Source organism: Crinia signifera, chromosome 8, assembly GCF_055691185.1.
Source record: "Crinia signifera chromosome 8, ASM5569118v1, whole genome shotgun sequence".
In the NCBI taxonomy this organism is placed as follows: Eukaryota; Metazoa; Chordata; class Amphibia; order Anura; family Myobatrachidae; genus Crinia; species Crinia signifera.
Window position 1 is genome coordinate 138,097,488 of NC_139224.1, and position 288,358 is coordinate 138,385,845.

Sequence of the window (288,358 nt, forward strand, 5' to 3'; positions counted from 1 at the left end):
CCTCAATAGTGACTTCGAGGTCAAATGGTTTTTATGAGGATTACTCCTGGCTTTTTATTCATCAATTCATTTTTATTCATCAATTCATTTTTCTCCTGCTGCTATATTATGTATTTTGCTGCTATACCATTTTATGATCGTATGTTTTTAATGCATTGTATTTTATTGTATTTTAATTGATTTTATGTATTTTACTAATTGTTGTCACCCCTGCATTTTTATTTTTTTTGCATTATTAGGCAATGACCAAAGTCAGATTCGTTGAAAGCATTAAAAGATCCGGGATCCTGTACATGTGTGCACCTAAAAACCATCTTTATTTGATGCCCACATATTTCATATAAAGTTCAGGCCCGGAATCACTTTAAAGAAGGAATAAAAGTATAAGATGCTTTGTTATCCACGGACATATTACGAGTGATACAGAGACCGGAAGTGACGGAACACACTGAGATTGCATTCAGTAAAGAACACACACAATCGTTGTCCGTGGAACGTATTCCTTCTAGGAACTATCCAGCCGGTGTTCTGTTGGGGACACAATCCGGAAAAACACGCAACCGCCGACCGGAAGTGATGTCACACGCCGGACTTCAACTTCCGGTCACAGCACGCGGCATGACGGCCGGAATCTCTATGTGATCGGGGCAATTTGGTATTCACCACACCCCGCCTCTTTAGATTGGAAGAACGGACTGCCAGTCTCCTAATAAATAGTTTTGATTGGTACACCTAGGTATATATACGGATGAGGATTGGACGTGAGCATACTCTTCTTGAAAAAGACCTCAGTGGAGGTCGAAAGCGCTTGAAGCTTGGATCATACTGTTTGGATCGGGGCACTGTGGACTGATATTTGGACCTTTTACCTGACCACCTTGGAAGCCATTAGGTGAAATCCGGATTCACCTTTTGGTCCTTATGCTTGATTGAGGGCTGGATTCATTCCATGTACCTCCACCAAAATGGGTAAAAGGCCATTTACATCCATTTGTCTGCTTACTGTGTTCATTTATGTTTATATCTACTGTAAAATAAAATTGTGTTACACTATATACGCCCACAATTTTGTTTTTTGGGGAACCGTCTTCACATTCCATGAAGCTGAATTCTGAGAGAGGATTAGTCAGTGATCTTTTGGTTGGATACTAAAACGTGGTACGGAGGCGGAGAAGAGGATCGTAACCCCATAAAAAGGGGCGTTTGGTATTTATTCATACATATGCTGTGTTATCCCCCTATTCGGAGAAGACGACCCTGATCCCAATAGGAGGGACATATATTTCTTTGTTCTTGGCGCCAGTGGAGGGAACTCACTACTTTTCCTCACTTTACTGCTATTTTAAAACATGAGGAAGACTCGTACAGATCCTGCCGATGCCTGCACTTTTAGGGCTATTTTATTTACCCTTTGCTCTATATAGGAGTTTCTACTTTCTGTCTGTTTCTGATTTACACCTCATTCAGACCTGATTGCACAGCTACGAATTCCCAGGCCGGGCGATTATCGATACACAGTCACGGCACATGCATAAGGAAATCCTGCGATAAAATCCTGAAATACACCGACCATATGCAAGGTGACTGAAAGGAAGCCGGTGTTTGGGAGTGGTAACCGGACATTTTCTGGCAGTGTCAGGGAAAGCACATGTGTGGCAAGGCATTTTAAGGGAAATCGTGTGACGTCAGCTCCGGCCTCAAACAGGTTTTTTATATTTTCCCCACTGTGGATCCAGAACAGGTGGTTGTTCATGCCCTACCACCCACTAGGGCATGGAGGGGGGATAGAATAGTGTGCCGAGCGTATTGAGGCACCGTGTCTGAAGCATTACAAGTGTAGTGAGCAACACGAGGGGTTGCCATACACTTAGAGTCCAGATCTAGATGTCTATATCTAGATGCCTAAATTTGTAAAAAAAAAATACGTGTCGACCCACTGCCGGTCAACATAAGGACCACGTCGCCCTTCTGGTGTTGACCTAAAGAGTGTCGACCTTTCTTGGATCGACTGAATGAATCATACCTAGGGTGGCCACCTCTCCAGGATTTCCTGGATTCTCACTGAATTGGTGGCAATCCTCCAGGACGTTTCTGCATTCTCCCGGATTCTGTGATTCTCCCGGAATCTGGGTGACTCTGAAAGCCTCCACAGCTTCCCAAATGAGAGTGCACACTGTCAGGGGCAAAGGGAAGGTGGTTCCAGCGGAGCACGAGCTCCGGGCACCAGAAAGGCCACAGGGTATGCACAGTGTGTCTCCAGCAAATTGCTGCCCATCCCACAGCTCCCTCTACCTCCAGAAATATTTTAACTGGGCCTTGGGGAGAGAAGAGGATGAGGAGCACTGTGCAGCCAACAGCTGAGGATGCTGCAGCAGCACTTCCTCCCAAACTGAGCCTCGGATGAGAGATAAGCTGGCTGCTATAGTGTATCAGTCCCAGGGCAGAGCCCTCTGTGCTGTCAGGCAAGGAAATGGTGAGGCCAGTGTGGAGGGGGGATTTGTGTGTGTGGAAGGTCAGTGTTTCGGGCAGATATGCATGTTAGAGAAGTGAGGGAGTGGGGGAGGTTGCTGTGAAGTTGTTGTCACTGGTGTCAGGGTGAGGGGAGGATGTAGGAGGTATCTCCCTTGAAGAGGTCATGCCCTTTTGAGGGAGCGCATGCGCACATGAAGGTTTGTGTGTGTGTGTGTGGAGGGGTCTCCAGGAATCAAAGATGCCGGCAACCCTAACCATACCCCTGACTAAGGGTGTTATTCTGGTTAGATCGATGAAACATGCGTTCGGACGTGGTTTCTGATCACATTACGCATTCTTGTAATGAGGTAGTGGTAAGGCAGTACCTCTAGTGTCTGTCTCCTCTACGGTGGTGGCCATTTTTGGAGAGGCCGTCGCTACTCTACTTACATTTATGTGGCCGGGGTTTGCTGGACAGGGAGGCGGCCGGCGGCTGCAGTGGGGACGGCTGTGGCAGCGTTAGCAAGAAGCACACAGCCGGCCCAGCCAGTAAATAGTCAGACCGGCCTGGGGGGAATGTGGCACCCTGCCCCCCAGCCCAGCCCGCCCCTGCCGATTGTGGCCGGACTCAGGTGGATGGTGTAAGATTGGTATGGTCTAAGAGTGGTACAGAGCATTCTTAGGCGGACCGATTGTTTCGGGCCAGAAATGTTCTGAGCGGTCGCTGAGCCAAGCGGATGCACCTGTGTACGCCCAGTTTTGCTCCGTTTTCTGGCCTCTCCCACAAAAACGCCCACAGTACGCCCACTTTCTCCGTGTGCGATCGGACAGGATTTTTTGATCGGTGTGCTGTCGTCGCACATGTGCATTAAGAAAGATACGCATGCACAATAGAAAAAAAACACGTTCCGTCCGTACGTGGTACGGACCGATCCAACCAAAATAATGGCCTAAGTCCTAGCCTACGTATAGACTGTACACAGTGGAACAATCATTTGACGGTAAGTAATTTGCACAGTGTGGGATTTCACTCTGGCGGGAAGGCTTTACCTGGTATCTGGGCTCCAAAAATTAGCAGCCCAGCGATTAGGTCTGAATTAGGGCCATAATCCTGATCTACACCCAAATGTGACATTTTTACCTATTAGGACTAGCAATACCAAAATAGATACGCAATAATACCCCTTTCACACAGAAAATAATATTCCCAGGCAAGCAGTTGGACCCAGTCCTTTTTTGTATGAACCCAGATTGAAGAACTGGGAATTGTGACCTAGGTGGACCATTTCTCAAAGAAGAAGAACCTTAGCTGTATAGCGAAGCGATCGCACTTTAGCAACGTGCTTACAAAATGTTTGAAGCACATTTTGCAGGACCTGGTGTCTATGCATATTGTTTAATATATTTTCTAATGACACCATAAATGTAAGGAGCACGGGGTGATGGGCAACAGTGCCAGGATGCAGTGCCACATATTGCAGGTGATTCGGTTGTGGGAGGAAGGCTTAATGACAGAAGTCTGGTGGGGAAATACCCATATTCAAAGCATGGCTAGGCTCTCTCATAAAAATTAGAGAGAGAAAAAAAGAGGTGGGGGGGAGGGTCATGAGTGCCTTAGCCAGGGACAATTCCAGGTGGGGTGATTAATACCCCTTTCACACCGCAGCTATAACCCGATATTTTGCCGATTTGAAATAGTTTCAAAATGGTTATAGCTGTAGTGTGAAAGCGCCAGAGTGAAATTACAGGTTCCAGAAAACAGGTATTTCAACATGGTAAAAAAGAAGGCACTTACACGGTTCTGACCTGTTTTTTTGTGTAGTGTGAACGGGTCTGAACCGGTATTTAGGGGTTATTCTACTTGGTACGGTGGGACCGTATACGGGCGGATCGTTTTTTTTTTTCATCTGCGCATGCGTAGCTTTCGCAATGCGCATGTGTGGCGACCTCACACCTCTCAAGGACGGGTCTCTCCGTGGGAAAAAACCTGTCCGCAAGAGTACGGTCATTGTGGGCGGCATGGGGGCGTTTTTAGGGGAACAGCCGGAATAATGAGGAAAACTGGGCGTAAACATGGGCGTACACGGGGGGTGTGCACCAAAAATGTACGGTGCTACAACCGCTCGATCGGCGAACGCACTGTTATTTAAAAGTAAAACCAATGTGGGGACACATAGTGATTAAAATGCAACATTAGAACCAGGGCCGGTGCTACCCACTCAGCAGCTCCTGCAAAGCAGGGAGGCGCCATGCTGAAAAGGCGCGGTCTCCCTCCCTGCTCAGCTAAAGCTGCTTCAGCCCTCACTGTCCCTGTGTCCTGCACGCCGCCCGCAGCACCTGTCTGACAGCGTGCGGGCGGCAGTATAAAGAGCTGCTCCCTGCACCGCGCACACACTGTCCTCCTCCTGCGACCTGCCCCCTCTTCCTCACGGACACTTGCGTTGAGGCATGTAGCGCTGTCTGTGAATGCCTGGATGACATGTCATGTCCGGATCCGCCGACTACCCATTGCTCCCTGCGCCTGTCAATCAAATGACGATCAGGCAGCAGCGCCGCCTCCCCTTCCTTTCCTCTTCTCAGTGTGCTGTGCCAGTGCCACTGCCAGTCCTCAACACTCCGCTCCCTCTATCTCCTCCCCTCTTCTTCCATCTCCTCCTTCTCTCCCCTCCTTTCCCCCTCAGTCACGAGTGCTGCACATACTTTTTGTACTGCTTTCGTATCGCACCGCACACACATTGCATGCATTGCGTGCGATGCGATCTAGCCCATAACGTATGCGATTCTCACAGCGTGTATGGGCATCTTTAGTGCCTGCAACATGTTACGGACACAGCACGGAGATGGTGTATGCATACATGTACATGCACCTGAGATCCTCCATAGGATCGCATGTTGCATACACTCCCACAATCGGGCTGCAGCTTGTTGCAATGGCAATGTGAAAGGGAGCAAAATGTATGGTTTGCAGGAGGGCGCCGGACACCCTAGCACCGGCCCTGATTAGAACATAATAAATATACATGTAATGAGGGTTAAAATGTTGTTTTATTAGGGTGTTTATTAAGGTAGACAATTGAGTTAATATAAAACAATTATTGACTAACAGTTAGAATAATAATTAATTGTCTTAATTATAGTTTAAAAGCAAGATTTGCAGTGCCATATATGTGAAGGGTATGCCACCGTGCACGGACGTACGCTCCCTCTCATGATCGGTGACACATGCTGAGTTTTCCATTGAAAAAAGGCGAGACCTGTCCGTGCACGGTGATGTACGCTCAGATATACGGAAGATGTCGGTGTGAAAACGGACGAGACCCTTCCGTATACGGTGGCGTACGCACTGTTGTACGCCAGTTAACGGTGTCTAAGAGGAGATCCGTCTGTATACGGTGGCGTACGCTCAAGTGTACGCCACTCCCCATTGTCGATGTTTGTGACCGTCTGTATGCGGCTGTTCTGTGGGCGGACTTTCGCTCACTGTCCGCGTACGGGAAACGTACGGTGAAATGGACCGTATGTACGTTTCACCGACCTAACCAGAATAAGGCCCTTAGTACCCAGGCAGCAGCGATCACTGAGCTGGTCCCTCTCCGTGCAAATCCCCATGCAAATGTAATGAGCGGGTCCCATCATTACATATGCAGGGGTGGGGACCCACTCATTAAACATGCACTGCGCTGGGTCCCGCTCATTAGATATGCACAGTGCTCACTGCTACCTGGTCCTCTGTTAGCCAGTGGCACCCACCGTATATATATGCAACATATATGAATTTTTCTTTATTTTTTTTTTGGGGGGGGGTTCTGGGGGTTGGGGATGGGGGCACCAAACTATTTCTAGCCTCCGGCCGGCCAAACATACGCCACAGAAGGTGATAGGCTGGATCACTGCATGGTGTCACTGCCCACAACCACAACAGTTTTCTATGGGTGAAACCCGATCAATGTGAAAGGTAAAAAAACGGTAATTAAATGGTAATATACTCTTTAAAACATGCGATGTGAAAGGGGTTTAACTTTCTCTGCCCCGTTTTAAGAAACATTTTAAATACAGGGTCTAAGCAGGCTTTGCTATGTGAATGCAGTGAATACAGGCAGAGAAGACTACCGATGGAGAAGATTACCTGGTCTTAAGCCCCGCACACACGGGGGAGATATATTGCTCAGCAATATATTGCTGAGCAATATATTGCTCAGTTTCTCCTTTTCATCAGCGACCAGAGATGGAAGCTCCTGCGGCCAGCGATTAGAACGGGGCTGAAAACAGGAGCGCGCACCCAGCGATTTATTGCCGGGGCACACTCCCATCACTAGCAATATGGTCGCCAGCGACCATATTTCCACCAATTTCAGCCCTTATCGCCCCCGTGTGTACACAGCTTTACCATGGCCCTTCACAGAGCAGTGTGTGATAGGTTAGGGCAGGGATGGGGAACCTCAGGCCCATGGGCCGTATACAGCCTCCGTAGCCGGTCTGAGTGGACCGCCCACCCGGCGGCTTTGCCAGGAGTCAAGTACAGCGGAAATCTCGCGAGAGGTCGGTAGTTCTGGCAAGATTCCTCATAATCAGCAGCAGCAGGAGACTGTCAGTCCTATTCAGCGGCAGCCGCCGGAGTGAGGGACGGCTGCAGCAGTACAATTTGCAAGAGACATTTTTTATCTTTTTTTTTCCTCTTTGACCCTCAAAGGATTTTTTCCCCATACAAATGGCCCAAAAAAGGTTCCCCACCCCTGAGTTAGGGAGAGAGCCTGCTGACAGGTAAAAGGGGTTAGAATGGCAGGCCTGTGCCTCTCCAACAAGCTTGGGTAATTAGTACCCGCTCTCCCCCTCCCCTCCACAGCGGCCCTGCCTGTGTCCCACGTTTAATGAAGATTGTTACCATCTTGAACAGAAAACGGTACTCTTTCCCTAGAAGGGCGCCCATCGCAGGCATTGCATGCACTAAAAAATCGGGTGCGATGCGACCGACGCGATGCCCGCGATTTCCTATAGGGAACAATGTTAAATGTCCCAATTGACCCGATTTTCCTGTTCAATGTCTCAATTGACCCGATTTTTCCATAGGAAACAATGTTAAATGGGCCACAGAGGCAAAATAGGCACCCTGAAGTGTGAAATGGCCCCCACAATTGTTAACGCCACCCCACGATCAAAGTCAACCCGAAGCGTGGCGAGCACAGCGAGCCCGCGAGGGGCGGTGGTACGTGTCCTACGACCTTTTCATACCCCCACTATCCACGTCGGCGTGGAGTTGAGAATAGAAAGTGTGGCGAGCGCAGCGAGCCACCGAGCCCGAAGCGTGGCGAGCGGATACCTTCACAGGTATACGCGTCCCCTCGCGGGCTTTACAGCTGTCCGCGTCCGCTCGCCACACTTCGGGCTCGGTGGCTCGCTGCGCTCGCCACACTTTCTATTCTCAACTCCACGCCGACGTGGATAGTGGGGGTATGAAAAGGTCGTAGGACGCGTACCGCCGCCCCTCGCGGGCTCGCCACGCTTCGGGTTCATGTTGATCGTGGGGTGGCGTTAACAATTGTGGGGGCCATTTCACACTTCAGGGTGCCTATTTGGCCTCTGTGGGCCATTTAACATTGTTTCCTATGGAAAAATCGGGTCAATTGAGACATTGAACAGGAAAATCGGGTCAATTGGGACTTTTAACATTGTTCCCTATGGGAAATCGCGGGCATCGCGTCGGTCGCATCGCATGCGATTTTTTGGTCGCATGCGATGCGACCGATGCGATTTTTTTTTACTAACGATGCCCACGATCAAAATCGTGGGTGCCCTTCTAGGTAAAGAGTACCCAGAAAACATATACCACCTTGTAATTTAATTTACTGCTTAACTACTTTCAACATTCCTATACATCTTAGACACAAGTTTGCAACATTTTGTTGTTATAAATGTTATCAGCAATGCTTGTTGCCATGGTTATGATTTTATGTTTATTTCTGTTAATAGGAAAATAACCAATAGAACTTAGGCAACATCAGACATTAATGGTGATTAATTGAATAATATATTCAGTAAGGCTGACTGTAAATCTATCGGATTCTTCTGCCTTTTAAAAGCCCATTAAATTATGTGACACAAAACAACCTAATCCTGTAATTGCTGCATTAGTGTGTTTCTAGCATTTACAGCTAACTATAACTAAATATCAGAGACCAATATTATCTAATAACATTGATGCTGGTGGTGCTACAGTATAGGAAGTACATTTTTCTGGTTCCAAAAATGAAAACATATTGAGAATGGATCTGCTGTTAATTATTAACCTTTAATTGCAGTGTAATTGCTCTAATAGTCTTATTATGTACATTATATTAATATGAAGGCGGATAATGCTTCCAGGCCTTGATAATCCCTGTAAAGGCTCTTAGGATAAATGTCTGCTTTTATGCAGTGGATACATAAGACGTACTAAGAAGTTTAAAAGAAGTACATTTTTATTAACACAGTGTCCAAATGTTCAAAGACCGGGTTTATTGTAAAACTATTAAGGTAATGCTCAATGCACTGTGGGCCTGATTCTGGTTCACTCGCAAAAGCAAATTCTCTCTCTAACTGATAAAACCATACTGCAATGCAGATGGGGCAGATGTAACATGTGCACAGAGAGTTAGATTTGGCTGAGTTATTTTGTTTCTGTGCAGAGTAAATACTGGCTGCTTTATTTTTACACTGCAAAATAGATATCAGTTTAAAGTGCAAATCCCACCCAAATCTGAAGGCCCATACACACTAGAAGATATTGGCACAAATATCGTTCAGAAAGGGGCTTCTGAACGATATTGTTGATAATATCTTCTAATGTGTATGTCTAATCTCGTATAACGATGCGTGCCCCTGTGCGTCTGATGGCCGGTACCTGGAGATTGGTGATAGGATTGCGAGCACCCGCTGTAATAAGAGGCTCTCCATCTGTATTGGGGGGGGGAGGGGGGGGGTGTGAGGGGGAAGTGAGTTCCACCACCTCTCCAGGACCACTTCAAGCACTGTATGTATGCTATATTTTGGCCAGTCCTTTATTTAAATTTTCGGGTTTCAAACCAGCTTATTTTTTAAATATGTAGTCTCAGAGAATTGGTGCCAATATCTTTAGTCTTTCGTGTCTTTCATAAAATCAGTGTGTATGAACAATATCTCTCATGCTTAACTCAACGGAAATTGATCACCAATATCTTTCGTCTTTCATATCTTCTAGTGCAGGGGTGGCCAAACCGGTCCTCAAGATCTACCAACGGTCCACATTTTTCACATCACCTAGCTGTTGCACAGCTGCAGTCATTACTAAAGGTCACATTTTCAAACATGCTGCATTCATTCAACTATAGATCCACAGGTTTCCTGGAAAACATGCACCATTGGTAGATCTTGAGGACAGGTTTGGTCACCCTTGTTCTAGTGTGTATGGGCCTTAACTCTCTCTGCACATGTTACATCAGCCCCACCTGGAGTTATCCTTGAAAACTTGTTTCAGGGAGATTATAATTGGTAGTAGAATTTGCACAGTGCCCCATGTGTGTCATGCTCCATTTAAAGGGCGTGTCTAGTGTCATATATGGAGAGATTGTGAACGGGATACCTGGAAGCGTGGGTGTGTGTACTGCTACATCTCAGTGGAATCTTGTAAAATGACTTATATCCAAATGTAGATGATCCCCAGAGCAGTTAGTAAGAGATAGTATACTTGCTAAAGAAAAGTCACTGATATGTGTCAGAGATTGTTCATCTATTGTGTTTTACATGTGGTTCCATATAAAAGGTCACAAGACATGCATGTAGCCATAGGGATCATTGTGTTTTATCATCAATGCTGGGAAATGGTGCTGATGATTCAATATAAATGTATCTGTCTCTCATTCCTTTTTCCCCAAAAAATGTAACAGTGTAATGTGGGCTATGTGAAATGAGGGAGATTGCTGGTCTAATGAGGGAGAGAGGGAGATTGATGCTATTTTCAGGAGTCTCCTGCAGAATGCAGGGGGGTAGGCAGCTATGAGATAATTTGCTTTTGCAAGTGAACCAGAATCAGGGCATGTATCTTCTCCTTTTGCTGAGCCTGATTCTGGTTCACTGCATACATTTGGTGGTTGATTTCCAGATATATACAGACTGATTGGGCAGAGTTTTCTCCATACACACTGCCCGATTCATCGGGACTGACATCACAACTGGGCGGGCTGATTTGAATGCGCCTGGCCATTGAACTGTCAATCACCGGCGGCTCCCACACCGTGTGTACGGACGGTCAGCAGATCTTTAGATATATTGGGCATTAGCTGTGTTACACACCGGCCGATGATGCATCTATATAGCGGCCAGTGTGTACACACCTTTAGACCTTATTGGACCCTAGGTAAGATACCAATTTGAAACTTATATACCACATACATCTTCCTCAGCACTTTAACAGATAATATTTAGTCACTGACATCAGTCCCTGCACCAGAGTAGGTAACAATCTATGTTTCCATATCACAATTTTTTGTCAAATCACCTACCAGTATGTTTGTGGATTTTGTAACGAAACTGTGAAAACCAACTCAAACAAAAGGAGAACATATAAACTACACATGGATAAAACCTTATTTGGAATTGACCAAAATGTCACTGGTAAGCACTATGTCATTTATGCTGCTCACATAGAAACATGTTTGAGTAATCTGGAATCCTCAGTGCCCACTGGGTCCTTGGTGTAATACTAGTTTACATATTAGACAACTATACCATGATGTACTGTACCGTAACAGCAGGACACGCAGTGTGTGTTTTACTATAGGTAAGCATCAAAAAAGTATGCCAAATGCAAGATGCTAGTTATTAATAATATTACCCTTTTCCTGTGGCTCATACAGTGGGTACAGTTTTCACCATTACTTTGCAAGTATCTCATCGCTGCTTATTTAGGTGGTACAGTCCCGATTTGAGAGGCCTGTCACACCGTGCCTACTGCCCATAGGCGAATCTAGAATTATGGTAATGGTTGGTCCCAGATCTAGAGACAACAGCAGGGGGACCTTTGCGCGGCGTAGCAGCGCTGCAAAAAGGGGCGTGGCCTCATGTGAAGGAGGCATGACATCACAAAAAGGGGTGTGGTATTACACTTTAGACCATACCCAGTAATGCCCATTACACATTTTAGCAAACTCTGTAATGCCCATTACACATAAATCCACACGCCGTAATGCCAATTACACATAAGGCCACACACCATAATGCCCATTACACATTGTGCCACTCATCATGATGCCCATTAAATACTATATAACAAACCGTAATGCCCATTACATATTTGCCACATAAGTGCTGCTTACCTACGTGCTCATTGCTAGGGGGTTCTTGCTTAGCCATAGTACCCATTACACATGATGCCGCTCACCATAGTACCCATTACACATGATGCCACACACCATAGAACCCATTACACATGATGGCGCACACCATAGTACCCATTACACATGATGACGCACACCATAGTACCCATTACACATGATGCTGCACACATAATGTCCCTTACACATGATGCTGCACACATAATGTCCCTTACACATGATGCTGCACACCATAATGCCCCTTACACATGATGCTGCACACATAATGCCCCTTACACATGATGCTGCACACCGTAATGCCCCTTACACATTAAGCCACACATTATGCGTAATGCCCCCACATACTGCCACTTGTAGCATCCCTTAAGCAATGCCCCCAAAAGTGCCACTTACTGTAAATTTTTATATGAGCCTTCGCTGCTGCTGCAGGGAGAGATGGAGAGCGGTGCAGCTGCTTCTATGGGGAGAGGAGCAGAGCACAGCGCAGAGCACGCTCCCACTCCCCTCCTGGTGTCCCCTCTAGCCGAGTGGACATTTTAAATATTGTGCACGTTGTTGTTGTGCGTGACATCGGGGGAGCACACCGGGCGCCGGCACCACATGATTAAAGGGGGTGAAATCGGGCAGAAGAATTGGAGCGGAAGCTGCAGGGGTGACAGTCATTGACAGCTGGGCAGAGAGCAGGGGGCTGCCCGGCTGTATTCAGAGCACTGCAGGTCACGGCTGTTTGAAATAATACCCCTTTCACAACAGAAAATGCAGGGATTTACCCGGGAATATGGTCCCAGGATCATGCAGGGACATTCCCAGGCTGACCCCTTATACACCAGCCTAGTCCCTGCATTTTCTGGTGTGAGGGGGAGAGACAACCACTCCCCTCTCCCTACCCACCTTTAACCAACCAGCTATATCTTCGGAAGCAACTGATCCATTTACATGAGACCAGTATCATACTGAAGAACTTTTGAGTTGGCTTCGAATGATTTTGGTCCCGTGAAACTGGGCTGTTTGGTTCCAGAGAAATCTGCCCTCAAATAACATAAACGGTACTTGTTTCCTAGAACGGCCACAACGATTTAGATCGTTGTGGTCGTAAGATAAAAAATCGGATCGATCGCATCGCATGCGATTTGGTCGCATACGATGCGACCGATCCGATCTGCCGATTTTTCACCCGATTTTTTTTTTTTTTACACCAGATTTGTTTAAATTGCCCCCCCAAATGTTAATAAGTGTGCTAGACCCCACGATAGACGTGAACCCGAAGCGTGGCGAGCGCAGCGAGGCCGCGAGGGGCGGCGGTGCGCGTCCTCCGACCTTTTCATTCCCCTACTATCCACTAGGGCGTGGAGTGAGAATATAATAGTGTGGCGAGCGCAGCGAGCCACCGAGCCCGAAGCGTGGCGAGCGCAGCGAGCCCCGCGAGGGGACGCGTCTAACTTCACAGGTATACGCGTCCCCTCGCGGGGCTCGCTGCGCTCGCCACGCTTCGGGCTCGGTGGCTCGCTGCGCTCGCCACACTATTATATTCTCACTCCACGCCCTAGTGGATAGTAGGGGAATGAAAAGGTCGGAGGACGCGCACCGCCGCCCCTCGCGGGCTCGCTGCGCTCGCCACGCTTCGGGTTCACGTCTATCGTGGGGTCATGGCGGGCACATAAAAAATGTGAAATGGGTCATATTGGCCCATTTCACCTTTTTTATCATTTTTCCCTATGTGAGATGGACTTAATCAAGTCCATCTCATCTTGTGCCATTATAATGGCACAAGACCGACCGATTTCAATGTTAAAAGATTCTTTAACATTGAAGTCTATGGAAAAATCGGGTCAATCGGTCGGTCGCATCGCGGCCGATTTTAATTGGTCGCGACCGACCGATTGACCCGATTTCTGTCAATCAAAGTGAAAAAATGGTAAAAAATCGGCCACATCGTGAGGATCGTGTCCCTTAATTAAGAGCCACGATCACTCACGATTGTGGCCGTTCTAGGAAACAAGTACCACATAAACAGTCAAGAAATTATATTTAAGAAATGAAAAAAAAAAAAAAACTGTTTAACCTCAATATCCCTGGAACCAATTAACCCATATGGATCCAGCCTGGTATCAGATTGAAGGCCCAGAGATTTGGGTTTGACTGAGATTAATCCCGAGCTTCAGTGATGCCGAAGGGGGAACTGGCAGCCGTTGAACTGGGTGGGGGTCGGAATTAGCGGGTCCCATGTTATCCTATAGGGAAAACGTTCCAGCTTTGCCTGGCCATATCTCCGGTTCCCAGGGGGCTAGAGACACGGGGCTGGGCTCGTTGGAAAGCCCCATCCCTCAGCTACAAAATGGGCTAATGGGTGGTCCTGTGCACCCCCAGACCACCCACTAGATTCGCCTATGCTACTGCCAGAATATTGGAATGGTATGGCCCACATCAAAATGCTTCAGTAAATTTGTGCCGTGTACATTAAATCTGTCTCTAGGGTACACATCAGCTAGGGTGAGATGTACTAAGTCTTGAAAGTGATAAAATGGAGAGTGATAAACCACCAACCAATCATCTTTTAACTTTCATTTTTCAAACATAGCCTGTAACATGGCAATAAGCAGCTGATTGGTTTATCACGCCCGATATTATCAATAAAAGAGAGGAGCAGTGCTGGGGGCGGCCTAGTGCTACATAAGTACTGAGCAAGTCAGTGGCGTAAGTTTGTCCTAGCTTCCCAGAGGCAAGATAAATAGTGGTGCCCCCCCCCCCCCCATATACACACACACACACATAAACACACCACCTTATATAAATATGTATGTATATGTGGATGTATGTATGTTAAGTATATTATGTTTAAAATAAAGAAAGTGTGACATTTATTGTCCTGCTAGGAAGATGAGTCAGCCACAGAAGCGATATTGATAGCTTTTGATTAACTGAGGGAGCCCGGCGGCAGATGACTCCATTGTCTTCCAGAGTTACGCCTCTGGAGCAAGTCCTTAAGGATGTGGCCATCTCCCTAATCTAAGGATGGCCATCATTGATATTTAACAACCATCTACAGTCTGCCACTGATGGTTTTGCCATTGATTGTGGAGATATGATGGTTCTTTTCCATTGATTGCTGAGAGGCAGCTCCACCCTCCCCTCTTCCCTGATTGACTCCTCAGCAGTGATACCCTTTAATGGTTCCCCATACCCATGAAACCAATGGGGAAAGTACTAATGACCCCAAAGACCATCTTTATCTTATTTAACCCCTTCAGTGGTGGTTTTTTTTTGGGGGGGGGGGGGAGCGCTCCCCACTGGGCGAGTTTTTTTATGGGGAGCGCGCTCCCTTAAAAAAACCCACCACTGCGCAGCTGAACTGTCAATTAGCTGCTGCCCGGCCCTGTGCCCCGGTGCCCCGTCCCCGGCAGCCGGCTTGTCATAAGCCGACACCGGGTACTTCAATAGAAAAGCCGGAGGGGAGAAGGAGGTGTGGCGGAGGGGAGGGATCTGCGCAGCGCTGAAGCTGCATGAGTTCAGTGAATGAACTCAGCAGCGGGCTTGCCAGACTGGGCACCGAGGCACAACCCGGAAAATTCTCGGGATTGCCACTGAAGGGGTTAATGTAGTAATTATAATACACATTACAGTGTGTTGCATAATATGCAATGGGCAATACGGTGTGTGGTATAAACAGAGAGCAAGGGGTGAACCATTTATGCAACTTTAGCTGCTGTAATGGGAGGGTGTAAAACTCCCTAAATATAGAGATAAGAGCAAATGAAAAAAGATAAAGCGCTTGTTGATAAAGATTAAAGTATGATCAAAATAATAATAAAGAAAATTACTAAATAAAAATGTAATTAAAAAATAAATAAATAAAAGTGAAAAAAAAAGTTTACAACTTTTTTCAGAGATTTTGGGAGGGCACAAGTCCAAAATCCAGAGGTTAACTGGCTTTCCCTAATGGCTAACTGGGTTCCGTTGTAAGTAAATTTCAGGTGGCTGGATGCGGCATTGTGTTGCGATCAGCGGCTTCAGCACGTGGTGGGAGGCTTCTGGTGACGTCATTTGATTCTCTTGCTTCTACCTTGCATTGGCGTCAAGCAGGAGCAGGTGGCAATGTCTCCTCTGGGGTCCCTCTTTGTCCACCAATGCGTTTTGCATCCGCAGAATGCTTTGTCAAGGATGATTTCTTCTCATGGACAGTTATACAAGTGGCAGCATCTTCCAGCAAGATCGCACTAACGCCATTGGACAGCCTTTCATTCTTTAACTTTGGTTCTTCTTCACTGTCATCCTTCTTCACTGTCACACACATAGGTCCTTGAGAAAAAAAATCATCCTTGACAAATCATCCTGCGGATGCGAAATGCATTAGTTGGACACAGCGAGACCACAAAGAAGACATTGCCGCCAGATCCTGCTTGACGCCAATGCAAGGCAGAAGCCGGAGAATCGAGTGACGTCACTAGAAGCCTCCCCCCACGTGCTGAAGCCGCTGATCGGCAACATGCTGCCACATCCAGCCACCTGAAGTTTACTTACAACGGAACTCAGGTAACCATTAGGGAAAGCCAGTTAGCCTCCAGATTTTGGACTTATACCCTCCCAACATCTTTGAAAAAAGTCGTAAACATTTTTTGCACTTTGTTTATTTTTTTTATTATTATTTTAATTACATTTTTATTTAGTAATTTTCTTTATTATTATTTTGATGATACTTAAATCTTTATCTCACTCCTTGTATTGTCCACTTTTACTATCCACTTTATTAACTTATAGGAAACAAGCGCTTAGTATTTATTTGCTTTCAGCAACCTTCCAGTTAATTTCCCCACCTACTGGGCTGCTCCACCACTAAGCGCAAATTCGTTTTTTGGGACACCCTCCCTCAATTTTCACCACAGGTGATGGCAATCATCCATTATCAGAGAAGTCCAGGAACAGAGCATTTTCTCCCTGAATGAGAGGGTCAGGTAGGCAACCCTGGGTATAATGTGTTACAGGCATTACGGTGTGTGGCAAATTGTGTGATGGGCGTTATGGCGTGTGTAATCCTGGTGCAGTGTGTTTAAGGGGCTCTACCTGGTGCAGTGTGTCTAAGGAGCTTTGGCTGATGCAAATTGTAAAAAATTGCACTACTGTGTGGCATAATGTGAATAAGGTACAAAGCCAATCCCTAAGTTTTTTTCAGTCCCTGGTTGTTTTGCCAGTCCCAGTCAGTCTCCCCCCCCCCCCCTTTTTTTTTCATACAGAAAATCAAATTATCAAGTGAAGCATCTCTATTTGGGTTTAATTATAAGAAGTAGATTAAAGATTAAGATCATGCTAGAATCACAATCTGGTTCTAGACACCCCTTCCACAGCTAGAAATGGTTTTTTTTGCAGTTGCACACCCTAATGTAATGAGCTGCGCACACCTATGATCCCAGGATAGAAACAAGGTGACACTTGGTAAGGACTTAGCTGCAAAGCTGTGTTAACTTTAAAGATCTCTTTCTGTGTTTATACCACCTGTTACCTAGAGACCTCATGCATTGATTGCACATGTTATTAGATAAATCACACCAGCTGTGGTGCTAATTGCACCCGGTCCTGCTGTTTAACGTTATCACAATTCACTTTCACAGGCTCTCTGTGGAACAAGCCACTTCAATGATTTTCTCTAATGAGCAAAAGACTTTCATCAGCTGTCATTGTCATTGTATTACACTGCATTCCACACATACATCTCCGCATCAGACAGATTTATTATTAAAATAAATTGCAATGCTATTATGCAACAGACTGTGATGCACACGCCACACCTGATGGGGATTTGCATATGGAAAAGTGATGCAAATACAATTCTCATTGCATTTTATGGTAGATAATATAAAGGTGCCCATACATGCTGCGATTATCGCATGCGTTTTGGGCTATATTGCATCACATGCCATTTGCTTGTGATGCGATGCAATGCGATTGGGACCTAGTTCAAAAAGTATGTGCAGCACATTCTTTTTCAACTGTGTGATGGGATGCCCGCCGGAACGCGCATCGCAATGCAAAAACGCAGCGTGTATGGTACCTTTATACTAAAAGTGGTAAAAATTGTCTACAGTATTTTCTATATATGTGTTGTTTCATTGATTTGGTTGTGCGTATTTCATTCTTCTGATCCAAAGTGGTGTAGAAATACAAATATACCACCAGATGGCGTTAAATAACCACCTCTTTCTGCTGATATCAGGGAACTTATATACAGTACTAATCATATACTATTAAATACTATGAGTTACCTTAGCTATACTGTACATTAAATGTCATAACCCCTATGAGCTATATACTGTACTATATTAAATTAATATTTTGGTTTAGAACATGAAAACTGTTACTCAAAATCAGTATTTCCTATATTTATAAAATTATTTATTTATTTACAGTTTCTTATATAGTGCAGCATATTCCGTTGCGCTTTACTATAGTAGACAGTGATAAAACAAACTGGGTAACAACAGGCAGACTTGGAGGTAGGAGAGCCCTGCTGCAAGCTTACAATCTATAGGGATATAGGAGGGAAACACACGGATAGGCACCAGTAATAGCATAGCAGTCCCACCAAGTTACAAGTCCAGAAGGTAAGCTATATAATACATAAGTGCCTCAGAGGGTTATGTGTATGCAGGGCCGGCGCCACCACTAGGCAGCATTAGGCATTTGCCTAGGGCGCCGGCCACTAGAGGGCGGTATTGAGCAGCAGAAAAAACAGCAGCAGCAGCGACAAAGCTCCCGAGGAGAGCAGGAAGAAAGAAGGAGCTGGGAGCAGGTGAGTGATTGAGCCGCCCCCTTCCCCCCGTGTTGGTCATTGTCAGCGGCGGGGGTAGAGCCCGCAGCAACCCTCCTGGAGCCCATATGGAGCCGCATCTATAAGATCCCCGGCGGCATCTCCCGCCACCAACTCCCCCCCCCCGTGGAGCGCAGCGGCGGCAGCCGTATCTCCCATCCCCCCTCCCGTGGAGCACAGCAGCAGCGGGAGTGGCATCACCCACCCCCCCTCCCGTGGAGCGCAGCAGGGGCGGTGGCCGCATTACCCCCTGCCGCCCGTGGAGTGTGTGAGCGCCGGGGCCCCCTCCGCCTGGGGCGCTCTGGTGCCTCGCACCGGCCCTGTGTGTATGGTACTTAAATATGATAGGCTTGCCTGAAGAAGTGAGTTTTCAGGGAACGCTTGAAAGTTTGGAGGCTAGTGGAGAGTCTTATTGTGCGTGGAAGGGCATTCCATAGGATGGGAGCAGCCCGATGAAAGTCCTGTAATAGTGAATGGGAGCTAGTGATCCGTGCAGAAGAGAGACGCAGATCTTGTGTAGAGCGGAGTGGTCGAGATGGTAGATATTATGTGATAAGTAGAGAGATATAAGCTGGTGCAGTATGGTTAATAGCTTTATATGTGAGTAGATGTGTTTTATATTGAATACGGTGAGATACAGGAAACCAATGGAGGGACTGGCAGAGCGGATCAGCAGACGATGAGCGTCTTGCAAGGAAGATCAGCCTAGTAGCAGCATTTAAAATGGATTGCAGTGGTGAGTCTGTTCTTGGGAAGACCAGTTAGGAGACTATTGCAATAATCAATGCGGGATACATACCTCCCAACCGTCCCGATATCCGTGTGAACGTCCTGGTTTTTCTGTCCCTTGGTATCATCCTGTTAATATACAGATAAATCATGAATTTTTAACAAAGTTGCAGTTTTCATAGTTGGGAATGAACAATTCACAAGAGCAAAGTAAACTTCCTTCTGCATCTGCTCCAAATCTTTCTGGATGAGAAAAAGTGAGTGTCCGCACTAGGGGCCAGATTCTGGTTGGCTCAGTAAGCCGCGGAAATCATAGCTTAACGAGCGCCAGAGAGGCTACCTGCCGAATACCCCAACCCACCCACTTGCATCCCCACGCTTGCAGCTGCTGCAGGAGAAATGATTCAACCATCAGATGATTTCTCCTCCCTTCGCAAATAAAAGTCAGTCTGAACTGCCTTTTATTTGCGCGTTCCTGCCAGAGGACGGGGCGGGCGGCTGATGTTTTGTCACTGTGTGTGATCTAGGATTGGTCCCTGGATTCCTCCTTGTTTTCCATATAGTCTCATCTTATAATTGGTCAGTATCCAAGGGGGATAAAGTATATAACTTAAAACCAACTCTAACATAAAATGAAGAACCCCAGTCATCCCTTATAGGCATAGCTGCCTACTCTCCTGCATTCTGGACTCCTTGAAATAGCAGCAATCTCCCTCTCTCCCTCATTAGTCTAGCAATCTCCCTCATGTCACCTAGCCCACATTACACTGTTACATTTTTTTGGGGGGAAATAAATAAGAGACAGATACATTTACACTGAATCATCAGCGCCATTTCCCAGCACTTTACCAAGTATAGTAGCTCTTACTAACTGCTTTGGGGCTCATCTACATTTGGATATAAGTCATTTTAAAAGATTCCTCTCAGATGTAGCAGTACACACCCACGCTTCTAGGTGCCACGTTCACAATCTCTCAATATATGGAACTAGCCACGCCCTTTGGGTGGAGCATGACACGCCCCCTCAACGGGGCGCTTTGCAAAATTCTACTACCAACTATAATCTCCCCGAAACGACTTTTCAAAAGTAGGCAAGTATGCTAATATGCGGGGGTGAGAAGGGGTTGGTTTTGCTCCCTGAGTCAGAGAAAGAATACAAGAAATACAGTCTCTTTGCTGGGGCACTGCTTAGGTTAGTATTGGATAAGAGAGATTAGTTGTGTGTGGAATAGGGCCAACACAGGGTTTGATGTAGCCTATTTTTCTATTCGATTTTGCTAATAAAAGCAAAATCGAACAGAAATTTAATCGAAATCAAACAGAAATCGAAGGCATTCCATTTAAATTCGATCCCAATGAGTGGCCCTGCTCCAAAGATATCGAATAGAAAAATAGACTGCGCAGGCGAGACTATATAATACATACCCAAAATCAAATGTGTACACTGTGCCCTGCGATTCGATCAAATCGGGATTAAAAATAAAGTAAATTGCACAGTGTGTTCACTACTTAATGCGAATATCGAAATTGTGTAATAAAACGTAACTTTTAATAGTTGTTAAAGCTTAAAATATTGACAGTAACATGAGATAGTTACCCAGAATCGGGATAAATTACGTAGCAATGTAGACAGTAGTTAGTTAATAATAACTGGTATTGTAATATCTTTAGGTTCTAAGGGCAGGAATACATTACGGCAAATAATATATGGGCCATTAGCTTTAAATTTTTTAGACATACCAGTTCTCCACAAACAGCTCATTAATCCTGTCATTATAATCTGTTAATAGCTTCCTTGTAAAATATAATAGAGACAGCACACACCTACTGTTTGCAAATAGCCTTGTATACAAGTTACTTAAGTATTTTCAGAATCAGCTTTATTGGCCTGGTATCCTTGCGTATACTAGGAATTTGTTTTTGGGTTTGCTGTGCAACAGCCAGGAAGGTAACAAGTAAACAGTATGCAATATAAACAATATACTATATAAACAGGTGGGGAACACGTACAGTCATACAGAAAGATATTCTATAGAGACACAGCATTAAATTATATGCAGAGGCTTATGGCGCAGCTAGACAGTGAGATGTTCATGAGTTCATGTGTCAGCAGTTGAACCACTTGAGAGAAGAAACTTTTTAGGCTTCTGGAGGACCTGGTGGGAATAGTCCTGTAGAGTCTCCCTGATGGCAGTAGGTTAAACAAGCCATGGCCAGGAAGTAGTTGGTTCTTGACTATCTTCGTTGCCCACTCTTTTGCTCTGGACAGGTAAAGGTCCTAAACAGAGGGAAGGTCCGCCCCGTTGTTGTTCTCCGCAGTTCTGACTACCTTTCAGAGACTGCATTTGTCTCTCTCGCTGGCGGAGCCGTACCAGACCAGTAACGAGGAGCTGAGTACAGACTCTACAATCGCGGAGTAGAAGAGGTGCAGAAGCTCAGTTACCTAAGCAAGAACATCCTCTGCTGCACTTTTCCAACAATAGTATCAGTGTTGGGTCCCCATTTGAGGTCCCGGGAGATTGTGATCCTTAGGAACTTGAAGGAGTCCATTGGCAAGACCAAACTGTCAGCAATTGTTAGCGGAGAAACACCAACAGACTTCTTCCTAAAGTCCACTACCATCTCAACAGTTTTGAGTGGGTGGAGATGTAAAGAGATTCTGCTGCACCACTGGGCCAATCAGTCCACTTCTCGTCTGTAGGCCGATTCGTTCCCCTTCCTTGATGAGGCCAATGATGGTAGTGTCATCGGTGAATTTGATTATCTTTACTGATTGCGTCTGAGGTGCAGTTATTGGGATGTATTCAATGATTTTTGTGAGCTGTGACAGCGAGCAGTGCTGCCCGCTTGCTGTCACAGCTTGCAGGGTCAGTTGACCCCCTGCACAAGCCCCCCCCCCCCCTTTTTTTTAACACAACATTTTTTTTTTTGTAAAAAAAATGTGAGAAAAGATGCCATTTTTAGTGGATATTTTATTTTGCAACATCTCTCACAGAGATGTTGGCACCAATGGCGTAACAATAGCCCCACAGACCCCGCGGTGGCAGGGAGGCGCTGACAAAATGTGGGCGTCAGGGGTTTTCGGGGCTATGGTTATGCCGCTGCAGTGTCTGTGGCTGGGACTCACTGTTTGTTGTCTGTGGCGGCTGTGCGGTCTCGGCTCTCCGTCTCCTACTCGCTCCTGCTGCGGCGGCCTCCTCTAGCATCCTTATAAACAGTCTGCTATTACTGGCAGCCATTTTGGGAGGGTCAGTTTTCATTAGGAGCAGTTCAAGGAGCGCTAGACCGCGGTGCAGACCAGCCAGGAATGCAGCGGGAAGAAGCATTGGGGGTAAGGGGGGCTTAACTTTACTCAGGCGGGCAGGGGCGGCACTGTCAAAATTGGCGGGGGGGAGGGGCACATTTATTAGTTACGCCACTGGTTGGCACTCAGAGGGTTAAGCACCTTCTAGAAGATAATAGAATCTGATTGGTTGCCCATAGCAACATCTCATCTTCAATAGAACTCCCATCTTAGTAAATAAACGCCAATCTGCCAGAACCTGCAATTGTGTATCTTAAGCTGTGTACACACGGTGTAATTTGGTTGCTGAGCGATTTTGGCTTAAAATCGCTCAGCAATATATTGCTCAGTGTGCTGGCAATATCTCTCAGCAATATATTGCTCAGTGTACCGTTTTCATCAGCGACCAGCGATTTTGGCTGAAAATTGTTACTGTATTCTGTCTCATTCTGGGCCTTATTTTGGTTCATTCTTTCTGACAAAATCCTTCTTAGATGGGCAAAACCATGTGCACTGCAGGTGGGGCAGGTGTTACTTGTGCAGAGAGAATTAGATTTGGGTGGGGTTTTACTTCAAAGTGAGATCTATATTGCAGTGTAAAAATAAAGCAGTCAGTATTTTCCCTGCACAGAAACAAAATTACTCACCCAAATCTAATTCTCTCTGCACATGTTACATCTGCCCCCCCCCCCCCCCCCCCTGCAGTGCACATGGTTTTGTCCAGAAGGATTTTGTCAGAAAGAATGAACCAAAATAAGGCCCTCTGGGGGAAATTTACTAAAGGAAATTTGTAAAAAAATAGGTGTATTTGTATCCAGAAATACACTTATTTTTGACATTTACTATCCCGAAATTATGGCAATTCGTAGTCGTATTCATGTGCTATCAATACGAATATGAATTGCCGTATTTTCAGGATAGTAAATGTCAAAACTAAGTGTATTTCTGGATACAAATACACCTATTTTTTACAAATTTCCTTTAGTAAATTTCCCTCTATCTCTACCTCATTTTGACTAGAAATTGCTGGTCGCTGGTGCACAGTGCATTGTGCACCAGCGACCAGCAATTTTTAGCTATAATCGGAGGAGCATGCTCCTGCGACCAGCGACCATGAAGGGCTGGCTGTGGGAGCATGCTACCGGTGATTTATTTCCCACAGCACATGAAATCACTGGCAATATGGTAGCTCAGGGACCATAATGCCAGCGATATGTGCTGAAATCTCCCCCGTGTGTACACAGCTTAAAAGAGAAGTGTCCTGATTGCATCAATAATTAGGAAGTAAACAGAGCTGCATCATTGGTTTGCTGCACATACCATCGGTCACTATAAATCATATATAGTAAAAACAATAATACAATATATTGCAATGCCATATGTAAAAAAAAAAAAAAAAAAACAGAAGATAATGACATTTCATATCAGCTGATAGAAATTACACTATGGATAATCCATTTGCCCTGAAGGTTTTTTTTTTTTTTACTAAGCTGGTATCGAAAGAGATTGATAAGTTACTGTCACAGTGCGCACTCATCGGAGACCCCAGCATCTACCTGTCCGCACTGTCTGGTGGTCTTGCAAGGATCCATCGCGGCAGCGCTGGCTCCCACTTGGCTCCCACTTGGCTTCCCCAGGGACTTGCGCCCCATCGGCGAGAGCTCTGGCAGAGTTGTGGGTGGGAAGGCGCTCTGGCGGAAGTAGAGACAACAGTATGTCTGGTGATCTTATTTCTGTGATAACCCTGTTTGGGCTTTAAATACACTGTTTTCTGTTTGTAATGAGATGGGCTGGCGTCAAATACTTACTGCACTGCACTGGCATTTGTAAGCCACCACCACAAGGCTTCTATAAGTAAACTCCTGAGTATTCGGGGTGCCCACTGGTACTAACCCATGACCAATCGAAGCAGAGTAAGTGTGAAGTATATCAACTGTGACAATGCAGGGGTATCTGCCATTCCCAGGGCCAGGCATGTGTTACACATACACTTTGTGCAGCTCATTCGCACTATGCAATCCGTCTGTTTTTCCACTGGTTTCAAGTACAGAAGTACAGAGCCAGGGTGTACTACGGTCCATAGCTCCCAACAGGACCCATTCCAGGAGGGATAGTATCCTCGGTTCCTGGACTTCCCTCTTAATATAAGTTTGCCATCACCTCTGTAGAACTAGATAATTGATGAGAAATGGTATTTTAATGTCCATGTCATAGTTACCTGCTCTCCTGCATTCTGCAGGAGACTCCCTGAAATAGCATCAATCTCCCTCATAAGTCTAGCAATGTCCCTCATGTCACCTAGCCCACATTACACTGTTACATTTTTGGGATAAAAGGAATGAGAGATAGATACGTTTACACTAAACCATCAGCACCATTTCCCAGCACTTTACCAAGTATAGTAGCTCTTACTAACTGCTCTGGGGCTCATCTACATTTGGATAGAAGTCATTTTAAAAGATTCCTCTCAGATGTAGCAGTACACACTCACGCTTCTAGGTGCCACGTTCACAATCTCTCCATATATGGAACTAGACACGCCCTTTGGGTGGAGCATGACACGCCCCCCTCAATGGGGCAATGTGCAAAATTATATTACCAACTATAATCTCCCTGAAACTAGTTTTCAAAAGTAGGCAAATTTGGTCCATGTCGAAATTTGGGACCTAATATGTATCGGTTCAATGACCCATACAGATGGATCGCCTCTCAGCCAGCTCAGGGAGTCTCCAGATTCCCTGAGCTGGCACAGGCTGGTGGAGAGGCGCTCTCCATCTGATGTCGACGTGTGAGCGTCTCACACGCACGAGCGACCCCGTCAGCATGGCAGTGGGGAGCAGTTTCCCTGCCCGTCTCTGCTTCAGGGAGACAGGCAGGGAGTGAGTAGGGTGACCAACTCATCCCTTTAATCCAGGACACATTAATTACACAGGTTCTGTGGCAGTTTAAAACCAGGTGAAAGCCAGGCACAGAACCTGTGTAAATAATGTGTCCCGGATTAAAGGGATGAGTTGGTCACCCTAGGAGTGGGGAAAGCCGTCGCAAGCGTCTTGTGCACGCGCACCCCCTTCTGCCGGTTGGCGACTCCTGCCGGATGGCGATTCTATCGCCAGGAGCAGCTCTGACTGGAGCTGCTCCATCTGTACATGTATATATGGCATTTGGAAATGTATAGAAAAAAAAGCAGTGCACTTGTTCAGATGATTTTATTATACATTAGATGCTAATTGATCAAATTATGATATTAAACACGCCACAAAAAAAGGATGCATGTCCTTACAGCTGCATAATGCAAAGAATGAATTACCCTTAGGGCCTTTACTATCATTGCACCACATCTTAAAGAAAACGTAATGCTAGTAAACCAAATACCTGTAAGTGATAGTGTACTGTATGAATAAATCAGGTAGAAAATCACAGTATTGCTTTAGAGGCCGTTCAATACCTGATCCTACCAATTAGGAATTTCCTTGTCTACAAAATAATACTAATACGAACTTTGCAACAACAACAAAAAATCTACATGTATTTTAAATTAAAATTAATAAATGCATTAAAGAATCATACCTTGACAAAGACATACAAACTAGAAATGCTGCATTTCTATGGCTATATGTCTTTGTGAGAAATCGAATCACAATATTGAATATAATTGCTAGCAATGCAAATGGTTTTTGATTTTGACCTTCACAAGATGGCGCCAGAACTGTGCCGGTGTGCACTTTTAACGGGTCCGTGTGGAATCATTAGATGAAGTAGCTTTAGTTCCAGATGATGACGTGGCACCGAGCATAAAAGACTTTCAGTGGGAGGAGTTGAACTGTTGATAACACTGAGCTACCTGGCTGGTACTAGCGGCAGATGCTGTAAGTAAAGTAGTGACTGCAGTCAGGGTTTGAACAATGGTTAGGCTGCCTCCCAGTGTTCAAAGTGTGCTGGTCTCCTGTAATTCACTGACTAGCACACCTTGCTGCTTGCATTTATCATATGAGATGTGAATGATGCTGGTGACTCTGGCAACTTTACTTTTGTGCAAAAAATAAATAAATACAAATAATATATGTATCTATCTAGCAAATGTCTCAAAATGAAAGGTTACTATAGTTTTGTCCTAATGTCATTTATAATAACTTTATTGTTTGTCAGTCACCCGACCAACAGTGATATTTCAAAGATATTACAAACAGCCTTATCCAAAGCAAAGCAGCCTTTAACGGATGTAAAACTATTATTGGCAGACAAAAGTATACAATTTTATGTGAGATTACAATATAGTGTAACTTAGTACAGTTGCAGCCTGCCCGCTTGCATGTGCAGAATGTGTATCTCTGTATGTTATTATGGGAAACGGTCATCTGTCAGACCACACTTAGGTCGACAGTCATTAGGTCGACCCCGGAAGGTCGACTGGCCCCAAGGTCGAAAGGGTTAAAGGTCGACATGGGTCAATGTCGACATAACTTAAGGTCGACATGGGCCAATGTCGACATGGGTTTAGGTCGACAGTCATTAGGTCGACATGAGTTTTTCACTGTTTTTTGAGCCGACATGTGCCGACAGGCGGTATTTCATGCCCTACCATCCACTAGGGCGTGGTGGGAGAATAAAATAGTGTGCCGAGAGTAGCGAGGCACCGTGCCCGAAGCATTGCGAGCGAAGCGAGCGATGCGAGGGGCTGCGGCTCAACTCCAACTGTGTCCATGTCTACTGTGTCGACATTCGGGTAAAAAAACAGTGAAAAACTCATGTTGAACTAATGACTGTCGACCTAAACCCATGTCGACCTTAAGTAATGTCGACCTTGACCCATGTCGACCTTTCGACCTTCCGGGGTCAACCTAATGACTGTAGACCTAAGTCTGGTCTGACAGATGCATACCTCCCAACAGTCCCGATTTTAGCGGGACAGTCCCGATTATCAGTGCCTGTCCCGCTGTCCCACCCGCGGGCGGCAGTGTCCCGCGGTGTGGGGGGGCTGTTGGGAGTCCCCCCCTGTCAGCTGCTAAGCAGCGGGGAATAAATGATGTGCACACGCGCACAGCGTCTATTCCTGCAGCCAGGGGGCTGGGGGCATGGCTAGAGGCTCACAGAGCCTCTGGGTCATGCCCCTATAGCGGCAAAATGGGGGCGTGGCCTCACGGGAGAGCCGCGAGTATAGGCCACGCCCCCGGAAATTTCGACGCGCCTGCGGCGCGCAGCTGCAGCGTCCCGCCTGCTGGTCTGACAAAGTTGGGAGGTATGCAGATGTACCGATTCCGTTATTATATGTATCTTACCTACAGTGGGGCTGATGATAGGTAGACACTATTTCCATGGTTACACTAAATATTAATGTTTGAAGTTCTGCAGATGTGCAGAAGCCGCACTGAGCATGTCCATATCTGGGTCTGAGATGTCACTCGAATTCCCCCAAAAGCTGCAGCCTGATGGACATGCTGCTGATGTATCGGGGCAGCAAAAGTCCAATTGGCCACAGCAGCATGATGTCACCGGACATCCTCCGAGGTCCAATAGTCACGCAGATGCTGCATCTCTGTTTGCTTAAGACATCTCCTGCGGCTTTTACGTCCTTTGTCACAGGCGCTGTGCGCAGAGATGCAGTGGCTGTACAATAGCCCCAGTAACAGTAAGCAATTATTTCCTGTCCCTGTATAGCTGTGTACACTCGGGGTGATGCTTTTAGGGGATTTTGACTACTTCGTCAAAATTGGGAATGGGTAATAGGTGAAGGTCAACATACAGGTTGACCACTAAAGGTCAACATGAAATAGGTCAACATGGCTGAGGACAACAGGGTCGGAAGGTGGACACAAGCATTATGTTAACAATGGTAAGGTTGACAGTCAAAAGCCAATCAGCTCCTTACTCTCATGTGTGAACTGACCGTTGGGAGCTGATTGGCAAGAGCGCCATCAGCGCATATGATAAAGCTCGTTGATAAATGAGCACCTAAAATTGGCAAATGTGGGTACCCACTGGCCTCTGACTTATGGAAAAGTATATGTTCAGTTAAAACATATAACAAATGTCAATGTGTCTGCCGTGTAGTTTTATTACTTGCGTCCAAAATGTCATTAGTTTACACTTTATTCACAACACTGGGATAAATTCAGCGATGACAACAATTCCTGGTATTTAGGGCATTCCTATGCTGCGTGTACAGTCGCCCCTAAATGGCATATTTTATTATGCAGTCCTATGGGTCAAAAAACTAAAATGCATCATTTCCGGGCAATATCATGACAATATAGGGAACCAATGCAGGTGTTATAGTAATATTGCAATGGCACATCACAGACTCCGACCACCATTCACTCCTGTTTGAATTGACCCTGTACGTTTATCTTCAGTTTAGATGACCACAACATTACGTCAGCCTTCCTAAATACGAGTAATATTGTAAATGGGTACAGGGTCATTGAAAACAATGGTTTCTATTTTCAGAACAATTTTAGTACAATACATAGAATTGCCACTGGGTACGAAGGGGCGGAATTCGCTGCCCCTCTCCGCCACACATCGCAGGCTACCACATACTGTAGATAATTATCGCATATGCACTAACATATGCGATAATTATTGCAAAAGACAGCCCTTGCATTAAGAGCTGCCCTTTGTGTTGCGGCGGCAATGTACAGCGGGTCCCCGGCGGCTCCCCCTCCATCCGGCTGATGCTGCGGGGCGGGCTCCGCCTCTTACTCCCTGTACCCGGTAGAGGATGTACAGTGCATGGAGGAGGTCACTGGTCTGTGCAGCACAGCACTGAACTGCCCGGACACAGGTGAGGGGGGGGGGGGGGGGGCAGCGGGGGTCCATGTGGGTGGGTGAAAACCCAGTGTGAAGGTTTTCTGAATATCAAAATGCGGTAAAAAACCCCATAATGGGGTGCATCCCACCCGAAGTCTGTGACATTTGTGTACTTTCAGTAAAAATGTTGAGATTATGGTGGGTATTCAATGTCGGGTGCTATTTACGACAGGGGAAATAGCGGCTGCGGCCTATTCAATGCTGTCGTTCCTGACAGCATTGAAGGCAGATTCCAACAAAACAGATCCAAATTCAGAACAAGTCGGATCTGTTTTGTTGGAAACGGCCACGAATTGTCAAATTGCCGGCTGTTTTTCAAAAATAACAGCCATTTTCACCGACACACCCACTTTCTGACACTCGACAGCCGGAACATGGAATTCCGGCTGTTGAGTTTCAGTCAAGCTGGGCGAAAATGGCCCAGGAATACCGCCCATTGTTCGTGCACGTCAATGATACCAGAACTTGAACACACATCACCTACTGTGAGTCAGGGCATAGAAAATATCACAGGACAGGAAATAAATTATATGGTTAAAGGTACAAAAACAAAACAAGTTGAATAGAACACGTCCAAGACAAAACAGCTAAGATAACACATTACTTAATGGACCTTTCTCTCCCTGGCTCTGGTTTATCACAGTATATATATCTATCCCCTTGAAGAGATGGCTGGCTGTAACTTGTGTTTTTGACAGGCTAATAGGAGAATCCAGGAATTTACACATTTCTTCTACTGTATATCATTATAGAGCTGTCACTGTTAGCACCATTTTCTGATTTAATAGTGTGTAACAAACAACATGGATACCACGCAGTCCAGAAATTATTGCTTTTTAAATTGTTTACCTCTGATGAAAGATTGCATTCCAATCAGGCTTAATGATAAGTCTATAGACATTTATGAGCTTCTTCTCCATCCATGTGAATTGAGGAGCATTTTAGGAGAGTATCTGAGGCCTCAATCACTTTTAGATATTCTCCAGAAACAAGTCAGCCTGGCCGTCACAAAAATGCTATTAAGATTTGTATACCCTTTTCTTCAATCACAATGACCCTATGTACTATATACATGGAAGCACTTCAGTTTTAGAAGGGGTTTGCTGGTGTAAAAGACTCAAGCATCTTGTTCCCCCTACGTATCTTGGTTCTGGTATAGTGAATTGATGGCGTCAAGTTTGACAATGTTGGTCGAACGCATCTAGTTAGACGCCTTGAGATAGTCAACAGCGTCTAGATCTGGGGTAGCCAACCCTAGTCCTCGAGAGCTACCAACAGTGCATGTTTTGCAGGTCTCCTCACAGAATCACAAGTGAGCTAATTAGCTCCATCTGTGGATCTTTTAAAATGTGTCAGTGATTAATGATTGCAGCTGTGCAGCAGCTAGGTTGTCTGGAAAATGTGCACTGTTGGTAGCTCTCGAGGGCTAGGGTTGGCTACCACTGGTCTAGATCAACAGTAATGAAAGTTAGACACAAACGTTAGATTGACGAGAACATGAGCAACAGTTACTACTGTAGCTCGACACAAGTTTGTCACGTTATTTTGATGTCCATGTCAACTTACAGTAGGTCGATATGGACACCAATTAGGTGCAGCGTGTCCCCTCGCTATGTTCCCCATGCTTCAGGCACACTATTACAATCTAACTCTGTGCCCACTTGGATGGTAAAGTATGAACCAAGTCCGTCTAAAGCCAAAAAAACATGAAAAACTTGTGTTGAACTTGTGAGTGTCAATCACGTTCCCTTCGATATAATGTTTGTGTCTAGCTTTCCTTACTGTTAATCTAGACACTGTCGACTATCTTTAGGTCTAACTAGACGTGTCCGACCAAGAGTGGTCGACCAGGTGATTGTTGATCTAGATGCCGTCAACCCATCGACCAGTGTTTTGTATTATAACTCCTTATATCACCTTCCTTATATCACCTTCATGTCAATAGAGGGACCCAATTCCTGACAGCACACTACTCCCCCGCTAATTCTTAATATAAGGACCAGGGCCGAAATCAGGGAGGTGCTGTGGGGACAACTGTCCCGGACCTGACAGAGGGTAGGGCCCGGGCCACTCTGTCCCCGCAGCTCGCACGGACGCTATCACCCCCTACAGAGCTTCACTACAGAGCTGCCCCTCTCTCTCTGTGTCATCCACAGCCTGACGCACAGTCACAGTGATTTGGCGCCTGCACCCCAAACTTGTGTAAGGAGCCTTGTAGGGAGGGAGGGAACATTGTGTGGCCGCCCGACTTCCCATCTGTGTTAAAGCAAAGGGTGCAGGAGTCAGGACTAAATAATATTTGTAATACACCAGGGACTAGGAGAGTGGGGGCCCGGGGCCCTGCCTATTTGTTTGTCCCCTTCCCCACAATTTCTGATAAGCCTTGATAAGGACACACATAAGGACACGCGTACCGCCCACTTCCACTCCACTTGTAAGTACTGTGGATATTTCAAATTGAGACGAGGGTGTAGTCAGAAATGAAAAGCCCAATCAAGGGGTACGGGAGAGAAAAAAGGTTTGGGACCGCTGATCTAATGCAATGCTTGTGGTATTGCATAGTTCAATGGGTCTTCAACCTATGGCCCTCCAGATGTTGTGAAACTACATGTTCCAACATGCATTGCCACATTTTTTCCTATAAGAGCATGTCAAAACTGTCAGGGCATGCTGGGAAATGTAGTTCCACAACATCTGGAGGGCCACAGGTTGAAGACCTGTGGCATAGTCCTATGGCAGAATTGCATTGCAATGCATTCCTACCAGTCATCCTTTGCTTTTATTAGGAATTGCTCTTGTGTAGGCTGATCTACATCTAAGTTATTGCTTTGGTTGAATGGACATGTTATTAAATAGGGTCATACCGAGAGAAAAACAAACTTGTGCATTCCGCCCTGTATTCCGTTTCTGTCAGCCCTCTCTCAATGTTTTATTTTTAGCTACATACAGGTCAGCTGGAGTTGTGGTTATTATGCAGGTGTACCTTGACCCTTTGTTATCTGTTGTCAGTATACAGAGAATTGCAGCCGATGTATAAAGTTCTCTGGTTTATATGACAGATGGACTTTGGCACAACTTGCGGACACAGTCTGGCTCTTGTCTGTCGTGATTGACACAGGTGAGTCCTGTCATGATTTATCCATTGGCATGAGAATATAAAGGTAATGGATTTATAGTTTCTCTATTTTATATTGTCGGACATCTTTCTTTGATAGGCCGCTGTAAGAATGAGCTTTTCTTAGTGTTTGGCAACAAAACAGAAATTAAGGGAAATACTCCGAGGCAGTTGCGGTGTGCTGACAGAAGGGGCATCTGTTGTTATTCCTTTTTACATTCCATGTCTATCCTGTGGCCCTCCATCTGATGTGAAACTACACGTCCCAGCATGCCTTGCCATCATTTTTGCATTCCCTAGTAGCATAGCTGCCTACCCTCCTGCATACTGCAGGAGACTTCCTGAAATAGCAGCAATCTCCCTCTCTCCCTCATTAGTCTAGCAATCTCCCTCATTTCACCTAGCCCACATTACACTTACATTTTTTGGGTAAAAAGGAATGAGAGACAGATACATTTATATTAAATCATCAGCAGCATTTCCCAGCAATTTACCAAGTACAGAAGCTCTTACTAACTGCTTTGGGGTCATCTACATTTGGATATAAGTCATTTTACAAGATTCCTCTCAGATGTAGCAGTACACACCCACGCATCTAGGTGCCACGCTCACAATCTCTATTCACAATCTCTCCATATATGGAACTAGACACACCCTCTGGGTGGAGCATGATACACCCCCTCAATGGGACGCTGAGCAAATTTTGAAAACCAACTATAATCTCCCTGAAACTAGTTTTGAAAAGTAGGCAAGTATGCCTAATAGCAAAACTGTGACAAAGCATGCTGCGATGTGTAGTTTCACCACAGCTGGAGGGCTGCAGATTGGACATGCCTGCTGTAGGGTCACACCTTATACCACTTACCGTCCTCACCATATATACAGCAACATGAGTCCTTCTTACCCTATGTTCAGACGTTATTTTACAAGTTGCTGTAATGGAATGAATAGTCATCATAGAATATTACATTGTAAATGCAGTTTAGCACCCTATAACATTGCCATTTATGAGGATTTGTTCTGTTACATAGTAAAAATGTCACATCGCATTGTAGTTTTTATTGCATTTTAGAATAGTTAACAATGCAACATAGATACACTCCTAATGAATTTAATATAATGTGTTCACGTTTTTCTTTTCAGTACGCAATTAAAGTTATTATAATGGGCCTGATTAAGCTTTGTTCGCAAATGGGCAAAACCATGCTGCACTGCAGGTGGGGCAGATGTAAGATGTGCAGAGAGATTTATGCCCCATACACACTAAGCAATATTTTAAGCAATAGAGCTCATTTCCCCCCCTATTGAGCAAAATTTGTAAATATTGCTTAGTGTGTATGCTGAATATCATATAATGTGCAGACGAAGGAGAGCATCATTACCAGGGCCATGCAACACAATGCAACATGGCCCCCACTCCCCCCCCCCCTCCCCCAGAATCGTCAAGTGTGTATGCCCTGCACCCGTCAATATTGGCAGATACAAACATCACGTAGTGCATACCTCCCAACTTTGAGGAGGGACGTGGTGCGCGTTTGAATATTTTGGGGGTGTGACCTAGTGGGAGGGGCGTGGCCTATACTTGCTATGCTACCGCAAGGCCATGCCCCCGGTTTTGCCACTGTGGGGGGTATGAATAGATGCTGCGTGCATATGCACAGTGTCTATTCATGGGTGATGAGGGGGGGGGGGGGGATTGCCAACTGCCTCAGGGTGCGGGACCATCCCCCAAAAATGAGTTGTGCGCACAGAAAGCAGGACAGTTGGGAGGTAAGTAGTGTGCACCCAGCTTAAGATTTGGGTTATGCTCACACTGAAATTTTAATTGCAGTTTAAAAATACAGCTGTCGAATATCTGTGAGCTACATGCAGAAGCAGACAGTATTTATCCTGCACACAAAACTATGGGTGACATTTAATAGGATGCGAAAATGTGATTTTTACTAATTTTAAGCAAAAAAACTTCCAAAATCGCACTTTTTCCTGAATTCACATATTTCATGAGATGCGAGAAAGGGCAAAAACCGTGTTTTTTCCCGTGTGATTTTTAGTCGCGCCGGAACTCTCATCCAGAAGTTTTCCCATTGAAAAGTATACAATTTGCATATTAAATGAGATGCGAATTCGGGAAAATGTGTCTACAAATCGCCAAGCATGCAGACCAGGTGCTGACAGGCGAATTGGCCAGAACCCTGCACAGATCATTGAGATCTGTGCATGGTCCTGTCTTAAGAAATGTGTAAATGTTTTTTTTTTTAAATGGCGTGAGGTCCCCCCTTCTGAGCATAACCAGCCCCGGGCTCATTGAGCTGGACCTGGTTCCAAAAATACGGGGGGGACAAAAAGCCCGGGGCTGTCACCGGCGTCTGTGGGCTGTGGACGCCGGCCTGATAGTGTAAAAATAGTCATTCCTAACATTGCTTTATGCAGGTGAATACAAATGCCAGCAGACCTCCCCCGCATGCTGGGACTTGGAGAATCACAAGTCCCAGCATGCGGGGCATTAATGGGCTCGCTGGGACTTGTAGTTCACCTGTAAAAAGAATGTTAAACTAAAAGAGACACACACACAGAAAAGAATAACTGTATTACACACACCTCTTACACCAACATATTTACCGCACCAGGGTCCAGCGCTGTCCTCCCTCCTGCAGAGCCAGCTCACCCCGCACTGACAGCAGGGTGAGCCGGCTTTCTCCGGCGCAGATAACAGCTTCTGTAGCGCTGTCCCAGTGCTACAGAGGCTGCTACTGTCTTTGCTTATGCGTCTCCATGGAGACGCATAGCTTAGCCAATCACCCTATATATTGTAATTTCTCCCCTTGTATAGCAACATGGTTTGTTCCAGACCCTTGATTTCATGTACTTGCTGTTTTGCGTTACTGAATCAGGCATTGTTAGCTGCTTATACTTCATAAGAGTGTTACCCATAGGAGACGTTTCAACGTTGATATGGACCATGGAGCTCCACCTGGGTACAGCCAATCTCAGGCCAGACCAGCTGCAGGAATGGGCCCATGGCGAGGAATGTATGCACAGCCACTTCCACCTCATTACCGAAACAGTACTTATGGATCTTACCAGCAGTATCACATACAAGGAGGTCCTCAGGCCTGGCCTGATCAGTGGGCGGACTACTATTCGCAGCATCCTGCTATGCACATAGACCACAGGCGCCCAGTTTCCAGAGCTGAAATGTACGACAGGAGTGAGCCGTATCGCCCATTATCCAGGTGAGATTTCCATCTGTAACTGCAGAATACCATGTAGACTTGTTGTCATGTAAACACCCTCTTTGTACACCCATAGGGATTCTTGTACGTTCCCTCTATAGAAAACCTTATTGCCATCGAAATGGACTTATCACTACTGCTAACCTCAGGTCTTATGCAGGGTTTGGGTCATAGGGTTGAGTCAATGAAGGTCGACATACATTGACAACTGAAATAGGTTAACATAGCTAAGGTCGACACAAGTCGACAATGGGAAGGTTTTCAGTCAAAAAGTCCACTTGAGTTTTTCATGTTCTTTTTGTCCTGAATATTGACATGGTCGACATGGGCAATGTCTAACTATTATACTCTCCCACCATGCCATAGTGGATAGTAGGGCATGAAATACTGCCTGTCGGCACATGTCGGCTCCGAAAAACCCAGGAAAAACTCATGTTGACCTTCCCATTGCCGACCTAATGCTTGTGTCAAGCTTCCGATCCTGTCGACCTTAGCCATGTCGACATATTTCAGGTGTTGACCTAAGCCCTTTTAAACTTCGGTGGTCGACCCAATAGTATTTTGACCTTCACTGAGTGGTCCTAGTGACTGTATCCCATTCTGCGCGGGGTTATTAGTGTATACTCTTCAGGGTAAGAGTATAAACAATGGAGAGAAAAGCAATGGTAAGAAACCAGGGTCAGGATTTAGAGAACTAATGACTCTGACCAGGAATGGTCTAATAAATATAGAAACTCAGACAGCAACCACATTACACAATGCTGAGGGATGACAAGGTCCGAAGAAGAAATAGTCATATAATACACTATGATGATAGTCATCAGGTTGGGATGAGGCTGCTGACATGCTCATACTGTTGACATGCAGCATGTTGACAGTGACGATGTGGATATTCATCATGTGTACCCATATAATATATTGACATGACCAATTGTTGAGTAACCATCCCCAGTAGTCTAGTGGATCTCTTACCTTCTCCCATTGGTCCCACGTGGCTTTCAGGACCTGCCGGTCATATGACCATCACAGCAGGTGAAACCTCTGATTAACCAGGGGGTTTTGTACGTTTGTTTTTTTCACTGTTGCCACTATTCCTCCCATAGGCGAATCTAGAATTATGGTAATGGGTGGTCCCAGATCTAGGCACAACAGCAGGGGGACCTTTGCGCTGCAAAAAGGGGGTGTGGCCTCAGGGGAAGGAGGCGTGGCATTACAAAAAGGGGTGTGGTATTACACTTTAGACCATACACAGTAATGGCCATTACACATTTTAGCAAACTCCATATTACCCATTACACATAAAGCCACACGCCGTAATGCCAATTACACATAAGGCCACACACCATTATGCCCATTACACATTGTGCCACACATCATGATGCCCATTACATACTATATAACAAACCATAATGCCCATTACATATTTTCCACATAAGTGCTCATTGCTAGGGGGTTCTTGCTTGATGGCCCCATAGTACCCATTACACATGATGCCGCACACCATAGTACCCATTACACATGATGCCACACACCACAGTACCCTTTACACATGATGCTGCACACATAATGTCCCTTACACATGATGCTGCACACATAATGCCGCTTACACATAATGCTGCACACCGTAATGCCCCTTACACATTAAGCCACACATTATGCGTAATGCCCCCACATACCGCCACTTGTAGCGTCCCTTAAGCAATGCCCCCAAAAGTGCCACTTACTGTAAATTTTTATATGAGCCTTCGCTGCTGCTGCAGGGAAAATGGATAGCGGTGCAGCTGCTTCTATGGGGAGAGGAGCAGAGCGCAGTGCAGAGCACGCTCCCACTCCCCTCCTGGTGTCCCCTCTAGAACAGGACATTTGAATATTGTGCGCGCTGTTGTTGTGCGTGACGTCACCACATCATTAAAGGGGGGGTGGGCTGAGGTGAAAGCGGGGAGAAGAATTGGAGCGGAAGCTGCAGGGGTCATTGACAGCTGGGCAGAGAGCAGGGGGCTGCCCAGCTGTATTCAGAGCACTGCAGGCCACAGCTGTTTGAAATAATACTATTTTTTTGAGCTACCTTTAATGAAAAATATCCACCTGCTACAAAGTGATGCCCTTACTCCCAATGACGTCCATGACCTCCTGACCTATTGGATTACAAATATATGGGATTTCTGCTTAATTCCTAACAAAAGTCCATCTTTAAAGGAGAAGACGCCGAATAGGGAGTTCTTTCCATACCCCAAGAGGGAACTTTGTATCTGGACTTATCATCACACCCATTCCTGGTACAACAACCAGTGATACAGCAGATGGTAATATTTCTTTTTTCTGAATTTCATTCAGCAAAGCCACTAATTGTGGAGCTCCATATTCTATGGACACAACATCTTGTGCTCTCTAGTTACATATCAATGTGTTTTTATTTTATTTGTTTTTATATTTATATCTTCGGAACCAACTGACCCATTTACATGAGACCAGTATCATATTGAAGAACTTTTGAGTTGGCTTCGAATGATTTTGGTCCCGTGAAATTGGGCTGTTTGGTTCCAGAGAAATCTGCCCTCAAAGAACATAAACAGTCATGAAATTACATTTAAGGAAAAAAAAAAAAAAAAAACGGTTTAACCTCAATTTCCCTGGAACCAATTAACCCATATGGATCCAGCCTGGTATTAGATTGAAGGCCCAGCGATTTGGGTTCGACTGAGATCAACCTCGAGCTTCAGTGATGCCGAAGGGGGAACTGGCAGCCGTTGAACTGTGTGGGGGTCGGAATTAGCGGGTCCCATATTACAGAGCCGGCCCTAGCCTAAATGATGCCCTAGGCAAGATTTTGGCTGGTGCCCCCTAGCACCGCCACTAGTTCCACCTCTGACACTGCTCCCCTTTCCCAGCACCATCAACCCTCATCATAGCAGTCATCATTTTGGTGCTCCTACCTGCAATATTTTAAATAGAAACAGTGCACACATTTGATGCGCAGCCCAAATAGGGGTGCGTTCTTGCTGGGAAGGGGCATGGCCACACAATTTTACCCCAAATTCAAATTATGCCACACAGTAGTGCAACTTTATTCACATTATATCATGTGAGAGTGTCCCTTATTCATGTTACATCACATTGTAGTACCACTTTACCTTATATACATTACTCATCAAATTATACCCTTAGAAAAAAATCCTGAGAAAATATTGTATTTTAACCACCTCCATGGCCACACTGCAGCCCAGCACAAAGCAGTGTGTGCTGGGCAGAGGAGAAGAGCTGCAGCTGCTGCTGTCACTTAAGGGGAGGGGGCCCAGGGCCCCCACTGGGCCCTCCCATCAGGCTTTGGCCTGGGTAATTTGTACCCCCTACCCCTTTCTCTCGGCACCCCTGATAATACCACACAGTAATGCCCCTTACACATGACACACATTATTTATGTCCTTATAACCGTAATGCCCCTTACACATTATGCCAACCTTTATTAATGCCCTTCATACACATGACACACATAATGCCCCTTACACATGTTTCACATTATTAATGCCCTTATACACATGACACACAAAATGCCCATTACACATGTCGCACATTATTAATGCCCTTATACACATGACACACATAATGCTTGTTACACATATGTCGCACATTATTAATGCATTTATACATGACACACATAATGCCCCTTACACATATGCCGAACACTATTGCACAACCAACCCACCCGCAGACCGCACTCGCACAGCCGCTAATACTGTGACCTCTGCCTCTGCTTGGATTCAGATGTTTCCTCATACATCTTGTCTCAATAGGCCATGCAGCTCCTGGCCCTTCTGCTAACGTTGGGTGCCTTTTTTGCTGAAAATTCGTCTTATTTGCATTGTTATGACCAGCACACACAAGGAGCTTCCGATGATTAAAATGATATGCGGCATGCCTATATTCTGTGTGCGACTGTGGCTGTACCTGCATACGGAATGCAGTGATTTCCATGAATACACTATTTCATATGCAGATACAGCCTCACTCACACAGAATATAGGCATGCTGCATATCATTTTAATCAGCAGAAGCTGCTGATGCCCCTAGGAATTCCAAATGCCCTAGGCAATTGCCTAGTGTGCCTATGCCTAAGGCCGGCCCTGCCATATTATCCTATAGGGAAAACGTTCCAGCTTTGCCTGGCCGTATCTCCGGTTCCCAGGGGGCTAGAGACACGGGGCTGAGCTCGTTGGAAAGCGCCATCCCTAAGCTACAAAATGGGCTAATGGGTGGTCCTGTGCACCCCCGGACCACCCCCTAGATTCGCCTATGATTCCTCCCCCTAGTGCCTAACCCTAGACTACCTAACCCACAGCCTAACCCTTTCCAAAATTTCACATGGTGACATACTGAGGTTGTAAACATGGAGCCTGATTCAGACCTGCTCACTAGGCTCACTAGCAGGTTAACAGGGCATCTTGAAATGCCCGCCCCGCTGCCGCCCAAATTTGCTCACTAGCATGCGCATACACTAGCGTTCGCATACACATCTGCGCACATGCGACCACAAGGTAAGCAAATTCATTTGATAGTCGCTTACCATCAAATTATTTTTTTCCCTTCGCTAATAAGAGTCAGTCTAGACAGACATTTATTCTGGCCAGATATGGCTGAATTCAGGAGGTCATGTGACGTCAGCCGCCCGCCCGCAGGGATACACCCAGTGTTTATATGGGCGTGCCCACCATTTTTTTGGGCACGCCCATTGAATCTGGGTGGTCCCCTGCGTCTGCCCATCCTGGAGTGTACGCCCCAGTGGATGTGAAAGACGCCAGAGACATTCACTCCGGGGCCTTGCTCAAACATAAAGCCCGAAAATCGAACGGGATAGCGAATTCCGCCTGCACCAAGCGGGCCTGAATCACCCCCAGGGGACGGCTGACATTGTGGTATCAACATTTTGAATATCGACATAATAGCTGTGGACCATGTGACCGGATACCGTTTACGTGACAATGACATAGAACCACCCATGCTGCTGTTTAAGTTAACTTTACAGTGACAAACATTTTATTTTACAAGCTGTATAAACTAGTCTTGTTTAGACAGTAGATAATGATCATGATAGACTGCTTCCTGTTTAGCCAGAGGGGAGCTGCTGGCTGCAGTATGTTTCTGCGCATATTTTCCCGTGTTTATAAAAGCACAGTGGAGGCAGGAAGTTCTTCTGTGTGAAAAGAGCAGCGTTACCTGAATCCAGTCAGTAAGAGTAAGTGGTTATTCTCAGGCACACTGAGAACCATTTAACAATGCCACTCTTCTATAACTAAACTCAGAGGTACAGATGGAGCCACTCTCATCTGAGCACCTCCCATCGCGCCCTCCGACAGCCAGCGATATCGCCATACAGTGGACGAGGCGCGCATGTGTCATAGATGCTCGCGTGCCTCATTATTGGGAATGGACTCGCGTGCGTGTGAGAAGCTCACACATCCACGTCTGTCAGCCTGCCCTCCACCAGCAGCCGCCAGATACTGAAATCTGGTGTGCGGCCAGCAAGGGACACAATGACCCCATCTGTATCCTGTGTCAACTTATAACTATACTGGTTACCAGTGATAACAATTACTATCACACTGCTGGCCATATTAGGAGATATAGGCATCTCTATGCTAAGCACTTACTGCCATATTACGGGACAGGCTCTGATTGGTTGTCACTATATCTCTGTCCACTCTACCTCTCTCCAAGGCTTAGTACATAGACCCTATAGAGTCCATTCCAGAGAAACATTGTGTAGTCCAGTTTTTCAAATAGTGCTTACTTGACCCATACTTGAATACTTGAACAGCAGTTATCTCCTTCATTAATGTCATCCATTAGTTATACCTCCTCAAAACTAAAACTGGTAGTAGCAGTCATCACACCCATGACCCAGCCCATCTCCTATAATGGGTACATGGTGTGCAGTGCACATGGGCCCCTAGGAACAGGAGGGCTAACTGCCAGCACACCCGGCACCAATTCACAGTACTTACCTCTGATCAGCACCCCATAGAACAAGGAATAATGTAAACATGTTCCAGATGTTCTCCTGTAAGACACAGTATAAGGGAAATGGAAGGAAATAGCATAATCCCTGGGTAACTCCAGAGGCTCTATCTTGAGTTAGTCCCAAGGCCAGGTCTTCTGTAGGAAGATGGAGATATCCTGGCCTCATAGCATGAACAGCATTGGCCAACTTATATTACCCCATGGGTCACACAGCCGGCCAGTGGTGTTACAAGTGATCCGATGATGTACTGGATCACAAATGCATACAGGTCACTACTTATACCAGACACCTCTTGCTGCATTATCATCCTGTATCTGTTCATCACTGCTTCTTTCAAATAAGCAACAGCAATACATCCACCAACCGCATCTAAATAGCCCCACAGTGCAGATATTCGCCCATTTCCTGTACCTATACAGTAGACTTGGTTTCTTATTATCAGTGCTTATGTGCACCATCCTTGACGCAAGAGATCCATCTAAAAGCAGGCACATTTGGGCATACACACACTGAGAAGCCAGAAATTCCATCTGCACTCTATCAATGCACCCTAATCGTAGTCTACATGTGATCACCCAATTTGTTTGACTGGCCCACAGGGGAATAGGGGAAATCCCCGGTGAGCCCCACTGTCTGGGCGCCTACCTCTTCCTTTAGGGATCAGGCTATGCACCTGAATTACACATTATATATGTTACCTTATATTATTCTGGTACATTATTGTGCATGCACTAGCAATATTTACTATCATTTGCCATACATATTTACTCTATAATGTTTAGCCAATCCTCTGTGAAAGCTGTCTATACCTCCTCTGAAGACTAGCCACACCCCTACACATGGGCCCCAATCACTGCATTCCTAGGTGGGCCCTTCACACCCCAGTCCGGCACTGGTTATGCCCCTTCAATGACAAAATAGATGGATAGCATTACCTATCGTTGCATTCACTCCAGTGCATGTGTGTTGCTCAAGATTCATTTGCAAAACTGACTTCAGTAAAACACTGCCTGAGCCCCATAATGTATCACTCATACCAATTAAATTTCATACCACTGTTAGCTACTCGTTAATAACCATTATACCCTAATGGATTTTATGAAAGCTGGTTGCAACCTTCTAATTGTCTCTTATTTGTTTTTGATACAATCAATCTTTTGACATAATGTTGAGTGAGAAATGTTTAATAAAGCCGCAAAACCATTTAGTCTTCATTTCATTTACTTATTCTTTCATGGTTCTGAAGCTACGGTGTCTAATAAATATTTTCATGGTGAATTAGCAGCAAAAAAAAAAAAAGTTCAGTTTTCAAGTCTACCGTCAAAAGGTTGGGATCACAGTAATAAAACTTTATTGATGTCTACGAACAGACGTTTTCAACAACTTTATTTTATTGTTTTTATTTCATGAATGATTTCACCTTTTGTTGGGGGCTCAAGGGCTACCGAGCATGTCATAAATAAAAATCTTCATGACAGGAATGTACTGTATTTAGAGCAAATATAATAACGAAGGAAAAATGATGGCATTTAGAACAAATGTCACTTTTCCAATCTTGATGAGCAAGAAAACTACGGTGTTTAATGAGGCTTCACATCTAGGGGTTTCCAACCTTCATGCAATTTTTATTTCTTGGGGCCTACACAACTCATGCAACTTTTGCCTGAGGTCTATTGGATTTTGTCATATTCATCTGATCTTTGGTTTACATTTATTTCATCACCATGCTTTTATCTGATTACTATTGTAATGATATAATTGTTATATTAAATGGTTTTATTTTCGGTACATGTCCTATATCTCATATTAGATTATTGTTGAGACTTCACTGTATTTGGTATCCGGATAACAGGGCGATAGCGTCTAGGTGGACAGTCAATAAACACCATATGGTCAACATGTATATGGTGGACAGGATCAAAAGGTAGAAATGGGTTTAAAAAACAACCACTTTTTCATACCATCCATGTGGACTTGGGAATGGTAAATCTTGCCAAACACAGCAATAGTTGGGTGAGGCGCCTTGCCCGCAGCATGGTGAGCGATATCAGACATGCTAGGGGACGCCGTTCATGAACTTGGGTTCAATGTATTGAAATCTACAAATCAACACTAACAAAACATAATCAGGTGTCGACATTGTGCCTGTTGACCTTTTGAATTTTTACCTCTTTTTATTGTCGACCTAATATAATATAACACTCCTCTGTTTTCATGTATATTGTCTTAGTTGTCATTTTGGGAACTCTTATAAAAAATAATTTGACAAAAAATAAAAGTATTTTGGGTACTGCTCGGATGTCCTTCTGTGTTTAATTTCACCTTTTTGGGGTATATTCAATGTCCTGAAGGCGACCAGTGCTGATAGCTCGCCCTCATAGCTCACCCTCAGTATTCAACCCCCCCCCCTTCACTCGCCGTTTCCACTTCACTGGTTCTTTACATCAAAATGGCGGGGCTCGCCACAAAACACAGTGGGTTCTTTGCATTTGCGACGAACCTCGCCCTTTAAGGGAGTCCTTGCCGTCAGAGGATGGCAAGGCTTTCTCCAGAACATTGAATTCAGCAAGTGAATGGTGAAGGGGTTTGTTTGCGAGGACGGCTTGTTTTAGGCGATCCTTACTGTAAACAAGCCAAGTTTGATAGTGAGGATTAGGCGTGTTATAAGTTTATGGTGATGTTTGGCGATGATATTTGTCAAATTTGTTGGCAGAAACCCAACAAATATAGGTTGCCCAACAGTTTTTAAGTCATTTAAAAGATAATAATGATGATTGATGATGATAATGATAATAATAATGTTTATGTAGATACTGGCAAACGTCATTATAAAATGTAAGAAATTTATCTCCAACTTCACAGAATTAGTCTAAAATTCTCAAAATAGAATTATTGTTCCCACTCATTATGTGTTCAACTAGATACAAAACACACACTGCACATCACTATGGGCCTGATTCAGACCTGCTTGCTAGGCTGCAAGTATTCGGAACCCCACGAGCATGTAGCCCCTGCTTCATCGCATGTAGCTCCAGCCTTCGGTGGAGGGCTCGCGCATGTGCACTATGTACCGTGCGCATACGCGGTCGTTCGATAATCGCTCGGGCTGCGAATTTGCAGGTCTGAATGATCCCCAATGTACATCCAATAATTTGTTCACATTTCCTCTGATTTCAAATACAGATTTTAGATGATCATTTAATGCAGGAATTCTGATGATGAAACAATGCATACGTGGAATTCCCATTGCTTTTGCTTATGTGTATTGGGCTTTTTTCCCTTCATGCTTCTTGGCCTATTGATTTTGCTGTAAATCACATATAATGCATTTCATGGCTCTTTGGCTCTCCAGGATTGTTCTGCAGGAACATACTGTATGACTATTCCAGCTAATTGGACACAAAGTCAGAAACATTGCCGCTCTCTGACCTGCCTATTTGACCTGTTCTTTTCTTTCCAGGCAGGAATATGATGAGAGATATGGATTTTATGATGCAGCATATAGGGAAAGCTGTGGCAGTAAGGGTTATAATAATGATGTCCCAGCTGGTGCTTCTGGAGAGAGAGGTAAAGTCTGCTCACTTATATCTGTGCTCTGCCTGTGTAGCAGTGGTTTCCAGATTGTGATTCGTTGTCTTATAAAGTACATCAAAGATGTGTTTTTTTTTCTCCATGACAATTAGATCTTGGTTTGTTTGACACTTTACACAGCACTATGTAAGCATCGATACAAACTGAAACTTCTCTTCAGAGGCTTTATTTAAGAAGCAATGGGTTTTATAAGCTGCTTTTGTGGAGCTGAAAATATAAATTGCTGCTCATGTTCAGTACATAGTTGCCTCCCCTCCTGCACTCTGCAGGAGACTCCCTGAAATAGCAGCAATCTCCCTCTCTCCCTCATTAGTCTAGCAATCTCCCTCATTTCACCTAGCCCACATTACACTGTTACATTTTTTTGGGGAAAAGGAATTAGAGATAGATACATTTACATTGAATTATCAGCACCATTTCCCAGCACTTTACCAAGTATAGTAGCTCTTACTAACGGCTTTAGGTCTCATCTACATTTGGATCTACAGTAAGTAATTTTAATAGATTCCTCTCAGATGTAGCAGTATACACACACGCTTCTAGGTGCCACGTTCACAATCTCTTTTCACAATCTCTCCATATATGGAACTAGACACACCCTTTGGGTGGAACAATGGGGCTCTTTGCAAAATTCTACTACTAACTATAATCTCCCTGAAACTAGTTATCAAAAGTAGGCAAGTATGGTTCAGTACAAATGGTGTAATGTTAGTGTCTCACAGCACTGAGGTCTATTGCCGTATCACCATAACTGTGTGGATTTTGTATATTCTCCCCGTGTGGCTTTTCTTCCACATTCCCAAAAATATACTGATAGGTTAATTAGCTCCCAGCGTTTAGTATTTGCGTTTACATAGGCAGACTAGATGGGCCAAGTGGCTCTTATCTTCTCCTAAATTTATTTTAAGACCCTACATGCTTTACACTGTACGTGAGTACCACTCTAACCACTTAAGTGGTATGTTCGGGGCCAGCTGCACTGCCACCACTGGCCACCCCCAAAGATTTGCGGGCTAGGTCACTTCTATGGATTGCCAGCGCTGAATGCGTGGTGCCCTGACACCTACTGACCGTAGGGCGGGCTTAACTGTGTAATGGTTTATGCTGATTCCAGGGCGCCGCAAAGCTGTCGGGAATCAGTTTTACAATTTATTAGATAGTAGTGCAGCAGTAAAGGGAAACTACTATAGATTATTTATATATATTATTTATGTTACCATAGCTACCTTTATTTAATCATTTCTCCGGACATTATCTTGATGTACTTAGCTTCAATCTAGTTCTCATACTGTAGTGTTAAGTGCAGTCATACCCACACTGCCTATACATTTTAAATGTTTTTATTATTGCAGACTGGAGAAGAGGAACTCACAGCAAACAGATTGGACACTGGTCGCACAGTTCCTCCAATCTCTACTCCCCCAGGCACAGCAGTGGGCGGGTCTGGCCACAAAGCGATGCACAGAGCTGGTAACTTCCCAATACACCTTTCCATATGTAGTATGTCTCTGCCACATTTAGATTTTTATTCAAAAAAGACAAATATTTAAATAATAATAATAATAATAATACTAATAATAATCTATCCTACAGTATCTATGGCAATATTAAACCATAAAGAGAGATAAAGTGAATCGAGTATCCACCAATCTGTTTCTGTCATTTTTCAAATGCAGCCTAGTTGGTACTTTATCTCTCTCCAAAGTTTGATATCTCTAGATCCAAATGTGTGTGCAGTTGTTATAATGTAAATGGTGAAGGTAAATTATATGAAGTCATTTTAACATTTTCTGTGAGTTTATATTGCGACAATAAGGAACGATAATATTATGGATTTTACACGATGAGAGCCTGTCCTGGCAAAGAGTAAGGGGAATATCCTATTAGCTGTGGTGAGCTTCTGCAGAGCAGCCAGTGATCATTAAATCGATGCTGCACACACACGCACGGCATCTGTACAGTGCAGGGAGGGAGGCGGGGGCTGTCTAGCAACTCAGGGCACGCCCCCCCCCCCCTGAATTGATACTAGACCACGTCCCCTCTACCAAAAGTCCCGCCTGACTTGAAGCCCCGCCCAATTTTTGGGTCAGACACGCCTACTCTGTGGCAGCTCCCGACTTTCAAATTACTAAAGTTAGGAGGTACAGATGGAATTTATTCATCCCGGCAGTGCACCCCATTAGCGGCAATAGGACACGCCAGCGCGTGAGACGCTCATGCGTCACTGTCTCAGAAAATGGCGCCAAGATGGGCAGACATGGCACGCTGTCTTGATGAATAAATGGCTCCAGCTGTATGCTCTCCACTTTATAACTTTTTGAAGCTTGGTACAGTACATCGATCTGACCCAATGTGTGATTATAAGAGGGAGAAGAGGTGCAAGTGTGCATTATATTTATAATAACTTCTAGCTGTAATTTATCTAGCACTGCCTGTAAAATGAAAGTTTCAAATGTGATTGGTTGGCACTTGATCTGTCTCTGAAATGTCACCTATCTCTCCCTAAAGCCCCATATACTATATGATGTTGTCCGCGGCTGATATAATTAACAATATTTGGCATACACACTGAACAAAATCAGTAAACGATATACAGTAATTCAGTGACATCAGCGGGACCCACTGAACATGCAGGCCGTTGACAGTGAGGCTCGTAAACGACGTGTGGGAGCGTGCATCCTTAACAATATTGACTGTATACACAAAAGGTTATAGTAAGATATTGAAAGCCTGATATCGTTTACTATTTCCTTTAGTGTGTATGGGGCTTAAGATCACTAATAAATCTAGCTTTGTGTATATACAGTAGATGTTCTCATGGCTTGTTAGGAGCAATTTTTTTAACTCCACTTGAACTTGTCTTGCTCTTTAAGGTCTCGGGGTTTTAGAGACAATGGTGGTTGGCACCCTGATCAGAGAAGATGTGGTTCTGCTATGGGCACATTAGAGGTAACATCTTGTGATATCTAATTAAAGTTAATATACTGTACAGTGCAGGGGCTGCACACAGGTCAAAGTTCAAATAGGGGAAGCTACACCCACTGCCAGGGACGGACTGTCAAATGCCAGAAAGGCCTATTTTGTGCATCCGTTTTTTTAAGCGCTCATAGCACCGTCGCCGCCCCCATGTGATTAGCGCTGGTCGGCCACGTCATTTACATATATATGTCATGGCGCAGCAGCATCATGACGCGACCGCCGCACATCTAATTTGCCCTCCTCCTCCACGACATGACCCAGTTTTAATTTCCCATGAGCAGGAGAAGTTGAATGGCAGGGCCGCATTGTAGAGCCAGTCGCAGTTATAACATGGGGTGGATCCGTCCTCCCGGGATGCCTGCTGCAAGAGTGCTGGTGTCGGTGGTGAGTGTCCTGAGTGAGTCTGATTGCAGGGGCTTCTGTCTGAGTCTCTGCTCCCAGAACACTGATGATGAGGGTTCCTCTTGTGTTATAGTAGCTTCCCCTGCAGTGGCAGATTTATTAAGCTTGGTGAAGTGATAAAGTATCTGTTTTTTATCACCGGCCAATCAGCTCCTACCTGTGAAGTTACAGGCTTGGTTGTCTAAATACATGTTGCCTCTTCACCTCTCATTTCACAGCAGTCCTTTGGTAACACCAAACCTAGCTTACTGGCTGAGTACCGTGACTCCGGCATGTCGTCTAGTAGTTTCGAGTTGAGTCAATATATGCCTGACTCGGCAGATCTAACTGACCCCTGGAACCCAATGCAGAATGGTAAGTGAATGCCTCTTGGATGTGTGGAAAATACTATAATATATTGATAGGCTACATTATCATGTATAATGCATACCAGAGATCTTTTCCCATAATAAGTCACTCCCATGATCCTCCTTACTTATGGACAAGGGTGCAGGAGGGGTGGACATTTCAGTGCTTAAGGCGTGTGATTTTTTGTAGATTTTTGTTCAGATTACAGTGATTTATGGGCTGTACTGAGCAGTGTTCCTTTAAAGTACGTTTTTTGTGGAGTACGGATTGGATTCTATACTATAGACCAGGCATGTCCAAACTGTAGCCCTCCAGCTCTTGTGAAACTACACATCCCAGCATGCATTGCCATAGTTTTAGCATACCCTTATAGCAGAACTGAGGCAAGGCATTATGGGACTTGTAGTTTCACAACAGCTGGAGGGCCATAGTTTGGACATTCCTGCTATAGACAATCAGCCAAAATCAGCCAAATCTTACCAAACCATTTTTGGGAGTGCCACGTCCAACCAGGGCTGCTTGTTGGTGTAATATTGGTTTGCTCCGTAAAATGGCTGCCTTAACTGTGTGTGCAGCTGGTGTAAGCATGGCGAGCGTACCAAGCCATGCGAGGGGACGCGGTACACTAAGACGGTGACCATGTTGAATATGTCGACTTTCGGGACAAAAAAAGTGAAAAACTGCTGTTTTACTCCTGTATTTGTGCTTATGGCACAAAAAATACCTTGCAGTCAAAATCTTTTTTTGCAATGCATCCATACACCCATCCAGGAGACTAGAATGGAACAGACGTCACCCCTATAATTTTTTATTAAGGCCTTAAGATTTAGATCTAAAAAAAAAAATTAAATAAGAACAGAGCAGCTCCACTATATTAAAATCAGCTAACCAGGATTTAATAAAAGTTTAAAATGCAATTCAAAGTGAAATACATCAAACAACATTTAATTATGGAAATTAAAAATCCAGACTACCGAGCAAGATATCACAAAGCTGAGAAAGAAATGCGCGATCTCCCCTTTAATCATTACATTTACGCTCTCAAATTTCTGCAATACCCCAAAGGCCTTTGCAGCACAGCTATTATACAAATTAACCAACATGCCTTGTTTTTAATGAAACGATCAGAGGCCTTGCCTTTTATCTCAGCCCAGTATCTCAGGTTCCCACAGTAAAAGCCAAGTTAATTTGGGCAATCCGGCGCAGGACAAACACTTTATGTTACAGTGCACAATGCCAGGATAATACCATTTATACATTATGTTCATTGTGAAATAGAATCAATTATGAGTCTGACTAAGGTGGCAGAAACACATGTAGTGCTGGAACCAAGGTCAGTCTCAGTAGATTAACTATAGGTTACAGGCTGAATCGCCTCATGGCTGCATAAATGTAATATTGTTATAATAAACACCATTATAGATAGATTAAAGCCTCATCAAATCACACGGTGCACTGTACACATTTGATTTAAACTATATAGTACAGATGTATACTATGGGCCTTATACAGATGATATACGCAGCGTAGTGAGCCGGTAAACAACACCCGCCGCATGTGTCCGCACAGGGTGGGGGGGGGGGGGGGGTAATTATTCAATGGTCACTCATAATCGAATGATTTTCCATTGTTTGCTAAGAAAAGTCAGCCCGAACTGACTTCTCCAGCTCTTGCTACCCGCCGGATTCGGGGCAGGCGCTGACGTCATACGATATGCCCGAGCAAGCATAGACACGTCTGCATTTGCTTGTGCCCGCCCACCGTTTTTCTGTGGGCGCACCCATAAAATCCACTCGCCACCCCCTGCCCTCCCCCCCCTAGTGAGCGAACGCTCCTGGCGACTGTGAAACTGCGCATGCGCAAACCCTGATGATCGGGGACGGGGACGAATTCGGACCAGAGAGATCAGGTATGAATGGCTCCATATATAGTCTTGCCTGCACAGTCTATTTTTCTATTCAATTTTGATGCCACGCATCGGGATCGAGTGTGGCTAAAAACAGTTTGATTTGATTTTGACTATACGAATATAAATCGAACTGTGTGTACGAGGCTTTACAGAGCGAAAGAAAATATTTTAACAAGCAGCAAATGTTTCACTTCAGGCCAATGTACTGTAGGTATCCTAATTGTCATTTATTTAAAGAAACCTTGGATATCACTCCTCAGCCGACCGCTCCGATGAAATTTTCCCTGCCGCACGTCACAGTCTGTTTTGGGGCACGGGGACAGTTGGTCAGGGTGTGCCCCAATTTCCCAGATGAGGGTCAACCTGCTCTCGTGGAGATACACAGCATAGAGGTAATTGATAAACCTTAATTGTATTAGTTACTATTTAATGTTAAGGTGATTGTGTATAAAAGTGACGGTTATTACACTATAGCGTAAAAGTGGGAATGAGTACACATATGCAGATGGAGCCGGCGTCATGCTTGCAGGGGCTGGTGACTTCATCGCCAGCAGCCACCAGGCCACGCCAGCCATCGGAAGGGGGCGCGCACGCACGAGACGCTCGCACGCCCCTTCTAATGGAGCTCCCCGTCGCCGTCCACTGCCTCCCCCGCCAGCATCGCCGGGCCCCGCTGCTGCCACGAACCCCCCCTAACCCTGAAGCGGAGATGGGCCGAGTCACACTGCCCAGCCGCGTGCGTGTGAGTCTGATGGAGTCCCTCTCCGCCAGTAGGGAGGTTCTGGCGAGCGCAGACAATGAAAGAGAGGGGCTCCATCTGTAAACTCCTGTGAAAGATATTCTGGTACTTATGTATTATCTGGGCGCCCGGTTTTTTCATTGCATGCCACAACTTAAGGCATGCGATGCGATGCGATTTTTCATTGTAAAGCCCAGATTTTTAATTGTATAGTCACCCATGGGTGATTTCATACCCCCACTATCCAACTACGCATGGAATTGATTTGATATAGTGTGGCGAACGCAGTGAGCCCTGCGAGGGGAAGCGGATTACTTTACATGTATTCTGCGTCCCCTCGCGGGGCTCGCTGCGCTCTCCACGATTCGGGCTCGGTGGCTCGCTGCGCTCGTTACACCATATAAAATCAACTCCGTGCGTAGTTGGATAGTGGGGGTATGGAATCACCCATGGGTGACTATACAATTAAAAATCGGGTCTTTACAATGAAAAATCGCATCGCATGAATTTTATGCCACTATATTGCATGCGATGCGATGAGATGAAAAAATCGGGCGCCCAGATATTACATAAGTACCGATATTCATATTTTATACGCCATCCTTAGTATAATATAATTATTTATATGAATTTGGTGGCCCATTCCACATCCACATCAGGGAATTTCAAACAAAATGCAGCTCTATTCAAAATGAATGAATCGATTTCATTACGCAATATTTTATTAAGGAAAAGTAATACAAAACGCCAACCAAGTCACAAATATGTTACTCATAATCAAGTTGTATTTCGTGTCTTACAAGTATTCAATGTGGCCACCACCTGCTGTGCGGGCAACAGGCGATCAGAGAATTCCTCCCAGACTCGTATCAACATATCACAATCCACTGAGTTGATCTCTGTTGTTATTTGATGAGTTAGGAGGTCATTATGTTTAGTGGGTAGCAGTGAAACATAAAAGTGATATTTTACATATTTCCACAAAAGAATGAGGTGTTAGGATCTTGCAGGCCTTAGGATCTTGCAGACCAAGAATAAAGAGCAAGGTCTTCGGCCCCTTCGACCAATCCATCCCAGGGGTACTTTTTCATTTAAATCTCAAACCATCAGGTGTCCATGTGCTGGTGCTCCATCTTGTTGAGAAATTAAGTCATGTGAATCTGCTGGCAGTAAAGCGAAGAGCCAGTTTTGGAGGACACTCTCTCGATACTGTCAAAACCACCGTCAAATGTTCTTAGGAGAGGATGGATTAATGCCAAATCGATTTTAATATCATGCTGCACCGTGACAACCGAATATGTTTTCGAGAAGTCAAGAACGCAGAACTCCCTTTGCTGAGGACTTACCATTCTGAGGGCAAACATACAACTGAACGTTGCCCAAGGAACTACGCAACTACAGCGCCCCTTTGGCAGCCAGTCAAAATGTAGAATTGTCCACTTTCAGATGGTCAGTGACTCATTTCATCACAATGCTTGAGAACTGATATCAATGCCCCATGAAATCGGTTCATTCTTTTTGAATAACCCTGTATATCTCACATTTACAAAAAGAGATCAGTGCTCTTTGCAGACAGGCATTTTTCCTGAACCACTAAAGGAAGCAATTGTTAGGCTTCTATAGGGTATATCTGTTGGAAAAAGAGCACTACCTATAGCTATTGCCCTTCATTCCTGCCTTTTGCCTATAAATTTACCCCAGTCTGACCTCACTACTTAAAACACACAAATCCTCAGCCTTGCACCCTGCCACCACGCTTCCTGCACTGATATCACTCTGCGTGACACAGTTCTATAACTGGCAGACAGTTATCCTTTATCTCTTTGTAACATTGCTTGTTCTGCTTTTCCTTGTTCCAGTTCCAACATCTCTTTTAGAAAATCAGCCGTTTCAGATGCATCAACATTGCTCTGTAGAGACGATTTACATATCTGTATGTATTATGCCCATGTTCTTTCCTTTCTCATTTGTACAATGGAGTAGGGGGAGATGGAACCACCAAAAGCTCTGTTGCACAGAGCTTTAGAACCATAGGCGAGATTTAATGCCATCCGAGTTCAGCGGCAGTGGGAGATGTCTGCCGAATTCTAATGTTAGAGCAGTACAAAGAATCTGATTTATGGAAAACAGTTACAAATATAATTAAGCAGAGACAAGATGGGTGACTACTATCCAGTAACTTGCAGAGAGCCAGATGGTAACAAGGAAGATATTATTTACATCAAAAGCTGGATACACACTGGCCGATATATCGACCATTCAGTTTAATGCCCCATATATTGTTGGCGCAACAGCTGGTGTGTCTGTGAACAATGTTTTGGTATCTGCCCTGCACACAGCCTATGGCCTATACATTTGCAGAATATCTGCACATTGTGCTGTGTGTGCGGCCAGTCAGCGAACAGCCCGCACACTTGCTGCAGAGGCCGCCGGTGAGTGACATCACAACTGGGGAGGCACATATATAAATGCCCGCCCAGTTGTGATGCAAGTGGCTGTACATCGGTAAGTGTGTCAGCCTAGTGTGTGTGCCCAGCAATAGTCTATGGAGAAAGGGTTATACTTGGGGTTTCTGGAAAAGTCATGTAGTATATGGTACCTCGTTGACCATTAAAAAGTTAGGGGATCCATATTGTAGTATAAAATAAATTATATACATAGGGCCTGATTCTGATTCATTCACAAAAGCAGATTCTCTCTCTAATGGACAAAACCAAGTGCACTGCAGGAGGGGGGGGGGGGGTATACTGTAACATGTGCAGATAGAGTTAGATTTGGGTGTTATTTTGATTCTGCGCAGGGAAAAACATATTATTATTTACAGTTTCTTATTGTCTGCTTTACTCTTACACTGCAATATAGATATTAGTTTGAAGTACAAACCCCACCCAAATGTAACTTTCTCTGTACATGTTAGATCTGCCCCCCCCCCCCTGCAGTGCACATGGTTTTGCTCATTAAAGAGAATTTGCTTCTGCAAGCGAACCAGAATCAGGCCCATAAACTGTATTTAATGCATTTATAAACAACAATTTTTACTTTTTTAAACACTCTCCAGCATCCTACACAGCCTTACCAACCGCCCCTACCCCTTGACTTGTTCTTGTGCACTTTTAATGAAAATGCACTAATTAATGCTAACGTTTTATACATGTTGTTATAAAAGATTTTAGAACAAAGGATGGTACTTATGTATTATCTGGGCTCCCATGTTAAATGCACCCCATTTTTTCATACCCCTACTATCCAACTACGCATGGAGTTGATTCTATATAGTGTGGCGAGCGCAGCGAGCCACCGTGCCCGAAGCGTGGCGAGCGGACGCGGTCTCATAAGAAAAACGGGAGCCCAGATATTACATAAGTACCCAAAGGATTTATGTTTCGGTGCATTGGGGCAGATGTATTAAGCCTTAACAAGAGATAAATGCAAGGGTGATAAGGAGAGAAAAATGCTCAGCCAATCATCTGATAACTGCCATGTTACAGGCTGTGTTTGAAAAAAGTCAGTAAGGAGCTGATTGGCTGGATGTTTATCTCTCCTTATCACCTTTGCACTTATCTCTTGTTAAGGCTTAATACATCTGCCCCATTATCACTTAATATGACGTTTTGAATTTATTTTTTCCGTTGCTCTACATTGTACATTCTAGGTTCTGCTTCATGACACTGTGGAACAGGAGGAGATGAGGCAGTTTCCTGGTCCAGTACAGAGGTAATTGGGGGGAATGGGGGCTTGCGTGACACAAAAGATCTGGGATTAAAAACCTGAGTGCAAGACAAGCTTTTCCTATAGTTTCCTACAGTATGACTACACTCTCATGTGTACAGGGCTAGTCTCTCTTGTGTATATGACTATGCTCTCATGTGTATAGGGCTAGTCTCTCTTGTGTATATGACTACACTCTCATGTGTATAAGGCTAGTCTCTTGTGTACAGGGCTAGTCTCTCTTGTGTATATGACTACACTCTCATGTGTATAGGACTAGTCTCTTGTGTATAGGACTACACTCTCATGTGTATGGGGCTTGTCTCTTGTGTATAGGAGTACGCTCTGTGTATATAACTACGCTCTCATGTGTATAGGACTAGTCTCTTGTGTATAGGACAACGCTCTTGTGTATATGACTATGCTCTCATGTGTATAGGGCTAGTCTCTTGTGTACAGGACCATTCTCTCTTGTGTATAGGACTATGCTCTCATGTATATGGGGCTAGTGTCTTGTATATAGGACTACACTCTTGTGTATAGGACCACGCTCTTGTGTATAGGACCATGCTCTCATGTGTATAGGACTAGTCTCTTGTGTGCAGGACTATTCATTCTTGTGTATAGGACTACGCTCTCATGTGTATGGGTCTAGTCTCTTGTGTACAGGACTATTCTCTCTTGTGCATATGACTACGCTCTCATGTGTATAGGGCTAGTCTCTTATGTATAGGACTACGCTCTTTTTATATAACTACGCTATCATGTGTATAGGGCTAGTCTTTTGTGTAGAGGACTATGCTCTTGTGTATATGATTATGCTATAGGGCTAGGGCTAGTCTCTTGTGTGTAGGACTACACTATCATGTGTATAGGGCTAGTCTCTTGTGTAGAGGACTATTCTCTCGTGTATATGACTACACTATCATGTGTATAGGTGTCACACGGCGGGCACAGTACTCACCCATCCATGTCAGCCGCCAGCTGGCATGTGTCCGGTGGAGTCCTCGGTCAGGCTGGCGGCAGCAGGTTATGGCGGCTCAGGATGCTGGCTCTGAAAGGCTTGTTGGGGGCGTGGCAGTCTGAGTGTGTGTTGGAAGGTGCTGGGAGGCCGGTGCCACCATCTTGGAAAAAGGGCAAAACAGTCATTGGCCAGGTCTGGGTATTTCCCTCCTCCTCTGTCCAGTTGACCAATGGCAGCAGCCCCCTTGCCATAAAGGGGATCTGCCTAGGCTATCCAGGGTCAGTGCAAAGAGTCTCTTGGGCAGTACACACAGCTTTGGGAAGATCTTGACTACTGCTAGTGCCTCTGCCCACTGTGTTCTGTCAGTCAGTAGTCCCTACAGGCCTCTGACCTCATCTCAGCCTCTTCCTGGTATCCATTGATCCACCTCCATTCCCGGGGAGCCACTGGACTATTACGGTACCCTCCGGTTCTACCTCCTGATCCAGATCCTATCTTTAATCTTCAATCTTTCCATCGTCCAATTGTCCAATCTTCAATCATCCAATTGTTCAATCATCCAACCATCCAATCTTCAATAATCCAATCATTCCATCGTCCAATCAATCTTCAAACACCAATTCCAATATTTATGCAAAGACTTGTTTCTCAGTTCTTTCCAAGGTTATTGCAAAGACTTATTATTTATGATTTGTGACTGCTCATCAAAGAAGTATTTGATTCAAGTTCATGTCATTTTTTTCTTTCATTAAACCTGCTCGTTTTACACTTACATCTTCTGGTCAATCATCTATTCCTGTGCACCACACAATACCATCTGATCCACCACCTGTGACAGTAGGACTAGTCTCTTGTATAGAGGACTATGCTCTCTTATGTATATCACTCTGCTCCCATGTGTATGGGGCTAGTCTCTTTGTGTATAGGACTATGTTCTTGTGTATATGACTATGCTCTCATGTGTATAGGGCTAGTCTCTTGTGTATAGGACTATGCTCTTGTGTATTTGACTTCGCTCTCATGTGTATAGGGTGAACTATGCTCTTGTGTATTTGACTTCGCTCTCATGTGTATAGGGTTAGTCTCTTGTGTATATGACTAAGCTCTCATGTGTATAGGGCTAGTCTCTCTTGTGTATATGACTACGCACTCATGTGTATAGGGCTAGTCTATCTTGTTTATATGACTTCGCTCTCATGTGTACAGGGCTAGTCTCTCTTGTGTATATGACTACACTCTCATGTGTATAGGGTTAGTCTCTTGTGTATATGACTACGCTCTCATGTGTATAGGGCTAGTCTCTCTTGTGTATATGACTACGCACTCATGTGTATAGGGCTAGTCTATCTTGTTTATATGACTTTGCTCTCATGTGTACAGGGCTAGTCTCTCTTGTGTATATGACTACACTCTCATGTGTATAGGGTTAGTCTCTTGTGTATATGACTACGCTCTCATGTGTATAGGGCTAGTCTCTCTTGTGTATATGACTACGCACTCATGTGTATAGGGCTAGTCTATCTTGTTTATATGACTACGCTCTCATGTGTATAGGGCTAGTCTATCTTGTTTATATGACTACGCTCTCATGTGTATAGGGCTAGTCTCTCTTATGTATATGACTACACTCTCATGTGTATAGGGCTAGTCTCTCTTGTTTATATGACTACGCTCTCATGTGTATAGGGCTAGTCTCTCTTGTTTATATGACTACGCTCTCATGTGTATAGGGCTAGTCTCTCTTATGTATATGACTACACTCTCATGTGTATAGGGCTAGTCTCTCTTGTTTATATGACTACGCTCTCATGTGTATAGGGCTAGTCTCTCTTGTTTATATGACTACGCTCTCATGTGTATAGGACTATGTTTATTGTAATCATTTTGAGAAATAGTGTTAAGACCTGCAGAAAAGTGGGGTCCTGTGAAGGGGGCTGCAGGCTTAAATGCATTGATCAATTCATGAACTAAATCTCCACTATTTATTAATAGTGTTTAATTTAGTGAGTGCAGAGCCCCTACAATTTCTATCTATCTATCTATCTATCTATCTATCTATCTATCTATATGTGTATATATATATATATAAATATATATATATATATATATATATATATCTATATCTATCTATATATATATATATATAGATTTATTTATATATATATATATATATATATATATATATAGAGGGGTAGATGTAGGCCTGGCACTCCTCCAACAATTCAATGGACCCAGGTGCCCTCCGGAACAGTAATGTACAAAAGTTTGATAGAAGAAGCAAACGCGGCACTCTGGGAATTTCAAAAACGTGTATTACAGCATAGAAAAAGCTTCCAACGTTTCGGGGTTTAACCCCTTTGTCAAGGATATTAGTGCATTAAAACATACATCAATGTGCTTACCTTTTATCATAAAAGTGAGGGAGTGAGCAGGTCACGCATACAGCAGCGTCGGCATCAAACAGGATGTGGGCGCGGGAGGAAGGTACCGAGCGGCGGATATCCTGCCGCTGGAACGCTGAGTGAAGCGCAAGCTAATAGTTGCTATAGAGATGTAGCGCAGCGTAGCTGTTGCCGCGATGCCGGCGCTGACCAAGCGTGACAGGCTGACTCTGTGGTGAAAAACAAAGTACATGTAAAATTGATAATAGCATAAATGTGAAAATGAAGATGCACCTGAAGAGACGATGCAATATTGAGTGTATTAGAGTGAAAATAAAACAGTGAAGACGTGTCATATACAACTAATGCAGGATTATCAAAATATTACATACAACACATAAAAGCAGAAAAGATACTTCACAGACATGGTATACTCTTCATTAAACTACATTTGAGTATAAATAGTCTTTTTATGATTAAGATTTGACATTGGTCGACTTAATCTGCGTCAACCTAAAGATAACTACAGTAATAATGAACGAGGGATCGAAAAATGGAAAAGAGAATACATCACAATGAGTAAGGGACAAAATTTGTGGGCATCTCTGCCAAACATGAAAGGTAGGTGCACTATCATGATTCAATGATGAAAAATATATGTTGATAATGTCAGTGTAACTGATGTCAGCAAGTGATGTAGGTCCTTAAGTAAATTTTAAACAAGGGACAACAAAAGATATAATGAAGGGAGCAGAATAGTAAGAGAAGTCGGAGATGAAAGAAAGCACACCAGGTGGTCATTAACCAACGTTTAGATCAACGCTTAGATATAGTATCGAATTTATGATCATCTATTTATAAGGACGAAAAGCAAGAATAATGTGGGAGAAAGTAACTAATTGGAAAAGGGTGTAGAGACAGTAAGATTAGCGGAGAGGAAGAAAAAGCACACAAGTTGAGAGTCCAGTGGTATTGGACATATTTAGTATGTTCCATTCTAAAGTAGCATGGTCAACATGGGTTATGTCGACACTTCTCAGGAAAAACTAATAATAATCTGCTGGACAACAAAACTAATCGGAAAAGGTAAAGGGACAGTAAGATAAGCGGAGATGAAGAAAAAGCACACCTAATGAATACAAGAGACGACTTGTGTCATCAGTATTGATGTCGACTCTAGTGTCCTGTGAACCCATGGTGAGAGCATTATGATTAATGTTAGAAAACCATCAGAGTATTTAGTTAGCCTAGATTCATAGTACTGTCTGAAGGGTATAACTAAGAATATTTAATGGTGGACAAAGAAATATAATAGAATAGGGTAAAGCGATAGTAAGATAAGCAGAGAAGAAGAAGAAAAAGCACACCTGGTCCCTCGTTCAAGGTAAGTATATTGGTATTAAGGCTATTAGGATGTCTGAGCCACAAAAGTGCGCAGAAAAACTTGAAGGCACCCCAATAGGTCAACAAAAGCATCATCATACAGTATGACTAGATCTATAAAAAGATCGCATAACTGAATTTATCGTTCAAGCCATGTGGTTTAACACTGTTCAGTTTATGTATCCAAGTTGCCTCTCTTTTTAGTAGGAGTCCTTCCCTGTCTCCTCGGCGTAGCGATTCTGGAATATGGTCAATGACCATATGTTTAAGGTCACTTAGACTGTGACCCATTTGAGCAAAATGCTTGGCTACTGGCTGTTCATTATCCTTGCCACTAAGCGCTTTGTTAATAGAGGACCTATGAAGGGCCATCCTAGTGCGTAAAGTTCTGATTGTTTTGCCCACGTACAGTAATTTGCATGGGCATTGAATGACATAAATCAGGTGGGTGGTCGTGCACGTGACAATATGTCTGATAGGATAGGATGTTCCGTCTATCGGATGAATGAATTTGGGGCCAGTAAGCATATGCTGACAGGTAGTGCAATGTAGACATTTGTAACATCCATTAGGCCTCTGTAGGAATCCAGCTTCTGCGGTAGTTGTAGTTTTAGAGAAACCTGTAATGTCTCTATGGACAATTTTGTCACTAATGTTTCTGCCTCTGGTATGACAGATTAGAGGTGTCTTGTCACGTAGGCTGGTAAGACTCAAATCGCTTCTAACTATGGGCCATAGTGCTCTGGAGGCTCTTGGAAGAACATAAGATGTTGTGTTAAACTTTGTTACAAACGGTAAAGCACTCTCTTGTTTGGATTTTTTTGTATTCGATGATAATAGGGTCTTCCTCGACATCTTGAGTACCTCCAATTTCTGGATCTGTAGGATGTCACTTTTATAACCTCTTGCTTCAAATTTGGAAACCATACCATCAAGGACTTTGGGCAAATCTTGGGCATTACTGACAATTCTTGCTGCTCTCATCATCTGTGACCTTGGTAGGGCTTTTTTTAAAGAGGTAGGGTGGAAGCTGTTACCTCTAAGTACATTATTCCTATCGGTCGGTTTGATGAATAGGCCTGTGGTGATATGTCCATCAACAAGATTGATTTGTACATCCAGGTAGTTTATCGTGTCCAACGATGTTTGGTAAGTAAATTTTATGGGGGAATCCCTTCCATTGATGTTCTCCATCAGGAGGCTGAATTCTTCATGACTACCACCCCATAGCATAAACAAGTCATCTATATAACGTGTGATTAGAATGACTTTACCACTGGCTTCGGGGTTGTCAATGAACATGGACTTGGTCTCTTGGAACATGTAGATATTCGCAAAGGAAGGAGAGACATTGCTTCCCATTGAGCAGCCGGATACTTGCTTGTAAAAGCCACCATTAAAGAGAAAGTAGTTTTTGGTGAGAGTTAATCTCAACAAGTCCAAAAATAAATCATGGTTCAATGCTTGCATATTGGTGGACAGCAAGAAGGCTTTCATGGCTTGTAAGCCTTTATCATGGGGGATACATGTGTAAAGACTACTAACGTCCATGACGCACAGTAGAGTGTTAGGAGGTACTACCTGGAATTTGCTGAGGGTGTTTAGAAAGTCGGTGGTGTCTTGTATGTAAGTAGGTTGGATCTTAATTAGAGGTTGTAATATTCCATCCAGAAACTGGGAGATAGGTTGAAAAATCGAGTTGCGGGCTGATATAATTGGGCGGCCTGGTGGATCCTGTAGATCCTTGTGGATCTTAGGCAGCGTGAAGAAGATCGGGACCGTAGGATGTGGCTGTTCTAGGGCTTTCTGCAATTTCGAAGACATCTGACCGGAGGTTACTGCATTGGTTAACATGGTATCTACTTCAGCTTTGAAGCGTATAGTAGGATCACTGGATAATTTTTCATACACAGTAGAATCCTGTAGTTGTCTTTCACATTCAGCTGTATACTTTATTAAGTCTTGTATTACAAGGCCCCCGCCTTTGTCGGCTGCTCTGAAGATCACGTCGCGGTAACCGCTTAATTTGGAGAGTGCTCTCTGTTCATTTCTCGATAAATTGGAGTGACATGGGTGCTTAGCGCCATTAAATTTGTTGACAGCTGTATCTAAAAGACGAGTGTACGTCTGTATAGCTGGGTTCTGAGAGGGAGGGTCAAATGATGACTTAGTTTTGCTCTTGATGAACTGAGCATGCACCTCCGTGCTGGGCAATGGGGATTTGTTTTGAAAGAATTCTTTTAACCTTAAATTTCTGGAATGTCGATACAGGTCTACTTTCCATGTGAGGTCATCAAAAGAGGTAGTGGGGACGAAGGAAAGTCCATGATTAAGGACATTAAGTTCATCGGTGGAAAATGAACGACTTGAGAGATTGTATACAAGAGACTCTAGCGGTTGCTGGTTTTTCTTGTAGATGCGCGTACATTGCCCACCCCGACGGGTGGCTTTCCGCCTCCTCTTCTTCGGGAGGTAGTGGGAGTTGACACCACCTCGGAGTTCCCCAAAGGGATCGGAGGTTCAGGGGTATCCGATTCTACGTTAAACTCGCTGTCACTGTTAGAAGACTGGTCAGTCCTTCGTTGAGGATTCTGCGCCCGCTTAAATGGACGATGTCGTGGTGGGCGATTCCTCCTTGTGGAGTCAGGGTCATTGCCAGCAAGCCAACGATATACTTTATTACTCTCGTAGTCATCTTTCACCGTGTAGTATTTGGACTTTTTAAATTTTAACAGATCTCTCTGATAGCTGTCACATTGTGCTTGTAGCTTGTTTATCCAGTCATGTGAGGGATCTCTGATGAATTCTGCTTTATGCGATGTTTCAAAATCGCTCACAGCTTGTTTGGCAGATTTTAGCTCACTGGCTGCCTCCTCTATTACGAGTAAAATCAAATCGTGGCTACATTTGTTCAGAATCCCAATCCATCGGCGGCAAAAACTGGGGTTATGCCGACCGATGGTTGGGGTGTTCCGAACGCGGAAGCCACGAGGGATCAACTTCTCCCGGTGGTATTCGGAGAGGGATACACCATGGAGAAGGAAATCAGTTTCCCTCTTTTTTAGGCGAAACCATTGCTTATATAGAATATCAAGGCTGGGCTGATCTTCCATCTGGTGCAATCTTTGTGTAAACCAGATCCTCTCAGGGTCATCTTCTGAGTAGCTAAATTGCTCGCATTTATCAACAGTAATTCCCTGAAATCCAGGGGTATCTCTCACAGGGGTAGCGGTATCATTGGTGTCAGTCATCATGAGCCTTCTTTCTTACTTGTAGGTCTTATGTCGACACAGGAAAAGGTTGACACAAATGTCTGTGATGGTAGAGTCTTTTCTGTATTAAAAATAAGTGAACAAATGAACTCACTTATCGTGAATGGCAGGCACACTGTCATTCAGGGTAGGGTGCCTTGGCTCCAAGGGATGTGTAGAGCATCCAATAGGTAGAGGGGTAGATGTAGGCCTGGCACTCCTCCAACAATTCAATGGACCCAGGTGCCCTCCGGAACAGTAATGTACAAAAGTTTGATAGAAGAAGCAAACGCGGCACTCTGGGAATTTCAAAAACGTGTATTACAGCATAGAAAAAGCTTCCAACGTTTCGGGGTTTAACCCCTTTGTCAAGGATATTAGTGCATTAAAACATACATCAATGTGCTTACCTTTTATCATAAAAGTGAGGGAGTGAGCAGGTCACGCATACAGCAGCGTCGGCATCAAACAGGATGTGGGCGCGGGAGGAAGGTACCGAGCGGCGGATATCCTGCCGCTGGAACGCTGAGTGAAGCGCAAGCTAATAGTTGCTATAGAGATGTAGCGCAGCGTAGCTGTTGCCGCGATGCCGGCGCTGACCAAGCGTGACAGGCTGACTCTGTGGTGAAAAACAAAGTACATGTAAAATTGATAATAGCATAAATGTGAAAATGAAGATGCACCTGAAGAGACGATGCAATATTGAGTGTATTAGAGTGAAAATAAAACAGTGAAGACGTGTCATATACAACTAATGCAGGATTATCAAAATATTACATACAACACATAAAAGCAGAAAAGATACTTCACAGACATGTATGTTTTAATGCACTAATATCCTTGACAAAGGGGTTAAACCCCGAAACGTTGGAAGCTTTTTCTATGCTGTAATACACGTTTTTGAAATTCCCAGAGTGCCGCGTTTGCTTCTTCTATCAAACTTTTGTACATTACTGTTCCGGAGGGCACCTGGGTCCATTGAATTGTTGGAGGAGTGCCAGGCCTACATCTACCCCTCTACCTATTGGATGCTCTACACATCCCTTGGAGCCAAGGCACCCTACCCTGAATGACAGTGTGCCTGCCATTCACGATAAGTGAGTTCATTTGTTCACTTATTTTTAATACAGAAAAGACTCTACCATCACAGACATTTGTGTCAACCTTTTCCTGTGTCGACATAAGACCTACAAGTAAGAAAGAAGGCTCATGATGACTGACACCAATGATACCGCTACCCCTGTGAGAGATACCCCTGGATTTCAGGGAATTACTGTTGATAAATGCGAGCAATTTAGCTACTCAGAAGATGACCCTGAGAGGATCTGGTTTACACAAAGATTGCACCAGATGGAAGATCAGCCCAGCCTTGATATTCTATATAAGCAATGGTTTCGCCTAAAAAAGAGGGAAACTGATTTCCTTCTCCATGGTGTATCCCTCTCCGAATACCACCGGGAGAAGTTGATCCCTCGTGGCTTCCGCGTTCGGAACACCCCAACCATCGGTCGGCATAACCCCAGTTTTTGCCGCCGATGGATTGGGATTCTGAACAAATGTAGCCACGATTTGATTTTACTCGTAATAGAGGAGGCAGCCAGTGAGCTAAAATCTGCCAAACAAGCTGTGAGCGATTTTGAAACATCGCATAAAGCAGAATTCATCAGAGATCCCTCACATGACTGGATAAACAAGCTACAAGCACAATGTGACAGCTATCAGAGAGATCTGTTAAAATTTAAAAAGTCCAAATACTACACGGTGAAAGATGACTACGAGAGTAATAAAGTATATCGTTGGCTTGCTGGCAATGACCCTGACTCCACAAGGAGGAATCGCCCACCACGACATCGTCCATTTAAGCGGGCGCAGAATCCTCAACGAAGGACTGACCAGTCTTCTAACAGTGACAGCGAGTTTAACGTAGAATCGGATACCCCTGAACCTCCGATCCCTTTGGGGAACTCCGAGGTGGTGTCAACTCCCACTACCTCCCGAAGAAGAGGAGGCGGAAAGCCACCCGTCGGGGTGGGCAATGTACGCGCATCTACAAGAAAAACCAGCAACCGCTAGAGTCTCTTGTATACAATCTCTCAAGTCGTTCATTTTCCACCGATGAACTTAATGTCCTTAATCATGGACTTTCCTTCGTCCCCACTACCTCTTTTGATGACCTCACATGGAAAGTAGACCTGTATCGACATTCCAGAAATTTAAGGTTAAAAGAATTCTTTCAAAACAAATCCCCATTGCCCAGCACGGAGGTGCATGCTCAGTTCATCAAGAGCAAAACTAAGTCATCATTTGACCCTCCCTCTCAGAACCCAGCTATACAGACGTACACTCGTCTTTTAGATACAGCTGTCAACAAATTTAATGGCGCTAAGCACCCATGTCACTCCAATTTATCGAGAAATGAACAGAGAGCACTCTCCAAATTAAGCGGTTACCGCGACGTGATCTTCAGAGCAGCCGACAAAGGCGGGGGCCTTGTAATACAAGACTTAATAAAGTATACAGCTGAATGTGAAAGACAACTACAGGATTCTACTGTGTATGAAAAATTATCCAGTGATCCTACTATACGCTTCAAAGCTGAAGTAGATACCATGTTAACCAATGCAGTAACCTCCGGTCAGATGTCTTCGAAATTGCAGAAAGCCCTAGAACAGCCACATCCTACGGTCCCGATCTTCTTCACGCTGCCTAAGATCCACAAGGATCTACAGGATCCACCAGGCCGCCCAATTATATCAGCCCGCAACTCGATTTTTCAACCTATCTCCCAGTTTCTGGATGGAATATTACAACCTCTAATTAAGATCCAACCTACTTACATACAAGACACCACCGACTTTCTAAACACCCTCAGCAAATTCCAGGTAGTACCTCCTAACACTCTACTGTGCGTCATGGACGTTAGTAGTCTTTACACATGTATCCCCCATGATAAAGGCTTACAAGCCATGAAAGCCTTCTTGCTGTCCACCAATATGCAAGCATTGAACCATGATTTATTTTTGGACTTGTTGAGATTAACTCTCACCAAAAACTACTTTCTCTTTAATGGTGGCTTTTACAAGCAAGTATCCGGCTGCTCAATGGGAAGCAATGTCTCTCCTTCCTTTGCGAATATCTACATGTTCCAAGAGACCAAGTCCATGTTCATTGACAACCCCTAAGCCAGTGGTAAAGTCATTCTAATCACACGTTATATAGATGACTTGTTTATGCTATGGGGTGGTAGTCATGAAGAATTCAGCCTCCTGATGGAGAACATCAATTGAAGGGATTCCCCCATAAAATTTACTTACCAAACATCGTTGGACACGATAAACTACCTGGATGTACAAATCAATCTTGTTGATGGACATATCACCACAGGCCTATTCATCAAACCGACCGATAGGAATAATGTACTTAGAGGTAACAGCTTCCACCCTACCTCTTTAAAAAAAGCCCTACCAAGGTCACAGATGATGAGAGCAGCAAGAATTGTCAGTAATGCCCAAGATTTGCCCAAAGTCCTTGATGGTATGGTTTCCAAATTTGAAGCAAGAGGTTATAAAAGTGACATCCTACAGATCCAGAAATTGGAGGTACTCAAGATGTCGAGGAAGACCCTATTATCATCGAATACAAAAAAATCCAAACAAGAGAGTGCTTTACCGTTTGTAACAAAGTTTAACACAACATCTTATGTTCTTCCAAGAGCCTCCAGAGCACTATGGCCCATAGTTAGAAGCGATTTGAGTCTTACCAGCCTACGTGACAAGACACCTCTAATCTGTCATACCAGAGGCAGAAACATTAGTGACAAAATTGTCCATAGAGACATTACAGGTTTCTCTAAAACTACAACTACCGCAGAAGCTGGATTCCTACAGAGGCCTAATGGATGTTACAAATGTCTACATTGCACTACCTGTCAGCATATGCTTACTGGCCCCAAATTCATTCATCCGATAGACGGAACATCCTATCCTATCAGACATATTGTCACGTGCACGACCACCCACCTGATTTATGTCATTCAATGCCCATGCAAATTACTGTACGTGGGCAAAACAATCAGAACTTTACGCACTAGGATGGCCCTTCATAGGTCCTCTATTAACAAAGCGCTTAGTGGCAAGGATAATGAACAGCCAGTAGCCAAGCATTTTGCTCAAATGGGTCACAGTCTAAGTGACCTTAAACATATGGTCATTGACCATATTCCAGAATCGCTACGCCGAGGAGACAGGGAAGGACTCCTACTAAAAAGAGAGGCAACTTGGATACATAAACTGAACAGTGTTAAACCACATGGCTTGAACGATAAATTCAGTTATGCGATCTTTTTATAGATCTAGTCATATGATGATGCTTTTGTTGACCTATTGGGGTGCCTTCAAGTTTTTCTGCGCACTTTTGTGGCTCAGACATCCTAATAGCCTTAATACCAATATACTTACCTTGAACGAGGGACCAGGTGTGCTTTTTCTTCTTCTTCTCTGCTTATCTTACTATCGCTTTACCCTATTCTATTATATTTCTTTGTCCACTATTAAATATTCTTAGTTATACCCTTCAGACAGTACTATGAATCTAGGCTAACTAAATACTCTGATGGTTTTCTAACATTAATCATAATGCTCTCACCATGGGTTCACAGGACACTAGAGTCGACATCAATACTGATGACACAAGTCGTCTCTTGTATTCATTAGGTGTGCTTTTTCTTCATCTCCGCTTATCTTACTGTCCCTTTACCTTTTCCGATTAGTTTTGTTGTCCAGCAGATTATTATTAGTTTTTCCTGAGAAGTGTCGACATAACCCATGTTGACCATGCTACTTTAGAATGGAACATACTAAATATGTCCAATACCACTGGACTCTCAACTTGTGTGCTTTTTCTTCCTCTCCGCTAATCTTACTGTCTCTACACCCTTTTCCAATTAGTTACTTTCTCCCACATTATTCTTGCTTTTCGTCCTTATAAATAGATGATCATAAATTCGATACTATATCTAAGCGTTGATCTAAACGTTGGTTAATGACCACCTGGTGTGCTTTCTTTCATCTCCGACTTCTCTTACTATTCTGCTCCCTTCATTATATCTTTTGTTGTCCCTTGTTTAAAATTTACTTAAGGACCTACATCACTTGCTGACATCAGTTACACTGACATTATCAACATATATTTTTCATCATTGAATCATGATAGTGCACCTACCTTTCATGTTTGGCAGAGATGCCCACAAATTTTGTCCCTTACTCATTGTGATGTATTCTCTTTTCCATTTTTCGATCCCTCGTTCATTATTACTGTAGTTATCTTTAGGTTGACGCAGATTAAGTCGACCAATGTCAAATCTTAATCATAAAAAGACTATTTATACTCAAATGTAGTTTAATGAAGAGTATACCATGTCTGTGAAGTATCTTTTCTGCTTTTATGTGTTGTATGTAATATTTTGATAATCCTGCATTAGTTGTATATGACACGTCTTCACTGTTTTATTTTCACTCTAATACACTCAATATTGCATCGTCTCTTCAGGTGCATCTTCATTTTCACATTTATGCTATTATCAATTTTACATGTACTTTGTTTTTCACCACAGAGTCAGCCTGTCACGCTTGGTCAGCGCCGGCATCGCGGCAACAGCTACGCTGCGCTACATCTCTATAGCAACTATTAGCTTGCGCTTCACTCAGCGTTCCAGCGGCAGGATATCCGCCGCTCGGTACCTTCCTCCCGCGCCCACATCCTGTTTGATGCCGACGCTGCTGTATGCGTGACCTGCTCACTCCCTCACTTTTATGATAAAAGGTAAGCACATTGATGTATGTTTTAATGCACTAATATCCTTGACAAAGGGGTTAAACCCCGAAACGTTGGAAGCTTTTTCTATGCTGTAATACACGTTTTTGAAATTCCCAGAGTGCCGCGTTTGCTTCTTCTATCAAACTTTTATATATATATATATATATATATATATATATATCTATAGATATATATATATATATATATATATATAGATAGATATATAGATATATATATATATATATATATATATATATATATATATATATATATAAACACATGTATTTTTGTGTATTATTATCTGATCCTTACTAACTGGGGATTAGCACATTGTTTTTTGTTTTGAATGATTTTACCATCTGCAATATTTGATATTGCAATTTACAGTCTTTTCTGTCTGAATCACATTAGTGCCATAACAATATTACCGCATGCTTTTTATTCTGTATTATATAATCAGTTGTATTCAGTCACTGGCCAAAATACTTGTGTGCTACAATTTTTACAACACAGTCTGGAAGTTGGAAAACTCCCTTGGTTATTGGGAAAGGTTTATTTCAAGTAGAGCTATTTCAATTTCAATCAAGTCATTTTGGTAAATTCGTGGAAACATTATTGCTTTTCAGTAAAAGACCTCTCCCGCATGGGTGAGAAAAGAGACATCCAAGTTTCAATAAATCACGGAAAAGGTCACAGTATTTATAACATAGTTTCTTCTATTTAACAAAAACATTCTTCTAATCATCTAATCCCAATAGACTTTTTAGAAAATAGATATTTTGGCGTCTCTTTCTTCCTAAATAATTCCACTATACAATGTGATAATTGCAAATCTCATCACTGATCTCTTTTACAAGTTTCAAGAACAAAAGCAGTTAGTGAAAACTGATCCAGAAAATGAAATATTCTAAATAATGGCCTTATGTGGTCATGAGGAATGTAGTAAAAAAGGTCAACAATAACAATGTCGACCTCGAATTTTAACATTCTATCCCTGTCTACATGATAAATGTTGGTGTGGTCAATGTCGACATTATGACCAACATCGACATTCTCAGTATTAAGGTGGGTAAACACTACATAATGGGCCTGACCCCCGGAGGGAACGGCTTTGGTGAGTTTTACACTCGTCGAGCCGTTTGCTCCAGATGGGGCTGGTGGATGGGGAGATCAGGCCGGACCAGGGAAACGCCCAACGTTTTATGGGGCTCCCTATGAAAACGCTGGGTGTTCCTCTGCGAACGTTGGTGGCCCCATGCCTACCACGAGCGGGCAGGTGGCTGGCATCAAACGGCGTCAGTGCCCGTCCCCTCTTTGCTGTACACCCAAAGTCTAGACTGACTGTTATTTCTGAAGGGGAGAGAAATCATTAGATGGTTGGCGACAATCAAATGATTTCTCTCCCCTACGGCCACATGCGAAGGGATGTGTTTGCATACATCTCCTCGCATGTTACTGAAGGGATTCGGCGGCAGGGTGGTGGTCATTAGGTCGGTGTTATGCCGCTCACTAAGCAGCGAAAGGCCGCTGCTTAGTGAGTGGTCCTGAATCCGGGCCCAATGTGTGTACTCAGCGATATCTAGTGCAACGGCACCTGCATACATATTTGCCAATGCCAGCAGTGATGGCGGGGGGTTGGAGTGATGGGGGAATTGTGGGCCATGCTGCATTCTGCAGCATTGCCCTCATTAAAGACCCTCATGAGAGCATATGGTTAATGATATAGGGCGGTATTCAATGTGAATACCTGCAAGGTGCAGCGAATCCTGTTTAGGATTCACTGCACATTCGCCACGTTCCGGAGCCTTGCCGGCTCCGGTATTCAATAAATCAGGGGCTCGCTGCCCCTGACCGGCTAATATGAGCTCCTGCGGCGAACGCCGCAGGGAGCCTGAGGACGGTGGCAGGCAGGGAGATGGAAGTCTCTCTGCCTGCCCCAGAGCGTATGTGGGGGGAGGTGGGCTCCCCGGGTGCCAGGCAGCACAGGCTGCCCCCCGGGGGTGCCAGCAGGGGACCGGGTATATTCACTACACCCGATCGTGCATATGTAACGATCGGGTGCAGTGAATATATGAATATCTAATGAGCGGCTCGGCTCTGGTGCCCCCTGCTTACAGCACATGAATAAAAATAGCATGCCCCTCCTCAGAATAAAATTCCTGATTTTTTGACACCAAATGTAAAAAACAAAACACTTTATTTTAAAAGTTCACATTCCACTTCACCATAAAAAGATAGCGATTGCTACTCAGTGAATCATGGCGAAAAAAACCTTGAAATGTATTCGCCATCTGGTCATTGAATAGGGTGATTCGCCGTTTTAGTCAAAAATTCGCCAAACAGCACAAATTTGCCATAAAAACATGGCGAATCAGGCTCATTGAATACCGCCCATAGTGCGGAAATACTAGACGATATGCACGATCATAGCCATATCATTATCGTGCACATCGGTAACTTTTAACTTTTAGTGTTTATGCACTTTTAGTTAAATAATCAGCATTATTTGTTGACTAGTCAACTATAAATGTTCCATGTAAGTTTAACAGAAACACAAGTAATCTACCATGGCTAACTTATCTCCACTTCTTCCCTTTATTAGAAGGGACACCTGAAATCGGATACCCATCTTCTGGATTAGCCACATTATGACTAAATGAGTAACCCGCCAAGTGTGTGCTATATTTCTTTCAACCCTTAACTTTAAAAATTCCAGTTAATATCTTTTCTTTTCCACAGAAAATAAGAACCCAATTTATCTTGGAATAAGACCAGGGATCTGTCTTGTGTCATTCATAGACCTACAAAACCTTGTATGCTTTGGAGTTCCCAAATTTGTCAGTACTATTCGAATGGCATAGTGTTGCCAGTTCCATTCTCCTCCTGGGTCAAAAGAGTGGGTGAACATTTAGACAGCTGCCCTCTCCCCGTATGCCTTCTTTTGTTGCCCTTATGCTAAGGTCTGCTCTAGCCCCTACTAATCCTACAGTAGGGCTTCCACTGTCCTTTTACACCCACTGCAACAAAATATAGTCTGCACTCCTCTGATTCCACTGTGGGCTGGTTCACACTTCCGCTGACAAAACTTCCAGTAAATCCTTGACCATTTGCAGAACCTTTTCAGTCCTGTAGCAGCATAATGAATGGGCCCTTGTCTCAATGCTTCTAGATATAAACTTCTCTTCAGCAATGTCCCCAGTTCAATTTATGCCACATTACAGTGTCCCCTCTTCATATTATGCCACATTATAGTGCCTCCATTTCATATTATGCCACATTAAAGTTAAACCATTTATTTTGTAACATTATAGTGCCTCCACATTATAATGAGCAGATCATATTACAATGCTCTCCAGTTTATATTAAGCCACATTACAGTGGCACACATTAGCATTATAACATCCACTACACACACACATATCTCACTGAAAATGTAATGCCACACAATTCAGGCTTTGTATTGGATCAGCACCAATTGCTTAGTAGAAACATGGACATTTTTATAACCTAGGCCCAGGCCCCACTAAGGGGGGGGTATTCAATGTCAGGGGTACGGTTATCGAGCAAGCTCGACAGCCGTGCCCCTGTCCCATTCTCGCTTTGCTCGACTTGAGCTCGGCGGTTGGGATTCAATGTCCTGGCCGCAGAGCAGCGAGAAAGGGGGCGTGGCCACGAGCTGAGCACGGAAATAGACGAGCTCCGGCCGGGAGCTCGACTATTTCCGGCTTTTCTTGGCAGAACGAGCCCAACAGCTAGGGCCCGCAGCCTTCTCCCCGGTCGGGAGATGGCTGCGGGAGCATGACACACATTGAATACCCCCCTAAGCCTCTGGGCCCCATAGCAATGGCACTCACTATAGTTACGCTCATGTCCACAAGCCGTTTGAGTCCCTTTCCTTGCATCTCAACCCTCTTTCTTTACTCTTTCACCCTCCTTTATATAAATGAACTCTTCTCCTTTTTCATAGTTCAAACCTTACTGGCTTCAAGGCATTTCTTATTCTATTATCAATTGCTATCGATACACTCATCATTGTTCTTTATTCAGACAAATCTATTTGTTTTATTTCAGATATGTAATATGTCTACCATAAATACGTACCTTGTTCTTGATTAATTTAATGGTCATTATGAAAACAAAACAGTCAGTTTAAATGGGACAGAATGAATTAAGAAATTTTTGCTCAGTAATACAAGTCAATAGCAGAAATCAGCCTCGCCGTATGTTTCTTTCCCCTTTTGTATTATATTATCATTATAATCATCATCTCCTTATAATATCTCTCTGAATATATCTAGTACTCTGACCATAACACATGTCTGACAATGAAACTTTGGCACAAAACCATGTCAGTGCAAGCACATTTATTCTGTAAATAATTAAAACGAGAATTAAAATTAGAAACAAAAGCCATCACAAAGTAACAAATATGTAGCTAGGGTTGTTAATGTCCTCTAATTGCACATACCTTTTATCAGAAGCAATAGCGAAAACCTCAAAAGCCCACCCCCAGTCCCTATCTGCTCCTACCTCCAGGATGACCTTTAAAAGGATGTTATTTTTAGTAAAATTTTAAAATCGCGCAAAATCGCATTTTTTGAAATCTGATTTTTTTTTTTTAAATCGACTATTTAATGGGATGCGAATTTGCAGGTGAAAAGTGCGATATGGGGCGAATTTCGGTCATGAAAATGTGCGAATTAGTGGACATGTGTGATTTCTTAGACGTGCTAATGTGCCTTTTTTGTATATTAAAGAAAAAAAAACAGCATGAGGTCCCCCCCTCCTGAGCATAACCAACCCCGGTACTAGTTTTAGAAATTCAGGGGACCTAAAAACAGAGGTTTCTAAAACCAGCACCAAGCTCAAGGGCCGGTCTTGGTTCCCAAAATACGGGGGACAAAATGAGTAGGGGTCCTGTTCCCCCCAGGCCCAAACAGCCGGGGAAAACTTTTTATGCAAGTTCCCCCAGCCAAAGCATCATCCCCGTGGCTGGTCATCCCAGGCAGGAACCCTGGAGGAGTGGGGACCCCCCCCCAATAAACGGGTCCCCCCTCCAGAGTTACCCCTGCCCAGGCTGAAGCCCAGGGCTGTCCCCGGTGCCCCTGGGCTTTGGGTACCAGGCTCATGGTATTGTAAATGAAAGATAAAGCTATTGGGTTTTTACTTTTACACATTTTTTTGGACAGAACCATGCACAGATCGCAATGCTCTTTGCATGGTTCTGTCAAATTCGACTTCCTATTAAATGTCACCCCCAATCTCTGTCTTCACAGCTCCCTCTCTCCATATCCAGCAAGGGTATGTCTCTTTCTAAGTGAGCTAAAGGACACATGACAGGAGGAGGAGTAAGGTCGGAAGAAGGGTCCCACACGGACCCTCTCAGGCTTGTTTTGTTTGCCATGCTTTGAGCCACTTCGCTCGCCACCTGGTTACTAAATGCCACCAGTGGTGGCATAGATAGTGAAACTGCAAGGCCCCCAGCCTTGCTCCTCCCCCTGGATGTGATAATCCCTTGGATTTAACAACTACCATCCAGCAAGTTTGAAACCAATCCATTTTCCAGTGTCCCTAGAAAAATTGCTTTCACTTTCTGTTATGACATCTTTTAGCACACAAAGGAGTAATTTGGTCTGACGAGCGGTCTCTAGTGGTCACTGCCAGTAATTCACCTCATATAGATTTTTTTTTTTTTACCCCTTTGTCAGTGTCTTAGATCATTTGTCTTGAAGGTATTATAATGAATGATGATGTCGCTATAATTGTTTACCTCATTAGATCAACAGAATCACGTATTTCGCATGGTGTGTTTATTCCATCATAAACTTACACATTTAACATAAATGTAGGTATTCCATAAGGACTAATGTCTCTCTTTCTTCCCTGTCTTGGCACCCTACAGGGAGGATTTACATAAAGTAGATGTAATGAGCTATTGCCAGCAGAATGTGAGCCAGTGCCTGCGTTCACAGGGCCCAAGGAGCCGCGATGATGCTCTGCTATGGCAGGTGTTGCTGCAGATGTGTCGGCAGAATGGGGTACGTGGAACACAACACTACAAATCTGCCTTTCATTATCACTGAAAGAATGTCACTTTGCAACATCCACAGAGTGCTGTTTCGACATACATTTATAGCGTAGTCCATCATATATTATGTAAATATGGTTTTCCTTAATTAACATTATGCAGATTCCTTTTGTGCATGTGGTTTTCGGCCAAGAGTTCTGGCTTGTAGTAATTAATTGCTCTGTTTGCATTATGGAGTTGAAGAGATTTGGAGAATTAAACCAACGAGGATCTAGCGGCTTGTTGATTGTCAGCACCTGTCCCAAGGCATTTTATTTTAAAAGTTTATAAACCTTCAGTGAAAACTGTAGTACAATTATGATACATTATATGGTACTGCAGATCATTTGTAAAGGCGTAATGTTTTTCAAGAAAAGAACAGATGGCTGTACGGCGGGTGTAATGGTTAGCATTTTGCCCCAGAGCACTGAGGTCATGGGTTCGATTCCCACCACCTTTACTGTGCGGAGTTTGTAAATTCTCCCAATGCTTGCATGGGTTTCCCCTGGGTACTCCGGTTTCTTCACACAATCCAAAAATATATTTGTAGATTATTTGGTGTCTGACAAAAATTAACCCTAGTGTGTAAGTATATATGGGCAGACTAGGTGGTTCTCATCCGAGATCAAAATCTAGGTTTCTTTGTTAAGAAAGGCTATAAGAACTTTATAACACCGTAAAGTATTAGTATTTCAATGAGCCTTAAAGCGTTAAATGTCGAAAATCCTATGTAGGGAGCAGGGTCACAGACCTGGGACTCTCAACAAGGGTAAACCCTTTCAGTGATAAGCCGGACCCTGGTTTCATGCTTATGTCTGAAATGGGCAATAGCTGGACTAGGATAATTATTGCATGTAAAGGTGTAGGTTATGTAGGAACTAACAGGCCTTAATATGGAAAAATAACTTATTTTTATGACTAGTCCTTGATGTGCTGTTGGTGGCACAATGCATTACATTTCTCAAGCCAAAAATGTTTTAGCTACCGAACTTACGAAAGTAAAACAACTTTGAACCACTGTGTTAGTCTTTTTTACGATGAGTGTTCTCTGTGTTTTATTTAGCATATTGCTGGGGCAGATGTGGCAGAATTATTGCTCCAAGACTGTAAGCGGGAGAAATACCAGAAAGAACAACAGTACAGTGACCTCATCTATCTAAGCGAGGAACCACATCTCATACCTGATGGTGCACAAGTGGATCTTCTGACCGGGGAGTCTCCATTTACGTCGGACACAGCTGCCCGGGCCATGGAAAAATTCACTAAGCTGTTATTCTTTGGTCGAAAAAAAGCAAGTTGCCCGGCTTTCAATATAGACAGGATCTCCAACGCTTGTGTTCTGGACAACTCTGCTAAACCTTATTACTTTGGCAAACTCTGCTTTGATAACTGTCTGATTATTGGCTTCTTACTCTTACTATACTCTTTCATTGCTCCTGTCTGTATTTTTTCACTTTGCTTTATAACTTGAATTTATTTTTATTTTCTCCTGATTCTCTGCATGTGGGCGAATGACTGTAAAAAGATCATTTTGTTTCAGAGACCTTATGTTCTCTTCTGCATCATTTCTAAGGTTGACATTTCTGTACTGTATATATTATTACTTATCACAGACCAGTCTCTTATATTTATGTCTACAGGACATGAAGGGTGGTATTCAATCCCGGTCAATATTTCCGCCGTGCGGAAATATCCTCTGTTTCTGACAAAATTAGGTCGAATTAGTGTACATTCTGACAGTTGGAAAGTCGAAAACGGCCGTGGATTTGACAATGCAGATTCGATATTAAACAAAGTCCCATCCAAAAACGGCCACGATTAAATACTGATAGCCTATATTTCCGTCTGTCAGAAGTATCGTCCGAGATGGAATACCCCCTAAAAGTACCATCATCTATGTACTGTGAAATAGGCCTATACAAGCATATATAGTCAGATCGACGGTGTCTAGATCAACAGTCATGTGGTCAACCACTCTTGGTCGAACGCATCTAATTAGACACCTAAAGATAGTCATTAGCATTTAGATAATCAGTAACAAATATTAGACGCAAGCGTTTGGTCGATGGGAAAGTGATTGATAGTCATAGGATCAACACAAGTTTTTAATACTTTACCATCCAAGTGGGCATAGAGTTAGAAGCCGCGAGCCATGCAACTGCAGACTGTACACCTATAGGGTGTCCATGTTGACCTATGCCGACATATAAAAATCCAGAACCAGCCTCATAACCTTTATAAATCTCTTATCCAATCACATCCCCACTGTACAGGCCACACATATCCTCTCTCTTCCCTTTTTACACTTTTCATCCTCCCAGGGCCGGTGCAAGGCACCGGAGCGCCCCAGGCAAGTCGGGGTCGGGGCGCCCCGGTGCGGGGGGGGGGGGGAGGGGGGGCGGGGCGGGCGGCATCCCTGCCAGGGGTGTCCCTGCAGTGCAGGAGCGGTCAGGGGTATCCGTGCGGCAGTGGTACCTGCGGTCAGGGGTGTCCGTGCGGCAGTGGTACCTGCGGCGCCGTCATGTGTATAAAGCTGGCTGCGGCCGGCGGGGTCCCTGCAGTGAATAGAAAATAACTAGCGCTTCCTGCGCCGCCGCGCGCATAGCGCTAGTTATTTTCTATTCACTGCAGGGACCCCGCCGGCCGCAGCCAGCTTTATACACATGACGGCGCCGCAGGTACCACTGCCGCACGGAGACCCCTGACCGCAGGTACCACTGCCGCACGGACACCCCTGACCGCAGGTACCACTGCCGCACGGACACCCCTGACCGCTCCAGCAAGTTTTTTCCACAGCTCGCTGGGGGTGAGGGGCGATCTGCTGCCCTCCAGGTGCCGGCGCCCTAGGCAAATGCCTAGAGCTGCCTAGTGGTGGCACCGGCCCTGCATCCTCCTGATCCCTGGCCTAACTGCCAGGAACCTTGCATTCTGGTGGACTTTATCAAAAGAACACCTAGCCTTGTGTATCAATGCCTATTTCCCTATGAATTGTAAGCTTGCGAGCAGGGCCCTCATACCTGTTTGACTGTCTGTTAATACCCAGTTTGTTGTATCACTGTCTTAAATTCTAAAGCGCAACGGAATATGCTGCGCTATATAAGACACTGTTAATAAATAAATAATAAATAGACACACCAAAAAAATGCGAAAAACTTGTGCCGACCTAGTAACTGTCAATCAAGTTGCGGTCGACCTAACGCTTGCTTCTATATTTCATTACTGTCGATCCAGACGCCATCGATCTGCTACACCAGAACCCTATACAAGCATTAAATATATTTCTATTTGGATAAATGTACCTACAGTAATTGTGTCCTCCATCACTCTGTGCCTAACAAAGACAAACTTACTGGATATGCCACCATAAAAACTCTCTGCCCAGTCCATTGAAGGTTTAGAGCAGGCATGTCCAACCTTCGGCCCTCCAGCTGTTGCGAAACTACACATCCCAGAAGGCCTTGCCACAGTTTTTATATTAGGGCATGCTAAAACTTTGGCAAAGCATGCTAGGATGTGTAGTTTCACAACAGCTGGAGGGCCGCAGGTTGGACATGCCTGGTTTAGAGGTTCATATAAAAATGAATAGGACACAAAAAGGAAATAGCTTCACTTTAAGGGACAGATGTAGCAAGCTTCAAAAAGTCATAACGTGGATTAACAGCCAGCCAATCAGCTCCTACCTGTCATGTTACAGGCTGGGTTTGCAAAATGACAGGTAGGAGCTGATTGGCTGGTTGTTTATCACTCTCCACTTTATCACTTTTTAAAGCTTTATACATCTGGCCCTTAGTCCTTCTATTATCACTTTGCAACAACCTGTTTTCTTTTGATGTTATGTGTTTCCTCTTGAAAAAACGTTTTGGTGTAGACCAGGGCTGGGCAATTGCAGCCCTCCAGATGTTGATGAACTACACATCCCAGAATGCTTTGCATTAGTTTTGCTATGTGGCCATGCTGAAACTGATGCAAGGCATGCTGGGATGTGTAGTTCATCAACATCTGGAGGGCCGCAATTGCCCAGCCCTGGTGTAGACCTATGTCTTAAATATGAGTGAAGGGGCAATTTGACATCATTTAATTTTTGTGTGTTGAATGTTTATATTATATGTCTTATTATTTGTATCTAATGTGAACTATGGGCTGAATTCATGCTCGCATGATTACTGTGCATCGATGTTCACGCAATATAGCGATTATCATTAGACTGCGCATGTGCTGCACACATGTCAAGGTACCTTTGCAAATGGGTTCACAGTAAGGATTGGTGAGTGATTGATAGGAAGGGACCAATTGGTCGTTAAAGGGGAGTGGTGGCAAAAACACTAGAATGGCATGGGTATATATTTGAGGTGTGTAAGTGTACTTCATGTAAGTAGAGAAACGTGGCACCAGCATTACTGTTGCTGCATCCAGTCTGTGTAGCAGTAGCAATGCAACTACTGTCGATGTTCCTCCTTCTTCCATATAGGCTGTGTTGCTGAGGTCATGGGTTTGATTCTCCTACCATGGCTCTAAAGGCCCCCATACACTAGGGCGACTTGTCCTTAGGACAAGTCGCCCCCGACTTCCCCCTGAGCTTCCCCTGCTGCTCCCCGGGGGAGCTTGATTAGATTGGCACTTGATGTGCCATTTTTTACATGTGATAAATCGTCTCGATTTATCACATGTAAAAAACCCGGGGAGCAGGGGGGGGGGGGAGGGCTACCGAGCAGGGCTGCTGGTGGGAGCAGGGGGGGCTGGGGACGCTGCGGGGGACACAGGCGGCATAGAGCCAGGCAGGGGGAGCCGGCCGGGAGCTGTCAGTAATAAATAAAAAAAAAAGCCCATACAATGAATGGGCAGCCTGTGATTGGCTGCTGAGCGCTTTCTCAGCCAATTGCTGACTGGCTGAGAGAGCGCTCAGCCAATCACAGTAGCCAATACCGCTAACTTCCCATACACTGCAGGGACCACGGCGCTGACTGCTCAGACCACTGCAGGGACCCCCAGTGCTGCCCAGGTACCAACCTCCCCGGAGGGGGGATGTGTCTGCGGGAGTGAGGGGGGGGGGGGGGGGGGTGTTGTCTGTGGGCCCCCCCCCACAATTTTGTTGTCCAGGGCCCCCACAGACATTAATCCGCCCCTGGATCTAGTCAAATCGCTTAGAAAGCGGAACCAAATCGCCCTGTGTGTACGGGCCTTTAGTGTTTACTGTTTGCTAGATAAAATGAAAGCTATAAGGTGACCATGAAAATGATGCATTTCTATCACACATGAACATCATTACTGAATAAGTAACCAACATCTTGGCGTCTCTGTGCATCAGATGATGTTATTGCCGAAGCAGCTGAGTTGCTTATTTTTCCAACAACAGGTGCAATAACTGTGCTCTGGTTTTTGTAGTCATACTGAATTTTTAGCATTCAATAATACATTTCAGCATGACCGTAACTAGGATGATGTGGAGTTTGCCACCACACATTGCACTGCAGGTGGCACTTGCCAATTTTCTGAGGTACTTGTGTATTTTGGCGGCGCCCCCGATGTCCGTCGTACGACGAACAGATCGCATCGCATCGCATGCCATGCACCCGATGGCATGCGATGCGATGCGACGCGATTTTGACCCCCTATACGACCAAAAATCGTATAAGCACCCTAAAGGGTGCTTTTGAGCACCCAAATGGGTGCGTACAATGTTAAATGCACCCCCACGCCACCCCTCACTATAAACGTGAACCCGAAGCGTGGCGAGCGCAGCGAGCCCACGAGGGGCGGCGGTACGCGTCCTACGACCTTTTTATACCCCCACTATCCACGTCGGCGTGGAGTTGAGAATAGAATAGTGTGGCGAGCGCAGCGAGCCACCGAGCCCAAAGCGTGGTGAGCGCAGCGAGCCCCGCGAGGGGACGCGGATACCTTCACAGTTATACGCGTCCCCTCGCGGGCTTCACAGGTGTCCGTGGCGACGCGGACACCTGTGAAGCCCGCGAGGGGACGCGTTTACCTGTGAAGGTATCCGCGTCCCCACGCGGGGCTCGCTGCGCTCGCCACGCTTCGGGCTCGGTGGCTCGCTGCGCTCGCCACACTATTCTATTCTCAACTCCACGCCGCGCTTCGGGTTCACGTTTATAGTGGGGGGTGGCGTGGGGGTGCATTTAACATTGTAAGCACCCATTTGGGTGCTTAACATTGTATAAGCACCCATTAGGGTGCTTATACAATGTTTAATCGCATCGCATCGTATGGCATCTTATGCCATGTACAATGGCATACAATTTCAAAATTGTATGCCATCGTGCACTATAGTACGATATCGCGTCGCATCGCATACCATCGTATGTGTTATGGTATGCGATGCGATGGGCGCCGCCAAAATACACAAGTACCTTTTCTGATTTAAGTAATCTCCCGACTAGCTCAGCGAGTAGAGTGTTTGACTGGTTTTAGTCAAACTTGAGATACTGTAGGTGTCTATTCTGTCACTATTGCAAGGTGGGACAATCAGTAGGTTGATGTTTCAATCTGACCTTTTTTCAGCCCCGTACATCAACAATCAATCAGCCCAATTTGGCATTGTACTGATGCTTTGGTTAAAAAAAAATCGGAAAAATCCAACATGTTGAAAATTCTGGATTTGCTGATTTCGACCCAAACATTGCCAGAATCTGTGAGTCAGGATTTTTTAAATGTTTATTTTGATGATCACCCAACAACCACGATCAACAGAATTCAGAATGGCCATTGGGATTCGCCCAAGTGATGAATGGGTCCCTTTATAGTTTTGAGTGTGATGAGTGTATTGAGGTATGACCTTCAGGGATTTATAGAGTTGTTTATTTGTTATCCTAGATGTTTATGTGAATGTGATTACTGTGAAGCTGCCCATACACGGTCCGTTTAACGGATCCGTTTGGGACTTAAACAGCACACATCGGATCGGATCGCATCCCTAGTGCATGCAGTGTGCATGCACTGCGATCCGATACGATGTGTACCTAGTACAAAAAATGTATGTGCAGCACATACTTTTTGTACCGTACTATGTGATGCGCGGGAGCGCGCATCGCATAGTACAGAACGGATGCTGGCGAACGGCTCTGTGTATGGGCAGCTTGAAGGTGCCCACATACAGGTCTGATTTGGCCTGTTTTCATCAGATTCCTACAGATCAGGCCGATATATCATATGAAAACTGGCCATATCGGACCTGTTTGACATCTGATCCAAACCAATGTGTATAACTGTGCGCATCGGATTGAATCCAATCAAGGCCTTAGGTGCGTGCTAGTGGTTCATCAGGCTGGTGGTTAGTGCTACCTGCTCGCTAGGCAGCGAATATATGCTGCCTAGTGAGCAGGTCTGAATTAGGCCTTAAGTACTGTAGTTACTGGACTTCCTGTGTGGCTTTCCTCCATAGGTCTGTAGTGGCCTACAGGTACCACTTGTTCCTTGCATCCACCTCTTAGCCACTTGTGTAAAGCTATGCTCTTCATGAGGCGTATAAATTAGGGTTCTGAAGTCTTATACCCGTACACTTTGCCAAGTTTGACTGTTATGAGACTCCCCATAGTACATACATATGGTTTGTTTAAGGAAATGTTTTTTTTTTTTTTAACTCTACTGTCAAAACATCCCATTTGAGCATATTTAATTTCCATCAAGTTTTTTTACTGAAAAAATTTACTTTCTCTAGATGTTCATAGATATAGATGAACCACAGTTCACCTTCTGTCTACGGATTTCCCACTCCCCAGTAGTCCGGGAACTGAGACCTTGCTTGTCTGCACTAGCATAATGGGCCTCCAAGTAAAAAAAAGATAAGAAAAAACCCTCTCCTCATTATAACCATCAATAAATAATAACCAGGTTGACAGTTTAAAATATGCCTACAGTACATTTGAATGTTAACTGTTCATTCGAAACCTCTTTCTGTTATATTTTAGGGGGCTTGTGGGATCCATATAAGAAACACTGATTCTGTGCTCAATAAAATAGGGGACGTATAAGGAAATATAACAATGGGAGTTTAATGACTACCCAATTACAGGTTAATCATCAGCTTCATGAATTATTTTGGTTTATCCCGCACATAAATATCAGATGAATAGGCAAAAATGGCAACAAATTAAGGCTCGGGGAAACAGAGGAGTTAGCAGAGTTAGCAGATGGGAGTTCTATTTTGCACGTTCTCGAAGATAATAGAAAGTATCTGATTGGTTGCCCACGGCAACCTCCCATCTGAAATAGAACTCCCATCTTCGTAAATTTGCCCCTTTGTATCACCCTCAGAGAAAAGGCATCTGGAACATCTGCACTCTGCTTTCTCCTGCCCTTTCAGCTATCTGCCCTGGCTGCTATTGGTACTTCTCATCCCTTGAAAATGACATCTACATAGTTGGCGCTGTACTAATAGTGCGTTTCATGTTTTACTACGAAGGAGGCTCTCGACTGGGCAATGAAGAATCACCTGTGGGGACATGCGTTGTTCTTGTCTAGCAAGATGGACTCCCGGACGTACAGTGGAGTAATGGCGAGGCAAGTGTGATATTATCTGATTTGTCAGCATCCTAATAACCGCCGCAGAAAGGAAAGCCTGATTATGAGTGATGAGTTACTAGCGGAGAAAGGGATTTGCTTAGTTTGACATTCTTGTAATTAGAAGAGAGAGGAAACATCTAAAAGATTGGTCATTACCTGTAAAAATAAAAACTAATTGGTTGAGGTCAGTCATTACTTGTAGAGAATATAATTGATTGAGCATCGACAGCACAGGAAATGATTGAGTAAACATTAGATTCCAGGTGGGGAATTGATCAGAGGTGATTTGCAGATGGGTTTAGCCTCTCAGTATGTGCTATCTCATCTCATTTCCTCCGCAGTGTGGTTCCTAATGTATTATTAATGAGGGGTCTGCTTGTTTTTTTTTTTTTTTTTCAGGTTTACTAGTACTTTGGCTGTTAATGACCCGCTGCAGACTCTGTTCCAGCTTATGGCAGGCCGTACACCGCAAGCTGTGACAGTAAGTTATTTTTTTTCTGGTATCTCGATGATACATTCTACAAACCTCTGGGAAGCCAATCTCGGGGCATTCTATCAATCCCGGGATTTGGGTTTGAAAAATGCTCAACCTGGGATTGGTTTCCCTAATAAAAAAAAGCCCAGCCGCCCTGAATATTTACTTACACTAGGCAGGCAGAGTGGTGTGGCTAGGAGCTGAGCGGGTGGTGTGGTGCAGCCGAGTGGGCGGTGCGGCCGGGAGCTGGATGGGCGAGAGCGAGGCTGGAGGCTGTGCAGACTGTGCAGCGTGATCTCTGACCATGTCACACTGCGCAAAGCTGGGGACAGGAGAAGCATGCCCAGTCTAATCCCAAAATACCTGATCCAGGAATTGGCCACCCTATGCCCAATGTAGCAGAATAAAGCACACAGTAATGTAAATAATCGTATAATTCTATAAGCATGAATCTGCTTTGCATCTAAAGGCCCCCATACACTGAGGCGATTTGGTCCGCTTTCAGTTAAATCGGACCAAATCGTCCCTCCCTGACATGCCGTCGGGTCCGATGCGTGGTCCCGTGCGCATCGGACCCGACCAGGTAGTCAGACCAGCAGGCCGTCCGACCACCCATTATTGCTGGTGGTGAGGCGGGCGGGAAGCAGGGACGCATGCGATCCATCACAACGGATCACATGCGCCCTGCAGCCCGGAAGGTCCCGGCGGCTCGCAGGCTATCGGGTGTCCATACCATGCTGCAAGACATCGCAGGCAGTGTATTGGGGGGGGGGGGGGGGGGGGGACACACTGTGTTTTGCTCAACCACTCTCCAAGCTTTGATAAATCTAGCCCTAACTACTGTATCTGAGAAGTCACCTAGGAAATCTGTTTATGTATAAAAGCAACTAATAATATACATAATAATATTTTGTTTGTACAGTATATTACATAAGAATTAAGCATTTATACAGATATGGTATTTACAGTAGTTTATACTTTTATTTCCATAACTTGCATTTTGCATATCATTTACTCCAAGCAAAACAAATACATTGGCTTTTATTAATGTTAGCAAATGCAAATTTGTGGCTCAAGGTAATCCCGCGTGTTGACCGGAACATTAAATGTAAATCAAGACCATATTATTTTCTACCCTTTGTAATCTTGCATACAGTATGTTCTCCTTGCCGAATTAAACACTCTGTCTGAGAGCTGTTTGAAAGTAATTCTTTGTGAAGCCAAGCATGTATTCCGCCAGATACAGTGATAATTTGGTCAAAGGTGACCTTTGATAACTGTACAGTGCTTCACAAAATTGTTCACCATCAAATATTTGTTTTTGTACACAATGTGCATAAATAGGCTTGTTTGTCAAAGAACAATATCATGGTCTATGGAAAAACTGCAGTCAGTGAGCCAGATGTATCAAGCTTCAAAAAGTGATAAACAACCAGCCAATCAGCTCCTATTCTCATTTTTTTAACCCAGCAGGTAACATGGTAGTTAGGAGCTGATTGGCTGACTGTTTATCACTCTCCATTTCATTCACAGGGAGACACTGGAGTCTGCTTTACATTGGGGCTAAAGAGTGAGTGTAACTAGAAGTTGGCACTTTAAATTCTGTTGAAGTGAGGTAGGCTCCTCCCCTCTATCCCAACCAGACCTTCCTGGTACCTATGCAAGGTTTTTTGTGTTATTTTTAGTTTAGCATGCATCTATAACTTACCTTCTAAGGTACTATCACTGTATGTAACTCAGGAAGAAAGTGGCAATCATGCTCTAAATATTTTTCTTCAATACAAATAATAAAAAAAAAACTACAAAAGAATCCCCCAGACTTTGTTTTAATACAAGACGTAACTAGTGGGCGTTCCAGAGGTGGGGCTGTAGTGCAGTCCGAAATTCTAATAGGGGAGCCACACTAATTGCCAGTGAGTCCCAGCTGGCGGTGTTTGGGAGGGCAGTTGGTGTGGCTCGTCTATTGGAATTTATTCCCACCTCTGCAATTGCCACTGGATGCAACTTTTGCTGCAATGACAAAGCTGGGTCCCACATGCACATAGTGATCCTGAACTGACCAGCGAAGTGGTAAGGCAGGATACACACTATATAATATCTTGTTCATACAGCTAAATAATGAAATATTGTTAAGTGCATCTGTCTGTGTGGACAGCAGATATATTTCTGAACATCATTGTACACAGACATATCAGGTTGGCCCTTCTGCAGGGTGGATGCCGATATTTCATGCAGAGGGATACGTTCAGCGGGATGCCGGTGTTCACAATACTGCCTACACCAGGGGACCAGCACCAGAATCATCACTGTTGGGATGCCAAATGTAACTATGCCAGGGTCGGTTAGGGTTAGGCTGGGGAAGGGGTGGGGGGGGGGGGTATGTTTAGGCACTAGGTGGGTTGCACTGCAGTGGGAAAGGTTACGGTTAGGGGGGATTAGGGTTAGGCACATAGAAGGCGGGTTAGACTGAAGGGCGGGGGTAGGGTTAGGTGGCAGGGTATGAGGGTTAGTGTTAGGCACTAGCAAAGAGGGTTAGGCTGTGGGTAGGGAGGCTTAGGGGGAAAGTAACTATGGGATTTCCTCCACCGGGATGTCGGTGAACGCTAGCATCTCAACCACCAGTCTTCCATATGTATCCACATGTAGATATATCGTTACATCTGCTGACCAAACGAATAATATATGGGCCTCAGGATTAATTGAATATGACATGACAAGTGGGCACGCATAGTCAAACTGGTCTACTGGCCAGACTTATAGGGCCGACAATTGGAAAGTGTGTATGCACAAGATCGTATGCATGAATCTTACAAATTGGTAGATTGGTCAGCCAAGTGTATATCCAGCCTAAGTATCTTCTTAGAATTACCAACTGGTATCACTCGGGAGTTCTTATTGATTTAAAATGACTGAAGAACATAACAGAAATTTCAGCAATGGTTGGTGCGCCAGCCCGAATAGAACAACACTTGAATTGATCTGTTGGGTGCCATCTATTAGCTACCAGCACTCAAATTACTGTATTTCCCCCTTAGAGATGAGGAGCAGTGCTAGCCATTTATTCCTGTATATAGGATTGCTCAAATCATTAGTTATGGGTTAGTACTGATAAATCATCCCCAAAACATCATATTAGCAAGTTATGTGTGAACCTGGTATTGTCAGTTTGTGCTCTGTACAATTACCCCAATTCTCCTTCATCTATCAACCACTGTTCCTCTGTAGGGAACCCAAGCTGTCATGAGATATAGGGTGACTATTAGTAAGAAAACTTATTATGACCATTAAAATGTAATTAATTACTTATATGGGTGCAGGGTGTGCGGTGTGCAGGCATCTGGGTATATCTATGTATTATTTATATGGTGACTTAGGTCGGCCTACCCATTAGAACTACATATGCATTATGGAGACAATAAATTTACACCAAATTGTGTGTAGGGACAGAGTATTCAAGAGGGTTAAGATTGTTGTCATTGCTTGGTGGGAATGAATACAACGGTTGCTCTTCGACAATATGTTCAATTACATCGAATCTGTCCTGTGATGTCACAGCAAGTAAAAATCTAAATCCACTCTAGTTTTTGCAGCTTTTGATTTTTAGAATTTCTTTTTTGACCAAATCCTATTTTACCTTGCGCTAGCAAAGATCATAGTTCCGTTCCATTCAAATTGGAGTATATATGGCGCAAATAAATACCTCCCACAATCGGTGGCCTTGACTTTGTTACCGGAGGCGTGCCTACTTTAATATTTCCAGGTTCATAGCTTAGATAAAAAAGAAATAGATGTTTTGACCGTAAAAGTCTTTGCAAAAAATTCTATCATTTTTTTATGTCAGAGTTTCAGAATGACAGATTGACTGTGATGGGTTATAGCATATTTTATTTATGGAACAGCTTTCATAAATGTGGCCATCAGACTTTCTGATTGTGCGGCTCCTGTTTACATTAGAGCAGTTAGATTCTACATTCTGATATAGCCCTGACTCGGGTGAGCTGACGACACCAAGTTATCATGCCATTTGCAGCCGGCTATTTCCGTTTTGCAAATGCAAGCTTCATAGAAATGTATTTAGAATGGCTCGCTAGAATAGATTGGAAAACATATTTTAAAATTTGTGAGTTTGTGCAGAATGTTTGTTTATAAGATTCAAGAGTCTGTTCTTACTCCAAAACTTATTATATCAGATGTTGGTGTTATTTTCCCATCAAAAACAATTTTGTCGATATCTTGAATTTTGGCCTTAAATAAGGCAAATTCAAGAATATGTTTATGAGCCAAGCACCAAACTTTCAAAAACCCCAAGGTGATGAAAATACTCCTTAATTACATTTGCTTGGCAGGTTACTGTGGATAACACAATTGTTCCTTAAAGTACATTGGAGCACAGATGGTAAACAGTGTAAAAATAAAGCCAAGGGGTTTTCAGGGTCATTCAAAAATACAGATTGCTTAAGATTCTTTTAAACAAAAATAAAACAATTATTTGGTATTTTTCTGCATAAATGACTGAAACGGACACAAAGAGCATTGGAGTTAAATCGTTTATAATCAAAAATACTCATGTGATTTCAGAGGCGTAACTCTGGGAGGCAATGGGTGCCTCTCCTCCCTTGCCAATTCGAATCAGTTATGATGTGTACACACGGTGAGATTACCTTGCTATTTGACTTAAGATTTGCTAACTCTGTACTATTTACATACAATTTACATACAATTCATACAATCTACATTCAATTTGCACTATACCAGGCATGTCCAAACTATGGCCCTCCAGCTGTTGTGAAACTACAAGTCCCATCATGCCTTGCCACAGTTTTGCTATTAGTTTTGCATCAGTTTCAGCATGGCCACATAGCAAAACTAATGCAAAGCATCCTGGGATGTGTAGTTCACTAACATCTGGAGGGCCGGTGTTGCCCAGCCCTGTATTAGGGAATGCTAAAATTATGGCAAGGCATTCTGGGATGTGTGGTTTCACAACAGCTGGGGGGCCACAGTTTGGACATGCCTGCAATATATAGTCATTGCTGCCCTGTCTATCTGGGTTTCGATTTGTGCTGTCACGGGAGCGCGCATTGGGATCGCAAGGTAAAAAACCTGTGTGATTTGCATGCGATCTGTATGTGATCTGCATGTGATTTTGACTATTTAGTCAAAATCTAATGTCAAATCTCACCATGTGTACACAGCATTAATAGAAAGCAATCGCTTTCGCTTCTGTGGCTAACTGCCCCTCCTAACATCAATTTTGCAAGTGTCATACTATGTATTAGAACACATGACCTGTCTTACTGGAGACGGACACCTTACTGGTTGAGCTATTTGGGGGGGCACCAATAATTATCTCGCCTCTGGGATCTGTACAACTGGGATGAACTTATGCCACTGTGTGACCTCAAACTTGTTTGGGCCATTGAATCTACCCATTATGTGTTTTAAGGTCCCGGATAAGGTGGAACAAGTATAGGAACCAGTTCCAATGTGTCATTTCTGAATTATCTAAAAATAAGTGTTGTTTCTTAAAGGTTGGTTTTAAGTTGAAGACAGTAGTCTGTCTTAAGTAAAGATGACCATGTATTCGTTATTTTGAGTCCCTTTTCTTGAACTAAAAATTAGGAAAATTCAGGCTGACATGAATATTAATCAGGCCTCATAAATATTAGTGAGGCCTTAAGGATATTAGTCAGTCCTCATGAACATAAGTTCTGAATCTTCTTGTGATCTCACTGGTAACTAGTAAGATTCGAGGCTGCAATCTAATGGTGCAGCCTATGAAATAGTTTCTTCATGTAGGCAACAGCTGTAACCTTGACAACTTTCCCAATTGGAAACTGGGCTGAAAGTGGCCATGCAGAGGTGGGGGAACTCATTTCTCTATGCCACCTGATTAAACCCCCTCCCCTACCCCCATTAGGGCTAGTGGTAGGGTTTTGGCATCCCCCTGCAAACTACAATGCTTTTCTGTGAGAATTACTGTGCAAGGCCAATGTGGAGGTTAAAATGTTCCACCTCACCATTTGAGGTGGTGGAACTCAGTTCCACCCAGTTCCCCCTCACTTTAACCCCTGACTACAACCATAACCAAAGCAAGCCAAGATTGATCTGAATAAACTGCACCCATAGTGGTTTATTTACCATGATGGAAGTTTTATTTCAGATGGGATGTTGCTATGGGTAACCAATCAGATTTGATCTATTTTCTTCTAGAAGGTGCTAAATAAATAAGAATTAGATTCTTATTGGTTGCTGTAGGCAACATCCCATCTGAAACAGAACTCCCATCTTAGCAAATAAATCTCATTGTGTTTGAGGACAGTTTAGGTTTGGATTTTTGATATCTTGTCCTTGTCCTGAGAAAAACAAATAGTTCCCATTTGCCATAGATATAATCACGTTGTCCATAAGATGTATCTCTAAATCACTTACACTTTTCCTACTACAGTGCAGTGGAGACACAAAGTGGGGAGACTGGAGACCTCATTTGGCGGTAATGCTTTCCAATCCAATGGCAGATCCGGAGGTGAACCAACGGGCTATTGTCACCATGGGAGACCATTTAGGTAAGATTGTCTGTACCTTCATTTCCCACTCAAATGTAAGATGTAAACACTAAACCATACTTTGTTTTATAGGAAATGCTACATAGAAAAATATTGAATTGAATTCAGCAAATTTCCTCCCAGACAGGTGACCACAAAAAGAATAGGCCCAAAAGAAAATAAATCATTTATAAAAAATAAAGGGAAAGAACATGAATGTGTGGCTGAGTAACTTCTGAACCGTTCAAATCTAACCCTGCTAGCTGTCAGCAAAGGCCCCCAACTTACATTTTACCCTTTAGCTACTTTTTTCTATTCCCACCTTCCCTTATTTTTCCCCCCTTTTTTACCATTCTGTTTAATATGGAAGCCCATTTCAGCCACTGTCTAAAATCTTGACTTAGTATCTCAAAATATTGAGAAACTTTATCAAAATTTTGACTAAAGGTGCCCATACACGGAGCAACAGGAGGTGCAATGGGATGCTCGCTCCCATGCACATCCCATCGCACAGCATATAAAGTATGCATACTTGCCTACTTTTGAAAGGCAGTTTGAGGGAGATTTGCACCAAGCGCACGCACCATTGAAGGGCGTGTCATGTTTCAACCAAAGGGCATATATATATACAGGGCTATTTTTCAGCAGGCTCCAGCAGGAACTGAGGCCCTTATTCTAGTTCACTCTTTCTGACAAAATATTTCTTAGATGGACAAAACCATGTGCACTGCAGGTGAGGCAGGTGTAAAACCTCACCCAAATCTAATTATCTCTGCACAAGTAACACCTGCCTCACCTGCAGTGCACATGGTTTTGTCCATCTAAGAAATATTTTGTCAGAAAGAGTGAACTAGAATAAGGACCTCAGTTCCTGCTGGAGCCTGCTGAAAAATAGCCCTGTGTATATATATATATATATATATATATATATATAGATATAGATATAGATATAGATATAGATATAGATATATATATATATATATAGATATATATAGATATATATAGATATATATATATACACAATTTATAAAACTTTAAGTGCCCCTTGTAGGAATACACAGGCAGGCAGACAGCTAGTGGATTACTGGGCACATGTTCATGACAGGACAGGACATGAGGGGTGGAGCAGGTATTGGGTGCCAGTAGTAGTAGGTGGGAGAAAGGAACAACAGTAATAGATCATGAAGCAGGCTTAGTGGGTGGGGGAGCTGTACGTTGGTTAGACTTACTACTGCAGCTGCCCCTCCTTACACTGCTGAGTCTGACACTCGTGCTCCCGCTGCCCGGCTCTCCTGGTCCCTCCTGCCGCTGCCGCACCTCGTTCTCCCTCTCCGTTGCCTCTCCTCCTAGCACTCCCGCTCAAGCTGCTGCTGCCGCCGCCACTCTTGTTCCTGTTCCTGCTGCCGCACCATATAGATTCTCCGCACCACGTAGAGTCCCGCGGTGGCAGGCATTCAAATATCGTGAGGGACATAAGGACAGCACAACTTCGCGCACGCAAGCCCCAGAACATCGCGGTCGCGCATGCGCAGTCAGGTTTTTATGGAATGGGACAAAAACCGGGAGGAACCGAGGGGTTTGCGGGGGAGCGGGAGGATGATTGAAAAACCGGGACCCTCCCGCTAAATGCGGGAGGATAGGCAACCCTGAAAGTATGTGCTTTTTTAACTAGATTGCATTGCATCTAGTTCAAAATGCATAGTGCTTTACATGCATTTTGAATTAGATGCAAAGCAATCCAGTTCAAAATGCACAAGTTATCGCTCCGTGTATGGGCACCTTTAGTATGTCAAAATATTGATATAATTTCCTAAAATTTTGACTTAATATCTCAAAATATGGAGAAACTTTCTAAACATATTAACTTAGTATGTCAAAATATTGAAAAAGTTTTTAAAAATATTGAGAAACTGTCTCAAAATATTGACTTGCTATTTCAAAATATTGACTTAGTTTCCCAATATTTTGATATACTACATCAATATTTTGTGAGAAGATGCCCATACACGTGCCGATGCTGCCGTTGCGATGTTTGCTTTGAGATGCGCGCTCCCGTGGCATCTCATCGCATAGTACAAAAAGTATGTGCTGCACATACTTTTTGTACTGTCTTTTTATTGCATTGCATGCGAATGGCATGCACAACACATGCAATGCGATGCGATGCTATTTTAGCACAAAACACATGCCAGAATCGGCACGTGTATGGGCACCTTTACTTTGAGTAAAACTTTAAACTCACAGCTGAAGTAATTTGTTCTAGGGAGCATCCTGCAATCAGAAGAAGGGAGGAAGCACTGTTTTGTATTGTGCTCTGGACTCCAAGGTAATCTTATGTGAGTGATGCAGGTATTGTGTACTAGTACAAATAACAAAATGTAGTAACATAAAATTTGTTACTTGATTTGGTACTTGTGTAGTTTCACGGCGGCAGTTGCGTAGTTAGCATAGCGCCCCTGTCAGAATCAGCATAGTTTTCCTGCCCATTCGCGGCTAGCCAGAGCTTATGTAGTTAGCGTAGTCAGTCAGGCGTCCCTGTCAGTATCAGCGCCGTTTTCACGCCCATTCACGGCCAGCCGGAGCTTACGTAGATAGCGTAGTCAGTCAGCGTTATGCAGTTAGCGTAGTCAGTCAGCGCTTATTATTATTACATCGGGGGAACCATTGACCATTTTAACCCGGGGACATTAAGGTGACTACGCTGCCTGACGGGGACACTACGATGACTACGCAGGGCTGCCGCAGAGTTACTACACTGACTATGCTAGGCAGCCCTTGGGCTACGCTGACAACGTAGCTTAGCCTACCCTGAAAATGTAGCGTAGCCTGCCGCCGTGAAACTACACAAGTACCATTGATTTTAGGCTAGATTAACTTTAAAGATAGCATTCACCGTGTGTGACCGGCCAGTTTCTGCTGGATGCCATCGACATCTAACTTTAGTTGATACACTTTTATATTAGTTCAATTTATTAAAATGATAACTCATGTAGGGTGAATAGAACATCATGGGAATGGGCCCGGTTTTACAAGGGAGCTTTACAATTTTTCCTAAGTTCAAAGTGGTGGGTGTGTGCACAGACTCCATGTCAATAATTTTGAGAAAGTTTCTCGATATTCTGAGATACTAAGTCAATATTTGAAAAACTTTCTCAATATTTTGAGATACTAAGTCAATATTTTGAAAAACTTTCTCAATATTTTGAAAAAGATTCTCAATATTTTGAGATACTAAGTCAATATTTTGCAAAAGATTCTCAATATTTTGAGCTACTAAGTCAATAAAAAGTTTCTCAATATTTTGAAATACCAAGTCAATATTTTGTAAAAGTTTATCAATATTTTGAGATACTGGAGTTTTTTTTTTTTCCATCACAGTGGTGAAAAAAGGGCTTCCATAGTTTCCAGATTTCCCAGCAACTGTTTCTCTAATTACCAGCATTACTTATTTTATCACTTGTTTACTTGCATTAGTGTGCTATAGCAACCAGGCCATATCTATACTTTTTATAGTACCAATTTAGAATGACAGATTAATTATGATGAGATTAGCACGACTGTTTTGTGCATAAATGACCCAACAGACTTCTCACACTGCTTCTCCTGTTTACATTACAGTTGTTAGATGCTACTTTCTGACAGTGCAGAAGTAAGAGAGAAATGAGTCCGTGCTTCCAATATAGTACCTTTACCAATAAGGGAGAGAGAACAGTTTGACGTCTTACAAAATGATGATCTTAACATAGGATAATACACAGTTTTTGCTTCTGCTTGCAAATGTCACAGGAGGTGTTTTGAAAGGTTCAAATGAAGTTTTATATAAATTGACAAAAAAAGCGGGCTTACTACTAGTAAGGAATAATACACTAAGTATTTTTGTTGGGAGGATTGAGTTGGAGATCTTTAGGAGTCAAGTTCAATACCTATGGGGGAAGTATCACATGGCTTCTTGCACTGTTTATCTAGGACATATGCAGGGGAGGTTGTAGAGGTGGGGCTGCAGAACAGTTCGAATATGGTGAGTCTCTGGCAGTTGGTGTTTCTCCCCTATTTGAATTTTGAACTGTGCTATAGCCTGTCCTCTGGGGCCACCACTGGACATATGGAATGTGCATGTGGATACTTATACTATATTGTGCACTAAGGAGCTGGGGGGGGGGGGTCCATAAAACCCGGATTGAGTGACAACCAGCATTATTTCTCCATGTAGCGCCCTTAAACCAAGTGCTGGAGACTGACCTGTGAAGCTACCAGCTGCTGGTCATCCATTTCAATGATGGGTAGGGAGGAGGAAGCCAGGGGGTGGTGCAAGGGAGGAGAGTACAGACAAGTGGGCTGTACTGGGTGATGACACAATGATCACATCAGTGTGGGCCCACCCCCGCTTTACAGTGCTGCAATTACCACCAAGCCAAAAAGGCTTTGATAATGCAGATCACATAATCAAGCCTCCCTGCTTTGATCAGGCAGAGCGTGGTTGCGGGCATCCTCCGGGAGACTTGCCTACATTACCAGGTATGTAGGAGAGTCATATAAGATATGGGAGTTTCTCGAATATTCCAACAGAGTAGGCAATATGTGTGAGTGCAACAACAATATGTAAACGGGCTGACCACAGCGCAGGCAGAGCCAGATTAAGGTCTAAATGGGCCTGGAGCTGAACGATCAAGGGCCTATTATGTGCAATAATAGGGGTTGTGGCCAGCACCTAATAATGTGGGGGGCGTGACCAGTGTTCTGTTTAGATGATCTGCTCATGGGTGTGTCTGTATTTGTGTATATACTTTCAACTAATTATATATGCCTGGAAAAGGCAGGGGGCTGGCATAAGAAAAATGCATGGAGATATATTGACGGGTGCACTCCAAAGGTGCACCCGCAGGACGCCGATGTCCTAAAATACTTGCGGGGTGAGGCGGCACTACAGTCATAAAAAAATACTGAAAGCCGAAATTTGGTAGACAACATTTCAGCACCTTTTGTGTGGTCACCTAAGTTTACCACACAATATACCCCTTATACAAATCATGCAACACAATAGTAACCCCCTTATACTGTACTTGCCTCTATTACATTATGCCACATGGAATGAGCCAAAATTCACACCGAGTGAGCCAAAATTCACACTATGGCACACAGATTGAGTCAAAATTCACGTTATGCCACACAGATTGGAGGGCCATAGTTTGGATATGCCTGCGCTATACCAAACAGATTGCGAAATAATGCACAATATGCTTCATAAATAGGGGCATTGGCGCGCATTAAAAATTTACACCATAATGCCCATTACATGTTAAGACACACACGATAATCTTCATTACGTATTATGCCAAACACCATAATGCCTATTAAAATGTATGCTACATACTGTAAGTGTTGCTTACCTACATGTTCATTGCCAGGGGTTCCATGTTCATTGCCAGGGGTTCCATGCTCGTTGCCATGTGGGATTACATGCTCATTGCCAAGGGGGAATACATGCTTGTGGTAACTTGGGCACAGCCTTTGCTGGGCAGAAATGACAGCCATTAAAAGCCGGGCAGAGAGCAGGGGGCTGCCCGGCTTTATTTAGAGCACTGCTATTTGAAATAATACCCCTTTCACACCAGAAAATGCAGGGATATACCCGGGAATATGGTCCCAGGATCATGCAGGGACATTCCCGGACTGGCCCCTTTTACATCAGCCAAGAGAAAACCACCCCCGCCCGCTTTAAATAACCAGCTATATCTTCGGAACCAACTGACCCATTTACATGTGGGCCTCAAATGATTTTGGTACCGTGAAACTGGGCCGTTTGTTTCCAGAGAAATCTGTCCTCAAACAACATGAACAGCCATGAAATTACATTTCAGAACTGAAAAAAATTGGTTTACCCGCAATATCTCTAGAATTAATGAACTCATATGGACCAGGTATCAGATTGAAGGCCCAGCGATTTGAGCTTGACTGAGATCAACCTCAAGCTTCTGTGATGCCGGAGGGGGAACTGGCAGCTGTTGGAACCAGGTGGAGGTCGGAATTAGCGGGTCCCATGTTATCCTATGGGGAAAACGTTCCAGGTTTGCCTGACGGTATCTCCGGTTCCCGGGGGGCTAGCGACGCGGGGCTGGGCTCATTGGAAAGCCATGGCCCTCAGCTACAAAATGGGCCTATTTGGAGAGTGGGCCTGGAGCTGTAGCTCCATCAGGCCCATTGTTAATCCGGCCCTGAGCGCAGGGATAATATATTCAAAAAATCTGTAGGATTTGTAGGGAAACAATTTCTCCAAAATGAATATGTGTGAGTGTTCTGCTCATCTTCCAGGCATTATACTATATCTATCTAAGTAATTCTCAGATGCCCAGATTAATAATTCATACCTACAGCCAAAATGCTGTGTTTAACAGTTATCATTTCTATTTTTTGTTATCTATGCCAATGATGGTGACTTGGAAAATCTTCGGCCCCTCAGTATATTTCCAAGATTCAAAATAATTTGTTTAAACCTCCAATTTAGGGTCCAATTCAGACCTGTTCGCACAGGTCCGAATTCGGCCGACGGACCATTATTGGAACAATGCGCATGCACGAGGCCCAGCTGCGCAAGGCTCTGGCAAAAAAAAAAAAATAATAATTCACAAGCCGAAAGCAGGATGACTGACAGGAAGTGGGCGTGTGGGGTCGGTTCCCAGCTGTTACTTGGGCGTGCCAAGAAAAAACGTACACATCCATTCGCAAACCAAGCTCAGCCATTCACAAGGCGGGATGTCCCTTGAGCGGGACAGAGCAATACATTGCAGAACGACCCAATTTGGACCTTTGCATACATGTCTGAATTGGGCCCTTAATTGGGGTATCCAATATTTTCATTATCACTGCAAAAGCTCATGCTACGGGTCTAAGCGGACCCCTGAAAAAGAAAACCTGACTTAAATAACCTGAATTACTAATGGGTCATTAGCCCTGTGAACAGAGAGACATGAAAACCGCTGAGAAGCTGATTTTGACCCCAGGACAAATAAAGGACCCCAGAGGATAATTAGCAGCCTGTGCAAGTTGTATATACAATATTTATCCCATGCACAGTGCACCAATATTGTGTCGGAATTGCCTCTTTTTAAAACACCAATTTAAGCTAATTGAGGCGATCTATCGAGCTGTATTTTGTATTTTCTGCAATATTAATTGGTTTATGGCTGACATCTAGGGAGAGATCCATAAAACAGGCACATGCATTTACATGCCTGCATTCTCACCCGTAATACATTAGCAGCACGTTTGAGCTAATGCATGAATGAATTTGCATCTGTTTGCTAGTAATTTGCAGCAGCTCTGCCCTGATGCCCATATTTCTAACCCAACTTTTATGTACAACTACATAGCTGAAGTGACGTATTCCCAGCATTATTCATTCCCAGTATGGTACAGATTAGGGCTCATACAGTTGAGAGCAATAAAGCAACAAGTTGTTTTAGACTTGAGACCAGTAGTAACTGTTGCTGCCTGAATGCAGACTCTAGTTCAGTGGTGGCCAACCCGTGGCTCTTGAGCCTCATGCGGCTCTCCCCCTTGTAAAGTGAGGCTTCTGCTCACACTGCTGCCCGCCGCCCACCGTCCGTCCCAGTCCCCCTGAGGGGAGGAGAGCACGCATTGCGCATCTCTCCTACCCCTTACTGTGCATCCTTGTGACTGGGCCGTCCGCCAATCAGAGCTCGCGGGCCAGCAGCCAATCAGGAGCCGGCCAGCGAGCTTTGATTGGTGGACAGCCCAGTCACAGGGAAGTGAGGGGGAAGGAGACGCGCGGTGTGCTGTGCTGTGCTCTCCTCCCATCGGTGACATGACAGGGGGACACCAGACTGTCCTTTCCCCGCCCGGCAGCAGCAGCAACAATGGTGAGTGCTGCTTCTGGGAAATTTGCACTGTGGGGGCATAGCAGTTTGTGGCACTGTGGGGGCATACCCAGCACCGTGTGGTGCATACCTGGCACCGTGGGGGGCATATGTGTATCTGGCACTATTGGGGGCATATGTATATATGGCACTGCACTATTGGAGGCATATTTGTATCACACCCACCCAAGGGGTCAAAATAAACGACACCCCTTTTTTTGGCGCATGCGCCTTCGGCGCGCGCATGATGTCGGCTCTTTAGCTTGACTACCGATATTTTTCGGCTCTTTACCTCTGACCGGTTGGCCACCCCTGCTCTAGTTAGACCCACACAAGCCAATCCAGATCACCTTGCCTAGTCTTGCCCCACCATACACCAAAACTAGGCAGTGAAAGTAGACGGGTGTGGTATAGGCAGGGCTATTTTTCAGTAGGCTCCTGCAGGAACTGAGGCCCTTATTCTAGTTCACTCTTTCTGACAAAATATTTCTTAGATGGACAAAACCATGTGCACTGCAGGTGAGGCAGGTGAGGGTTGGGTTTTACACCTGCCTCACCTGCAGTTCACATGGTTTTGTCCATCTAAGAAATATTTTGTCAGAAAGAATGAACTAGAATAAGGGCCTCAGTTCCTGCTGGAGCCTACTGAAAAATAGCCCTGGGTATAGGGTTCCGACAGTCGGGATCCCGACAGTCATTAGCCTGACGTCGGGATCCCGACTGCCCTGACTCAGACAGCATGCTGAGCGCAACAAAGCCCCTTGCGGGCTCGCTGCGCTCGCCACGCTGTGGGCACGGTGGCTCGCTACACTCGCCACCTATTCTATTCTCCCTCTATGGGGGTCGTGGACCCCCACGAGGGAAAATAGCGGATGGCCATCGGGCACCCGTCTGTCGGCGTTTTGACAGTCGGGATCCCGATGTCAGGTAAATGACTGTCGGCAGGGCCGTTTTTAGAGGCGGACAAGCCGTGCAGCAGCCCGGGGCGCCGCACGGCTTGTCAGCCTCTGTTAAACTGCAGGGGCGCCTGGCAGCTCCCCCCAGCGCCGCCTTTGCCCCCTATCCCCGTCCGCGGCGCCACAGCTCAGCAATTTCCCAGGGGAGGGGAGGGGAGCGCATCGCGTCTCTCCTTCCCCTCGCTCACTTGGCTGTCAGCCAATCAGAGCTCGCGGGCGGCAGCCAATCAGGAGCCAGCCCGCGAGCTATGAATGGCTGACGGCTCAGGCACACACTGTGAAGGCGAGGCGCGTGATGTGCGCTCCGCTCCCCTCCGAGTCCCCAAGAAATCAGCAGCAGCAGCAGCAGCAGCAGCGCATCAGCAGCAGGCCAGCAGCTGAGACACAGTGAGTTGTGCGGGCATATGTGGGGGTATATATTTATGGCACTGTGGGGGCATATATGTGGCTTTGTGGGGGCATATATGTGTGGCACTGTGGGGGCATATCTGCCACTGTGGGGGCATATATGTATGGCACTGTGGGGGCATATTTGGCACTGTGGGTGCATATATGTATGGCACTGTGGGGGCATATCTGTGGCACTGTGGGGGCATATTTGGCACTGTGGGGGCATAGCTGTCACTGTGGGGGCATATGTGTGGCATATGTGTGGCACTGTGAGGGCAAATCTGCCACTGTGGGGGCATATCTGTGGCACTGGGGGAATATTTGTCACTGTGGGGGCATATCTGCCACTGTGGGGGCATATATGTATGGCACTGTGGGGGCGTATCTGTGGCACTGTGGGGGCATATCTGCCACTGTGGGGGCATATATGTATGGCACTGTGGGGGCATATTTGGCACTGTGGGTGCATATATGTATGGCACTGTGGGGGCATATCTGTGGCACTGTGGGGGCATATTTGGCACTGTGGGTGCATAGCTGTCACTGTGGGGGCATATGTGTGGCACTGTGAGGGCAAATCTGCCACTGTGGGGGCATATCTGTGGCACTGGGGGAATATTTGTCACTGTGGGGGCATATCTGCCACTGTGGGGGCATATATGTATGGCACTGTGGGGGCGTATCTGTGGCACTGTGGGGGCATATCTGCCACTGTGGGGGCATATATGTATGGCACTGTGGGGGCATATTTGGCACTGTGGGTGCATATATGTATGGCACTGTGGGGGCATATCTGTGGCACTGTGGGGGCATATTTGGCACTGTGGGTGCATAGCTGTCACTGTGGGGGCATATGTGTGGCATATGTGTGGCACTGTGAGGGCAAATCTGCCACTGTGGGGGCATATCTGTGGCACTGGGGGAATATTTGTCACTGTGGGGGCATATCTGCCACTGTGGGGGCATATATGTATGGCACTGTGGGGGCGTATCTGTGGCACTGTGGGGGCATATGTGTGGCACTGTGGGTGCATAGCTGTCACTGTGGGGGCATATGTGTGGCAATGTGGGTGCGTATCTGCCACTGTGGGGGCATATATATATATATGGCACTGTGGGGGCATATCTGGCACTGTGGGGGCATATTAGTAAACGGCAGCAGCGGTGCGTGGGGCAAAATGTGTGGTACTTGTGTATTATCTGGGCGCCCAATTTTTTTCATCGCATGCCACTACTTAAGGCATGCGATGTGATGCGATTTTTCATTGTAAAGACCCGATTTTTCATTGGATAGTCACCCATGGGTGATTTCATACCCCCACTATCCAACTAAGCATGGAGTTGATTTTATATACTGTAGTGTGGCGAGCGGACGCAGATTACTTTACATGTATTCTGCGTCCCCTCGTGGGGCTCGCTGCACTCGCCACGCTTACGGCTCGGTGGCTCGCTGCGCTCGCCACACTATATAAGATCAACTCCATGCGTAGTTGGATAGTGGGGGTATGAAATCACCCATGGGTGACTATACAATTAAAAATCGGGTCTTTACAATGAAAAATCACATCGCATGAATTGAATGCCACTATATTGCATGTGATGCGATGCAATACAATGAAAAAATCGGGCGCCCAGATATTACACAAGTACCGAATGTGTAATAGGCGTTAGGGTGTGGGGAGTATTGCGTAATTGCCATTACAGTGTGGAGTGTAACGGGCATCACAGTGTGGGGGTCTAATGGGCATCATGATGTGCGACATAATGTGTAATTGTCATCAAGGTGTGCGACATAATGTGTAATTGTCATCATGGTGTGCGACATAAGGTGTAATTGTCATCACAGTGTGCTGCGTAATGTGTTATTGGAATCACGGATAAATAGTGTATAATGATTTAAGTAGGCTGTCATTGGCCTTGATCTGTGAGGTGTACTAGGTCACTGTGTGGCCTTCAGCTGGCCAACTTAAGTGCGGGAGGACAATGACAATTCCTGCGGTAACCAATGTCTGGTCATGCAGGTCGCAAAAGTTAGATTTAAGGTAATTGTTGTCCTGCTAGACCAAACCCCTTATATTAAGCCACGCCCCTTTCGTCAAATAAACCACACCCCCTATTTCGGCGCGCGCGCCTTAGGCGCGCGCAATTTTTTCTGTACCATGTTATATATTTGGGGGGGGGGGGGGGGGGGGGGGGGCGCATTTTTATTTCTTTGCCCTGGGAGCTAAATTGTCTAGAAACGGCCCTGACTGTCGGGATCCCGACTGTCAGGACCGCGTCCGGTACCCAAAGTAGACCTACCCTACTACAAACAGTGGAATCTAAGCAAAGGTCTCTTTGGACTGAATGATAGAATTTCAATCAGGCCATCTACACTCAGACAAGAAATAAATAGCAGCTTAATGCAAAATGTACAGTCCATGGCCTTATTGAGATCTGATTGCAGTACAAATGTGTTCTCAAAATGGGCAAAACCATGTGCACTGCAGGTGGGGTAGATGTAATGTGCAGAGAAAGATTTGGGTGCAGTGTGTTGAAGCTGAAATCTAAATAGCAGTGTAAAAATAATGCAGCCAGTATCTAACTCTCTCTGCACATGTTACATCTGCCTCACCTGCAGTGCACATGGTTTTGCCCATTTTGAGAATAAATTTGTACTGCGATCAGATCTGAATAAGGGCCCAGGTCCGAACCTTCTTTGTCAATGTCCAGTGTTTTCAGTGAGTGATATTTGCAGCCTTTAGTGATAATGAGGGGACAATGAGCCTGATTCAGGTTGGAAACAAGCGATGAAATGCTGTAAGCGAACGCCCGTCCCGGAGCCACTGTGCGAATGTCTGGCCCGGCATGCAAACGGGTGTGTAAGCTGACACATCCAATCACATGTGGGCGTACAGGTGAAAAATCATTCTATGGTCACCAGCTATTAAATGATTTTTCACCTGCTGTTAGATAAAAGTCAGTCTCGTCTGACTTTTATCTGGCCCGGAAATAGCTGAACAGGGGGCGGGCGCTGGTGTCATGTGACATCAGTCAAAGTTGCCAAAGGCGTTTGTATAGCAGCCCTGAACATGCATATATATATTCGCATATATGCATGCGCAGAGCTGCACAATCAGTCCCTGGACAAATTTGTCTCATTACCAGCCAACCTGAATAACCCCCAATATGCAAAGCTTATCAACAAAAGCAAATGTTGCTACGGATCTGAGCAGCCATTTTATATCCAGGGCCGGCGCCACCACTAGGCAAATCTAGGCATTTGCCTAGGGCGCCGGCCACTGGAGGGCGGCATTTTGTGCCGCCTGGTACCTGTCCTGCGGCGCTGTGTATTTAAATCTGGCGGCGGAAGCAGCGGGGGTCCCTGCAGTCCATTAGAAATCACGAGCGCTATCCGCCGGGCTATGCGGAAGCGCTTCTAGTGTGAAAACTCTGGCAGCACGGTGCACGCTGATCTCAGCCAATCAGCGTGCTGCCAGAGTTTTCACACTAGAAGCGCTTCCGCATAGCCCGGCGGATAGCGCTTGTGATTTCTAATGGACTGCAGGGACCCCCGCTGCCTCCGCCGCCAGATTTAAATACACAGCGCCGCAGGACAGGTACCTACCCCCCCCCCCCCCTGGCACCGGGGCGCCCCCACCCCGACTCGCCTGGGGCGCTCCGGTGCCTTGCACCGGCCCTGTTTATATCAAAGACTGTGCATTACATAACTATATATTATACATGTTAAATATGTCTGCCATGCTCTCTGTCACTCTACCATGTAAGTAAGTTGGTGCTTCTCTATCTAAACGAACAGTGACTAACTGCTAGAAGGATTTTCAGCCGAGACATGTACTGTGGAGGATTGCTAGCTAGACAGGGAGAGTGATGTCATTGATGCTCTAGTTTTTTTTCATTATCTCCATCCAGTTAACTCAGGACACTATGTAAACATGTCTGTGGGAGGAGCTAAGTATGTCCATACTCGCGGTCTTTTTTACTCTGTAGCATGGTACTATGGGCCTAATTCAGCTTGGCCTGAGATATTGCAGCGAATAGAAAGCCACCCCCCAGACAGAAAAAGTAACCGCCCCATGAAGACTTGCAAATAAATTGCCAATGGATCGCTAACCGCAATCCACTCGCAGAGCCATACCCACATCCCAGCACTATGGGGAGACTTTGCCATCTGTGCAGATCTGAGTAGGTCTGAGGTTAATCCTAATCTGTAGCAGAGACAGAATGGAAGTGGTCACAGACCTTCCTCAAAAACACCAGGGCACACCTGCGCTTTTTCTGACACACCCAGATATGCCATGTTACCGTTCTCAAACACCAACTTGCTGTCAATATGCGACCCTTTTGCGCTTATGACCCATACGCACTTTCCGTTGCTAATTCCCCTCGCACATGCGGTATGCATGCGGTATGCATGTGCAGTCATTCGATCATGTAAACTTGCAGTGGGAGCACTCACGTGGCTTGTGGTGCACATGAGCACTGCTGGGCCTATTTAGAGTCACGCACAATAATTCATTTGGATCTCTCCCATCTGTACTGGGAGCTGGCTGCATCACCCCATATACTGTACATGCACTAGAGAAAGTATCTATCACAATCCGCGTGCGTTTGCACTAGCCCTGTCCCTGGTGTAAGAGTTCCGCCTTAAGCCAGATGCATCTCTGAGTACGTTCACCTCTGCATTGGCTACAATTAAGTCTACGCACCTTTGAAGTAGCCAATGTGTGAACACTCAGTTGCCCCCCAGTGATATCCACTCTCCCTCACATGCGCCTGGGAATCACCCATAGTTGTTTATCTAGTGAGCATGCACGTGTGAGAAATGGCACTAAAAGGATATATCCATATACTAACAGCCCGTATACTAACAAGACAGCGACAGTAGTAGAAACCACTGTAGCACAACACTGACTGTCATTCTTGTGTTCTGTTTTTATTCAGTCCATAAAGGCTTTATAGAGGCTGGACACTGCTGTTTCCTGACTGCCGGCATCTCGCTTGGCCATTTCTATGAGAAATCTGACCGTTTGGTTTTGTTGGGCAGTAAGTCTAGGTAAGTATATTACTCATTGGAAGAATGCCATTGATGTTTGTTACTGGAGATCTTATTAAAATTGATGAGATTATAATGCTGTTTAATACAAGAGATAAATGCAAGGGTGATAAGGAGAGCTAAACGTCCAGCCAATCACCTGCTAACTGCCATGTTACAGCCTGTGTTTGAAAAAAGTCAGTAAGGAGCTGATTGGCTGGACGCTTATCTCTCTTTAACACCCTTGCATTTATCTCTTGTTAAGGCTTAATACATCTGCCCCACTATCTGTTATCTTCTAGAACAGAGGCAGCCAACTCCAGTCCTCGAGAGCTACCAACAGTTCATATTTTCGAGCTCACCTCACAGAATTACAAGTGAAGCAATTAGCTCCACCTGTGGCTCTTATAAAATGTGTTAGTCAGTAATGAGTGCACCTGTGCACCTGCGAGGTGAGCTGGAAAACGTGAACTGTTGGTAGCTCTCCAGGACTGGAGTTGGCTACCCCTGTTCTAGAAGGTGCTAAATAAATAAGTAGGTTCTGATTGGTTTTCTATAGCAGCGACCCGTGTGAAATTTAACTCCCAGCTTAGTAAATTTCCCCCACTGTATATTTACAGACATGCTTCAGCTAACCCAGATCCATTATCTGTCAGATCGCTTACCCCCTTCCAACTTAGCGTATCGACCTTATACCCTGAGTTCATTATAGGCACCCACATTTTTTAGTCATATCATATAATTAAGATAACGCTGTGCCTCGATCTTCCTTGTAACTTAAAAGCTTGCAAATGGGCAGGGAAATGCAGGTGGATATTAAAAAAAATCTGGATTCTAGCCGAGGCCCTGGTTTTGCTCTGTCGGACTATTCATCACAGTGGTGTCTCTGTTATCAGACTCAGTGGGGGCATAATTCCATGTTCTAGCTCACAGCTCTATTTTGGGCCGGATTCTATAAACGCCAAAATGATTGTTCAAGCTGTTCACATGTGAAATCTCCCATTGATTTCAGCCAACCGCGGTTCGAATGACAGGGTTGAATAATAGAGTGTAGGCATTGATGGATTTTAGAAGATAATAAAACCCTCAGTGATTAAGGGGTGATAGGTACAATATGGAAAAGTGTTCTGGATTTGATTGTGATCTGTAGAATAGTCTTAAATACATTTGTTTGTTGCTTAGCTTAAGTATAGGAAAGAAAATCATTAGACTAGCACTAATTCTTTTTACCACTGGAGGGCAGTGTCTTTCTATAGAAAGTAGTATCAGAAAATGGATTTGAGAAGGTTTTTATGTCATATTTGTATTTCTCTCTTCTGAGAGTTCTTATTTATTTCCTTCTTGTGTTCTTTATGTCCGATTCATTCTCTCCAACATCCACCTTTCCCTCTGTAGTTCTATGTGATGACTATTGCTGCTATTTTTCAGCCAGACGTTTAAGAAATTTGCCTGCACAGCAAACATCCAGCGCACTGAGGTCCTGGAATATTGCCAAAGTTTGGGAAAATCCAACTATTGTATCCCCTCTTTCCAGGTACTTCCTACCAGTATACAGAACAGTAAAACATTCATGTTTTCTAGATATATCCGTACTGACATTTCGCCGCACATCCCATCTGCCTCCCTGCATGTCCCTACATTTTTTCTTTTTGTAAAACATTTTTTAGGTGTACAGTATTTGTGTGACTCACTGAAAGATTTAAAGACATGTTTTACAAGATTTAACTTGATCCACATATGATTGTCCATATGTTTTTCTCTTGTCTACTAACTAGACACCTGTTAGGTTTCAACATTTTCTCTCCCAACATTTCAGATCTGTGAATCAGGACAGGGGGGCATGGCGGCAGCATGATACAGGAATGACTATGTCATTGTGGGTGTTTCAATGGAGGTCTATCTATGGGGCTCTCATCCAGAGCCTTTAGTGGCTCAAGGTAAAGGAGTGAGTGCGATCGCCCCTACCTGTAAAAATATTCATTCTGGCCACTAACGCTGTCCACACCTGTATAACTGTGCAACCGCAGCAGCACATCAAGCAGTGAGAGAAATTAGACTGGCACCGTTCTGTAGCAGCAGCTTCCCTTGACCCTCTGCAGTCCAGCTGGGCAGCAGCAGTCATCTCTCTCTCACCAGGATGTTCCACTGTGGCTGCACAGCTAGAATACAAGACAATACAGAAAGAAGTGTGTCAGGTGGGGGCAATCGCACTGATCACCCACTTCCGGGATCCACCACTGCATCAGCAGCACAGCATAGGGGAGCGGTGTCTCCACTGCAAATGCCCCGAACCCCCATTGGGCCCTCAACCTGTCTCGTACCTCCTTAGGTACCCCTGCTCCCATCGATAGTCTTTTTTGATAAAACCATCATTGGTTTTATATCAATGGCAGGAAACTATCAACAGGAAACCATCAATGGTTTAGAACAGGCATGTCCAAACTATGGCCCTTCAGCTGTTGTGAAACCACTTGCCATAGTTTTAACCTTCCCTAAGAGTAAAACTTTGACAAGGCATGATGGGACTTGTAGTTTCAAAACAGCTGGAGGGCCATAGTTTGGACATGCCTGGTTTAGACCATTGAAGGTTATCAGTGGATGCATGATCCAGCTAGTCAATCAGGGAAGGGGTTAAGATATAAAACCCATTGCCAGTCTCTCTGCCATAAATAAACACACACACACACACATACATAATAGAACCAGTTTTGCACATTCTCCCACCTAACAGTAAAACCCCAGTCTCTTCTTCCTGGAAGCTGCTCTCAAGTCCAGTGCAATGACTGAGGACTCAGATCCACACACAGCAAGTCTAGTAGAAGAAGCTGCCATCAGTGGGCACGTGCAGCAGCTCTGCTCTGTACGGTACATTGCACGATGGTGCAGCAATTTTAGCAATTGTATTATATACCATTACTATTGTTGCCATAATTTGTGCCACTTGCCAAGAGGAGGGTATTTCAGAGCACCTTTTAACCCCCCTCCACCCAGCTTTTCCATATGACCTCCTCTATTTCCACTATAGCCTGCACCGTAGTATTGCAGTAGAAAGTGCATCAGAAAGTACAGTGCTGTGCTCTACATTCCAAAACAGTTTTTAATACTTGCAACAAAATATACACTGATCTATTGCGCCAGTATCACTGATCTCTCTCAGGGCCACACCCCTTGTGGAAGCAAATTAAAACTCTCTGCTGATGTGTCAAATACCAGTATTTAGCAGCAGTTAATAATGGTATTGGTTATTCATTTATCAATGCCTCAATATTATGGAATTACTGTAAGCATCCAATAATGAAATCTAAAGCTTGAGAGTAATTAATTTGTAAGTGTATAATTGAGTTTAGTGCTTTGCTTCTTTGGTGTTTACGAGACAATAGAAGTTTCCATTCTCCAGATATAGCTTTTTGATATAGCTTTGCAAACTGTCTTCCCATTAGAGAAATATATTATTTTAGTTTTTAAGCACAGTTCGCCTGATGGCAGCTATCCAATGTCAAACTGAGACAATATACACTACAGTTCTTGCAGGAGTATGATCAGCAATAGTCATGCATACTATAGTATGAGTAAAGGTGCCCATACCACGTTACAATTATTGTATACAATATTGTATACGATATCTCATCGCATCTGGGTTTTGCGATGAGATGAGATGAGATCTAGTAAAAAAAGTATGTGCAGCACATACTTTTTGTACTAGATCTCATCTTATCTCATCTCATCGTAAAACCCAGATGCGATGAGATATTGTAATACAATAATTGTAACGTGTATGGGCACCTTAATGCTGGTTCCTAACAATCTTTTAAATGTAGAGATTATTTTGTGGCGGTTCACAACAAACTATATTATATAGACAACCAGATGCCTATATGTCATTTTATTCTAATAATTTATTAGTCTTATTTAGACCGCCTACTAATTGGTGACTGTTATTGTAATCAGTTTCTTGTTGAAAGTTTTTATAGTGCAGTACCTTCTTTCTGCCAGCAGTAGTGTTATTGTCTTCCCATAAAAATGTACAGCACATCAGCATCTCCATGTGGTTGGAGAAGGTACTGCACCCTGTAAAAAGTATTGGCCTTAATGCTGCTGTTTCTAACTTTACAGATTTATAAATTGGTCTATGCCACTCGGCTATTGGATTACGGCTTAACATCTGTAGCTCTGCATTACTGCGAGTGCATCGCCTCTGCTTTACTCTATTCCGACTCTGGATCTTTTGGATCTTTCGTGCTGATATCGGAGTTAATCAAGGTGACACTTTCTTACAGAGATCCTAACATACCCCAGACTTGGCAGTCTGGCTGTTCAGATTATAGTCTTTATTCCATATGAGCCAATAAGCAGTTTCTTCTTTATATCCGTTGCCGTCAATGGGAGATAACTGTAGAAAACAGCCCATCTGTTTTTCTGTACATATATAATAAAGCCCAATGCTTTTAAAGCTAAACATTATTTCAGAGAGAAGCCGTATGCACATTTTAGCAGAAATTCTGCCATTTCCCTGTTGACATAAAACTTCTGGGAATAAACATTAATCATTAATGACTTCTCTGCTCAAATGGCCTGCAGTGAAATGTGTTTAATGCTTCAAGCTGAAGAACAAGCATTTTTGGTTAAAACTAGTAAATGATAGCTTCAGGTCTCCAGGGTGTGTTTCTTTTTATGTCTGTAAGGCAAGCCATACCTATTAATATATATATATATATATATATATATATATATATATATATACAATCTTCCTCTGTTTGAGAGTGGCAGGTGTAGAGGAGGGGCTGCAGCACAGTCCAAAATTCAAATAGGGCAGCCATTGCCTCCACTGCCACTGCCAAACATGGGACTTAATGGCAGTTGGTGTGGCTCCCCTATATGAATTTCGGAGTGTGCTGCAGCCCCGCCTCTACATCTGCCACTGGCAAGAGGAAGTCCGGGAACAGAGCATTTTGTCCCTCCTGAAATGGGTCATGTTGTGCATACCTCCTAACTGTCCCTATTTTCGTTGAACTCTCCCATATTTTTGGGACGGTCACACATCCCAACCGGGGCCGGCAATGTCCCATGGTGGAGGCAGTTGGGAGAACCGCCTGCCCGTCGATGCTCTGTGTTGAATAGACACTGTGCTAATGCACACAGTGTCTATTCCCGGAGACAGAGGGCCACGCCTCCTTTATGTTAGACCACACACCCCCAATATTCCGGCCAAGCGCTCACTTTCCTTGCGTGGGATGTTGGGAGGTACAGTATGTGTTGCGAGGTATGTATAGAAGGGACAGCGGGCCTTATTCTAGTTCACTCTTTCTGCCAAAATCCTTCTAAGACGGACAAAGGGAGGCAGATGTAAAATGTGCAGAGAGAATTAGATTTGGGTGAGTTATTTTGTTTCTGTGCAGGGTAAGTACTGGCTGCTTTATTTTTACACTGCATTATACATCTCACTTTGAAGTAAAACCCCACCCAAATCTAATTCTTTCTGCACATGTTACATCTGCCCACCTGCAGTGCACATGGTTTTGTCCATCTAAGAAGGATTTTGTCAGAAAGAGTGAACTAGAATAAGGCCCAGAGTGCAGTACCTACTATGTACCTATTTATCTGCAGATTCCAGTGAACTTTTTTGAACCTGGTTTCCTAATGCAGAAGTAAATACCATTACGATAACATTATAAGGAAGAAAATTCATATAGCTGTTATTATGCATACATTTACTTAGAGGTTTATGCAATCAGCAGCTTACTTAATGGTAGTGTTATCTAACTGCATCCTCCCCCTCTTGTCTTGTTCCTGACTTCATTACTTCTTATGATCCTGTTTCTGTGTACACCTCTTCAAGCTCTCCAAAAACAGATGCCTCCTGCCCCATGATAGGCTAATTTTCACATTCTGTGCTAGATTCACAGGCAACATTCTTTTTATTATTACAGTACAATAGTGAATGCTACATTGATATTCCAATCGCACAAATACATGTTTCAGCTGAAACATCCTGAAATAAATAACTGTTTTTATCTTTACAGACATTGGTCCGTATTCTGGTTCACTCACAAAGGAAAATTCCTTCTCAAATGGACAAAACCATGTCCACTGCAGGGGGGGGGGGGGGGGGGGGGCAGATGCAACATGTGCAGAAAGATCTAGATTTGGGAGGGTTATTTTGTTTCTGTGCAGGGAAAATACTGACTGCAATATAGATCTCACTTTGAAGTAAAACCCCACCCAAATCTTATTCTCTCTGCACAAGTTACATCTGCCCCACCTGCAGTGCACATGGTTTTGTTCATTTGTGAAGGAATTTGCCTCTGAGTGAACCAGAATAATTCCCTTATATGGGGAAAAAATACTTTTCCTGATTCTTCCTTTAAGTGTGAACATTAATGTAATGCAGTGGCCAGATACTGTATGCACTGTACTGTACGTCAGAATAGAAGCAGCTACTTCACTGAGGATGAGGATACTGTATTTGTTTTCTATACTCATGTTCTTATACCATTATCGGGTACAGGAACAAAGTGCATTTTAGAATCAAATGGGTTTTTTTCCCCTTGTGATGCAAATACACAAGCTATGACCCGAGGCTCTGATTTGTTATTAATATTAGATGGGAATAGCCCCTAGACTTGACAACCGGTTTCCATGCTAGAAACCTAGAGACGAATAACTACATTGGGAATGTAGTGTGTGTGTGTGTGTGTGTGTGCCCTGCCATTTGGGTTAGCAGTAGACGCACAGGGCGGTATTTAATGCTGCCGGGCTCGCTGCATATTTTCTCTAAGGGACTGGGACATGGAGCATAGCTCCGCCCCCAACACCCGTGTTTTGATTGGCCCACAGGCCAAATGGATGATCATTGATAGGTGAAAACATTGATTGTCATCCTCACCATAGTATGCCACTATCGATGGCCAGTTGCACTATTGCCATTGATGACAACCATTGATGGCAATGGCAACAAAGGCCATCCCTAGTTTCTGGCAGCAAATTCACCTGACGAAGGCAAGTGAAACCAAATACCCGATATGTGCTGGCATCGGGGATAATAGGATAGCTATCGGTGGTAATTATCAGTGCTCATTGGATGCCAGCAATAGTATACCACATACAGTACATTGTGCATTGTATGAAATATATCATACACAATGGTTGATATTTAATAGGATGAGAGATTCAGAAAGTGAGAGATTTGGTAAGAAATCTCCAGTTTTTTTAAAGCGGCAATCATTTACAGTACACTGCAAAAACCAGTTTGATTTTGCAGTGTAAATGATTGCCGCTTTAAAAAAAATGGAGATTTCTCACCAAATCTCTCACTTTCTGAATCTCTCATTCTATTACATTTCACCCAAGGTGTACAAAGCAAGCAATCACATTATGTCATTCGAGGAGGCAGGAGGACCAGCTGATTATTTTCCTAAATTTCCTACCACAATCCATGTACCCTGCTCTGTGGAGCAATGCAGGAATATGGGGCAGCAGCAAAAGAACCTAACATTGGACCTAGACATATATGTATGTACAGTATTCTCTTTGTATACTATATATTGTCTAGTTCATAAGCCAGTCTAAATTAACTATATAGATATCTTATCGTAGGCTTATAGGCTGTAAGGTACAGTCTAATAAAAAGAGGATCTGTATCAAACATTTAATTCATAAAAAGTTGGTGGTCATGAAAAAATGGAAACATTCCATAATAAATGTACATATTGTACTTAATATAACTGGTAGGAGACAGAACTGGGCTTTTCCCACCTTATGGTAAGATGCCTGTCTCTTCCTGCTGGCAGCTGCTCCCTGATCTCTCTGGTCCGTTGCAGTTTTTGAGCACTGAGATCCATTTTCTACAAATGTTGCTGTAATTTCAAAGCTGAAATCATTGACAAGGCAAAAACCATGTAAATGATTGCCCCTTGAAAAACGCAGACAGACTCATAGAAATTCCCCAACAGTCTGCACCTCGGAGGATATGACATATTGCCCCTGGTAGGAGAAGCTGCTGCCACATTGCATGTATTACATACTACTGCTAAAGTGATCATGATCAAGACACCGGACCCCTTCCTTCTGCATATGCTGTGCATGCATTTATAACAATTTTCATTTCTAAACAATGTATTTAGGTGAAATTGACGTGTTGCATGTAAACATATTCTGTGGTTAGTTTGTGACCTTTACTGTGATCTTAAGAAATGTGATTAAAACATGCTGGAACCACAAATCATTACATGGCCGGTAAGGAGCATTATGCATGTCCTGAATGTATTGTCTTTGGTATTACAGCTAGCGGAACGTCTGAGATACTCGGATCCCCAGATTCTAGAACGACCTGAGCTGGAACAGAACCAGGAGCCAGTTTGGCTTGCCCAGCTTCGTTCCCTATGTCTACAAGTTCAGGTACATGGCACTTCGGGGTAAATGTAGTTCTATTGAAGAAAGGATGTTGCCCATAGCAACCAATGAGATTCTATCTATTATCATCTAGAATGTGCTAAATAAAGAAGATGTACAGATAGCGCCGGGCTTGTCGTTGCTGGGGATGGCGGAGGACTCGCCACCCGCCATCCCCCGCCCCTCGCCATCTGTATGTCGGAAGGGGACGCGCGTGCACGAGGTGCACGCGCGTCCCGTTCCGACGGTGCCTTTCCCCGGGTCCCCGCCGGCTTCCCCGGGTCCCCGCCGGTCCCCCGCAGCCCCCCGCAGCCCCCCGCAGCCCTGTCGGTCTCACTGAGGCTGGAGACGGGCAGGACTGCACCCGCCGCGCCGCCTCGCCGCCCGGCTATTGAGACGCTCGTGCGTGGGAGACGCACGAGCGTCTCATTCAGCCAGAGCGCCAGATTGCTGGCGGATCGCCAGGGACACGGTCCTGGCGCTCCGCCAGCAATAATAAGGCCTGCCCCATCTGTAGAATCTGATTGGTTGCTATGGGCATCATCCCATTTCAATAGAACTCTAAACAAATGTATTTTGTTCTGCTTTCTATTCACATATTGGCCCTTATTCAGATCTGATTGGAAAATGGGCAAAACCATGTGCACTGCAGGTGGGGCAGATGTAACATGTGCAGAGAGAGTTCAATTTGGGTGGGGTGTGCTGAAACTGAAATCTATATTGCAGTGTAAAAATAATGCAGCCAGTATTTACCCTGCACAGAAACAAAATAACTCACCCAAATCTAACTCTCGCTGCACATGTTACATCTGCCCCACCTGCAGTGCACATGGTTTTGCCCATTTTCCAAACAAATTTGTTCTGCGATCAGATCTGAATAAAGGCCAATAGGAGGACTGGTTGATCTTAGGGCTGATTCAGACCTGTTCGCACAGGTCCCAATTCTGCCCTTCTTCCAATGGAGGGGTTCTGCGCATTCACATTGTCTCTAATGGCAAATTTTTCTTTCGCAAAGGCTCTCGCAGCCTGACTGACAGACAGAGGGCTTTCCTGGGTTACTGTACCGCCGGCATTTCACTGGCATGCCCACGAAAATGGTGGGCGCACCCGTAAAAAATGTTGGGCGGATGACATTGGCGCCCAGCCCGATTTTGCGTCGCTACAAGCAGCTGCCAAGTGACTTCTGGGTCACACAGAGGCTGCGAGCGCTGAGCAGAGGAATCATTTGATGGTAAGTAACCATCGAAATATTTCACCTCTGTGCAGGCACTAACAAATGCCGTTGGCAGCCCTATACTTGGCTAGACTGGCGGGGAGAGGCATGCATCAGAGGGGTGGGGTTAAGCAGCTCGCTGGGCTTCGAACACATTCAGCCCAGCGAGCAGGTCTGAATCGTTCCAAAATTGTTCAGATCTACTATAGTTAAGGGGGAATAAATTACTTTAGTTTTTTTTTATTTATTTTTTTTTCTCTTATAAAAACTATGGAAACATCTGTAATAGGATGTAATTATGTCAAACACGAAAATGTTGTGTTATGTGTAAGTTTGGATTGCACAGGCATGTAGGAGATATATTGTACACAGCATGTCAAGACTACTGTCAGCATGTTAAGCCTATTGCAGGTACGACTCAGACTTGGCGGCTATTGTGATAACAATTTATATTGATTTCCTTGTTTCCATTCACTGATAAGTGTGATTTTATACTTTAATTAAAAAAAAATATTGCTCATGAAGTAACAGTGAATTGTGTGTACTTATGTATATTGTTGGTTACAATTGTGCTTTTTTCAACAGTGAATGGAGTAAAATCAGTTTAAAGGGTCCTTCTCTGTAACTTATAGAGGCACTTGGTATACCTTGTATTTGTCCTACAGTAGTTTTAGCTGTCTTCTGATTGGTTGTAAAAAAAAAAAAAGAAAAAGCTTGAATTCAGCAGGACTTGTTCCATTTTGATACTATTAATACAGTTACAAAATAACATGAAAACATATATTGTTGTTTTATTTATAATTATTTAAATGTATTCAGTTTATTGGACATATGTATGTAATGGATAGGCACACACACACCCGCGGATGTGTGTGTATTTATATCTTTTAATTGGGCCCTAGTTACATTTGCGTGAATACTCCTCTGCTTTTTAAAAAGTGCCGGAATGCTGATATAAAAAAAAGTTGCGCGAATGGAAAAATAATACATACACAAAATGATTAACATTAACATTATATAAAGCATCTCTTAACCACTTAATTGGCTAATAATTTTCATTAAAAAATAATTATCAAGGTGCAGGTCTCTGCACCAAATCGAATATAAAAATAATAATTTATTATTAGTAAAAATCGTTACAAACATAGATGATTGCAACATCAAGAACATGGTGATTATTTTAGTGCCTGCTTCTCTATACAGTCAAGTCTCTGGGGGTCAAGAATAAAAGAACGTTCTGTTTAATTATTATTTCCCCACCAATTGCTAAAATCTTCAGGGACAGGATGGGGGGTGCTGCCAGGCTGATCGATCAGTGGTGACCACCAGCATGGCGGCACACTGAGAACCAGGAAGCAGAGGGTTTGTGAGGTCCATATGACAGCTGCAGCTGCAGAAAGACGTTCTGAAGGTCATATCAGCTGCGACAATGTCATGGAAAGCCCAAGCTGGTGCGGTCTAATCTGATGTGACCACACCAGGCGAGTGGTTAAGGACCTGCTAGCCAAGACCGATGCAAGCTTTGTGGGCACTGTAGCTAGCATATAGCCATACCCTTTGTGTCACACAGCCCCCTGTTCATGCCTCGGGCATTGCAAATCCCATCAGCTCTGGGCCCCACAACAGCTGCTCTCTCTGCACCTATGGTAGCTATGCACTTGTGTATCACACATGTAGCTGTGGCAGGGAAGGTGGCTCCTCTTATCTCTGGGCCCTGTAGCAGCTGCACTCCATGCACCTATGGTAGCTACACCCTTCTGTATGACATATGTAGATGTAGCAGGTAAGGTGGCCCCTCCCAGCTCTGGGACCAATATCAGCTGCGCTCCATGCACCTATAGTAGCTACGACCTTGTATCACACATGTAGCTGTGGCAGGGAAGGTGGCTCCTCTCATCTCTGGGCCCTGTAGCAGCTGCTCTCTCTGCACCTATGGTAGCTATGCACTTGTGTATCACACATAGGGTGACCAACTCATCCCTTTAATCCGGGACACATATTAATTACACTGGTTCTGTGGCAGTTTAAAACCAGGTGAAATGGAGTCTTGAGGTATGGCAGTTTAAAACCAGGTGAAATGGAGTCTTGAGGTGTGGCAGTTTAAAACCAGGTGAAAGCCAGCCACAGAACCTGTGTAATTAATATGTGTCCAGGATTAAAGGGATGAGTTGGTCACCCTAATCACACATGTAGATGTAGCAGGTAAGGTGGCCCCTCCCAGCTCTGGGACCCATATCAGATGCGCTCCATGCACCTATGGTAGCTATGCACTTGTGTATCACACATGTAGCTGTGGCAGGGAAGGTGGCTCCTCTTATCTCTGGGCCCTGTAGCAGCTTCACTCCATGCACCTATGGTAGCTACACCCTTCTGTATGACATATGTAGATGTAGCAGGTAAGGTGGCCCCTCCCAGCTCTGGGACCAATATCAGCTGCGCTCCATGCACCTATAGTAGCTACGACCTTGTATCACACATGTAGCTGTGGCAGGGAAGGTGGCTCCTCTCATCTCTGGGCCCTGTAGCAGCTGCTCTCTCTGCACCTATGGTAGCTATGCACTTGTGTATCACACATAGGGTGACCAACTCATCCCTTTAATCCGGGACACATATTAATTACACTGGTTCTGTGGCAGTTTAAAACCAGGTGAAATGGAGTCTTGAGGTATGGCAGTTTAAAACCAGGTGAAATGGAGTCTTGAGGTGTGGCAGTTTAAAACCAGGTGAAAGCCAGCCACAGAACCTGTTTAATTAATATGTGTCCAGGATTAAAGGGATGAGTTGGTCACCCTAATCACACATGTAGATGTAGCAGGTAAGGTGGCCCCTCCCAGCTCTGGGACCCATATCAGATGCGCTCCATGCACCTATGGTAGCTACGACCTTGTGTATGACATATGTAGCTGTGGCAGGGAAGGTGGCTTCTCTCATCTCTGGGCCCTGTAACAGCTGCACGCTCTGCCCCTATTGTAGCTACAGTATGTCCTTCTGTATGACACATGTAGATGTGTAGGAAAAAAAAAATTTGTATCCCAATTGCACACTGAGTGAGAAAATAACTACATATTAATCAGATAATACAGAGATCTTGGTTGCATATATCTGCAGATATAGAGCTAAGCCCCCAGGCCGTACGTCAAGGCCTCTCTGTCACTGGGGGTCCCTAATACTGGGTATGGGTCTGTGGTGTGGGCCCCCAACATGCCGAGACAGGCTGAGTACTCCAGGCTAGCACACAAATGAAAATTAGTAAGGGTTAATAAGAAGCACATAAGTGCTATGTAGGGAAGTGAAGGTGGGATTAAAATACTTATGCTTATGGGATGGGTTTGGGAATGTGGTGCCCCCTGTGTTGGTAGGGCTGGTCTGCTCCAGGTTAGCACACCCTAACACTTTATTAACTCTTATTTTTCTATCACATTGTATATATTTTGTATTTTAATCCCACCTTCACTTCCCCTCCGTTCCTACTTATCCTGCTGTTTTTCGTTCGTCCACCCACCTATTTTTAGTATGTTAACTCTTATGAGTAGGGTCCTCCTGCCTCATGTACTCACCCTACCTCTTTACCTCACCTGTGCTCCTGTCCTGTTCTTCCCTTCCTCTACTTCATCTTCAGTCTCCTCGACAATTTTGACACCTACTTCTGAACTGAAGCTGATTTTATTTCTACCAGCTATACCCCTATTTATACTGTATTTTTCAACACACCATGTACGTTACCTTGTCATTTGTTTTTTGTTTGCTATGTGCGGCGCTGCGGACACTTTGTGGCGCCTTATAAATAAACGTACTACTACTACTACTACTACTTCCCTACATAGCACTTATGTGCTTCTTATTAACCCTTACTAATTTTCATTTGTGTGCTGGCCTGGAGTACTCAGCCTGTGTTGGCATGTTGGGGGCCCATACCCAGTATTAGGGACCCCCAGTGACAGAGAGGCCTTGACGTACGGCCTGGGGGCATAGCCCTATATCTGCAGATATATGCAACCAAGATCTCTGTATTATCTGATTAATATGTAGTTATTAACTCTCACTCACTCAGTGTGCAATTGGGATACAAAATGTTTTTTTTCCTAGACAGAATTACCCCTCCCTTTTGGCACCTGAATGACACACCTCTGATTGAGCAGCTTACCAACAAAAGTGTTGCACATGTAGATGTGGCAGGGAAGGTGGCCCCTCCCAGCTCTGGGACCCAGCTGCACTCCCTGCAAATGCATAGCGCCCTTGTGTATGACACATGTAGCTGCATACCCTCCAACATCTGAGGGGAAGAACTCATTACACAATAGGAAAGGGGGCGTGGCCACTGGGAAAGGGGTGTGGCAAAGCCTCCTTTCCTATACTTTCAATGGTAAAGTTGGAGGGTAAATATTATTGAATCAATAAATGTAGCCACCTTACTTGTGCAGTGCTTGCTTCACTGGCTCATCTGATGATCCGATCCCCCGCCATGTGCTGGTCACCGCATCCCACGTGCTGCTCACCCTCAGGCAGCATGTGGAGAGGGCTGACAGTCCTTTCCCCTGAGTGTGCAGGGTCTGTGGTGCCAGCACGTGATGTCATGACACATCGTATGCTGGCCGGGACCACCCGCAATGCACTCTTGGGAACGTGTGCTGGGCAGGGGAGAATGGCGCACCAGTGGCTGACACCGAGCCCGGTTCCAGGAGGAGGATTCGGGACATGGAGAGCGCAGCATTGATTGACAGGAGCCAGAGGGGGGCAATAAATCGGTACATTCGGTACAGACTTTATTTGCCAGTACAGACCATTAAAAAATGTTACTGTACTGGTTAAATCGTTACTGTTGGAGGGTATGAAGCTGTGGCAGAGAAGGTGGCCCCTCTCAGCTCTGGGCCCCATAGCAGCTGCACTCTCTGCCCCTATGGTAGCTACATCCTTGCCCACATGGTACTGGACATAGGTGCCGATGCTGTGGGTGCTTGAGGGCCCGAGCACCACCAGAAATTGATGAGCACCCACCCGCTCAGCAGCGGCCCACCCGCCCGTGTCCCACTGCACTCCCCCTCCCTCGTCGCTGGCACAGGTACTGTGTGGTAATTTATGTACCTGCACTGGCGGCATTTATGTATTTGGCACTGTGGGGGCATTTTTGTATTTGGCACCGTGGGGGGGATTTTTGTACCTGCACTGTGGGGGCATTTATTTATTTGGCACTGTTGCCATAATTTGAATATTGGAGACAACTGTGCTGCGTAATATAAATCAGTATTATTTTGTGGCCACGCCCCTTTCCCATGAAGTTACTCCCCTATGTTTTTGGCTTGAGCACCCACCAGCAAAAACATACATCGGCACCTATGGTACTGGCAACACCCATGCAACACAATATTCCCTAAACTGACTGCTCATTGTTCTGCCTGTTGTCTTTACCTGCCTACTGTAAAGTTATAGTAGGCTTAGTGGTATAGCCTCAATGTTGAGTCTTACTGTATAAAGAAGATTATACTATAGTATAGAAAGTCCAGCTAAATGCCTGCTTGGCACTAAGATGCGGACAAGAGTCTGATCTCAGCAAAGGGAAAAGAGAAGGAACAGGTCATAAATAAAGGTAATTATTCACTTTTAAGCACATTGCTAGTACTAAAAGCTGAACACTTTAATATAATCCTGATTTATTGTAACTGTTTCAGTTTATGCAGATCAGCATGAAAATGATTTAACAGCTAATTGCACTTTGATGGGTTTTTCACCAAATCCCAGCACCTCATGTAACAACTTTACACATGTAGTCCTTGCTAGTCGTATTGATTACTATTTGTGAGAATATTTAGGATGTACTGATAGAGAAACCAATCTCCAGCAAATTCTAATCTAAACCATAAAATTAGGAAAATAGTTTACACCCTGTTCCACAAGAATCGAGTGATGTCATTTAAATAGCTCCAACCCAGAACTGCATTTAAAACCCACATGAATAGAAAATCTTGCAGCACATTATGTAAACAGACAACAATATGTCAGTAAAGAATACAACCATAATACAGGAAATGTAATGGGACATACTTGCCTAGTTTGGAAAACTAGTTTCAGGGAGATTATAGTTGGTAGTAGAATTTTGCACAGCGCCCCACTGAGGGGGCGTGTCATGCTCCACTCAAAGGGCATGTCTAGCTCCATATATGGAGAGATTGTAAAAAGAGATTGTGAACGTGGCACCTAGAAGCGTGGGTGTGTACTGCTACATCTGAGAGGAATCTTTTACAATGATCCAAATGTAGATGATCCCCAAAGCAGTTAGTAAGAGCTACTGTACTTGCTAAAGTGCTGGGAAATGATGCTGATGATTCAATGTAAATGTATCTGTTTCTCATTCTTTTTTCCCCAAATATGTAACAGTGTATTGTGGGCTTGGTGAAATGAGGGAGATTGTTAGACTAATGAGGGAGAGAGGGAGATTGCTGCTATTTCAGGGAGTCTCCTGCAGAATGCAGGAGGGGAGGTAAATATGTAATTGGGTGAATCAAAACAGAAATTTTAATTTAATAACAGCGCAGCATATTCTGTTACGCTTTACAATTGGAGAGAGCGGTACAAAAAACTGGGTATTTACAGATACTGTAGTTAAAAGGAAGGAGGGCCCTGCTTGGATCTCTTCTAATGCAGCCATACGCTTTGTGACCAAATTAGAAAGTCAGCCGTTCAGCGGTTAGATTAATGCACATGTTTCTTTGTCTTTAGGCTTTTATCTGGGCATCTCATCATGTAGGTATGTTCTGCACCTGTAGTACTACAGACAGAACTGGTCAATGAGTGTCAGGCATACAACACCCTTTGTATATACCAAACTGAGGATCCTGATGATTGGGTTTCCACTCTTTAGCCAGCTGGAGGGTGGAATATCCCCAGTCTCATTTATAAAAAAAACTATTGAATATAGAGGTCTATTTATTTAGAGTATTTTGCAAAAACATCATTGGCTTTACAGCAGCAAAAGACTATTACACATTTTTTCCAATTCACCATCACTGGAGAGATCAGACTCCCCCCCCCCCCCCCCCCCCCAAATTCCCATAGGCTTTATGTAACAGAATGTCTCCACTAGCTAGATCCATCTCAGTTAGATAGAGAGACTTTGTTGGATCCTCATTCTCAGGGGGTGACTGTGATGTGGATGGAAAGAGCTTCCCTGCTGCTTACTTGGAAGATATGGTAATGCAGAAGGAAGCATCCAGTATAAGGAGTGCCTCCTGCATGCATAAATGTGTGATCCTCTACTGCGCCCGAGGACACAACAACGGATCACCTGTGACACCATTGGCCGGCTGAGTAACCCATGATGCTTTGCAGACCGGCTGCCGCAGCTTGGTCGCTGAGGCCAGGAAATCTCTACATTGCTCCGCTGTGCAGTGATACATAATGATTGTCACAGTTGTGTCTTGTTAAATAGAATCCATGATCCCGTATAATGAAAATTAGGAGTATAGAACAAGGTGACCCATTTGCAGAGAGCGGAATTATCGCAGTTAGAATCTTTTGTATATAAAATGTGCTGCATCTTTATGTATAAGCTATAATAAATAATTGCTATAAAAGTGTATAACATAAGCAGCACACAGACTCTTAATACCGTATATTAACTCCATAGTAGCACTTTCAGCAGGCCAATTATAAATCTATGCAGAGTTGACAGCTTGCGTTAATAAAAGACTGTTATTACAACTGGGTTGTTTGTGTCATATGGTAATCACATAATGCTTTCTCTCACAATGCACGGGAGGTTCTGCCGAGGAATCGGGAGGTGTAAAAAATGAATGTCTGCCATCGAGGCTTGTTAAACACAATAGAAGAACGAACCTCAGTCTCTCTCGCCCTTAATGCACTGACAGAACTGATTAATTCTGATTTATATAAGTTCCAGTGCTATGCGATCATTAGTGTTCTATGTATTAATGCAGTTTTCTTGCAGGACAGTTATATGACTATAAAGGGGTGATTCAGGTTGGTTTGCAAAAGCAAACTCCTTCTTTAATGAACAAAACCTTGTGCACTGCAGGTGGGGCTGATGTAACACCATAGGGGAGGGAGGGCGGACACTACTGCCGGGGCATGGGAGGGATGGCCGCCACCTCTACTGCCGGGGGGTGGGAGGGAGAGCGCTACTCACCGAGTCCTGCCACAGGAGCTGTGCTGGCCAGCTCCAGGTACCCGCTGATGCAGGAGTCGGGTGACGTCATCCTATGCGGCCGCAGCATAGCTGCATAGGATGATGCCAGCACCAGCCCTGATAGCAGGGTCGGCGGCCCGGCCAGGTGGCAATATAAACCGGCCCACTGGGAATTGGCCCAGTTTCCCGGTGGGCCAATCCGCCCCTGGTACACACGCATTGATTTTACTTTCGATTTCATTTCGATTTCACCTATTCCACCCCCTTTCGATTTGGCCTTTGCTTTTACATTCGTTTTCACATTCGATCTGCACTTTTGCATTCAATATCGATATTGAATTTGATTTACATTCAAGGCACAGTGTACACATTCGATTTACTGGATCAAATACGATATTTCCTTGCCTGCACAGTCTATTTTTACCGAGAAAATGTGAACCATTCAAAATTGAAGCGTGTGTACACCCATTTACACTGCGATTTAGATTTCCGTTTGAACACACCCCACCCAAATTAAACTCTCTGCACATGTTACATCAGCCCCAACTGCAGTGCAGCATGGTTTTGTCCATTAAAGAAGGAGTTTGCTTTTATAAACCAACCTTGAATCAACCCCACTGAAAGCAATGATAATTGTAGGGGAAAAAAACCCGTCACCCGTCATCTTTGTTTTTTTTTCAACATGGCACCTAAATCCGGTTCTATCCACCTTTTGTGAAACTAGCCCGTGACTTGCGGGGAAATAAATTACATTTCACTTTGTAGAAGGAATAAAGCGTTCTTTTTAACCATCATGATTTTTCTCTCGATGTCTCCATTTCTCTGTGGTAGTGTTCTTAGATTTAAAAACCAGTGATTGTGAAAGGTGAGGGGTCTACACGTATTAAGAGTTAGTTCTTGTAATTGGCACAAGCTTTCTGTGGCTTCAGAAACAAGCAATCACAAAAGCATAAAAGGGCCTCTGACAGGAGGCTCAGGGACAGTAGGTGAAGCCGTTACAGTGATGGCTGCCACGGTGAGAGCGATATTGAAAGACTTACGGCGGGTTTGTTCTCGGCCTCACGTAGAACAATGGAATGAGATGTTTGTGTGTCAAGGTGTGGAACCAGCATTCAGTGCACTTTTTCTAATTAAACTACATCTGAACTTGTTTAAATGCTTCCTGCGAAAAATGAGGCCTTTTCTTTGGGCTTTTTCTGTTTCCTGGACTAATTAAAATCCTACTCATGACAGTTGTCTAGGATGACACATTTGAAAGTGATGCAACGCTTCAAAAAAAAAAAATCCTTTCTCTTGGGCAGTTTTCTACAGTAATTTTCGTTCTACGCTCTTGTCGCCTTTTTTGACGAGCTTTGCTGTTTATATATATATGTTGCACATTAATATGATAATTGGTATGGTAATTTAGGTTTCAGATGTCTCTCTTATATGAAATAAAATCCCATGTGATTTAATAGTAAGAGGGCAGAATGTTATGACCACTGTACGTTAGTTTATTTATAAATAGAATTACTATGATTTCAAAGCGCATACAGTACGTGACGTAAAATAGATTGGTCTCGATGGCCTAAAGACGTTCTACTTAATCAGGCAATGTTTGGTATACGGTTTTGTATTTGAGCAAATTATGGTGAGTGGCACCAGCCGGTGGGGGGGGGGGGGGGGGGTGTCTTCCGATATGCCGAACCTATGTTCCACAAACCCGATGCCCCAATCGGTGGCCAGTGATTATGAGCGTTCCATTGACAGATTGGGGGCATTAAGCATGTACAAAAAGTACAGATTCTGCAATCCACGGCAGGAACGGGGGAATCGGGATTTTTAGACATGTTTAATATCTTCAATCCCCCAATGTAGCAGTCAGGGGACAGTGTAGGTGTATGGGCCCCTTTACTGTATAGTGATGTTGTGGGTGAATAAGGCAGTGATGGGCTGCTTAACATCAAAGAATAGTTGCCTACTTAAAAAAAATATATAATTCAAGGAGATTGCAGAAGTATCACCTACAGTATATCAGGCCTGTATTGCTACATCTCACACCTTCTATGTGGCCACCAGGTGGCTGCAGATAGGAGCAGACACTAGGGGATAGAGGTGGTTATTCTGGTTGACTCGCAAGGCTGCAAAGTTCGCAGCCTTGCGCGTCCCCCAGACGCCGCCCACCCGCACTCACACCGTGATCCCCTGCACAGCTGCGAATGGATGTTTAGCATCAACATCCATTCGCAGCCTTGGGTGCGGAGGAGAAATCATTCGATGATTTGTAACCATCGATGATTTCTCAAGCGCTCGCAGATCTGAGACACCATTGTGGTGTCTCAAATCTGCGGGCACCCTGTGCTGGAAGCAGGCATGCAGCTGACATTTCGCTGATGCCAACTGCTCGCCCCCTGCACCCGCGTCATTGGGGAATTACCATGAGAATACCCAACGTTTTCATGGGAACGCCCATGAAACGCTGGGCTTTCCCATGGGTGGATCACCCTGCCTGCTGCCCCACACCCCCTTCCCGCACTGTTGTGTGCGAGCGCCCGGTGATTAATCTATTCATCGTGCCCGCTCGCACACAGCAGCTGCACATGTGCATAACTGACTATGCGCAGTGGTGGAAATGAAACCAGAATCACCCCCGGAGTCCTGATGGTCAGGATTGTCCGATCAGTTAAATGCCCATGGTATATGTATTACAGCTGAAATGCACATATCTATTCTTTTTTAGCAGGCAGCACACGGAGTGGGTACCAGCAGCCCAGTGACTTTTGATAACCAAATAAGCAAAACAGAAATTGTCCAAGGTAAGTGAAAGATGCCGAATTCACACGTTGTATAACATTCGCTATAACAAACAAATCAATGCAGCTTTACAGCTTGACCTTTGTACCAATGTATAATATTTGTGAGTGTAACCGTTATCACCAGTCAATATTTCAGTATTGTGTAAGCGTCCCTGCACTCAATAACGTTAATTTACGGCTGCAAATAAATGTATTTTATGTGCTTGTCTGCTTTCTGCTCTGTGGTTATACGCATGTAAAGAGACATGTGTTCTGATTTGCAATTAGCCTGGAAAATGGGCCTGATTCAGACCTGTTTGCTAGGCTGTGTTGTACTTGCAGCTTAGCGAACAGGTAAACGCCACCTGGCCAAACGCCCGCCTGTGGCGCAAATCCACCCGGTAGCATGCAAGGAGATGCGTACAGTAACATACTTCCCAACTTTGGCAGAATGAAAAGCCTAGTGGTAAGGGGGTGTGGCCTGTGCTCATCACCCTGCCACGAGGCCAGGCCCCTGTTTTGCCACTTTGGGGGCATGGCTAGAGGTTCTTTGAGCTGCTGACAATGCCCCCAGCCCCTCGCTGCTGGAATAGACATTCACAAGTTCAAGGGAGTGGGGGACTGTTGCCTATCACACAACATAATACAACTTTAAAGCTGAAATATGCCATTATATCCATGAGTCCCTGTCATTTATTACATACCAGTATGATTTTGGAGTATGTTTAGCTGTCATTAGTCAGATGCTAGACTTGAGTAACACCGATGGCTGATTAGGCAGGAGGTGACATAAATCAGCGAAGGGCTATCATGCTGCCAGCTTGGAAACAGTTAATAAAGAAGACAGTGTGCTGCGTCTGGCAGCCAATGGGTGCAAGGGGAGGAGTAAGGGGTGAGAAGGGTCTTGTGACCAGGGGGTTCAGCCTCTCTTGGAAAATTTTAAGGACTGGTAAGTCGCAATCACTTGCTGGCTCCTTGCTTTTTCTATTTTAGCTTATTCTAACTTCAATTCTTCCACCTTCTTATCTACCTACTCTGTCCCTCTTTCCTTTAGCTATCCCTGTCTCTCACCTGCATAGCTGCGACCTTTAGGGCACAAATGCCGCGTCCCGCGCGTGTGACGCGTCCCCCCGCTGCCGGAGCTTCACCAGGCTCCCGGCGCGGTGGCCGGAGAGGTCGGGCGGGTGCCGGGCGGGCTGCCGCGGGTGCGACACGTGCGCGCGCGTCCCCCGCTGATGACGCGGCCGGGGGTTCTGACGTGAACAGCGCGGTCGGACACCCGGCGGCGGCGTCCAGGCGGGGACGCGGGGCAAGGGGGGTTCGCAGCAGTGCTGCGCGGGGCAGTGGTACAGCCGGTAGGGCTGGAAGAAATGCTGCTGCGGGCGCTAGGCCCGCGGTGGGACAAGCGCAGCACGTGACACAGCCGGTGGCTGGTACTGCAGGGCAGACGGCCAGCGATAGGCGGGCTGGCAGGGGTAGTACATATGGCGGGGGCCCTGGGGGAGGAGCAGGGCGCCCCTCTGGCATTCCCCTGCTGGCTAGCCGGCTAACTGGGGGCAGAGCAGGCATAAGGAGCAGTGCTCCACCTGCTGCCATTGTTTCCAATAGTGGGCCTAGGAGTAGGCAACTCATAGGGGTTGCTGGGGTTAGTGGGGAGGTGGTGAATCCCCCCCACCCCCTATTAGGCTGGGTATGTCCCCTTGGCATGCTGCCAGACGTCAACGGCTGAGGAGGGCCAGGCTACTGCCTAGGCTCGGGGGAAGGGCAGGTCCCACGGGTGTTACAGCGTCAGGGGCTGCCGCTACGCCGGCACGGCATCCGGAGGAGGCTATGCAGGCAGAGGATAGGTGGAGACAGTTGGTCTCGGTATTAGTTCCCCTGCTAGGCCAGCCTTCACAGCGCTCCCCTCCAGCGGTTAGCTCCCCGGCGCTGCTCCCCCGTGTGTCATTTCAACAAGGTGTGGTTCCTGCGCCGTCCGCGGCAGTGCCAGTGGTTCCCATGGTCGAGGAGGCATCGACGTCCGGTCTGCAGGTCGGTTCCGGAAGCACGTCCAGTCCGTTGGTCCAGACGATGGCGGTCGCTGTGGCAGGAACATCAGGTGGGTCCGCGCGTAAGGCTAAGCGTCGCAGGCGTAGGTCACACACATCCTCCTCCGGGTCCAATTCAGTGACGTCAGGGGAGGAAGGGGGTCATAGGTCGCGCTGTAGGCATAGACATTCGAGGCGGCGACGCCGCTACTCGCGGTCGACCAGCGGGAGCTCTGGCTCGCCGCTTTACCCCAAAGGTAATGTTGTCCGCTGCGATTATACAGCTGTGTGCAGGGGTTTGCGTCAGAGCGTGCGGGAGCGGATCATCGAGGGCAAATATGTGAGTTTCTTCACGATGACAGCTCAAGCGGAGAAAGACTATCGCGCGGCGAAAAGAAAAGGGGGTATAGGGGAGGCGGCTTTTTGCACTTATCAGCGTTGGCAGTCAGGGCTGTTCATGTTTGCCGCCTGCTACCTTGAAACCAGGCCGCAAGAGCACATGAACATGGTGCGCTATATGCACATGATACACAAAATGTTCATGTCAGATGGCGGCACAGCATGGAAGTCCTATAATGAGGATTTCCGTCATAAGCAGTCGGGGTCCGCCATCATAGACTTCGGGTGTAAGGATGTAGAATTGTGGGTGGGGAAAAGGCCCGTGTCCTCCGCCCCAACACCCCCCCCCTCCTGCACCTACACCTCCGCCGCCAGCTGCTGGTGTGGTGGCTAGACGGGCCACTCCCCCCTTTCGAGGAGGCGCGGGTGGAGCACCCGCGGGTAGATGTTTTGGGTTTAATGGGGTCGGCTGTAACTTGGGAATGCGCTGCAGATTCAAGCACGCCTGCGCCCGCTGTTGGGGTCCTCACCCCGTCAAGGATTGCAACTGCGGTAGACAGGGAGGGGCTCCCCCCAGGCCTGGTGCCGGGGCCGCTCCTCAGTAAGGCCCCCTCCCCAGTTCGGGTGGATCGCATGACCGGATGGTTGAGCGAGTACCCGGATAGGCCCAGCGCAATTTTCCTGGAGGAGGGATTCCGTTTTGGCTTCCGCCTCCCCATTAGAGGCTTGGTTAACACGGCATCCCCCAGGAATTTAAAGTCAGCTATGGAAATGCCCCTTGTAGTGCTCGAAAAAGTGTCTAAAGAAGTAGGTTTGGGGAGGATGGTGGGACCTTTCGCGGCTCCCCCTGTCGGGGAGCTTGTGCTCTCCCCGCTGGGGGTGGTCCCGAAAAAGGAGGCGGGTAAGTTTCGGCTTATCCAGCACTTATCCCACCCGCCGGGCTCATCGGTGAACGACGCGATTCCTGAGGAGTTGTGCCGGGTCACTTATCAATCGTTCGAGCAGGCTTTGGCCATTGTGCGAAGTTTCAGCGCAGGGGCGTTGCTGGCGAAGATCGATATAGAATCGGCATTTAGGCTGATGCCGCTGCACCCGGACTCGTTCCGTTTCATGGGCTTTCGGCTACCCACGGGTTATTACGTGGATAGGTGCTTGCCCATGGGCTGTTCGATATCCTGCGCTTATTTCGAGCAATTTAGCACTTTCTTGCACTGGTGCGCGCAGAGGGAGTCGGGTGAGCGGGGTTTGGCGCATTATCTGGACGACTTCTTGTGCGTGGGCCCGGCTGGTTCCCTGCGTTGCGCAGCGCTACTAGGGGTGTTACAGAGGCTGTTTGGTTTTTTCGGGGTGCCCATAGCCGCCGAAAAGACTGAAGGACCAGTTACTTGTCTTTCATTTCTGGGCATAGAGATTGACACGTTATGCGGCTGCTGTAGGCTCCCCCTTGATAAGCTCGTACGGCTACAAGGGGCTGTCTCGGTGGCTTTGTGCGCAGGCAAGCTTAGGTTGCGCCAGCTGCAGTCGCTGCTCGGATTACTACACTTTGCTTGCAGGGTGATTCCCATGGGTCGAGTTTTCTGCAGAAAACTCGAGCGCGCCATGGCCGGGATCCGACATCCGTTGCATTTTGTGCGTTTATCTGCGGAATTAAAGAGGGATCTCCGGATTTGGAGCTCCTTTTTGGAACATTTCAATGGGGTACTGATATGGCCGGCTCCTCGGCGTAGCAGTGCTCAATTGGAACTGTTCACGGATGCTGCTGGCGGAGCGGGTTTTGGAGCATACCTCCACGGGTCATGGTGCGCCGCCACATGGCCTGTGGACTGGGCTACTGAAGGCCTTACGAAAAATCTGCTACTGCTGGAGTTGTTCCCCATAGTGGTAGCTCTTGAACTGTGGGGGGATAGCCTGAAGGATTCCTGCATAGTTTTCTGGTGTGATAACCTAGGGGTGGTGCAGACGATAAATCGTCAGGGCTCATCCTCTATCCCAGTGCTGCGTTTGCTTTCACGCTTAGTTTTGCGTTGCTTGCTGCTGAACATCCAGTTTGTGGCGAAGCATGTACCTGGGGTTGAGAATTCCATTGCTGATGCGCTCTCTAGGGGGGATTGGGCCCGGTTTCGTACCTTGGCCCCTGATGCGAGTTTGATTGGTGAACCCTGTCCCCCTTATGTTTGGCAGATGATCAGGCCGGCATGGAGGGTTTAGCCATGCGGGCCATCGCGCCCAGGACTCTGCGATGCTACCAAGCAGGGTGGCATGAGTGGGAGGAATTCAGGCTATCCTCCGAGCAGGCAGGTAAGACGCCTGGGGCGGCTATGGTGGCTTTTGTCTGGCACATGTATTCACTGAATTTTTCCGTTGCCGCGGTTAGGCGGGTATTGTCTGGGGTCTCTTTCTTTTCTTCTTTGTATGGTCGTGCTGACCCGTCTAGGTCATTTTTGGTTTCTAGAGCATTGAGGGGCTGGCAGCGAGCCACTCTGGCAGTATCCGACCGAAGGCGTCCGATCGATATCGCACTGCTCCCACCGCTGCTGGGTGCCCTCCGGGAAATATGCTACCCTCGTTACGAGGTGCTGCTGTTCCGGTTGGCATACGCAATGGCATATCACGGAGCCTTTAGGATCGGAGAGCTGGTGGCACCGTCCAGGACTGCCCCGTCGCCTTTGGACGTGACCGATGTGGTGGTCCAGGGGGATGCTGTGTTGTGTCATATGCGACGGTCCAAGACCGATCAGGCTGGGAGGGGGCGGTGGCTGTCTCTGCTCCCATGTGCAGTGGAAGGGGCGTGCCCGGTGGAGTTGGCCCTGGCCTTCCAGCCGGTACGCCCCGACCGCCCGGGCGCATGGTTGATGCACGAAGACGGGTCCCCGCTTACTAGATACCAGTTCTGTCATGTCCTGGGCCGGGCGCTGGGGGCCTTGGGCCTCGATCCAAAGGAGTTTGGGTCTCATTACTTTCGGATCGGGGCTGCTACGTCTGCAGCTGCGGGGGGCCGCTCCGACGCAGAGATTCAGTCTCTGGGCCGATGGCGCTCCGCAGTCTTTCGCAGGTACATTCGGCCAACTCTCTCTGTCACTTTGCCGGATCATGGTTCACTGGATGCATAAGCACTCGTCAACCTACTGTGGGGGTCTTGAGGTGTGTTCACATTTTCCCCGGGGGCACAATTCGGCTGATCTCTAATTTGTCATGGCGTACTTGATAGATTACTCCGGGGGTTTGTGTGTTTTGTGCCTCAAGATCTGGTGCCATGGTCCAAACAACTTTTCTCTTTTCCCTTGTATGATTGTTTGAGTTTGTATTTGTTGGTATTGGTCGTGATCATTGTAACCTGTTGCAGGTCGGCAGGATGTCAGGAGCGTGTGGGTCTTGGGACATTCGTTCGTCCATTGGGCCTCGATGGCACCTTTGGCCTCAGATGTGTGCATGTATCCGGAAGCAAGGACGGTGCGGTGGCTAGGTGTGAGAGGGATGCGTTGGTGTGCATTGCGGGAGCAGCTGTCGGGGGCAATGCGGAGATTCGGCACCCCCAGAGTGCTGATAGTACATTTAGGTGGCAATGATGTCGGACAGTCTTCGACACTGGAGTTGCGGTCCCTTATCATCCGGGACCTGCATATCGTGGCGCAGGCCTGGCCATTTTGTAAACTAGTCTGGTCCGCCATGATTCCCAGGCGTGTATGGAGATCAGCGCGATCTTGCCCACGGGTCGATAGCTCCCGCAAGAAGGTGAATGCAGCCGTAGAAAGATATATGTTGGAAAATGGGGGTGGTGTCATACGCCATGATGGCATCATTTTCCGGAGGGAAGAGCTTTACAGGGAAGACAGTGTGCATTTGAGCCCGGAAGGTGTGGCAATGTTTTTGGCCGATATATTTTTATGGTTAAGGTGCTGGTGCTAGAATTTTTCCTGGTTGGTAGCGGTGCTGCGGCTTAGGGCCTAGCTTGGCGGTAAAGAACGGTCAATGGTGTAGATGGAATGTGTGTAGATAGTGGGTGCGCTCTCCAGGCATCGATTGTCACGAGCCATACTTCTATGCACGGAAGATGGCTGCCACCACCGACAAGGGTGGTTGGCTGGGAGAGTTGGTCACCAGCGGTGTGTGAATGCTATGGTGATCCTACCCCACCCCCTTTCTTTAGTATGACCGTTCTTTAGTGCCGCCACCAATATTTATAGTCATTAGTCTGTTGTCGAAATAAATTTGACATTCGTTATATTGAAACGCCAGCACTTGTGTCCGTGTCATTATTTGTAGATAAGTTGTAGTTTAAGTGTTAAGGGTTTAAGCATGAGAGTACCGATGGTGAATTTAAGTAACACCGATGGCTGATTAGGCAGGAGGTGACATAAATCACCGAAGGGCTATCATGCTGCCAGCTAGGAAACAGTTAATAAAGGAGACAGTGTGCTGCGTCTGGCAGCCAATGGGTGCAAGGGGAGGAGTAAGGGGTGAGAAGGGTCTTGGGGTTCAGCCTCTCTTGGAAAATGTTCCCACCCTCCCATCCCTATTCTTCTGTCTCTATTTTTCTTCATTAGGCGGCGGTAAAGAACGGTCAATGGTGTAGATGGAATGTGTGTAGATAGTGGGTGCGCTCTCCAGGCATCGATTGTCACGAGCCATACTTCTATGCACGGAAGATGGCTGTCACCACCGACACGGGTGGTTGGCTGGGAGAGTTGGTCACCAGCGGTGTGTGAATGCTATGGTGATCCTACCCCACCCCCTTTCTTTAGTATGACCGTTCTTTAGTGCCGCCACCAATATTTATAGCCATTAGTCTGTTGTCGAAATAAATTTGACATTCGTTATATTGAAACGCCAGCACTTGTGTCCGTGTCATTATTTGTAGATAAGTTGTAGTTTAAGTGTTAAGGGTTTAAGCATGAGAGTACCGATGGTGAATTTATATGTTATACAGGGGAAGGATACTAGGTTGCGTAAATATATCACCTGACTGGTTGCTAAGCACTAAAGCAGATCAATGCTCTGTGCAGTATGTTACTCCCAAGGTGGTGAGGTATGCAGTCATGATGTTGACATTGACAATGTTGACTATATAATGTTATTGGTTGAATGTCAAAGTAATGATAACAACATGGTGAAAATGTTGATGCAAGTGTCGGCATTAACAGACTGTCGACATATCAAATGTCATATTTGCATTTTTGGAGGATTAGGAATAAAGTTAGGGCTAAAGTAATCTGACATTTAAAAGACCGTTTCAACATTCCAAACATGTCAGCATTACATCCTTGTTGACCTGATCAGTGTTGGTATTACTCAGTGGCAGTTTTTAGCTATGGGCTGCAGCCCCCCCCCCCAGGTAAAATCCACCACTGTAGTGAAGCCAGATGAAGCCCGTGAAACTGTCCTGGCTTCACTGTGACTGGCAGTGACTTCCTATTGGAAGTCCAACCTGCCAGTCACCAAGGCAATCCCATTGGGAGGTGTTCCCTCCCTCCGGGACGCCTCTCTACGGGCTGCCAAGAAAATCCTAACATTACGCATGCGCAGTACCTTCATGGGTACACCCGGGTCCCGGTGCCTGTCATCTGTATTATACATGCGCCGTAACCATGATTCCCCTTCTATGGGCTGTTGCCAAAGTAGCCCATAGAAGCTGGCCACATGCGCAGTACAATGGTCTGTACTGCACATGCGCCAGTCCCGGCTCCTGTGATCATAGCACAATCGCCGGGAATGCTGCGGGGACCAGGAGGAGTGGTGGCTGCAGTGGCGGTGTCGGCTGCAGGGGTTGTGCCAGAGGCAGCCCCCTCCCCCAATAGGTACGGTCTGCCACTGATATTACTAATATATTAATGTGTACGTTGTTACCATAACAACCATGTCCACATTATTGTTTTTCAACATACGGTAATATTCCGAAGCCATTTGCAATGATTACATATGGATACTGCATGAAGTGCACTGTATTTAACTGCAATGCTCCTTCTTTTCTCTCAGAAGTCTCCACTTCAGATGTAAAGCAACAAGCGTATCAAGAGTATGATACAGGATCTGCACCCCACAATGCAGAGGATGGGGGCGGCCATGACAGCAACTGGGTACCCCAGTTTACAAGCTTGCCACCGATGGAGTTACAAAATGAATGGGGAGCATCCAACACTGAATTACCCATTGTTTACAACACCTATGAAGAACGGCATGAACAAGGTGTAGACCCCTTTTTTATTTTACTTTTTTTACTCCTCTTCAAGATCTTACCATATCAAATGCTGCAGGAAATGTGCAAATCTTACATTCAGTCAATAGGTTGACACGGACGAGACATCAGAAAGGTTGACATGCACTAGATCGACATGGAAAAAGGCTGACATAAGCAAATAGACAACACAGGAAAGGGTTGACGTGTTTTCCATATTTTTAAATGTCTTGGTCAACATGTGTAGACATGGACCCCCTCGCATGGCTCCCCTCGCTTGCCATGCTTCGGTCATGGTTATTACAATCTCACTCTGGGCCTTTTTTTAGTTCACTCTTTCTGACAAAATCCTTCTTAGATGGACAAAACCATATGCACTGCAGGTGGGGCAGATGTAACTTGTGCAGAGAGAATTAGATTTGGGTGGGGTTTTACTTCAAAGTGAGATCTATATTGCAGTGTAAAAATAAATCAGCCAGTATTTACCCTGCACAGAAACAAAATTACTCACCCAAATCTAATTCTCTGTGCACACTTTACATCTGCCCCCCTGCAGTGCACATGGTTTTGTCCATCTAAGAAGAATTTTGTCAGAAAGAGTGAACTAGAATAAGGCCCACTGTGCCCACATGCAGGGCCGTTTCTAGAGGCGGACAAGCCGTGCAGCAGCCCGGGGCGCCGCACGGCTTGTCCGCCTCTGAAACAGCCAGGGCGCCCGGCAGTCTCCCCCCAACCCCCCCCCCCCAAAACCCTGTAGCCGCCGCAGCCGCAGCTACCATAGCCGCCGCAGCCGCCGCCGCTGTCTCCCCGGCCGGCCCGACTACACGCTGGAGAGGGGAGGGGAACGCATCGTGCGTCTCTCCGTCCCCTCGCTCAAGTCACTGGGCTGCCGCTGTCAGCCAATCAGATCTCGGGCGCGAGATATGAATGGCTGACGGCTCAGCTCAGGTACACACACTGAAGGGGAAGGAGAGAGGCAGTATGTGCTCCCCTCCCCTAGGAAGCACCATGGAAAACGAAAAAGTGAGTTTGGCACTGTGGGGGCATATATTTGTGGCACTGTGGGGGCATATGTGTAGCACTGTGGGGGCATATATTTGTGGCACTGTGGGGGCATATGTGTAGCACTGTGGGGGCATATGTGTAGCACTGTGGGGGCATATATTTGTGGCACTGTGGGGGCATATGTGTAGCACTGTGGGGGCATATATTTGTGGCACTGTGGGGGCATATATTTGTGGCACTGTGGGGGCATATATTTCTGTCACTGGGGGCATGTGTGGCACTGTGGGGGCATATATTTGTGGCACTGTGGGGGCATATATTTCTGTCACTGGTTGCATATGTGTGGCACTGTGGGGGCATATATTTCTGTCATGGGGCATATGTGTGGCACTGTGGGGGCATATATTTCTGTCACTGGGGGCATATATTTGTGGCACTGGGGGCATATATTTGTGGCACTGTGGGGGCATATGTGTAGCACTGTGGGGGCATATATTTGTGTCACTGTGGGGGCATATGTGTAGCACTGTGGGGGCATATATTTGTGTCACTGTGGGGGCATATGTGTGGCACTGTGGGGGCATATGTGTGGCGCTGTGGGGGCATATCTGGCACTGTGGGGGCATATCTGGCACTGTGGGGGCATATCTGGCACTGTGGGGGCATATTAGTAAACGGCATCAGTTGTGCGGCAGCGGCACATGGGGCATAATGTGTAATGGGCATTACGATGTGTGGAGTATTGTGTAATTGCCATCACAGCGTGGGGTCTAATGGGCATCTTGGTGTGCGGTGTAATGTGTAATTGTCATCATGGTGTGCGGCGTAATATGTAATCGTCATCACAGTGTACGGCGTAATGTGTAATTGGCATCACGGATAAATAGTGTATAATTATTTAAGTAGCCTGTCATTGTTTGGCCTTGATCTGTGAGGCGTACTAGGTCACTGTGTGTGGCCTTCAGCCGGCCAACCTAAGTGCGGGAGGACAATAACAATTCCTGCAGCAACCAATGTCTGGTCATGCAGGTTGCAAAAGTGTGATATAAGGTAATTGTTTTCCTGCTAGACCACGCCTCACATTAAGCCACACCCCTTTTAAAATTAAGCCACACCCCCTATTTCGGCGCGCGCCTACGGCGCGCGTAATTTCTATTATCCCATGTTATGTATTGGGGGGGGGGGGGGGGGGCGCATTTTTTTTTCTTCGCCCTAGGAGCTAAATTGTCTAGAAACGGCCCTGCCCACATGGATGCTAAAGTAAGACCATGAAGAAGTCGGTTTAAAAAAATAATAATGAAAAGCTAATGTCGTCCTTTTGCTTGTGTCAACCTTTTGTCAATGATGACCTAGTGAACACGCTCTGGGATTCAGAACAATACATATGAAGAGAGAGGGGGATGTAACTAACTGCACGACATCTGACAATTCAGCACACAATACAAAGAATGGTTGTTTGTCCTTCGTATAGACAGGGGGCAGCCAGTCAGCTTTGGTACGCAGCTACAAGGTACTCCGCTTCAATCTCATAGTAATTACACTTACCTGAGACTAAGCACAAGGCCCCATTATGACAAAGAGAATCTGGTTTCCAGGACACTACATAAGTGTTTTTTCATGGTGCACTCTGTATAAAACAGAATAATTTATTTTGTGTACGTCCGCACTACTGCTGTTCTTACATTTAATGTAGAGATGAGCGGTTTCGGATTTACTGGTTCACCGGTAGTCACATGTTTTGTATATCCAATAAGATAAACTAGTAATTCGTCGAAAATAACCAAGTAAATCCGAATTGCTCGTCTCTGGCTTAATGTTCATGAAGGGCACGATTCAGACCTGACCGCTGATGTGCGAATTCAACGATTATCGATACACTGTGCACGGCCCCCCTCCTTCTGTGCCCGGCTGCTTGCAGGGACCTTGCCGGCTCTTCCTCCTAAGTACGGTGGTCACTGCTCTGTTCAGCACATCAGGAGGTGAGGGGGAGGGGCACAGGAAGTGTGGGGGGCGGTGCAGGGCGACGGGGGTGTTGAAAAGAAGCCCATAGGCTTCTATGCGGTATCACTGCTTTTGCTGGCGATACCCCTGCTGTGGTAACCCGGCGTGCGGGTTTAATCGCATACGATATTGGGGTTTTTACCGCACTTTTGTGTTAGAGCATCCCGCCCATTATGAGAACTCTAATTGTCATTAATTTACAATATATAGTGCCATCCTGTTGCACAACTATACAGAGAATATCTTTAATCATCCACATCTGTCCCTCCCCATTGGGACATACAGACTAAATTCCCTACAACACAATTTTGGCAGCAGAAAATTAATCTGTTTGTGTACTGCAGGAAAATGATGGAGAACCCAGGGGAAATTCTCTCAAAAACTAATAGAACATACAGGGGGAAATTTACTACAGTGAACATTCTGTTTCAGATAGGATGTTGCTCTGGGCAACCAATCAGTTACTATCTATTATCTTCTGGAAGGTGCTAAATAAAGAAGTAGATTCTGATTGGGTACCCATAGCAACATCTCATGTGAAATAGAACTCCAGTAAATTTCCCCCACAGACTCCACACACAGATAGTGACCTGGTTGGAGTATTAGGGCCAGATTCTCTATGCTTCAAAAGGGATAAACTGGAGAGTGATAAACAGCCAGCCAATCAGCTCCTGTCTGACATTTTTCAAACACAGTCTGTGCTGATTGAAGAGTGATAAACAGCCAGCCAATCAGCTCCTACCTGCCATGTCACAGACTGTGTTTGAAAAATGTCAGACAGGAACTGATTGGCTGGCTGTTTATCACTCTCCAGTTTATCACTTTTGAAGCTTAGAGAATCTAGCCCTTAGTCGGGTATAGTGCTCCGTGGCAGCAAGAAACTACTGTGCTGCTTTCCTCATACAAATTGATCTTAAACTAGAAGAATTCAATTTAAAATCACCAAAACACAGATCCATTATATTTATTCATTTTGTTCCTGTTTCTTTTTATTTTGAAACTTCCAATCTTTTTAGTTTCTTACAATGAAAAAGAAAAATCGTTATGATTGTTTTGGTTTGCATAATGACTAGAACTTGGGCAAAGCTCCAGCTCGGGGTGATATCTGCATGTACTTAGCTGTATTGCGCTTTCATGGGTTTCCTCCAGGTGCCCTAGTGTCCTATGCTCCACAGACATATTGGTAGGTTAATTGACTTCAGGCTATATTGGCTCTGCTGTGTGTTTGTGTGTCTGTTGTAGGGAAATTAAATTGTACGTTCCACTGGGGCATTGACTGATGTGCCTTAATAACTTTATCTCATTATTACGGCTGATAATATTGGTGGTATAAAAACATAATAATACTAATAAAGTAATTTTTTTTAAATATAACTTTATTACTAACAGGAAGACAATTCTTTTGTTTACTAAACACGAATAGGCATATAAAATGTCTACTGATATATCTACCTTGTTCTGAAGTGATTGTTCGGTCATGGTTTTTGAATTGCAATTTAAATAATAGTCTTAAAACACATTTTAACCTAATTGTATTATTTTTCTCTACAGGAAACTTAGATGATTTTTCTGAGACTCCGTCACTGAGCAGCAGTTTAGGCGATAATGCTTTCATGATGCAGGTGAGACAATTTAATGGTGATTAGTCAAACTCAAACTTGCCTAGGTGGGTTGGTGGGTCTTCTGCATCCACCTAAGTGAAGTGGGTATGGTGAAGACAAATGTACACTGAAAATTCAGCGATGGTGCTAGGGGCAGGGCTAAAAGACATCATTTGGACCCGCCCCCCACCCACAGACCATGTCATTTACCCATTCTATGCTCCAAGCTAGAGTAAAGCCAGGCAGAGGCGAGGAGGACACCTGTGTACACAATTGGTAGAGAGTCTGGAGAAGGTGGAATCTATCGTTAAACGAAGGGATCCCAATGGAGCTCTATAAAACTCAGGGATTGGGAGGGAGTTTACAATATGGTGTATTTGGAAATATAACTAAAATTAATGGTCCTGATTATCTGAAAAATATGTCATTCTTCAGTCAGATGTATGGGCAAGAGTCTGGGTGGATAACCAGGGTTAGAAACAAGATGAATAAATGTTTCAGGAGTGAAAGAAGAAAGGCTTAGTAATTTGTTTGTGGTCTCAAGATTGGAATGGCAAATTTACTCCCTTCCCTCCAGAGGGGCTTTAAGAGACGAGAAGGCCCATGTGCAGCCTCCTCCTTTCAAGCCCCCTCCTCCCTTCCGACCACAGAGCCACTCTGTCCACCACAATGGACTCTGAGCACTAGAGCTCTTAGACTCTATTGCACATGCCCAGACCTCCATGTCCGGTGTGGGTTCCCCTGGGATTCCTGGGCCCGTGCGCACCCATTATAAATACCCCTCTGCTTCCCTCCAGAGTCAAATCCTGTAATAGCATCCTAAAGATTTTTTTTAAATGTGTGTAAGCTATGGGCATGGCCCTGGGGTGGGGGTCACTGTAGCCCGGCAAAATAGACTGTGCAAAGTCGCACATAGAGTCTATTTGGCCTATGCCTAATTGGCCTTGTCAAAATTGCCCATGGGCTTGGTCAAAATCACCTATTGGCTAAGCCCAAATCGGCTGGATCAAAATGTCTTTGCCTGCGTGTCCATGTGTACACCACTTTAGAGATATCTTTGGTCAGGTTGAACCTCCAGGTCATGGATGTTTGAGTTTTGCCACACTCTCTGGCAAATTAATCTTGAGAAATTACAAATAGCCAAATCTTTGGAATTCAGTCATTATTGTACGGAGTGACACCAGTGGAGTGTCAACAATATTAGCAAGTTGATCATCAGCAAATAGGGTTTCTGATCTTTTCATTTCATTGACCATCATCACGAGTTGTGCAGAGAGTTAGATTTGGGTGGGGAAACAAAATAACTCACCCAAACCTAAAGGGGCCTACACACGTAGCAACACTGCTGAGCATTCTGAGCGATGCTAGATTGCTCAGAACGCTCAGCAAGATCGCACAGCACACAGCAATGTGCCAACCAATTTTGACCCCAGCGATTAACTAGATTTATCCAGCATGCTGGATATTAAACGCCGGAGTAATAGCGATGCGCGGGTCCAGTGCCAGATTAAGGTCTAAATGGGCCTGGAGCTGAAAATTATCAAGGGCCTATTATGCGCAATAATAGGAGTTGTGTCCAGCACCTAATAATGTGGGGGGCGTGACCAGTGTTCTGTAAATACTTTCAACTAATTATGTAAGTAAATAAGTTTTTTTTATATAGTGCACTTTCTCCAACAGGCCTGCAAAAGGCAGGGGACTGGCGTAGGAAAAATGCAGGGAGATATATTGGCAGGTGCCCTCCAAAGGTGCACCCGCAGGACGCCAATGTCTTAAAATACTTGTGGGGTGATGCAGCACTCCAGTCATATAAACAATATGGTAGAAAACATTTCAGCACCTTTTATGTGGTCACCTAAGTTTACCACACCATATACCCCTTATACAAATCATGCAACACAATAGTAACCCACTTATACTGTACTTGCCTCCTACACATTATGCCACATGGATTGAGCCAAAATTCACACCGACTGAGTCAAAATTCATACTATGGCACACAGATTGAGTCAAAATTTACGTTATGCCACACAGATTAAGACAAAATTAACATTTTGCCACATGTGATTGAGCCAAAATTAGTGCTGGGCACGTTAACGTGTTAATATCACGTTAACGTTCCGGCACATTAACTGCGATTAAAATATTTAACTCAGTTAAATCGGGGAGGGGGGTGCGCAGGTGCACGGGGGGGGCTCTAGGCAGCAGGGAACAGGAAAACGGGGCTGGCGGGCACGGGAAACGAATGGTCGATGGTGCAGAGCGCGCCTCCAAATATGGCCACCACTGTGTAGGAGAGAGACACTAGAGGTACTCCTTTACCTCTAGCGTCTGTCAGGGAAGTTCAGAGTGCACACACAGCGCTACCCGGAAGTGCAGATTCCGGGAGCGCTGTGGACCTGCAACCCCTGGCATGGAGCAAGTTAACCCCACTGGCATAGGGCAAGTAAACACCCCCTGGCATGGAGCAAGAAAACACCCTCTGGCAACGAGCAAGAAACCCCCCACCTGACAACGAGCAAGAAACCCCCCTGGCAACGAGCAAGTAAACCTCCCTGGCAACAAGCAAGTAACCCTCCCCTGGCAACAAGCAGGGAACCCACTATGGCAACATGCATGCAATCCCCCTTAGCAACACGCATGTAATCCCACCTGGCAACGAGCACGGAACGTCTGGCAACAAGATTTTAGGTAAGCAGCGCACATGTGCCTATCAGTGCGAATAATCGCAGTTAATCGCAGAAATTTCATGCGATTAATCGCAATTAAAAATTTAAATCGTTGCCCACCACTAGCCAAAATACACACTATACCAAACGGATTGAGCAATAATGCACAATATTCTTTATAAACAGGGGCATTGCGCACTAAAGACGTGCATTAAAAATTTACACCATAATGCCTATTACATGTTAAAACACACACCATAATGTCCAGTACGTATTATGCCAAACACCATAATGCCTATTAAAAATTATGCTACATAAGTGCTGCTAACCTACATGCTCATTGCCAGGGGTTCCATGCTTGTTGCCATGTGGAATTACATGCTCATTACCAAGGGGGGATACATTTCCATTACCAAAGGGGTAACTAGGGGACAGCCGCCGCTGAGCAGAAGTGACAGCCATTGACAGCCGGGTAGAGAGCGGGGGGCTGCCCAGCTATATTCAGAGCACTGCAGGTCCTGGCTATTTGAAATATTACCCCTTTCACACTAGAAAATGCAGGGACTTACCCAGGAATATGGTCCCAGGATCATGCAGGGACATTCCCAGGCTGTGAGTGGGAGAGAAAACTACCCCCCCTTTAACCAACCAGCTATATCTTCGGAACCAACTGACCCATTTACATGAGACCAGTATCAAATTGAAGAACTTTTGAGTGGGCTTCAAATGCTTTTGGCCATTTGGTTCCAGAGAAATCTGCCCTCAAACTACATGAACAGCCATGAAATTACATTTCAAAAATAAAAAAAATGGTTTAACCGCAATATCTCTGGAACCAATGAGCCCATATGAACCAGCCTGATATCAGATTGAAGGCCCAGCGATTTGAGATCCTCGAGCTTCTGTGATGCCAGAGGCGGAACTGGCAGCCGTTGGAACCGTGCTTGGGTCGGAATTAGCAGGTCCCATGTTATCCTATAGGGAAAATGTTCCAGCTTGGCCTGGCTGTATCTCCGGTTCCCGGGGGGGCGAGCGCTGCGAGCCCCGCGAGGGGACGCGTAATACTTGTAAATACTCGCTGCGCTCGCCACGCTATATAAAATCAACTCCACACCGACGTGGATAGTTGGGGTTTGAAAAGGTCGGAGGACACGTACCGCCGCCACTCGCAGGCTCTCTGCGCTCGCAACGCTTCGGGTTGGCATTGATAGTGGGGTGGCGTTAATGGGGGGGCATTTAACATTGTCATTACCCATCAGGGTGGGGATACAATAAAAAAATTGGGTCTGGGTGGGCATTTAACATTGAAATTGCGTCACATCGCATAGCATGCCATTATAATGGCATGCGATGCGACGCGATATTAAAATTGTACACTCTTCCCGGGTAAAGCCTCAAATCGGGTCCATCGCATGCCATCGCATACCATCGCATACCTTAATTAGTGGTATGCGATGCGACGGGCGCCGTGATAATACACAAGTACCGGATTTTGTTCCAACCAGCCCAATCTGACAATCGATCTGTAGATGTATGGCTGGCTTTAATACTGAACCATTTGACATACATTATAAATAACTCCAAGAGCAAAATGAACTGTTTCTCCTGTAGGTCAGAAGTAACCCTAAGGTAGCACCTGGGGGTCTGCAGATCTGCACTGTAATGTCACATTCATCAGCATTCATGAGCCCAACATCAGGAACACAAGCATTGTGCATATTTATGATACAAGGGAATACTGGAAGACTGCAAAAAAAAAACGCCAAATATAGAAATTACACAATCACAATTGTATAAATAGTAAAAATTGTATTCTGAGCCTATGATGTGGAAGCAGCTCTGTGTGGTTTTAATAATAGAAAAAGGTGTTAATAGCAGAGCGATGTATAAAGGAAATACAATACCAATTAAAAATATAACAAAAAGTAGCAATGTTTATGCAACTCTTTTTGGATTTTTTTGCGGTTGCCGGTTTCCGGTCAATGTCATACGCAGTACTAAGGGTACACGCTAACTTTCCCTTACTATCGCAGGACCTCAGAATCTTCAGTGCAGTCAGGGCCAGTGTAAGGCTTCTCAGCACTCCAGGCAAAACTTCAGTCTACTGCGCCGCCCCCCCAAACTGCCACTAATACCAACCCCTTAAGACAGTGGTCGCCAATTCGTCGCTCGCAAGCTACCGGTAGCTCGCCTGAGCAAAACGGGTGGTTCGACCACTATTGCCCGCCTGCGCCACCCGTTTGGATGCCTCTGTGTCTAGCGCCCACTTGTCTGTGGCTTGACCTGGTGGGTGGCATGCAGAGAGGTATGGCAACGCAGGGTCGGGTAGTGCTGGCGGACAGGGGGTCCCTGCAGTGTATGTGAAATCAGCTGCGGTGTCCCTGCAGCAGATGGGAACTACTAGTTCCCATCCTCTGCAGGGACTTCGCCGCTGATCTCACATACACTGCAGGGACCCTCTGCCGCAGGCTCGGTGGGAGCTCCGATGTCCAATGTGTGACGTCGTTGAGGCCCCTCTGAACACGGCCTCCTCCGCAGCAGTAGCGCAGAGTGTATCCCTGACTGTGTTGACGGGAATGCGCCGGTGCTGGAAGACGGAAGGATGATGATGATGGCGGCGAAAGCTTGGCGCACGCCGCTGTCATGGTCAAGCAGGAGCCGGACGATGACTGACACGGATGAGGTACCTGCGGCAGGAGGAGAGGGGTGCCGGCACTGGGGATGCGGTGTGCTTTGGGGCACACACACTCACACTCTATAGCTGCTCACAGGCACCATGCTGCTATGTGCAGCATGTGTGTCACATAGCCAGCTCTCACCATAGGCTCTTACACAGTGGGGACAATATGAGCATGCCATGCTAGTGGGGGAAGAAGGGGCCTGTCCTACTACACAACATGGTACACTTCTACTGTGCTGTAGATAGACCTCTCGCCATTACTATGGATCCCTGTTATATCTAGCCTTGGACATGGTATGTGTAGGGCTCTGCTGTATGTAGTAGTAGCCAAGCAGGACATTACTCCCCAGTGACTTTCTTCTGTTCCATGCATAGCTATTCCCCATTACCATCCACTGACTGAGATTGTAGCAGGTTATTTTTAGCAGTTGTATTTGCCACAGCCCCATAACACACACCAGACCAGTGTATTTACATGACGCACAACCACCTAGTCTTGTATTTTGTCATTTACACTCTAAAATGTGTGTGTGTGTGTGTTTTACACCATTTGCTGCTGGCCCCTGGTTATGTGTGTGCGCATCTGATTATGAACATACCACAGCTGTGGTAGTGTCTCCTATGTGATGTTCTTGGTCTGTCACCCAGCTTCTGGTATTTTCAAAGCCTATTGTAAAGCGCAATGGAATCTGCTGCGCTGTAAATAAATAAATAAAGCTTGTTTTGTTTAGACTTCTGTTTAAAAAGAAACACTCATATTTGTCTGAAATTCTATTGTCAGCGTATGTGAGATCAGCGGTGGGGTCCCTGCGGCGGATGGGAACTACTAGTTCCCATCCGCCGGCAGTTGGTCCCTGCAGTGTGTCGGTCATTGCAGTGTGGCATAATGCATTCCTCCCAACTCCGTGACAACCCATTTTTTGGGGACAGTCCTGCAGGGATCAGACACTGTATATGCATCTAATCAGGCGGGCTGGGGGCATGGCCAGCAGGTCACACAGCACTGGCCATGCCCTCGCAGCGACAAAACGGTGCTCAAAAAATGTTGGCGGCACAAGCATATATTCCTTTGTCCCCTGCCAAACTTGGGATGTATGCATTAGGTGTGAGGGGCATTGCAATGTGTGGCATAATGTGGTGGGCATTACAGTGTGCAGCATATTGCGCAGGGGCAGTACGGTGTGCGGCATAGTATCAGGGGCATTGGTCAAATTTTAGTAGCTCTCCGGGAGTTTTTTTTGTCTCAAGTAGCTCTCGCTCAATTAAGGTTGGAGAACGCTGCCTTAAGGCATACTAGTCTAACATTCCAGAATGGCGGGGAGGCACCCAAAAAATGTATTGTCCACCCAGCAACCCAGGAAAGTTGGCAAGTCCCCTGGAAGCCCCTCTTTGCCATCCACAATAGAGTACAAGCAGGGAAGTATGCCTCAAGGGAAAGTATGGAGGTGAGGTCTTAGAAGTTCCACAGCCACCACCTGCATTAAGTACAACAAAGATCCTCATAAAATTACTTGATTTTTTTGATAGGCAGATTTGGTGGCGCCCCCCAGATCCTGGCTCCCTAGACAGCTGCCTAATGGTAGAGCCGGCCCTGAGTGCAGCTCAGCTCCTGCTTTCGTGTAGTGAGCGACGACTTATGGTCTTTGGTGCTCTGTAATTCCATTCTTCCGCTATTCTCCTCCAACCTGTTTCATGTCATTGCACTTAAATGAATCCATGACTAAGTTCAATGCCATGAAACATATTGGAGACAATAGCATAAGACTGTAAGAAGTAGAGTTGCAGAACTTTTTGTTATATTTTTAAATTGATATTACATTTCCTTTAAACATCACAATTGTGAAATGTGGTCACGGAAATGTCATAGCTTGACCACAGATTTTACATGTCAACAAAACAGTACAGGTCGTTCACCAAACCTGGCATCCAAGGGCTACTAGCTGTCTGGCATTTATGGCCAGAAGGGCTGATGGCCTAATGGACCAGTCTGGCTGCTTGAATGCTGGCCAGTCAGCGCCACCTTCAAGCACTCTGCGCAGCTGGCATGCTTAGATGGGGTGTTATGCTAGGCAATGTCTGCGTGATATGGGCATACTCTTATGATGGGTGCTCACGCCTCCATTTTCCAGTTCATGCACACCTGTAACCCACATGCATGGGTGGCATGTCACAGCCTAATTTAAGCCACCTGCCTCTTATGTCTTATTGCAAAGGAGGACCACCTACTGTAGATTCATGGTGCTACATCCATAAGTCAGGAAAATACAGAAAAAATATATAGTGTGTCTGGCGTTTGACCCAATTGCTTAGAGTGACACTTAAACTATATATAGGGTGTAGTGAAATGTCCTTTCAGTCCATAAATTCTTTAGGTACTCTTAATCATCAAACAAGATTTCTCTAGAATGAAAAAAATATCCAGTAATGCAACACCTTAAGTTCAAAAGGAAAGAATATATTTATACATTGCACTAACATAATAGAGAATAAAACAAGCATGTCAACACCCGATTGGTGATAGAAACAAATCACACAGCAACAATTCTGGTCTCACCACCCAGCTCCCCTGACCACTTCTAGGAGTTTCCGGAACCTCCAGATGCAAAGCTTCTGACGAAGGACTCCTAAGTCCGAAATGCATTGAGCTGACGAATCCCTGGCAGAAGGAGAAGTTGATGCCGCACAGACGCACTTTTATTTGGAAGAAAGCCATCCCGCATTTGCACTTTATGACCTTTCCATCTGGAGGTTCTGGAAACTCCTAGAAGTGGTCAGGGGAGCCGAGTGGTGAGACCAGAATTGTCGCTGTGTGATTTGTTTCTATCACCAATCGGGTGTCCAGGACCAAAACTAATTATTTATGCTCAAAGTAATCGGCAAAACCATTGCTGGTAGCTGCCAATCATAAACGGTATGGACAATTAGAACCACAGCTATGTTCCCCACCACATAAGTTAACCTGAGGGGGACAGTTACTTAATTTTTTTTATTTATCCATATGAAAGTTTTTGACTCGGGGTGCCATGCTGATATTCTAGGGCACCCTGGACAAGAAAGTTTGGGAACCACTGGTATAATCTCTATTTAGCCAACCTCAGTAGACAGAAACGGATATTCCCATATCCCTACCTCCCAAACTTGGACATAGCAAAACTAAAATATTATTCACAATAAAACATAAGGGTTTATCTATCAAATAGTGAAAAAGAGTGGAGAAGTTGCCCATGGCAACCAATCAGCTTCAAGGTAGCATTTATCAAGTACATTCTATAACTTATTAGTAGAAACGTATTAGTTGCTATGGGCAACATCCCCACTGGTCCACTTCTCCAATCTATTCACCACCTGATAAATCAATATTATTATTTTGTTCCTATTTTCTGCAACACCAAGCCGACGGAACACATTTAGATACAGTATACTGTATATTACCACTGAGATATATGTGGTAATGTGCTAGCTACTGTAACTTACAGAGATAATTGGAGTCATGGGGGAATTGTGTGGTCAAAAACAAAACAAGAGGATTTAAAACGCATTGCATCATGCTGTAAGACAAGTGCCTTTATGGAGGTCACAGAGGCCAGGTGTGTCATAATATCCCTATTATTCACATGTACTTCACATTGACTACATGAACATTAGAGGGAACAAAATGTTCTTATGTGTAACATTCACACAATGCAAGTTAGGTGTCACTAATGTGTTCTTGTGTTACTGTGTATATCAGTAGCCATGACCTGGCGGATTAGGTTTGAAAGTACAAAAAAAATCAGAAACTCAGTTACTGAGTTTCTGATTTTTTTGTACTTAGTCAGTATTTAGAAATAATAATCTATTTTCTACAGTACAGGTAACAGTCTATAACCATGGGGAATCCTGCATGCATCTTAGGTAGGGCTGCCTACCCTCCCAAAATGGCTAGGAGGCTCTGGGAATCGGGTCCACCTCCTGGTCCCCTGAATTTTCCCTGCTTTTCTATCCATCTCCAGTGACCCCCCCCCTCCACACGACCAAATTATGCAAATTGTGTCATTGTTGCTCCACCTACCCCTGCGCAATGCATGTAATAATTGCATTGCAAGGCAGTGGGTGTGGCCACAATGACACGGTCACGCTGGCCATGCCCCCAATCAGCTTGTTATCTTTGTTACTCCACCCCGCCCCATTCATGTCTTATACATATCTCCCAATTTATGGAGTGAATACATCGGAAACTGCCAGAGGCGCGGCTGCAGCTGGAAAGGGTGTGCAGACTCAGGTGCAGAGGCGGGACATTGGACAAATGGGGTGGGACCTCGCAGTACAAGCTATGTCATATTGGGGGCCTCCCCATTGCTCCCAAAGCAGTTAGGTAGCCCCTGCTGTCCACCTCCCAGTAAAGATTTCTGGCTGCTCTGCAGATAAGCGCAGTGGTAATCACCAGCTCTCCCAACTGTCCCCCTGCCCACGGGACATTGCAACCAGTAGGTGGGACGGCAGCACAGTGTCCAATTAGCAGGACTGTCCAACTGTAATCTGGACAGTTGAGAGGTATGGCTTATATTTGTTCAGTATATCTATGGGCAGCTCCCATCATAGATGCCCATGTTAAATACAGGCGTCTATGATGGGAACTACCCATAGACGCCCAGGTTAAACTTTGACATGGGCTTCTATGGAGCCGCGAACAGCCAATTCGGGGGAGCTCTGCAACTGATTGGCTGGGGGAGGACCTCGTGTATAATGTCACCGGCAAATCCCCCAGAGTAAACGTTGGTTTGTTATTTTTAATCCGTGGTTGTCTATATGGACTGAAGAGGATGTGGTTGACAGTGGAACCAATAAATAAGAATGTATGGATGAATGTAGTGTGAATTAAAGTTTTATTTTTCTTGGTGTCTGTGTGTATTATTTTACTATTGGTTAAGTTTTAGGACTACAAGTACCAGTGGGCCCTTTAATGCTGAGCATGCTTGGACTTCTACAAGTCCCTGCATGCGAGGTAGGCTTGCTGGGACTTGTACTTCCAGAACATAACTCAATAGTTTATACTTCTATTTTTTACACAATAATGTCGGCCCGGTGCCCACCACCCAAGGGCATCGGGGACAGCCACGGGCTTCTTTTGTATTCTTTCGATGGCTTATGCATTCCTATTTCAAAATATAAATGCAAATACACCTACTAAAAGTATACGACTAGCCGTATACTGGCCTTTGTAAATTCCAAAATATGAATTTACAGCCGTTTATCGCTACAAATGCAGGCATTCGTAGCCATTCAGATGTTAGTAAATTTCCCCCACTGTATGTCTAGTGTTCAGTTGTACATAGTACTACTTACTGTATAGCACTGTGCTGTGTCCCACGGTAACAGAAATAAACTGCTTTGCTTAATTATATAACTGCATGGCTGAAAAACACAATTGAATCCTAGAATAATAAAGATAGGTACTGAAAAGTTGCAAGAGGCATTAGCAAGCAATGGGCCCGATTCAGACTTGTTCGCTCTGCTGCAAATTTGCATCACAAGCGATTATCGTATGACCTGCAAGAGCGCGATACACTGTGTGCATGCGCCTGCCGTCAGTATGAAGACAGCTAGCCTTTGCTGCCCGATTATAGTGCAGAACACTCGCAGTTCAGCATACAGGTCTGAATCGGACCCAGTGTATATAATAGTTATCCAAATATGGAACCCGTATGTTGTCAATACGATCCTGTTACATAACTTCTAGGGATATGTACAATGTCAGTATTATAAGACTCAGGTTCTGTCATTTGATTTGTGAAACATTTCTTGGCAAGTTTTAGCTCAGAAAATGACGGTGTCCAGTTCATACATCGGCCAGTATTAGGTGGACCCCATACATTTGACATGCATTAGGTCGATGTGTTCAAAAGGTTGACATGGTCAATAGGTCGACATGTAAACGATCATCAGGTACATATGATCTGGTTGAAATGGTCAAAAAAACAATGGCCGACACATATGTCGACACACTTTTCTTCATTTTTTTTTTTACAGTTTTTCCTTTACCATACACATGGGCTACAATTGGAAATAGTCATTTTGGAGTAAGGAACCCCGCTCGCCACGCGAGGGGATGTGGTACGCTAATTGGAGTTACATGTATTGTAATGTTGCAAATTAAATATATAAATAATTGTGACAATGTTTTACATGGCGACCAACTGATCCTGTTGACCATTTATATATTCACTATCGACCTAAAACCGACCCAATGATCCATACCCAAAACTGACAGCAGGGGGACTGGTGAGCTGTAATGTATAATCTATAATATATATATGTCTAGTGTCCATGGGCCTTATTCTAGTTCACTCTTTCTGACAAAATCCTTCTTAGATGTACAAAACCATGTGCTCTGCAGGCGGGGTAGATGTAAAATGTGCAGAGAGAATTAGATTTGGGTGGGGTTTTACTTCAAAGTGAGATCTATATTGCAGTGTAAAAATAAAGCAGTCAGTATTTTCCCTGCACAGAAACAAAATAACTCACCCAAATCTAATTCTCTCTGCACATTTTACATCTGCCCCCCCTGCAGTGCACATGGTTTTGTCCATCTAAGAAGGATTTTGTCAGAAAGAGCGAACTAGAATAAGGCCCCATGTGTCTGTGAAACACTGACATCTGTTGGCAGCAAATGAAACTACATTTACCAGCTTTGGAAGATTTGCTTCAAGCTGACTTACATTGCCATCTGTTGGCAGCAAGTGAAACTACATCTACTAGCTTCCGAAGCATTAGCTTTGATCGGGCTTACTAGTATTAGATCTTTTCCTGAAATCAAATACCTTCTAGAGTACAACAGATAAAGCACAGGATACATAATTACATCCTGACAATCAATTGGATTATTTCAACTCCATGTAACTGGCCAACATGACACTGTTGACCACCCTCTCCTGCTCAACACCCTCCGCTCCTTTGGCATCACTGGCACGGTCTTCTCCTGGTTCACCTCATACCTCTCAGATCGCTCCTTCTCCATCTCCACTCCGAGCTCCTCCTCTTCTACTACCCCGCAGCCAGTTGGTGTTCCCCAATGGTCAGTCCTTGGCCCTCTTCTCCCTCTACAACACCTATTTGGGCACCCTCATCAGCTCCTACGGCTTCCATTACCACCTTTATGCTGATGATAGCCTAATCTATCTCTCCTCCCCCGACCTATCACCATCACTCCTGTCCAAGGTCTCCGAATGCCTCACGGCCATCTCAGCCTGGATGACCTAACGCTTCCTGAAACTAAACATGGCTAAAACTGAACTTCTAATCTTCCATCCCCCGAACATCCCCTCTTCTCCCACTATCTCCATCAGCATTGGTGAAACCGAGATCACCTCCACCGACCAAACACGCTGCCTCTGTGTCATCATTGACTCCTCCCTCTCTTTCACCCCCCACATTCATGCTCTCTTACAGTCTTGCCGCTTTCACTTCCGCAACATCTCACACATCAGACCATTCCTCTCCACTGACGCGACCAAAATTCTCATTCACTCTCTTGTCATCTCCTGCCTTGACTACTGAAACATCTTTCTCTCTGGGCTACCTCTCGCCCGCCTCGCCCCTCTCCAATCCATTCTTAACGCTGCTGCTAGGCTCATCTTCCTCTCCCGCCGCTCTAACTCTGACTCCCCCCTCTGTCTATCTCTTCACTGGCTCCCCATTCCTTTCCAAGTTCTCTTTAAACTCCTCACAACCACCTACAAGGCTCTCTCCTCCTCCACCGCTCCTTACCTTTCTTCACTGATCTCTATCCACACTCCCTCCTGTCCTCTTTGCTCCGCCTGCCGCCTGACCTCTCAACTAATCACCTCCTCTTACTTCCCTGTCCAAGACTTCTCTTGCGCTGCCCCCCTGCACTGGAACAATCTTCCGCCACACATCACGCTTTCTGATTCCCTTACCTTCTTCAAGCGCTCCCTCAAAACCCACTTCTTCCGACTAGCCTATCCCTCCTCCTCCTAACCTTTTTCGCTCCTCCTATCCTGCCTACCCTACCCCTCCATCCGTTCCTACTTATCCTATTGTTTTTCGTTCGTCCACCCACCTCCTTTTCGTCTGTTAACTCTTATGAGTAGGGCCCTCCTTCTTCACATACTCACCCTACCTCTTTACCTCACCAGCGCTCCTTCCTCTCCTTCATCTTCAGTCTCCTCGACAATTTCGACACCTACTTCAGAATTGATGCTGATTTTAGTTCTACCAGCTATACCCCTGTTTATACTGTATTTTATCAACACAACCTGTACATTACCTTGTAATTAGTTTTTTTGTTTGCTATGAACGGCGCTGTGGACACTTTGTGGCGCATTATAAATAAACATACTACTACCACTACTACTAAACCCTTTGATAATGAAACAAACAAAAGCATAGTAATTGGAGATATCCTGAGTATCAGATAAGAATTCCGACATATAGTAGAGCAACAAAGTTAATGAGCCATACATCAATGGAGGAATTCCATCACCAAGAAGGAAGAGCTACCTTGGAGCACTATGTAATGTATTTTTGAAGTTCTAGACATGGATTTATCACATACAGTATAGCCTTCCCGAGACTTATGTTTGACTCATATTTTGTGTTTCTTTTATTGTAGACCCATTGGCTATCCTATTGTGATTGTTCTTGTTTCTTTTTTTTTACAAATATTACAAGGTAACAATCTTGTGTATTATTCACAGTTTATTGATAAATGTGTGCTCTCTTGTATGCTGTAGGCCGCACACATGTCACGAAGGGTTAGTGCTGTCTCGCAAATCTCCACCGTCTCTATGGAAGATGATGACAGAGAGGACCAATCCAGAGATGAAGCTCCGCTTGGGAACACTGATACAAAAAAGGTGATGTAAGGTTCTTTATTGTATAAACAGAGCTGTGGGTATCACTGCGGCCACACTGCCTCCGTCCATATGTTCTGTTTAATAGCTGTTATCTTCATCACCGCTTGCTTGGACCTGGTCTGTACATGGTGTAAATGCTCTGTTTGAATACACAACTCTACATACAGTAGCCTGCAGTTAGGTCAGCACACACTCTGAATTTACATTACACTAACGAGTTACAGCCTCATCAGTCCCAAATGGAATTAAACCTAAGGGTGTGTACACATTACGCAATGGGTCTGATTCAGACTGGTTCACTAGGCTGTGTATGTTCGCAGCCTAGCGAACAGGTAAACGCTGCCTGCTGCCCAGCCGAATGCCTGCCCCCCACCACACTAATCTCACCTGTAACATGTGTTCGACAACACATCACTGGGCGTTCCCTGGCGACCGCCTTTTGCCTGCCTCCGGGCCTCCCTTCCTGGTGCGAAAGGCTCGGCAAGTGTGAGACTTGCTGAAGACGATCGCTTCTAGGATTTGCGCATGCGCAAACTTTAAACATCGGTGATGGGGACGAATTTTGGACCAAAAACAACGGGTCTGAATCAGCCTCAATGTCGTTAACTAGCGATATCATTAATAATTTTCCCCTTGAACTGCCAGCCTCTACGCTCCTCGCAAGATCTACGTCTCTAATCCACACTCATTACTCGCTCCCATTCCTGATTGCAGGACTTTCTTTGGGCTGCACCCACTCTGTGGAATGTCCTCCCATGCACAATAATACTCTCCTCCAGTCTCCAAACCTACAAGCGTTCCCTGAAAACTCACCTCTTTAGGCAAGCTCAAATTCCAGAACCAGACATCTAACCTTCATATACCATTCCTATCTAATCACATCCCCCACTGTACAGGCCACATATATCCACTATCTTCTTTTTCACATTTTCCATCCTCCTGACCCCTGGCCAAACTGCTGGGTCACCGTATCATACAGCACACCAGGAACATTTGCATTCTGGTAGAATAATGCAATAAAGAATATCTATCCTTGTGTATCAATGCCTCTTTCCCTATAGATCAGTCATTCCCAACCACGGTCCTCATAGCACACCAACAGTGCAGGTTTTAGTGATATCCAGGCTTCAGCACAGGTGACTTAATTAGAACCTGAGCGATTCTGATTAAACCATCTGTGCTGAAGCCTGGATATCACTAAAACCTGCACTGTTGGTGTGCCTTGAGGACCATGGTTGGGAAAGCCTGCTATAGATTGTAAGCTTGCGAGCAGGATCCTCCTACCTTTGACTGTCTGTAAATACCCAGTTTGTTGTATAACTGTCTCCTATTGTAAAGCGCAATGGTATATGCTGCGCTATATCAGAAGCTGTTAATTATTAATTAACAAAAATAAATACTCCTGGACACACAATACACTGCATTGGTAACAATATCATTAAGCAACCGCATCCAGGAGCATACTGTCCCTGACAAGTTTGCCAGAAATTGACGGCATGTACAGATAACAGAGGGGGTCGTTAAGGACCCACGGGAGCACACATCATTAACAATATAGTGTGTATACTTTAGCCGATATGCACAATCATATTGTTATTGTGCATATCTTTAATGATTAGCACATAATGTGTACGTACAGATGGAGCCAGCTTTATCTTTGGCCGGCGCTCGCCAGATCCCTTGCACTGGCGAGCGCCGGCGATAGGGACTGGGGCGCGTGTGCGTCTCACGCACACGCGCGTCCCAGTATCATGGTGGCTGGGCAGCGTCTCCCTGCCCGTCTCTGCTTCAGGGAGATGCTGCCCAGTTTTGGGGGGGGGGGGGTGTCAGGGCGGCGAGGGGGACCAGCGGTGGGGACCGGCGGCAGGCTATGTTTGCCAAGGGGTGTGCAAGCGTCTCGTGTGCGCGTGATAGAATCGCCAGCCCCTGCAAAGTTAAGCTCGGCTCCATCTGTACCTTAGGATGCATGCAATGCACCATTAGGACCGATTCAGACCCGTTAGTTCACGTCCGAATTTGGCCACTTTCCTGATGTTCGCAAACCCAGGTAGTGAACGGCTTTGGCGAGTTTTGCACTCACCGAGCCGCTCGCTCCAGGGAAGGGACGGGGGCAGCAGCAGGGGTGTGGCAATGCCTGCTCGGTATGGGCAGCTGACGTCACATGACTTCACCATCCGTCCCCTTTTCAGGCGTTCAGTGGCTGGAATAAAAGTGTAGACCGATTTTTATTACCGAACTATTAAGTATTCGATAGTCGGCGACCATCAAATGATTTCTCTCCCGGTTGGCCGCATGAGAGTGAATGTGTTCGCACACACATCCCCTCACATTCTAGCAACGGGATTCGGGGCCTGGGGGGGTAGGGGGTGCTGGCATTCGGCCGGGCAGCTGTTACCTGTTAGCTAGGCTGGGAACATACACATTCTAGCGAACAGGTCTGAATGAGGCCCATTATTTCTTAGGAAGATTGCGTAGTGAGAAAACACCCAAGGTACAGTACATTCCATACACAGATTTGCAGTGAACTCTGCATAAAACCCAAAGTGCATTGTTCTCTCCCTAATGTGGTCATTTGATGGCAGATTGTGGCCTCATGCAGATCTGTAAATTAATGCTCCAAGTGCTTAGCTATCCTTCTGCTTTGGGCAAAATCAGCATTGATTATGTTCTCCCTGGAGTTCGTCTTTGTTCTGTACATAACATACTGCTTGTGATTACATTTTAAATAGCCTTGTGTACGTTACAATACCAGCAAGCAGCAACACCGAGAGGGGAGATATGAGCTGGATAAATCTTTAAATTCATCCGTACTGTTTTCTGTTAAATTAAATTGGTGCTTTTATTCAAAACAAGCTCATAGGGAATCATTAATCAAAGACTTTGAACTAAAAAATCTAACGCAAAATATCAGCAACAGATGTATTGCTTTTTATGTGATCTTTTTTTTTTTTCTATGGAATTACATCAGTTTTCTTGCCAAAATTGATTTTAATGTTCCGTAATCCAGAACACTGCCATGCTAAGAAGCTACCCAGCTACCGTGGCAGTTAACCCCCTTCAGGCCGCACACAATCTAGCACATGGACACTGTTCTCTTTATGCTGAACGATACAAAAAAACCATTAGAAACATTAAACACATTGCACCTTATTCAATCCACATGCAGCGCTGCAAATTTCCTTCCCCCTCTTTGCTCGACGAGGATGGAATGGATGTTTTGTATAAATATCCATTCGCAGCCTTGGATGCGGGGATCGAATTCTTTGATGGTCAGCGACTATCGAATGATTTAAAACGAGCACGCAAAACTAAGACACTCTCAGGTGCCTTAGTTTTGCGTTCGCCCTGCACAAGAGCAGGGCAGGCAGCTGACAACCGGTGATGTCAGCTGCCCACCCCCGGCAGCCGCGCCACTGCCTCCTTTCCGTGGTTAAGTCCAGCATTTTCATTGGAACACCTATGAAACGCGTCCCCTCACCACCATACCATGCCCCCCGCCCACACTGGTGGGTGCGAACAGAATGGAGAAATTGTAGTTCGCCGTGCACGTCTGCACCCAGTGCATGCACATGCGTAGAAATGCGCATGCACTGTAGTAAAACATTGGTTCTCCGTGCAAACCTGCAGAGGACCAAGAAAGTTAGAATCTAGCTCCCCAGGGTAGAATGTAGCTCTCCAGGGTAGGTACCAAACTTTTAACCTTTTTAATTTTGCATCACTTACATTAAAAGGGACAGTTGGGACACCATACGTAGGCTGTATATGAGCAAGGTATATATGATGACCCTGAAGATTTGACCTCCTTACCCCACTGTAGTCGCTTCTAGGCTGTCCCTCCTGTGGCTTTAAAAGGGCTGCTTGTGGGGCCAAAGCTCTGTATTACTGCACTCCAGCGGTGACCTTCAGTTCCTGGGTTTCCTCTAGGCCTTGTTCTACTTCATTTGCACCCCCAACTTTCATTATATGGCCGGGTGGCAACCAATAGTGGACAAATTAAATATAGCTCCCTGTACAAAATCCTATGCTCTTAAGTGATCAATAAATATAGTTAAATAATTATATACTATTAAGATACTAGTCTCTGTGTAATTTGGGTGCTCATTGATCAATAAGTGATAATACTTGTGAATGATAAAATTTGTTGCGTTCAATCTATGTGATGGCGGGAGGTGGTGATAGGGCAGCAACGTGATGGCGACGGGGCATTGGGTGGATAGCGCAGATGTGTCCGAATCGTTTTTTGGGGGCAATTCGCAGCCCTTGTGAGCCGGAAACGTGGCCATGCGTCTGCCCTCTCAGCTAGACTTGCACCGCGCAGACAAGGGGCTTCCATCGTTATGCAAATGCATTGTATTGCGTTTGCATTTCTGCAGTGCGATTGCAATTATATAGCAATTGCATCATGGGAGGGACTTGTCATGCCTGGCGGCATTGTCCTGTGCTGGGAGGCTCCCAGCATGCGACAGAAAGCAGTTTTTTTTTTTTTTTTTGCTAAACTGCAACTGATACGGAATCAGGCCTAATAAATAGTGCTTCTGCCAATCAGCTCCTAGCTGTCCTGGGTTTAAAAAATTACTTGCGTACTGATTGGCTCGATCACCATTTATCATCTGCAACAAGTTTTATTATCCACGACGAGATTCATCACTCATTAATGAATGGGCCTCTTCGTTTTTAGACACATCCTGAGTGTAAACCAGTCCATTGGATTGTAGTATTAGCATGCAATTTATATAACATCCTGGTTGAGAACTCTCATTAAAGAAATCTGCTTGGTACTGATACAAACAAGTGCGCCAAGCTTGTAAGGTAATGTTTATTGATTTGTCCTCTACTAAACCCAATTATTAATGCAACTTTTGGTTTTATGCAGTACTTCTAAGTTACACCCTAATTAAGTTAACAATGAATTATTGTAACATCACAAGGGCTACATAACACTGTACATTGCTTATGGTAAGTAAAATTTTATACAGTGGTAATTTTTTGTGTGTTTGCCATCTGCATAGTAATATTTCGAAGTCCGAGTTATAAACTTTTTGGATGCGCTGGGCTAAATTTAAATGTAGTCGATTTCTAATTAAGAAGAAATAAAGCTTTGAACTTGTTGCAAGGTTGTTTAGTTCTGTCAAACAAACATTTTGAGATTTGCACTGTTCAGATATCTTGTATAATGGCTTAGTGCATCCCTTATCTTACAAGTCATCAATCCTCTCTCATAGGGCTCAACCTTTGGATGGTTTAATTGGTTTCGCTCCAAGCCAGCAAAAGAAACAGAAACCCCAGTGAGTGATCCACAAATACCAGCACCATCTCCATCTCAGGTAAAAAAATATAATACAAAAATACAAATACAGCAGCCCTCCACCCAGGGGCGTAAGTTCATCTCATTCGCCCAGAGGCAAGTGGCATTTGGTGCCCCCCCATCCCAAATATGGTGTGGTTGACAACACTGTGTGTATCATCTTGGTGTCCAGCATTGCTTGCTGCTGTGCAAGCTGAATGATACCTGGCAGGAGCCATCCTGTCCCCTATTGAAAATGTTATCAGGACCATTATCTATAGTGCTCCATTGCAAAAGCAGTGGTCACATTTGGATCCTGCTGTGAACCACACAGGTGCTGCTTTACATGCAGGTGCCCCTCCAGGGCTTGGAGCCCAGTGGCTGGAGCATCCATTGTCTCTGGGAGTTATGCCCCTGCCTTCACCATATGTGCAGGATAGTATCCCTATGCGCAGATCAGCTGCCAAAGGCAAGAACCACCAATGATGTGTTCCTACACCTCTAAACCAACACACAAGGACAAAGGGCCTGATTCAGACCTGTTTGCTAGGCTGCATACATTCATAGCCTAGTGAACAGGTCATTTCCGCACCCCCATACAAGCCCCCTGCCGCCAGCACCGCTCCCGCATCCCCTCGTACGAGAACACATCCCCTCACATGCAGCCGAAGGGGAGAGATTTAATTTGATGGTTGCCTACCATTTAATGATTTCTTTCCCCTTCAGTAATAAAAGTCAGATCTGACTTTTATTTCCATTGGAGAATGCCAAAAAGGGGATGGGAGCTGTCATCATTAGTTGACAGGCATTGGCCCTCCTTAGTTCCCAGGGGATAAACCAGCATTCTTGTTAATGAGATTCTCATTCAAGGTGTTTTAAATAGGTTCCCAAAGAACTGTCCAGGTCCCCCGTCTGGTAACATATGAGTCCGCTAAGTTTCACTGTCCAGTCCAGTTCCAGAAGCCACCAACGCGCTTCGTTCCTCCTGGGATCTTTTTCAAGGTGAAATAGTATACTTCCACCAAGTATATCAAAACAGTATACCACCTCAAGGTATGCAAAAAAAGTATACCTACACCAAGTATACAAAGTGAATAATCGAGTATGCAGATTCTGTATACCTTCATCAAATATAATATTGTATAACTTGACAAAATGCCAAAAAGTAAAAAAAAAAAAAATAAACTAGTATATAGCATGGAAAAGTGTAGTATAACTTTATGAAAAATAATATACCACCAAGTATTCCAAATTTATAATACCTTCACCAAGTGTGCCAAAATACTGTAGTATACTGTATCTTTACCAAATATGAAAACATTGTATACTACCTCAAGTATAAATAACTCACCCAAATCTAACTCTCTCTGCACAAGTTACTTCTGCCCCACCTGCAGTGCACATGGTGTTGCCCATTAGCAAACCAAGGGCCTGAATCTGGTTGATTTGCAAAAGCAAACTCCTTCTTTAATGGAAACAACAATGTGCACTGCAGGTGGAGCTGATGTAACGTGCAGAGAGGGTTAGATTTGGGTGGGTGTGCAGAGAGAGTTAGATTTGGGTGGGATGTGTACTACAAACTGATATCTTTACTGCAGTGTAACAATAAAGCAGCCAGTATATAGCCGGCGGCACAGAAACAAAATAGCTCCCCCAAATCTAACTCACTCTGCACATGTTACATTAGCCCCACCTGCAGAGCACATGGTTTTGTCCATTAAAGAAGGATTTGCTTTTGCAAACCAACCAGAATCAGACCCCAAATGTGCATTGTGAGTGAACCTGAATCACCCCCTTGGTCCACAAACCAACTACAGTTGGCATTCCACAGTGCAAATCCTGGATCTGTGGCACCAGGCAGCCGAAATGAAATAGACCATGGCTATAGCAAGCCACGGAGAGGAGCATGGCCTAGCAGGAGCTGTCCCATGTTCCCAGTGGTTCAATCCGCCCCTGAAAATGGTATACTGTTACCAAGTGTATAGAATTAGCATAATGCCATGAAGTTTACAGAATAGTACATCACCAACAAATATAGTATCACTCCACCAAAGTAAACAAAAATAATTTACTTCCATCAAGTATTTAGACATGATACATCACCAAATGAACAGAAACAGTTTGTTGCCACAAAATATAGAGACATTGTGTAAAATATAAAAACAGCAACATAATGAGTAACAGCAAACTTTTGTAGTTCTTGTTGTTGAACTGTACCACTTATGTTACCACTGCTTGACAAAAGACCATGAATAAACTAGATTTTAATTGATCAATTTACCATAGTTTTTATTGATCTAGTTACTAGATCAATAAAAACTATGGTAAATTGATCAATTAAAATAACTGCTATGTCTCATCTATTGCCAGTTGGCAACCTTTGTCTCTCCAGCATTTGCAAATAAAATATTAAAAAATAACATGCATTTTGTTACATAGTTACATAGTAGGTAAGGCTGAAAAAAGACTTGCGTCCATCTAGTTCAACCTGGTATAGATATCCATTGTTGTCAGTTTCTGCAACAGAGCAATGGATTTTTACATCTATAGACTAGGATAATAACTGTAAACACAATGGACATCAATCCAAACTATCCACTGTTACATCAAAGAACTTCAATGGACTATTAAATAATTAACATCAGGCTCTGCGCCCACATTAGGCCCTGATGTTTTGAAGTTTGTCAATTCCGATCCTCAAACCCTTCCACTTAACCACCTGCTTGTGTTGTTTATTCATGAAATAATGGGGTTATTCTTTGCTTTACTGCTGCAATGCTTTGATTTTTAACAATTAATTTACTTGTCAAATGCTTGAATATATAGTAATATACTGTACCTAGAAAAGAAATACAATGGGTTTTTGAATGCTTTAAAGAGATAACCAGGTGAGCACAGTTGTTGAGATAACCAGGTGAGCACAGTTGTTGAGATAACCAGGTGAGCACAGTTGTTGAGATAACCAGGTGAGCACAGTTGTTGAGATAACCAGGTGAGCACAGTTGTTGAGATAACCAGGTGAGCACAGTTGTTGAGATAACAGGTGATCACAGCTGTTGAGATAACCAGGTGAGAACAGTTGTTGAGATAACCAGGGGCCTTATTTTGGTTCACTCTTAGGGCAGTATTCAATGAAGAAAATTCTCTGTGCATGGCGAGAGATTTTTTCTCTCGCCAGGCACTCTCCGTGTTCCAGAGCCTCCTGCTCCCACTATTCAATGTATTTAAGACTCGCCGCCACTCGCGGCGAGTCTTAACCCCTGCAGCGGACGAGCGTCCGCGGCAGGGAGCTGACAGGGAGCCGTGAGACGGTGGCATCCAGGGAGATTAAAGTCTCCCTGGATGCCCCAGAACTATGTGGAGGGTAGGGGGCCCCCCGGGACCCAGGCAGCACAGGCTGCCCCCCCCCCTATAGCCAGCGGGGGACCCAGTATTCACTGCACCCCATCGTGCATATTAACGATCGGGTGCAGTGAATATATGAATATCTAATGAGCGGCTCGAGCGCTCCGGCCCCCTGCTGGCTGCACTGTGTAAAAAAAAAAAAAAAATTTTTAAAAAATATTTTTTTTTATTAAATATATATTCATGTGCTATAAGCACATGAATAAAAATAACATGCCCCTTCACAGAAAAAAAAACCTGATTTTTTGACACCAAAATAAAAAAAAAAAACCTTTTAGATTAAAAGTTCACATTCCAGCTCTCCATCAAAAGATGGAGAATTGCTACACGGAGAGAGACGGCGAAAATCACTTAGAAAGACGGCGAATATTTCACATTGAATAGGGTGGTTCACTTTTGGAGAGCAAAATGCTCCGTCCAAGGCGAAAAAAGCAAAAATTCTCCATAAAACACGGAGAATTTTTCTCATTGAATACTGCCCATAGAGGCAAATTCCTTCTTAGATGGGTAAAACCATGTGCGCTGCAGGGGGGCAAATGTAACATGTGCAGAGAGAATTAGATTTGGGTGAGTATTTTGTTTCTGTGCAGGGAAAATACTGGCTGCTTTATTTCTACACTGCAATATATATCTCACTTTGAAGAAAAACCCCACCCAAATCTAATTCTATCTGCACATGTTATATCTGCCCCACCTGCAGTGCACATAGTTTTACCCATCTAAGAAGGATTTTGCCTCTAAGAGTGAACCAAAATAAGGCCCCAGGTGAGCACAGTTGTTGAGATAACCAGGTGATCACAGCTGTTGAGATAACCAGGTGAGCACAGTTGTCGAGATAACCAGGTGAGCACAGTTGTCGAGATAACCAGGTGATCACATCTGTCGAGATAACCAGGTGAACACAGTTGTTGAGATAACCAGGTGAGCACAGTTGTTGAGATAACCAGGTGAGCACAGTTGTCGAGATAACCAGGTGAGCACAGTTGTCGAGATAACCAGGTGATCACATCTGTCGAGATAACCAGGTGAGCACAGTTGTTGAGATAACCAGGTGAGCACAGTTGTTGAGATAACCAGGTGAGCACAGTTGTCGAGATAACCAGGTGAGCACAGTTGTCGAGATAACCAGGTGATCACATCTGTCGAGATAACCAGGTGAGCACAGTTGTTGAGATAACCAGGTGAGCACAGTTGTTGAGATAACCAGGTGAGCACAGTTGTTGAGATAACCAGGTGATCACAGCTGTTGAGATAACCAGGTGAGCACAGTTGTCGAGATAACCAGGTGAGCACAGTTGTCGAGATAACCAGGTGATCACATCTGTCGAGATAACCAGGTGAACACAGTTGTTGAGATAACCAGGTGAGCACAGTTGTCGAGATAACCAGGTGAGCACAGTTGTCGAGATAACCAGGTGAGCACAGTTGTCGAGATAACCAGGTGATCACATCTGTCGAGATAACCAGGTGAGCACAGTTGTTGAGATAACCAGGTGAGCACAGTTGTTGAGATAACCTGGTGATCACAGCTGTTGAGATAACCAGGGCCCTTATTCTGATTGACGCGGACTTTACCGCGTACTTTCGGATCGCGTCTTTACGGCGTCTGCACATGCGTGGAGAACGCTACGCGCATGTGCCGCGCATTGACTCGGTACCAGTTCGGCCAAATCCCGTCCAGAACTGTTCACCGCTATCATTCGGGAAATAGGGGCGTATTATGGGCGTCATGCGGAATGACACATGGGCGTAGTTTCAAAGTGGGCAAAACGGGGCGGAAACATGGGCGGACACGGGGGAGTACACTTATGTTGGGGGGCGTACATTCGGAAACCACTCCGAATGCACGCGATCAAAAAGGGCAGAAATGTGCGGTGTCCACAAGTGTACTATTGCTTTGCGGACACCACTCGTTCATGCGGTAGGCGAACGTACGCCTAATGACTACAACCATTAACACCTGAACCCAATAGAATCTACTCCTTTACTCATTACTCACTAATAGGCCGCTTGTCAGTGCTTTAATTGAAACCATTGCACTTCAATTGCTGTAAGGGTTAATGTGTGCAATGCATGTGTTAGGCATGCTTGTAAGGATATATTGGAATCTAATTGATTCCAATTCCAAATAAGCAGTTTTTTATGAGGATAGGTAATTGAATAAGTGGGTCATGTGATGTATTGCAGAAGATACTTCATAGTGGGTTGTTTGGCGTAAATACTCCGCTTACGTGCGGTAGCACCGCTTGGCTCCCGTTCGGATGCGGTATTCCCGAGCATACTCTGTAATACTCTGTAATACCGTGCCGAATCGGAGTGTTTCTCCCGCACACGCATGCTTTGTATGTCGTCCGTAAACACGCCCTGTTCTTAAAGAGTGAGTCCGTCCGAATGCGGAGGACACGTGGGCGTTTCGACGGACGATGGCCGCATGCGGCAAAACGCCGTGGCGTGCGGACCGCTCCGTAAGAATGCGGGAATTTCCGCACAGATCAGAATAAGGGCCCAGGTGAGCACAGTTGTTGAGATAACCAGATGATCACAGTTGTTTTTAAATTAAAGACTGAAAGTAAAGTCTTGTGAACTAAAGGTGCCCATACAATGTGCGTTTTTGTGTGCAATGCGATGCTCGCTCCACGCACATCAAATCGCACAGCTCAAAAAGTATGTGGAGCATAGTTCGGATCGCATCGCATCTCATGCAAATCGCATACTTTGCGATCTAGTTCAAAATTCATACAATTATTGTACCGTGTATGGGCACCTTAAGGCAAACCTCCCAACTCTTCTAATTTTCGCCATCAGCAGTGGGGGCAGTTGGGCATGACGTCAGCCGCCCCCCCGGGCGCCCGCAAATAAATATTAATTGAGACTGACTTTCCCATGTGTGTTCTACCTCTCTGCTAACTTATTGCATCTTTCCCCAGGCTGAACCGCCAGAAAGACCACCAGAAATGCTTGGTCCTCTACCGCCTTATAGTTCCCTACCCCGAGAAACCAGCCACTCATTTTTCAGAGGTACCTTTTACATTAGGTTATAATCTAGTTCTGTGATATTAACCCTTTATATGCCAATGTTGCTGTGAGAGATGTGCGAAATAGCCGCTAAAAATGCCAGGGCCTCTGTCGAGGAATATAAATCACTTTAGTTATTGACAGCAAATTATCCGAAGTCAAATAATCGAAGTTTAGTTACATATTGCACCCCAAAAAAGTCGTGGTGATCAAGGCTGGCATTTTTAATGGATATTTTGCCTATCTCTCATGGCAACCTAAAGGTGGCCATACACACACAGATTTATCTTCAGATCTGGCTGGTTGGAACAAAAACATGGTTATGGATGAGAGCAAATGACAGTTGACCATTTGACCAGAGATACTGGAGAACCGACAAACTGTCACTCATCCATAACCATGTTTTTGTTCTAACCAGCCAGATCTGAAGATAAATCTTATTAGTGTACGGGCACCATTAGCATTCAAAGGTTCATTACACCCTGTAATGTCTTCACTAGCTAAAGTAATGAAATAAAAATATAGGTACTCTTTACCTAGAAGGGCGCCCGTCGTGGTGATCGCGGGTACATTTATGTCTGGCCGCGACGCTACCGACGCGATGCCCGCGATTTCCCATTGAAACCCATGTTAAACATGGAAATCGCGTCGGTCGCGTCGCGGCCGGCCATAAATGTACCCGCGATGCCCGCGACGCGATGCACCCGATTTCCCATAGGAATCAATGTTAAATGGCCCGACCGACGCGATTTTACTGTTAAATGCCTCAATGGACCCGATGTGGGCATAGGAAACAATGTTAAATGGGCCACAGAGGCCAAATAGGCAACCTTGACTGGGAAATGGCCCCCCCAATTGTTACCGCCACCCCACGATCAACATCAACCCGAAGCGTGGCGAGCGCAGCGAGCCCGCGAGGGGCGGCGGTATGCGTCCTCAGACCTTTTCATGCCCTACTGGCCACGTCGGCGTGGAGTTGAGAATAGAATAGTGTGGCGAGCGCAGCGAGCCACCGAGCCCGAAGCGTGGCGAGCGCAGCGAGCCCCGCGAGGGGACGCGGATACCTTCACAGGTAAACGCGTCCCCTCGCGGGCTTCACAGGTGTCCGTGGCCACGCGGACACCTGTGAAGTCCGCGAAGGGACGCGTTTACCTGTGAAGGTATCCGCGTCCCCTCGCGGGGCTCGCTGCGCTCGCCACACTATTCTATTCTCAACTCCACGCCGACGTGGATAGTAGGGCATGAAAAGGTCGGAGGACGCGTACCGCCGCCCCTCGCGGGCTCGCTGCGCTGGCCACGCTTCGGGTTGGCGTGGATCGTGGGGTGGCGTTAAAAATTTGGGGGGACATTTAAGGGTTAATTGTGCCTATTTGGGCTCTGTAGCCCATTTAACATTGATTCCTATGGCCAAATCGCGGGCATTGAGGCATTTTACATGAAAATCGCGGTCAATCAGCCTTTTTAACATTGTTCCCTATGGGAAAATCGCGGTCATCGCGGGCAGCAGATTTTTATGTACCCGCGATATGCCCGCGATGACCGCGATTTTTTACCCCCGACGCCCGCGATTCCAATCGCTGGCGCCCTTCTAGGTAAAGAGTACCAAAATATATTATGCCACATTTTAAGTATGTTACACAGCTTTGCCCCCACCCGATCACGGGTGACAAATGTTATCCTTGTTAATCCAGTCCATAGGAAAGTTTCAGAGAATTTATATGCGGCACAGAACACAATGAGATGTTTTCCCATCTCCCTGGTGTCAGCTGGCATAAACGTTGGCTAACAATTTATGTGTATCACGCCGATGCGGACAGCAAATGGATCAACACAGTAAAATAAACGCCCGCTTGCCCTTTTTTGTACATTGATCCTGCTGCCCCAGTGTATTGCTCAAGCAATCTATCAACGGATATACACATAAAAACAGACTACAGGCCTTTTAATTATTGATTAACCACAAACCAAAGTCTAAACTTAGCAGAATACAGAAATGCAGTAAGAAATGTTATTCATCAACCTGTAAAAAGGGAATTAGAAGGGGACAGAGAGAGGAATGAGGAGAAGACCAACAGTACTCATATAATATGACCAATCATTAGGTTCTTTAATGAACCACTTGTGGATTTCTATATGGATTCCGTGTGAATATATTATTTCATACCGTCTGATTAGTGGGTGATTGTGACTGATGGCTAAATTTCTCAGGTTTGATGTTGAGCTGCAGAGTGTTTGATTTGACTCTAATCCCACTGGGAGTGAGATAATGAAACACTATTCACAAATTCCCATTGCAAGATAGCAGCAATGCCCTTATATCAAAGCAGAGTCACATATCCTTTGTATAATGCACTTACAGCAGGAATTACAGAAAGGGAAGAGCTGTCGAAGATCAATAGCAGTTCAGTGTTGCCAGAGATCCAGGGTCAGCAGGAGAACACGGTAATGTCACGTTCCAAATCGTGGTTCGTGGGACTTTGGGGGTAAGACACTGAGCTTTGTGCACTGATGATTATTGTATTTTGTTGGTTTAGGGTGTTTATCGGAATGCATCTGGCAGTCAAATGATGCCCCCAGCTGGAGCAATCCCCCTGTACAATCCTTCACAGGTAATTCCTCTTTAAGAACATTTTACTTGGCTTATATTGAGGTGTAATAGATATGTAATGAGCAGCGTGTGCTTGGCTGGGGAGAGAGGTTGTGCTACCTGACTGTCTGCAATGGGGAGGGGGGTAACGGACCCCAGGCCCCTTCATCAGACCTGAGCCTGGGTAAAAGTGCCCCCTCTTTTTGGTACCAGAAAGCAGAACGGTACTTTCCTAGCACGGCGCCCATCGCATCGCATACCATAAGGCATACGATGGTATGCGATGCGATGTTAGCCGATGTTATACAATTTTAAATTGTATACCATCGAATTGTATGCCATTGTATGGCATATACAATGGTATATGATTTTAAATTGTATAAGCACCCTAATGGTTGTTTTCAATATACAGAAAGAGGGAAATGAGTGTGACACTTCTTCCGGCGCAGCAGCCAAAGACAATCTCAATGTTTGGTGAGGAGACACCCCTCCCCCAACAACATATACAAAGGAAAAATTTCAAACAGAGATATCTTAGCGCTTATACAGGTTAGTACTTCCCTTTGGGTGGGTAGTTCTTTTCAAGATTGGATCCTCTGATATAGATAGGTCCAATACTCTAATGGAGAATCCTCATATTCACAAATCCCGTGTTAAATATGGGGAAAAAAATACATGAAACAATATATTTAGGAAAAAGTCCAAAACACATATATTCGAATCTTGAGCTGTTTTTTTCACCCATGTGATTGGGCCTATGGAGCCTATGGAGCTTGTGTTGACAAAATCCCATTGCCCTGGTCTCCTTAAAAGATACCTTGATGGGAACGTACTAACACCTTGCTGAGTGAGTTGGGGTACGCACCTCATTTTACACTGTCCGATTTGAATAAAGTGTCCTAAGGGGAATCCCATTGCCCTGGTTTCCTTAAAAGATACCTTGATGGGAACATAACAACACCCTGCTGAGTGAGTTGGGGTATGCACCTCATTTTCTGCACTATATCATTTGGAAATCATTCCATACATAAAGATACCTTGATAGGTGTTTGTTATTCATCATCCATGTGAGTTGGGTACGGAAACCCTCATATATTGGTGACGGGTCTGTCAACACAAGCTCCATAGGCCCAATCACATGGGTGAAAAAAACAGCTCAAGATTCGAATATATGTGTTTTGGACTTTTTCCTAAATATATTGGTTGTTTTCAATGTTAAATGTGCCCCCTATAAGATAAATAATTGTATAAGCACTGTTAAAAGCACCCCCACGCCACCTGTACTATCAACGCCAACCTGAAGCGTGGCGAGCGCAGTGAGCCCGCGAGGGGCGGCGGTACGCGTCCTCCGACCTTTTCATACCCCCACTATCCACGTCGGCGTGGAGTTGATTTTATATAGCGTGGCGAATGCAGCACAAACGCTGCATAAAGACCAAGTGGGTAAGATCTCTGGGAGCGGGACGCCGCTACCCAGCACCAACCATTGACTCTCTCTGCAGCCCAAAGTGCATCTGGACTTACCCCGCACCTGCCCACGGAGCACACACCCCCTTCCCTCACTCACACAGCGGCCTCCTTAAGACATAAGCCCAAGGGCTTATGGTTAAAAGGGTTCTGCTGACCCCTGATACCCACCAGGGCTTATTGCAGGCCACTGCTGCAACACTTTAAACATAATCCTTCCAGGCTTATGGTAAAGGGGCCTGCTGGCACCCCCATTTCCCCCACGGGACTCATCTCAGACACCCCCACAACCTGTATCACTTGCTATTTTACTGCCTTTTTCATGTACATTGCATGTATTGATTGTTGACAAATAAACCTTTATTCAGAACACAAGCATCTTGTCACGTAATTCACACCAACATATAACCAAGGTAGAGCGCTTAACCACAACCATTTATTCACCCTTTAATTGAGCACGGATGACTCGGTTAAGCAGCCCCCACATACAAAGGTAAAAGCACTGTAACCATAACCAAAATCCATCTCTAAGAATACTGTATATCTTTGCGACTGGTAAAATAGCGTCAGTGTCCTTTACTGCAACTGTTTTTTATTTACCATGTACTTGTCCTAACTTGTATTTGTACTGTCAGTCAATGTTTTCTTCTATTTTTGCTCATCTATTTATTGCCAGGCGCTGCGGAACACTTGTGGTACCATATAAGTAAACGATAATAATAATAGGTGCCAGGAGAAAATATATGTGCCATAAAAAATGGTAGTTAGGGGCCATACGTAAAGATGGATAGGTAGCAGAAGCAAAAAAAGATAGGTGACAGGAGTATTGATAATTAATTATTTGCCAGGAGTAAAGGTAGTATTTGCCATTATTAAAGATATGTCATGCAAACAGCCATGTTGTATCATGACTAAATAATTATGGAAAGTAGTATATATATCTGTAAACTATGGGCTTGGGGGGAGATTCTCTAAAAATCTCTGCCCCCCTTCGCAACCCATCGCAATTATAATTATCGCATATGTTCTAACATATGCGATAATTATAGCAAAGGACAGCTCTTGCGTTAAGAGCTGTCCTTTGCGGTGAGAGTCGCCGGGTCCCAGCAGGTCCCGGCTGCTCCCCCCTCCCTCCCACACCCGGCGCTGCTGCTGCACCGGGCACAGGTGAGGGGGGAGGGGGCGATGCGGGGCGGCGGGGGTCCATGTGGGGTGGTGGGGGGTTGTTGCGGGGTGGCGGTGGGATGCGGTAGAAGCCCATTGGCTTCTTTGGGGCAGATTTTTCTGGCGATGCCACCCGCCGCGGTAACCGGCGGGGGATGCTTACAGCATCCCAAAATGTGGTAAAAACCCTGATAGCTGGATTTTTACCGCATTTTTAGCTTAGAGAATCTCGCCCTTGGTTTGAAAGTGCCTTTAAGGCAACATTACCCCTATTATTTTAATGTGTGAAATTAAAGAGTAAATTGTAATGTTTTCCTTTTCTCTCGATACTGAATAAAATTTCTGCTCATAGTGTTTCAGTTTCATACTTGCTTATTCTCCTGGAACATCTGGGAGGATCCTGAATCTCAAGGGGAGCTCCAGGATGCATGGAAAAGTCTCACGTCCCTCAGAGGATGCCCATGGCTGTCCAGCACTTCCACTTTCAGAAGGAAGTGGTTAGTCCTGGCAGCAGATGGTGCAATTCGGTAATCGCAGCATTGTATAGTGGACAATGGGGCCACAATGAGTGGTTGCACCAGCAAACCTCCACCCTGCCCTGCCGAGCTGACTGCTGTCTCTCAGAGGAGGCAGACTAGAGGTCGGCCACTATGGTCTGTGTTCTACACTCAGCTACAGCAGACGTTTTAGGGCTGAACCATAATTGTGACAATTGATGAATTCATTCAGCACCTGTGAAATCACAGCGAGGGTACTTCTTGGTTAATATACATACTGTAGGTAGTGGTTCATAGCAGTTTGAGACTGAACTGTCTCTTGAATATTGTTTCAGAACACAAAATACGTACGCGGGCACCAGGTGCACTTGCTGCTGTATTTAAAGTTCTGTTAAAGTCCACCCCACTGAAGTCACTGATGGGTATATAAGCTGCCTTGTTAGCATCTGCTGCGACAGTACTTTTATCTGTTTACAGCTGTGCGATTTGATGCTGTTACCTCTCCAATTGAGCGCCACTCTTGTCATTTAAAGACAGTTCTTTAGAATTTCCTACTTTATCCCCGTACTATGAACCGTTTGCCCATCCTTGATCTTGCCAAAACTTTGAAAAGTTCAGCTTTGAATGACACACAACGCTGCTCTGCTTGGGTTCCTTATTAAGCCACAAATCATATTCCAGCACCTTGCTTTGGGATTTCAAACTGCTGGAGGGCAGAACAGTAAATTATTTGAAGAATGGGAATTCTACACTTCCCAATGAATTTTATATTATACAATAAATCATACAAGTTGATGTAGCAATATACTGTAAATTGAAAAAAAAAAACAATAGGTTACTGTATTTCCATGTTTTGATTTAAGGTATTAGTTTGGATTAGCCTCTTTGTCATGTTCCCTTGTAATGAAATCCAATCTTGGTTAATTTACATGTTTATGTGATTTATTAATTATCTAAGTATTTTTGGCTTCAAAGAGTGCTTTGTTTGCATCCACACAATAGATGATAAGTCATGTACAGATAAAACCTTACATTATTTGTCTTATGCAGAGCACGGAGAACAAGAGATAGAATTAAGAAATGTGCTGCTTATGTGTTGTCTGCAGTATTGCAACTAATCATGTTTAAAATGACGGCTGATGGCTGATATGAGGAATGGGTAAATTGGGATTATCCCTGTCTTCTGGATTTACTAATACCGGCATATCCTCCATTGATGTAGGGAATCAGACTTCTGTGGAGCACATCACCCAGGTGGACACAGATCACTTGCTGAATTAATTTTAAAGACATACAAACAACAATATTGACTAAAGGCCCATACACACTGGGCGACTTTGATCTGAAAACCGCTCAAAACAGCATGTTTGAGTGGCTTTCAGCTCAAAGTTGCCCAGTATGTATGGCCCGGCGATGAGCGGTGAGCGCTGCTGCGCGCTCCTGCATCATCGCTGGGAAAGCCACTCATCTGCTGGTAATTGCAGCAGATGAGCAGCTTTGAGGATGGCTTTGCATAGCTCTGCGCAAATCGATTCTGAAAGCAAAGGTCCCTTGCTTGTTTAATGGACTGTAGTGGTTAAGTTCCAGATGACCAAAGGGAAGCAGAGGTATTGCAAACAAGTAAGCTTTATTTCCAGCTGACAGGCATAACCACTGTAATAGCTTCTTACAAAGGATACCATCAACAGTTCAAATAAAACAGCTCAGCTTACTTGAAGGTAGCATACTTGCCTACCTGACCCTCTCCATGAGGGAGGAAATGCTCTGTTCCTGGACTTCCCAGGTAATGTATGATTGCCATCACCCCCGGGTGACATCCGAACGCATCCAGCCACCTTCCCTCAGTGACTTCCACAATACACCAGCCCTCCGGACACCCCAAACCCCCACACAGACTTTGCACCTTGTAATTAGGGAGACGCATACCCAATTAGAGGCATTGCAACAGTACCTGGGTATATCCTTAAATACAAAGGCTTTTCCCCTTAGTGAACTATCATTTTCAATGTTAACCCTTACAGTGCACAATCCCATATAATATTTTTGGTTTGGTTTTTGTGTTCATTCCAATTTATTTATTTTTATTTACCAGTTTTTTCCACATAAATCTTTTACAAATAAGGTACCATCAGCACCACTGTGAACAGACACAGATCGTGCCTTACCACACCTAGCTCCAGTAGCATTGCTAGGATACTTATTTGTAACATTTATTTGTAACACCATATTTAAGACCGGCATTGTGACCCAAATAAAAGTATCTTAAATACACTGCAAGAATCATTTAGTATTAATTTGCATTGCACATAATTAGTATACAAACATCTCAGAGCGCAGGTCTCTACACACCTGTTTATATTGATGACTACAGGAGACTAGCCCTCTCCCAGAGACCAGCAGCTATAACAGAAAACCCCTTTGAGGTGAGCGCTATACCAACCTTTACTATATTTGTTAATAAACAGCAGCGGTACAGGTTGAGTATCCCTTATCCGAAATGCTCTGGACCACGAGCATTTCGGATAAGGGATTTTTACGTTTTTGGGATTTATTTATTTTAACCTACTTACCTGGTCCCCCTGATGGTCCCACGGCATCCACGGAGGCCTTCGGGATCTTCTTCAGTGGTCCCAGAGGTGCATTATGCGAGTTTGCAGGTGCGCCGGTGACGCTGAAGAAGATCCTGAAGGCCACTGTGGAGAAAAAAAAAAAAAAATCTGAGATATTCTAAAAAAAAACAACTTTTTTTTAATACCTTGGATAAGAGATCTCTAGATATGGGAGACTCTACCTGTAGTATGTAAAACAAAACGCAAGTTAATTCAAAGGCAGGCTACTCTCTATATCATGCTGTGGAGTAAATTCGTCCAGTTGCCCGGAGGCAAGATATATATTGTCTCCCCCCACACACACACACACACACACACAACCCTATATAACCTTATATAAAATAATATATTTATGTTCTAGAAAGATAGAGAACACATATATATTTCAGAACTCAGCCACAGAAGCAATATTCTGATTTAAACTTCCAGGGGGAGGAGATTTGCCCCCTTGGGAACAGGAGCCCAGCGGCAGATGACTCCATTGCTTCCCAGAGTTCTGCCTCTGGAATCACCGCCTCACTAAGAGGCATACCAGTGTCAAACTGTTCATTAGGAATGTGAAAATAACTTACCTTACTAGGACTCTCCTCAAGATTTGTAATTTCTGATAATGCCAGTAATATCGTGAGAGCATTACAACTGGGTTAATTTGAACATGTCCCATGTTTTGTGCACACAATCAACTTGTTGGTACAGAATTTTATTTTTAAATGAAAAGGGCCTAAAGGAGATAGTGTCAGTGGCCCAGAATTTGGAACATTTTCAGCATTCAGCAACAACATAGATATAGGGTATGAGCAGTTTGCCATGTGACTAACTGAAGCAAGATGTAGGAACTAGGTGGATTTCTACTCTTTATAGGCTAGCACATGGAGGACAGCAGAAAGCCATCCAAGTGTACACAACACTCCATGATCTAACGAAAGGAGGGGGGATTTCGTTTCGGTGAACAATGCTTTTCATTTTATGGATTGTACTGAAACCATTTGAAGTAGAAACCTATGAAATCAGATTAGACGCTGCCAGCTTGAGTCAGGTGATTCCCTTAATTAGAATAAGGGAAATGCAGCTCAAGAAACTGAAGGAAGAGATGAAACAAAGTTATTCCACTAAGTATGTTGATCTTGTAGGTCAAAGTCATTATTCACTTCGGCAGGACCAAAGGGTTGCCAGTATCTTGAATTTGGATCACTACATTTTGAGAACCCATACAGTTGTTAAGAGATGCAAAGAGCATGTTGGTAGCTCCAGTGGCACATTACATGACTTTGTCTCCTACTTCAGTTATTACTGCAAATGCTGCTGCCAGAAAAACACTTACTGTACGTTTACCAAGATACCCACTGATGATGAGTATGAGTCCACTCAGCACACCAGAGTTACACAACATTTTGATTCAGGTTAGGTCTCAAAGAATTGCCACACATTAGTGACACTTCCACCATGATTCATTTCCATATGGTAATTATCCATAGAATTGTTGAAGATTATCTAAATGCCATTGTGCAAATTTGAAATTAGCATGTCACAGTGCCTTTGAGTACTGGGAAGAAAAAAAAGGCAAGTTGGAGCCCTTTGTAAAAACTATTTATGCTTTTTTTTAACCAACAACAGTGTTAGATTCATTACGCTCATTAATAACTTGTTTTGTGGTGGCCCAAATAAATCAAGCACTTCAGGCACAAAAGTTAAAGTCCCTGTCATTGAAGTGCTTGGTTTGTTATACGGCATGATCTTTTCAATATCCAACATAATGGTGTGTGGGAGGGCCCAAGGACCATATTTCAAAGATGTGCAATAAACTGCTGTGTGTTTGTGCCGCTGCTCTGTCACTTAGCAACCAGACAGCTTGTTGCAGCCTTTGTCCAGTATTGGTGAAAACAATATTATGAGCTGTGAGGTGGCAGCGTTGACTGGAAAGTAATATTATTTGGGTTATTTACACTTACACATTTATGAACAATAACAAGCTCACATTACACATTTTAGCCATTTTTAGCAATTAAAAAAATACAGATTCAAAACCGAAACATCTGAGGGTGGTTTTGTAAAATTAGAAGCAAACTACAAAATGAATACAGGATGAGTACATATTATGCCAATCACATATGCATACAATAGATAAAATGAGAAATGTTGCTCTTGATGGGATCAACCCACTTAATACAGTACCTGAGTAAACTGGTGCAAGGGTTCAGTTACTATAGAACTGATATGCAATGAATTGTGCTTTGCAATGGAAAACATTAGAACAAGCATATACAGCATGTATTGTGTGTCACATAGGCATGTATTTCACATACACTATAGTATATGCCTCTATAGGAAAAGTTCATTCACAGAGAACAAATATGTAATATGATTTAGGTTCATGGAGGGTTTAATTCTTTTTTCATATGTATTAAATGCTGAATAATACATCTCATGCAGCTATTATAATGATCATAAATTATCTAGCATGAACACATATTCAATAAAATCTCCAATAAAGTGATAATACATTAGAAATACATTCATGTGATGTTAACATTCCATTCGGTTTTCACCTGTATCTCAGTTTAATATCTTCCAGACTGATGAAGTATACTGGGCTTGTCTGGAAAGGGATAATAGAGGTCGTATGAAAAAAAGTATAATATTCACCATTTAAGTTACAGCAAAGACTCAGAGGCTGATGTAGAGTTTGCATAAGTGGATTTTTTTTCTGCACACAGAAATTCTTTCATACAGTATGTATCCATAAGTTGATTTAATTGCATTTAGTGCTTCTGCCTACTTATGCTTAGAGCACAGGGGAGGTAAAGACATATAAGTGATAGATGACTACAGTTATAGTATGTTCATGTAATTGTATCTCTTGAGAAAGCTCAACTCCTATTACCCAGAGCCAGAGTCGTAACTACACCTTTGTGGGCCGGGGTCCCATAGCAAAATTTTATTTCACCCAAATAAGGACGTGGGGGGGGGGGGGGGGGTCAGAATAGCAAAGGGGATGGGTATGAAACAGTGGAAGGTATATTAGGTATAAGCACAGGACAATAGGCACAGCACAGGGCAAAAGGGGCAGGACCATAGAGACAGGATAGGACATTGGACATAAGCTCAGGACAATAGGGAGAGGACAATAAGGACAGAACAATAGGGACAGGAAAATAGAGACAGGACAGGACATTATTATATTCATAAGAAAAGAACAATAGGGACAGTACAGGAAAATAGGGATGACAAGGGATAGGACAGGGCAATAGAGACAGGAGGGGACATTAGGAACAAGCACAGGAAATAGGGACAGGACATCACTACTCACCGAGCATGTATTCACCTTCAATGAATGGACCCAGGCCTCGCTGGGATTGGCACTCATACACCAGGGTACAGGCATGGATCTCCTGCTGGAGGGGGGGAGACCCTGGCAAGTGCTGTTTCCCCGTGATAGGTCTCTCTCTCACTCACATGCGCTGGGTGGGTGGAGACAAGACACAGAAGGCGCAGGTAGCATCTACTCCCTGCTTGGTCTCCTCCTCACATGCACAGGGGGGGGGGGAGAGAGAAGGCTCCGGAAAGTGCTGCTCACCGCTGGGTGGGCAGAGACAGGAGGTGAAGGCAGCTGCTGCTCCCCACTTTGTCTACTCGTACATGCGATGGGTGGGGGGTCGGGGTCCCGGCAAGTGCTGCAGTTCCACCGGCAGCAAGTGCTGCAGTTCCCCCGCCAGGTTGCTCTCCCGTTAACATGCGCTGGGTGGGTGGAGAGCCGGAGACAGGGCACAGGAGGCTCAGGCAGGCAGTTGCGTATCCCCCTCACATGCGCTGGGGGGTATAAAAGGAGGCGCCGGCAAGTGTTGTTGCCTGCTGGGTCTCCCCCAGCTCAGCGCCAGTGCAGGGAAAGGCAGGGAGTGCTTGAAGTCCATGGGCCCCCCCAGCCACCGGGCCCCATAGCAGCTGCACCCTCTGCACCCATAGTAGTTCCGCCACTGCCTAGAGCTATTCATTTGCCCACATCTAATGCCCAAGGCTCAGTTGCAGTGAATTGCATCTTCCTATGAACATACGTATTGGGGGCATTTAATCCCTGGGTAGGGCAGACACTTGGGGGAGGGGTGTAGTGATGTAGTGGGACTAGATTGGTTGACTGCTAGAAGAGTATCTACTGGCAACTGCAACTCTGACCCCTATTCAATGCGGCCGGCGAGGGGGTTAAACGGCGGGCATCGTAGAAAACAAGCGATCCTCGCTGTTTAATGGACACTCACCGTATTCAATTTCCCCGGGGGAATTCCCCCAAACAGCGAGGATTGCGTCTAATATTCCCCCTCGCTCCAAAAACAAAGGGCCTTATTTTGGTTCATTCTTTCTGACAAAATCCTTCTTAGATGGGCAAAACCATGTGCACTGCAGGTGGGGCAGATGTTACTTGTGCAGAGAAAATTAGATTTGGGTGGGGTTTTACTTCAAAGTGAGATCTATATTGCAGTGTAAAAATAAAGCGGTCAATATTTTCCCTGCACAGAAACAAAATTACTCACCCAAATCTAATTCTCTCTGCACATGTTACATCTGCCCCCCCCCCCTGCAGTGCACATAGTTTTGTCCATCTAAGAAGGATTTTGTCAGAAAGCTGAACCAAAATAAGGCCCAAAGTGAGGGGACATCGGTGTATGCTGGGGGATCAGTTGAATACTGACTGGGGGAGCAGTGACAGCGAGCAGGCAGCACTGTTCACTGTCACCGCTTGCCCCACGGCATTGAATACACCCTTCTGTGTTTGTGACCAGGTACTGTATGCCTGGAATAGTCACAAATGATGTGACCATGCCAGACAAGTCGGCAATAGAACACAATTGAATTTCACATTGATTAACATTAAAAACTGATATGACTCTCTGAGCCACCAGATGTATTTGTCAGAGCAATATCTTTTAGACAATGAATAATGGGGTTAATTCAGACCCGTTTAGCCAGGGCCAAATTCGGCCCTGTGTACGATGGTGGTGGTGGTGGCATGTGCAAACCCCCTAATGGAATGGGCAGGGGAGGGAGGGGGTGGGCAAGAGGCAGCATCAGGGGAATACCCAGTGTCACATGACATCTGCGTGTGTCCCTTTTTTTCTGTGATTTCAGATGATCGGTGAAGAATGTAATTAAAGTATGTAGACTTCATAAAATATCACTCACCACAAATATATGTGTAGCTCACTCCACTCCAACAGTAGAATGAGTGAGGAGCTGGGGAGTCAGCTATATATAGGGAAGTCATGATGACATCACTTCCTGACCAAAATAAAATTAACTTTATTTAAAACTACTATGTTTAAAACCTATGTGAGACTATAAAACCCTAAAAGGATTCATAATTAGCTTTTAAGGCTAAACAAAAACAGATTGAGGAAAGTGTAAAACAAAAAAATAAATTAAATATAATAGTAGTTGGTCCACATACAGGAAAAATAGAAAAAATAAAGTAAATAGAGGAGGAACTTGATAGGGTATCATTTCAATTATCTATAATGCTCGAGAGATTTATAGGAGCCAAAAGAATGTATTAATAATGTAGAAATTGGTATAATAAATGTAAATATTAAGGTGGAACTCACGCCACCTGCGTTCCACCTACTATCTATACCCTGCCCTGAGTCCGATGATAATGCAGCAGTAGCTGCCTATACTTATAGAAGTGAGGCAGAACGCACGGCCATATTGGCTTGCGTTCCACCCACTAGCCTCACTACCCACAAGCCTCTCCACTCACTATTACCCATAAACGTTGTCCTGGGTACGGAACGCGCATCCAGGGCAGGTAGAACGCAGGGCCATTTTGGCTTGCATTCCACCCGCTATTACCCATGGGAAGGGAGCCCGCAATAGTCAGTGGAATGCACGGCCATGGTGGCGTGCGTTCCACCAAAATGTCTTGAAGACGGGCTTGGCGGGAAATGGCGTAGGCATTGAGCAGTAAAGTTTTGTAACTTTTGACACTAGACCCGGAGTGACGCTTGTCTATTATTTATTTTACACCCCCACTCTTCTCTCTCTCCCCCCCCCCCATCTGTCCTGGGTGCGTGCACTCGGTGAACATTTTGTTCGCCGTGGGTGCACGCACTCTGCGTATGCTCATGCGCAGAAATGTGCACCGCGCAAACATCGAACCCTGTGCAAACGCAGGGCGGCAACGAACGGGCCTGAATAAGGTCCATACTGTATATACGTAGCTATCTATATAAATATAGATACATACAGTACACACACATACAGTATATGTATATATAATTTGACAACACAGGGCCCCCCTGTCTTAAGTGTCATGGCCCCCAGAAGGCTGCATATAGGGCCTTATTCTTGTTCACTCTTTCTGACAAAATCCTTCTCAGATGGGAAAAACCATGTGCACTGCAGGGGGGCAGATGTAAAATGTGCAGAGAGAATTAGATTTGGGTGAGTTATTTTGTTTCTGTGCAGGGTAAATACTGGCTGCTTTATTGTTACACTGCAATATAGATCTCACTTTGAAGTAAAACCCCACCCAAATCTAATTCTCTCTGCACAAGTTACATCTGCCCCACCTGCAGTGCACATGGTTTTGTCCATTTAAGAAGTATTTTGTCAGAGAGAGTAAACTAGAATAAGGCCCTATGTGTGTAAAATTGCAAGAACTGTCCGAAAAAAAGGGGCTTGTATGCCACCCTGAATCAGGACCAGTATGCCCTGAATGATCTGTTTTCATAACCAGTACAATTCTATAAAGTACATCTTACATTGTATTGCAGGGCATCAAAAACATTTTCTGTAGTATAAAAATAACATAATCAAAATAATAGCAGAAAATTGTACTCTTAGCTTAGTTCTGTTCAATTTCTGCGCAGGAGAATTATATAACAAGTACACAAATACTGGAAATATGATAACGAAATTGTGCATTTTCCCTGTAATAACCTGCACTGCAAAAATTTGTCAGGACTGCTGAGCATTCATATCAGTAAAATGATCTCGCATATACACAGATGGCTCTCTGCATATACACAAATGAATCTGCTTTTACACATGATTTTTCTGCATACACACAAATGGATCCCTGCATACTGTATACTGTACACGTGAATCTCTGTGTATACACAAATGGATCTCTACATATACACAAATGGATTTTGGCATATACACAATTTTGCAATCAGTACATGCTTTATACTTTTTTTGACATCATCACAAAATGTTAGAATAGTGGAAAACCGTCTCTAGTGGTCTAGCGTTCTTACCTGTTCCCGATGGCAACAGTGTTTTCTGTAGCTTATAGATCTGGGCATCACCAGGGGTGAATTTAGGGGCCAGGCCGCCCCTAGGCACAACATTTTTGTCCGCCTCCCCCATATATATGTATACCTACACACATGTATATAATATATATACGCGTGTGCTCGTCACTTTCCACTCTGCCTGCCCCGGCCATGCACATAATAAAAGAGTCAGCCTGGCGGCTGCTGCCCATGACAGGTGCCGCCCCTAGGCCTGTGCCTCTCGAGCCTAGTGACTATCCTGGCCCTGGGCGTCACATAAGGAGCAGTTCCTTCTATGCCTAATCTTTACCTCTGCCCCCGCAGTTTAACCCTAACCCTCACACTAGTGTCTAACCCTTTCTCTCCCATCCTGCAGCCCAACTATAATATTGACATTCTGAGTATGTTGGGATATCACATGCTGACATTTTGAGGATGTTGACACATTGCCTGTTAACACTATCGACTTTATAACTATTGAAATTGTGGCGTCTACAGTTATTTCCTTGCGGGTATAGTCTATTACAAGTAGCATGTGTCCATTTCATTATTCAGTGTCCCAAAATTATGCAATTTACTGTACAGTTTATTTGTAACATTAAAATCACATACCATTTCTTTGGGCCTTCCCATAAAGAACTGTACCAAAATCTGACATTGGGGGGGGGGGGGGGGGGGGTATTCAATTAGTTCATTTTTTTCGGATAGCCCCCCAAAAACCCGGAACTAATTTAATGTTTAGCTATTCAATTGTGGCTGTTTTTTCATCCATGTCTTTTCATAATTTTTGGGAGGCAAAAAGACATTGGTGAAAAATGCCTCAAAAAGCAGCTAAAACTGCCACAATTTTGCCCTGAAAGTGGCGAAAACAAGCTAGTCAGCGGCTAATTCATCGATCCAGGTGTGTTTTTCCCCACAGTTGAATAGCAAAGCTGTTAGGGGGCAAGGGTGCAGGTGGAGGGGGGATAGGAGGAGGGAGAGGACTACTTTGTCCATTCTCTTTACTGCTGCCTCATGTCCTGCCCATCCCTGCCATGCTCACTTCTTGCCTCAGGTCTCCTTGCCTGCATCTTATGTCACCTGTCTGTCTCCCCCTCCCTCTAGATTGTAAGCTCCTTAGAGCAGGGCCCTCCTCCCTCCTGTTCTCACATCACTCTTCTTGCCTTTCAATCACAGCTCACCTACAATCTATACCTGCATCTCTTCTCATCTCAGCTGTATTGTGTACCAAGATTTGTGCTGTTAATTGTGCTCTGTTTTTGTTTTTCTGATATGTCTAGCTCTGTATACCCTGTACTGTTATAATGTGTTCTATATGTACGGTGCTGCGTACCACTTGTGGCGCCTTATAAATAAAAATTATAATAATAATAATAATAATAATAATAATAATAATATTAATAATAGTTTGCCCATAGAATCGGATATAAGTGCCGAATTAACTAATTGAATACCCCCCCCCCCCCAGTTTGTGTTACTATATACGGTAATATCTTGTCTTACTTAACATTTGATGTACTGTCTGCCTGATCCATTACTCTCCTCGGAAAAACGTGCATTAGAGAAAAGAGTCAGAACTAACTGTTAACATATTTTCATCAAATACTAATTTTGTGAATGAGTTCTTTAGATTGTGATGCATTAATTATTGTCTTGCAAATCAAACCAGATCGTTTTTCTACTTTAAAAAAAGTACATTTAAATATTTTTTCCCTGCATATGGATCAAAATATTGTATTTTAATTGCATTCTCTCTTTTTTAAAATTTGTCAGACATTTTCACATCCGCAAATCTGTTAGTTCTCAAGTAATTGACAGAATATGATGATTCTTACTTATTATAGAACCACAAGCTGGGCAAATGTATTCCAGTTTCTTACCTTACTAAGGTGCAAAAAGTATCTTTAATCACTTGGTACCCATTTCAGAGCATTCGAAAGACAATAAATGATGATTTTATATGAGAATCAAAAATGTGCAGCGATAGCAGTATTATAAATGCTAATCAACCCATCACTAGTTGTGCAAACATAATTAAGAAATCAAGAAAAAGCAATCACATTAAATTAATAGAAAAATAATCTTTCAGTGAGCAAGAAAAAATGTGTGGTACGGTGAAGGGGAGGTTTGACTTATCACAACCAATCAGAATGGCCATTAATCACTGGAGAAGGGGTCAAATGTACTTTATATGAACTAATCCACTCCTTTTAGCAGAATATTAGACATTTCTCTAAAATGTAACATACTAATTATAGATACATATTTGTTAATGTCCTTCAAGATCTATGTTTTAGAATAAAAAAATGTATTTTTAGATATGGACATTATTTTTTAAATATATTAATTTGTGTGTCTTAGATATGTAAATAATTAGAATTACATATAGGGCCTGATTCACTAGTAATCGCTCCGCGGCTCGATAGTGCGGTTATGCGCAGTGGCATAATTTTGTATCAGTGCCCGGAGGCAAGATTCATTTTGGTGCCCCCCTACCTTTTATATATTATATATATATATATATATATATATATATATATATATATATATATATATATATATATATATATATATATATATATATATATATAGATACAGAAGTACCAACACACTCGCCATTCCTAGGAATGGGGTGCAAACAGCACCCACATCCCAGGGTGGGGTGCGGTGGCCTGTGACCACACACTCTAGTAAATACAAACACTGGGGACCCAGCACTCACTACAACAAACTAACTCACCTTAACATTCAAATAATCAATAAATAAATAATGGGGTTTTAGTTCATGAATTGATCAATGCATTTAAGCTTGCAGCCCATCGCCAAGGGACCCCATTTCACTGCAAGTCCTACACTAAAAACTGGTTTTCTTGGGAAGCAGGTGCCAGGTTCCCAAGAAAACCAGTTTTTAGTGTAGGACTTGCAGTGAAATGGGGTCCCTTGGCGATGGGCTGCAAGCTTAAATGCATTGATCAATTCATGAACTAAAACCCCATTATTTATTTATTGATTATTTGAATGTTAAGGTGAGTTAGTTTGTTGTAGTGAGTGCTGGGTCCCCAGTGTTTATATATATATATATATATATATATATATATATATATATATATATATATATATAACAGTCCATTAAGCCGGCACCCTCCAGGGACAAATCAAATGCCGTGGTGCACAGCTGAATATAAATGTACAGACCAGTCCAGATCAGCGGCACCCAGCGGGCTTCTTACGGAGGAATAACACAGGACACCAGAAGTGCAAGCTTTCGGGTTTATTCACCCTTCCTCAGGCGGCATACAAATACGAGTACAAATAATCAATACATAGTGCTCACCTTAAATACGCTACCAGTGCAGTGTTGCGCAGCCGTACATCAGTGGACTTCCGGGGTGAGACGTCGGTCACATCCGGGTTACAGCGCGGACAGCGGTTACCATAGCAACCCGATACACTAAATCTTATAACAGTGTTACTAAATAGTACAAAAAACCACAACACCACACCATCAAACAACATTAAAAACATATTACATACGAATCATCGGACAACATACATGGAAATAGTACGTAAGCAGCATATTAATGTGCGTATCATAAATGTTACATCTGTTCAATAAATATACTTTTCAAGAAACAGTACAAGGTAACATTAATAAGTAACAATAGTGCAAAGCATCATACTCAGGGTCAAAAAAACACATTGAGATTCAACTGATCCTTTAAGCTCCGAGGCTTCACTGTGTCTAACATGAATATCCATTTTGACTCTAGACGAAGGAGCTGTTTATGTCTATCCCCTCTTCGCTTACTTAAAGGGACATGGTCAATCATTTTGTGCCTGAAGTTGGCCATGTTATGTTTGGCCTCAAAGAGATGCCTTGCTAGTGGCTGATCCGAGGGTTTACCTTTGAGTGCATAACGAATTGACGTACGGTGCAGGGCCATCCGTTCTTTGAAGGCCCTCACCGTCTTGCCAATGTAGCATAAGCCACAAGGGCATTTAATCATATAGATCACGAAAGAGCTATCACAACCAAGGGGATATCAAATGGAGAATTTTTTCCCTGTATGTGGGTGAAAGAACCACCTTGAGGCAATCATATGTCCACATGTTGTACACCCCATACACTTATGACAGCCAGGACTTCGAAGCTGTACTAAAGGATCAAATTGGGTCATGGGGGTCACATCCATGCATACCAGCCAGTCCCGCAGGTTTTTGACCCTTCTATAGCTAGACATGATTTTAGTGTTTTTTAATTTAGGCAGATCTTTATCACTGGTAACTATAGGCCAAAGTTGTTTTGTTTGTTTGTGTACAGTTCCACTAGCCACATTAAACTCCTGTACCCAATGGATAGTGTTTTTAGTTGTTTTTTTAGCAGATCTTAGAAGTGTCTGTTTACGGTCAATCAAAGCCAATTTGTTTCTGGCAGATTCTAATGTAGTGGTTGAATACCCTCTAGCCAGAAATTTTTTAGACATATCGGACAGTACTTCATCTAGAGTCTCAGGATTGCTGACAATTCTTTTAGCTCGAAGGAACTGAGAGAAAGGTAAACTATTAAGTCTACTGACTGGGTGAAAGCTCTCTGCCCCCCTACCTTATATATATATATATATATATATATATATATATATATATATATATATACATATATATATAAGTTTCCAATAACCGGCACTCCATGCATAATCAGTGATCTTTCGCCCGGTGCCTGTCCCTCCAACAAAGTGGATCTATATAGTGACCAATGCGATGGCACTCGTGGGCTAACTCCAAAAAAGAAAACGCTGACCCTCGGGTGTTAGCAACGTTTCAATGATTTTACTTCATTGTCATCAGACTCAATTTTACATACAAATGCACATACCTTATATACAGCACCACACCACTTGTGAACATGGCACTTCCGGACGCGGGACCTCGCACCCGGCCGGAGCGCAATACATTGACGTCATCACCAGTTGCCCGTTGTCCAGGGAACCAAGATGCGTCTATGTGCGTGATTCAGTCACCTATACCATAAGACAAAAACGAGCATTCACTTAGCGATTTGTACAACAGGAGTGGGCTAATATACATATACAGTTACAAAGAAACGAGCAATAGCATGGAAACAATCACCTGTACATATATTAAAAACACGTTACCCCGAATTGATCATTCAGACCAAACGGGGTTAACGTATTCAATCTCATAATCCACTGACACTCTCTTCTCAACAACACTGTGCCCCGGTCACCACCTCTACTTAAGGGGGGGATGTAATCAATCATCCGATACCGGATTGAAGTTAGACTGTGTCTATGCTCTACAAAGTGGCGAGCAACCGGCTGATCGCTTCCACCTTGCTCCAACGCCAATTTAATGGCAGATCTATGGGCTGTCATTCTTTCATGAAACATCCGTTCCGTTTTCCCAATGTAGGATAATCCACAAGGACATATTATTTGATAAACAATAAATCTCATTTTGCATGTCAAATGGAACCTTATATCATACATTTTGCCCGAATGGGGGTGTTGAAAAGATTTCCCTTTTAGGAGAAAACCACATGTGGTACAACCACAACCAAAACAGCCATTGCTGGCTTGTAAAAAATGTCTACTTATGTTAGGGGGGTGTATTACCTCTGACATGTCAGTTTTGACTATGTAATCTCTCAAATTACGACCCCTTTTGTAACAGGGTAGTAAGCGGGTGTCGGACAATCCCAAACTAGCGTCTGATTTAATTAACGGCCATTGTTTTTTTTACTATGGAATTAATCCGCTTGCTGCGGGGATTGAACACTGTTGGCCACGGGAGCATGGGCTGTTGGGTGTTGACATTACTTCGCTTTTTTAATATATCCCTTCTATCAAGTTTTAGAACACGTTCTTTAGCCTCATTCAATAATGTTGCAGGATACCCCCTCTCTTTGAATTTTTTTGCCATGTCGTCAATTTGTTGACATGCTGTGGCAGGATCACTGTTAATTCTCTGTATCCGCACAAACTGAGAAAAGGGAAGCCCTGCCCTCAATGGGGCTGGATGGAAACTGCTATACAAGAGCAGATTGTTTCTATCTGTATCCTTAGTATATAAGGTAGTAATGACAGATTGGTTGTCTTTGATAATTCTGACATCCAAAAATGTTATCTCCTTTCTGCTCATGTTAAACGTAAATTTTATAGGGCAACTACTTTTGTTGTGTTCCTCAATTAATGTTTTAATATATTTTTTTCCCAAATTGGCAAGCACAGCAAATTATTGCAGCAAAATTTTAGATTTATTTACCCTTCGATATCACCAGCCACTCAGCTCCTAACTATCCCTTTTTAAACCCCGTCTCTAACTTAACAGTCATGAGCTGATTGGCTGGTGATAAAGTACCAGGCACTTTATCGCTTCTCCTCCTTTATCACTGCTTCATACATCTACCCCTCAGCATAGGTCACAGAGGGAGCCGACCACAGAGTTCAGGTCACGGAGCAGGAGTGCTGGTAATGCTGATTGGCGCTCTGCTCTGGGGATCCTCTGAGGCAGAAAGAACACGCAATGGGGAACAATGGAGACAGTGCTCCCTTAAGGCCTGGAGCCAGGCGGCAAATGACTCTGTTGTCTCCCGAACTTCCGCCTCTGGTTCAGCGCATGTATAAGCTAATATATGCATGTGCAAACGCCTTTGGTGACTATTACAGCTGTCAAGGCATTCGCAAAGAGAGGGGTGGGCAGGGGGAGGACAGGGGGCTGGCGCATGGGGAAGCCCAGCATTTCCTGGGTGTGCCCACAAAAATGGTGGGTGTGCCCAGAAAAACACTGGATGTCTCCATAAGAATGCAGGTGGGTGGAAGCCTGCACAGGGCGGGCGGCTGACTTCACATGACATTAGCGCCTGCCACGTTCTCATACATTTCCAAGATAAATGGTCGGCGACCATTGAATGATTTTTCTCCTGTACGCTTACATGCCAATGGATGTGTCCGCATACACTTCCAATCGCATGCTTCAGGGGGGATTAGTGGGGCAGCAGTTGGCAGGCATTCGTTCACCCGGGCCGGCGGCCTTAAGCTGTTTAGCAAGCGGTACTGAATCAGGCCCAGAGTATGTATCATAATAGGATTTTGGCTTGTTACTCACTGACATTGCATTTGCTTATATATACAATATGTATGTTCTCTTTGTTCCATATTCTTGCAGTCAGGTGATTACTTTTGTCACTGGGGGCTGGCTGCACAGATCCAGCTATTTACTATGACTACAGCAAAATGCCAGAGAATTAGGCTGCACTAACCCAATCTCCAGCTTTCCAGACCTGTTTGTATGACCCCGGTGGGTTCTGACATTTCTCTTGTGTTAACCCTTTTGGCTTTGTAGTCCTGTACAAGTTCTGACTATTCTGCTCTTATACCTTATTGGCTTTGGTGTTCCTACTCTGTTACCACACCCTCTTACTATGTTTACCGTCACATTGAGAACCAGCTCAGGGGACACCAGTGACTTGTGTGTGGGTTCAGCAATGCCCAAACATACTTATGGGTCACTAGCAAAAAACACATTTTAGAAGGCTCTCCTATACTACTAGCAGTTCCCACCCATTGTTGCAGAGTAATTATTGATCTTATTTAATAACAATTATTTAATTCAATTATATAGTTTTTTTGTTTCCTATTTTATAGTTCACTCGTCTAACTATTCTATTTTCCCTCTATGGGTTTCCCATGATGGTAAATAGCCTGTGTAAGTCAGGATTCCGACAGGATGGGCTCCTGACTGCCCGGATTCTGATGTCAGAGAAATGACCGTTGGAATCCCGACTGTCGGTGAGTCATCCGGCACCCATTCGCTCATGAACAGAATGGATCCACATACACAATGGCCCTTAGTCAGGTCCGTTCGCACGCGGCCAATGGTTTTTGTTTGCGCATGCATATTACTGCGATCTTTGTGGCTGGAGAGGGGGTAGTGGGACGCCAGGCTGCTCTTTAGCATATGGGAACGCCCAGCATTTCATGAGTGTTCCCATGACAACGCTGGGCGATCTCATGATAATGGGGCCGTGCCGCACATGTGGGGGTCGGTCAGCTGCTCGCCCACTTCCCCCCGATCGTACACGCATATGTAAGTTGCTCAGAGCAACCGTACATATGCGTGCACCATCCACATCTTTCGATGGTCTGTGACCATCAAAAGATGTGGGAGGTTCCACTGACATGCGAATAGATGTTTATTTAAAACATCCATTCACAGCCAGTGTGAAGGAACGTGCCTTACGAATGGTGTGACGACGTCCCACCATTCTCAAGACGGGATCTGGTTCACTCGCAAAAATGCGAATTCGCATCCGAGCAAATGAACCAGAATAACCCCCAAAGTACAGATAATCAGTACTTTGCTACGGACACAGGAACTCCAACTACATCCGAATGAACACCATTGTCATACATTTATGGGGATAGTTATTTGGTATACAGTAAGTGTGACTTAGGGTTATTTGGTTGGTGCACACCAAAGAAAGTTGGTACTCACATCTAGTTTTCATTTATTTTTAGAATGCATTTAATTGCATTGTACTTATAGTACTGTGCTTTAAAATGACAGGTAATATTCAGTGTATAAAAATAACCACTCAGTGAATGCCTCACGCAGATGTACATTGTACAAATGAGACGCTAATTAAGAACCAGCACTGTTTTCAGAAGTCAGGACAGTGGCGTATCAGAAAGTATTTTTAGCAACTGCAAATGATTGTTCCTGTCTGATCTCCGGCCTGATGGGGCTTCACTGCAAGGTCCTAATTGAGTCATCTCTTATAGGATTGCTAATGCTAATACTAAAGTATTTTCAATTGAATTAACTATACACAAGGCATTATGCCTATATTATTCTCATATGGATCTATACAGGGCTTAATGTGATATATTTCATATCTTGCTCAATGCAGTTCTCAAAACCCTTTGTCCTACCTGACACATACCACAGCCTTGTATAATTATACAACTGTGTTCGGGCCAGCTGAGCAGGGAACGCTGCATAGCAAGCCTTCTTGAATCAGGCCCTATATATCTTAGAATCAAAGCATTATCTTGGCTATCTTTATTATTGAATGTATTATTAATAGGGCCTGGGGGATTATAACCACAGCTGCTGCTTCTTCTGGATTTCAATTGTAATAGATTTAAAGAAAGCAAATCTAATAATCAATATGAAACTGTTCATGCAAAACCCAGTTACAGATCTGTTTATATTTTATCCCATGGCTCGTTCCATGAATAAGTAGGTCGTATATAAATATACATTTTACCTAAAACATTCACATATGGGCACCATGCCTCAAAATCTATTTAGCGATTAACGTGAATGTTCCGAGCTATTTATAGCAAAAGCAAATGCTCAATGATCCTTTACCGTGTTGCTCAATTAACCCGTTAATATTTTTTTAAAAGATGTCCCCAAAAGTGACAATTATTTTTAATGATTAGATTTTGTAAGTAATAAACGATTTAACCCTTACCGAGTATAATTGTGTCAACAAATGTATTAATGGGTATTATACTCGTTAAGGATTAAATAGCTCTTTAATTCATTAATTCATTTCATAATCCTTTAACAAATGAACAATTTTGGGGATATTTTTGGAAAAAAATAACTTTGCGCTGCAAAGATTTGTTTTTAGCTATATAGTCAGCCCAGGCAGGTGAGCGATCCTATCATGGAATCCTGTGACAGTCCCTCCCCTGCAGTGACAGTGGCCGGGGGGGGGGGGGGAGAGAAGGGGACTATACAGATTCCTTGGTCCTCCTGAGCCTGCGATGCAGGAAAACTCTCTTCCTGCAGCCTCAGTTGGGAAATCCTTTTGGGATTGGCCCCCTTTCTGAAATGTGTCCAACCATCATTGTCAGCGTGTGTCTCCCGGGGTGTGTAACCCTAATCAGAGGTCACTCCTGAGCTGGACTGTCTCCCTCTTTACTAAATGAACCATTTGAACTCCATTATTGTTAAACAAATCAGCATCAGTAAAGTACAGGATTGAACCATTTCCTCTCCTCCTTTCTAAAGGCCATGGTAGCTTCAGCTCATTTACTTTGAGAGTAGGGCAACTGTTTTCCCATATAACCTCCATACAGTGGTTAAAGTGAGGGGAAACGGGTCGGGACTGAGTTCCACCACCTCTAATGTTAGGGGGAACTCTACCGCAGTCCTGAACAGTAATTCCAACAGAAAAGCCTGTCCCTGCGGCTTCTTCTGGCACCATATGCAAATGGGCGGCCAACGCCCCTCTTCGCCCGATCATACACTTGGGTGTGTGCGCCCGGTGAACACCATGTTCGCCGTGGACGCCTGCACTTGGCGTATGCACATGTGCAGAAATGACCCCGCGCATGCGCATATGCCCACCATCAATGCCCTTGCGAAGATTCTGGTCTGGTGAGCTGCTGGAATGACAGCAACAGATGTGTATAAGCAGCACAACTGTGGACATTATGTGTATAAGGGGCTTAACTGTGTGATTTACTATGAATCAAGGGCACTACATGCGGTGTAATGGGTATATGATTGTGCTACTGTGTCTTGTCATTTTAATTGGAGTGAATTTTCCCATTCTGAGAGGTAGGGCACAAATTCCGTGCACTGGCCTAGGCTCTGCCTAATACTAGGGGGGGGGGGGGCATATAAAGAAAGGTATCTTGGGGGTTATTCTAGTCCATTCTTTCTGACAAAATCCTTCTTAGATGGACAAAACCATGTGCACTGCGGGTGGGGCAGATGTAACTTGTGCAGAGAGAATTAGATTTGGGTGGGGTTTTTCTTCAAAGTGAGATCTATATTGAAGTGTAAAATCATGCAGTCAGTATTTTCCCTGCACAGAAACAAAATAACTCACCCAAATCTAATTCTCTCTGCACATGTTACATCTGCCCCCCTGCAGTGCACATGGTTTTGTCCATCTAAGAAGGATTTTGTCAGAAAGAATGAACTAGAATAAACCCCCTTGAATCCTTGGAACTACCTGTACAAGTGCATATACTTAACGTTTTCGGAACCTTATTTAGCTGATTGACGAGTTCCGCGTTCTGCGTGAGTTCGGTGGGGTGACTTTTACCTGCTTGTTAGGTAGTGAATTTACACAGCCTAGCAAGCAGATCCTAATTACCCCCATGTTTTTTTCCTATTTTGAGAACAAAGTTGTCCTGTTATCAGTTCTGAAATAGGCCTTTAATTCCCCACATTACATCTTATTTCATACTACCTTCTGAAACACACAATCCCCTTACACCTTCATGCTCATCTTCTCCCCACATTTCACTTCTCACCCTCATTTAACTCTCCTTTCAATGTATAATTAACTTAAATAGGGCAGAATGATTGATTTTATCAGGTAATTGAGCTATTCTGACATTCTATTAAGGAAAGATCCTCAACAACAACCAACTTCTCTGGGTTTAGTTGCAATTTGATTATTTACAATAATCGGATGTTATTTTCAAATATAATTTTGAGCCTTATTGTAAAATAGTTTTCTTTCTATATGATTCTGTATTCATATCAGGTCACATGGTTTACCATATAAACATTTGTAATATCAACACCGCAGCATTGATGCTAGAATATCGACATGGCTTAAAATTTTGACAAGCACCATATTGACATTCTTAGAATGATTAGGGTAAGGCTGCTGAGGATATTATGGATTGGCTGAATTGGTGTTTGGCACTAGCATTTGGGGTAAAATGCGCAACTTCTGCTGGTCACATGACCAGCCTGGAAGACACTGCTACCGCAATGAACAGGTAAGTGACTGCAGGGCCCCCACTGACATTAGGTCAACATTCTGTCATAAGAAATGTCATCTGGGTAGACATGGTGTTGGAGTCTTGTTGATGTTCTGGGATGGTTAGCAAATATAACCTGTATATAATGGAGGGGTGCCGGATGTCCTCCCTACAGTAGGGATTCAGTAGACCAACGTCGAAATCTCAACTGTTAAAAGCTTGACAGTTGGAATTCCGACTTACAGTGGCTAGTCTCCCTAATAGGGGTCCACAACGCCCATATAAGGAGAATATAACCTGTGGCAAGCCACCAAGCCCACAAAGGGCTTCTTTGCGCTCGCCCTGCTGTCGGCGTACCGGTGGTCATGATTCCGACTGTCGGACCCCCATACATAGGCGTGCGCAAGGGGGGTGCTGACACCCCCCACATGATTGCAGCACGTCCTAACATGTCGCCGAGAGGGGGGGCGGGTACAGTTTACCCGGACGCCGGGTTATCTGTGTAGTTGCAGTGGCCCATCACTACCCTGCTGGGCCGCTGCTGCCGTCGGCAGCGCTAATCAATAAAGACCTAGAAAATATGTCCTCTGTTGGATCGCCCCCCCCCTTGCGGGCTCGCTGTGCTCGCCACGTGGACACCCACGGGGGGAGAAAGTGTTGGGATTTCGATGTTCGGGATTTTGAACGCCGGGATCCCGACCGCCGGGATTTAAACTGCATTCCGTGTATAAGAAATAGCTGAATTTTATACATTTATTTTGATATGCATCTATGATATCTAAATTTTTTACATATCATGATATATACATCGAGCATAAAAGCCCTGGCATCAAGCATGAAACCCCTAGAAATTACCATGTAGATAAGCAATACTTACAGTATGTTGCATCACATGAAATTGTCAGAACGGTGTGTGGTATTATATGTAATAGGCATTACAGCATGTGGCATAATGTGTAATGGTCATCACGTGTGTCAAATATGGTGTAATGGGCATCACAGCGTGTGGCATAATGTGTAATGGGCATCACGGTGTGAGGCGTAATGTGTAATGGGCATCACGGTGTGAGGCGTAAGGTGTAATGGGCATCAAGGTGTGAGGCGTAATGGGCATCATGGTGTGAGGCGTAACGTGTAAAGGGGCATCACAGAGTGAGGCGTCATGGGCATCACAGTGTGAGGTGCAATATGTAATGGGCATAACAATGGGAAGCGTAATGTTTAATGTGCATCACGGTTGTGAGGCAGCCATTATGGTGTGTGGCATAATGTGTAATGGGCATTACAGTGTGTGGTATAATGTGTAATGGGCATTACAGTGTGTGACATAATGTGTAATGGGCAGTATGGTGTGTGGCATTATGTGTGATGGGCATTATGGTGTGTGGCATTATGTTGAATGGGCATCACGTTGTGTGGCATTAGGTGAAATGGGCATTACAGTGTAAATTGTTGCAGTGTAATGGGCATTATGTGTTGCAGTGTGATGGGCATTATGTGTAATGGACATTACAGTGTAAATTGTTGCAGTGTGCCTTCGGCACACACTTTCCCTGTTTCTAGTATATGTGGGGGGAATGATTCATTCTGAAGTGCAAATACATAAATACAGTAAGTCACTGTTTATTTAGTTTGCATTGATGCCCAGCAGGCTGTGATGGAAACGCCCAGTAGACGGTGATGGACACGCCCCTCCAATGGTGCACCCCCTAATAAAATGGGCTGCGCACGCCTCTACCCCCATACCACAGTCATAATGGAGCACATGCTGTACTGTATAGTGAACAAATACCTCATATTTTGCAATAATCTTTTTTTTTTTTTTTATTTAACTTGGTGTCAACCGACAGTCAGTTTGGTGTACAATACATTAGTTCAGGGTTTAAATCAGGGATGGGGAACCTTTGGCCCTCCAGCTATTGTAGAACTACACATCCCAGCATGCCCTGCTACAGTTTTGCTTTTTTGCAATGCTAAAACTGTCGCAGGGCATGCTGGGATGTGTAGGTCAACAACAGCTGGAGGCCCAAAGGTTCTGCATCCCTGGTTTAAATTATAATGTATTGTCTTCTACTGTATATATGTTATTGGTGTCTGCAAAAAACATATTACGTATGTTTTATTAAAATGTGACTAGAGTTTACAAACCTGGGTGCTTAAAGTAAGTTACGCCTTCTGTTGAATCAGCGCACATGTCTTAAGATTTGTGTTACATCTGTTTAGGACATCACAATGATCCACCCTAAATGATACCATAATGCATTAAAGAATCCATAGTGCAGAGCTTTGCTTACACTGTGCTTGCCAGAATTATTACAGCAGCTTACATAGGATATTCCAATATTGTACAGCTCCCAGGGGCTGGGGATAATACAGTGGCTGCAGGTTTATTACCACTAAGCTCGTGTGTACGGTGGAGGGGAAAACGTTCATTAAAAGAAAAATAAAGCAGATAGAGAATACCCAGTGGTGTGATACATCCAAGTCCATATTATTTCTGCTGTAATGCTCCAAAATTCTAATGGTTAAGATAAAATGCTCAACTTGTCATCATTTTTTTATTGGTAAAATAACATGGTGGAATTCCCCAGTTAAATGACTGTGCTAATCTGCGTTTACACTGATCAGCGATGTTGGAATCAGCAAACACTTTCATGTAATGGGGCAATTTCAGGGCATTTCCTAAGAGATCTGACTTAATTTAATTAGATTGCTTAGAAAATGCCCCTACATTGCTCTGTGTGTAGGAACCATAGCGATGCGCGGCCCCCCACACGGCGATATCACCTGGTGGTTATGATCCAGCATGCTGGATAAATCTAGTTAGATCGTCATGCAGGGCCGGTGTCCTTACCGGAGAACACTGGCCCTGACAGATTGCTCAGCACACATCACTGTGCATTGTTTTATGCTGAGCCAAGGTTGTAACTACCATAGGTGCAAGGGGTGCAACTGCTATGGGGCCCAGAGCTGAAGGGGGCCCATCTTTGCTGTCTAAGTAATATGTTTTACATACATTTATCACCATCAGTTGCTAAATAGGGGGCCCTTACAAATTTTTGCTATGGGGCCCATGAATATGTAGGTACGCCTCTGTGCTGAGCGATCTGAGCTATCTCTATGTGTGTAGGCCCCATTACTGTTATAAATGCAACTTTGATAATTCATCTCTCTCTCCCTTAGTTCTTCCAAGATGCCGGACAAAGTATAAGCAAGCCCAGCCTCCGTGCTCGAGGGCGATACCCGCTGCAGCCCAGATAAACCGCAACCTCAGGAGTTACCACTCAGGGAAGGCCGCCGTGTGGACAACCAAAAAAATGCACCTGAGCTTTGGCTCTCAGCCCCAGTGCTCCGTGTAACATCACTTCTGCTCGCTGTAATAGGTCCTGTCCGAGGCCATGGAATTCTTATAATTTGTTAATCAGAAACTCTTTTTCTTGGAGCGTTTAGAACAAAATGAGCAAGCAAACTGAGTTGTATGTAGAGAGGGGACAGCGAGGAAGAGGTTGGTGAAATAGAGTGCTATAGCCTTGTACAGATAGTTGAGTGCACACTGTGCCATGAATTTTACATTAAAGTTTGAAAGCAATACAGCTGTGCACCCATTCAATTCCTGCTTAATGTTCCTATGCTGCTTTATTATTGCCATTCATCAGGCTTTGGTGTTTGGGCTAATAATTGTATTTTCGAAATTCATGAGTGAGCCCGTCTTTGGGATTATTTGCTACTGACTCACAGCCAGATGTATCAAGCTTCAAAAAGTGATAACATGGAGAGTGATAAACAGCCATCCAATCCGCTCCTAACTGCCCTGTTACAGGCTGAGTTTGAAAAATAACAGGTACTGTAGGAGCAGATTGGCTGGCTGTTTATCACTCTCCATTTTATCACTTTGAAGCTTGATACATCTGGTCCACATACTGTATGGTGGCAAGGTTCCCTGCCTGGAGCTAGACAACACTTTAGTTGACACGGGGGGAGATCTTTCAAACCTTGGAGGTGGATGCTAAAGACCAACACACACTCAGGGGTAGATGTATGAAGCATATGGGCGGAGAAGTGAGCCAGTGGAGAAGTGGCCCATGGCAACCAATCAGCACTGAAGTAACATCTATAATTTGCAAAATATACAATTATACAGAGCAGCTGATTGGTTGCCATGGGCCACTTCTCTTCTGGATCGCTTCCCCTCCCTTATCACTGCTTCATACTGTACATCTGTTGCCTTCCTGCCTTTCCCCATTACCCTTGCAGCTTTAGTTCTAGCTGTTATGACAGTTGGTCAGAGACATCAGTGTTCAAGAGCCAAAAGACCTTATCTCAGCCCTGGGACAGAGGGCCTTATTCAGACACGCACGCTTGGCTGTGGATTCGCAGCCCGAGCAATTATCGGATGACCGCGCATGTGTGCGGTACACTGTGCGCATGTGCGAGCCATCTGTACGAACGGCGCAAGCGAAGGCTAGCCTTCACTGTCCGTATGCAAAGTCAATGATACCCTGTGACCATTTGGGGGTGGTAATCTAGCATTTTCTGGGAGTGCCCCAGAAAACGCAGGTGTTCCCGTGCCCTTGGGAGGGAGATTCACTGACACCATCAGCGGCCTCCTCCCCATGGCCGTCGCCGGTGCTTGCAAATTTACCCGGTGCTTGCGAACAGGGGTAATCCATTTGATGGTGACTGATTACAAATGGATTTCCCCCTGTGTGCACAGCTGCAGACGCATTCACAGCAGTGCAGATAGGTGGCGCCAGGGCTATTTTTCAGCAGGCTCCAGCAGAAACTGAGTCCCTTATTCTAGTTCACTCTTTCTGACAAAATCTTACTTAGATGGACAAAACCATGTGCACTGAAGGGGGGCAGATTTAAAATGTGCAGAGAGAATTAGATTTGGGTGAGTCATTTTGTTTCTGTGCAGGGTAAATACTGGCTGCTTTATTTTTACACTGCAATATAGATCTCATTTTGAAGTAAAACCCCACCCAAATCTAACTCTCTCTGCACAAGTAACATCTGCCCCACTTGCAGTGCACATGGTTTTGTCCATCTAAGAAAGATTTTGGCAGAAAGTGTGAACTAGAATAAGGGCCTCAGTTCCTGCTGGAGCCTGCTGAAAAATAGCCCTGGGTGGCGCTAACCTGATCCCTGGGTTCCGAGCACTAGCTGCTCAGCGAACAGGTCTGAATCGGGCCCAGAGTGTTGTACAGATAGCGTTTGTAGGGAGATGATGGAAAAACAAGAAATATTACAGTACCTGCAACCATTGGTCACATCCATCCTGCACATACAGTATAAATAGACCTTGTTGTTATTTCACATGAACACTAATATCCTAATGGAGCATTATTATGAAGGTGACAGAGTAGCCAGAATGTATGCACGCTGTGGCTTATTTATTAAAGTGGGGTAGACAGATTTCTGGATGGAGAGAGGCCCTCTTGCTTACACGACATTTATAGAAATGTCACGCAGCCTCTATGTACTGTACATGTCGCATTTTCCACCACTGGCTCAATGACAGCTTATTAATGGTGTTATTTATAAAGATAAAGAATGTCACAAAAATGTATTTTGTTTTATCACCGTTTAGGACAAGGCAAAAAAGGTTCAACAGTAGCAAAGGTTGGGTGATGGGCAGCGAGAACCAAAATTTCTTAAGGTGCCCATACACGTACCAATTACCCGGTACTTTTTGTGCTAAAATAGCATCGCATTGCATGCACAACGATGCTATTTTAGCACAAAAAGTACCAGGTAATCGGTACGTGTATGGGCACCTTTATGCTAGACCAGTGGTTATTAAACTCGGTCCTCAAGACCCCACACAGTTCACGTTTTCCAGGTCACTCGACAGGTGCACTCATTACTGAATGAGACATTTTAAAAGATCCACAGGTGGAGCTAAATATTTCACTTGTGATTCTGTGAGGAGACCTGGAAAACGTGCACTGTGTGGGGACTGACTTTGAGAACCTGTGCGCTGGACTATTGACTATGGAGAATACATAAATGCCCCTCTTTGGGCATTTTTCCATACAGTATCTGTAGTAATATATTTGTACATCTGACCTCACTCTTACGGGGAGATTCATTTTTCCATGATATTACAGAATACAGACAGTGGGCCTTATTCTGGTCGGTGCGGACATAGCCGAATATGCGGACAGGACCTTGCGTCCTAAACCCCGCCTTTCGTACGGATCGCTCACTCCGTCCGAATGCGGTAAGCCGCTGACCGCACGGTGCACGAGTGGATTTCTCACGGATACACCTCCTCCATCTCTTGGAACCTCCCCCATCATTCGATGGTCGCAGACCATCGAATGCAGGGCCGAGTGGTCCGCCAGCTCCCGCAACCTCAGACCACACGGCATTTCTCCGTGCAAAAGCAGGGATCTGGGCGGGCAGCTGACATCCGGCAATGTCATATGTCCGCCCCCTACACGTGCGTCACAGTGCATTACCATACGTACGCCCAGCGTTTTCATGGGAACGCCCATGAAACGCGGGGTGTAAACATATGGTAATGAGCCCAAACAGCTCTTCGCTCCCCTCTCCACCCCCTGTTCGTAGTGTACACATTTCATGCGGAATTTGGATGTGCGTTCCGTTCGCAGAGACGCCTCTGCACATGCGCAGACACATCGGCGGCACGAACGCACGCGGACATTACCGCACCAACCAGAATAAGGGCCAGTATGTGAAGGATGGGTAATCAACAGTAGATACGGAAGTTGAACAGCATTTATTATCCTGCACATTTCTATAGTGGAGCGCGGGTAATTATGTAATGTTGAGGTGATAATGATGGTACCATGCTATGCCATCATTATCAGCTTCCAAGGACTGTTCGGGCTGAGCTGGGCTTGGATCCAACATCACACAGAATTGAATCAGCCTCCTAGAATAATGCCAGCTTCAATATAAAAACAGGATTTACCAACTAGTCTGTCTTTACTTTCACTTAGCAATTCATGGGTATGGGCCATTGGTTTGGCCCACAAAAGGTCGACATGCATTAAGTTGACCACTGAAGGTCGACATGGCTTACGTTGACACCTCAAATAGGTCGACATACTTAAAAGTAGACATGGTTGGAAGGTTGCCTCAAGCATTAGGTTGACACTGTCTATGTCAACAGTCAAAATGTCGACATGGGTTTTTTTGTGTTCCCCGAATGTCGACATGGTTGACATGGTAACTGTATCAGTGCACCGCGTCCCCTCCCATGGCTTGCTGCACTCGCCATGCTATTCTATTCTCCCTCCATGCCCTAGTGGATGGTAGAGCATGAAATACCGCCTGTCGGCACATGTCGGCTGGAAAAAAAACTAAAACATGTTGACCTTTTGACTGTGGACCTAGACAGTGGTCGACCAAATGCATGTTTACCTTTTGTGTGTCGACCCAACCATCGTATATTGTAGTTCATGTGCAGGTCTCCACAAACATAGCTCACCACCATGTTCCCAGGGAATTGTCTGCACTGCGCATGCTCAAATCTCCAGGAAAATGGTTGCTGTTCGGTTTTCCCTGTGATTGGTGGTGCTGCTTCAGGGTGTGTGATGTGAGTCCTCTGGACAAAGGTACCCATATACACCACATAATAGATACGCCAATGTAAGTGGGACACTCTTTATTTAAAAAATCTTATAGATACTTGGGGGTCTTTTGTTTAAAACAAAAATGAATGCATGCGGAACCTGATCTGCTTAAATATAAGTCCTGCATTACATTTGTTTACAATGTCGGCACTAGTGCTGTTGCTGTCTATTAAAAATTTTTGTATGTACAAATAAAGAGGGAAAACATATTCCCTGTCTGCAGTTGTTTTATCCGTATGATTTTTCTTTCGTTTATGAATTATATTTTCTGTCCTGTAGATGGCACACATCAGACTGTTAAAGATCTAACCTGAATATATCTCAGAATGTCATTTTACCATCTCGGTGTTTCAAAAATACAATCTTATTATTTTTTTTTTCTCATCAACACATTACACTTATGCTATGTCCGGTATGTATGTTATCTATACAATTAGAATTGTGGATTTTGTTGACACAGATAATCAGATTTATCCAGGCATCCAGCACTTGGAAGACGATAATGAGAATAGTATTTTCAGAGTGATGTTCCCCACACAAGATTTGTAAAGGAGACACAAGTGTAATTTTGGAATAAAATTGAAGCTTTTATCGTGTCTTTAAAGCTTATTAAATGCACTTTAATGCTTGTAGTCAAGGAATTAATGAAAGCGAATGGACCTGTACACTTCCATTTTCCGACAAGTGATTGCATCATGTGATTTCTGAAATTGCCAGCACTGTTACAACTCTTACTGCTCTGGAAAAATATAATTCTATTCCAATGGAAGAGTCATTAACTATAGAGCACAATACATACTTGACTACTTTTAAGTGTCTCCTCTTCGGGAGAAGCCTGCAGAGGACACTCTTTGCAGCTTTGTCGAGGGGTGGGGCTGGGAATGCCATCATTAAGCCCCACCCCTTTATTGTAAATGCTGTGATTCGTGGCTCTTTGGGAAGGTGGTGCTACTAAATGATGCAATTTTCATTATTTTAGCCCCGCCCCTTCTCCGTGAAGAGCCGAGAATGCCGGAATTTGACCGGCAGAGAGAGGGAGGGAATGTGGGGGCTTATGCGGGGGCCCCGATAAATGTGGGAGGCTTGTCCAACCTTCCAGGAGGGTAGATAAGTATGGTACAATATGCTACAGGGAGATATGCCTAACACTTTTATAATGCACCGATACAATACATGAGGCAGATGTACTGTACTAAGTATTGGACAGAGCTAAAGTGGACAGAGATAAACTTCCAACCAATCAGTTCCTTACTGACATTTTTCAAACTGACCACAATATGGCAGTTAGGAGCTGATTGGTTGGTATTTGGTAGGTACTGTCTAAGGGTTTTTAAATCTCCTCCATGGTATTGTTAGCACTTTTTAATGTGTGTTGTTCTTCAATGACCATGTGTACAAGGGGTGGATTGGCCATAGGGCCCACAGGGAAGATTCCTGGTGGGCCAACATATAGTTGATACCTTGAGCTTGTTAACTGTCATTGGAGGTTCTAGTAGAACAGAGCAGCTCTCGCATTATTCTCGCCACTTGGGTTTTATGAATATATACTATCAGAAGGTGCTGAGGCTGTCAGGTCCAGCCTGGCCAATGAGATCAGAATGGATAATGGGACATAATACAGTCGTTGTGGAGCTGATAAAGCTATGCTATATGCACTATAGAGCATGGGGAAAGGCGTACACTTTCATGATACTAAAAATAAGGATGTTAAAGGAAAAAATGATGACAGGATGGAGGCTACTGATAGGTGGTCAACAGTTAGGTGCAGACACTTTTTATTTGTATGTAAGTAAGAGATACAGTACATGAAAGGCAATAGTTATATCATACAGTAACTGGAGAATAAACCCTTCAGTATATCTTCTGCAACATCATCAAGAAGAGGATCCAGTGACATTCTGCAAATGAAGAAAGAGAAAAAAAAGACAAGGGATGAAAAAAAATGGACCAAAAATAAAAACAAAATAAAATACTGTAAAACCAAAAATGTTATAATTCCTTAATACCTATTCTACCCTAAACACATGTACAATAACACACTTACACACTAGGGGCCTTATTCTAGTTCACTCTTAGAAGCAAATTCCATCTCAGATGGACAAAACCATGTGCATTGCAGGGGGGGGGGGGGGGGGGGGGCATATGTAACAGGTACAGATAGAATTAGATTTGGGTGAGTTATTTTGTTTCTGTGCAGGGAAAATACTGACTGCTTTATTTTTACAATGCAATATAGATCTCACTTTGAAGCAAACCCCACCCAAATCTAATTCTCTCTGCACATGTTATATCTGCCCCACCTGCAGTGCACATGGTTTTGTCCATTTGAGAAGGAATTTGCCTCTAAGAGTGAACTAGAATAATGGCCTATGGTTCATTTGTTTTGAGAGCCAATTAATCTACTGTATATTTTGTATTGTGAGAGGAAACTGGAGTACCCAGAGGAAACCCATGCAAAAACAGGAAGAATATACAAACTCCACACAGTGAGGGCCATGTTGGGAATAAAACATACAGTATATCTATCTATCTATCTATCTATCATTAATCTATAAAGTTCAGTATAATGATATAAGAATAGCGCAAAGGTCCCAAGCTGTGATAGCATAGCACCACCACAGGAGGTTTGATACGCAGAGAGCCTTCAGGCTTATGTCAAAGTGCTGGTATACAGTAAATTGCTGGTGCTGTCCAAGTGCAAGTCTAGTTCATCGAAATCAATCAATGTGTTTCGGAGTCCTCAGTGTCCTTCAGGATTGGATCAATGGTTCCACAAGGTCCCATATTTATATTCCTCATGATTGAACTGGAATTGCAATTTCCGGCTCACTTCTGGAGTGACACATGGGTGCAACCTCGCACTTACGGTTGCGTTCCTTTCGGTGACCATTTTTTTCTTCATACAACGGACATACTTTCACATATAATGCGGCCAAGAATTTCTTTATATGCATTCCATTTAGTAGACATATTTGGACCAGGTGTTACTTCTTCAGTTGATTTAAACCATACTTAGTTCATTTATAGTTGGCATAATTTGCATGCATGTAAGGTACAGTATAGGTCCCTTCTCTTCCTATACTGAATCTATGCTGTACTCTGATTTCCAGCAGTGGCCATCCCTATCCCAGGAGGAGAAATTGCAATTTCCAGCTAAATCAAGATGACTATAAATATGTGACCATTCATTTTATCCTGAAGAAGGAGTCTGAGGACTCCAAAAAGCATTGATTGATTTGGATTAACTGAACTTGCACTTCATACCAGCACTTTGGCATAAGCCCGGAGCCTCCTTGTGATACAAACTTCCTGTGGTGGTGCCGTGCTATCACAGCCCGCTACCTTTGAGCTAAGCCCACTGTATCACCAGCCCAGTGTCAGATACACTTTTGCCTTATTGAGCTCCTAGTGGATACCATTTATCTGGTTGTTATTGTCTATTGTTATTGACCCTCTTTTTATTATTGGTTTAATGTTTGCAATAAATTCTGCACTTTCTTGAATGTGCCAGGCTTGTAAGACATATTTTATTGAACACTGTGCCCACATGTGTATTCATGTTTTGTATACCGTTTTCCAGATTGCAGAAGATAACTAGTTTATCCGAAGCAACATAAACTTACCAGCATGGGCATGTAACAAGGAATCATATACACTGGCATGTGGGGGTTGAGCTTTTAAGGGGAGGAATGTTGTGTGAAGGGAGTACTGATTTGATTGGTTGATGGAATATCAGGGGAGTGGCTCTACATCTGATATACAGTTGGAGCCCCTGTCAACTTTGTTCCTTAGGTTGTGGCTCACCATGGCTAGCCATGGCTATCCTATTGTTCTCAGCAGCAATACAATACATAGAAGAATACAGTAGGGGATTTGCATAGTAATCCTATTACTCAATTAATCCAATTAACAGGCTAAATGAGGAGGGCTCCATCTGTATGCCTATGTCTAGAAGGTTCCATCTCTTTTCAGTCCGATTCGTTGCCCACCATCCCGCCCTAAGTGGTTGGGTTTTTACATTGGAATCATTGTGTCGGCTTTATTGGTGGCCGGTTCAGAATGGTTATATGTTTTGCTTATATTTAAATATTGGTTGAAGGACAGTTTAGTCATATAAATGTATATCAGCTCACGAAGGTGGGCATTGCCGGTCCAGGTGGGTCCACGCACCACTTTATGCTTGGCTGTCATAATTATATGAATGGGGCAGATGGCCCAATTATTATTCCCGTAGGCGGCAGAGTAATAAGCTTTGCCATTTGTGCCGTGGTCAGGGATAGTGGCAGATGGTCGATCCCTGACCGTTGACGGGTATTTGGCGCATTAGTAGATTGCATTTAATGTTGGTGTTATTTTCTGGTTTGAAAAGGATAGTGGCAGAAGGCCGATCCTTAATTTTAAGGTGGCCAAGGATAGTGGCAGATCCTCAATACTTTCAATGCCCTTTTTCTTATTTGAATTATATAATTTTTTGCAGAAATTTTTGTCCATATTTTAACCATTCTATTCACCGCCACCTTAGTTTAGAGGAAGGGACCTTTTATTAAGAGTTAGTTATAAATAGACCTTCCTCTTCAAATAAATAAAATGCCGACCCCTTTCAAGCCAAATGCAATTGTCCGAGTCTTTATTTTTAGATAAGTGGGTATGAATGACGCGTGCATGCATCTGACTGTGTAACGCTTATAGAATAGTTGGTATCTCTGTCCATTTACACATAAGGGGCAGCATGTATAAATATTCATTGCGCAGTTCCTTCATCACTCATTTTGTTACATTCTACTTAGATGTGCACTAGCCGCGAAGATTTCTCAAAATCCAAGAGGGTTGCCCACCTTTCCGGGGGGGCAGAAGGGGGACCAGATTTTTGGGAGTCTCCTGGCCATTCCGGGAGGGTAGGCAACCCTGAACTAAAGCCATTTGGACCTAAAACATATACAACCTATACACTCTGCGGTTTGCGGTGGAGATACGGTACGTAGCTGGTTTCTGAAATCTGGTTTATACCTCAGCATATCTAAAAAAGACACATTTTAATTCATTATTGTGCATGAAGAAAAGCATTACAAATGCTTCTACTGCCGTTAGAGGATTCACAGAGAAATCTAGATACAAATAGGACTAATAAAGGAGGTTTTTTCTCACCACTCCACCCCTCCCCCCAGTGCTCGTTCATGCTTCAGTTAATCCTTGTTAAAATTGATCCAGATACACTCCACAAGAGGAAACATGAGATCTGAAAATTAAAGAATGTCCTCGAAAGTGAAAAACAACAAACATATGAATTTTAAGACTATTTATCAACTGGGCCCTTTCTCCGGTGATAAAGCTGATTGACATTGATATAATAAAATATCCAATATTGAAGCAATTTGTTAAAAGAAAAAAAAAATATTGTTGTATGTGATGTATTTATTTATTTATTTTTTGTCATTTTGCCGGGGAAAACCTTCAGGTTATTCAAACCGTGAGGAATCAGCCGATTCCGGAAAACATACCATAGTTAACCCTTTGAGTGCCAAGTGAATTTTTCCAAATTGGTTGGGAAAATTGTCAAGCAGACATTTTTCTGCATCATAATGACCGGCAATGGGGACCTTGCATAGAAATATATTTTCACACAACATTTTTTAACAACATTATATAAGAAATGTGAGCGACTTTGGCATTTTTAGCCGATATTTTGCACATCGCTCACAGAGATGTTGGCACTCAAATGGTAACCTGGGCACACTTTAGGACCTGTTTGTTAGGCTGTGTATGTTCGCAGCCTAGCGAACAGGTAAACGCCGCCCCCCCCCCTCCCCCCCTGACCAAATGGTTATGGTGTATTAGATCTACAATGTCTAGGTCTACAGTCATAAGTTCGACTTCTATAGGTCGACAATCAAAAGGTCAACAGGGTCAAAAGGTTGACATTCAAAAAGTTGACATGAGTTTTTCCTGTTTTTTTTCGGTGTCTGTGTCGACATAGGTTGGTATGGACATGTCTAAGTGTACCGCTTCCCATTGCCTGTCTCGTTACTCTCGCCATGCTTCGGGCACGGTGCCTTCGCTGATCTCGGCACACTATTACATTCTTCCTCCACACCGTAGTGGATGGTAGGGCATGAAATACTGCCTGTCGGCACATGTCGGCTCAATTTTTTTCCCATAAAGCACATGTCGACCTTTTTCATGTTGACCTTTTCCATGTCGAACTTTTGACCATGTCGACCTTTTGACTGTCGACCAATAGTAGTCGACATTATGACTGTCAACCTACAGATGGGGCAGGTCTCATCATTTCAGGGGATGGCGCCGCCATCCCCTGCCATCTGTACAGCGAAAGAGGACACGCGCACACGAGATGCGCGCACGTCCCCTTCCGACGGCGCTTCCCCCGGGTCACCGACGGCTTGTCGGCGGTCAACCGGGGTCCCCACCGCCTCCCCGCACCCCCCCTAACCCTGTCCATCTCCCTGAAGCGGAGACGGACAGGGTTCCCGTCGCCGGAAACTGAGACGAGCGTGCGCGTGGGACGCATGCGCGTCTCAGTCAGATGGCGAGCCGGGCTGCTGGCGGATCGCCAGCGGTGACGTTCTGGCGATTCGCCAGCAAAGAAGAGCCCGGCCCCATCTGTAGAGTCAATCTATCATGAATCCGGATACCGAACAAACACCCTGGATACCGACCACATTCCCTGGATTTGCATGCAAGGGAATGTGTCTGCTTAAATGGTCACCGACCATTGAATGATTTTTTTTTCACATTCACAAATAAAAGTCAGTCTAGAGTGACTTTTACTTCCGACAGAGATGGCCAAAAAGGGAGCGGGCACATGCAAAGTAAGCAGCCCACCCCCCAGCAGGCATCGACCCGCCTGCATTCCCAGGGGAACACCCAGCGATTGAACCTGTATAAGGCCCATTATACAATGTCATCAACAATTTCCCTTGAGCAAACGATATAGTGCATGCACCTTAAACGATTTAACAAACTATATCATTCAGTGGCCACTTCCAGGAGAATGCTGTCAGATCTTACTGTACTTTATGTACAGACAGCAGAGGGGGTCGTTAACATCCTGGGGGCACGCATAGTTACCGGGATAGTGCGTACACAGTACACAGGAACTGCTGACACACTCCAGCCACATGAGGTCTAGCATGGTCTTGCATTAGGAGGAACCCAGGGCCAACCGCACCAGCATATGGTCTCACAAGAGGTCATCTCGGTACCTAATGGCAGTCAGGCTACCTCTGGCGAGTACATGGAGGGCTGTGCGGCCCCCAAATAAATGCCACCCCACACCATTACTGACCCACTGCCAAACCGGTCATGCTGGAGGATGTTGCAGGTAGCAGAACGTTCTCCTTGGCTTCTCCAGACTCTGTCACATCTGTCATGTGCTCAGTGTGAACCTGCTTTCATCTGTGAAGACTAGAGCACAGGGCGCCAGTGGCAAATTTGCCAATCTTGGGGTTCTCTGGCACATGCAAAACATCCTGCACAGTGTTGGGTTGTAAGCACAACCCCCACCTGTGGACGTCGGGCCCTCATACCACCCTCATGGAGTTTGTTTCTGAACATTTGAGTAGACACATGCACATTTGTGGCCTGCTGGAGGAAATTTTGCAGGGCTCTGGGTTGTTGCCCTCCTACGGCCTCCTCCACGTCTCCACATGTACTGTCCTGTCTCCTGGTAGCGTCTCCATGCTCTAGACCAGGCATTCCCAACCACGGTCCTCAAGGCACACCAACAGTGCAGGTTTTAGTGATATCCAGGCTTCAGCACAGATGGTTTAATCAGAATCCCTCAGGTACCAATTAAGTCACCTGTGCTCAAGCCTGGATATCTACAAAACCTGCACTGTTGGTGTGCCTTGAGGACCGTGGTTGGGAAAGCCTGCTCTAGACACTACGGTGACAGACACAGCAAACCTTCTTGCCACAGCTCGCATTGATGTGCCATCCTGGATGAGCTGCACTACCTGAGCCACTTGTGTGGGTTGTAGACTCCGTCTCATGCTACCACTAGAGTGAAAGCACCGCCAGCTTTCAAAAGTGACCAAAACATCAGCCAGAAAGCATAGGAGCTGAGAAGTGGTCTGTGGTCACCACCTGCAGCACAACTCCTGTATTGGGGGTGTCTTGCTAATTGCCTATTATTTCCACCTGTTGTCTATTCCATTTGCACAACAGCATGCAAAATTGATTGCCAATCAGCGTTGCTTCCTTAGAGGACAGTTTGATTTCACAGAAGCGTGATTGACTTGGAGTTACATTGTGTTGTTTAAGTGTTCCCTTCATTTTTTGAGCAGTGTATATAGCATATATATCCGTGGACATTTCCCCAGTCAGCCAGACTGTCCCTAATTAGCTGCTAATAGATGTCTGCTGTTGGCTTGTTAAATGCTGCTCTTGGCACTAAAAGACATTAATCATAAATGCAGAGATAGTATATTTACATTGGCATAGGAATGAGCAAGAGTGGCTGTGCTATTTGCAGTCACATAGGCATAATGGGAGAGATACATTAAAGCGAGAGTCTTAAGTCTGATTGGCAATGGGGTAACGAAGGAGATTGCATTCCATCTGTCTACATTAATGGGAAGCTATTATCAAATTTAAAAAAATCTGTAAAAACCAATGATTTTGAACACGGTTTGTGAAAATGAACACTGAACATTTGTATTAATTTAGGTGGTTGTGGTCGCCAGGAATAGGCTGAGTTTTATCAAATAAAAAACTGATTAATTAGTTACTGTTGCAGTCTAATACCCCTTTCACATCGCCGACACGTTTTAAAAACCGGTATTTTAAAACGGTAATTAAAACGGGTCAGAGCCTTAACATTGCCGCAGATTACCGTTTTAAATACCGGTTAAGTCTCATTCAACATAGCAGTCAAACCGTTTCAACCCGAACACGTTTCAAGCCAGAGTGTCAACATTGCCTGTCATTTTAAAGGAGACAGCCTATCACTGCTCTGTAGCTTGTGTTGTTTGCCTGAAATACCGTTTCAGACACATTGTACACATTCACATTGCTCAAAAAACGGCAAGGAACCGTGTAGGACTCTGCTTTTTACACGGTTCGAAATACCAGTTAACTTTAAACGGTAAATCGGCTCTGGTGCATTCACAGTGCAGGCTTAAACGTTTTAAAATGAAAAAAAATCGGCAATTTACCATTTTAAAAGTGCGATGTGAAAGGGGTATTAGGGTACGTACACACTAGAAGATCATGGTTGCCTACCTGACCCTCTCCATGAGGGAGACAATGCTCTGTTCCTGGACTTCCCTGGTAATGTATGATTGCCATCACCTGTGGGGAAACACCTTTCTTATCATTTACCTAGCTCACCACAGGTGATGGCAATCACACATTACCAGGGAAGTCCAGGAGCAGAGCATTTTCTCCCTCACGGAGAGGGTCAGGTAGGCAAGTATGTAGAAGATTCACTCCATGAACGATATTGTCACTAACTTCCCTTGAAAGCCCGGTCAAACGATATAGTGTAAACACACTGAACAATATTGTTAACGATGTTGTTCAGTGTTGTCATCGGGTTCTCAGCTCCGTACATGCAGTCGATATAGTCAAATTGAGCTGCATGTACAACGTTTGTATTGTACACTATGAGCGATATTTTCGATGAAATCACTCATAAGGGCCAAAATGACTGATATTGTTTAAAATATTGCATAGTGGGCCCGATTCAGACCCATACCCGAATTTGCAGCCCTGACAATTTTCAAAAGACCCTACATGCGCAAGGTATGCTGTGCGCAAGGTATGCTGTGCGCAAGGTATGCTGTGCGCAAGGTGCCCTTGTGAAAGGACCATACGAAGGCTAGCCTTTACTAGAAACTCACAAGGTGATTGATAGGTGCGGGGCATTTGGGGTGTAACACCTACGTGTTCCACAGGCGTTCCCTGGCCTTTGGGAGGGAGGGCCGATGACACCACGGCCTTCACAATGCTGAGTCTAGACTTACTTGGCGCTTGAGAGCAGGGAGAAAATCATTTGATGGCGAGTGATTTTCCCCCTATGTGCAGGGCTGCGGACGCACAGCGACGGGGGAAGGGAGCACGGCAGGGCAGTGGGGCAGCGTGTACCTGCTTAGTGCTCTCAAAATACTTGCACATTTTTATTTTGCTTATTTGCTTAGTGCTCTCTAAATACTTGCAGCCCAGCGAGCAGTTCTGAATCAGGCCCAGTGTGTAGTGTTCAGGGTCACAACTGAGGTGCATCAGAAATTTGACATCTCCATTTAACCCTTTCAGGTCCAACATCTAGTCAGGCTCAACAGCCCTAGCGCTAGTAGCAGACCCAACGGTGAGCCGCTTCAAAATAAGAACATTAACATTGTTCAACATTCAATGAAGTGCATTCTTGAATAAAAAAAAATACAATTAATTTCAAAGAATTAAACCAGACTGTTTGAATTAAAAAAAAAAAATTGGACAAATCTTCCCTTATTAAAGCAAATTTTTATATTTTGGTTGACGTGTAAGTGAAAGTAATATAACTAGATATCAGTGGTTCTGTTGGGCATGTCTCCATTAAAATGACCATCCTAAGATGGCTGCCACCACCTCTAACGTCCTTAATAACTGTCTCCTTTAAGGCATTGGTCATTTTGGGAGGGATATTTATAATGGGGGCAGGTGTGACGGAACCACAGTCAAGTACCTTCAGGTGACTGCAGTGGCGTAGCAGTAGTCCCTTGTTGACCCCCAGTGCATTCTAGCCACTGCATGGTCTGTGGGGACTATTTTATCACCAATGGGTACCATGTTTGAATCAACGGTGCCCTATTGCCCACTAATACTGCAATAACTGGCATAGCGAAGTGTGGATAACGACGACCTGATTTAGCGTAAACCACATCATAAAGACACCTGGGATTTCCAACTTCACACAGGAGAATGTGGCAGCGACACGTGGCCTCTGGGAAATTTGTCCACTTTTTCAGGGCATCTCTGAGAGCCAATTGAGATTCCAGAAAACTCCCGATTTTTATTCCAGAAAACTCATACTTACCTAAGCTTCAGAAGCGAAGCTTAGGTAAGTATGATGCAATATTGTCATTTAACACATTGCCTCTGAGGGAAAGATACAATCTATTAAAAGGCATAAATATAACAATACATTTTAAAGCCAAGATACATATAATTTTGTACTGCTTGTGTGTGGGTGGGTGGGGGGGGGGCACAAATTCAAAGTATGTGGTCAGATTCAGATTTTCAGATTTGGAAGGAGACCCACATTCCAACTCATCTCTAAATTGCAGTGTCAAAATAAAACTGTCTTGATTTATGTGCTATATACAAAAGCAGTCTGTGTATTCCCCGAGTATAACAGAATTACCATATTCACCTCTTGCATCACAACATGCTTTGTCTAGGAACAATTGTATCCATTTTGCTGGATTTCCTATTAGTTCAATATGAGCCCCATGTTGAACACACATGCATACGCAAACATACACACACACAATAAATATATATATATATATGTGTGTGTATATATAATATATATATATATATATATATATATATATATATATATATATATATATATATAGTCAGTGGGACGGCGGCACTCCAAAGAAATAACACCAGAGACAGGCTTGGGTAAACCGACGTTTCAAGACCGTCAGGTCTTTTTATCAAGGTGCAAAAGAGATAGGAAACAAGTGAAACATACCGTACATAAATACCTGAGAGACCCGTTCAGGTCTCCTGCCGCAGCTCCCCGGGCGCCTAATGGTGACGTCATCGCGTTGGAGCGTCACAGGAGACGCGAAGTGATCCTGTGCAAACACAAAAAAACAGTGAACCAATGACAACAATGCATGGGTAACCATAGCAATGGCACCCAAAACAATAATAAACATATATTTAAAAACAGCGTAATTGACATATAAAATAGCAATGTAAAAAGCGAATGATGCTATCAATAAGGCATATACATAAGGATACAAGCTATGGCTCTTTTGCTAACATAGCGGTATGTAAATGTCTTCCCTCATATGTAAAAAGTGCACAAATGCAGGGAGACAAAGCAACAGCATGTGTTAAATAATACAATGATCAAAGGAAACAGGATAACCCCAGGTACTCATTTAAGCCCCTGGGGGCCAGTGTGTCCAGGCGATAGATCCACCTGCACTCAGCTCGTAACAGCACAAGGGACCTGTCACCCCCTCTCTTGAGAGGGGGGACATGGTCGATTATGCGGTATCTGAGCGAGGTAAGTGGGTGTCGGGCCTGCGCGAAGTGTCGCGCCACTGGTTGTTCACTGGATCCAGACTCAATAGCTGCCTTGATGGCCGACCTATGGGCTGCTGCCCTTTCCTTGAAGGAACAGTCGGTTTTGCCGACATAGTGTCGGCCACAAGGACAGCTAATGAGATATACCACGAATCGTGTATGACATGAAACCCGATGTCTGATTTGAAACCTCTTCCCGGAATAGGGATGAAAAAACGCATCACCTGGGGTCATGAAGCTACAGGTGATGCAGCCGCAGCACCTGTAACACCCCGGTTTAGGGGTACCCAGAAAAGTCGTTACTGGGGGAGGAAAAATCACATCATTTTTAACCAGTAGGTCGCGTAGATTGCGGCCCCTGGTGTAGGCACACATCACTGATTTGTTTTTTAAGGATGGTAACGAAGTGTCAGTGCTAACTATCGGCCACCGATTGTTAACACATCGTCTGATATCGGGGCTCTTTTGATGAAAAGAGTTAACCCAAATCAGTTTATTTTGGGTTTTAATATCTTTGGGGGGCCTGGATAAATTGTGAACAGGGCAAGGTAAAGCCAGAATTTTTCTTTTGATGATTTCTAAATCTTGGGGAGCATATCCCCTTTCAATAAATTTGTCACGCATGACATCTAGAGCTTCTTCTAACTTGTCTCGCTCACTTGTAATCCTGTGAACCCGCAACATTTGGGAAAAAGGGAGGCCTTTAATTAACGGGACCGGATGATGGCTTGATGCCAGCAACATATTGTTGCGGTCGGTAGATTTAGAAAAAAGGGATGTTACAAAGCGGCCCTCTTTGATTTGAATATTAACATCGAGGTATTGTACCTCTGATGGATGGATAGTAAAAGTAAATTTCACTGGCGAGGAACTAGCATTGTGTTCAGTGATCAGGTCTGTCAGTATTTGGGCATCTCCTGACCATCCAATCAGGAGGTCATCGATGTAACGGGTGTATAAAAACATCGAATCTCTGATGGAGGGTCTTGTGAAAAAAAGCAGTTTTTCAATGATAAACATAAAGGCATTTGCTAGCGACGGGGCCACAGAGGACCCCATCGCACAGCCACGGAGTTGTAGGTAGTATCTACCATTAAATAAAAAATAATTCCGTGTTAGGGTGAGTTTCAATAGTGTCAAAAAAAATGTAATGTCGGGACCCAAGTACAAAGGATTGTCAGAAATGAGAGTTTGTACTGCCGCTATACCTGCATCATGAGGGATGCAGGTATAGAGGCTGGTGACATCTACAGTACTAAGGACCCCAGACTGGGGTACAGTGGGTATAGCAGAGAGTTTAGCTAGTAGGGTACTGGTGTCTTTGAGGTAAGTATTTTCAGCTTGAATACAAGGTTGCAAAAAAAAGTCCAGATAAACAGAAATACATTGATAAAGTGACCCCCGGGCCGAAATGATCGGGCGACCGGGGGGATTGACAGGATTTTTGTGGATTTTGGGCAAAGAATATAATAACGGAGTAATGGGGTACTGAGTAGTCAGGGCATCAATAGTGGATTTGTTAATGATGCCTGTGATGCACGCCGTGGATAATATTTGATCAAGTTCAGCTTTATACTGTATAGTAGGGTCCTTGGATAAAGGTGCATACGTCTCAGTATCACCGAGTTGCAGATTAAGTTCGGCGACATAGTTCACAGTATCCTGTAAAACTATGCCGCCGCCCTTATCCGCAGGACGTATCACAATGCTTGGATCATCACTCAGCGATTTTACTGCCTTCCATTCCAGGACACTGAAATTGGAATGTCCAGATGATGGTTTGGAGAGTGTGTGTTTAATGTCCTGTTCCATCAATCTGCTGAATGTCTTTATGGACGGGTTAACTGATACAGGATCAAACTTGGATTTTGGTCTTAGTACCGGGGGAAATGAGACTGGTTGCGTAGAAGACTGTTCCTGTTGTTTATCTTGGAAGAATTCTCGTAGCTTTAATTGCCGGGTCAGTTTTAATTGTTCCACTTTGATGGTGAATGGGTCGGGTTTGTTAGTGGGCACGAAATTTAAACCTTTAGATAAAACTTGTACCTCCGTGGTGTTAAGATTGCGGGATGACAAGTTGAAGACTACTTCATTGGTTGGCGAGTGGGCTGGTATCGGGTTTTGACCCCTCGCTCTCTTGTTCTGGCCCCCCCGCCTCGTGTATTTCCTCCGGGATTCCCCCGGTGTCCGCGGGGTGGGACCCCTAAAGGGAGTGGGTGAATAGCGTTATGGTCCCCCTCTCTTTCGCTTGTTGAAGAAGCTTCTGTGCCAGAGGACTCAGTGTCCATGACTGTACGGTTAAAGCGCGTATGTTGGCGACGTCTAAAAGGACGTGTGGTAGACTGTTCGCCCCCTGTGAGCCAGGGATATACGGCATGCTTGGTATAATCTAAATTGACCCGCTCTTTTTTATTTTTCTTATAGGCCACCAGTTCTTTTTTATATTTGTCCACTTGTGTGGATAATTTATCCAACCAGTTGGTGGATGTGTCAGCAATCAGGGTGGCTTTGTGGGTTTGTTCAAATTCAAGTAGTTTAGTACGGACTGTCACTAATTCCTTGGTGACCTCCTCAATAACGGCTACCATCAGATCAAATGAACATTTATTGAGTATGGATGTCCATACTCTGCAAAAGGGGATACTAAATCGGCCAATTGTCGGCACATTTTTAACCCTAAATCCCCGAGGGATCTTTTTTTCTCTGACATAGTCAGATAGGGTAACCCCATGATAATATAGATCTGTTTCTTTTCTTTTTAAATTGTTCCATTCATGATACAGTTGGATGTTGTCTGGAACCAGGTTGGCCGTGGCGTCCTCTTTGAACAAAACCCTATCGTAAGAGTAAGCTCCACACGTGTTTGGGATGCTGTTGTTCCCTCTCCAAGCATGGATTCATTGTGCATGATAGGAAAAGGTGTATCCTAGCACCGCAATCCAACTTCAACACGCTGTTTCAATATACAACACCGAAGGTGACGACGTGTGATAACAGGATAGACAGGATAAAAGATCTCTTGAGGTAAAAAAGTGTCCTTTGAATAGGACAAATCAGCAGGTGCCTTCCAGAAACGACGGGGTGACTTCCGTTGCTTGTAGATAATTTTCCTTAAGGAGGCACTCTAGGGTAAAGCTCTGAGGCAGGTAAGACGTGTAATATAATCAAATCCGGGTGCCTTCCATAAAAGTAACGAGCAAGCGGTACTTTAGATATAGTCAGTGGGACGGCGGCACTCCAAAGAAATAACACCAGAGACAGGCTTGGGTAAACCGACGTTTCAAGACCGTCAGGTCTTTTTATCAAGGTGCAAAAGAGATAGGAAACAAGTGAAACATACCGTACATAAATACCTGAGAGACCCGTTCACGTCTCCTGCCGCAGCTCCCCGGGCGCCTAATGGTGACGTCATCGCGTTGGAGCGTCACAGGAGACGCGAAGTGATCCTGTGCAAACACAAAAAAACAGTGAACCAATGACAACAATGCATGGGTAACCATAGCAATGGCACCCAAAACAATAATAAACATATATTTAAAAACAGCGTAATTGACATATAAAATAGCAATGTGAAAAGCGAATGATGCTATGCTATGTAACCGGGGTGTTACAGGTGCTGCGGCTGCATCACCTGTAGCTTCATGACCCCAGGTGATGCGTTTTTTCATCCCTATTCCGGGAAGAGGTTTCAAATCAGACATCGGGTTTCATGTCATACACGATTCGTGGTATATCTCATTAGCTGTCCTTGTGGCCGACACTATGTCGGCAAAACCGACTGTTCCTTCAAGGAAAGGGCAGCAGCCCATAGGTCGGCCATCAAGGCAGCTATTGAGTCTGGATCCAGTGAACAACCAGTGGCGCGACACTTCGCGCAGGCCCGACACCCACTTACCTCGCTCAGATACCGCATAATCGACCATGTCCCCCCTCTCAAGAGAGGGGGTGACAGGTCCCTTGTGCTGTTACGAGCTGAGTGCAGGTGGATCTATCGCCTGGACACACTGGCCCCCAGGGGCTTAAATGAGTACCTGGGGTTATCCTGTTTCCTTTGATCATTGTATTATTTAACACATGCTGTTGCTTTGTCTTCCTGCATTTGTGCACTTTTTACATATGAGGGAAGACATTTACATACCGCTATGTTAGCAAAAGAGCCATAGCTTGTATCCTTATGTATGTGCATTATTGATAGCATCATTCGCTTTTCACATTGCTATTTTATATGTCAATTACGCTGTTTTTAAATATATGTTTATTATTGTTTTGGGTGCCATTGCTATGGTTACCCATGCATTGTTGTCATTGGTTCACTGTTTTTTTGTGTTTGCACAGGATCACTTCGCGTCTCCTGTGACGCTCCAACGTGATGACGTCACCATTAGGCGCCCGGGGAGCTGCGGCAGGAGACGTGAACGGGTCTCTCAGGTATTTATGTACGGTATGTTTCACTTGTTTCCTATCTCTTTTGCACCTTGATAAAAAGACCTGACGGTCTTGAAACGTCGGTTTACCCAAGCCTGTCTCTGGTGTTATTTCTTTGGAGTGCCGCCGTCCCACTGACTATATCTAAAGTACCGCTTGCTCGTTACTTTTATGGAAGGCACCCGGATTTGATTATATTACACGTCTTACCTGCCTCAGAGCTTTACCCTAGAGTGCCTCCTTAAGGAAAATTATATATATATATATATATATATATATATATATATACTAGGTGATTCATCGCGCCCTACGGGCGCTCTTCACACCGTCGTAAGGGGCTGCGCCCCCTTAATTTGTGAACGTTTGTATATGAGAAATATGGTTAGAATTGTATGAAAGATGCCCTGTATTGCAACTTAGGGGTCCGCGAATCGCGGGAGGGGGGGTCGCGGAGGGTGCCGCGAATTGCAGGAGTGGGGGTCGCGGGGGGGGGGTCGCGGGGGGTGCCGCGAATTGCAGGAGGGGGGGTTGTGGGGGGGGTGGATGCTGCGAATCGCGGGAGGGGAGGGATTGCAGAGAATCGCGGGAGGGGGGTTACGGGGGCGGGGGTTGCGGCGAATCATGGTTGGGGGGGTCGCGGGGGATGTGCAGTGAATCACGGGAGGGGGGGTCACGGGGTGGGGTGCCGAGAATCGCGGGGGTGTGTGTGTGTGCCGTGAATCGCGGGAGTGGGGGTTGTGGGGGGGGGGGGGGTGTGACGCAAATCGCCACAAGAAAAAATCAACACAGAAAGGTCAACACATGTAAATGTTGACATAAGTGTGGCACTTCATTGGTATCCATGTCGACACATGAGAATGAATATGAAAATATTCAAAAAATGAAAAAAAAAAATTCAAAAACTCATGTCAACCTTTTTCATTGTCGACCATAGCCATGTCAGTGTTTTCCATGTGCAATTTAATTCTGGAGCTGCCGCGAATCACGGGGGGTGCCGCGAATTGCGGGAGGGGGGGTCGCGGGGGTGGGGGTTGTGGGGGGGGGGGTGGGGGGGGTGTGACGCAAATCGCCACAAGAAAAAATCAACACAGAAAGGTCAACACATGTAAATGTTGACATAAGTGTGGCACTTCATTGGTATCCATGTCGACACATGAGAATGAATATGAAAATATTCAAAAAATGAAAAAAAAAAATTCAAAAACTCATGTCAACCTTTTTCATTGTCGACCATAGCCATGTCAGTGTTTTCCATGTGCAATTTAATTCTGGAGCTGCCGCGAATCACGGGGGGGTGCCGCGAATTGCGGGAGGGGGGGTCGCGGGGGTGGGTGCCGCGAATCGCGGGAGGGCGGGGTTCACAGGGGTTCCGGTGGGGGGTTGCCGCGAATTGCGGGAGGTGTGGGGTCACGGGGGTTGCCGCGAATCGCGGGAGGGGGGGTTGCGGGGGGGTGTGACACGAATCGCCACAAGAAAAAATCAACACAGAAAGGTCAACACATGTAAATGTTGACATAAGTGTGCCACTTCATTGGTGTCCATGTCGACACATGACAATGAATATGAAAAAATTAAAAAAATTAAAAATAAATCTTCAAAAACTCATGTCAACCTTTTTCATTGTCGACCATAGCCATGTCAGTGTTTTGCATGTGCCATTTAATCCTGGGGCTGCTGCGAATTGCGGGGGGGGGGTGCCGCGAATCGCGGGAGGGGGGTCGCAGGGGGGGTGCCGCCCCGAATTGCGGGAGGGGTCGTGGGGGGGTTCTTTTTGCAGCGAATCGCGGGAGGGGGGGTCGCGGGGGGTGTTTTCGCTGTGAATCGCGGTAGGGGGGGTCGCGGGGGAGCGGGTGTTTTTGCTGCGAATCGCGGGAGCGGGGGGGGGGCGCGCGGGGAGGAGGTTTTGCCGCAAATCGCGGGAGGGGGGCGCTCACCTGGTGGCTGTGGAGTAGCAGTGCTGGGCAACATGGGAAGGCAGTGGGTGTCTGGCACTGTCTGTGGGCTCACTGGGCTGGTTCTCTGTCACATACCTCCCAACAGGTTAATTTCTCAGAAAGGTGTTCAGCACAGATGAAGGCAATCACACATTAAGAGGAAAGTCCAGGAACAGAGCGTTATAGACACAGACACCCACTTTGAGTGACAGATGTAGCCAAATATATAGGAGATTGTATATATAATTGTCATTTGCGGTACCAGTAGGGTATATGTAAGTGCTTTGTATACAATTTGTATTATGTTTACTGTGTTTGCACTATCTGCACAGCCCAATGATCCACCCAGTGTGCGACTGGCTATAAATAATTGGTTCAATGGTTATTAACATCACCTGTTGCACTCCTTATAGATGCACGGAGGCGCACACAGATACATTGCTAGCGCTTTAATATAATTGTTTTTGCGCTTTTATATATACATCTGGTCCTACACGACAGTTGTTGTTTTTTGTGAAATCTATATTTGTTTAAAGTGAGATTTTTTAATTATATATATAGGGTTCCATGTGGAATCATCGCTGTGGGCTTTCGCTAAGACACCTGCACTGATTGCACACATACTGGGTGCATAGTAGCGCCTCTGCGCCCTGATTGGTGGATCAGTGTGTTAAATATGGAGAGCTGTCAGTCACAAGCCACGCCCTCTGACGAAGTTGCATTACGAAACGCGTTAGGGCGGGGCTTGTGACGACATCTCTTACCCTGCACAGCTCCCCCACCGCGTCTGTTCCTGTGTGGTTGTCCCGGCACGCTGCTCGTTTCAGCGGGAGGTCGTGGTCTCCAGCAGAGCCCCGGATCAGCGGTAGGAGGTTGCCTGGCATTTCATATATTGAATCTTGTGGTACCCAGCCCACAGCAGTGTTCTTTTTGGTACGAGTCCATTTGTTGCCTAACCTGGATGTGTTTTTACTATTAAAACATCTGTGTGATACACTATGGAGCGCCCCTCCTGTTCTTTATTTTAACAGATTATCTTTGCTTCTCCCGTGAGTCCTGGGAGTATTGGAGGAGGCTGCATCCAATATATGGATCAAGTGTGATCAGCTACAACTATCGATTTATTGGCTGATTATTCATCTATTGCTGGTGTGGTCTATAGCCTTACTCTGCGCCGTATATCCACCCATTTTTTCTTCCATATATATATATATATATATATATATATATATATATATATATATATATATATATATATATATATATATATATATATATACTGTATATATTAGGGTGGAGTGAAAAAGTTGTGTATATTTAGTGTTTTCACCCAAAAGTTTATTTTTATTTTTTTTGGAGATGATGCTCCGTATTGAAGTGACTAAAAAAAAAAAACTTGAGGCAAAAAATCAGGGCAAATCCCATTTTTTGCCCTCAATAGAATATTTATTTATTTATGACCAGTTTCTTATATAGCGCACACATATTCCGCAGCGCTTTACAGAGAATATTTGAACATTCACATCAGTCCCATCCCCAGTGGAGTTTACAATCTATATTCCCTACCACATGTACACTCACACACAGACATTCTAGGGTTAATTAGTTGGGAGACAATTAGCCTACCATTATATTTTTGATTGTGGGAGGAAGCCGGAGTACCTCTGTGTCTTCTAATGTCCAACTCTTTACCGAATGCTAAAGTAAGTTCAGTAATACCCCTTTCACACAGAAAATTAAATACCCGGATGAAGCAGTTCCACCCGGGAATTGCATTAAATACACAAGTCCTTTTTCTGTGTGAAAGGGCACACCCATGTGGTAAATCGCGTGTCTTCGACCCTGGAATTGACCAGGGTCGAGAACACGGGATTTATGACCGGTGTTGACCCTTTCACACAGAAGAAATACCCGTGTTATACCCCTTTCACACAGAAAATGAAATACCCGGGTGAAGCAGTTCCACCCGGGAATTTCATTAAATACACGGGTCCTTTTTCTGTGTGAAAGGGCACACCCGTGTCGTAAATCCCGTGTCTCCGACCCGGGAATTGACCAGGGTCGAGGACACGGGAGTTATGACCCGTGTTGACCCTTTCACACAGAAGAATTACCCGTGTTATTCAGCAAATTACCAGGTAGAAATTTTCAACCCGGTAATTTTGTTCTTCTGTGTGAAGGGGGGTCAGGCTGCTCCCGGCAAATTGACACGGCATTTGAAATGCTGTGTATTTGCCGGGATTTTCAGACTTTTCTGTCTGAAAGGGGTATTATTCAGCAAATTACCGGGTAGAAATTTTTAACCCGGTAATTTGTTCCTCTGTGTGAAGGGAGGTCAGGCTGCTCCCGGGAAAATGGCACGGCATTTGAAATGCTGTGTATTTGCCGGGATTTTCAGACTTTTCTGTCTGAAAGGGGTATCAACATTGCATTACGCTCTGTTCTTTAGGTGCAGTATTTTAAACACTTCTGCTTATTGTCTTTAATTGTGGCAGTTTATTTTAAACATGAATTGGTCTGAAAAAAGATTTGCATCTCCTATGCTGGGAGCATGTGCCAGAAGAACAAGGTGGGCAATTTGGCACTCGTGAGAGATACTCCTTGGAATGCAACAGTATTACAGGTCTACTAAGAAGCTGGAGCTGACATTTTAACTAGATCGGAGCTTCTTCATTCGTTTCGTTATTTTCATCTAAAAAGCGAAACTTTAGGTGTCTTGCCAGAACAGAAGATAAATAAAGACCTTGGATCATGGTTTTGATGCAACATTTGACAAAACCGTCAATTAGGTGTTGAAATGTCAAAACCTTCTTTATTTATGTTTGTTACATTATTTAGACCAAAGTTCCTCGGCTATGTGTTTCATGTATATGTGAGATATACTATTGCACATGCTCATTCTGAAGCCACCCCCGGCAAAGTTTGACTCCTTCATCAATGAGCACCGGCTTTGAGACTTAAATAAATATATATATATATATATATATATATATATATATATATATATATATATATATATATCTTTATCAAGGAAAGGGAAAGAAAATGTCTCTGTGTGGTGCACCTCAAGATACAGATATTGTTAAAATATAACCTTTATTTCATTTTTATAAAAGACAACGGTGCGAAATATTGACAAACAAATAACAAACATAAGACACGGACAGTGTGATAAAAAAGGATAAATATTTATCCTTGTTCAGTGTGGCCCAATTCCCCTGATGTCCCCTTATGGATGTAAGTAGGTGCTGCTATGGCACTGCTGGCAGACAATAGGACACTTTAAATATATATGAGTGCTCAACACTTCTGTTCCAATGTCTGTCAACTGCTGTCCCACTAGCTTATCCGCTACTGTCTCATATATGAGGAGTTATCGCTCAGCCCCAATGTTGGATGGTGCTGCTCGGATCCCACCAGAATCTGGAAAATCGGGATATGATATTAGTGTCACTCCCTGATCCTGCTGGGGGGGAGGACAGCACAAATCAGTCACGTGAGTGGCAAAGTTTTTAGGTGTACAGGTATGAGTTATACTTAAATATTGCCATTGCCACTCTTATTTCTTATGTATATGGAGGCTGGGCCCCTACCCGGTTGGTGAGAGCTGGCAAGGACTGCCACTCCTATGCCAATCTCTCACTATAGCCGGGAGGTACGTACAGAGGTAGCGGCTGAGCAGAACGGAGCTGTATGGACAGGCGGCGTGTAGATTGCACCACCGTCTGTCTCCCGTCTGCTCCAAAGTGTAGCACAGAGCTACGTAGGCAGCGGCGTGTAGGTAGCAGCGCCGTCTGTCTCACTCCTGCTCTGTGATGTGGAAAGCGGCGGTGCAGACGTCATACACCGCGGCTTCAGACGGGCGTGCGATCCCAGTGGAAACTGGCGTTCGCTCGCCCTAACAATTGGCAGCTAGGACACAAATCAGTAAATAAACAGTATAAGTGGGGAGGGGGAAAGGGGAGTCAAACACACTGATTTTCTAGGTCAGTGTACACTTCGCAAAACGGAGCTTCATCAGGACCAGCCTGGCAAGCCTCAGTCCTCGGTACCTGCTTTGTCCAGCCTGCAGTGTCCTTGCTACAGCAAATTCTACTAGAAATACCATCTGGGTAGAAAAACCGTTTATCGAGTCTTTTTTAATGCATGGAGCCTTTAAAGGTATGACTGTTTATGAGAATTAAGAGGCTCCTCTTTGAACTCAACATTTGAATGAAAAGAGTTAGAGTGACAGTGTACCTCAGAATTTTTTTACAAGGACCTATTAATTCACCCTATTGTGGATATACTCCGCTTGTGAAAGCTGTTGGAAGTAACTTTTGTGTTATCTCCGAACCCCTGATGAAGTCCCGCGTAGGGACGAAACTCGTTGGGAATTCTTGTTTTCTATTTTGAAGTATCTGAACCTTATAACAGTCTGGAACAGCCACTAACATTGTGTGGAGAAAGAGATTTTTTGGTACTTGTTTCCTAGCACGGCGCCCGTCATAGGTGATCGCATACCGTAAGTTAAGGTATGTGATGGACGCGACCGACGCAATTTTAGGGCTATTTTTAGCCTTTTCCCTGACATTCCCCGGTATGCGTCCTCCGACCTTTTCATACCCCCACTATTCACGTCGGCGTGGAGTTGATTTTATATAGTGTGGCGAGCGCAGCGAGCCACCGAGCCTGAAGTGTGGCAAGCGCAACAAGCCCTGCGAGGGGACGCGTAATATCTGTGAAGTAATGCGCATCACCTCGCGGGGCTCGCTGCGCTCAGGGGGGCATTTGACCCATCAGGGTTGGGAAACAATGAAAATTGGGGTCTGGGGGGCATTTAACATTGGGGCCAATGTAAAATCGGGTCTCAGGGACCATTTTACATTGATTCCAATGTAAAAATCGCGTCGATCGCATCGCATGCGATTAGGTTACATGCGATACAATTGACGCGATTTTTGGGGTCCCGATGGATACAATTTTTATCGCTGGCGCTGTGCTAGGAGATTTTTTATAATAAAAGTTTTAAATTTATGGACTTTACTTGCTTTAAAAACTATCACAAGGCTTTACTGATCTAATTACTGTGGTCACTATAAAGGGCGCCATCTTACAATTGCTATCCAAACCCTTACTTTCCCCCATCCAACAGGGGATCCTTGTAAGTCAGGCAGCCCAGACACAGCAATTATACATTTTGTGGCGCGAAACAAGAGTCTGTTTTCTCTCTCTCTCTCTCTCTCTCTCTCTCTCTCTCTCTCTCTCTCTCTCTCTCTCTATATATATATATATATATATATATATATATATATATATATATATATATATAATATATTTCACACATTACATTCATTTCAGGACTCAGAGAATCTCATTTTCAATACTGAGCTAATTTAAAAGTAAACGGTTTACCCTACACAGAGGAAAGAAATAGCATGCATATTTAGTGGATTAAATACATATTTAATTAAATAAGTTGCATTTATTTTAATGACACTCTTTCATTTTATACATTTGTTTTTTCTTAAAGGGGTACTGACTTCAATATCTGCCTTTATCTGTGCAGGCAATGTAGAGCCAGCCGATCCCCCTTGAAGGTCCCAGGCAGCAGGATCTGATATATCACATGCAAAAGGATCACCATGTGATATATCGCATGCGGTCCTAGCAAGTGTTGCTGGAGGCTGTCCGATCCGACAGATCCTAAGTGCAGCACTTGCAAACTAGGGTCTCCAATTAGATCGGAGCAGATCTAAAACACATGCAGTTTCCCCGACATTATCAGATTTCTCAGTCTGATTTGTTGGAATCGGGTGAAATTGGCCAGATTGACTTACTGCATGGTCACCTTAAGGAATTGCACGGCCACAAGAAAATGGCTGCCCATTTTCATGTCTTTAAAATTCAAGTGCAGGAGGAGCAGTGCCAGATTAAGGTCTAAATGGGCCTGGAGCTGAAAATTATCAAGAGCCTATTATGTGCAATAATAGGGGTTGTGGCAAGCCCTTAAGAATGTGGGAGGAGTGACCAGTGTTCTGGTTGGGTGGTCTGATCATGGGTGTGTCTTTATTTTTAAATACTTTCAACTAATTATATATGCCGGGAAAAGGCAGGGGGCTGGCATAGGAGAAATGCAGGGAAATATATTGGCGGGTGCCCTCCAAAGGTGCACCCACAGGATGCCTATGTCCTAAGATACTTGCAGGGTGAGGCGGCACTCCAGTAATTAAAAAAATACTGAAAGCCGAAACTTGGTAGACAACATTTTGGCACTTTATGTGGTCATCTAAGTTTAGCGCACCATATACCCCTTATACAAATCATGCAACACCTTATACTGTACTTGCCTTTTACACACTATGCCACATGGAATGAACCAAAATTCACACTGACTGAGCCAAAATTCACACTATGGTACACGGATTGAGTCAAAATTCACTTTATGCCACACAGATTGAACAATAATGCAAAATATGCTCCATAAACAGGGGCATTGCGTGCCAAAGGCATGCATTAAAAATTTACAGCCGCCGCCGGGCAGAAAGGACAGCCATTGTCAGCCCAGCAGAAAGCAGGGGGCTACCCGGCTGTATTCAGAGCACTGCAGGTCCCAGCTATTTGAAATAATACCCCTTTTAGACCAGAAAATGCAGGGACTTAACCAGGAATATGGACCCAGGATAATGCACAGACATTCCCGGGCTGGCACCTTTTACACCAGCCTAGTCCCTGCAGTTTCTGGTGTGAGGGGGAAACCCCCCCACCCCCCCCCCCCCACCCTTTCAACAACCAGCTATATCTTCGGAACTAACTGACCCAATTACATTTGGGCTTCAAATGATTTTGTTACCGTGAAACTGGGCCGTTTGGCTCCAGAGAAATCTGTCCTCAAACAACATGAACAGCCATGAAATTGTATTTCAGAAATGAAAGAAAATCGGTTTACCGGCAATATCTCTAGAAACAATGAATAAATATGGACCAGCCTGGTATCAAATTGAAAGTGATTTGGATTCGACTGAGCTTCTGTGATGCTGGAGGGGGAACTGGCAGCCGTTGGAACTGGGTGGAGGTTGGAATTAGCGGGTCCCATGTTATCCTATTTTGGAAAACGTTCCAGCTTTGCCTGGCGGTATCTCCGATTCCCGGGGGCTAGCGACACAGGGCTGGGCTCGTTGGAAAGCCCTGGCCCTCAGCTACAAAATAGGCTCCATCAGGCCCATTGTTAATCCGGCCCTGAGGAGAAGGCCTCTATAAGAGATAGATGCCTCCTGTTACCATTTGCAAGAACCGAGTGCTGCCTCTGAGGAAGTTGTGACCATCAGTTGTGTATCGGTATAGTTCCTGCATTCAGATCTGAATTAGGCCCAATGACACAGAGTAGACACTCAGCACACATTTGCTCTGTTCTGCTGCTGCCCACCTGAAACTCACACCCCTTAACATATATTATAGCAGCAATACATTTTAGCAACCCTCCACTCCCTAATGGTACAGTACCTTTTTCCTAGATCTGAATCAAGACTTTGAAGTACCCAGGACACTAAATACAGGGGACCCCTAAAGCACCCCTTTTGGAATGCAGGGATCAGGTTCTCATTCGCGAGCCTTCATGGCACATGGGAACATGTACACCGCTTCCTCAGCGACTGGGCTGCCCCCAGATTTGAGCACATTATAGGTGAGAAAGATCTTCCAACAGGACACGGAATGATGTGGGTGAGACAGTGAGGAGCAATACAGCAGTACCTGTGCCACCAAAATGGGGATGGTTGGGGTATGCATACATAAATAGTCACACACATATTCAATTATGGGGTATCACACGTGGAGAATCTCCAGTCTATTCAATTATTCCGCATTGGTCAATGCATGGTAAATTCTTGCAATAACCCATAAATTCCATGTAGAATGCAGAATCAATGAGTTTCCTGCTCATTAAACCCAACAAGGTGCATTGTTGTAACAGAGACTCCTCACAGCCACTCTGGCTCCATGGAAAGTGCATCCTCTTTGGTATTACTCATGCGGTACAGGATCTGACAGATGCAGTGTCTATAGGTGCACTACATGGTATAACAGTGTGTACAGACACCAATACCCATTGGTATTTCTCATGCGGTACAGGATCTGACTGATGCAGTGTCTATAGGTGCACTACATGGTATAACAGTGTGTACAGACACCAATACCCATTGGTATTACTCATGCGGTACAGGATCTGACTGATGCAGTGTCTATAGGTGCACTACATGGTATAACAGTGTGCACAGACACCAATACCCATTGGTATTACTCATGCGGTACAGGATCTGACTGATGCAGTGTCTATAGGTGCACTACATGGTATAACAGTGTGCACAGACACCAATACCCATTTTCCACTAGCAAATATAACCCATTAATGCTAATGGAAAATGGTCCTTGAAAAAAAAAATCACAGGTTGAGTATCCTGGGAATTTCCAATTTGGGTGGAGCATGACACGCCCCCTCAATGGGGTGCTGTGCAAAATTCTACTATCAACTATAATCTCCCTGAAACTAGTTTTCAAAAGTAAGTAAGTATGGTTTTGGCCCAAAAGCATATTAATGTGCAACAACATTCTGATGCTGCAAAACATCATACTGTAACTGTCCATCTAGATTTTCCACCATCGAGAGTAACCATCCAGCGGTGGCCCAGCGGTGACACTGGGTTCTGTGACACCCCACCACCACCAGGCTTAGCGCACACAGATGCAGCTGCTGTACAAACTGCATCTACCCATGAATCAGGCTGTAGTTCTCCCTATTGATGATCAGTCAAGTCATTTAAGTTTTAATCATTTTCTCACAATGAGCCCGCACTGGTGGCTTAGTATTTACCCTTTGTTTTTGCTATTACAGGTCGAGTATCCCGTATCCGAATATCCGTTATCCGAATTATTCCGAAATACGGACATTCCAGAAAGTGAAAAAAAATTTTTTTTTTGCTAAAAACTCACTGGGGACATTTGTAACAGCATCACTGGGGACATGATATGTAACTGGCACTATATATGTGCAAGACAATGATTGCTTGGCATTCAAATTCAGTGCTGAGATAGTACACACATTTTGTTTCACGTTTTGAAACCTTGTTTTTTGAACAATTAAAATATATTTGTGTGTATTTTATGTGGTAATAAAATATATTTGTGTGTATATTATGTGTTTATACAGCATTAATGCAAGATACTTCAAAATACATCATTGAAATATTAAAATATTCCGAAATACGGAATAATCCGTTATCCAAAATTCTCCTGGTCCCGAGCATTATGGATACGGGATACTCAACCTGTATTTCATTACAAATACTCCGCTTGGTAACACAGCGGATTGCCGGTGTAGTACTACTCTTTGGTGATGCCACTAATGACAAGGACATGGAAGATATGCTGTGCCAGTCAGCGAATAAGCCGGCTGAGATCACAAGGTATGTACTGTACACCTGCATTCGTTCACCTGTATAACTAATGACAACCATAACAAGTACACAGGGAAATATTGTTTGTGCTAGTCAGTGCATTTTAACAAATACATCAGTTGGGATCACAGTGAAGTATTTATACACCTACTTTAGATCAGTAATGCTGCTAATGACAAGCACAGAAAATAATTGTGACAGGTACAGAAAATCAAAGTAACTGTAACAAGTAAAGAAAATAATTGTGTTTTGCAGCTGTCAGTGCGTAGTGAGGGGGTAGAAGTAATACAAAGCGAAGGATAAATCAGACAGGCTGTGCTGCAGTACTGTTTATATACGGGATACATACGGATGACCGGTGGTCAGAATAACAAGGAGGGAATCTAGAGGGGTCAGGTAAATATACCTATCCTCCTTCTGCCCCCATAATCCTACATTCTGGCAGCCTAACGCTCCCCTCCGCAGCCTGAACCTAACCTTCCCTGCTAGTTCCTAAACCTAATCCCCCCAGCCCGCAGCATAACCCCCCCTTTCAGCCTTACCTTCGACCTCACCCCACCCCCACCTGCAGCCTAAACCTAATTCCCCACTTTAGTGCCTAAACCTAACCTTCCCTTCCAGCGTCCTGACCCTTTCGAAGATCCGGTGTTTAGATGGCACTTGGGATGTCTGCATCGGTAAGGTGAATGCCGGCATCCTGACCGCCAGTGAATGCCGGTATCCTGACCGGCAGGATGCTACGCAGTGTGTGGCCAGCTCTCCTCCTGCATCCTGCCTGCTTCCTAAGCAATCAGACAAGAGAAATACAGTTTTGAATGCTGGGGCGGGGATAATAATGCAAATTTGTGTCATTTAGCTCCACCACTCCCACAAACCTACGAAGTGGCTAGTTTTAATGAATTTTCTTGTTCTTTAGTGATGAAATGTTGACACACTTGCAGCTGCAGTGGCATCTTCTGAGTCGCGGTAATGTGACCGGGACCAGGGGTGGATTTGGCATAGGTCCATGGGGGGGGGGGGGGGGCAATGGAGAGAGGGAAGAAGATTGCCAGTGGGCCGACCCACAACTTTTACCTGTTTAATTTGCTGACATGTGGCCCAAGCCTCTGCAGACAGCTCACCATACTCATTACACTGAATTGGATACGGTTGCTCGGTCGACACTATAAAAGGTCAACATGCATTAGGTCAACCGCTAAAGGTTGACAGAGCTTAGGTTGACCTATGAAATAGGTTGACATAGCTAAGGTCGACAGGGTTGGAAATTCATTCTGTTATTCCATTTCTGCAGTACAGTAACTGCCATCCAGGGATGTTGCCATGTGGCCCCAACCCCTGCAGACTGTCCCACCATATTCATTATACTGCATTGTCCCCATTCATTTTACTATTCCATCTCTGCAGTACAGTAACTGCCATCCAGGGATGTTAACATGTGGCCCCACCTCCTGCTGACTGTCCCACCATATTCATTATACTGCATTGTCCCAATCCATTCTACTATTCCATCTCTGCAGTACAGTAACTGCCATCCAGGGATGTTGCCATGTGGCCACACCTCCTGCAGACTGCCCCACCATATTCATTATACTGCATTGTCCCAATTCATTCTACTATTCCATCTCTGCAGTACAGTAACTGCCATCCTGGGATGTTGCCATGTGCCCCCCCCCCCCGTGATGTTGCCATGGTTACACAGCATGTTATACCTCTGGTGCTGCCCATGTCGGGTCGCTTCTACAACATTTTCAGGGGCCACTGTCAGTTCCCAATCCACCCCTGTGGCTCACTGATGTAACACTATATGGGATGCAGTTAATTTGCCGGCGGTCGGGATCCCGGCGGTCGGAATCCCGACACTGGAATCCCGACCGCCGAAATCCCGAAACTTTCTCCCTCCGTGGGTGTCCACGACACCCATAGAGGGAGAATAAAATAGCGTGGCGAGCGCAGCGAGCCTGCAAGGGGGGGCGATCCATGTCCCCCCCTTGTCGGGATTTCGGCGGTCGGGATTCCAGTGTCGGGATTCCGACCGCCGGGATCCCGACCGCCGGCAAATCGTATCGGATCCCACTATATACCCTGCAGGAAAACCCCCACTCGTTTTAGTCACACCCCATAGAGCAGTGTTTTTCAACCACTGTGCCGTGGCGCACTAGTGTGTCTTGAGCTGTTCTCAAGTGTGCCCCCAGATCTAGAGATGCCCACACCAGTTTACAGCCATCACCAGTTCAAGTGTTATTTACTGGTCTCTTCTTTTCATTGAAAGGGCCAATGTATTTTATTTGTGTTACCTGTGGGGACCAGTGTGATTGTTTTTTATTTGGGTGCCAATGTGTTTTGCCCTGTGGGGATCTCATGGTGTGCCGTGGCAATTTTAAAATCTTATTTAGTGTGCCGCAAGGTAAAAAGGTTGAAAATCACTGCCCTCGAGGTTCTGAAAAAATTTGTCTTGGTCTCACTATTCATGTCAATTCAAAGTATAACTATCATAAGACAGTCATTTTTAGTCTTCAATGTTCCTATTTTTTTTCCTTCTGGTTTTTGTCATTATTTCAATCATTTTAGTGTTTTTCTATCTCAGTAACAGTTTTGAAAAATAGACAGTAGAGAAAACCAGCAGATTAATGAAATGAGAAAGAGGTGATAGGAGCTGACTGAGTGAATACAATTTGGCAAATATGGAGATGGTAGAGGAATAGATGTGTATTACATGATAGGTATATACTTGGAAGCAGTTGTTTTATGGAGGAATAGAAATATTATATATCACACACATCATTAGGGATTATCTTGTGCGCTGCTCCTTTAAGGAATGTAGAACATGAATGGGGTTGTGCTGTGATTTCACAATGGTAACTGCCTACTGCATAGTTGCCTACCCTCCTGCATTCTGCATAACAGCAATCTCCCTCTCCCTCATTAGTCTAGCAATCTCCCTTATGTCACCTAGCCCACATTACACTGTTACATTTTTGGGGAAAAAAATAATGATAGACAGATACATTTACACTGAACCATCAGCAGCATTTCCCAGCACTTTAGCAAGTATAGTATCTCTTACTAACTGCTTTGGGGCTCATCTGCATCTGGATATTAGTCATTTTACAAGCTTCCTCTCAGATATAGCAGTACACACACCCACGCTTCTAGGTGCCACGCTCACAATCTCTCAATATATGGAACTAGCCACGCCCTTTGGGAGGAGCATGACACCCCAATTGAATGGGGGCGTTGCCAAATTATATTACCAACTATAATCTCCCTGAAACTAGTTTTCAAAGGTAGGCAAGTATGCTTTATTCCTTGATATTTTATAAGGTGATATAAAGTATATGTTTTATATTTACAGTCCGTTCTGCACTTATACACGAGTGCCCCAAAACAGAATCCCATTGTGTATTAGCTTAGGCTGATTTGTTGACCAGCTGAAGTACCCGGAGTTGCCCAGGTTTAAATCTACAAGTTATTAAGTTACCAATGAGTTGGATGTCACTTTCATCATTAAGAATAATTATCAGCTTAGCAGCTCTTCCAACACACCCGTGGGGTGGCTGCCCAGTGTCGTTTTTGTTTGGGGGGTATCGCCAGTAGCCCTAATCCCCACATTTCTTTCCCGTTCAGTCTGAGCAGATGTTATCACAGGCAAGGAGAAGTCCCAGCAGCAGCAGCAGCAAGAATCGGATAGAAACCAGCAGTCGATCTCCAAGATGGCGGCAGTCCGGAGCACACAGCAGATGTTAGTGTGGTGGCAGACGGGTGTACATGGCAATGGCTCAGACCTCAAGATATTACAAAGGGACTGAGGGGTAGATGCATGAAGCAGTGATAAGGGAGGAGAAGTTATAAAGTACCATGCACTTTATAACTTCTCCTCCCTTATCACTGCTTCATACATCTACCCCTGATTGTTCTTATGGCCTCTTGGTTCTTTAACGTCTGAATTTTTTAATGACTTTAGGTGTTTTTTTTGTCGCTGGTTTCTTGGGTGCTGCATTTATGAAGCTTTGCTTTTTGGTGAGCTTCAGCTTTTGGATGGGCTTCTTTATTAGCTGACGAATCACGGGCTTCTTTTCTTTCTTCGCCGGCTTTGTGTATTTTTTGCCGCGTTGTGTTTGTTTCTCAGCCTCGTGATCGCTGTGATGGTGTTCATCATGTCCGCGGTGGTAGCGCTCCCCTTCATATTCCATGTGGTATGTTGATTCATGGTGTTGGGGGGGATGGCGCTCCATTCCTGCCTCAATATCTATACCTGTATCTATATCTGTGCCTACCACCATCTGCTTTATATTCTGGTATTTATTACCCATATATTCACATGCTCTTTGGTAACTGAAATATAACAATAATGAGAAGCAGTCAGTTGATAATAGTGCACACAGCACAGCCCAGAGACATAAAATAGCCCAGTTTTCCCTATTACGTCCTATTAAGGTGATACGGTAATTAGATGTGTCCTTCTTTACTAGTCCAGGCAGCCATTTTGTGGGTTAAACCAACATGCATGTATCACTGGGTACCAATGACCTCCCTGAGGCACCTCATGGCCAATCCTCACAAGGCAATGTCTCCTACTGAGGTGTTAGGCTGCAACCTAATGAATATTGGTTATATCCACAAAATGGCTTCCTCCGTCGTGTGTCTGGTCCAAGTGATTCAAGTAACGTAAGTATTTGAGGCCAGAAACCTCTGTAATGTAATATTATGTGTAGAGAATGTTAGTAACTTACTATTCCTGGATGTGCTTATACAGTGTATAAAGTCCATACAATATCAGGATGCCTAAGATGATCTTTCCAATCGATAATGCCATTCCCAGTGTTGGTAATGCTGTTCAGGAAAGAGAGACAGACAAGATAAGCATGTGATACACGTTACATATGTATAGAGACAGTGACTATGGGACATTATTATAATTACAGAGACAATGCATATGGGTAAGGCTGGTCATATGTGTACGGAGCCTACATGTTCTGTGATACTGCAGCCATTGGCCGGGTATCACAGCACGTGTAGCCTGAGCATAGCTGAGGGAAGGGGACAATGCGCACATGACTGCTGTCGGCCTATCACGCGTGGTTATCTATGGCTAAGATGGCTGCCACTTGTGTAATGCACAAACTGGCCAACAATCCTATCACAGGCCCATGTCTGAGACCGTGACATATACATTCCTATACGTGCCATCTGTAGTGCTGTTCTGCTGCCTGAGGGGGGCGTCTCTTACACACCCTGTCATAACCAGCTATGCGGGGATTATGTGCACTATAGGGGGCTAATAATGTCATTTCCAGCCAGCAATGTAACTATCTTAATTTAGACTTTAGCATCAAACATTTGGTAAAGGGCAAAAACCTAGCAAGTACTGTACCTGATCTCCAGCTTGTCTGGGCAACGGAACTCGTCTCTGTAGCACCTTTAAAATAAAAAAAATACATACAAATGTGACTTTAATCAAGATACATATACATGTTACTATATACATTGTATTTATCATATTTTATCTGTTTTAGTAATTAAACATAATGATAATACAGGTTGAGTATCCCTTATCCACAATGCTCAGAACAAGAAGAAATGTGGATTACAGATTATTCAGTTTTTCAGAATATTTTTATATTTCAATGATGTATCTTCCATTTATGTTCTACAAACACATTAAACACATGAAATACACACTAATATATTTCATCTGTGCATAAAACAAGGTTTCAAAACATGAAACAAAGTTTGTGTACTATCTCATGCATTCATTTTCTTGCATATATTTAGTGCCAGTTACATATCATGTCCTCAGTAGTGCCAGTTACATATCATGTCCTCAGTAGTGCCAGTTATACCCCTTTCACACCAGCCTAAATTCCCAGGTTGGGTCCGGGAACAACCCGGGACTAGATCTGGTGTGAAAGGTTCCAGGGACAATTCCTGGGTAAAATTGCCAGCAATTCAACCCTGCTAGGTAGCAGGGTTGCTCCTGGGTCCTTCCATTAGTGTTGCCTCTGCTAATGCTGATTTGGTAGCAGGGCAACTTCCTGTTGTGGTGGACACTCACAGACATGCCCAGAGGCAGCATACAGTGTGCAGGGAGCCACTGTGTATGTTATGTGGCACCACAGACCCCAGCAATGCCTTTTAACCCCCTGAAATCCAAGAATGTCTGCATTGGCAATCACACAGCATACAGGAAGACACTGCAAGCTCTGTGGCACAACAGACCCCAGCAGTGCTATGTCAACCCTGAAAGCCTGCAATGTCTATAAAGGCCCTCCATCCCTCTCTCCCTTTACCACTCTCCCTAATTACTTCATCTTTGTGAGCCTCAAAAAGGTCATTTTTCTCATAGAAATGCAGGGTCATCCCAGGTTCAGTGTAAAAGGTTCCGACCCTGGTTGTCCCTGCTTCAAAAGCATGTGTAAATAGGTCCCAAAATGGGAATGTCCCTGCATTTCCCTGGAATTTAATTCCCGGGTTGGTCTCTGCATTTCTGGTGTGAAAGGGGTATTACATATTATGTCATCATTAGTGCCAGTTTACATATCATGTCCTCAGTAGTGTCAGTTCCATGTCATGTCCTCAGTAGTGCCAGTTACATATCATGTCCTCAGTAGTGCCAGTTACATATCATGTTCTCAGTAGTGCCAGTTACATATCATGTCCTCAGTAGTGCCAGTTACATATCATTTCCTCAGTAGTGTCAGTTCCATGTCATGTCCTCAGTAGTGCCAGTTACATATCATGTCCTCAGTAGTGCCAGTTACATATCATATCCTCAGTAGTGCCAGTTACATATCATTTCCTCAGTAGTGTCAGTTCCATGTCATGTCCCCAGTAGTGCCAGTTACATATCATGTCCTCAGTAGTGCCAGTTACATATCATGTCCTCAGTAGTGCCAGTTACATATCATGTCCTCATTAGTGCCAGTTACATATCATGTCCTCAGTAGTGCCAGTTCCATATCATGTCCTCAGTAGTGCCAGTTACATATCATGTCCTCAGTAGTGCCAGTTCCATATCATGTCCTCAGTAGTGCTGTTACATATCATGTCCTCACTAGTGCTGTTACATATCATGTCCTCAGTAGTGCTGTTACATATCATGTCCTCAGCAGTGCCAGTTACATATCATGTCCTCATTAGTGTCAGTTCCATATCATGTCCTCAGTAGTGCTGTTACATATCATGTCCTCATTAGTGTCAGTTACATATCATGTCCCCAGTAGTGCCAGTTACATATCATGTCCCCAGTAGTGCTGTTACATATCATGTCCTCATTAGTGTCAGTTCCATATCGTGTCCTCAGTAGTGCCAGTTACATATCATGTCCTCAGTAGTGCTGTTACATATCATGTCCTCATTAGTGTCAGTTACATATCATGTCCCCAGTAGTGCTGTTACATATCATGTCCTCATTAGTGTCAGTTCCATATCATGTCCTCAGTAGTGACAGTTACTTATCATGTCCTCAGTAGATCCATTTAAATATCATGTCCTCAGTAGTGCCAGTTACAGATCATGTTCCCAGTAGTGCCAGTTACATATCATGTCCTCAATAGCGCAAGTTACATATCATGTCCTCAGTAGTGTCAGTTACATATCATGTCCTCAGTAGTGCCAGTTACATATCATGTCCTCAGTAGTCTTTTAGTTACAGATGTCCCCAGTAGAGCTTTTAGCTAGAATTTTTAATTTATTTCACTTTCTGGAATGTATGGTTTTCTGAATTGGATAAGGGATACTCAACCTGTGCTACGACATAAAAAGTGCTCAGGCAATGGAGTAATAAGATTGTGGTACCAGAACAGGGTGTGGGCAGTTAAACACTGTAATACATAGGGCTATCTCATCAGCTATAGGGCTCTCCTATGAGAAATACACCCGTTATGTTACCTTCATTCCTTACTAATTGAATGTCCTGAATATAATTCCCTATTACCTTCAGATGGATCTGTAGTTTGGGCTTGGTTTCCCATGGTGAGCAATGTCACCATAAGAAATATCAGTAAATGTAGATTATTCATCTCTCATCAATATTTTAACTCCTCTACTCTCAATGACTTCTTCCCCTATCTGAGCCGCACCTCCCAGCAGCAGCAATTTATTACCTTCTATTGATTGTGACATCATAGTGACTATTGCCTGTGACATCATAGTGACTATTGTCTGTGACATCACATACACTACTGCATGGAACCAGCTATCTCGGATTAGGCCCAGTAGGTTTATATGGTGGATTTAAAATTGCTAACAAAACTTGTTATATGTTTCACACCCATCTACTATATTTTAGTCCCAAATTGCTAATTCCAATTACACACTTGTGGCCACTTTTCTTCCTCACTTGGAGGTGTGAAAGTAAAGGAAGTCACTATTATTAATACTGTGCACATTGGTTTTGTATTATCAATGTGTTTCATATTATTTGCTCTGATTTAATCATTAAACATAATTACAATACTACGACAATCAAATAAATCCTATGCCTTTAATAAAGCAATATTATTGCTCTTGTCCTGTCAATGGCATTATAACATTATTATTATTAATATTATTATTAATTGGGTACTTGTTTCCTAGCACGGCCACAATCGCGGGCATTGTGTGTCATTTTTAGTGGTATATGACGCGACCGACGCGATGCCCCCGATTTTCCCATTGAAATGCATTGAAAATAGTCAAAATCGCGTCGGTCGCGTCGTATGCGGCTAAAAAAGCCTTAAATGGTCCAGACGCGATGCCCACGATTTCCCCATAGGAAACAATGTTAAATGGCTCAATGTACCCGCGATGCCCCCGATTTCTCATAGGGAACAATGTTAAATACCTCAATTTCACCAAATCATCATAGGGAACAATGGTAAATGGGCCAGAAAGCCCCAAAAACACCCCCGAACAGTGAAATGTCCCCCCAAAAGTACTTTACGCCACCCCACGATCAACGCGAACCCGAAGCGTGGCGAGCGCAGCGAGCCCGCGAGGGGCGGCGGTACGCGTCCTCCGACCTTTTCATACCCCCACTATCCACGTCGGCGTGGAGTTGAGAATAGAATAGTGTGGCGAGCGTAGCGAGCCACCGACCCTGAAGCGTGGCGAGCGCAGCGAGCCCCACGAGGGGACGCGGATACCTTCACAGGTAAACGCGTCCCTTCGCGGGCTTCACAGGTATCCGTGTCCCCTCGCGGGGCTCGCTGCGCTCGCCATGCTGCGGGCTCGGTGGCTCGCTGCGCTCGCCACACTATTCTATTCTCAACTCCACGCCGACGTGGATAGTGGGGGTATGAAAAGGTCGGAGGACGCGTACCGCCGACGCTCGCCACGCTTCGGGTTCGCGTTGATCGTGGGGTGGCGTAAAATACTTTTGGGGGGACATTTCACTGTTCAGGGGTGTTTTGGGGGGTTTATGGCCCATTTAACATTGTTCCCTATGATGATTTGGGTAAATTGACCCATTTAACATTGTTTCCTATGGGAAATCGGGGGCATCGCGGCTAAATTGAGGCATTTAACATTGTTCCCTATGGGGAAATCGCGGGCATCGCGTCGCGACCATCGCACCCGATTTTTTAGTGCTTGCGATGGCCGCGATGCCCCCGATTTTTCCTCACGATGCCCACGATCATGATCGTTGTGGCCGTGCTAGGAAACAAGTACCATTAATTGTATTATTCGGGGAAGGGGCCAAATTCAGACTCGAAAGAACATTTCTGAACTGGCCGCATTATGTGGGGATCAATCACACCAGACTATTAATTATAAATATGTGTATATATATATATATATATATATATATATATATATATAGGCCCTATCCAATGGAATTTTTCCAGGATCACAAATTGCTGTTAGGGGCCTGCTGCTACTATAAGTAATAGTGCAATCACCTGAGACAATACAATATTTGTGTAAATGTGGTTCACCAAAGTAGAATAAGAAATGTGTAAAATTAAATTTTTAATAATTCCTATAAAATTGTGAGATATAATTGCAATCCCCATATGTTTTTTTTTTAACATTCACAAGTCACTGTGTTTGTCTTTTTCACTTTTATTGTGGTTTTATATTTCGCAGTTTTATTGGAATAATTAAAAGTTACATGTTACACTTTTCCTATTCTACTTTGGTGCACCACATTTAGACAAATCATGTTCTGTCCCATTTGACGTGTCATCAACAGTATGTCTCTCCTATGATAAATATACCTGTTATCCTATATAAATTAGTTTCGCTATCCTTACTAATATAAATTCATAGAAATAATTCTCCATTACCTTCAGTTGTATCTGTAGTCTGGCCGTTGGTTCTTAGGGTGAGCAAAGTCACCATAAGAAAAATCATTAAACTTAGAGAATTCATCTCAAATCAATTATACCTCCTCTCCTCTCAACCACTTCTACTCCTATCTGAGCCTCACCTCCCGGGAGCTGCAATTTATTGCCTTCTATTGTTTGTGACATCATCATGATGACATCACAAACACTACTGCATGCAGCTTGCTAGCAGGGACTTAGACTCATTAGATTTATATGATGCGTTACATTTCCTAGAAAAACATCTATTACATTTCAGTTCAAGTTACTGTACTAATTATATTTACACACTTGTGGTTAGGGTACGCACTACACTATTTGTGGGTCTATGTCGACAGATGTTGTAATAGACACAAGACAGTGAAAAACTCATGTTGATATTTCCATTGTTTGACCTTTTCAATGTGAACCTTTGGTACTTGTTACCTAGCACGGCGCCCATCGCATAAGACTAAATATGGTATGCCATGCGATGTTATGCGATTTAACGCGATGTTGTACAATAAAAAATTGTATGGCATCGTATGCCATACAATAGCATACAATGTGATGGTATATGATTTTTTATTGTACAACCACCCTGATGGGTCCTTACAATGTTAAATGCCCCCCCCCCCCCCCACTATCAACGCCAACCCGAAGCTTGGTGAGCGCAGCGAGCCCGTGAGGGGCAGCGGTACGCGTCCTCCGACCTTTTCATACCCCCACTATCCACATCGGTGTGGAGCTGGTTTTAGACAGTGTGGCGAGTGCAGCAAGCCACCGAGCCCGAAACGTGTCAAGCGCAGCGAGCCCCGCGAGGGGACGCGGAATACATGTAAAGTAATACACGTCCCCTCGCGGGGCTCGCTGTGCTCGCCAAGCTTCGGGTTCGGTGGCTCGCTGCGCTCGCCACACTATTTAAAATCAACTCCACTCCGACGTGGATAGTGGGGGTATGGAAATGTCGGAGGACGCGTACCGCTGCCTCTCACAGGCTCGCTGCGCTTGCCACGCTTCGGGTTCGAGTTGATAGTGGGGGTGGTGTGGGGGTGCATTTAACATTGTAAGCACCCATTAGGGTGCTTATACAATTAAAAATCGTATTGGGGGTGCATTTAACATTGTAAGCATCCATTAGGGTGCTTATACTGTACAATTAAAAATTGCATTGCATTGCATCCCATGCATCGTATGCGGCTATATATAGGGGCGTAACTAGAACTTTGTGGGCCCCATAGCAAAATTTATAATGGCCCCCCCCCCTAACTAAAGTCTCTACCAGTGCGCATCGCACCGTGTGTAAAAATATATGGAGGTGTGTGTTGCGCAATTAATGGCAGCTGACACAGGGTTTTGTCACAAACCCAAAATAATGTAAAAATAAAGATATGGTTTTGTGTCAGCGCCTGCTGTTTTAATAATTCATAACACGGTTCTCTTAAAAATATATATAATTTTTAATTATATCAAAAAGATATATCAATTAACACATATAATTACACATATAAAATACAATTCTAAAAAATAAAGAAAATGAATAAAAATTATCATGTTGTTTATGTGAATCAATTGGCCATAAATGGCTTTTTGGATTTTTGTGAGTAATTCACACAGTCCCGTAGTAGGGGTAAATAATTGCTGATATTTTTATATTACCATCCTTTGGCGCTTGTTGTGATTGCCAATTCAGTTCGTTTGTGACGACAATTGGGGTTCAGTTTGCCTTATAATTTCAAAGGCTCAAGGGTCCTGAATCGACTGTCCTTCTTTCTTTTTCCTTGGAGAATTAGGGAAACTTGATAACCCAGATAGAAATGTCCAAGATGATTTTTTGGAAGGTGGACGTCTCAGGATAAAGTGGTTGAACCAGGTCACTTGTGGATTGGGGATGGGATCAGCAATGTAGGGGTCGCTCAACGCGTTTCTCCGGAACCTCCGGCTTCCTCATTACACATTATGCGACACACCGCAAAGCCCATTACACATTATGCGACAAACCGCAACGCCCATTACACATTATGCGACACACCGCAAAGCCCATTACACATTATGCGACACACCGCAAAGCCCATTACACATTATGCGACACACCGCAATGCCCATTACACATTATGCGACACACCGCAAAGCCCATTACACATTATGCGACACACCGCAATGCCCATTACACATTATGCGACAATTACAAACTTACCAATGTTCTTTCTTCTTCTGTCCCATGCTGCTCCTCAGGCATCACGGCTCCTCTCTGCTTCACAAGTGTGGGAGTACGAGAGGCCTGTGCACCAGCATGTGGGAGAATAGGGTTATATTTAATAATGCAACAGCAACAATAGCAGGAGTGGGGGGGGGGGGGTTCAGGTGTGTGTGCTGCTACAGGGCCACCATCAGGAGTTGGATAAATGGGACTGTGTCTCAGTCCCAAAGACCCCAAGGGGGCACAGCAGGAGATTGGTGGCCCAGATACAAAGCTCCTGAGCTTCAGGAGACCGGTGCTACTTCTGCCCCTAGGACTGTCTGTCTCTGCTCTGACTCAGAGTCAAGCAGATCGGGGACTAAGTCTGACAGGCAAACTTGTAGAGACAGCGCAGCAGCTGCAGAAGCATTTTAAATTTGCAGCTTTCATGAAGGAAATCACAGCTCACGGACGGCAGCCAATCAGGAGTGACTGCCGATCTGCGAGCAGTGATAGATTAGTTCACTTCACTCACTGACAGCAGCAAATGTCTCTAAAAGTTTGCCTGTCAGACTCAGTCCCCGATCTGCAGAGCAGACAGACAGTACTAGGGGCGGAACTTGGAAGTATCAACGGTCTCCTGAAGCTCAGGAGCTTTGTATCTGCGCTTCCTGGGGACTGGAACAACGAGGAGCCTGGAGGGGAGTGGGGGCTGTCGTAGGCGGCGGGGAGAGTAAGGTATCGGCGGCAGCCGGGGGGGGGGGGGGGGGCGATAGCGGCCGTGGTGAGTGGCTGTGCCTCTTTATGGACACAGCCACCATCGCACATCACTGGGATTCATCCCCCGGCTTCCCTTCACTGTCACTCAATCCCCTGGGGACTGTCTGGAACACGAGGAGCCTGGAGGGGAGTGTAAGGTATCAGCAGGGGGGGGGGGGGGAAGGGGGCGTTAGCGGCCGTGGTGAGTGGCTGTGTCTCTCCATGGACACAGCCACCATCGCACATCACTGGGATTCATGCCCTGGGTGCCCTTCACTGTCACTCAGTCCCACTGCCGTGCTGAGCTAGGCAGACAGTCCCTCTTCCCTCAGTCTCCCTTCTTGAGCTAGTGCCCCCGCCCGGCTCCTTACTCTGCTCTGCTCTCCCCTCCGGCGAGCAGCTGAACGAACAGACGGCTGCAGCTCCCTTAAAAAATAAAAAAAACCTAAGCACTGTGCAGGGGAGTGCTTGCTGTCTATCGGGCCCCCTCAGCCACCGGGCCCCATAGCAGCTGCACCCCCTGCACCCACGGTAGTTCCGCCACTGCGCATAAGATGCCATAAGATGGAAATCTTGGGCGCTGTGCTAGGAAACAAGTACGGAACCTTTTACTTGTGTCAACCTTTTTTCAATGCTGACCTGGTGCATATCTACATGGTTTGCCTTTTCAATGTGGACCTTTTACTCATGTCAACCTGTTTTCAATGCCAACCGTTTACAATGCCCACCTAGTGTATTTTGACCTTTTGGAGCCGACACTGTAGACCTTTCCATCCACACTGGCTATGTCCTGTCAGCTGTGTCGGCAGCTGCTGATAATGTGCGTTGTGTATGAGTCGTAACCTGTGTCATAGAGAATTGCTAAAATGTTGCAGCACAGGGTTACAGTGGTTGTGGCTCCTGCCAGGTAGAGGTCTGTGCACACTGAGCAACATCATTCACAGTCACATGACATCAGTCCTGCAGGACAGCCGGTGGCCTATTTATCTACTGATATCGCTGCACCTGGCTGTTAGATGTTTTAATGTTTTTTTTTAAAGGAAGAAACACTGCAGGATCTGTGCATATTACTAATACAAAAGGAAACAAGCATGGTCACTGGGGCTGTTGGAATTAGGGGCCTCATTCAGCGATAGACGCAGTGTGGGTCCTGTGTCTTTAGAATCCCCGGCCCCAAATGGTGACCGGCTGCAGCTCATAGCTGCCTACCCCCCTGCATTCTGCAGGAGACTCCCTGACATAGCAGCAACCTCCCTCTCTCCCTCATTAGTCTAGCAATCTCTCTCATTTCCCCTAGCCCACATTACACTCATACCTCCCAACTTTTCATCCCGTCAAGGAGGGACAATTCCGACACTTTGGGGGCATGGCCTAGTGGGAAGGGGTGTGGCCTGTGCTTGCAGCACTGCCGTATACGGCCACGCCCCATTTTTGCCACTGTGGGGGCATGCCCAGCAGCTACGTGAGCTGCTGACTATGCCCCCAGCCCCTCTGGCTGCAGGCATAGATGCTGTGCGCATGCGCACAACATCTATTCATGTGTGACAGGGGAGGAACTCCTAACTGCCACTCCTGATGCGGGAACATACCAAAAGATTCCTCTCAGATGTAGCAGAACACATCCACGCTTCTAGGGGCCACGTTCACAATCTCTTTTCACAATCTCTCCATATATGGAACTAGCCACGCCCTTTGGTAGGAGGATGACACGCCCCCTCAATGGGCCGCTATACAAAATTCTATTAATATGTATAATCTCCCTGAAACTAGTTTTCAAAAGTAGGCAAGTATGGCCTACTGTATACCAATGCTTTGCTGTGCCTCTCTCACAAACCCAGGACACAGGACGTAGACAAATCATAACCATTGCTGTTTTAATAATATACTTCAGATACATCTCCTGTAACCTGATGTTTCCTCATATATATACCCAGCCTTCTTGTGGAGAGTTCCCCAGAGAAGGTAAGTATATTGTTACAGACCAGGTGCCTCACTTGGGTGTGCCTGTAGACTTGGAGCTTGACTACCCTAAAAAAATTACCTTGAGCTTGTGTATTGTCATTGGAGGATCTAGGGGAACTCACTTTTTGTGTAAATTTGGGAGTTCTGAAAAGGAGATGACCATCCTCTTTCAAAATTTGCGCAGCTTTGTGAGGAATGTGAATTGGGTAATATCAGATGTGTTAGCTGTTAGTAGGGGTGTGCACCTAGACATTTTTTGGATTTTGTGTTTTGATTTTGATCTGGATCTCCTTCATGTTTTGGATCCGGATTGCTTTTGCCACAACAACCCTTGCAGGTTTTTATGGTTTTTATTTTGGATCTATATTTTTTTCATAAAAAATCATAAAAACAGCCAAATGTCAGAATTTTTTTTTTTGTTCCTACAGTATTATCAACCCCAATAACAATAATTTCTACTAATTTCCAGTCTATTCTGAACACCTCACAGCCCACATTATTGTTTCGGGGACAAAAGGTTGCACGCGTTAGCTGAATTATTATTATTATTATTATTATTATTATTATTTATAGTTTCTTATATAGCGCAGCAGATTCCGTTGCGCTTTACAATATTAGACAGTGATAAAACCAACTGGGTAACGACAGACAGACTTGGAGGTAGGAGGGCCCAGCTGCAAGCTTACAATCTATAGGGATATAGGAGGGAAACACAAGGACAGGCATCAGTAATAGCATAGCAGCCCCACCAAGTTACAAGTAGGAAGCTACAGTATATAATACATAAGTGCCTCAGAGGGTTATGCGTGTAGAAGTTAAATATGATAGGCTTGCCTGAAGATGTGAGTTTTCAGGGAACGCTTGAAAGTTTGGAGGCTAGCGGAGAGTCTTATTGTGCGTGAATGACTAAGCTAAGCAAAAGAAGTTGGCAGCATAAACACTGGACTGATCCAGCACACTTAGCAGCATCCCAGACTGAAACGGCAAACTAAGCAGGACCTCTGGAATTGTATGGCACACTTAGCTTTACCCCTGGAATAATATGGTACACATGGCAGCACCCTTCGAATTTTGCAGCACATTTAGCAGCACCCCGGGAATTATTCGGCACACTTGGCACCACCCCTGGAATTATACAGTACACTTGGCAGCACCATTGGAATAAATCGGCACACTTAGCAGCACCCCTGGACTAATATGGGACACAGGGCAGCACCCTTGCACTGATTTAGCAGTATCCCTGGAATTATACAACACACATGGTAGCAACCCTGGACTTATACAGCACACATGAAAGCACCCCTGGATTTATTTGGCACACTTGACAGCACCCCTGGAAATATGGCCTACTCTGAAGCACCCTGGCATTATACGGCACACTTAGCAGCACCCCTGAACTGATATGGCAAACAGGCAGCACCCTTGCACTAAAACAGTACACTTAGCAGTATCCCTGGAATTATACAGCGCACAAATGGTAGCACCCCTGGAATTATATGGCATACATAGAAACACCCCTGAATTTATTCGGCACACATTAGAGCACCACTGGAATTATACGGCCTACTTGGCAGCACCCGTGGAATTATACAGCACACATGGTAGCAACCCTGTAATTATGCAGCACACATGGAAGCACCCCTGGATTTATTTGGCACACTTGACAGCACCCCTGGAATTATAGCACCTTGAAAAAGCTGTCCTGGAGTGACAGCGAAACCGGTTGGTGTCACCTCAGGGACCTGCCAGAGATTTGCCAACTGCATCCTGCTTAATCTCTGGATCTGCACCAGCACTTTCCTGGCAATTGGACTCTATTTTCCAGCACATTGCACTTTATTGAGGAGTATTCACCGTCCAGTCATAGCAGACTGTGACCCCTCTTGAGAGCAGTGAGGAGAAGTAACATTCGGGAGTGCCATCCAACAGGCATAACAGTCTTCTAGAGAGCATCCCCCCAAATCGCAGCCCCCCAAAAGGACTGGGATCCCTCCACTTATTGCTTGGATTACAATAATTCTGGACTCCATCTTCCTCCTCCTGCACCAGTGCCGGGACTGTATGAGTGACCAGAGCAGGTTATATTACCCCCTCATCATTCTGCTGACAGGTTTCCCCCCTTTCTTTTATATATTGGCCACACTGTTTATATATATATATATATATATACATTTTTTTTATATTACATGTGAATAATAAATTGTTTTGTTATACTTTTATCTAATTGTGTCATTAAAACAGCGCTGCAAATTATCTCTTTTTCGCTTACATTTTAAAGGGTTTGACTAGCCCTTTTTGCAGCAGCTAACATTGGGTAAACAGCCCAGATTAAGCGCTCTACACAGTTTACTGTATTTCTCTGGAATTATACGGCCTACTTGGCAGCACCCTTGGAATTATACAACACACTTAGGGCATTATTCAGCTTGGTACGGTGGGACCGTATACGGGCGGATCAGGCATTTTATTTAATCTGCGCATGCGTAGCTTTCGCAATGCGCATGTGCGGCGACCTCACACCGCTCACGGACGGGTCTCTCCGTGCGAAAAAAACCTGTCCGCAAGAGTACGGTCATTGTGGGAGTTTTTAGGGGAGCGGCCGGAATAATGAGGAAAACTGGGCGTAAACATGGGCGTACACGGGGGTGTGCACCAAAAATGTACGGTGCTACAACCGCTCGATCGGCGAAAGCACCGTGCATTTTGAGCCAAAAACAGGCGGACGCCAAAGATAGCTCCAGACCACCCCTAGAGATACCGTATGAGAGCGGACGCCTGGGTCTGCTAATTAACGCTGATTACTACTCCTGAATGTAATTACTCACTGTGACACGGCATTTCCACCCGCCTCCTCTGCTGCAGAATCTGTCTCCTGGTGTAAAATCCCAGGCCAGGGGCAGGCAAAGGTTCAGGAGCTTCGTAATGGCATCCGCCCCGACTGACTTTTATCAACATGGATTGGCAGCCTAGAGCAGTGTCAGACATAGCGTACATCCAAGGTTCCCCACACTGCACACATATTGCCCCAGCCTGCACACTCTACCACTACCTGGCCAGCAGCAGCAGGGCAAAGCAGTGCTGTGACTCACGGGTGCAAAGGGGGCAGGGCCTAAAATATGCACCATCTTTAGATTTTAGGTAAAATATGCAATAACCAGTGAGAATGGGCAAAATATGCAAATGCATATGCAAATATGCAAATGCATATAATCCTGTCTCTAGTAATAAGCAATGCTGCAGCCTATTAAGTGAAAACCATGATTTCACTACCTGCAAGCCACACACAGCCCTCAAACACATTGGAAGCATATCTTTCTACACTTCTCTACATGTAAAGGTTGTTTTAATTTTAGGTAAGATTCATTCTAAGACCTGCCTATATATGTCAAGGTAGTTATTTTATAACCATCTACACCCATTCAGAAAGTGTTTTTGTATACTTTAAAAAGCAGCACACTCAATTCACAGAAGTCGACATGTGTCAACTTTTTCATTGTAACACCAACATAACTTTATTTAAAAGTAAAAGCAATGTGGGGACACATAGATAGTGATCAAAATGCAACATTAGAACATAATAAATATTCATGTAATGAGGGTTAAAATGTTTTTTTTTTTATTAGGGTGTTTATTAAGGTAGACAATTGAGTTAATAGAAAACAATTATTGAATAACAGTTAGAATAATTAATTAATTGTCTTAATTATAGTTGAAAGGCAAGATTTGCAGGTCCATATATGTGAAGGGTATGCCACCGTGCACGGACGTACGCTCACTCTCACGATCGGTGACACACGCTGAGTTTTCCATTGAAAAAAGGCGAGACCCGTCCGTGCACTGTGGCGTACGCTCTGTTGTACGCCAGTTAACGGTGTCTAAGAGGAGACCCGTCCGTATACGGTGGCGTACGCTCAAGTGTACGCCACTCCCCATTGTCTGTGTTTGTGACCGTCCGTATGCGGCTGTTCTGTGGGCGGACTTTCGCTCACCGTCCGTGTACTGGAAACGTACGGTGAAACGGACCTAACCAGAATAAGGCCCTTAGAATCACACCTGAAATTATACAGCACATATGTCAGCAGCCTTGGATTTTTTTTTTCATATATGGCAGCACCCCTGGAATTATATGGCCTACTTGGAAGCACCCCTGGCATTATACGGCACACTTAGCAGCACCCCTGGACTGATATGGCAAACAGGGCAGCACCCTTGCACTGATGCAGCACACTTTGCAGCATCCCTGGAATTATACGGTCTACTTGGAAGCACCCCTGGAATTATACAGCACACTTAGCAGCACCTCTGAAATGATACATCACATATGTCAGCAGCCTTGGAATTTTTTTCATACATGGCAGCACCCCTGGAATTATATGGCCTACTTACATATACAGGCGCCCAAGATGGCTGCCTCACCTTTTACATGCTGCTGAACATCTGCACAAAACAGCTTAAATTCTACGCAACTGACATTAGATGGACAAGAAATATCCAAGGGCTTACCTTTATCTTGTACTACACTACGTGGACATCTCTTGAAAAACAACGGATTGCATTCCTGCACTGAGATTTATATTGGATTGGATTGAAACCTCTGTCTTTTCAACTTGGACACAGACTGGCATTACCTCTGCAGCAGACACCCCAGCAGAACAAGGTACAGTGAAAAACAAACTATATTTGGCACTCCCCAGCTCCTCTCTCAGACATCATTCAGCTCTGTTCTCTGCTCAGCAAATAACTCTGATTTCTTGCATTAATATTCCAAAATACAATATCAACAGCCTGTGAACCTCTGGAAGTCTGTTCATTTAAAAAAAACACAGGACACCACCAAGCTTATTCCCAGGAGACATCTTATCTGTCCTCTTGTAAGGAATATCAACTTCAAAAGGGATCTCACACTGGGTTTTTCACACCTATACAATAGAAATGGCTTCTAACACCTTTCCACAAGCCTGCTGTGTTCTGGAATGTGTGTGACTCTAAATAAGCAACTGAAAATAAACTTTTGTTTTTCATTTTACATCAATTTGGACATAGCAATAACCAAGTAAATTAGACTCTTCACAACTCCAGTCATAACTCCCAATGTTGTACTCCTCCAGCTTTATACTATCACTCCGCCCACCACGATCGACAGTTCCTATTAATCCAGCACAGGCTTCCATACTTAAGTCCCTTGGCATTTTCAAAAAAACTTACAGGGGCAGTCGTGGAAAGCGAGGCCAAAAATATCTTACACCCTGTTATCATCAAAGTCCTGTGTGCTCAGGCTCACCAATTTCAAATAGGAGACAAATAGAAGTGGTACCCAACAGATGGTCCTGTGCTTGGAAGAACAGATCTGTAAATTCTTGCTCTGTGACTGACATTTCTAGAACCCCTGCAACAACTACAGGCCCTCTTGTATGCCCAATCAGGTCCGTCCTTTGTAATGCCAGATCCATAAGAAACAAGACTGCTACAATTGCCGACCTTATCGAATCTTCAGACCTTGCCTGTATTACAGAGACTTGGCTAGACGAAAATGCGGCACCTATCTTGGAAGCTGCAGTTCCAACAAATTACTCCATCATTCACAACCCAAGACTGAACCGCAGAGGAGGTGGAGTGGCCATCTGCTTTAAAAACGCATTTAAACTTAGGGTCCACCCAATGGAAACCACTCACTCATTTGAGTGCATTGCTGCCCGGAGTTCTACAGAATTAGGTTTTAGAGTGCTTCTCATCTACCGCCCCCCTGGAGATGGAAAGATATTTCTACAAGAATTTGCAGATCTTGTTGCTGGACTTGTTCTGGAGCACCAAAGATGGCTGATCCTTGGTGATTTCAATGCATGGGTCGATGATGAGCTATCAGGTCTTGGCCAAGACCTCCTGTGTACAATGAATGCTCTGGGTCTTACACAGGTCATTACTTCTGCTACACATAAAAGTGGCCATACTCTTGATCTTGTCTTCCAGATTGGATTAGAAGTCTCTGACCTAAAAATAAACCCAGTCACATGGTCTGACCACCACTCAATTTGGTTCTCAGTTGCAACCCCTCAAAATAAAACCTTACCCATGGAGTTGACCAGATATCGCCCAAGGAGGGGTATGACGCCCCAGGCGCTTGCAGCAAACCTAAATCTCTCTGCAGTAATGGGGGCCTGTGAAGATCCTTGTTCTCTAGTCTGTTACTATAACAGGGATGTAACAGCTGCAATGGATATTATAGCCCCTGTGCGTATACGACCCCGTACACCACGACGTCAAGCCCCTTGGTTTGACAACAGTGTTAGTGAACTCAAGAAAAAGGGTCGTAGACTTGAAAGACTATGGAGGAAGTCAAATATGGTAGAGGATAAGTTAAAACTAATAAAACATACTGGAGAATATCAATCAACAATCACTCGTAAGAAATCGGAGTTCCTATCAAAGGAGATCAGAGCAGCAAACAATAGGCCTGCTCAGCTTTTCCGTACAGTGGAGAAGCTTTGCAAACCAGCATGCCTGCAGCCTGATGAAGCCCTCTCCCAGTCACGTTGCAATGAGTTTGCTAAATTCTTTGCAGATAAAGTATCTTCCATCCGGGCTGGAATCCCCACAGTGTCATCAAAGGAGTCCGAAACTATCAAGCCTGCGAATGTAAGCCACCTGACTTCTTGGAACAGCTTTGACCCAATGGATGTAAAAGACATTTCAGAAATTACCCGAAGGCTGCGTCCCACCACCTGTGACCTGGACCCTGCCTCAACTAAGCTGCTAATAGGGTGCATGGATATAATCGGCCCTGTATTTGCAAAAATAGTTCAAAGCTCTCTGCAAACAGGCATTTTTCCTGAGCCACTAAAGAAAGCAATTGTTAGACCACTTCTTAAAAAAACAAATTTAGACCCCGACTGCATGAGCAACTACAGACCGGTATCAAACCTTTCTTTTCTAGGAAAGGTTATTGAGAAAGTGGTAGCAACTCAACTAGAAACCCGCCTGTCAGCCAATGATATATATGATCCATTCCAGTCAGGATTCAGGAGAAGACACAGCACTGAAACAGCCCTGGTATGTGTGCTTAATGATCTTCTGATGGCAAGAGACAGAGGTGACTGCTCAATCTTAATCCTTCTGGATCTCTCAGCAGCTTTTGATACCGTGGACCATGATATTCTAATTCAGCGCCTGAAAAATTTCTGTGGGTTGGATGGCACAGTTCTTAGCTGGTTCAAATCATTTCTCACTGGTAGGTCACAGAGAGTTTCATCTGGAGTGTATTCATCATCACCAGTGCCACTTCCATGTGGTGTCCCGCAGGGTTCCATATTATCTCCCATGCTTTTTGCTGTTTACATGCTACCACTGGGTGAAATAATCAGACGTCATGGCTTGGTCTACCACTGCTATGCAGATGATACACAACTATACATGTCCTTTGCTCCAGGTACTGAGAACCCAATACCAACCCTAAATGGCTGCCTAGCTGAGCTACAGGAGTGGATGAGTGCCAGTTGGCTGCGACTGAACCCTGATAAAACAGAGGTGCTTATGATAGGTCACAGGACAAGACTGCAGAAGAGCCAACCAACAGGACTTACGCTTGGGGATGCAGAACTTCAAAATACGGAACATGTGCGGAATCTTGGTGTTGTCCTGGATAGTGGCTTGACACTTAAACATCAGGTATCAGCCACAATTAAATCCTCATTCTATCATCTAAGGAATATAGCCAGAATCAAGCACTTAATTCCCTCAGAAGATCTGCCTAAAGTCATACATGCACTTGTATCATCGCGCCTTGACTACTGCAACGCCCTCTACCTCGGTCTCCCAGCAAAAGAATTGCACCGCTTGCAGATGGTACAAAACACAGCTGCCAGGCTATTAACCAATCAGCCCCGATCCAGCCACATAACACCCATTCTGTACTCCCTTCACTGGCTGCCTATAAGATGGCGAATAATTTTCAAGATTGGCTTACTGACTTTTAAAGCTCTACATGACCAGGGCCCAAGGTACCTGCAGCAGCTTCTGATCCCTTATTGTCCCACTCGATTACTGCGATCGGTTGATGAAGGACTACTAACAGTACCCAGAATTTCCCTGAATTCATCTGGGGGTCGAGCCTTTAGCGCTGTGGCTCCAACTCTATGGAACTCACTTCCCCGCTCACTTCGAGAAGCTTCCACTCTGGAAACATTCAAAAATAGACTCAAGACTTTCCTGTTCACACAAGCATTTCACTAATGTCCCTTGTTAAGTTGTTAAGTTTGTTTTGTATTTTGTGCTGTAAAAGGCTAATGCAAGCACTTTGAGTCCTATTAGGAGAAAAGTGCTATATAAATAACATTATTATTATTATTATTACTTGGAAGCACCCCTGGCATTATACGGCACACTTAGCAGCACCCCTGGACTGATATGGCAAACAGGGTAGCACCCTTGCACTGATACAGCACACTTTGCAGCATCCCTGGAATTATACAGCGCACACATGGTTGCACCCCTGGAATTATATGGCACACATGGCAGCACCCCTGCAATTGTATGGCACACTTTGTAGCACCCTTGGAATTATACGGCACACTTAGCATCTTATCTGGAATTATACGGCACACCTTACAGCAACCCTGGAATTTTATGACACATTTAGCAGCACCCCTCTAATTAGTTGGCACACATGACAGCACCTCTGGAATTTTACGGCACATTTATTGATATCATAACTGGGGGATATACACTTAAGTAAATCCTCTAAAGAAGAGGATCCAGGGACATTCTGCAAATGAAGAAAGAGAAAGAAGAAAGAAAAAATTAAAAAAAGACAAAGAAGAAAGAAACAAAATCGAACCAAAATAGAAAACCAAAAATATTATATTAATTCCATAATATCTATCTTGGTTGTAATTGGAAATAATTTCTCTACCTATTAGTGTCCCCGTTTTAAATGTATGCCCAGGGGCCAAACTAGAGAGAGGTCTGACAGAGTGTAGGTTGGGACCATATAGAATGAAGACCGAGGTGTCATATATGCCATGAAAATGCAGTATAGTAAACAATAGGTTCTCTATCTATCTATCTATCTATCTATCTATCTATCTATCTATCCGTATACATGCCCACATACACAATCTGACCCCAAGACAATTGGCTGCACATGTTCCGGTGCTGTCAGCTGATGCAATTCCTTATTGTTCTGCTGGACCTGGTATAACCTGGTCTACAGGTCAGCTCCCACTGTACTGTATTTCGGTACGCAGGAGTGCCAGTGGCTGCACATTACTTTACCCACCCCCCTTATGCTACTCCTCTATGCTCTCCTGTAACCCCTATGCTGCTTCCCAATTCCCATCTCAGCCTCATGGCATTTTCAGGCTACCCTTTTATTTTAAACCTAGTGCCAGAGCTGCTTAGGCATACGGATATCCAGTGGTAGGGATACCAAAGGCCACAATACTGATGTTACAGTTAAAAAAATTACCGGAATCATAAGGATTTTGACTATTGGGATATAGATACAGCAATGAGGTCATGGGTTCAATTCCCAACATGGCCCTCATTGTGTGGAGTTTGTATATTCTCCCCATGCTTTACTCTGGGTACTCTGGTTTACTCTCACAATAAGAAAATCTAGGTAGATTAATTGGTTTGCAACAGAAATGTGAAGGGATGCAGCTGCTATGGGGCCCCGGCTATGGGGCCCCGGCTGTCATAGGAGCCTGTGGCTTCCCCTGCACCCATTCAAGTTGCAGAACTACAGGTGCTTTACCACTCCCACTGTTTCCATAATACAGCTTCGTAGTCTGCTGTGACACTGCCTTGCACCTGCCGCAGACACACTAATATCTCACTCTGCCTCTGACACCCTGCGACTATACAGTTTTCAGAGGATGTTTGATGCACTGGTCCGCCGCCTGGAGGCGATTCTGCTGCCTATCCCTGATGTCATTGTGCTTACTCCCTGCATGAGTGTGTCAGCAGAGGTGGCGGAGATTTAGGGTTAGGATGTAGGAAGGGAAGGTCAGGGAAGGACAGGGGAAAGGTATGTATACTTACCTGACTCCCGTCATAATTTCCTGCATCGGGATGCCGGCATCAGTATTCTGGCAGCAGGGTGGATGAGAATGACAGTTGGGGTATAGCTGCATGGAGCAGTGTGGCAGATGAAGTATCTAGCATTGTATGGCCATCCAATCCCCCTTGAGCCACCCAGGACCTTCCCAGCGGCAAGACCGCATGCTACAGTATGTACCGCATGCAACCCTGTTCCCTGCCGCCAGGAGGGAGGCAGAGCCGGTGGTCGGACGGGCAGCAGGTCCGACCTCCGAATCTGATCTTATGTGCCTGGAGCCATGCATCGGATCGGATGTCATACACATGTAATTTGGGCCACTTTCACCCAATTTAATAGTATAGCAAAGTTCATCATAGAGTTTCCCAATTTGCTTTATCATCCGGACTGCCATGTTTGTCTAATAACAATCTTTACACACATGTTGTTGCACAAAATGGGTCAAATTTTAAACGGCATCTGGAATGTTCATAGTCTTGTGTTGTCACACAATAGGTCCTGTTTTACTGTGTAATTACTGTAGTTTGAAAACTGATATTTTTCAGACTGTACAATGAACAATTGTTTAATACAATGGATACTGTCATAACAAAGTGCTTCATCTTATTAAAAAGCTGTAATTAATTTAAGAAGCATTTGAATTGAATAGTTTGTACCTAGGGATACATGAAGAAAATGTACAGCATAGTTATACTCGAAGGACAAACTGACTTTGAAGGAGGGAAACACAAGATAAACTCATTCAATATGTATGTGTGTTACATCTTATTCATGTAGTACATTATTACATTGCGAGCAATTTACGCCTATTGGCTCAGTGCAAGAAATACATGTGCATTCTGGATCTGGAGTGGCCCCTTACATGGGTGTATATATATTTGGATGGCTACAAATTGCATACAGAAATGCTATTTGGTTTTTAGAGCTATTTGAAAATGTTTGTCAATATGCTGCGATCAGTGAGAACTGCTTTACTGCATCCTTTTAGCGCACACTCCCTACCCCTTTTACACTCATATCTCCCAACTGTCCTGTTTTTCGCTTGACCGCCCGACTGTGAGCCGCTGGCCTTGCCTCCGCAGAGGCAAAAATGGGGGTGTTGCCTCGCAGAAGAATCGCAAGTATAGGCCACGTTCCCTTGGTGCTTAGCCATGCCCCCAAAATTGAGGGTGCGTGCAGTGTCCCTCATTGTTCCCTCACATGTTGGGGCCGCAATAACCCGGGTAATTACCAGGCCTACCCGGATCGTGGCTCAGTGAAAAAGGGTTCTTGAAAAATAAAGGAAGAACCCCTGTAAGACAATAGTATAAACAGGTGAACTCAAATTCGATAAAAGCCTATGGTGAGCTAGATCACCGGGGCTTACAGATGATATCATCCCCAAGCACTGGCAGAGGGTAGACCCACCACTAACCCTGGACCGCAGCTAGAAACCAGACTTCAGTCACTCAGGTTTGACCTAGGTTTTAGTTGGTAAAGAGGTATAAATGATCATTATTGTTCCTTACAACATTTACTGCTAATTTGTCACTTTATAAGCTATACATTATACTGCATGAGTCTACAATAATGAAGTGGACTTCATATCACGTACTCACATAGGCAGAGTTCAGTGACCGTGTGTTCGTACACTGTGGCCCAATCTGAAATTAATCCTGGTTCAGATTTTCCACCGGTTTGGAATTCAGATTTTCAATATTTTAGCATTTTTTTTATCAGTTTCTCTAATCTCTATCGTTATCTCTAATATTTTTTTTCTAGTTAAAAACCCATCAAAATGACAGCTTAGTCCCTATCTGCAATTACCTCCAAAATCGGTCTTCACAGTGTCCATATCCACAAAGATTGACACATATGATTTTAGGTTTCACTTTCTGTTAAGGAGTAATCTGATTTATCGAGTGGCCTCTAGTGGGCACTGGCGGTTACTTCACCTCAAATGCATTATGTAGCGGCATCTCTAGTATTATATACCAGTGCTATTGTTGTCATAATTTGAGCCACTTGTTAAGAGAAGGGGGTTTCTGGGCAACCAGAAACCCCCCTTGCATTTGCCTATGAGGGATTGCTAACACAGAATAGGTGAAGTTGCATGTTGATGATAATGGCAAGTAGCAAACAATGCACATACTGTATGCTACACACATACAGACAGACATAACAATAGCAGGCGCTGAGTAAGTGTGGGTGCCGGGGGTCTGTGGGGGCTGTTGTTATGCTACCGTCTGCCAGGACCTTCCTTACCCCGCTGCTGCGTCTGTGGCCGGGAGTCGGGACCCGCAGATCTACTTGTCTTCGCCCCTGCGCTCCTTCTGGCTCCTTATGAAAAATGGCTCTCACACAATGGCCGCCCCCTTACGGCAGACAGTTTTTGAGGATGCTAGAGGAGGCAGCGCCCCCACGTTAGTCAAAGAGAATGAATAGCCATCGATAACTAAAACTATCGATGGTTGTCCAGCACATAATGTATAAATATCGATGGCTGGATGCAGAATTGCCATCGTTAGAAACCATGGCCGTCCCAAATTTTGGTCAGTTCGGAAGGGCCGAATTAAGCCCCATTCCTATGGTGAGGGGTTCTGGGCATGCACATATTTGCACATGCGCAGACCCCTGTAGGATCGCCTTTGGTGGGTGGTGCTTACCTGTTCGAATATACACTGCCTAGTGAGCGGGTCTGAATCAGGCCCAAAATTCTAGAGTTGTGGTGGGGGTGGGTAATTGTAGGAATGGCACCAAGTTCTAGGTTGTCATTGTAAAACAAGTAGTACCATAGAAAATGTCACTACTGGTTAGTAAAGCTATAAACTCTGTCATTAATCATCCTTTCACGGAAGCAGGTGATATCATTTACATTTCATTGTGCAATTCATTGACTACATCACTTTAATATGTAATAATAAACATAAAACCCTTGGAGACATGCCTGACAACATGCATAACGAGAGCAGTCTTGGGTGACTCGTGTCTATTGAGATGGTCGTGCTTCTCCTGTACACTGTTACAGTGTGCTACCCTCTTCCCAGTCCTGTGTGATAGTAAAGATGAGGCTGATAAACCACTGATGTTACACATTTTCTATGGTACTACTTGTACCCTCACTGCCTGTTTCTCTCTATCACAGTGGCCAGGGAACAGGGGTAAATGACTCCAAATGGGGTAAAAATGTATTTCCTGGGGGTAATGGACGGTCACGCAGCCAAGACACCGCGCCAGGCCCTTGTGTTTAACATGCTTCCCTGCGTGATGCCTCTAGCCCCGCGTCCAAGGCTGCCTGATTCTTCAGTAGAGTCGACTAGTTACTGCGCCATCTCGGCAGCGCAGAGTCTTTACTGCCGTTGCGGCAGTGCCGAGTTTCTTTGCCTGGTTATAGGCTCCTGTCAAGGTATACCCATCTCTAGTCTAGGGGAAAAAACTTGCACAGACTGTCAGTATATCCTCTTGTAATACTGACACTAATAGTTGCCTGGATGTCACATTATCAATGGCTATACCACACACTGCCTGGCAGCCATTGATGATGATGATTACCATGTATGGTTACCATGTACCACACACAGCCATACATGGTAATCATCATCATCAATGGCTGCCAGGCTGTGTACCGTATTAGCAGGATATATCATCAATTTCTGGTGGTAAAGTGTGTATTAAAATCATATGATTTCCTTCCTTTCAAATCAAGGAGGTAACGTCGGCGAATCTAAATATATTTTAGGGTAAAAGGTAAAAATGTTCCCTGACCCCTGTATTACTGCATTAAGCTAACATGAGTATTTGCTCAACTCATGTGGGGGTGTGAGCGTGCAGGCGGACACCTGTGCTACCCATGATGCATAGTTGCTGACTCTCTGACTTTCCCGCTCCAGGAGGGACAGCCACGTCAGCTGTGCCGGGGACATGTCGCTGTCCTTGTGCCATGAAGGCCCTACCCCCTGCTATATATTGCAACAATCATCAGCATTGTGAAGGGGTGGCAAGGTACCAATTGCTCTTCCAAATACCCACTCCTCCTGGTGATAATATGGGAAGTAAGCATTTATGGAATGATTTTATGCTTGCAGTTGCAAAGTGATCATTATCATGAGATCCGTCAGAAACATAATCTCTCAGACTCACGCTGAGTTGCTGGTTTATAGCTAGGACATTGGGGCCCATCCAGACCTGTTCGCACGGCTGCAAATTTGGAAGATTATTGATAGACTGCGCAATGCATATACGCGATGCCTTCCAGCGATTAAATCCGGCTACTTTTTCTATTCGTAAGCTGTTGGGAAGACGATTGGCAAGAAGTAAGCATCTGTGAGTGACTGGCTGTTTTATGCGAGTGCCAAGAAGAATGCTGGAAATGCAGGCTTGCCCAATCGTTTTAAGGGAGGGTGTATGACATCAGATTCAGGCCGGCTATGCCTCCAATGATTGATGCCTCCAATGACGTAAGCTCTGAGCCTCCAATGACTGATGCCCAGTGGAAAAATCCTTTGATGGTAAGGGCTTTGAACATATTCGCTTGGCTGCTACGTCTTCACAAGGCGTACACATGAATTCTCAAGTTGGGATTTCACTATAGCAGGGTGATATCTACCTGATTTCTGGCCACTTCATATTTGCTGCAGTGAGATCAGGCCTGAATTACCCCCACTGCCATGGCACTCCCACAAGTCAGAGAAGTTCCGTATGATCATTCTCACTAAAAAAAGCCAAAACCGGAAAATTTTGCATCCGACTCAGAATAGGACAGACATATCCAAAATGAGCAGAGAAGCTTCTGAGCATTGGCAGAAACGATTTACCCATCCCTAATGGCACATACAAAGAAATAATTACCTCACATTATAACCCATGACTGGGAGCTCTTTCTAAGCAATAGAATTATACTATGTTCTCTCTAATAAAACACTTAAACCACTAAAAATGTAGTGTTCTGTTCTATGCAAGTTAGTGATATAGCACAATGCCCCTTTGTCCTGAAATGATGCTAATTTGTTTATTACTAGTGTCAGAAGTAAGAATTCACAGCACATTCCACACACAGTCACTAACGGGATAATTTACCTGGAAATGTGCATTTTAACGGCAGTCAAGACATAAATTAAAGTACTAAAAGTAATATTATTATTCATCATTTGAGAACGCCTGAACTCTGAGGAACCGGAGATCAATGTGGCGCATTCAAATTTGTATCTCAAAGCAACAGTAACTCCTGACCTTGGACATGTCGTCAAATCTCCAAGACAACACAGAGCAAGTAATCACGTACAGGAGAATGTGGCAACATGAAGGATAAAAGCCGGGTACAGAACAGGGGCAACGAATGGTATAAAAGCTACAACTTTCTGCATAGTAATTTACACTATCTGTGCTTGCTCTGTATGGATATTATGCTGTATATGGTCCTTAATTGTACCTACTGTATTTTATTTACAGCAATAATGGCTTACATATCCAATCCTGGGACACTGGATCTTTTCTGGTCTTCCATACCATTTAAAAGTTGCATTCATGGATACATAAGGCAACACGGTGATTGGAAAAAGGGAAATGCACTATAGGGTAAGCATTGGCTATTGAATAAAGTTTACATTTTGTCTTCCGGTTTGCATGTGTCCCTGTTCTGGTTTAACCAATCCTTAGTATTGGTCAGCATCCACTTATCCATCTGTGAGCCTGCGACCAGGGCCGGATTAACAATGGGCCTGATGGGGCTTTCCAATGAGCCCGGACTCGTGTCGCTAGTCCCTCAGGAACTGGAGATACCGCCAGGCAAAGCTGAAACATTTTCCCCATAGGATAACATGTGACCCACTAATTCCGACCCCCACCCGGTTCAAACAGCTGCCAGTTCCCCCTCCGCCATCACAGAAGCTCGAGGTTGATCTCAGTCAAACCCAAATCGCTGGGCCTTCAATCTGATACCGATTTTTCATTTCTGAAATGTAATTTCATGGCTGTGCATGTTGTTTGAGGGCAGATTTCTCTGGAACAAAATGGCCCAGTTTCACGGGACCAAAATCATTTAAAGCCCACTCAAAAGTTCTTCAATATGATACTGGTCACATGCAAATAGGTCAGTTGATTCCGAAGACATAGCCGGTTGGTTAAAAGGGGGAGTGGTATTCTCTCCCCCTCACATCGGAAAATGCAGGGTCTAGGCTGGTGTAAAAGGGGCCAGCTCGGGAATGTCCCTGCATGATCCTGGGACCATATTCCCAGGTAAGTCCCTGCATTTTCTGGTGTTAAAGGGGTATTATTTCAAATAGCCAGGACCTGCAGTGCTCTGAAAACAGCCAGACAGCCCCTTGCTCTCTGCCTGGCTGTCAATGGCTGTCACTTCTGCCCAGCGGCATCTGTCCCTCAGTTGCCGCGAGCATGTATTCCCCCTTGGCAATGAGCATGGGATCACATGGCAATGAGCATGGAACCCCTGGCAATGAGCATGTAGGTAAGCAGCACTTATGTAGCATAATTTTTAATAGGCATTATGGTGTGTGGCTAAACATGTAATGGGTATTATGGTGTAAATTTTTAATACGCCCTTTTGGCATGCAATGTCCCTGTTTATGAAGCATATGAATGTTTGTTCAATACGTTTGGTATAGTGTGTATTTTTGCTCAATACATGTGGCAAAATGTGAATTTTGCCTTAATCTGTATGGCACATAGTGAATTTTGACTTAATCCGAGTGCTATTGTGTGAATTTTGGCTCATTCCATTTTTATTATTATTATAATTTTATTTATAAGGCGCCACAAGCACAGGGAGACACAACTTGGCATAACATTGAATAAATAACAAAAATAGAGTACAAATAAAGAGCACCACAGTTCAATACACATCACAGCTTAAATATAAGTAGTGAGGACTCAATCAACATACTATAAGAGGCTTGAGGCCAATGATGGAAATGAGTATGCGGACGAAGATGGTCACTGAGTGTTTGAGTATAGGAGAGCTGTGAGTGAAATGTGAAGAGAAGTGGGCTTTGACAACAGGAGGGAAGAGGGCCCTGCTCGGAGGAGCTTACAATCGAGTACATTCCATGTGGCATAATGTGTAAGAGGCAAGTACAGTATAAGGGGGTTACTATTGTGTTGCATGATTTGTATAAAGGGTATATGGTGTGGTAAACTTAGGTGACCACAAAAAGGTGCTGAAATGTTGTCTACCAAGTTTTGGCTTTCAGTATTTTTTTTATGACTGGAGTGCCGCCTCACCCCACAAGCATCTTAGGATATCTGCTTCCTGCGGATGCACCTTTGGAGGGCACCCAGCAATATATGGCAGCTTCTATTTTCCCTCTTTTCTGTGCCAGGCCCTTGCCTATGCCAACCTCTTTGCCATTTTCCACCCAATACTAAACCCTTTGCATTTTTCCAATGCTAGCCCCCTGCCTTTTCCAGGCATATATAATTATTTAAAAGTATTTACACAAATAGAGACACACCCATGAGCAGACCACCCAACCAGAACACTGGTCACGCCCCCACATTATTAGGTGCTGGCCACAACCCCTATTATTGCGCATAATAGGCCCTTGATAATTTTCAGCTCCAGGCCCATTTACACTTCAATCTGGCACTGCCTGCGACATATGGGTTACACTGGTAACAGTGATTACTGTACAGTATATGACCTCTATAGAAGGCCATTGCTGGCCTAAAACAAATTCCACCTATTTTACCATTTTGACTTGGTTGCGTCTGACTCATCCAAAATACACTTCTAAAATCATGCTTGATATTTAGGAACACATGGTCCAGTTTATTTTCTTCTTGTATTGGAATGCACACAGTGTGATGAAATTTTGGTAGCACAGTTGTTACATTTTCCTTGTTAAAGTCATCCATTATCCTCCCTGGATGAAGAGTCAGCTTTTTTATCAGTTGCATTAAATAAGTGACCAAAAATTGGACATACGGTTCCCTAACGGAGCAGCTTTCGCCATAAAATTGGGCTTTGAAGCATCCCACAGACAGCTTTATGTCACCAAGATGATGAAAGCTGCCCTCCTGACACCAAGAGCATATATGGCACCACCAATCTGTCTCACCTTGGACCAGAGTCACCCCCCACACTGCCATACCTACATTTCCCCATGCCTGGTACCTGCAACTACTGCTAATGAGACTAAGTTGGAGCAGAAGATCTCCAGGACAGGACCCTGGATAGAGCCAATACTGGGTGAGGAAATCACCAGGTTGTACACCACCAGTCTTTCCTGTGGATTATCTTGCTGCCAAAACATGGTGCTCCCACTGCCGTTGGGTACCACTTCCTGTCAACTGTCCTACGCCAGCATCTGAGAGAAAAGGAGCAACAAGATTCACCACCCTACTGCCTGAAGCTCCCCCTGGGACCACATTACCTATCCAACTACCGGCGGTCCTTTTCCCAGGAATTAACAAACTGCAACATTGGCATCACAGGCCATAGAGGCTCCTAAACAGGTGCTGTCAATGTCATCCTTGGGGCCACAGTAACATTGCAGATCCCTAAAAGGGCTAGTTTGTCTTACCTTATCTCTTTTGTTTTAACTTGCTTTATTTTAACTTGATTTAACTGCCTATAGTGTCATTTTTTATCCTCCTTACTCACTGTAAGTGAGTTTGTTTCCACTGTTGAAACCTGGACTTTGCTGTTTAATTGTGGACTCTGCTGGTTAATTTATGTACCATTTTGGTCTGTCCTTTCTTGATACCTCTGTCAATCAACTTGCATATGGCCAGTGATTAAAAAATGTGCTGGATATCATTGCAGAAAGGCCTCACATATGCATACTATGAGCCGTACGCATGAGCAGTCTATCGTTTATCAACCAACCTGCAAATTGTTTGGCCATGTGATCAGGACTGAATAACCCCCATTGCCCCAGGTATCTAAACTTGGCACTTTTGAATTTCTTAATGGCTGAACTGAATTAGTTTTTTAATAATTTCCTTTTGCTTCACTTGCTCACGGTGACAACATTTAATTGATTTTGTTCTTATGTTGATTGTGAATACTTTTTGTTATATATGTATTATAAAAGAGAACATCTAAACAGAAGACTATTATTGGGGAAACAATGACATGATTAATCAGTTATTACTGAACAGGTAAATGACTTATTTCATCAGCTGGAAGACAATAATTCAATCACAGAATTTTGAAAGACATATTTGTAAAACTGACAACCACAGGGAAGAGAGTATACGTACATTTGTTTTGATTAATCTATAATTTAAAACAATGAATATAATTCTGTTTGAAACATTTATCAAATGATTGTGCATTTGCTCTCTTGATAAATTAAAGAAGAAAAATACAAAATTACAATTTGAATACATTTAGATTGCATTTGATACATTTCCTTGATTTAAGCTTGTTTACTGTATATTAGAAGAAAGTACACGTTGTACCATTTCTCAGTCTACATTAGTTGCTTTGATGGTTGCCACTCAATAGTGAAACTGAGAGAACACAAAAAAACTGTTTAATTAAAAAGGATTATTAAAAATGCAGCCTAGAAATCCCAAAGTTTTATCGCCACAAATAATCAAGAGTTATCATCTTAGAATATAAAACTAAACTGCTGCAAATTAAAACAAAACAAAAAAATACCTACAAATGAACGGAAGAGATTTAGAGGTCTATGGGGTATATTCAATCAGTGTCGAAACTGCTGTCTTTCCGAAAAGACGGCAGTTTTCGACATGAATACATAGGAAAGGGTTCCGATCTATTCAATCTGAGCTCTTTTTTTTTCGGCATGTCGAAATGTTTCAGTGTTACAGATCCTTAATAGTGTAATAGCCACTTGTAGGAGCTATTTCATGAAATACAAAGGGGGTATTCAATCCCCGCTGTAATTTCTGACGAGGGAAATAGTGGCAAGCGCCTATTCAGTGCTGTCATTCCCGACAGCATTGAAGAGGCAGATCAACAGAACAGACCCGACTTTAAAAGCAGTCGGGGCCCGTTTTGGCCATGGATTGTCGAGATCATGGCTGAATCTCGACTATCCATGGCCATTTTCTCTGACACCCCCCATTTTCTCCTTTAAACTGGTGAAGGGGGGGGGGGGCGCGAAAATGGGCCATGGTGCCGACTGTCGGGGCATACCGACAATTGGGACCTGGGGTTGAATACCCACCTTATTTTTAATTGAAGACACTTCATTATAGAGGATGCCAGCAATAATAGGACCGCTTAACAATTGTTACACCTATCAAGCCGTGTGGTGCTGATTTGTGTGTTGGGGTCATTCGACTCCCCAGTTAAGTCTGGGTACACTTCTCATCATTTGGCATGAGAGTAAATCCAATAGGAGACTGATAATTTGTCAAAGTCACATTGATAAAAACCAAGCACTACTCAGTACTGTTTTAAAAATAAAATTCTGAATCTACAGTAGGTTAAAAGGTACTGTACCATCTTAAATATTTTCAATACTATATACAGTACACTGCACCGGTTCCCCACTGGGGATTTGATAATGTTTTTTCTAAACCAGGCATGTCCAACGTTGACCCTCCAGATGTTTTGAAACTACACATCCCAACATGCTTTGCAATAGTTTTAGCATTCTCTAATAGCAAAACTGTGGCAAAGCATGCTGGGATGTGTAGTTTCACAACATCTGAAGGGCCAACGTTGGACATGCCTGTTCTAAACAATCTTATGCTAGTTTCACAGAAAACTTTTTGGATATTAAGTTTGACAAGACTTTAGATACCCACTTTGTGCTTATTTAAACTCCCTTTGGAATCTTAGCATTGGCCAATAGACTATTGAAGAATGATGTGAATTATTTTGGGACTCCTGAGATTTAATTAGAAAACCCAGACCCTTAGTGTTGTTTTTATTCTAGGAAAAGAAAAATAGCAAAGCTAAGTACATTTACAGTAGCTTCCATACTGTGCACACATTGTCAGATGCTTATTTTATTCATTTCTGAAAATATTTCACTGATTTCTTCCTGTTTCCAGAATTAGTTATTAAAATGAAAAATTCCACCCAAAAATAGAGCATGCTGTTGAGCTCCATCACAGTCAAAGCCTTACTTGTACTTACATTCATTCCTCCTTTTATCAGGAAGTCCTGGGAATTCCTTGGTCTAGTAAGGAGAACCAAATAGAATTCATAAGTGCTAAAATCAACTTATCTGTATTGTGTGTGCTGTTCTGCAGTGTATCATTATGTTAAGAATAATATGCTGTTGTTTTCTGTAAGATATTTGTTAAACTATTGCTATCACATAGTCCCTGTGACTAATGTACTGTACATATCTGCTACCTAATAAACCCCCCCCGCGCCTCGCAAGCCTCATCCAAACCGCCAAACAGGCTGCACAGTAACGTATACAGGACATTCTCAAATGTGGTTTAATTCATCCTTCCATTTCTTCTTTCAAGGCGAGGTTTGGATTTGTAGACAACAAATATGGATTACCTAAGTATCCGTTGTTTACAGAGGCCAAAATAACCACAGTTGAGAATAAATATACCTACTGTAGTTGCTTATATTGTATTACTAGACAGTAGACACACTAGGAGGGGTAAAACAAATGAATGATGATCTAGGTAGGCTAGAACAATGGTCAAGAACATCATCATGGCAGATACATTTTAATGAAAAACAATGCACTTAGGTCTCAAAAACCCATAGGTGAAATATAGTATTAATGGAAATATAATGGAAACTAATGAGGAGGAAAGGGATCCAGGAGTCACTATTTCAAGTGACTTAAAGGCAGGTAGGAAATGTAACAAAGCAGGCAAGTCAGATGCTTGGAAAGTGCCACTGTATAGGTTACTGGTCCGGTTTCATCTAGAGTATTGTGTCCAGTTCTGGAGGCCATACATCAGAGAGTGTGCAAAGAAGGGCAATTAAAATGATGCATGGCCTACATCACAAAACTTACCCAGAAAGCTGAAAAGATCTTAACACATATAGTTCAGAGATGAGAAGGGAAAGGGGGGACATGATAGAACCTTAAAAATATATCAAGGATATTTACAAAGTAAACCAGGGAAATATTTTTGTAGGAAAAGAAGTATGAACTGAAACTGGAGGGGTGGAGGTTCAGGGGAAATATAAGGGAAATGACTTCACAGAAAGGGTAGTAGATAAGTGGAATAGCCTCCCATTGGGGGTTGGAGAAGCAAATACAGTAGAGCAATTTAAACATGCTTGGGATAGGCATATGAATATCATGACAAGGAATTAACTTTTGAGATTGCCTGATGGATAAAAAGGGCAGAATAGATGGGCCAAGTGGTTCTTATCTGCTGTTGAATTCTATATTTCTATTTCTATACTCTCTAAATAGCAGCCTTCTCATCCAACATTCCTGAATGTTGGATGAGAAGGCTGCTATTTAGAGAGTGTCCTGATCTTAATTGGGATAACTTTATCTCAGAGGAGTACTTGTAGCACATAACCAAAACTACCCTTAATTGGTTGGTCACATCCACAGCAACATATTGATTTTTTAGATAATGTGGAACTAAAAATCACACTGATTAGCAAAGCTTCATGCTTGGATCACTGTTTTTACGATCTTAGATGGGTTTTACCCCTGATGAAGTCATTGTGATGAAACACGTTGGGTATTTCTTGCAATAAAATGATTATCATTTTAACGGGCTGTGCATAATTATTGCGAATACATCCAACATTGGACACATGAAGATGATCTCCAGAATTTATTTCTGATTTTAATTTAATACCAACTGGGTGGTACATTTTATGTATTAGGTTGCGCACCCCAATCATATTTTCTGTTGTATTTGTTTGTTGTCCCTCACTAACAGGAGGGATTTTGGTGGTGCTGAATATAGCTTATAGCGCAACTCAGAGTCAAACCCCCAAATCTGTGTGTGTGTATATGTATATATATATATATATATATATATATATATATACTATACTCACGCTGCCTGGTTAAGCAGCAACAGCTTGTGTGTGGCTTGAGAAAGGTATGAAGGCCCTGAAACATTGCCAATGAAACTCACCTAGTTTGGTATTTGTATCCAGTCTCTAAGTGCCGCTCATTAGTGGAATCTATCTATACAAACGGACCGTGGCCCAACTTGCAAGGGGAAGGCACCGGAGCAAGGTAAAAAAAACTTGAAAATTGGTTAAACTCTGTGAGTGCCAGTTCTTGGGACTGACTATATATATATTCAGTATGTCCTGAAGACGGGTAAAGCCTGAAATGCCGTAGGCCTCAGTAAACGTTTTTTCAACACTGCAAGAGGGACATCTGCTTAATTTGGTCACATGAACACTATACATATACAGTATAGTGTGCACACTGTTATACTGTTACGTTATTTTGATGGGCTGGTGACTAGAACTATAATATCAGGATTCTTTCTGATGGTACTCAGGTTTGCACATTTTTCATTGAATAACTAGACTGCAATCAGAAAGATATCTGTGAAATAACAGAAGTGAATAAAATAAACATCTAACAAAGTGTTCAATGTAATGTATTGAAGCAGGGGCAGATTGGCCCACCGAGACGTCGGCCCATTTCCCGGTGGGCCGTTCAAATAACCCCCTTGGCGGGCCGGTTCGCTAGTCCCATGGCCGGCTGACAAAAAGCAGGAGCAGACGTTCCGCAGCCGTTTGCAAAAACCGGAAGCTGCTCCAGCCGGGAGCAGCAGCACTGCAGCAGCCAGACTGAGACTAGTATAAAGACCCCGGCAAGCCGGCGAGAACAGCTGAGGGGGTGAGCGGGTGGACCGGCGGCTGGGCAAGCAGGGTAAGTACATTACAGTAGCTTACCGCAGACATAGTTACCCTACTGGCACCTGGACCCATCTGCTGCAGTCAGAAGGGGGCAGCGAGCCCCTTTGGTAAGGAGGGGGTTTGCCGGGCACTGCAGAGAGATGGAGCGGCTAATAGGGTTAGAGGTTGCTGGCCGCAGTAGGGCGGACATAGAGGGCAGATAATGCCGCAGCAGGGGGGGGGGGGGGCGGCGGCACTGCTAGGAAGACAGAAGGTAGATGATGGCCGGTGCCGCTGCTAGTAGGACAGAAGGGGGGGGGGGGGGGGCAGCTACTACTACATATTGCAGGGTGGAAAAGGGGTTCCTATTTGCTGGCTAGTTATGTCTGGGGGGGGAGGTCCGGTTGTATGTAAGCATATGCTTATTTGTGTGTGTCAGCATGTGTTGGCATTTGTGTGTCAGCATGTGTGTGTGTCAGTATGTCAGGGTCTGTTTGCCTGTGTCAGCAACTTTGTGTCTTCATTTGTCTGTGTCAGTGTATCAGCATCTGTTTGTGTGTCAACATCTTTGACAGCAGTTGTGTGTGTCTGTGTGTCAGTGTATCAAAATCTGTTTGTGTGTCAGCATCTTTGTGTTGGTATTTGTGCATGTCGGCGTCTGTGTGTTTCAGCGTCCTTTTGTGTGTCTGTGTGTGTGTCAGCATCTGTCTGTAAATGTGTAAGCCCCCTAGACACAGTACCCCCCAACCCAAAGTCATACACAATGAACGCCACTTTTTTAATTTTTTTTGTTATCATCGAGGGTAGTTTCTTTAAATTTTTTCCTGTTCGGGTTAGTGTGTGTGTTTGTTTAATTTCCTGTGGGGGCCACTGTGTTTTTATTGTTCTCTGTGGGGGCCAATGTGTTTTTGATTTTTTCCTGTGGTACCAATGCAGGGGCATACGAATAAGGGGCCAGCCTGCTCCCTACAAACATGAGAGAAGGCACCAATGCTGAATGCACAGCAGGGAGGTGCCAGGCTGGAAAGGCGCTGTCCCTGCTCTGCTATACCCTGCTACAGTGTTCATTGTTACTATCAGCTACCGCTGCGGCGCCTGCCTCACAATTGATGGCCGCAGGTCTCTCTGGCAGGCTGCAGTGTGCAATGTGGGCTCACCTTGCTGCTTGAAAATAGTTTCTTCCTGTTGTAGTGTTTATAAGTGGCTCTACCTAGCTTAATGTGTATAAAGAAAGTTACCTGGCATAATGTCTATAAGCGACGCTACCTGGTATAATGTGTGTTATGGGCTCTACCTGGCATAATGTGTATATGCGACATTACCTGGTATAATGTGTGTTATGAGCTCTTCCTGGCATAATGTGCATAAGTGGCTCTACCTAGCATAATGTCTATAAGCCTCCCTACCTGTCATAATGTGTGTAATGTGCTCTATCATACGTAATGTGTACAAGGGGCGATAACTGACATAATGTGAATAAGTGGAGCTACCTGGCATAATATGTACATGGAGCAAATAAATACTCTGTAGAGTTCCATACAGATACAAGTGACCAGTCAAAGGTGCCAAGATGCTAGGGGTTCCAAACTGAGATTTTATCTTGGGCCCCTAAAACCCCACCCAAATCTAGTTCTCTGCACAAGTAACATCTGCCCCACCTGCAGTGCACATGGTTTTGTCCATCTAAGAAGTATGTTGTCAGAAAGAGTGAACCAAAATAACCCCCTTAGCCTGTGCACCTATGCATGCCATTGCACTGTGAATGCCTCCTAATGCTGTTTGTACAGAGTTACAGTACAGAATATGATAGATACAGGGGGTTGGCTAACCAGATGCAGAGGTAACGCAGTTTGGGCGTGTTGCTTATAGTAGTTGTGTACAGAAATGTTGAATCCCTCACATTGGAGGCCATACTCGGATGATCTGCACCTAGCATAGGGCTGGTGAAAGTGTAAGGAAGGCTGCAACTGCGTCCAACCACAATCCGGCCCTATAAGGAAGGGTCCTGCCTCCCTTGACTGACTCCACCCCCTCAACTGACCCCTCCCCTATTAGGGCTGCATCCATCAGTTTCCCAGGCTGGTTTTCTATCCCAATCAGCCCCTGTATTGAAGCAACTATAAACCTTCTATTCAACTTATACCTTTTCTCTGAGTACGGGAACCTTGACTAATAGAAAAATAACAATGAATACCATATATGTATGTTAAAGTTGTGAAACATATATCTGCTGTGTTGCTAGGAGACAGTTTTGATCCCATTGAAGGAGCCCCTCACACATTATCAGAGAATGGACATGCGGGTCACAACCTTGTCACATTGAAAGGGGAATTTCTGCTATTCTTTACTAAACACAACTACAGCTGACAGTGTGTATGTAATTCTATGGCTATTTAATCACTCCAATGATGGTTAATTAATACCTAATTAAAATGAAGAGCAGAGACAGCTGGCGAATTGGGAATAATTCTGTCACAGGCATCGAGCAGAAAAAATAAGTTCCTACTATTTTAGGATCATTTATCATTTCCATCTTACAATGAGCCTAGACATTTATACCTTGCACACCGTTCATGCTTGACTATGGTGCGTTTAAGTTGTCTGACCATAAAGCAAAAATATGAGGATACGGTGAAGCCTATTCTAGTGCAGGGTGCCTTAGTTTGCACAGATGCTCCTAGGTTTCCATCCCAGCACATTGGAGCAGAATATTTGCATTTAAAAAATATCTCAATAAAATAATGAAAATACAAATAGAGTAAATCACCCTCTTGCATAGATGCCACACACCTCTCAACACCTAAAAAGGGTCACTGACCCTCAGGATCAAGACAATGGAAAAGAATTTGATAGATGGAAGAAAGTGATAGGCGCTAATAACCAAAAACAAGGAAAATTACTTCCCTTGGACTACAAGTATGATGGTCCTGATGAAATTCAATGTAAATTCATGGATATTGTCGTGATGTCATAAGGGAACATAATAAACATAAGAAAATAATATTGTGTAGTATGTTCAATACATGATGGAGGTATAATAAAAAGTTAATCTGGTCCTGTGCCAGAAAGTCCTATATAAAGGGTGTTCTTATGGGTATCCTCCACCTTTATATATTTGATAGATGTTGTACCGAAACTCACATTAAACAGAATGGAATAATACACAATCAAGGTATCTTTATTTTTTTATGCCAACGCAAAATGTGGCCTGTAGTACCCTGTATATAAAGGTATCTCTGCCTTAAAGGGGAAAAGATCCCCCCCCCCCCCCCCCCACACACACACACACACACACACTGTTCTCTGACCTGGCCTGAATTAGGAGCACATACTGTATACACAAATTGAAGAATAATGTAGAATTTACATGTGATGTTCTGCCATGCAGCTACAAATGGAGCGCCTCTCTTTGTCGCGGGTCCTGGAGATTCTATCGCCAACCACCGGGACCCACCATCAGACTGAAGGGGGCGCACGCATGAGATGCTCGCACATCCCATTCCGTCTGAGCCCTCCGCCACCTCCCCGCTGCTCCCCTGTAGCTCCCCGCACCCCCCACCCCCAACCCTGCTCATCTCCCTGACAGGGCAGGGAAAGCGCTCCCCGCCATCATGTTGACGGGAACGCGCATTCATTTGAGACGCTTGCGCTTCCCCATCACAGAATGCGCCTTTCCGCCTGCTCTCGCTAGCGCGATTCCCAGCGCTGACTGAGATGCGCTCCATCTGTAAGTTGTGTCTTGGTTTGTGGCTGAAGGAGGCATATACATGTAGGCTAAATTTAGTGTAGAAGTCAGTGTAGGGTGAGCTGCTGCTGCTGGGAAGAGATGGAGACAGCGCTGGGGCCTGAACTTGTGTATCAGCCCGGCGTTCACAGCCCACAGATGCCAGGGACAGCCCAGGGCTTCAGCCCTGGACAGGTGCAGACTGGGGGGCCCTTTTTTTTGGGGGGGGGGGGTCCCCACTCCCCCTGGTACCCCGTCCAGGGCTGACCAGCCACGGTGAGCATGATATGGCCAGAGGACCTTATGTAAAAAGTGTCCACTGGCTGTGGCATGACCCCGCAGGCTGTTGGAGCCCGATGCTGTTTCCAAAATATGGGGGACCTCCAGTTTTTTTGTCCTCTGAATTTTTGGAACCTGGACCGGTCCAAGAGACTGGGGCTGGTTTCAGAAATACGGGGGACCCCTATGCTTTTTGTCCCCCATATTTTTGGTGCCAGGTCTGGCTTAATGAGCCTGCCAGTGGCGGAACTCTGGAAGGCAATGGAGGCTCCAGCCGCCCGGCGCAAAGCCCTGGCGGGGGCACTTCCACTCGGCTCCATTGTCACATCCAGAGTCGGTGAGCTGTCTGGAGGGCAAGTATCCCTGGGTCCCCCTGAGAACTCACGCCCAACCCCCACTTACCCACTGTGGATCGGGTCTTTATTTCCGGATCCGCATCGCAGCTGATTGCACACAGACAGTGACAAGCAGCTGCCAGCACCATAGAGCAGCGCTGAACTTCCGGCGGCTCGTTGACAGGACAGCACGCAGGCTGCAGAGAGGTAGTGCGGGCAGGGGAGGAAGGCAGTGGCACACGCAAACGCCACAAGAAGAGGAACATGCTGCAGCCTTCTTCTCTTCTACAAGCCTCAGGTAAAAATAAGTCCCTGATAGGGGGGGCTCCAAAATCTATCTTGCCTCCGGGAAAATTACATGAAGTTATGCCACTGGAGCCCGTGGCTTGTTATGCTCAGGAGGGGGAACCCCACTCGATTTTTTGTTCATTTTTTTTAACACAAAATCGCACATTCATGACTAAAAATCACAGTTTCATGACCAAAAATTGCACCATATCGCACTTTTTTGCTGCGAATTTAGGCGAAAAAATATGATTTAAAAAAGTGCGATATGGTGTGGTTTTAGAAAATGCAATAAAATTGCATCCTACTAAATGTCACCCCCTATGTCAGTCTTTGAATACTTTAGCTTAGACTTGAAAGGATAATGATACTGTGGCTTTAAGTAACATAATTACAGTCTTTGAATACTTTGGCTTTGACTATGAAAGAATGACAATATTGTAGCTTTAAAAAAAAAAAACACTGACAAACTCTGAATGCTTAGCTTTGATTTGCAAGAATGAAAATATTGTGAAAAATTATAACCATCTCTGAATGCTTACTGAAGGTACTGTGACTTTTAAAAGAACATACTGTAACAGTCTTTTAATACTTTAGCTTTGGAGAAACAATAATGCTATGACTTAGTTGAACCCTGATGACTTGGATGTAACGCTGGGGGAGGAGCCAAAAGGACAGAGGCAGCACTGGATCATCCACTTGTGCTGATGGAGTTAACACCAAATGGAGATGATATCTACAGAAGGTGTAGCAAAAAAGAACCTCAAGTGAAAGCTGTGGCAGGCTGAGTAGAGTTATGCTGGCCACACATCAAACCAACTTTCATCCAACCATCCAACTATTTGGTTGGATGGAATAAAAATCTGGTACTGGATGGGAGCAAATGACAAAAAACAATTTGCTAACAAACCAAGGAAAATGGACAAAAACATTCAGTAAATTATTTAAATCAAACAGATACAACTACATTACTTTGTCTGATCGACAGGTTTTACTGAATTACAAATTACATTTGCTCCCATCCAGTATCAAATTTTTATTCCATCCAACCAACTAGTTGGATGGTTGGATGAAAGTTGGTCTGATGTGTGGCCAGCATAACCAGCTAATGCTGGCCACACATCAGACCAACTTTCCTCCAACCATCCAACTAGTTGCTTGGATGGAATAAAAATATGGTACTGGATGGGAGCAAAGGACAATCAGAACTGCGCTCACAAACCCAGGAAAATGAACAAAAACATAGTCAAATTGTTTAAATCAAACAGGTTCAACTACAGTACCGTGTCTGAACGACAGGTTTAGTCCTTTTCCAGATTTTGGGAGCAAATTTCTAAAGTAAATATTACATTTGCTCCCTTCCAGTACCAGATTTTTATTCTATCCAAGCAACTAGTTGGATGGTTGGAGGAAAGTTGGTCTGTTGTGTGGCCAGTATTAGGCCTCAGGGAATCTGCAGGCTCCAGGTACTGCACACAGGGAAAGACAGTTTGGACTGACAGTTCTCTGGTCAGAGAGGCCAGACTAAATACCCAGCACTCACCTCCCATAGGTTGAGAGTCAGGAAGCACAGGAAAGGAGTGCAGACTGGCCAATGGTACATTTTCCCAAACCACATACTCCTGCAGGCCGCTGCGAATAGGTCACGGCTGAGACTACCAACCTCCAACATGGCATCAGACCCCCATCCAGCACAAGGCAAGCCGCCGCTGAGCGCACGTGGATGCCCCGGGACACACATGCAGCCAATTCTGGGCTGACTGCCAGTGGCCCAGCAGCATATACAGATGTAGCCAGCCACATCTTTGCACGGGATGGCGATTCTATCGCCATCCCTCACCAGCGGCTGGCTACTGCCAGGGGTGCGCACGCACAAGACGATCGCGCGCCCCGTGGCAATGGAGCTTGGCGGGGGTCCCCGCTGCCTCCCCTGCAGTCGCCACCGGTACCCCTCGCCGCCCCGACCCCGCCCCCCTGAACTGGGCAGGGTCTCCCTGAAGCGGAGACCGGCAGGGAGATGCTGCCCATCCGCTGTGATACTGGGATGCACGCGCGTCCCTGGCGGTCTCCGCTCCAGTCTCTATCGCCAGCGCTCGCCAGTGAAAGGGATCTGGCGAACGCCAGCCAAGGATGGCAGCGGCTCCATCTGTAACTCATTCATTTATTTGTTTTCATTTCTATACCTCATCCTAAATAACAACAATGTACAGATGGAGCCGCTCTCATCTGGGTGGCTCCCTGCAAATGGCTTTGCGCACCACGAATGAGGCGCTCGTGCCATTCGCAGCAATGAATATGTGAGCATGAAAAGCGCTTGTGCATCCCTGTCCCAGCAAATGGTGCACCAAGTCAGGTAGCCTCTGCGCGCCGGAGCACCTGTTGGCCGTGGCTGCATCTGTACCAATGCATAGCATGGGCGGGTGACTAGTAGTATTGTTATAAAATAATAAACACAGGCTATGCCACTAAGGAAATACAATCACTTTATGTTTCTTACCCAAATAAATAACACAACATGTTTGCCACTGTACAATGTTGAACATTAAAGCTCAATGATTATACTTAAAAAAAAATAGTAACAGACAATAAGCAATAACTGTAAATACTATTCTGGAAACAAGTAGGAACCTTGTCTATGAAAGTCGCACTCATCAAGTTCCAGGTAGTGTACTGCCCTGTAGGAAAGTGCATGCATTATGCAGTGCAGTGGTTATAAACATGATTCACCACCGTCGGCATTTTTCACATTTTATTAAATCATTTATTACAATCAATATGGATTTTGTGGGCTTTTACCACTGATCAACACAAAATACTGTAGAATTTATAATAATAATAAAAAATAAAAACCTCTAAAGCTTTTCCTACTTAAATGCAAACAGAAATACAGACTGAATGATTGCTCATCCCTTCCGCTAAGGTACATCTAAATAAAGTCTGATGCAATCAGCGGTCTAGAGGTCACATCATTGACTGGAGTGCACCTGCACTTAGCTGGTTTTAAAATAAAAGTCCCTGTCCGTCTGTGAGTGGTCCGAAAGTGGTTTAGTGAATTTCCAAACAAGAGCTACATCATAAAGATCATACCTATGTGTCCTTATTCACCTGGTGCTTGGCGCCACTTAGATGATGCGCTACAGATTATTTTTAATTTTTATTCGCCCAACAGCTGCATACATACCTCCTCCCAACACGACCCGTTCCAGGAAGAACAAAATGCTCTGTTCCTGGAATTGGACTGTGTTGATCTAATTAATTGTTAAGAAAGGCGTTTCAACACAGGTGACTGCAATAATAAATCAGAAGGGAAGTTCGGGAACAAACAGGTGATGGCAATCATAGATTAATAGGATGTACACGCGGTTTGATTTAATCTATTTTTTCTATTCGATTTTGCTTATAAAAGCAAAAGCAAATCGAAGTTAAATCGAAATCCAGCGTAAATCGAACACATTAGATTTCGATTCGATACCAATGCGCGGCCCCGCGGCTTTGAAATCGAATAGAAAAATAGACTGTGCAGGGAAGACAATCTAGTAAAGATCTGTACCAGATAGTCTAAATCGAATGTGTTCACCGCGCCATACGATTTGATCCTGATTCAATTATGATCGAATTGGGATTGAATAGAAAAGGAATCACACCCCTTAAGAGGGAACAAAACATTTTGTCCCTCCTGCATACCTCTCAAATTTGAGGAGGGATGCTGGTGCGTGCCCACAAATTTCGGGGGCATGGCCTAGATGGAAGGGGGCATAGCTTATACTCACGATGCTCCCATGAGGCCACGCCCCCCATTTCACTGCTGCGGGGGCATAAATAGACGCTATGCACATGCGCACAGCATCTTTTCACTGGTGACAGATGGGACTCCCAACTGCCACCCACCACGCCGTGAGACACTGCCCGCCCCGGACAGGACGTGGGAACGTCCCCAAAAAATGGGACCTTCCTGCGGAAAGCGGCACAGTTGGGAGGTATGCTCCTGGATGAATGGATCGTTTATGGTATAAAAAAGACAACAGTGTCAGTTGGCCGACAGCAAGTGGTCGACATGCATAAGTTCAAAATTATTGACATGGAAATGCTTTACATGTACATGAAAAGGTTGATGAGGTTTTCATGTTTTTCAGTGTACAGCATCCCCTTACATGGCTCACTTCACTCCACATGCTTCTGGCTACCGCTCACAATCAGTCTCCATGTGGATGAAAAGTCTGAAAAAGGAAAAAAAAGGAAACAAATTAAAAAAAACCTCATGTCGACATATCCATGTGACGACCGTTGTCAAGGCCCAGTTTTGCCTTGTAAATGATTGCCCTTTTAAAAAAACCTCCGCTGGCCTCAGAAGCTATTACATACTGTATTGCCGAATCTGTCAATCAGTCTGCGTCCTAATCCAGAGTACAAGTGCTGTTGTAAGACCACTGTGGATCATGCAGAATACGACTGTGATGCAAGCTCAGTAGCAAAACCATCCAACAGCTGCACAAACATCGACTTTGTTTCGGTAACCCGGCGATGGGTTGACACTGAACAGCAAAAGATGGACGTGAACATGGTCAGCGCAGGAAAAAGGTGGATGTGGATGGAGAATATAACAGTGTGCCTGGAGCATGGCAAGTCCAGCAAGCCATGCAAGGGGATGTCCACATTGACATATGTTGACATATGTCGACATAGACACCCACAAAACGTGAAAATCTCATGTCAATCTTTTCCTGTCGACCACGTTGTGTTGATCTTCTTTTAATGTTGACCTAGTGTCTGTCAACAATTCTTAGGTGTCATCCTAGTCACTGTTGACCATTAGTGGTCGATCTAGAGATTGTTGACCATCTATACATCTAGACATCTTTTGTGTCCACCACCGATCATAACTACTAGAGCTTCCGGACTTGCCAACTGACACTTACTTAAAGGACGCAATTGATGTGGAGGATCTGTGCTCTTGAATACCACTGATACTGTACGTCACTTGGTATTGACTGTATTAGGAGGATGACCACTGGCGTAACTATAGCACCGCAGCCCCCGCCACCGCGCGGGGGGGGGGGGGGGGGGCGCTGTGCATATGGGGGCGCCGGGGGCTGCGGTGCTATAGTTACACCTCCCCCCAATCCCCCGCAGGCTTACCTATTTCGCTGGTCCTGGCGGCTCCGTTCTTCTGCTGAGGACCACCACAAAATGGCCGCCCCCATATAGCACACAGTTCTCTGAAACTGTCTGCTGTATGGGGGCGGCCATTTTGTGGTGGTCCTCAGCAGAAGAATGGAGCCGCCGGGACCAGCGCGAAAGGTAAGGCTGCGGGGGATTGGGGGGGTTTGAATAGGCGGCGGGGGGGTGCCCAAAACGTAGCTACGCCGCTGAGGATGACTACACCTGTTGAGAAACTAACAATATCCGAGCACTTTCATTTAACAAGGTATGGCTATCTACCAGAGGTGGAACTACCATTGGGACAGCAGGTGCCCTGTAACCCACTGTTTTTCCCTGTCACATTCTTCCTCCCCCTGCTTCTCTCTGTCACCCTGTGCCATGTTGCATATTGTGAACTAGTGTTGAGTTGAAGGACGGGGGCCCAAATAATATTTTTTCACCTGGGCTCACCACCCACAAGTTCCACCACTGCTGTCTGCAGTATATGAACAATACTTGAACCATCTATAGATTGTAAGCTTGGAAGCAGACCAACCCCCAAAAAACAAACGGGACGGTCTCATGAAAATCGGGACAGTTGGGAGGTATGGGTTTAGACCATCTTTTTGTTGTGGAGTTTGGTATATAGGGGTCAGATTGTAGTTCCCATTGATAGTAATGGGGACTACGGTCTGCAGTATTATTTGAATTGTCTGTGAAATCTCCTGCATCAGGCTGTTAGCACATAGCGGGAATGAGGAGAATTATACCGAAACTGCTGTTTCTGCTAAACTGTATTAAAGTGGGTTTAATAAATAAGCCCCTAAAACGAAAAGTCTCCATGACATTTTTATGACACAGAAGCCGAATATCACTTCTCACCAGCTCAGTAATTCTTTTTTGTAATGTCCACTGATCTCTGGCTGTGACATACTGTATCTCTTAACACCTCCCTCACAATTACAATAGACTGGATTAAACGTTAAAAATATATTAATTGCTGTTTAAACTCAAACCTAAAGCCCATTGAGAATATGTGGAGTTATTTGAAAACTGCAGTTCTAAGCAAACCTGGTAAAACTCAAACAAGAGTGCAAGAAAGATGTGCTCAAACCCTCATGTTTTATGTGTGGTTCTAATTCATCATCGTGTTTTGGTTTTGGCAAAACCACCTGTAGCTGTTTTGGTAAAATTTGATAATTTGTCAAAACAGCTAAAAACATGTAATTTTTTTTTAATACTTTTTATTGAGGTTTTGCAATAGACATATCAATTTTGAATAAATGAGAGATTACATACAATTGCCATTCACCTCTGACATAAGATAGTCATATCATACAGTATGTATCAGGATTCTACAACGTAAGAACGGAAATCTATGAACACCTAAGTAACTTAGCAGGAAGTTGTCTACTTCCCAGGAAGCTGGATAATAGGAGAAATTGTACCTATTGAGATAGTAACAGTGGAAATAATACATAGAGTGAATGGAAACATATAAATAACAAGTAAAGAACTGAAAACTACTGCAAAAATTTTCAGGAGGATGAAGGGAGAAAGAGCGGAAAGGGGGGGGTTGGAGGGTAATGTTTTTGGGAGAGAGGAGGGGGGGGGTCGAATTAGGTTTTAGTTCTTTTCGGCTCTACAAAATTCGGGTGGTTTCTGATTCCGGGAGATCTGAACCGCACGTAGAAAGTTACCCAGATAACCTCACACATCATGACGATTGCAGTTAAAGGTGCAATTTTTTTAATTGATGGATTTATTGATTGCTTAAAAAAAAAAAAAAAAAAATTAATGTCATAGGGAAAAGGTAAAATTTGAAATACAAAAAGTTCAGGGTGAATATACTTTGTAGCCAATATAAATTTTCCACTATCAACAGTTAAGTTCCAATGCAAATCCACAATAATGGAGGGTAAAAATACTTCTCAGTCACCAGTAGGTGAATATCACAGGTGTGAGACCCAGAATGTGAGAGATTTTGTTAAGGTGCCCACACACGCCCATAGCAACCAACAAGATTCTATTGTATTCTAGAAGGTGCTTAAAAAAAATCTTGAATCTGAAGTAGAATTGGTTGCTATGGGCAATATTCCATCTTAGTTCATTTTAGTTTTCTTTTAATCCAAATTCAGATAATGGACTAATGTGCTTTTGGAAAAAAAGCTCCATCATTCAAAAACAATAATAGGCTGAAACAATAGCTGGAACCACTTTGGATCATGAATTTGGTTAAGCCTTCCATAGGGGTTCCCTGAAACATGGAAATGCCCCTGATCCACCGCCCCAACTTCAAGAGGTCTTATGAAAAAGTTATGTGCGACATTAATTGTGGGGGTAAGAGTGACTGTAGATGATTTTTTAAGATTGTTGCAGTGATTGCTTTATATTAGTGTACTCCTTGGTACAGTATGTACAGAATTTGTATGTTCTTCACTTGTTGGCATGGGTGTCTTCAGGGTGCTCTGGCTTTCTCCCAAACCCCCAAAATATACTGGTTGACAAACTAGTGTATGTGTGTGGTGAAACTTGTGGATGGTGGGCCCAGGTGCAAAAATCTTATTTGGGCCCCCTTCCTATACCCCAACCTAAGTTCATAATATGCAACACGTCAGTGGGTGATTGGGTGAGGCAGAGGGTGATATGGAAAGGCAGGGGGGAGGCAGAGTGTGACTGAGGGCCAGATGCACTAAGCTTCAAAAGTGATAACATTTAGAGTGATAAACAACCAGCTAATCACCTTCTACCTGTCATTTTTAAACACAGTCTGTGACATGGCAGGTAGGAGCTGATTGGCTGGCTGTTTATCACTCTCCATTTTATCACTTTTGAAGCTTAGTGCATCTGGCCCAGGGCCAGATGTATCAAGATTAAAAAGTGATAAAATTGAGAGTGATAAACCACCAACCAATCAGCTCCTACCTTCCATGTTACAGGCTAGGTTTGAAAAATAACAGGTAGGAGCTGATTGGCTGGTTGTTTTTCACTCTCCATTTTATCACTTTGTGAAGCTTGATACATCTGGCCCCCAGGGAGAGGTAGGGGGGTTCAGAGTGTGACAGGGAAAAAAGTGGGTGACAGAAAGACTATGACAGGGGCAAAAGTGAGCCCCTTAGTCCTCAGAGACCTTTGTGCGGTAGTTCCATCTCTGGGCGGTATTCAATGTGGATTTTGGCGATGTGCAGCGAATCTTGTTAAGGATTCGCTGCACATTCGCCACTGGTCGCCGCGCTCCGAAGCCTCGCCGGCTCCGGTATTCAACGAGTCAGGGGCTCGCTGCCCCTGACCAGCGAATTTGAGCTCCTGCGGCGAACGCCGCACGGAGCCTGAGGACAGTGGCAGGCAGGGAGATGGAAGTTTCCCTGCCTGCCCCAGAATGTTTGTGGGGGGGAGGTGGGCTCCCCGGGTGCCAGGCAGCACAGGCTGCCCCCCGGGGGTGCCAGCAGGGGACCGCGTATATTCACTACACCCGATCATGAATATGTAATGATCGGGTGAAGTGAATATATGAATATCTAATGAGCGGCTCGGCTCCGGCCCCCTGCTGGCTGCACTGTGTAAAAAATAATAATAATAATTTTTTTTTTATTAAATATATATTCATGTGCTTACAGCACATGAATAAAAATAGCATGCCCCTCCTCAGAATAAAATTCCTGATTTTTTGCCACCAAATGTAAAAAACAAAACACTTTATTTTAAAAGTTCACATTCCACTTCACCATAAAAAGATAGCGATTGCTACTCGGTGAATCATGGCGAAAAAAACCTTGAAATGTATTCGCCATGTGGTCATTGAATAGGGTGATTCACCGTTTTATTCAGAAATTCGCCTTACAGCACAAAATCGCCATAAAAACCTGGCGAATCAGCCTCATTGAATACCGCCCTCTGTGTTTGTGTGTGCCCATGTATGTTTATTAGGCCAAAGACGGAAAAGAATGAATAATATGTTCTGTACAGCACTGTGTAAATTGATGGTACTACTATATAAATATTCTTCACCTCAAAATACAAATTCACCTCCTATGTCTGTTAGTGACAATGGCTTGTGCATGATGTTGTTGCAATATTTGGAAAGCAGCTGTTTGTGGCTGGTTTTGTGGATCTAGAACAGTCTTCTACAAAAATCCCAAAATATTTGTTTCCAACTGGAGTTTACTTCTCCCTGGCCCACTTGAATAACCACAATTCCAATCTAATGGATCACTCAAATTTCCAAGACGCGTTTTAGGTACAGTATACTAGCAGCAGTTTTTGTGTTAATAAAGCGGATTATAAGAGTATTGCACATTGATGTAGATAAATCAGAAGTCGTGTTTTCGTCCAGAAGTTCATTTATAGCATCTGGATGCCTGCGCCTCAGACACCTATGTTGTGCATGATTGCACTTCTGATACGGAATCTGAGTGGCAACTTTATCTTCATTATCTCCGCTTTGAGCTCATACTGGTGACTGTTTGCTCTTTCCTCGGCTAGGATTTCTGAACCGTATTGAATTTGCATTGGAAATGATCAAACTGCCTGATTTATGTTTGTAAGTAAAAAAAAAAAAAAAAAAAAAACAAGCAACTTGGCAAAAAGCATGCTGCACTGCAGGTGGGGCAGATGTAATATGTGAGAGATTTGCTGCACATTCGTGGCTGTGCAATCTGGTCTGAATTATCCCTCAATTCCTTTTACAAGGAATACTTTCTAATTTGTATTTTATTTGTATTTTATTTTGGCAAACCCCCCCCCCCCAAAAAAAAAAACACTCGCCACTGGTCATGCATCTTATTGTTCTTGTTTTGCTACCAATTTGATGAGCAGGGGATGTTTCTATCGGTAACCAATCAGAATCTAATACATAGATTATACATATTAAGATAATACATAGTTTCTGATTGGTTGCCCATAGCAACATCCCATCTGAAATAGAACTCCCACCGTAACAAATTTCTCCAGGGGAATACAATGTACTGTATGTGATCTAACCCAAGCCTGCCAGAGGTGATGGGATATATATACAGTGCAGCATGTGTGATCTTCTTGTTTCGATGCAATATTCATGGGACCGGGTATCGAATCGGACCTAGGTCCTAATTCAGACCTGATCGCAGGGCAAATTTGGTCTCAAACTGGGCAAAACCAAACTGCACTGCGGGTGGGGCAGATCGCTGGAAAAATGTCTGCTGCGCCATTTTCCCAGTAATTTATGCAGCGCTCTTGCCAACGCCTTACTCTGGAGAGTAAGTATTACAATAAAAAGGGTGCAGTGTGTGCTGTTTGCATTTCATGTGCTTGCTGCCTCCAGGTCCAGGACTCTGCTCCCAGCCCCCAGGCAGCTCCTGCAGAAGTTTGTGACCTTGACCCACATGCTGCTGTCCGGAGACCTGGCTGATGGAGCAGGCTGTGCTGGAGGTGCCCGGAGGGAGGGCACATGCTTTGGCTATGAGCAGGGTGAGGTACAGATGTGCCACACGGTGTACCCTTGGCACTCCAACCATACACGCAGCCCAGCCCAGCACTGAACGCTGTCGAAACTTTGTCTGGCAGGGGGTCCCTTTCAGTGTGCACACCGCAGACCCCGCTGGCTCCTCCAAGCCCTCGCGGGGTCTGCAGCCTTATATAGTAGTTACACCACTGCCCCCATCCCCGGCCAGCACGTGCCACGTGCCACCCCTGCAAAGTTTAAATAGGTCACTCACTGTCTTGGTGACTTGTTAATGCTGTTTGGAGGGCTTCCTGGGAAGGAGAGGAGGAGACAAGACAGGAACGCGCTGATCTCCGAATCCGCTGAACCAGCAGACGGCTGCATTCACAAAAGCCCGCGTCTACTGGGAAGAGTGCCCTGCCCAGGCATACCAATCAAGCACCGAGCATATCTCTCCGCATGTCACTCAAAGTGCCTTGACGTGCCATAGGTTAGCCATCAGGGGTCTATAGCTTTGTTTACCGTACATGAATCCGTTTCACTAGTCGCCTATAATTGTTCAGCCTGACTGTGTCTTCAGGGAATTCAGGAAAATAAGCCCATAACATGTTCAGCTACAAATCATTAAGTCCAGGCCTTATGTATAGTAGTAAAGTATGACAGATGGCACATCACACCTGGAAGGAATCCGGATACCATGTACAGCACCATGTTACCTGCCCAGCTGGGTACTTCTCGGTTATGGTGCAGAACAGACATAAAGGCTCCTGCACGATACTAACAGGGCATCGGAATTTGACTGGTATTTAATCTAAATGTCATTTCATTTTATAATTGATCTATGGAAGCTGAACATTCATTGAGCATGACTTGTCAGTAACACATTTTTGAAGCAAAAGGGTCACGGATAATACTTTAAACATTACCTAGCAAACATTCATCCCATACAGCAATTATGTATAACAAATGACAAGTGCTTTGGAATAAATCTTTGTCAGTTATAACAGAGGGCTCTTAGGGCTTAGTGGTGTAAATGATAAGATTAATAATATATGAACCTGATTCCAGTTTGTATGTAATGTACAAAATGCAGGTACTGTAACCCTGGGGAAACATTGATAAGGGAGAAGTGAGACAGAGGAGAAGTGGCCCATGGCAACCAATCAGCTGCTCTGTATCATTTTTTTTTATGCAAATTATAGGTATTACTTCAGTGCTGATTGGTTGACATGGGCCACTTCTCTAGTTTACTTCTCCTCCCTTATCACTGCTTCATACATCTACCCCCCTCTGCGTCTGGAAGAAACTAGGGGGGTTATCCTGGTTGATTCTCAAGGCTGCAAATTTGCTCCCTGCCCCCCCCCCCCCCCACACACACACACAAACACACATGGTGCATGCATATCGAAGTGACTCTCAAGTCACTAATGCCATGTTCTCACTGCAAAAGAGAACGACACGGCTTTTACCCGGCATTAAAATGCCGTGGACTGCTGCGCTGGACCCCGTTCTCACTGCAAGGCAAATTCCCGGGTGAAGAAGTTCTACCCAGGAATTTGCCTTTAAACACGGGTTTTACAGCAGTGTGAACGGGTCAACCCGTGTCTGCATACCCGGATCTCAGACACAGGTAAAAAGAAGGGTTTTACCCGTGTATGAGATCCGGATATGCGACCCGTTCACACTGCCAAAAATCCTGTGTTAAAAGGCAAATTTCCGGGTCCACATGCTAGACCCGGGAATTTGGCTGCAGTGAGAATGGGGTATTAGATATACGTGCACGCTCAGTAGGAAGTGGGCAGGCAGCTGACATCCATGGGGGGATCACCCGGCCTGCTGCCCCATGTCCCCAGCCCGCAATCTTGGGTGTGTGCGCCAGGTGAACATCCTGTACGCCGTGGCTGCACACACACCCTGCATCTGCACATGCAGGGTGCGAATACACGGGGGATCCGAACGGACCTAAATAAGGTCCTATGTTGCCATGTAAGGGGAGAAAATACATTTAGATTTTTCTATGTAGGGTAAATATTAGCTGCATTTGGATGTAGCCCACACATATTAAACAGCTTTGTTTTTAAACTACAGTACAATATAGATTTCAGTTTGAAGTTTGAACACACTAGATTTATTATATGCGAGGGGCACAGGAGAGTGTACCTGAGTCACACACATGGCAAAACCTGAAAAAACTTACTGGAAGTACCACTGGGCTTAACGGCAGTACCACTGGACTTACAAGGCAGTACCACTGGACTTACAAGGCAGTACCATTGGACTAGCAGTACCACTGGACTAGCAGTACCACTGGACTTTAATGTCAGTGCCACTGGACTATCACTGGACTGGCCTATACAGCACTATCACTGAACTAGCCTATATACATTACAGAACTGAGTGCTGACTATCATTGGACTGGACAATCATTGTAGCCCCCCCATATGCAAATTTTGGCCAATTGCAGCATCTTCCCCTTAAGGGGTGGGGCCTAATGGCACAAGTAGCCTGTTCCTGCCCTCCGGCGCCACCTACCTGCTTCTCCTCTCTGGGTATCTCCTGGAAGGAACAATAAAAAATAGGCCATTATGTCTAGCGTAAACTTAAAATAAGTTCTATATTTTAATTGCCATGGGCGTGGTCAACCTAGATGCAGTAGGTGCATTCTTAGCAATGATACTTATTTGTGTTTAAAGATGAAAGGTGAGATATTTGTGACTTTCTTCTCTGCAGTTTACCATGTGAAAGAGCAGGTGTAGCAAGGAGAGCAGGTGTAGATGATGAGCGAAGCAGATATTCCATAGACACGGATAGGAGAGCTGGCATGGTCAGGTGGAGCAGGAGTTCAGTACAAGGCATTTCTAGCTGGATTACAAACGAAATAATCTGGCACGTTTCAGTGTGCTCACTTGATTGGCTGCTGATCAGAAGCAGGTGCATGTAGTTAAGCATGGAGCACATTTTGGACTATACAATGATGGAAGCAGCAGGCAGAACCTATTACTCTACATTATTTGGGACAGAGGAACTGCTTGGAATTATTTCTACACAGAAAGACAACCATATTTAAATGTACTTCCAGATTAAATCCACCAATTCTAAAATAGTTTTAGATTTTTTTCCTTGATATTTAAGGATAACAGAATTGCCTAAAGCACAATTTTCCTGTTATCCGACCACAGATCACATATAGCGACTATAATATTGTTATTGATCACAATTGGTTATAAACAAACTATTAGAAACCTCTTGTATCTGATTTACTGGCTTTCAATTATTTTATTAAAAAAAGTAACTCATAAACTGTCTTATGATCTAATGGTGCATATACATGACTTTGAGGCCATTTTTATAATTCTTATTTTATTTGCACAACAAATTTGGATGATTAACAATGGCACACAGGGTGACACCAAAATGCTGGCTTCTCCGCAGTGACAGGAGCCAGTGACATTGTCCTGCAGCCGACAGTGTAAGAACTAGTCTTCGGAGGCACACACTTGGAGTGATGTCATTAGGAGTCCTCACAAAGCCACGCCCCTTTAAGTCCAGGCCCACTTTTCAGTCGGATACATCTTCGGCACATCCGGGAGATACAACCTGTTGACTCTAATGAGGGAGGGTTACCTGTGTGTGTGTGTGTGTGTGTGTGTGGGGGGGGTGTTTAGTAACGTGGAGCATTAGGGATAGGCTGTGGGGAGAGATGATAAGGCTGTGTGGGTGGAGGAGTAGGCTGTGGGGAGGAGAGGGTTAAGTTTAGGCTGCAGGTAGGTAGGTCTAGAGTTAGGGGGGTAAGGTGGAAGGGTAAGTATAGCCAGGGCCATCTTAACAGCAGTGTGGGCCACTGGGCAAAGCAATGCACTGGGGCCCGTACCCATTCTCCCCTCCTAGGGCTGGGGCCGGGGGTGCTATCAGCAGCAGCTTTGATGTCCCACGGGTGGCAGGGGGTGCAGTAACTTCTGCTAATTACGTCTTTACTGCACAGGTGGTGGGAGGGTGAACACTAACGTGTGGAAGGGGGCACTGAGCTGAATGAAGGGTCCCTTGCAAATGACTTCCAGGTAGGTAGGGGGTGTTTTATACGCAGGGGAGGGTTGGATAATGGAGTGGGGCTTAATATTCATCATTTTCCGGTGGAAGGGCAGCTTGTTTGACTGCAGATATCGCCATTATCTGGAAATCGTTTTCTTAGCCTTCAATAGTATAAAAACCTAGAGTCCCAACTTTCAGGAGGTGCTGGGAACTTGGTGATCAGAGATCAGGAGCCAGAGCAATCCATTGACAAAAATATAAAACTATACACCAGATGTTTGGAGAAGGGGCCGGCTGCTGGAAGACTGATACCTCTGGTTCTGGGAATGATAGAGACAAGCCACTAGTGTCGGCAGAAAGGGGAGAGTCCCAACTTTTGGAATATACTCTCAGAAAAACTAAGTCAGAGAGAACCTGAGAAATATGGCTGGGAAGTGCAATTAACAGGTTGGATGTGGACTGCTGCTTTGAAGTTGGATATCTCGCAAGGCTGCCCTGTGAATCAACCATAACTAAGAATAACCCCTGCTGGCCGATATATCAGCCGTTCCACTGAACCACTGATATATCACCATTGGCCAGTGTGTACGAGCATTATATCTGTGAATATCACGTGCATTGTGCTGTGTGTATGAGCGGTCTGCTGACTGCCCGTACTGCCACACACTTGTGATGATTGACAGCCCAGTGGGCAGATGCATGCAAATGTGCCCGCCCATTTGTGATGTCAGCCCGATGGATTGGGCAGCGTGTATATAGAACACACTGTCTGATCCGTCTGTATATCGATCGATCTACTAGTGTATCCAGCTTTACTTTGGTCAAGGTTGAAAGAAGAACCTTTAATCATCAGTAATGTGACTTGTGGCCATGTGTGCTGAGACCATGCACCCACCCTGGTGTAGCCCCAGTACCTCTCTTACTGTATATCACTTTCAGCCTGGTGTTGATTAGTCTGCTGATTAAGAATTAGTCTCCAAACTTGCCAGTTGACCTTTAAATATCCTTGATGCAAGTCATTAAAGTGTTTAATGTTGCTGACAATAATTCTTACCCCAAACTTGTTCTTTAAATGTTGATTCTTGTTCGAGCATATTGTTCCGGCTTGCACTATCTCTTTTCCACTTGTATTCATCTGCAAGCTTGTTATTGACACATTCTAACATGAGCTCATTGTCTGCTCGACCATTAAGTGCAGTCACAAATGTTTTATAGCTGTCTGGGCTACCACTGAGCAACAGCTAAATGACAGTGTACTTCCTTTCAAATAACAAGAAGATGTTATACTATTGCTAAGGTACTCCTAACGTAGTCCTGCATATATTTGCCTGTGATGTAGTTTGACCTTTATGTAGTATTGTAATCTGATTAACTGGAGTGACTGCAAGTAATGTCTGCCAGACTTCCAAATTGTGGGGGACTCTCCTGGGCATCCAGTTATGCCATCATGACTCCCAGTCAGCGGCATCTCTCAGTGGTACCTGCTGTGTGGAGATAAAAAGGGGTGTGGTATTGTGGGGAGGGGCATGACTTTATAGAGAGGGCTGTGGCCTTGTGGCCTGACCCATGTTTTCATCCCTCCAGAGGTCCCAGAAATTCAGGATGTCCCTGGAGACTTCCTGTTTGCAGAGTCGGCTCCTGCACTGTGACAGGAGCCAGGTGCTGCATGTAATGTCACAGTGCAGCACTCTGCTCCTGTCACTGAGGAGGAGCCGTCACTGTGGTGTCACACCTTGATGAGTGACACCTGGGTCTGCTCCGCACCCCACACCTGTGTTGTGATGCCACTGCTCCCAGATTATAATGTCATGAGGGCACAGTTCTATACAGCAGGTGGCAAGGCCCCAGAGTTGCAACCATTAGTTCAGAGCCACCCCCACCCTATCTGGACCTCCCGCATGGCGGATAAATACTTTCTAATGTGTATGGTGCTTCAGTACCCCTTGCAGCAGGTGTGCACTGCACCCAGGCCCCTGGGTCCAGGCAGGACAGCAACCTGCACCCATATATTGTACTTACCCATCTGGAGTCCAGTGGTGGCGTTCCTGCACTGCAGACAGGAGATGTCTCCAGATACAAGGCACATGCGCCTTAATGCTAGATTCTACTACTGCATGTGGCCCTCTCCTCTCTTTAAACACCTCTGCCGGCATTCACAGCTCTTCAGGGATGGTATGGGGCTGAAATGACACAAATCGTGTCATTTTAGCCCCTCCCCCGAAGAGCCAAGTATCACAGCATTTACCATAATATGGGCTTCATCCAGAAAGGAGACATGTAAAGTCAGCAAGTATGCCTTGAGGCATTGTTGAGAAGGAATTATCTAGTGACAACAGCTAGAAGATAGATATGTATAGTCTGGTGGTGCAGGCAAGTTTTGGGGGTAGACAGAGGCTTGAAGTATAAAAGCAAAGTCCATGGTTGGGTCTAAGCCAGTGGCAAAAAATAGAGTGCCCTATTCAACATGGATCGTTGATGACAAAAGTTGCAGATGTATGTGAGTAGATAGCTGCCA

At 44.6% G+C, this 288,358-nt stretch overlaps 1 protein-coding gene across 6 annotated transcripts; it reads left to right on the forward strand.

Annotated features, from left to right (window-relative positions):
- The first annotated feature begins 26,398 nt into the window (after nt 1-26,398).
- On the forward strand, nt 26,399-195,617 carry SEC16B (SEC16 homolog B, endoplasmic reticulum export factor). Of its 6 annotated transcripts, none has more exons than XM_083157257.1 (27): nt 26,399-26,472; nt 32,473-32,531; nt 35,462-35,761; nt 45,238-45,344; nt 46,721-46,838; nt 48,242-48,317; nt 48,968-49,103; nt 51,244-51,398; nt 55,398-55,459; nt 75,149-75,284; nt 76,377-76,604; nt 83,733-83,830; nt 84,233-84,314; nt 90,757-90,874; nt 105,018-105,129; nt 106,537-106,642; nt 109,222-109,368; nt 113,389-113,502; nt 125,569-125,644; nt 133,966-134,172; nt 138,719-138,789; nt 152,850-152,972; nt 158,195-158,296; nt 164,589-164,679; nt 167,036-167,118; nt 167,211-167,285; nt 195,208-195,617. In XM_083157257.1, the coding sequence occupies exons 3-27, from the start codon at nt 35,481-35,483 to the stop codon at nt 195,283-195,285; spliced, it is 2,982 nt and encodes a 993-aa protein (XP_083013383.1). In that variant the 5' UTR covers nt 26,399-26,472; nt 32,473-32,531; nt 35,462-35,480; the 3' UTR covers nt 195,286-195,617. The 6 variants fall into 6 exon arrangements, with proteins under 6 accessions (XP_083013383.1, XP_083013384.1, XP_083013381.1 ...); XM_083157258.1 differs by having other exon boundaries at nt 125,572-125,644; XM_083157255.1 differs by having other exon boundaries at nt 26,400-26,472; nt 32,473-32,574; nt 133,963-134,172.
- Nucleotides 195,618-288,358: the final 92,741 nt, after the last annotated feature.

Excerpts from the sequence above, each read along its gene's own strand:
- SEC16B (XM_083157255.1), top strand. The coding sequence starts at position 35,481 with ATGGACCATGGAGCTCCACCTGGGTACAGCCAATCTCAGGCCAGACCA. Across the intron at positions 83,831-84,232 it reads TACAGTGGAGTAATGGCGAG|GTTTACTAGTACTTTGGCTG; the intron begins GCAAGTGTGATA and ends TTTTTTTTTCAG. Across the intron at positions 105,130-106,536 it reads TTGTTGGGCAGTAAGTCTAG|CCAGACGTTTAAGAAATTTG; the intron begins GTAAGTATATTA and ends GCTATTTTTCAG.